Source organism: Sus scrofa, chromosome 14, assembly GCF_054392235.1.
Source record: "Sus scrofa isolate SSC_HxYL_T2T_F1_AM1 chromosome 14, Sscrofa_HxYL_maternal_Yorkshire_Landrace_v2.0, whole genome shotgun sequence".
NCBI classification, from domain to species: Eukaryota; Metazoa; Chordata; class Mammalia; order Artiodactyla; family Suidae; genus Sus; species Sus scrofa.
The window spans coordinates 154,993,032-155,277,934 of record NC_139396.1 but is presented as its reverse complement, the minus strand read 5'-3'; the positions used below and the strand labels follow the sequence as shown (position 1 = coordinate 155,277,934).

The window sequence follows — 284,903 nt, the reverse complement described above, 5'->3', positions numbered from 1 at the left end:
CAGTGCCTAGGACCCAAAGAAATGTTTTAATTTTCATCTCTTCTAAAATCAGAAGCAGGAGTTCCCGTCGTGGCTCAGCAGTTAACGAACCCGACCAGTATCCCTGAGGACATGGGTTCAATCTCTGGCCTCGCTCAGTGGGTTAAGGAACCGTGAGCTGTGGTGTAGGTCACAGACGCGGCTTGGATCCTGCGTTGCTGTGGCTGGGGTGTAGGCCGGCAGTTGTAGCTCCAATTTGACCCCTAGCCTGGGAACCTCATATGCCGCAGGTGCGGCCTAAAAGGACAAAAGACGAAAAAATAAAAATAAAAAAATGAAATAAAATAAAATAAAATCAGAAGTAAAAAAATGAATATGGCAGTAAAGACTGTGTAATCATGAATCCAGCCCAGCTTTCATTTGCCTTCATACCAGTGCAGTCATAAAATATAATTTAAAATACATAAACATACTATATATTTATATACATATTTACATATTTTTAAAATATTTTAAACTATATACACATACATATATAATTACATATGCATACATTGTGTATATGTGTATATATATATTATACATATATATATAAAAATATATATATATATATTTTTTAATGGCAGAAGGGGCACCCAAAGGGAAAAACACCAGGACCCATGAGAGCTCAAACGCAGCCGGGTCACTGGTCCAGGCTCCCAGGTGGTTTTAAACTATATCCGACACTCTTCCCATATGGGCAATTCATAATTTCATTAAAGGGCACACTCCAGCTTGGCGGTCTTCTCTTGTTACCCGAGGTAACCAACAGTCCAAAGATGCCAGCTTCCCAGGGTAGAAAAAGACTGGGCCAAACTGTCAGTCAAGGCTGCTCCCATTAGCCTTCAAATGAGACTTTTCTACGTGATGTCTGGGACACGATCTCAACAGACCACGGTCGCCAGCCTGCCTGGGAGGTAGGCTGAGTCCTCTCTGACGCCAGATAAACATTTTTTTTTCCCCCAGTGACTTAAAACAAACTTAACTGTTGTTTGGCAGAATATCTCACACACCACTTCTCAGCGACTCAGGAGAGCCCTGCCGTGTTTGGTGACACGGTTTGGGTGTTCAAGGCAGAGCCGAAGGGCCGAGATGCCATGGCGTCCCCAAACACGTGGCGACTTGGACGTGGGGAGTCCTCCCCGGCGTCGGGGCCCAGAGCCGGCGAGGTAAATCACGGCGCGTCCCCATTAACGTCTCGCGTTGTCGCAGGGTGGTCATTTTGACAGCAAAATAAGCCACAAAACTGCATATGCTATTGGGTGACATGCAATTTTAACTTCATTCAGGAGCGAGACCTTTGAGACATTGTTACCTGCGGGAGCCAGCAATAAAACAAGGATGCACAGGGATGTGTCAAATAGAGGCCCTTCCTAAATTACGCCGGGAGGCCCAGCTTAATACATTTAATATATTCTGGTCATGAGTGAAGTACTCATAGCAGAACAACTGCTCCTTCAGCGATATCATTCACAGGAATGAACTACAGTCTCCCTGACAGCCTGGAAAAATGCCCCCACTTTTCAAACTGTACAAATGGTGGTTGGACACAGTAACTCAAAACTGGACACTTCATTTCAAGTTTAAAGCTAGTGGCCCAGCCACAAACTATTACTCCATCTTCTTTATTTGTGGTCCATGGTTTTGTACTCTTTAAGAATCAAATAAATACTGGTGTAATGGTTAGCAACTGCCAGTTCAACGAAAAATACTGCTAAATTCACCCATAAGTCTTTTTTCCACACACACAAATTTATGCCCCAAGAACAGAGCCCGTTCCTGCCACCGGCTCTGGATAGTTTTTTAAAGCTGAGGGGGACTGACTTTAGTGATAAGAGTTTAAACCCTTACTCCTTTTTCCTTTCCTCTTGCTCATAGATCTAGCTCTGCAAACAGATGGAGGTAAACGATCAGTATATGTAAGTGCAGGTGGATTAACTCCGGACGTTCCGCTCGGAGGAGCCAGGCACGACTCCTTCCCACCCTCTTCCAGCTGGACTCGGCTTCTGGAATTCCAGGTCACATTGGCACTCTTCCAGGTGGGCTTCCTGGGCATCCACTGCGCCCTGGGTCCTATAGCCAGGGTCAACTTATCATGATAGTATTGCTGTTGATAAAAATATCTCCTGCTTTCAGAGGGTCTTTTTTTTTTTTTCTTTTTTGGGCCACCCCAAAGCATATGGAGTTCTGGGCCAAGGATCAGATCCAATGCACAGTTGTGACCGATGCAGCAGCTGTGGCAGCACCAGATCCTTAAACCCGCTGTGCCGGGTGGGGAGCGAACTCGCATCCTGGTACGGCAGACACCACTGGTCCCTTGCACCACAGTGGGAATTCCCAGAGGGTCGTTAAAGGAAAAAAACCTTTGAAAAACAGCTTTATTGAGATATTATTCACATACACAGTTCACCCGTTTGAAGTGTACGATTCAATGGAGTTTAATACATCTGCAGAAATGGGCAACCGTCACCACGGTCAATTTTAGAACATTTTTATCACCCCCAGAAGAAACCCTAAACTCATTAGCTGTTGATTCCCAGTTCCCCTCAACCTCTCAGGACTAGGCAACCACAAATCTTTTTGTCTCTCTGGATGTGCCCATTCTGGATATTTACATAAATGAAATCAAAAGTACCTGGCCCTCTGTGACTGGCTTCTTTGACTCAGCACAACGTTTCCAGTTTTGTCCACGTGGCAGCATGGATCAGGATTTCATTCCTTTTTACGGCTGAGTAATACTCCATCACATGGAGAGAACACATTCATTCATGAGCTGATGGACCGAATCTTCACAGCAGGCCTACTGTGCTCTGGACCTGCAGGGGGCAGCACAACGTGTGTGTACACACAGCTTCCAGGTCTTGTGATACCCTGAGCACTACCCCAGGTAATTAGTTCCTGGTTCGTTGACAGCCAAGGATGGCCCAACTGTCTTAGCTGGGACCACAGCTCAGAATGCGGCCTCTGTTCAAGTTATCTTCCTTCCGCATGGATGGGGTCATTACCCTGGGAAATGTAAGCCCCTTCCCGTGAGGCGGGGGGCGGGGGGGGGGGAGCTGGGCTGCATGTTATTTATTTAATTATTTTTAGGGCTGCACCCATGGCATATGGAAGTTCCCAGGCTAGGGGTTGAATCGGAGCTACAGTTGCCAGCCTACACCACAGCCACAGCAAGGCCAGGTCCGGGCTGCATCTGAGACCTACACCACAGCTCATGGCAAACCCCAATTCTTACCCCACTGAGCAAGGCCAGGGATCAAACCCACAACTTCCTGGATACTAGTCGGGTTCTTAACCCACTGAGCCACAGTGAGAACTCTTGGGCTGCATGTTCTTTAGAGAGGCAGCCTCAGGTATGCCTGGGGTTCAGCACCCCGGCAAAGACCACAGAGGGGGACAAGCTGCAGAAGGCACAGACCTGGGCTTCAGCAAGGCTCCTCTCATTACCTGCCCTTGGGTGAGAGGCTGGCTGTGACTTACTTGCCATTCCAAGGGCAGAGATCCCATCAGGGCGAGAGCAGGCACGGAAGCCAAAGCAGAGATGTGGGCACTGCAGCCCCTGTTTCTTCTCTGTGTGCACGGAAAGCTCAGGAATTGCATCCCGGGCACAGGCTCTGAATTCCTGCCTGTATCCATTCGCCCCTTCTTTCTATTGATGTAACATGAATTATAGCCAGGGATCAGTATGCCCAGTTCAAAGACTACATTCCCCAGACTCCCTTTCTGCAAAGGTTAGCCAATGAGAGGAAGGCAAAAGTTCTGGGCAAGGGTTATAGGAACGCTCTCCTTTAAAAGAAGAAAATTTTTTGTTGAGAAAGTTTCCAGGCACACACACACAAGGTAGAGACTAGGGTGAGAGACACTCATATATACTGCATCACCCAGATTTCACAGTTGTTAACATGTTGCCATGTTTGCTTCTTTTCGCCCCCAGATGCTAACCAGCCCACATTTTAAGTCAGGAAAGAGGCCTTTAAAAGAGGCGACCCAAATGGGAGACAGGTGTCCTTCGTCCTGCTTCCCTTTATCCTTTTGCTTTTTCCTAAATCACAAGCATGAAGGCTGGAGTCCCAGCAGCCAGCGTGTAACTCTGAAGCCGTCGTGAGGATAAGTATGGCAACGTGGGAAGAGGGAAGAGTAGGTTGCTGGATTAGCCAAAACAAAGTAACTAAATAAGATACCCAAAAAAAGCAAATAAAGAAAAAAAATCCCCAATCATCGGTTTAATTTGAATATCAGACAAACCACGAATGATTGGCCTAGTATGTCTCATGCGATACATTTAAGAAGTATTTGTTGTTCAACTAAAACTCAAATTTCACTGGGCATCCTGCATTTTGTGTGGCAATCCTGTAATGGGCCCGGGTCTCTGGTGCTTGTGGAAACACCCTACAAGCACTGGACTGTCCACCTTCTCTTCCTTCCATTTTATCTAATTAATTCATTAAATGAGCATCTATTTAAGCACCTGTTATTGCTTTAGTCTTGGGCAAAGCCCTGTGAACACATCTGGATGGGCACATGGGATTCACGGTCTAGAGCACAGTCCAGATACTAAGGCCAATGCCCAGGCACCAGTGAGATGAGTAATAAAGGGGACATGGGGTCTTCCCTCCCCCACACTCGTCTGTATTGACTATTCCCAGGTCTCTGAATACCAGGCTGTCTCCCACCTCTGACTTTTGCCCCTCAACCTGGAATGTCCTCGTCAAAACACCTGCTCACTTCACTTCTTCCACTCATTCATCCACTCAGCAAACTTTGGTTAAGCACCTTCTGTGCCAGGTACTAGGGAACAGAGGGCCCACCCTCCCGGGGCTTATGGACTCACTGATGAAGCCTTCCAGATGCCAGCATAGAGAGACAGACGGTGTGATGATGGTGGTGCAGGCACGGGAAGAAAGGGGGAGGGGGAAGTGCAGGCCGACAAACGAGTGGGGTCTTGAGGATTAAATAGGAGCTCACTAAACACGTGAGGTGTGAATGCAGCTGTGACTGTGGACAGGTGGATGAGGTTGATCACACAGGGGATGCTACTTCACTTCGCCACTGGCCCAGCCCCTCCTCTCCTCTCCACGGGGAGCAAGCCAGATCCAGGGAGGCCTTGGGGTCCGCACAGTGTGTACAGAGCCCTTGTTGGGAACCAGATGCCACTCCCCTGCCTCAGGTTGCGTGGTCATAGCTTGAGCCCGTTCCAGAAAGAGAAGCTTGACTCAGGGCACTTGAGCCACGTGGTCCAGCTTCCTCAACCCATAACGTAACACTCAGCAAAACGAGGCTGGCAGGCCCCTGACTTGATGCTTCCTCCAGTCCGCTCCAGGATTTTGGGAGTCCTCCTGAGCAAGGCTGGATGGTTTCTTAGCCACTATCTGGTCCACCTCCCCCCCACCCCGCCCCATTTGACTGATGAATACACTGAGTCCCAGAGGGGGACAAACTTGCCCAAGGTCATGTTCCACAGCCTGTCCAGTCCCCAATTCCCTGGCCGTCCAGTGCCACACTGGCCCTGCCTGTGCAATAATGAAAAAATTCTACCCAGTGAAAGTTACAAATAAACCTTGTGACCAACTGCTTGGGGCCCCCCGGCAGTGGTCCAGTCCCTTACACAGAAACCAGCCTTCCCAGGCAGCTCAGCTGGCACCGGCAAGCACCAGCCACCTCTTGAGACACAGACCGCACTCCAGCAACCAGCCGACCCAGGAGGTGTCTCATGGCAGATGGTCAGGGCATCCTGGGGACCCCGTGACAGGGGCACAGGGAGGACCCAGCTTCCAGCCTCGTCTCCCTTTCCTTCTCCTTGGGACTCTGCCTTCCAGCCCAGCCTGCGGTGCTGCGGCCACAGTGAACAGAGGGAAGAAGCGAGGGTCAGTTACTCCTGCCGAGGAAAGGGCCGAGGCTGCCGAGCCCTGCAGAAGTGGGACTGCACCCCAGCAGGGCCAGAGGGTGCAGTTATGTGTGGTGGGAGCCACAGCAGAGCCTGGAGGAGCCCGGGGAGTGGTCAGGGTGCCCCCAGACGTTGGGGGAAGGTGAGGACAGGGTTGGAGAAGCCTTCCTGGGAGGGCGGCCCTGGAGCTGGGGCTTAGAGGACCTCTAGGACCTGCCGGGACATCCCCCGAGTCACTGACAAGGCCAGAGAGAGGAGGGCCTCCTGACTCCAAACCCAGATCCCCCTGGGGGGGCCCACTTTCCTGCCAAGCCCTCAGTAACTACCAGCTTTTCTGGATGCGCATGTGGCCCGAGTGGCTCCGAGGATGTTCCAGGGTCCTCGGTGAGAGCGTCTGCTTGGGAGTGTGGGGCATTACCCTTCATGGACTCAAAGGTTAGCAGCCGATTCCACCTTGCCGCTGGCGATGAAGAGCAAGAAGACAGATGGGGGCCGGCCCGCGCGCAGTATGCTAATTCCGCTAACCAGTGGACCAGGAAATGGCCGGTCATTTGCGCCGCCATCAAGAGTCAGAGATGCTGCCTCGAAGCTCCCTTGTCTTTAATGCTGTCCCCCTGTTGCGGATCCCCAGCGCCATCACTCCAGCCCATTTCCAGAGACGCGGGCAGCAGGAGGATGGGACAGGTGATAGATGGGCGGGCCTTGGAGGAGGGCCTCCGTTGGCACTGTCGCTGCCCTGGGTCCCGGCAGCGACTGGGTACCCTTGGGCCAGTGGGCCAGTCTCCACACCGCCACCTCTGCTTCTGTGCCCACGGGGCCTCCCTCTCAGGGCTGTGGCCAGGATCATAAGGCTCCTGTAAGGGACGGGAATGCCTGTGTGGTTAACAGGCACTGTGGGCTCTCTGCGGACTCTCAGCCCCCAGGTGGCCCCCTCCTCCTCAGCAGGTGGTGATGAGCGAGGGGCCAGAACACTGCCTCGTAGGCTCAGAGCTCTGTTCTCAGATTCTGGGACATGCCTGCGGCCCAACCCAGGGCTGCCTCCTTAGCTGCCATTCAATCCCTCTTCGGTCCAAGTCCTAGAGCTCCAGCACTTTGGGCTCAAGTCCAGTGCTCCTGCCCCATTCCTTTCAGTGGTCCTTTGCCATGAGGAAGCCACCAAACTGGGAAAGCTCCTATCAACACAACACAGGAGTTCCTGTTGTAGCTCAGCAGGAAGGAACCTGACTAGTATCCTCAAGGACACAGGTTCAATCCCTGGCCTTGCTCAGTGGGCTAAGGATTCATTGTTGCCATGAGCCATGGTGTGGGTCGCAGATGTGGCTGTGGTGTAGGCTGGCAGCTGTAGCTCTGATTCAACCCCCCGCCTGGGAACTTTCATGTGCCTTCGGTGTGGCCTAAAAAGACCGGAAAAAAAAAAGATAATGCAGACCTGGAGAGGCTGGTTCCACATGGAACCTGGGAGCGAAACTCAGGGGAATTGATTCCTGTGTGTGTGTGTGTGTGTGTGTGTGTGACTCACACTGGGCAAAGGTATGTAAGTGATGCATCTGCAGCTCCCATCATATAAAAATGTATGCTTTTGGAGTTCCCGTCATGGCACAGTGGTTAATGAATCCAACTAGGAACCATGAGGTTGCAGGTTCGATTCCTGGCCTTGCTTAGTGGGTTAAGGATCTGGCGTTGCCGTGAGCTGTGGTGTAGGTCACAGAGGCAGCTCGGATCCTGCATTGCTGTGGCTCTGGTGTAGGCTGGTGGCTACAGCTCTGATTAGACCCCTAGCCTGGGAACCTCCATATGCTGCAGGAGCGGCTCAAGAAAAGAAAGAAAGAAACAAACCAACCCCTTAAATTTGTCTTAAAACTTGTCATTTGTTTTATAATTTATTAAAATTAATTTATCTTGTTTTTTAAGTTATGGCTGTAATTTTATCTGTAATCTTTGAGCAAAGAATGAAGCGAGGAGTTCCCGTCGTGGCGCAGTGGTTAACGAATCCGACTAGGAACCATGAGGTTGCGGGTTCGGTCCCTGCCCTTGCTTAGTGGGTTAACGATCCGGCGTTGCTGTGAGCTGTGGTGTAGGTTGCAGACGCGGCTCGGATCCCGCGTTGCTGTGGCTCTGGCGTAGGCCGGTGGCTACAGCTCCGATTCAACCCCTAGCCTGGGAACCTCCATATGCCGCGGGGAGCGGCCCAAGAAATAGCAACAACAACAACAACAACAACAACAACAACAACAACAACAACAAAAGAATGAAGCGAATGTTGATTTGGGGGATATACATTTTTCAATGCAAAATTATGCGATGGCTCACTCTGTAGCCATTCTGTGTGGTTGATTTCACAGCATGGTCTTAGCACGTGTCATTTCTGCGAAATTATCTAAAGGCTTCATGCGTTTTCGCAAAAGCATATCTTAATCCATGGCACTCAAATCATTCCCTTTCTGGGGGCTGTGCCCCACAGCATATGGAGTTTCTGGGCCAGGGATCAGATCCAAGCTGTAGCTGCAGCAACGCCGGATCCTTAACCCACTGTGCTGGGCCAGGGATCGAAACCTTTGTCCCTGTGCTCCGAAGACACCACCTATCCCCTTGTGCCACAGCGGGAACTCCCAAATCATTTCCTTTTGTGTATCTGCTGTGTCATCACATTTGCCCTTTTTCCCACTTTAAACCAAGAATGGCCAGATCCTCATTTGTCAGTGGCTTGGCATCGAATTTGAATGCTTTTCCAGCATCATTTTCACTTCATGAAATCCTCTAACTTGGGCACAATTTGCAGTTTCACTTTGCAATCGAGTCTTGCTTTTGCAATCAGTGTATATGGGCTTTGCATAGGTGGGCAAAGATGGACATTTGAGTTTAGCAGAAGAGGGCATTGGGTGGGCACCACATTTATAGATGGTCAGGTTTTTAGCAAGCCGAGCGTGATGATGGCTGTCACTACCCTGATGAAGCTAGGGGACCGGGGGACTCAGGTACTAAATCCCAGGATAACAGGGACCCATGCGTGGTGCTTCTCATCTGTCTCCAGATCCTCTTCCCGACAAGGAGTAGTGGAGGCTACATGCTCCATCTTCCTGGTCTCCTCTGGTTCCTCCTGGACCATGTGTGGGACTCGCCCTGGTAGGGAACATGAGCCTCTGGGGGGCGGGGAGTCAACACTATCAAAAACAGCTCCAGATTTAACTGTAACCTTCTTAATTTGGGTTCTGGCAGCCTGCCCATCCCTGGACAGGGTGTAGGATTCAATCTGAGATGACATTTCTCTGCCATCTTCCCTGGGGACAACAGGCTGCAAGACCCAAGGAAGTGGTGAGCAATATTTTGGGACATCCATTTCGTTAAACACCAGTGCACTTCCAAGTCATAAATGATAATAGCAATAAGTAAAAAGTATTGAAGACTTACTCTATGCCAGGTATTGTTGTAAACACTTCACAAGTATTATCTTATTTAATTCTCACTACCCTTTTAGCGTTACCCTCATTTTATAGTTGAGGAAATAAAGACATAGGAAACGGATTATTTTCCCCCTGGTCATACGAAGTGTAAATTGTGAGCTGCGATTTGAGCCCAGGCAGTCTGACTCTAGACCTGCCGTAACTAATTGTGTTGGCAGCTAGCTGGGCTTTTGTCTTCTGGAATTGAATAATATTGGGGTGGGATTTCCCCGTCGTGGCTCATTGGAAACGAATCTGACTAGTATCCATGAGGACTCGGGTTCAATCCCTGGCCTCGCTCAGTGGGTTAAGGATCCCGTGAGGCCGTGAGCTGGGGTGTAGGTCACAGATGTGGTTTGGATCCCACGTTGCTGTGGCTGTGGCATAGGCTGCTGGCGGCTACAGCTCTGATTCAACCCCTAGCCTGAGAACCTCCATATGACGTAGGTGCAGCCCTTTAAAAAAAAATAAAAAATAATACTGGGGCAGTGTGTGCAGAACTGACATGTTATAGGATTATCTAGCCCCTGCCCCGTGTTTGATAAGGGAAGAAAACTTGCCAAATGCAGCCTCCAAAGTCAATCGTAAAGCGCAGTATGAATTCAGGGTCTCCGAAACTAACAAGTGGACTCTATGTTTAATCATGAATTTATTTTGGAAATTCTATGCCTAAGTCAAGAAACTCCATCTTTTAGAAACTCAGCCCTGGAAAAGCTGTTGTCCCTCAGGCACGGGAAGTCTTTTTTCAAAGATGCCTCATTTCTTGAAACTAATAAAATAATTGGGCTGAACATGCTCTATGCAGACGGTTCCCCCACCCGTGAGCTCTTTAGAGCCACTGAAAAGTCACTTTTTGAGGGGGGGGCTCATTATCCCTCAAGATCCCGTGCCGCTCATTTGCATATGAAAGAGGAAGTTCATAAAAGCCCTTTCTTATTTTCTAACACGAGTTCAAATCAGGGGCCATTATCACCCTATAGAAAGACCCAAATGGCATATGGATCATTCTGGAGAAGGGGGTGAGCGCCTTTTAAGAGAATTGTTTTAGTTTTTGCAGGAAATTAATCAGAGGGATGGGCTTTGTGGAGCGGGGAGCAAATCTAATCTGTCCTTTGTTCGAATTTGCCTTGCTCCAATTCCTAGCAATTGTAGACAACATGCTCTTTTGTTCGGGAGACACTTGTTACATGCATAATTAGAGACTGCAGTAGCTGTGTTTAAAGAAAAACTGTTTTCCAATGTAATGTGTGATCTTGATAATAGTATTTTCATCAAAGGTAGCAATTACATTCATTAAGCTGGGACCGGCGTGGCGGCAAGGAAATTAAGTGGAAAGTGAATAAAAAGCTCCCCTCCCCCCACGTTATCTCCTTCTCTTTATAAGTTGAAATGCACCATGGTGAGCTGGAACTGGGAAATACATAGCGCATATAAAAAAATAAAGTCCTCCTTAACCTTTCTGAATAATGACCCTGCAGATATCCTAGGGATGGCAACTATAGATGCACTTTTCAAATTCAAGGGCTTTATTCTCCCTTAATTTCCTATGCAAGTTTTAAACGAGCTCAACATATGATCCAGGTCTTTAAAGGCTGCGGGGCTTTTTGGGATTAATTCACTGTTCTTTGCACACATAAATTAATAGTTTTGTGTTCTCAAAAAACCACAACAAGGCATAAATCAACCAGTTTGGGGGAGAAATAAAGCAATTTGCCTATTTTTAATTACCCCTTTGATGATTTATTTAGGCTTCTTTATACTTTAATTTTAAAGATGCTGTAAATGAAGTCCACAGCACAGGAATAGAGGACTCCCTCCCCCCGCCCCCGCCCCCCATCAGGCACTTGAATCTCACTGGGTTGTGTGAGAAATTTATTCTGGTAATGAAAAAAATCACACATTTTTTAATGTGTGTGTGTACATATACGTGTGTGTGCATGTGTGTATGTGTATGTGGGTCTCTCCTCCAGGCAGATATTCTGCGTGCACCTCTCCAATCGGGATTAAAAGCCCTGCTTGAAAAATGTCCTTGCAATGCCTCAAAGGGCTTGATGATTTCAATTTTATTCAACAGAGCACAATGATAGCCAGACATTTCTGGGCAAAAGCAGATGGAAATACGCCACCGCCTATCAGCACCCAAGCTCCGGCCAATGTTTGACCTGAAAAGCTTTCTGAGAAAATGAAACCAGTCCACAAAAATCAATTGGGGACCCCTATTTCTTGTGATTGGACATGCACAGCTCTGCGGCAAGAATCATTATCTCTAAATTGATTGACCCAAATGTCATGCAGATCATCTTGGAGTGGGAAGCCAAAGAGCTTGAATGGCCTCCGCATTTTCTGCTGGCTGCACAGCCAGATGCGGCAGTGGCCTTGATGGCCAACCTCTAGCCGAGTGGGTCAGGGTATTTTACCCTTGGCTAAGGAAGTTGTAATTCATGAAAATGCGGGACTTCAAAAGTTTTTCAACTTTGCTTTCTGACCGGCTTGTTAGCCGTTGATTTGACTTGATGAGACACGGGTATTGAAGAAGGAGCCAGGAGACCCACTTGGGGTCTCAGCTGGTAATAAGAGCTCATGTTTGTCGAATGGCTTACTGTCCGCCAGTTACTTTGCTGGGGCTCACGCGCGTTGCACACCTCGTTCTTCACAGCAGTCCTTCAAGAGGAGTGTTAGTGTTAGCACTGCCCTTCTATGGTCAAGAAAATAAAACCTTAGAGCGGTCAAGTAAGCTACCTCATCTGCACAATGAAGACGCTGGGGAGCAGACAGCCATACTCTGCAGTCCAAGGTCAAAGCCCAACCTCTTGGTCATTGACTGGGTGATCTCGGGAGCAAGGGCTTTCGCCTTTCTGGACTCGATTCCCGGACGTAAAGCAGGGGGAGCTGACCAGGCCCTGGGATCCCCAGCAGCTAGACTTTTATGACCATGCTATTTTTTTTGGAAGGACTTTCAAGCTCTCTTGCGGAAGCAGCTAGTTTGTCTTTGACAAGCCATAGGTTATCTCCCAGAGCAGAGAGAGGACAGAGCTGGATGCCTGAGGATCACAGGCAGCTGAAGTTCCCAGGAGGTGGTCCAGGGACAGGTGATGGGTGTGGAACTTGGTCCACCAACTCACGTGAGCAAGAAGGAAGTGGCGGCTTGAGTCTCGTGTTAGCGATGTTTTCTAGTAGTCATCCCCCATTGCCCTCTCCCCAAGTCCTCTCTCCTGCTAGCTGGCAGCATCCTGGACAGTGGTAGATCTCAGTTCAACATGATCAATCCAGAGTCACTTTTGGTTCATTGAACAGCCAAGATTCATTCTTAAGCCTTAGCCTTGATCTTTTAAAAACCACAGTCCCGGAGTTCCCATCATGGCGCAGTGGTTAACAAATCTGACTAGGAACCATGAGGTTGTGGGTTCGATCCCTGGCCTTGCTCAGTGGGTTAAGGTTCTGGCGTTGCCGTGAGCTGTGGTGTAGGTCGCAGACGCGGCTCGATTTGGCATTGCTGTGGCTCTGGAGTAGGCAGGCAGCTACAGCTCCGATTAGACCCGTAGCCTGGGAACCTCCATATGCCGTGGGAGCAGCCCTAGAAAAGACAATAAATAAATAAATAATTTTAAAAATTAAAAAATAAAAACCGCAGTCCCGTGTCCATTTTGAAGCTTCTGTGTCTCAAATCTCAGCAAGAGCTCTGTCTGTCTGTGGCTCACGCAGCTTGTATGTGGGTGGGGGGGAGAGTGCGGGGTCTCACTGGCACTTCCCTTTTTCCCTCTGGTGCCAGCTTGGTTGTGTGTTGGGATGGCCGAAGGGGAAGAACACAGAGGTCTCTCTGCCTCCTTATTGCTGGGCAGGTGCTGTCCCTTCCTTGGTTTTGCTATTCTCGCTCCTTCTCTAAGTGCCTGTTGTGAGTGGGGTTGACACTCAAGGGGACCTGCTTCCTGGGCCCTGGGGGGCTCTGGCAAGAGGGGCTACATTTTAACTGCTGGCTCTTTGCATCATCCTCCACGCAGACCTCTTTGTCCTCAAGGGAAAAGATGCTGTAGAGAGATGGGATGACACCGCCTCCTCTACCTCCCGTGCCAACTCTCAGGCCTGCGGGGATGAGCACCTTCCATCTTCCTTAGTTTTGGGGAACCAAGAACTCAACATAAAGCTGTTCTGGCCCCCTCTCTGGGGGTTCCCCCCCTCCTGCCATGGTTTCTGGGTCTCTTTTCTCCTACTTTTATAGGAAAAGTCAACAGTCCACGGGCTAAGGTGTCCAACTGGGAACGAAGGGCCAGGCTGCCTTCCTTGTAGGGTCCTCAACCTTGGCTTTGGAGCTAAGCACCCATTCCTCCACTCTGGTGGATGCTGGTAACTCCCCTCAGGCGAGGATGTTTACCAAACTGGTGTCTCTCTGAGGTCTGGGAGGAGGTGGCTGGACCCTTCTCCCGGGGGTTTTCTGAAATCAGGATGTGAGGTGCTTAGGAAAGATGACCTTATAATTTATTGCCCAAATTGGAAGTCTCTTTTGAAAGTGCAAGATGAGGAGCTCCCGTTGTGGCCCAGTGGAAACAAATCCAACTAGTAACCATGAGGATACAGGTCCAATCCCTGGCCTTGCTCAGTGGGTTAAGGATCTGGTGCTGCCGTGAGCTGTGGTGTAGGTGGCAGACTCATCTCGGACTCTGCATTGCTGTGGTTGTGGTGTAGGCCGGCAGCAGTAGTTCCCAGACTAGTGTCAAATTGGAACTACAACATCTTCTAAAGCAGCACAAACCTATAGAACTTTCTGTAATAATTGAAATGCCCTATATCCGCACTGTCCAATATGGTAGCCATTAGCCAAACATGGCTAATGCACACTCAGAACAACCGAGGAATTGAATTTTCAATTTCATTTCACTTTAATTCATTTTAATTTAAATAGCAACAGATGGCTAGTGGCTATCATATTGGACAGCAGAGTTCTAGAGAAACCACTGGAAAGGGGTGATATGATCCAACTTGAAAAGATTATCTCGGTTGCAAAGGAAAATGGCTTGGATACTGGGGAGAGTGGAAGCTAGAAGCCAATTAGGAGGTGACTGTACCATTTCCAGAGAGAGATCTTGCTTTAGATTGGACTAAGGGGCTAGTAGGGATGGACATAGGTACATACATAAAGAATAATTTTGGAGGTAGAACTGGTCAAGGAGACCCACGGGTTCCTGCACTTCTACACACCACTCTGAAGACCACATGTGCAGTTTAAAAGATCTACTCTTTATGCAAGGAATTTTTGAACCATTCATTAGTCATCACAGAGCCCCTTGACAGAGGACATGTCCTCTTTCAGAGGTAGAGACAGCTGGCTACCATATGTACTGAGTTGATGAGTGTCTCCCATACTTCATACCCACCTGCAACCTATGAATGTGACCTTAGTAGGAAACAAAATCTTTGCAGATGTCCTCAAGCTAAGGTGAAGCCAGACTAGATGAGGGTGTGCCCTAAATCCAGTATAACTGGTGTCCTTAGAAGAAGAGGAGGGTCCACATTGAGAAAAGAAGGCCATGGGACGATGGAGGCAGAGGCTGAATTGTGTTTTCACAGCCAAGGAATGCCAAGCACCAGAAGCTTGGAGAGGCTAGGCAGGACCCTTCCCTGGAGCCTCCAGAAGGAATAAGAACCTGCTGACTTGACTTCAGACTTCTAGCTTCCAGAACTGTGAGAGAATGCATTTCTGTTCTTTGAAGCTGCTGAGTTTATGATATTTTAATCTGGCAGCCCTAGAGTGAGTACCAGTAATCCTAAAGCTACCAGTGATCAAAAGGTAATCCTACCTTCTTGCCAGGGATGATTTTGGGATGAGTATGGGACCCAAAATTGGCCAGAGGATAAGAAGAGGAGTCTGTGGAGGACTCTGCTTCCATCATTCCTAAGAAGCCCTTCTTTCCCTGGACATTGTTGGGTTAAATGGTAACACCTGCAGCTGCAGCAGCAACCTGGCCACCCCCCTGAGGACACTGTCCATGGAGCACAGAGGTGGAAAGAACCTGGGCCTGAATGAAGTAGCCCTGAGGACTCTGGGTTTCAAGCCATGTGAGGTCACTGAGACAAGGATCATACGTCCTCCACCCAAGTGGTTTATCAGACATCAACCCCAATGAGAAGAGTGTTGGCAAACACCACTGGCCCTGTTTGGTTGATTTCCAAATGTTTTGGTGCCCCAGCAACTCCCAGCTGGCCCCTACTTGAATGAGAACAGTGAGTAAAAGAAAGGAGAAACATTTACTACGTTGCTACTCTCCTAAGAAAAAGTATTAACTAAATAGTGCTTCCTATATGGCCATCCATCCTTCAATATGTTTCTCAGTATCTGGGCTCAGCTTTTTTGGAGGCTGGGGCAAGGGTGGTACCTTAGTCCATTTAGGCTAACCTGGGTGGCTTATAAGCAGCAAATGTGTATTTCTCAGGGTTTTTTTTGTTTTTGTTTTTGTTTTTGTTTTTTGTCTTTTTAGGGTTGCACCCATGGCATATGGAGGTTCCCAGGTTAGGGCTCTAATTGGAGCTGAGGCTGCCGGCCTACACCACAGCCACAGCAACACCAGATCCTTAACCCACTGAGTAAGTCCAGGGATCAAACTTGCATCCTCATGGCTACTAGTCGGGTTTGTTACCACTGAGCCATGACGGGAACTCCTATTTCTCAGTTCTGAAGGCTATGAAGTTCAAGGTTATGGACTCAGTGTCTGGTAAGGACCTGCTTTCTCACTGACAGCTGTCTTCTCACCGTAACTTCATGGGGCTAGAGGGGCAAAGGACCTCACCACATACTTTTTATCAAGACTTGAACCTCATTCTTCGCCACCTCCTAAACTTTAGCTCACTTTGTGGGTTCAGCTTTCAACATATGACTTTTTCAACATATGTAAAAAAATAACAGGCAAACCTTCAGTTCGGAGCGGATGGGACAGATTCTTTCTCTCTTATCCCAAATCCCACATCCATCAAAATGTTGTTTCTGGCTTCTCCCTTCTGTCCCCGGATATCTGAAAAGTTTCTCGGATCTAGACAAAAAAGTTCCATCTCCTAATTTCAGAAGTCCTGACAACCCCCTTGACTTTGAATTCCCCAAACTTATTTTGATCTATTTCTCCTCCTTTTCCCTTCCTAATAGTCCTCCTTTTGTCTTAAAGGACTCAGCATCGATGAACTCAGGGTCTGCTGCAGGAACACCTTCAGGACCCTGCTGGGTCCCCCCTTTGAATGTTCTTCTTGCTTCCCTCCCACCGCCACAGTCAGCATCACTGGACAGTGCCAGACTTGCTTCCAGAGCTTTCTTCCTTGCTAGTTCTTAAGACTTTGGTTCCCTTTTACCCATCTCTTCCTTTCCTAGTCAAGAATCAAACTGTTGGGGTTAAGGATCCGGCGTTGTTGTGAGCTGTGATGTAGGTTGCTGATGAGGCTCAGATCTGGTGTTGCTGTGGCTGTGGCGTAGGCCAGTGGCTACAGCTCCCATTTGACCCCTAGCCTGGGAACCTCCGTATGCCACGGGTGCAGCCCTTAAAAAAAAAAAAAAAAAAAAAAAGAATAAAACTGTTTGAAGTTCCTGTTGTGCCTCAGTGGAAACAAACCCGACAAATATCCATGAGGATGCGGGTTCGATCCTCAGCCCCGCTCAGTGGGTTAAGGATCTAGCATTGCTGTGAGCTGTGGTGTGGGTCACAGACACAGGTTGGATCCCACATTGCTGTGGCTGTGGTGTAGGCTGGCTGCTGTAGCTCCGATTCAACCCCTAGCCTGGGAACTTCCTTATACCATGCTTGCAGCCCTAAAAAGCCAAATAAATAAACAAATAAATAAATAATTTTTTAAAAGAGTAAAACTTTTGGACACTTTTCCTAGCGTAAATTCACCCCTACCCAAAAGCTATCAGCTGCTTTTAGGATAAAGCTGGATGAGGAAAGCGGGGAGAGCCTCCACCTTCTCCCTGGTCTTGAACCTGACCTCCCAATCAAGGCTGAGCAACAGAAGCTCTGCTCTATCTGTCACGTGCCTTGTGCATGGGAATGGCCTAGTTGGTATCCAGCTTTGCTTTCCTTGTGTCAGGAACCAAATTTTTTTTAAGTTTGATTGAAGTATAGTTGATTTACAATGTTGTAATTATTTCTGCTGTACAACAAAGTGATCCAGTTAAACATATACACACCTCCATTCTTTTTCAGATTCCTTTCCCATATAGATGATCACAGAATATTGGGTAGATTCCCTATGCTCGACGGCAGGCCCCCGTTGGCCACTCACTCCATATACCACAGTGCGCATATGCCAATCCTAACCCCCAATCCATCTCTTCCCCCACCCGTTTCCTTTGGTAACCACAGGAGCCAAATCTCTTTTTTTTTTTTCTTTTGAGGGCCACACTCATGGTATATGGTGGTTCTCAGGCTAGGAGTCGCATCAAAGCTACAGCTGCTGGCCCATGCCAGAGCCACAGCAACATGGGATCTGAGCCACATCTGCAACCTACAACACAGCTCATGGCAATGCCAGATCCTTAACTCACTGAGTGAGGCCAGGGATTGAACCCACAACCTCATGGTTACTAACCGGATTTGTTGCCACAATGCAAACTCCAAGGAGCCAAATCTTAAATCAAAACTAATAACCTATATGAAGATGTGGCAACAAAAGCAGCTTTAAAACACTTATTGGAGTTCCCTGGTGGTGCAGCAGGTTAAGGATCTGGCATTGTCACTGCTGTGGTTCAAGTCACTGCTGTGGTGTGGGTTCGATTCCTGGCCTGGGAAATTCTGCATGCTGCAGGTGCAGTCAAAAAGAAAGAAAGAAAGAAAGAAGGAAGGAAGAAAGGAAAGAAGGAAGGAAGGAAGGAAGGAAGGAAGGAAGGAAGGAAAGAAGGAAGGAAAGAAAGGCCCTAACATTTCATCACAGTTCCAAGAATCTGGCAAGGTGTCTCAGAGCACTTCAGAATGATGTCTTCTGCAAGTATTGTACAGATATTCTCATTATTGGTGCCATGCTTAGACCTGGGAAGAGGGCTGCTGCCTGGGCCCCTGCATTTCGTAAATACACAGGGTACTTGTATTCACTGGGATTCCACACTCCTATTGGCACAGTGTCACCTGAGCCCTAAAGGTCCCCTCTCCTGACTAGCACCTTTCAGCCAGAGGGGACTTCATCTCTCTACCTAAGTGCCGGAAACAAAAGGAGCCTGAATCCTGATGTGGACAATATCAGAGAAAGATACTGCCGTGGAGGCGAGGAGGATTTTCTTGGGAAAAAGACAAATTCACCAACTTGTCTGACAGGTATGCAATTCCTTCCTTTCAGATAATAAGTGTGGAATAGATTCTTGCATAACCAATGATCATTTCCCAAAGCACTGAGCTTCCCTTTTCCGGCTCCTCTTTGTGTCCTAGTGGGAAGTTCCAGAGGTTCCCATGACTGGGTACGACTTGCCAACAGTTTGACCTGGTGGCTGATAACATTTTGTAATACAAATAATTCACTTTTAGGAGTTCCCATTGTGGCGCAGTGGAAACAAATCCAACTAGGAACCACGAGGTTGTGGGTTCGATCCCTAGCCTCACTCAGTGGGTTAAGGATCCGGCGTTGCCATGAGCTGTCATTTAGGTCACAGATGTGGCTCGGATCTGGTATTGTTGTGGCTGTGGCTGTGGCATAGGCCAGTGGCTGCAGTTCCGATACAACCCCTAGCCTGGGAAACTCCATATACTGTGGGTGCTGCCCTAAAAAGACAAAAAAACAAAAATAAATAATTAGCTAAAGATAATTGACTTTGAACTTTGATTATGTAACATGCATGGCATGTGACACCAGTTCATTATGTCAGCTGATGGACACTGAATGCTAGAATTGTGAATGTCTTCTCTTGTTATAAAAAGCACTTAATAACTAATTGAAATTTCAAAAATTAAAATAAAAAATGAGTTTTATTTAAATAACTTTAATTTTAAAATTTTATGTAGTTGGATTTTTTTTTTTTTTTTTTTTTTTGCTTCGTTTGCAGCAAATGGGAGTTTCCAGGCCTGAGAGCAAACTTGAACAACAGCAGTGGCAATGTTGAATCCTCAACCACTAGGCCACCAGGGAACTCCTACAGTTGAAATTTTATTTTGCCTTTGAATATTAACAATTAGGAATACTTTAAAAGAAAATAACGTTTGAAAACAGAGGAAAAAGATTTAAAATTTTGCATTAATATCAATTTACATTTTTAATGAGAATACATTCTATTCTCATAAACTTTGAATAAATTTTTTTTTTAAATCCTGTGGATTATAATGAGTACATATAAGATTATGATGGAAACAGAAAACAGAAAAGTAGAGGCTAGGGAAAAAAAGGTAGAAATAGGAGTTCCCTAGTGGTATAGCAGGTTAAGGATCCAGTGTTGTCAGTCACTGCTGTGATGCAAGTTTGATCCCTGGCCTGGGAACTTCCGCATGCCATGGGCACGGCTAAGAGGAAAAAAAAAGGGTAGAAAGAAACAAGAAATAGACTCTTCAGAGAGGTAGTTCACTTACATTTTTATTTGTTATTTTATTTTACTTTTTTAGGGCTGCACCCTCTGCATATGGAAATTCCCAGGCTAGGGGTCACATTGGAGCTGGAGCTGCAGTTGCTGGCCTACGCCACAGTCACAGGAACACCATATCCCAGTGGCATCTGTGACTTAACACCACAGCTCACGGCAATGCTGGATCCTTAACCCACTGTGCCGCAAGGGAACGCCCCTGCCTACTGCACATTTCAATTCCCAAGACTTTTCACCCACTGGACAAGTGCAGGGTTGTTTCAGTCTCAAACTGCCCTTTATTACAAAATACACTTAAAATGAGCTTAGCAGCAATCAATAAGCATAGCCTTAGCCTTTGTCTACTTGAAAAAAAATCAATTGTGTTGAAAAGACAGAGTATTAATGTGCAAAGGAACTGTACAGACATTACGCAGTGGTAGGTTTCTGCGGTTATGACCGAGTGCAAGATAAAGCAAGAGGCTCACAGAGGTGTGCACACAACCAGGTGTGCTCTCTGCAGACTCCCCGGCCCTCCAAAGGGGCAAAACCTGACAAAGCTGGCATTCTTTCATTGTGTTTATATCTCCAAGAGGAAAAATATCCATTTCTAAGAGAAATGATTAGATTTTTAGAACACATCACCAGGGTGATTTGTTGTGTGTGTGTGTGTGTGTGTTTGTGTCTTTTTAGGGCCACACCCTCGGCATGTGGCGGTTCCCATCCTAGGGGTCAAATCAGAGCTACAGCTGCCGGCCTACACCACAGCCACAGCAATGTCAGATCCGAGCCACATTTGTGACCCACACCACAGCTCATGGCAACACCAGATCCTTAACCCACTGAGCAAGGTGACGCTGGATCCTTAACCCACTGAGCAAGGTGACGCTGGATCCTTAATCCACTGATTGAGGCCAGGGATGGAACCTGTGTCGTCATGGATACCAGTTGGGTTTGTGAACCACTGAGCCACAACGGGAACTCCTGATTTGTCTTATCGGTAGTTTCTTCATTAACTCTCTTGCTAATAAAGGTGAAATCTCATTAATGAAAGCCCTACCACGCCTCCTATTTTGGGGTGGGAGAATTGTAATGAACACCTTGCTCTAAATTGCTTTTGGCTTCCCGGAACTAGGTGTAAAGCTTCTAGAGCTGGTGCGTGGCTCCTCGCTAGCATGCCAGGAGCGGGCAGTTGTCTGCAATGACACCTGCCCACCCCTAATTTCTGCCCCGTGAGAAGGTGGGCGTTTAGGGAGCTCTGGGTTTGCTTAGGTGGTTCTGCTATATTGGGGCACTTGAGAAGTTGAAAAGGAACCTGGACTTTGGGGGTGGGGGTGGGTTGTTTTACATTTTTAAAAATTAAAGTATAATTGATTTGAAATATTGTGCCAATTTTTGCAGTACAGCAGAGTGACTCAATTATACATACATACATACATATATATATATATATATATATACACACACACACACACACACACACACACACGCATTCTTTTTATATTATTTTCCATCGTGGTCTATCCCAAGAGGCTGGTTATAGCTCCCTGGGCTATAGGGCATGACCTCATTGTTAATCCATTCTAAATTTAATCGTTTGCATCTACTAACCCCAAACCCCCAGTCTGTCCTTCTCGCACTCCCACCCCACCCCTCGGCAACCACAGGTCTATTCTCCATGTTTGTGAGTCTGTTTCCCTTTTGTAGATATCTTTCTCTTTTGTGCCATATCTTAGAGTCCACATGTGTGATACATGGTATGGCTTTCTCCTTCTGACTTACTTCACTTGGTATGATAATCTCTAGTTGCCTCCATGTTGCTACGAATGGCATTATTTTGTGCTTTTTATGGCTGAGTAGTTTTCCACTGTATGTATGTACCAAATCTTCCTAATCCATTCATCTGTCAATGGACATTTAGGTTGTTTCCATATCTTGGCTATTGTGACTACTGCTGCTGTGAACATAGGGGTGCATGTATATTTTTAAATTATAGGTTTGTTGGCTATATCCCTAGGAGTTGGATTGCTGGATTATATGGTAGTTCTATTCTTAATTTTCTAACGTACCTCCACACTCTTTTCCATAGCAGCTGCACCAACTTACATCTCCACCAAGAGTGTAGAGGGTTCCCTTTTCTCCAAAAAGGAACACAGACTTTGGGGCTGGAATCATCTGAATGCTTTACTCAACTTTTAGTGTATGATGAAAATTCTCTAGGGGATTCTGAAACAGGTAGATTCCCAGGCCCCAGGCCCAGTGATCTGACTGGTGAATTAGGAAATCTGCCTTTTTACAAGGACCAAGGGTGATCTGGAGGCAGAAGGCCCAGAAGGCTGTTCCACTCTTCCAGTCCTGAGACTTTCACCTATCTTTACACCACTAGCAACTATGTAAGACTCCCAGACCTCACTTCCCATACTAAGCCTCCTGCATTTTATTTTATTTATTTATTGTCTTTTTCAGGGCTGCATGCACGGCATATGGTAGTCTCCAGGCTAGGGGTTGAATTGGAGTTGTAGCCACCAGCCTACACCACAGCCACAGCAACGCCAGATATGAGCTGCATCTGAGACCTACACCACAGCTCACGGCAACACTGGATCCTTAACCCACTGAGAGAGGCCAGGGATTGAACTCGTGTCCTCATGGATGCTAGTCGGGTTTGTTACAGCTGAGCCATGATGGGAACTCCTCTCCTGTATTTTAGACATAAATCTCCAAGAACCTACCGGACATCCTCCTGGGGGCAGATCTGAAAATAACCATCTCTAACGATTAAGAAATTCTGGGCCTGGTATTCCACAGTTTGTACTTTTAAGACTCTCTGTTATTCTAAAGCACAGAGAAGACATTGCTATAGAGGATGGAAGAGGTGCAACAGCAGAATCTTGATAAATGGTAAAATTTCCACTTAAGGGAAAAAACCTGGAAGAGGTGGCCAAAAGTAGGAGTTGCTTTGTCAAAAAGCAAAGGAAGAAGGGAGTTCCCATTGTGGCTCAGTGGTAACAAACCCGACTAGTATCCATGAGGATGTGGGTTCGATCCCTGGCCCTGCTCAGTGGGTTAAGGATCTGGTGTTGCCGTGAGCTGTGGTGTAGGTCACAGACGCTCGGATCCTGCGTTGCTGTGGCTGTGGTGTAGGCTGGCAGCTGCAGCTCCCATTCGACCCCTAGCCTGGAAATTCCATATGCCGTAGGTGAGGCCCTAAAAAAAAGCAAAGGAAGCAGTCTTAGAAGAGGGGTGTCCAATACTCTGTTTGGAATGGGTATAATCAGCTAGCAATTAGGGGCTTTAAGAACATCTTTAAATCCCCTGACAAAAGTGAAGCCAGCTAAAGAAATGAAAGAGCAGGACGTGGGGACGAGGGGTTGCTGTGGGGACAACCCCATTGTCCAGGTTTCTGTGGTGCTGAAGGTTTTTTTTCTTTTGGCCACACTCATGTGATGAGGAGCTGAACCTGAGCCACATTTGGGACCCAAACCACAGCAGTGACAACACTGGATCCTTAACCTGCTGATCCACCTGGGAACTCCACAGGAAGCTTATTTTTTAAGGATGGGGAGACTTGAAAGATTCTGTAGATTTAAGGAGGGAGGCAATCGGGCTAGAACAGGCTACAAATGAAACTAAAAGAGACTAATAACCCGAGTTCCTGAGGGAGGTCTCTTTTCTCTTATTTTGGGGTGATATCTAAACAGACTGACTGATCAACATCAGTAAAATCTGACTTAAGAGGCAATAATTTCACCAAGGCTTGGTGAACTTTAGGCTTTGTGAGCAAGAGGCAGAGTTGAGGATGTTATGTACATATTTATATACTGTTTAAAATGTAAAAAAAGGGAGTTCCTGTCACGGCGCAGCAGAAGTGAATCCGACTAGGAACCGTGAGGTTGCGGGTTCAATCTCTGGCCTCATTCAGTGGGTTAAGGATCTGGCGTGTGCCGTGAGCTGTGGTGTAGGTTGCAAATGTAGCTCTGATCTGGCATTGCTGTGGCCAGCAGCTACAGCTTTGATTAGACTCCTAGCCTGGGAACCTCCATATGCCTCAGGTTCGGCCCTAGAAAGACAAAAGACAAAAAATAATAATAGTAAAATGTAAAAAAAATTTAGTTTGGAGGTCATAACAAAAACAGGCAGGGAATTCCCTGGTGGCCTAGCAGTTAAGGATGTGGTGTTATCACTGCTGTGGCACGGGTTCAGTTCCTTAGCCCTGGGAACAGCCACACACACACACAAAAAAGCCCAAACAGTCAGTGGGGCAGATTTGACCCACAGGCCCTAGTTCTGCTCCATCCAGTTTAAACCTGGGTCCTTGGACTTGAGGGTTTTTTTTCAGGGCAGCACCTACCTGTGGCACATGGAAGCTCCCGGGCTAGGGGTTGAATCAGAGCTGTAGCTGCCACCCTGTGTCACAACCAAAGCAACAAGGAATCCGAGCCACATCTGTGACATACACCACAGCTTGTGGCAACGAAAGGGCCAGGGAGCGAACCCACATCCTCATAGATACTAGTCAGGTTCTTAACCCACTGAGCCACAATGGGAACTCCCGGACTTGAGGTTCTTAAATTTTCTTTTTTTCTGTCCAAGAAAATATGTTTGAATACTTTGGGTCAAATCACATAAAATCAAATTATAGCTGAAGACAAGATGCTCATCCCAAGGCCAGGGCAGATGGAGCCCCAGGAACGTCCCCACTCTGCAGTGCAACAGAAGCACCACTCTGTGTGCGAAGGGATTTCAGGTCGGTCGTGCTATTTACCCAGAGGTCAAACCTTCAAGAGTCTGGGTGTCAGATCCCCTCTTGGTCCTTTCTGTGTCAGAATCTAGTCTCCTGTGTGGCCAAGTGGAGCTGCCTATGTGGCAGTGGCTATTTGAGAAAAGCAGAAAAATCGGCCAAAGGAAAATTGAGGCACAAAAGTGAAAAATTTCAACATTGCTATACGTGGCTTTGATTTTACCTATTTTAAAATTACACAACATTATTTTATTACAATTACACGATATTTTAAAAATTCAAACAGTATTACAGATGACACTATGACCCCCCAGGGATGCCCTCTTGACTCCAAGTCCCAGGGCAGCCCCCCAGCTCAATGACTCTATTTTCTGAGTTCCTTCTAAGAATTGATATACATGCTTGGACTTACAGAAATATATAGATTTGTCTTGTTCTGCCCAAATGTTATGTGATTTGTTGTTTTCTTAAAACAATACAACTAGGTGATGATTTCATCTTAGAACGTGGGTCTTATGCTTTAAAACTGCTGCACAGGGTTATATAGCGTGTCTGCCCGTGAGTTAGTTATTCTCCTACCTGGCCATTCCTCAGTCTTCACTAAGAAGTATGCTGCCCGGAAAGCCTCTGACGTGGCCTCTCGTCTGTCCTCTCAGAGGCACTGACCAAGGTAGCCGAGTTTCCCCTGCTTTGGTTGACAAGCTGCAATTTACAGTGTGATTTTCCAATCAACGCTATGGTGAGTTTTACTGAATTCTACCTTTTGGTTATTTACTTACACCTGTGTGCAGTGCACGTTGCCAGTAAGAGTCTGTTTTTTGGAAATTGGTTGACGTTTCCTTTGCGGCAAAATTCTAAACTAGACAATTTGTTTGCATTTAAAAAGTTCTCTCTCTACCTGTATTTCCCACTTGTTAATTATGCTCTCCAAGTGCCACCCGTTCTTCCCATTTCCTACTTGTTGATTTCTAAGTCAGAGGCTGTCATTACGGCTTTGGTGATGTTTTTGACTGTATTTCTATTACTTGCTTTGTTCTCTCTGGTTCCCAATCACATTGCTAAGGACATGAACTTCATCACTGTTGGACCTTCTTGGTGACAGAGGTCTTCCTATTTTATTAGGATATCTTTTTTGCCCTTTAAAATTATTTTTGCCCATAATCCAGTTTGGAAGTTAATATATATGACGGTCCCTACTTTCCTCTCAGTGGCGTTTGCATGCTTTTTTCCCTTTATTTCCACTTTCCTGTGCTGCTTTTTCTTAGGTGCTTCAAACTTTATGGAGCTGGGATTTGAATTTTCCTCTTGTCCCATCTTAACATCTTTTATTTTTAGTAAGTGAGTTAACCCATTTATACATGTTAGTACTATGTTTGACTATATTCCTACCTTATTTTGTTTTGACTTACCATTTCTTTAAGAAAAAAAAAGTTGTGTAAAATTAGGTGTTTTTTTCCTTTATACTGTGAGCTATCCATACAAGTGACTGCAAATCGAACTTCCTATAGCCACCTGCTCAGGTCTGTATTTTGCTTTGTCTTTCTTCCCAACTCAGGGCAGCTTTCTCATCTCTAGAGACATATATATATATATATTTTTTTTTTTCTTTTTTAATTTCCTCAGTTCCCTTTTCAGTGCTTTCCTGATCCTTCTACTGCATCTTTCTATTGCTCTGTCCACCCACCCCCCATTCTTTCTCCCAAAATACATATGCTCCCACCACACCTATGCATTTGTCTTACAGGCCATGGTCTCAGTTGGCTTCTCTGCTTGAAAAGATCAGAAACAAATCCCTGAAGAATTATTAGCTAATACAGGGCTAGTCAGCAGTGGCATTTTACCAGAAGACCCTTGAAAATTAACAAACCTTAAAGACTGAAAGGGACGAATCTGCGAGGGCCTTCAGCAAGGCTGCCTGAGTTTGAATCATTCCTGGCATATGTACCAACAAGCAACTTATTTACCCCTCTATGCCTCGGTCTCCTTGCCTTTAAAATGGGGTAACAAGAGCACCTACTATAAAGGGCTGCAAGCGAATATGTGTCGAGAGCATAGACCAATGGCTGGCACCAGATAAAAGCTCAAGAGGTCTCAGTGCTCCTGTTATCATTTTGATTATCTAGAGAAATCTATTTCATCTAGAGAAATAGCTTTGCATAGGGTTGGCCTTGGTGGTTTTCTACTCAATCTTTGTGTAAGGATGCATTAAGGAGAACAGGTAAAACACACCTGACACACACACACACACACACACACTTCATTAAGAATCTAGTCTTACTCATCTTTGCACAGCAGCTTGGAGTCCAGAGCATCTTGGGTCCCTGGGCACAGTGATGGCTCAGCACATGTGACTGAAGGACAAATGACAACAGGGACTGATATCTAGCTTGCTAAAATAACACAGGAAACGATGGGGAACAGAGAGGTTGACATCTCTTATGACGTTAGAAGTATGACATTAGGTGATAGGGTATCATGAGTAAAAGATGCAACAGTATAGCCATTCCAAAAACACTAAAGGGAAGCTTCATAAATAAATATCAGCCAGATAAGAGCTAGACTGTGAAGATGTCTTCAAAGAGGTGACCTCTCCACTGAAGAGCTGCTTATTTTACTTAAAAAAAAGAAGGGGAAGGTGCTCTGGTAAAATGGCATGCAGCATCAAGAATTTAAACTTGGTCTGCATTGTAAGTTCCCGTCCCTGAAAACAAACAAACTTGCTTTACCAGAGGCAAGCTATCAGCTTGGTAAACAAAGGCGTTGTGTCTGTATAGCAGAGTACATTATTTTCTTACTTCTGTATGAATACCAAAAAATTCTACTTTATTAGAGTAGCAAGTCTCCCGTTGTTAGTGCTTTATTTTGTCATTCCCAGAGTACATTAATTTTCTAACAGTTACAGCCGATACGTTACCATTGCAAGTTTCTCTTTATGGAAGATGAACAAAAATACATCAGCAAGGCTATAACTCGTGCACTTACTCAAACACATCATTATCATAAACCCAAATGATCACACACAGTGATCTTTACATCTCACGGACCAGCTATATCCTAGGAGAGCTGGTGTATCTGTACATGATTAATACATGCCAGTAATGACGCTGATCAATCTTAACATTTCTGAAACAAGTCTTTATCAGTCAAACTAAAATGAATCAAAAGGAGTACTGAAATATAACAAGGATGAAATCTAAAATTCGCTGAGCAGAGACGGCAGTAAAGGGGAGGAAGAGCACTGAATTGAGAGCCAGTTCATCTGGATCCTTATCTTCGCCCCTGGATGAATGACCTTGGGCAAGTATTCTGGGCTGTGTGAAGCCTTCGCTTTTTTTTTTGGCTTTTTTTTTGGGCCGCACTTGTGGCATATGGAGGTTCCCAGGCTAGGGATCAAAATCAGAGCTACAGCTGCCGGCCTACACCACAGCCACAGCCACACAAGATCCAAGCCACATCTTCGACCTACACCACAGCTCACGGCAATGCCAGATCCTTAACCCACTAGCAAGGCCAGGGATTGAACCTACAACCTCATGGTTCCTAGTTGGATTTGTTTCTGCTGCACCAAGCTAGGAACTCTAAGCTTTCACTTTTATTCATTTATTTTTTAAATTACTTAACGATTTTTATTACATGTATAGGTGTACAACAATCGAGGCCTTCACTTTTAAAATCAGAGAGTCAGCTGGATGGCTCTCTAAAGTCTTTCTTGAGTTGGCGTTCCATAATTCTAAAATCTTTGGCACTTTTTCAGTTTGGTGTTGTAAAATAAAATTTCTTTTTTTGTTGTTTTTTTGTTTTTGTTTTTTTGTCTTTTTATCATTTCTTGGGCTGCTCCCTCGGCATATGGAGGTTCCTAGGCTAGGGGTCTAATCAGAGCTGTAGCCACCGGCCTACGCCAGAGCCACAGCAACGCCAGATCCAAGCCGCGTCTGCAACCTACACCACAGCTCACAGCAACGCTGGATCCTTAACCCATTGAGCAAGGCCAGGGATCGAACCTGCAACCTCATGGTTCCTAGTCAGATTCGTTAACCACTGCGCCACGACGGGAACTCCGTAAAATAAAATTTCTAACAACACCAACTTGGCAGGTGGTACAGTCCAGCGCCGCCCACACGAACACAACTTAGTGCTCTTGTTCAAGGCTCTCTTCCTTCCAAGCCCCGTGACAGCCCTACCCTCAAAATAACACACAGTGGTGACAGGCTGCAGGAGGTAAACAAGCTTGTCCTCAAACTAGACACAAACTCAGGACAAGAGATCCCCAAAGTTACAGGTTATTCAGAAAAGCTACAGTGGAAGAACTACAGGGAAAACCCTCAACATCCACTTGGCTAAATGGGACAGTAACATGATCCACTCACAGAAGAAGGTAGGTGCATATATTAACTATGATATGTAATTTTCAACTTATTTCTGCGCATGCACAAAAATACACACACAGTTAGAACTGTATCAGTATGAAGTACAAGTTGAAGGTCCAGATGTATGAGGGAGCCTTTCTCATACGCCTAGTCTGAACAAGGTCCATCGTGCTGTTCCACGTTTGTGTTTGTAACTCTGTGGATGGAAGCTGGAGTTCTTTTCATTAAATTGGCTTCTACTCTGTCTGAAAAGGACACCTCTTTCACATAATCCCAGAAGTTAAAGACATCCACACCCCTCTTAGGGCACTGCATCCATCCTGTACTTTCCTTAGCGGATTACTGTCCTTTTGTTCTGGAAGACTGAATGGGTGGTTTCTCTCAGCTCCCTATCTGAAAGTCAAGTACATTTTATCTCCTTTGATCCAGGACCTAAATTTGTCCAGTCTTCATCCTAATATTTTAATGTCATTCCTGTCTCAATTGTATTTACACAATTCTGCACTTTTAACTATGATATTCATTACAGAAATTAACCCAATTCAATGAACATGAATGTGCAAAAGCAAAATTACTTTGAAAATGTCAAGTTTTCTTAATAAACATGAAAGGACGAAAGCACTTCCCATTTGACAGTAGTGATTACTTTAAGCAACTGTATGAGTTTTGAAACATTTTCAGCATTTCTAGGTCCACCTCCCTCCTGAGGAGACGCAGGACCTGTGCCCTGGGGCAGGGGCGGGGGTCTCTTCTCCTGATTGAGAAGCCCTAATACTGAAGAAATGGCATTGCCAGGTACGTGATGTGTTGAACTTTGCCCTTCTGTAATTTGATTATAAAACAACATTTATTTTTGCCTCCCCAGATGTCATTTTTAATATCACCAAATATGCCTTTCCAGCTCTGCATCTCCTAACCCTCACACCCTACAAGATTTCAACATTCTTCTTTACTGGGGTAATCAATGAACCAAAATACAATTTCTGAATTAGCATCCAAAATAAAGCCCAATAACTCAGTTTGAGAAAACAGTACTCGATTTACATACAGAAAGAAATTGTACTGTTGATGAAATGAGTACTGCAATATTGAGTATATTCTGATTATTAAACCAAATCACTTAGGGGTTCCCGTCGTGGCGCAGTGGTTAACAAATCTGACTAGGAACCATGAGGTTGCAGGTTCGATCCCTGACCTTGCTCAGTGCGTTAAGGATTGGGCATTACCGTGAGCTGTGGTGGAGGTCACAGACACGGCTTGGATCCCGCGTGGCTGTGGCTCTGGTGTAGACCGGCAGCTACAGCTCCGATTAGACCCCCTAGCCTGGGAACTTCCATGTGCTGCGGGAGCAGCCCCAGAAAAGGCAAAAAGACAAAAAAATAAATAAAATTTAAAAAAATTAAAAAATAAAGCAAATCACTTAAACTTTACTTGCAAATTAATGTGCAGACATGTTTTTTTGTTTTTTTTTGTTTGTTTGTCTTTTTTTTTTTTTGCTATTTCTTGGGCCTCTTCCGCGGCATACGGAGGTTCCCTGGCTAGGGGTCCAATTGGAGCTGTAGCAACCGGCCTACGCCAGAGCCACAGCAACGCGGGATCCGAGCCGCGTCTGCAACCTACACCACAGCTCACGGCAATGCCGGATGTTAACCCACTGAGCAAGGGCAGGGACCGAACCCGCAACCTCATGGTTCCTAGTCGGATTCGTTAACCACTGCACCATGACGGGAACTCCCGAGACATGTTTTTAAAATAATCTGCTGAAACCATCATGAAATGCATCTTTTAAACCGATCAATTATGGTAATTACAGATTATATTGCTTTCCTTTGTTAAAATATAATGTTTTCTTTAAGTATATAAATGAGTCATAGTTTCCTCATTTTCCATGCATCCTCAGATATTTAGAACTAAAACTTTGAGATTTTTCCTAAATAAAGTTTTACCAGTTTCTACCTAGTTTAACAACTTAGAGTTGAATCTATGTAGTCTATGGACTTGCCAACTATCAAAAATGTTTCTCTGATGCACAATGACAGAAATATAAAACATCTCCGTCTGTAAGAACTATTTGTCTATTTTTCCAAATTCTAATAGAGTGAAATTGTGAAATTTCTATATAACCTGAAGCTAGAGTGATAATGCATATAGAATGTTAGAAACAGTTTCAGAAAATAGAGATGCATTTCTTCTCAAATTTTATTCTATTTTATTTTTAAAATTTAATTTTGTTTGTTTTAGACTGCACCTCCAGCATGAGGAAGTTCCTGGGCCAGGGATCAAACCCACGTCACAGCAATGACCTGAGCCACAGCAGTGACAATGCGAGATCCTTAGCCTGCTGAGCTGCCAGAGAATTCCACTTCCCAAATTTTAAAAATAATTTTCTGTACCTAACTTAAGTGGATTGGAAAGAGAAAACAGAAAAGGTCTACCTTGAAATCCAAGACTTAAGGGCCTGAATAAAATCATTTGATGAAAACGAGATGGGGCTTTATGGCCCCCAACAAGGCACAAGAGTGAAAGTTTCACACCAGTGACACCAGGAGGGTTTCTACTCCTGAGGCTGTCAGTATTCCTTACTGACATTCTTTGCGATGGTGTTCAGCTGTATGTTGGACGTTCCTTCATATATTGTACCTTAAACAAAGGAGAGAAAAGGAAAACCATCAGGAGGGGAGCCATTGCTGAGTCTATACGATAAACAAACAGCTCTGCAAACATCACCTCTGCATTGACTATAAAACTGTAACCAGGGACATCTTGCAGTGTCCCCAAATATGGAATATAGCTGACAAAGTAATTTTGCCCAAGAGATACAATTCTCCATTTGGTTTACAGATTTCCAGAACCCATACTAAACAGCTGAATTTTTTTGTTCCTAAACTACTGATGCACAAGCCTGGATGGTTCCTTAGGAATGGGCAGCTTTCATAGCTGCTGTTTTTTCATCTTCCTACCTGCAGTGGAGCAGCAGAATGCTGAGGCTTGGTTAGGCACTTAGCTTTTAAAATTACAACTGTGCTTCAAAGAATGGCATTAAACTAATCAAAAATATTAGCATTCCTAGTAAAAGAAAAATTGAGACAGTAGACTTTGTTATGGTTTTACTGAAAGGCCTTTAAAAACCTTGAGGCATTTAAAAAGGCAGTCTGAGGAGTTCCCGTCGAGGCTCAGCGGAAACGAATCTCACTAGCACCCATGAGGTCGCAGGTTCGATCCCTGGCCTTGCTCATTGGGTTAAGGATCTGGTGTTGCTGTGAGCTGTGGTGTAGGTCGCAGATGCGGCTTGGATCTGGCGTGGCTGTGGCTGGGGGATAGGCCGGCAGCCACAGTTCCTATTCAACCCCTAGCCTGGGAACCTCCATATGCCGTGACCCTAAAGAGACAAAAAAAAAAAAAAAGGCAGTGTTTTAAAAAAATATAAATCTATTTTTTTGAAGGAAGAAGTAGGGGGAGATAAAGCAACCACAAGAAAAGGAGAGCCAATAAACATAATAACTGAACGATTACAACTACCTTTGCCTATAGGTACCTGTAATAAAGCTAAACAAATACACCAGCTAAAACACCTACAGAGTCTAATAAAACAAAATAAATGTAAAATATTTACCAATCTTCGCGTCTCGGAAATACTTTTCCATAGGATAATCTTTGGTGTAGCCTACTGCTCCCATCCACTCAATACACTTATTAGTTGTTTGGATTGCAACCTACCAAAAACAAGCAGCAAATCACATATTAAAACCTCGTATCTTATGCATTACAAGCATTTGTGGAATATTCTTAATAACACATGAATTCACTGTTATTGGCAACTGGAGGGGCTCAAGTTGATTTATAAATTGCCATTGTCCCTTCAGTCTCGTTCTTGACACTATTTTTGTAAAATGTTCTATTAATTCATAAAATTCTTATTTTCCTAAGAAAACTGGGGTATTTGGGTCTTTAGGGGTTTTAAGGTTTGTTTTTCACAACTGTACCAGGCATATTGGAAGTTCCCAGGCTAGGGGTCAAATCAGAGCTGCAGCTGCAAGCCTATGTCACAGTCACAGTAATACTGGATCTGAGCCACATCTGTGACATATGCCACAGCTTGCAGCAACACTGGATCCTTAACCCTCTGAGCGAGGCCAGAGATAGAACCCGCATCCTCACAGAGACTGTGTCAGGTCCTTAGGCTGTCGAGCCACAATGGGAACTCCCAGGATATTTGTTTAGACTCATATTTCGTTGCCAGGTATCATTTATTCAGCAAATATGCCTACTCTGCCAGCTACTGGGTATGCAGTGGTGAGACCGTGGCCAGTCACTGCCCTTTTGGTCCCTCTGGTCACTCAGAGACAGACACTGAACCGCAATCATGACAACTAAAAAATTATATGGGGCAAAAGAAGAGTCTGCTGGATAGGCTGACATGAGTTAGATGGGGGACAGGTAAGGAAGTCACAGCCTAGCTGAGAACTCAAGGAAGACACGTGGAGAGTCTCCAAGGGGAAAATCAAGCTCAAGGGTCTGAGGGCCAATGGGCTGGGACGGGGTCGAGGTGTGCAAAGGGAGTGGGGGCAGGAGGGCTGCATGCGACTAAATGAAAAGGTTAATAAGTAAATAACCTTTTAAAAAAATGACCTTTCCTCTTTCTTTTCTTACCTCTGATGCATAGTATTTGGCCATAGATGCTTCCTTAATGAATGGCCTTCCAGCTTCTAGAAGTCTAGCAGCGTTGTATGTGAGCAGTCTCGCAGCTTCTAGCTGGGTGGCCGTATGAGCCACTTGGTGTTGGAGCCCCTGGAACATTCAGGCCCGTGTTAGAGAGTGACAACGTCCAGAAACACAGCTCATTGTCAAAGGCCTGCCTGGATAAGGAACACTGACACACTGAAAACATCCCCCCCTGACAAAAAACTCACACTCATTTTGAAAAAAATAGCTTAAAATCTGCAATGCTTTTTTTTTTTTTTTTTGGCCGCACTTGTGGCATCTGGAGGTTTCCAGGCAAAGGGTCTATTCAGAGCCACAGCTGCTGGCCTACACCACAGCCATAGCCACGCCAGATCCGAGCCACCTCTGTGACCTACACCACAGCTCACGGCAACGCTGGATCCTTTAACCCACTGAACAAGGCCAGGGATCGAACCCGCAACCTCATGGTTCCTAGTCAGATTTGTTTCGGCTGCGCCAAGACGGGAACTCCAAAATCTGCAGTCTTAAAATAAGCCACTACATGTATTATTCTTTCAAAAATTTTCAAAGTTCATGTCATTGCTTACAACTTCTAAGACTTAAAAAATTAGGTTTAAAAACTTGACTGTTATTTTTAATAATTATTAATTCCTTTCATGATCAAAATTGAGCTTAAACTAAATCCTAGCAAAGCAAAAATTTGAACTTTTTTTTTTTTTGGTCGTGCCTGTGACATTCAAAAGTTCCCAGGCCAGGGATCAAACCCACGCCACGGCAGTGACCCAAGCCACTGCAGTGTCCATGTGCTCCTTAACCCACTGAGCCACATGGGAACTCCAATTTATTTATGTCTAAAATGGAATATCACTGTTCAAGAAATTGTTTGTTATGTGGAATGTAGAGATTCCAATTATTTTTTAAAAGTACATTCAGTTCAATCAAACTAAAAGTAGCCATCTTCGTTCTCTTGCCCCATCACTGTATGAGGCACCAGGAGAGGCAGAAAAGCGAAGGTTTCTTGCCCCACGAGAACTCACCATCACTGAATACAGGTCCCCGAACTACTCCTGTGAACACGGGCAGGACAATATGCTGGATTAAGCTATGTGAATAAAAAATGATCACATGCAAAGCAAAAAACAAATCAGGACTTCCTGTCATGGCTCAGTGGTTAACGAATCCGACTAGGAACCATGAGTTTGCGGGTTCGATCCCTGGCTTCACTCAGTAGGTTAAGGATCTGGTGTTGCCCTGAGCTGTGGTGTAGGTCGCAGATGCAGCTCGGATCCCGAGTTGCTATGGCTGTGGTGTAGGCTGGTGGCTACAGCTCTGATTAAACCCCTAGCCTGGGGACTTCCACATGCCATGGGAGCGGCCCTAGAAAAGGCAAAAAGACAAAAACAAACCAAAAACCCCCTAAAATCACTCTAATGAGATAAAGTAGTTAGAGAAAATTATTTCATCAAAGCTTCACACAGGAGTTCCCCTTGTGGCTCAGCTGGTTAAGACCCCGACTAGTATCCATGAGGGTACCCTCATAGTGTTATTATTATTATTATTTTGCTTTCTTTTTCTTAGGGCCGTATGTGCAGCATGTGGAAGTTCCCAGACTAGGGGTCTAATCAGAGCTGCAGCTGCCAGCCTACACCACAGGCCCAGCAACGCCAGATCCAAGCCGCGTCTGAGACCTACACCATGGCTCACAGCAACACCGGATCCTTGACCCACTGAGCAAGGCCAGGGATCAAACCTGCATCCTCAGTGGGGTTCGTAACCCACTGAGCCACAATGGGAACACCCATTGTGTTATTTTTATTTTACGGGAGAGGCAGCTGAGGCTTGAAGAGGCGAGGTAACTTTAGCTCAAGGACTACAGGTAGTATGACAAGGGACCAGGATCAGAACCAGGGGAGTCTGACTACAGACCCCGTGCCCTGGAACTTGGAAGCAGTGAGGAGTCAGCGCCCAAGTGTTCACTGAGATATCCCCAGTCAGGCCACAGCCAGGCCTCAGGGGCGACAGTTCTGCCCTTGGAGAAGGGCAAGGCCGCCGCAAGTACACACGCTGACACCTATTCCTTCCTCCCCGATGCCTCTCCCGTTAAAATCCCCGAGGTGGGGAGTTCCTGAGGTCTAGTGGTTAGGACTTGGCGCTTTCACTGCTGAAGCCCAGGTCCAATCCCTGGTCTGGGAACTGAGATCCCACATCCAGCCACTGCATGATGTGGCCAAAAATAAAGAAATCAATAAAAATCCCCAAGAGAATTCCAGCAGCAGCTTTATAACAAAGCTCTTTGTTAAGGGGAAGACAGGAAACTACAGCACAGTAGAAGGACGTTCATAGTACATACCTGAAAATCGAATATTCTCTTTCCAAATTGTACCCTTTCTTTAAGGTATGGAATAGTGAGGTCAAAACATCCTTGAGCCAGTCCCAGCATCTGTTAGAAAAAAAAAATCGGAAGTTCTTATTTTGTTATGAGTTTATGCTTTTAATTATGCAAGTTATAACTTCTTTTTACAGGAAAATTGAAAAGCGGGGGAGGGGGGAGAGAAAGAACTAGAGCTACCATGACGGTGAGGTGTAGGTTAACGACCTTCGCTCACTGCATTTATAGAACTTAACTTCTGGAAACTGGGAGAGCGTCTGAGCAACTTCCTGTGAAGGGGAGTATATTCGAGTCCAGCCCAGGGCTAAATCCCAGCCTGGCTGTGCTCAGACACCTTTTCAGGACTCGTCTCCTTTAAGCTTGATTCTCTGCGCACAAAGTAGGCCTCAAAAATTCTGCTCAGCATTGGCCTCAAGGACCATAGAGTAGCCCCCTCTAGTCCTTCTGAAAGTCAAGTGAGGAACTTTCTAGCTTCCTTCCCTTCCTTTTTTTTTTTTTTTTTTTTTTTTAGGGTGCACCTGTTGCATATGGGAGTTCCCAGGCTAGGTGTAGAATCAGAGCTGCACTGTCAGCCTGCGCCACAGCCACAACAACACCAGGTCCGAGACTCATCTGTGACCTACACCACAGCTCAAGGCAACGCTGGATCCTTAACCCACTGAGCGGGCCCAGGGATCGAACCCACATCCTCATGGATATTAGTCGGGTTAGTAACCTGCTGAGCCACAGTGGGAACTCCTTCCTATCTCTTTTGTATATGATCATGGTTAATAAGGGCAAGAGAACATAAAAGAACAGTGTTTCTCAACCCTGGCAGCACATGAGAATCATCTCGGGGAACTTAATCAAAAAATACCAATGGAGTTCCCATCATGGCTCAGTAGTTAATGAACCTGACTAGCATCCATGAGGACAAGGGTTCCACACCTGGCCTCGCTCAGCAGGTTCAGGATCCGATGTTGCTGTGAGTTGTGGTATAGGTTGAAGACACAGCTCGGATCCCATGTTGCTGTGGTTGTGGCGTAGGCCGGCAGCTATAGCTCTGATTCAGCCCCTAGCCTGGGAACCTGCATATGCAGGTGCAGTGCTTAAAAAAAAAATTTTCCAATGGAGGGGGCTAACACCCAAATTCAAATCTTGGGCTTGGGGGCACTTGACTTAAACAGCATTCTAAAAACTCCTTAATGATTTATCGTACAGCTAGAGTTGAGGACAACTGACACAGAGCAGCTGGTAAAAAAAAAACATCAATTTATACATTTGAAGAGCAAATAAGGCTGTGGTGACAACTTTAGCTGGACTGTCTCATTGCTAACCAATCTCCGTATCTACTGAATGATCCAAGCTTAGAAATTGCCTCTAGATTTCAACATTAGGTAGCTATTAAATCACTATCTAATTATGTCAAACCATGTAGGTTTTAGAAAAAGGGAAAAAAAAATCAATAGTTAAAGCTTTGAGGGGGAAATGCCCACAAGCCTATCAATATTTCATTAGTGTTCATTCAAATTTTCCTTTAGCTTTTTATTTTGAACCTTCTGGAGAATAGAAAATTATGCTAGAAATGAAAGGACCAAAACAAAACAGAACACAGAAAAGTAAAAAAGTAAATTAAATTGAAGCAGGAACTCTGCAAACTTTTTTTTTTTTTTTTTTTTTTTTTTTTTGCTTTTTAGGGCCACACCTGCAGTGTATGGAAGTCCTCAGGCTAGGGGTCGAATTGGAGCTGCAGCTGCTGGCCTACACCACAGCCACAGCAACACCAGATCCAAGCTGTGTCTGTGATCTACGCCACAGCTTACGGCAACACTGGACCCCGAACCCACTGCGCGAGGCCAGGGATCAACCCACATCCTCATGGATATGAGTTGGATTCGTTTCCTCTGCACCATGACAAGAACTCCCAAGACTAACTGTGCCTTTGGCTATGAGAGAAGATGAGGTCCCCATATTCCCTGATAACTGAAGTTTATAGTATGTTAACAATTGTGTATATTGACGTGAAAATTGTCATCGGTTGTCAATCAAAATAGACTGTTCCAGCCCTGTAACAAGTTTTCACTCTAAATACTGAAAAAGTAAATTCTTTTCAACTACAGAGGATTGAGGATGGATGCCGTCAGTTCACTTCCATATGTGTTCCTTTCTCTTAAAGGCATCTCAGGTATTAAAAAAAAATATTAACGCCAGACCTTAACTTTTTTCCCTCCTTTTTTCCTGACCTTAAATTTTAATAAGGTTATAAGATAACTTGGAGTGATTCGACTAAAACCAAAACTGTGTATTTTACTGCCAGACATCTGTATTTTATATGTCTGGGAACAAGGAGATCTAGTCCTGTAGTTTTTCATGTCATATCCATTGAAGTTGAATCACAGAAAAACTTTAAAAAGAACACATAGGCCAGTTCTCTTTATTGACCTATTAGCTAGCTTTGTGGAAAACATGGGTGAAATTCTGACCTAAGAATATTTTGTTAGCAAATTAATAGCAGCGGGAAAAAAATTTAGAGTAAAAGTACAATTTAACTGTCCCGAGAGCTAATATATTTAACACCTTCAAAATTTAAACGCTCTAGGTTTTTGAATTTTGGATACTCATCAATTAGAAATACATTTTACAAAAATAATATAATTCATAATAAAACCAAAGACTTTATTCATTTTTTTAAGCTAGAAAATAACTGATATCACCTAACAGAAAAATTTAATATGCTATATAAAAGGCAGATTTGGAAAAAAAAATTGAATAGTTCTCATCTTATGAATCTGCTTAATTATTGCCATTTTATTTCAAGTACCACACCAAAAAAACTGCCTGATTTTCACATACAAAACCCTAAGCAATAAATCTTTCAATATCTTTATTCACTCTTACTACACAGTAGAATATTATTCTTAATTTTAAAAAGAATGAATTGCATGCTTTGAATAGCTCAATTGAAAAAAAAAAACATCATCTTTAATTTGTAATTTATTTCAGAAGTTACTGTTCCAGGTATTAGATAATACTTTCACGTTCTGGAAGCAGAAAAACTGTTAGCACTAAGCCACTGTTTGGTTCTCAGGACTGTGTAATTGACGGGGAGAAATTCTACAGCAACCCTCACGGAAGGGAAGAGCGCCATCTTGTGTCACAAGCTTGCGCACAGTCACACACTCACCGACTGCACTGCCTTGTTTTCTTTCTACATTTTAATCAACAGTGTGTGGAAGAGTCAAGTTAACAGTGCTAAAATCTGACTAACCTGTGCCGCAATTCCTATTCTACCTTTATTAAGACTCTGAATGGCGTACTTATAGCCATGTCCAATCTGTCCCACGATATTGGCTTCTGGAACCTAAAAAAAGAATATATAGTTACTGCTCGATTTAATTAGACATATGTTAACTTTGATTGTATACATATATGGGTCTTTTCTAGGGCCGCACGTGTGGCATATGGAGGTTCCCAGGCTAGGGGTCAAATCGGAGCTGCAGCTGCTGGCCTACACCACAGCCATAGCAATGCAGGTTCTGAGTCGCATCTGTGACCTACACCACAGCTCACGGCAACACCAGATCCTTAACCCAGTAAGCAGAGCCAGGGATCGAACAGAGACCTTATGCTGCATCCTCATGGATTCCAGTTAGGTTCGTAACCCGCTGGACCACAATGGGCGCTGCTGCTTGTATATTTTTATTTATTTATTTATTTATTTTTATAAAATCTGCTTTTCTTTTCTTTTTTTTTTTGTCTTTTTGCTATTTCTTGGGCCGCTCCCGTGGCATATGGAGGTTCCCAGGCTAGGGGTCGAATCGGAGCTGTAGCTGCCAGCCTACGCCAGAGCCACAGCAACGCAGGATCCGAGCCGCGTCTGCAACCTACACCACAGCTCACGGCAACGCCGGATCGTTAACCCACTGAGCAAGGGCAGGGACCGAACCCGCAACCTCATGGTTCCTAGTCGGATTCGTTAACCACTGCACCATGACGGGAACTCCCTCCATATAGTTTTAAATGCACGTATACCCCCACTGAGTGTGACAGTACTCTAACACAGTTCTGGCCACACTCCAAGGAACCTGTCTGCTGTGTCTGTGTTTCCCTCTAAACTGTCTCCCACACGCTCTCAGAAGAACGGGACTCAAGTCCTGGATGTTCACTACCGCTTCCTCCAGAGCCCAGCACAGACATGTGCCGAATTTAGAAAAATGCAATCTCGTATTATTAATCACTGACATAAGTGAATGACAGTTTTTCCCTTAACTCTTATCTGTGTGCTATCATGTAAGATAAAATAGTAGGAACTACAGAAAACATATAAGTACTTGCTAAAGCAGAGCTTTCTTCTGTTGAGACTAGTTTCACCGCAAAAATCAACTGAGGGGTGTATGTGTGTGCATGTCTATACACGCATGTGTACACAAGAAACACGAGGCGAGAAGAAAAACTGTTTCCTCATACTTGAAAAAAAAATCTAGACTAGGAATAATAATAAAAAAAACCACACTTAGCTTCTTATACGGGTGGTTAGGAGAGAGAGTGGGCAGCTTGAAGAAAGAAGAGGGAAATTAGGAGGAAGACGGCTGGGGTGAAGTGGTGAGGCTCCCACGATACCCATAAGGACACCCCGCGAGCACACATACCATCACCAATGAGCGAGGAGTTCACGTTCTGATGAGGGGTGGACAACCCATTGTATCCTGTCCTGCCCACGTGAAGTTCTAACGCCCAAGGACTCTAGTAGTGGCTCAACTCGAAACTGAGGGTGCTGCCTGGTTGTCCTCCGCTCTCATTGAGCAATATCCCCATCTTGTGGCCTTGGCCCCATTCATCCTCCTCCGAAGGCAGGTTTGGTGCACGGGGGTATCAGGGTATAAGGTACAAGGGAGACGCCCTCTTGGGTTGGCTCTCGAGGCCAGCTGCTGGGCAGACAGGTTCTCACCCTCGGCCTAAGCTCTTGTGTAAAGCACATGTGGTGCAGCACCTGACCTAAGAACACTGTTCAACAAGAGTTTTGCAAAGGTCTCTCCTGTATGAGGCAAAAAGCACTTGGCCTAATGTTCTGACACCTTTCCTTTCTCACATGTCTATGGTTCCAGGCAAAGCTTATTCCACAGCAGTCTTTTCCTAGAAATTCTTAGATACCCACCTTGGCATTTTCAAGTGTTACCGGGCAGGTAGAAGATGCTCTGATTCCCAATTTGTTCTCCGGTTTCCCTACACGGAGGCCCTTGGTATCACGATCTACCAAGAAGCAGGTAATTCCTTTATACCCCTGAAATGAAGATTTAAAATACTGTCACCACTTGGGCTGATAAAATCCCTTGTTTCCAAAGAATTCAAAGTAAATAGAAAACTAAAAGCAGACTTTAGCAGAAAATACTGATGGACTCAGAATTGCAAGATGTGTATCATGAAACCAGGATGAAGACAGGGCATTAGTTTCAAAATCAAGAACTTTATCAATTTTACTTTTCCAGAAACCACTGTGGCTATCAAAATTATTAAGTGACACTAAAGTGACACATGGTGAATTCCACATTTGAAGTTTAATTTTATTACGTACAGTTTCAAAATTTAACTCAATTAAATATTACATCAGAGAAAAGACAAGTTATCTTTATCATGTTGTTATGTGCCTACTTTCTTTTTTTAATATAATTTTTATTTCATATTGGCATATAGTTTATTTACAATGTGGGTCAGTTTCAAGTAGAGAGCAAAGCGATTCAGGTATACATACTGCCGGTCTTCTTCAGATCCGTTCCCCACACAGGTTGTTACAGAGTATCGAGCAGAGTTCCCTGTGCTGTACAGAGGGCCTTGTTGGTTACCCATTTTATGCTATGTCTATTTTCCAAATGAATGAAACATTCTTAAAAATAAATGTACTAAATAGGTACTTAAATTCATTCTTACGAGTTCCCATCGTGGCGCAGAGGAAACAAATCCAACTAGAAATCATGAGGTTGCGGGTTTGATCCCTGCCCTTGCTCAGTGGATTAAGGATCCGGCGTTGCCGTGAGCTGTGGTGTAGGTTGCAGACGCGCCTCGGATCCCGCGTTGCTGTGGCTCTGGTGTAGGCGGGTGGCTACAGCTCCGATTGGACCCCTAGCCTGGGAACCTCCATATGCCTCTGGTGCAGCCCTAAAAAAAAAAAAAAAGACAAACAAACAAAAAACAAAAACAAACAAAAAACATTTCATTCTTAAAAAGAAAATCTGAAACTCTATAAAATTCAAGATTAACTTCCTATATAACAGATTAGGAGATTAATGATCCTCTATATAAGGAATATTAATTACTTTTAACTGCCATAGTTATTTTAAGAAATTAGTAAATAGGATGAAAAGATGTGAGTTGTCTAACCTATTAAGTACTGAGAAAAATGAAGAATTCAAGACCACGTCCTAAAGAGGAAATGGAAAGAAGAAAAAGAAATGAAGAGAAAAGGTTTGGGGGGAAAGGGGAGCCACACCGTTTCCAAACTTACAAGGGCAGGGTCTACATTTGCCATCACCAGGAAGAGCCCAGCATCCTCAGCACTGGTGATCCACATCTTTGACCCGTTGATGACATAATAATCTCCATCTTTGTCAGCTCTGGTCTTCAAAGAGAATGAATCGCTACCTGCTGAAGGCTCCGAAAGGCAGAAACTTCCTAACTACAGATGCAAGGAAAAAAATGCCAAATTAATACCTATATGTATACTCTGCGTACAAAATACGGCAAAACAAATATCTGAAAATCAAACTTGGCGCTACTTCTAAAAGCCTGTAGCTACCCAAATATTAATAGACAGCACGATTTTGCAAAATATACCCTACTATTTGTCAAAGGCAGATTAAAGAGTCTAAGCACACATACTCGATGTTAAGTTTAATTAAACTGGTTTTCATAACTGCAGTAGAAAGACATCTCAGTGTAAATGAAACCACCAACAAAGGTATTAGACAATATAACTGGGACAAAAAAGGAATCATTTTATTGTCCAAAGATGATTCTCTACATTTCCAAGTGGCCAATGAGAGGCAGAGTGTATTTTTCTAGTAGCTTTAATTTGTTGAGTAATTAATGGTGCTGTGTTGTGGTCTTGGATTAAAAAAGCCAACATTGTAGCTGCTCTTCTCCTGAAAATATCTAAATGTTAAAAAGATCAGCTCCAGTCCAACAATTCATTTCAACTTACTTGTTCCGTAGCTAGCTTAGTCAAATAGGTAGCCTTCTGTGCTTCTGTTCCAAATCTCCCAATCAGATCGTTAATTACTGTGTTCTGGAGGTCACACACCAGAGCCACAGATGCATCAACCTTGGCTAATTCCTCTATCACCAGGACAGAGGAAAAGAATGAAGCTCCTGTTCCTCCATATTTTGGTTCAGTTTCAATACCCATCAACTAAAGGAAAGACAAGGAAACGTAGGTTAAGAAAGCTGTTTTTATATGGGAAAATTCCTTGCAAGAGCAAGTTCAAAAATAATTTGTAACCACCTAAGTTCTTAATTTTTAAATTCTACATGTGTATCTTATTTTAATTTGTTATAAATAAATTACTCTGTTATAAAGAACAACAACAAAAAAATCTATAACAAAAACTAAATATATTTGACAAGGATAAAATCACATGCCAGAACTATCATTTGTTTCCTTTTGGGATCAAAAAACAAAAATAGGAGGGAGTTCCCATCATGGCTCAGTGGTTAACAAATCCGACTAGGAACCATGAGGTTGTGGGTTCAATCCCTGGCCTTGCTCAGTGGGTTAACGATCCAGCATTGCCATGAGCTGTGGTGTAGGCCACAGACGAGGTTGGGATCTGGCGTGGCTGTGGCTGTGGTGTAGGCTGGCAGCTGCAGCTCCAATTCGACCCTTAGCCTGGGAACCTCCATATGCTGCAGGTGCAGCCCTGAAAAAGACAGAAGACAAAAAAAAAAAAAAAAAAAAAAAAAAAAAGAGAGAGGTAAAATGCTTTGGATATAAGGATAATAGAATGGAATAATGAGAAACTGTATAATAGGGAAACTGCAGGAAGGAGTGGAATATTTAGAGTCTGATTTGGCAAAATCTCTGTGGGTCAGGCCCTACCACCTGGACTCTTTCAGCAGAGATACTAACTGAATGACCATGCCTTCTGGGCCACTTTAGCAAGTTCAGATGCTCCTCAGACCACACTGGCAGTATTTCTTAGAACCATATTAGACAAGGCCCCAGTACCAAATGCTGGTCAATAACTGCCTGACCATTCAGTAACTAGTCCTAAGTCTAGAACATGAAATGTCCTTTCCCCTCACCCCCCTTTTCTGACACATCTGTGGCACATGGAAGTTCCCAGGCCAAAATGTGAATCTGAGCCACAGCTGCAGCAACACTGGATCCTAAGCCACTGTGCCACAGGAGGAACTCCAACAGTCCATTTTTAAATGCCTCCATTTCAGAAAGGGAACGTGTACACATGTAATTCACGACCTAAAGCTGTTAACAGACAAAAGGGTAACGCCGAGAGTTCCTGTTGGGGCTCAGTGGGTTTAGAAGCCAACTAGTATCATGAGGATGTGGGTTCCGTCCCCAGGCCCAGCATGATGGGTTAAGGATCTGGTATGGCTGTGAACTGAGGTGTAGATCGCAGATGTGGCTCGGATACGGTGTTCCTGTGGCTGTGGCGAGGGCAGCAGCCGTAGCTCCAACTCGACCCCTAGCCTGGGAACTGCCATATGCCACGGGTGCAGTCCTAAAAAGACAAAAAGAAAAGAGAAAAGGGTAATGCTGCTTTCTATTCTCTCCAGGCACTGTGCAATCACATCATGCTGCAGCCTGTTTTAAGCTGATGGCTGCAGCCTGTTTTAAGCTGATGGCTGCAGCCTGTTTTAAGCTGATGGATAGGAGGTCAGAAGCACATGGAGGACAGAAACGTAGAGAAAACCAGAACCGATGCTCTGCAAGGAATCATTCAAAGACTGGGGTGCACTTGAAGACTGCGGAGGGCAGGATGACAACTGACCATATCTTCACAGCTGCCAGAGACACTGCTTCTCTAAAAAGGTCACCAATTTCTCCTCCACTGGAAACACCTGTTAGCTACTATGGCAGATGACCTCTGCAGAGCTGGGACACACGAGGCCGAGAATGGCTGGGCAGGACGTGCAATGAGGCAGACTCTCCAGAGGATGTGCCATTCCAGCAGAGGCAGATCGTGGAGCTGGAGGCAACTACGGCTTTGGGTACCCCTGCCTCCAAGAACTACCCCCTGGGGACAAGGATGTCCCAACCCTGGGACCCCAAGATCTCCCAGGGAAGCCTGGAGGTTCTGCAAACAATGAAGATGAAACCTGGCTGAGAAGTGGGCTCACAGATGCTCTAGGATCCACTGAGGCTCCAGGTAAGATTCCATTTTTCCAAAAGTTTCACTGCTAAAAGAAAGTTGGAAAAATGCTACTATATACGGTACAAAAGAAAAGAAAAAAAAGAAAAAAAAAAAAAAAAGCTGGTCTCTTTAAAACAGCAAAGTGGAAAAGCTAATTTTCAAACAGGATAACAGGACAAGTTTCAGCCAGAGGCTCTGAGCAGGAGCTCTTAGTTCTGGGATAGCCTTCGTATTCCAAATAAAAAATAAAGGTCCCCTCACACTCACAGAGAAGGGAGAGATGAAGAGCGCCATGATTTTGAAATGTTCTCCTTGGAGCTCCTATGCCGATAACCTCTCCCTCTATCCACAGCCGGGACACTTCTACTTTTATCTGTGTGGTGCTTCCACGAAAGGACTATGGGACTTGAAAAGTTGGAAACTGGTTGCCCTGGTGAATGTAGGAATCAAATACCAGCTCTTGGTTCTAAGTTTTCCACATACACAGGGGTTCAGGTAGATATGCAGTGTACTAAGGCAGGGCTCTGAACCTTGGCATTCCTAAGCTGGCACCTGTGTGTCTGGGTGGGCTGTCCTGTGCACTGTAGGATGTTTAGCAGCGTCCCCAGCCTCTGTCTCACTAGATGCCAGTAGCACATCCAGTTGTGACACACAACCAGTGTCTCCAAACATTGCCCAGTGTCCTTTGGGGGACAAAATAGCTCCCAACTGACAACCACGGGTCCAAAGAAATCACTTTTTGCTTCTAAACTTTAACTTAAAACATACAGTATTTCTAACCAAAAATGTTCATTCAATTAAAAGTTTTAAACTAAGATCTCAAAGAGAACACAGCTCATTCTGACCAGGAAATGAAGAATGAGTTACGCTATGACTACAATTCCTAAAGTTAAAAGCATGCATACTTTTTAATGCTGGAAGGTATTTTACAAAGTTCAAAATTGGAAGAATCGTTAATTACATACCCCTTGTTGAAATAATCCTTCTATGACTGATTTTTCCATTTTTGAATTTTCATCCATTTTTGAAACCAAAGGAGCAATTTGTTCCTGGGCAAATTTTTTAACTGTAGGGGGAAAAAAAGAAAAAAAACAAGTGATTAGTCTTTAGTATTAACTTTTTCCAAAAAATATTAAAAAAAATTTTTTTTAATTAACATTAAAAATTCCATTCATGGAGTTCCCGTTGTGGCTCAGCAGAAATGAACCTGACTAGGCTCCATGAGGATGGAGATTGGATCCCTGGCCTCGCTCAGTGGGTTAAGGATCCAGCGTTGCCATGAGCTGCGGGTGTAGGGGTGTAGGTCGGAGACGCGGCTCAGATCCCAAGTTGCTATGGCTGTGGTGTAGACCGGCAGCTGTAGCTCTGATTTGACCTCTAGCCTGGGAACTCCCATACCCGCACCTTTTGCTCTAAAGAGCAAAAAAACAAAAAAACAAAAAAGCTGTAGAACACTGGTGACCCTGAGTTTACTCACCTGTGTTCTTTATCATCATCTCCTCATCTGTAAATGTCTGCAGGGGGCTGTAAGACAGGCCATTATTTGTTGTTTTGAGTGGAGCTGGCTGGGAGGATTTCAGGACACGAGGAGGATGTTTCCATGAAGACAGGCAAGTTGGGAAGTTTGTTCTTAGCTGTGGGAACGGTCCCCATTGAATAGGGAACACATTCACAAAAGAACAGCAATGGCACATCAGTTTCTTTGGGAATATTTTTATAACCCAATCCGATAATTTCTTTCACCAAAATAAGAGATTAATGCAGGGCATTTTAACATTCACCAGCTTATTAACCAACAAGGACCTACTGGACAGCGCAGGGAGGTCTACCCAACGTTCTGTAAAAACCTCTGTGGGAAAGAAGGAGGGATGTATGTGCATGTACAACTGATTCACTTTGCTGTACCCCTGTAGCGAATACAACACTGTAAATCAACTATACCCCCCAAAAATAAAAAAAAAATAAAAAAAATTCACCATCTTGTGACCAAAAACACAACTTGGCTTGTGAACATATATCTACCTTATCCTGCAATGAGCTGTTGAAATAAACAAATTTTCCAGGTAATTAATCTTTACCTTCAAGGAAACAGAACTTTCTAGATGGAACTCAATCTTTATTTTTTTTTTAATTTTTAAAAATTTTATGGCCACACCTGCAGCTCCCGGGCTAGGGATTGAATCTGAGCTGCAGCTGCGACCTACACCACAGTGACAGCAACACTGGATCTTTAACCCACTGTGCCGGGCCAGGGATTGAACCCACGCCTCTGCAGCGATTCGAGTTGCTGCAGTCAGATTCTTAACCCACTGTGCTGCAGCGGGAACTCCAGAACTCATTCTTAAAATGTCACATTCCTCTGATTTCTTGGATAGGGTAACCAGACCATCTATAACAGTAGTAACCAGACTATAACGGCACCAGCTGACCACTGTGAAGAGAAATCTCTCTGGGGCAGAGAGGCACAGGAGCGGCTCTGTGAGGGCACAGGGGCAGCCACAGGAGCAGAGTGTCCCTGCCTGCCCTGCATGGCTGCAAGCAGCTGTGCTTTTTTTTTTTTTTTTTGGTATCCATAGCTAGTTTTGTTTTTCCAGCTTCTTATTAGTGAGAGACACTGCAGTGTGCGGGTTAAAAAAAACAGGCTCTGAAGTCTAAAAGAACTAGATTCCACCTGACATTTACTAATCCTGTGATCTTGGACAAGTGGTTTTTAACTTCTCAGTTAAAATCTCTCAGTCTTGGTTTCCTTCCCTGCAAGATGTGGACAATGGCTTCTTGGAGTTTGGAGAGGATTGGCACAGGTCTCCTCTTGGTCCCTGCCACAGGGTTAGAGCTTAGACCTCAATCCACAGTGATGACTCTTCCACCCCATTCCCTAAGAACAGAGTCAGCGATGGCTTCCTAAGAGAAGGAGATGCAGCTGTCACCCAGGTCAAGTGCAAAGCTAGCTTTCCTTGCAGTGACTGTGTCCCCCTGCTGCAGGGTCCCAAATCCTTCAACTTCAAGTCAACAATGAATTTGCTACAATTTCAAATGCTGCTTCACCTGGCCCAACTGTATACCGTAGCATTCTCATACAGGGGAAACCAATGAGGAATTAAGTCTTTTCCTGAACATAAAAAAAAAAAAAAAAAAAAAAAAAAAAAAAAAAAAAAAAGGCTACTGAAAGAAGCCAGCCACCAAACATCCTATGTGTTATGTGTGTTTATACAAAATTTCTAGAGCTGGCAAATCCGTGGAGACAGAAGGGAGAGTAGTGGTTGCCTGAGGCCGAGGGCGAGGGTGCGGAGTGACCGCAGAGGAGCACAGTGCCATCCCTGGGGTGTCAGTGAAGAGAAATGCACCTAAAAGTTAGCAGGGTTTATGCGGTGGATTTTTCTGAGGACTACGAGCCCGGGAGAGAGGACTCTCAGATGGCTCAGAGGGACTGAAGAGGGATGGGAGAAGCCAGGATATACAGGAATTTCTGCCACAAAGACCAGAGAGTCGGGTCATTCCCGTCGTGGCTCAGTGGTTAACGGATCTGACTAGGAACCATGAGGTTGAGGGTTCAATCCCTGGCCTCACTCAGTGAGTTAAGGATCGGTGTTGCCCTGAGCTGTGGTGTAGGTCGCAGAGGAGGCTTGGATCCTGCGTTGCTGTGGTTGTGATGTAGGCTGGCCGCTACAGCTCTGATTCGACCCCTAGCCTGGGAACTTCCCTATACCATGGGAAGCAGCCCTAGAAAAGGCAAAAAGACAAAAAGACAAAAAAAAAAAAAAAAAAAAAAAAAGACCAGATAGTCAGGATTTCAAAAGATTACTGTTTTGTTTTGTTTTTGTTGCTGTTCTTTTTGCTTTTGTTTTTGCCTTTGCTTTTTATGGCCCCACTCACAGCATATGGAGGTTCCCAGGCTAGGGGTCAAATCGGAGCTGCAGCTGCTGGCCTACACCAGCAGCTCATGGCAACACCAGATCCTTAACCCACTGAGGGAGGCCAGCAATTGAACCCGCAACCTCATGGATACCAGGGTTCATAACCCACTGAGCCACAATGGGAACTCCCAAAAGATTACTCTTAATTAGAGAAAAACAGATATCCCAAGCTAAGGAATTTGGCCATTTTCTGTGTATGGGAAGACACAAAATTCTGGGCTCACTGAAATCATTCCTTTGACAGGCACCTCAAGCTGCCCCGGGCCAGTGTCCTTTCTTATCCTGAATCTCCTCAGCTACCCTGTCTGGGCTGCTAGATGGCAGGCATCCTGTTTCTTTCTACCCTGAGTTCCCCCTAGGTTCACCGTTGTGTGATTGTTTATGTGATGGTTTGACACTTGCAACATCCTTTGTTTACTGATATGGCAGGCAATATCTTCCTTCTACTGACAGAGGTGATGAAAGTGTTTCAAAACTGGATCAAAGCGATGGTTACGCACTGCTGTAAATTTACTGAAAACCACTGTCATAGTCTTAAAGAGAACAAATTGTAGTAATACCTCGATAAAGCGGTTTAAAAAAATGTGTTTTCCTTTTATCCAACAAACAATTAACAGAATAGAGTTCCCATTGTGGCTGAGCAGAAACGAATCTGACTTGTATCCATGAGGACACAGATTCAATCCCTGGCCTTGCTCAGTGGGTTAAGGATCTGGCGTTCCCATGAGCTGCAGGTGTAGGTCGCAGATGCCACTTGGATCTGGCATTGCTGTGAGCTGTGGTGTAGGCTGGCAGATGCAGCTGCCGATTTAATTCAATTTCACCCCTAGCCTGGGAACTTGCGGCCCCAAGAGCCAAAAAAAAAAAACGCGAAGGGGAAGACATGAGATCATACCTTCTTCCTGAAGAAACAGACGAAAAGAGTAAAAAGGCAGGGTAAGGAGACATGGCATACGAGGTGCCAAGTGTGCCATTCTGTGGCACTTCAGCTTAAGGATCTGGCAGTTTGCGTGACTGCTGTGACAAGGGTTCCATCCCTAGCCCGAAATTTCCAAAAAAGAAAGAAGAAAGAAAACAGAAATGCAAGTGTTTAGGGGCTGGGGGGGCAGGGGAGTGTTGCTAAGTGACAGGAGAAGGGGCGAGATCACAGCAGCCAAAGAAAGAAGAGAGGGAGGAGGGGCGGAGTTACGTGAAGGGAGAGTGTGGGCGAAATTCTGCCCAATGGCCGTTGGCGGTCTTGGATGAGGCCCTCAATATATATTTGAGCGAATGAATGGGCCAACCAGTCTTTTCCACAAAACGCTCATGAAACCTGCCCATCACGCTGCAATACGTTGCCCACATTTCTTATTTCTAGGGGAGATTTACTTAACTCAGTACAGAATTCTTTGTCTCATTGTGTCATCAACTTTCTACCCAAGTTTATCTTTTTTCTTTTTTTTTTTTAGGGATGCACTCGCAGCATATGGAGGTTCCCAGGCTAGGGGTCTAATTGGAGCTGCAGCTGCTGGCCTAAGCTACAGCCACAGCTCAGCAGGATCTGAGCCTCTTCTGTGACGTGCACCACAGCTCAGGGCAACACCAGATCCTTAACCCACTGAGCGAGGCCAGGGATTGAACCTGCATCCTCATGGATACTAGTCGGCCTCTTTAACCACTGAGCCATGACAGGAACTCCCCAAAGTTTATCTTTAATAGAACATCTAACCCTGAGCAACTTAAGAAGCCGGTGGGTCCCACTATGCCCATTTTTCCACCGCTGACACAACTATGACTGCCTTAGTCTCAACACACGGCAATTACTTTGGCCACAAGATGAGCTAATAGAGGGCAACCGTGCTTAGGGTGAGCTCACCGAAGATACTCATTAAACACAGTGGCTGGATGTGTTAAGTGAATGGAATCCTTTTTTTTAAATTGTGGCAATGCCAAATCCTTTAATCCTCTGCTCCAGGCCAGGGAGGACTGGACCTGCGCTTTCACAGCCGCCGCTGTCAGATTCTTAACCCACTGCACCACAGCGGGACCTCCTGGAATCCATTTTGAACCAAAGCATTGAAAGACAACACCTGTCCTTTTTTGTAAGGAAAAAACCATTTACCTTTAACATGGCAGTTTTTAATAAAGGAAATGTTTCCCTTCCTTGCCTTTATCCACTCAGCCCAAGGTTTTGATGATGATTTTCAGCTGTCCCCTGCCCTCCAGTGTTGACCTCGGCCTCTGCAACTTGGGCGCCCACTCCATCAAAATGATTTTCCACAGTTATAACCCATTGCACCACATCATCACATTTTTTTGTATAGAGCAGCAATTGCTACTTGAATGGAAAAAGGGTTATTTATGCCTTGCCAAATACTTTCAGAAGCCTGAGTCTGATCTGTTTCCTACTCAACTGCTCAGCGTTCTGCTGCACTTAGAAGTACTGATGATCAGGAGTTCCTGTCGTGGCTCAGTGGTTAACGAACCTGACTGGCACCCATGAGGACACAGGTTCGATCCCTGGCCTCGCTCAGTGGGTTAAGGATCCAGCGTTGCTGTGAGCTGTGGTGTAGGTCACAGTCGAGGCTCGGATCCTGCGTTGCTGAGGCCCTGGCGTAGGCTGGCTCGGCTACAGGTCCGATTGGACCCCTAGCCTGGGAACCTCCATATGCTGTGGGTGTGGCCCTAAAAAAGAGAGAAAGACAAAAAAAAAAAAAAAAAAAGAAGAAGTCCTGATGATCAAACCTGGGGTCTGCAGACTCCTGTGGACAGAACAACAAAGTCCACGAACTCGGATAAGGGGAAAATTATATTTTTATTTCACTAACTTCTAACTGAAATATCACATCCCCCTTCTTTATGAATGAAGGTGACAAGCTACAGTAGGACTGGGAGTATCTGAGATAGTCACCAAAAGAAATTAGATATTATTTAAGAAGTACATGTTCTTATGTGGCAATATAAAATATTTTTATAACTTTTTTTTTTTTTTTTGACTTTTTGCCTTTTCTAGGGCTGCTTCCCATGGCATATGGAGGTTCCCAGGCTAGGGGTCCAATTGGAGCTGTAGCCACCGGCCTATGCCAGAGCCACAGCAACGCGGGATCCGAGCTGCGTCTGCGACCTACACCACAGCTCATGGCAACGCCGGATTGTTAACCCACTGAGCAAGGCCAGGGATGGAACATGCAACCTCATGGTTCCTAGTTGGATTTGTTAACCACTGCGCCACGACGGGAACTCCAAAATATTTTTACAATGTTTAATGTAACTGACTTCCTTCGTAGTCCTATTTTACTTTACGCATTTTGAAACATTTTGAGGCGTTTCCTGGTGGTTCACTGGGTTAAGCATCCCTGTGATCCTTGGGTCACTGCTGTGGTGTAGGTTCAACCCCTGGCCTGGGAACTTCTGCATGTCATAGATGTGGACAAAGAAAAAAACATTTTTTTTTTTGAGAAGAAGTCTATGAATTTGATTACTTTGCCGTCTACGTTTAGGCACAGGTCAGGAATGCCTGACTGTCGGGTGTTCTGGTGTATACTTTTTGCTAAACTCGGCCATTATGTTAATCACAATCCTTCTCCACCATGTTCCAGCTAACAAAGAATTGTTCCAAACATCCTTAAAGTGCTTTAAATCGGGACGCTTTCACACATACGAAAGGCAAAGAAAAAGGACATGGGAGAGAAGTTGTGCTAAGCTGTGACGACCCATCTCAGCTTTTCCAAAGGACCCAGTCTGGTGTAGTAAGGGGGCTTCACCTTAAAGCCCTATATTCACTGGTTCTCCCCACCTGTGCCCCCAGGCGCTCTCTCCTCACTGCACGTGTGTATGAATGTGTACTTTTTTTTTTTTCATATTTTGATTCCATTCTGGCACCAGAGTTCACAAGGTTTGTTCCCTGGCTTTTTTTCCTTTCTTTTTTTAGTGGCCGCACCCGAGGCATCTGGAAGTTCCTGGGCCAGAGATTGAATCCAAGACACTGATGCGACCTGAGGTGCAGGGGTGGCCACACCAGATCCTTCAACCCACTGCACGGGACAGGAATCTAACCCACACCTCTGCAGCGATCTGAGCTGCTGCAGTCAGGTTCTTAACCCACTGGGCCACAGTGGGAACTCCACAGTGGGCCTGGTTTAGTGTAACTTCTGACAGTGAGAAACCTGCCTCTGACCCACAATTTAGGTTGAATTTGCTTATTCAAACTTAGCACACATATAAGATTATTTCAGAACTGCTACCCATCACTGTGAGAATCAAATTCATCCACTAGAGCGCAAGGCTCGTGTCCAGTTCTGTCCAGGCAAAACATTGTTTCAGAAAGTTCTTTCTTCCCCACCCACTTCTCAGTGCGGTTGTGTGATTCACTTCAACAATTCCAGGGCCAAATTTCCAACACTGAGGGGCTGCCTCACACCAACAAGCAATTTCCCAGCGCCACCGAGTGTCCTACTATTCAACGCAATTCCAACACCATCTACCTGTGGAAGCAACTTTTTTGCCCCTTCCCTGTTTACCCATTTCTGTCTTCCTCAACCTTGAAAGAACCTAATAATTGAACGAGATTGAGAATTCGGCATCTGTCTGCCTGTGCCAAACTGAAACGCAAAGACAGAGTATTGGGTAAAGGAGAAAAAAATAGCTTTATTGCTTTGCCAGGCAAAGCAGCGTCACAGCGGGCTAACGCCCTAAAGACTGTGTATGTCCCCCTGCCACCGTCCTGAAAAGAATTGAAAGGAATTTGATAGTAAAAAGGAGAAAAACAGATTTTCAGATAGGATTCAGGATTGGGACAAACATGCATTCTTCTTTCTTTGGGGGAATCTTGGTCATCAAAGCTGGAGTCAGGAGATCTCGGCCTGATCTCGGCCAGGAGACGGTCTTCTGGGTGACTGCCTAGAATAACAGTCCTTGCGCAAAGGGCATATTGATCAGAGGTTAGAACATTCCTGCAAAACCTCATGTGCTAATCATCAACCCACAGGCCATTATGCTCAGGGTGCCTAACCTTTAGCTTCTGGGTGCTTGTGTTTAGGGTGCAATTAGGTCAGGGAGAAGGACAAGGAATGACTCTAAGTTGTTCAATTTCCAAGTATTCATTTCAAAAGGAAGCTTAAGGAATATACCTTTGGTCTCGGGGGTATGACACACCTGCATCAAGATCACAAGGCAATTTAATCCAAGTCCTGAAAAACGCTCTCCTGAATGCACGCCATGCCTGGCCTCACCTGTAGATTCTTTTTCTAGAATGACTAGCTCCCTACCTGCCACAGCCCCCTTAGCAATCCTGATTCTGCAGGCAGACCATGTGGACAAGATAACACGCTACGAGGTCGGTCAGAGTCTGCATGCTGTGGAGAACGACGCAGAGGCCAACCTCCTGCCTGGATGATTCACTGAGAGTTTTCCCCTCCTTTTTCTCTTTAAAAGCTGCCACGGGAATTCCCTTTGTGGCTCAGCGGAAACAAATTGGACTAGTATTCATGAGGATGCGGGTTTGATCCCTGGCCTCACTCAGTGGGTTAAGGAGCCAGTGTTGCCGTGACCTGTGGTGCAGGTTGCAGAGGAGACTCAGATCCTGCTGAGCTGTGGCTGTTGTGTAGGCCGGCAGCTGCAGCTCCAATTTGACCCCTAGCCTGGGAACCTCCATATGCCACAGGTGTGGCCCTAAAAAAGCAAAAAAAAAAAAAAAAGAAAGAAAGAAAAAAAGAAAAAGCTGTCACGGCCTAGCAGAATCTTTGGAGTTGGTCTTGGGACATAAATCCACCTTCTCCCCAGATTGCGAGCTCTTCTGATTAAAGCATCTTTCTACTGACACTTGCCTCTCGATTATTGGCTTCTGAGTGTCAAGTAGCTGAAACTGAGTTTGGAACACCTGGAGAAAGTGCCAGATCCGACAGGTAAAGGGACTCAGCCCCACAAGGGTGCTAACACAACAATCACAAGCCCAGGTTGTCACTTGTGCTTCAGATCCACCAGCTATAGATAAGAAGTCCCCAGTACTCCCTCCCTGGGTTCATTTAATTTGCCAGAGTAGCCCTGGAGAATTTAGAACACTTTACTTACGGGATTACTGGTTTATTATAAAAGGATACCACTCAAGAACAGCCAGATTATAAGCAGAGAGGGTAGCAGATCCCCGGAGAAGAGGATCAGGCATGGCTTTCTTGACATGAGAAGTCATTTTTGGCTTAAGCCATTTTGTGATCTAAGCCTGGTCACAATGCTTGCCCTAAAACAGATCTCAGTAGTTAGTGATCTTAAGGAAAGTGAGTGAACACTGGAAACAAAGGAAAAACAGTCAAGAAACCATAGTTCAGTGATAAAATAAATAGGCCCAGTTGCTCCTCAAGGAATATATATAACAATCGGATACAGATCTTGCAAGTTCAGCAGGAACTAAGGCTCCTCCCAGGGAGAGGATGACTTTGATCTTTCTGACCCTTCCATCAACTAAAGCTTGGACTCAATTCTATGCTAATTATCCTCGCTCAAGCCCCCTCATGAATATGCATGTATGTGTCCTTAGCTTAAAACTTCCCCAGTTTTGCCCTTGGAGACCCTGCTTGGGATAAGTTCTCCATGTTCTCCTCACTTGCAACGAATGATCAATCCTTCCTTCTCCAGATCTTTGGCTAAAATGTCCTTTAGCTCTATGTTTACTGAGAGGGGAAACCAGCTTTTCAAGTAACAAGATGAAGAGATGTCCTGGGCAGAGTTTGGGAACAGGCAGTTGCTCTCACAGCACCTCAATGTGCTCACCACCCACGGAACTCTGAACCTCGTCCTTTCGGATTTCCATGCGGAGTTTATTAATTACACAGGCACGACTGATTCAATCATGGGGCAGCAACCACGGAATCAACCTTTAGCCCCTCTTCCCCCCCCCCACCCCCAGAAGTTTGGGAGATAAGACTGAAAGTGCCAACCATCCAATCATGTGGTTCATGCCCTGGGCAACCAGCCCCAATACTTCGGGGCTTTCCAAAAGCCACCTCATTAACATAAATTCAGAGTGGTTGAAAGGGGCTTGTTCTGAGTAACAAGACACCCATTTCACCTTTATGGCTCTAATCTAGAATTGAGGACAAGAAACCAAATATTATAACAAAAGACACTCTCATTCCTTTTACTAGGAAATTCCAAAGTTGTGGGGACTGTGGAGAAAGACCCAAATATAAATTTATTGTTAAAAAGAAAAACCACAGAGCCAAAATGGCACCACTTGTGCTAAAAGGCATGATAACCAAACTGTGAACTGAGTTTGGCACTTGCCATCGGCCTCTATGCGGATTAAATCATGAGTCACTGCAGCTGCTGACCCGAAACAATCCCTGAGAAGCACTCAGGCTGAACACCGGGAGTGAGGCCCTCTGAGCGCTGGAAAACTGGAAGACCTGTCTTCAGACAGTGGGATAGTCTTAGAAGATTTTCTGTGCCCCATTCTTGAACCTCCTCATATCTAGAAAAACGCTAAAATCCTTCATGGTGACGTCTCTCCTTGTGACCCTTCAGGAGATCAGCAACAAACTTTTGTAAAATGCGTGTGTGCTGCAGCCACCTCCCCCTCGCCTTTATCATACCCTGAGGGTCCCCCTTTTCCTCCTTGGGCCGTATTTCAGCCGGGGTCTGGGGTCTGTAGTTAGGGATAAAACAAAGAATGGCACGGTCTTCTGTGAATGCAGTCACCTCCAGGGGTGAGAGCCAGGTGAGTCCAGCAGGCTGTGGAGACTGAGGATCCTGGCCCGGAGAACAGAGGTGCATATCAAAGGAATGATTTCAGGGTGCCCAGGCCTCTTATGTTCCTATTCCCTCTGCCCTTTGTTGCAAAAACTCCCTTACGTCTTAGCTCCTCCCTCGCTGCCTTGGGCGGTTTTCCGGGCTTAAGTCCTAATTTTGCCCCAAATAAAACGGCACGCTCAACATTCAGGTTGTGCTTTTTTTTTTTTCTATGTTGGCAAAACCTAGATTTAATGCCTGACCTAATTGTGGTTTTGATCTTCCCCAGAAATCTTTTTCTTTTTTTTTTTTTTTTTTTTTTTTTGTCTTTTTGCCTTTTCTAGGGCCGCTCCTGTGGCATATGGAGGTTCCCAGGCTAGGGGTTTAATTGGAGCTGTAGTTGCCTGCCTACACCACAGTCACAGCAACGTGGGATCCAAGCCGAGTCTGTGATCTACACCACAGCTCACGGCAATGCTGGATCCTTAACCCACTGAGCAAGGCCAGGGCTCAAACCTGCAACCTCTTGGTTCCTAGCAGGATTTGTTAACCACTGAGCCACAAGGGGACCTCCTCCCCAGAAATCTTAATCGACCCATTTGGAATTTTCGGGTCAGCACCTAAGAGATAGTCTGTCACGTGGGCCCTCTCCACCACCCTCCCTTCCCACCCAGAGGCAGAAGCAGCAGCTCTGCGGGTTAAAGTCCTGGTACATTCCCTTCTCCCAGATGTCCCCACCCCACACAGCTCTTGTTTGCTTTTGCCCAAATTGTCCCCGATTTGGACAATTCCTAGGAATGATCTCATTACTAGAAGGGCTGATACCTGTCTCATAATTGTGAACAATCTTCAAGTTTACTCAGCTGAATTTGATTTTTTAACATTAATGTAAATCACAAAATCAGAACTTGTAACACAAGTTCATTTGCTACAGCTGGCATTTCATCCTCCTCTACATAAGGCTGGTTCAATTTCATTTTTATATATAAAATAACATGCACTCTTTGCAGTGTATGGTTTCATGCGTTTTGACAGATGCAAAGAGTTGTGTATCCAACACAAATCTTCACAGAATAGATCCGTCCCTCCCCAAAATCTCTCGTGCTGCCACTTGGCAATCAAATCCTTCCTCTATTTTATTGGAAGTACAATTAAAACTCTAACCAAGAATGTGCCCAAGGATTACCTTTTGAGCCTGCATTCACAAGACACACGCACAGCCTCCTCCTCAGTCCCCTTTCCATTTTCTGAAATTATTATCTCAGAGCACTCAATGCTTAACCCCTCACTGGGGTTATGACTTCTAGAGAAAATAAATGGCAACAAATGGGAACCACCTCAACTTCTGGCCACCAAACCCATACATTGTCCTGCATCACACCCGTCTATTTCTTCCCTCCTAAGAAAGGCCCATTCTCTGGATCCCATCCCACCTACTTTGGCAGGATTTCAGCCATATTTTTGTCTTCCCAAGGTTTTCCCATTTCTCCCTGCTCTAATTCTGACGGGAACCATCCTTGAGCCACTGGGGATCAGCCTCTCCCTCCTCCCCGCAGAGCCACAGGGTATCTAAGAGTCGCCTAATTTGCTGCCTCTATCTCATCACTCATCTGCCCCCCAACATGACTGTGCCCCCACCAATCACCAGGCTCTCCTCTCTAGGAGATCAATCATTACTATGCTTTTCAGAAGTCAGTTTATTCTCTGCAGCATTCTTGGTTCAGCTGAACACCCTGTTTGGCTTCAAGAAGACTGAACTCGGAGTTCCCGTCGTGGCGCAGTGGTTAACGAATCCGACTAGGAACCATGAGGTTGCGGGTTCGATCCCTGCCCTTGCTCAGTGGGTTAATGATCCGGTGTTGCCGTGAGCTGTGGTGTAGGTCGCAGACGTGGCTTGGATCTGGCGTTGCTGTGGCTCTGGTGTAGGTCAGTGGCCACAGCTCCGATTCAACCCCTAGCCTGGGAACCTCCATATGCCACAGGAGCGGCCCAAGAAATGGCAAAAAAAAAAAAAAAAGATTGAATTCAAAGACCCTGGCCAAAACAAGAATCAGCAGACCCTACCACGGCCCCACCCATCTCATTGTAACACCCCCTCCCCCACCTTGAACAACCTGGCCTACTCCTTCCTGCCCCTATGAGGAAAGGTATGTGGCCCACTCCTCATCCCCCCATAGGGCCCTTATATGCCCCCAACCAACCAGCAGGTGGATACGAGACCTCCCTTCTCCCTGGGTATAAAAACGCAGACAAGACCACATACTCTGTGTTGGCTCTGTCTTAAACTCTTCTTTCTATTCGGCATCAGCTCTCCCTGACTATCAGGAAGTCCTCCTGCTACGCTGGCAGCGTCTCTTATCTCAGTAAGCTCTACTTTTTCACACTGACAAGCATCCAAAAATTCTTCTGACCCTCATGCACAGACCACGACACCCCCTCCTTCCAGATGCTCCATCTCCAACTCCCAGGACACTGCTGTCCTCATTCTCCTCCTCCACCTGACCCTGGAGTGTGAGGGAAGCTTGGCAAAGGCTCTCCCAGAACCAAAGGAGCCAAGCTCCTCTCTCCGACTAGGCCCCAACTTTGGGCTGAATCCAAGACCCTCTCAATCCAGTTTTAACAAGAATCCCGCTGGATCAGATTAATGAAAATCCCCTATACTGGGTGTCTGATCACTTTGGTCTGCCTTCAGCAAGATCCTGTAGGGGGTGGGTTCTTATTCCTGATGTTTCCTCTTTATAATTTTCCAACCACTGCCCCCCACCACCACCACTTCATAGCTATAAATCTCTGCTTGTCTTTGGAGTTGAGCTTGATCCCAGTCCTTATTACAAAACCCAGTGCAGCAGTCCCTTCCGGAATAAAGTTTCCTTACCATTTAACAAAGATCATGAATTAGTTTTGTTTTGTTTTTTTAATAATCTTTTGGGGTGGGGAGAGGGGAATGGACAAATAAAGGCTCATACTTTGTGGGTAGAGTAAAAACTGGTATAATCACTATTATATGAGATAGTGAGGATAACGACATACATGCTCTAAGGCTCAACAAATCCACCTGAGTTCATATGCACAAGCACACACATGCAAAGAACGCTATGACATCTGTAACGATGAAAAATTAAGAATACAATTATCCATCAACTGAGGAATGCGTAAGTTGTGGTATACTGATTGAATAGAATATTTTGTTTTGTTTTTGTTTTTTTTGTTTTTTGTCTTTTGGGGCCACACTGGTGGCATATGGAGGTTCCCAGGCTAGGGGTCCAATCGGAGCTGTAGCCACCAGCCTACGCCAGAGCCACAGCAACAGCAACGCGGGATCTGAGCCGTGTCTGCGACCTACACCACAGCTCACAGCAATGCCAGATCCTTAACCCACTGAGCAAGGCCAGGGATAAAACCTGCGTCCTCATGGATGCTCATATGTTAACCATTGAGCCATGACAGGAACTCCCTTGAATCGAATTATTTTGCAGCAGTTAAAGTAGACTAGGATTTATCCATAATGTATAATAAATATAATAGTAAGCACAGAAAGCTATCTGCAAACGGACTTGTTTAGGCAGAGAGCATTTATGTACTCCTTAAAAACACACCAGATTCTAGTATACATTCTCACTGACACACACTGATGTAGTTTAAAAACATAAACAGGAAGCATACGCTTCGGCTTCAGGAGTGCGGTTTCACTGTGATTTCTTTTGTGTTATGATCCCTACTCATCTCGTGGGAAACTCACAGAAGTTAAGGTGCACTAAGTAATTCAAGATGGAGTCACAGAGGACAATGTGGACACCCAGCTTCTTAGGGTGATAAATTAAGTGGTAAGGAATTTGTTTGGTGCAGTCTGAGGAAAGACATCTGTGAAGAGAAGAACCAACTGATGGAGACAAGATCCCCTGGGCTGTAACCATTACATGGACAGGGAGAAGCCTTAGAAAGAACACTGAGGAGACTCGAAGGCTCTCAGCTGTTCAACCCGACTCTGTGCTGCTGAGCTGGCGCAGGAGGATGCTGTCGGAGGCCCTGCTGGAGCGGAAGACAGCGTTCCCCCACGTTTTTCTGGAGACGCATCCTGGACCAGGACTGCCACTGGCGCCAAGACGCCTCCCTCCTGGGCTTCTCCTGGGAGGACTTGTTACCCCCTTTTCTAGTTTCCCTGCTTCGACTAACCTGTGTTGGGTGCTAACTGTGTATAATAAACCAGGTGATATCAGCTACGTTTTGTCTGGTCTCCAGTGCCGTGATCCATACCTGGCCTCGCCACTGGGGCCCCGGGTGCAGGTGACCTTTGTGGGAGTGCAGGGGTCATGCAGAATGGTTGCATTTCTTTTTAAAAAATAGCAGATGTGGGTTATGTGTAAATGGGTACCAGTTATTTTTTTCCCACACTCTTCTGTTATTAGAAATATTTAATAATAAAAATTTTGACACTAAGACTTTTAAAAATGCATAAATGCCCAAACCACGTGTTCTTTGGGTTTTCAAAGTAGGATTGTTTTTAAAAATGCTAGCTATAGGTCTTAAATAATACGTGCAGCATCACACTACAGACAGTTTTATGATTTCTTCAAAGCCTGACTGCCAAATACAGTTACACATAATTAAACTAAAGAACTGGCTTATCCTGGAAATTTTTCCCAATGACTCTGTTAGTGTCTTTGACATGAGTGCTCCTGAGATTTAAATCAGGGGATGTCACTCTTAGCACCCAGCTCACCTCGGGGAGCTCAGGTAAGAAGAGAAGTATTTCAGGCCCACCAACCCAGACTCTGATTCAGCAGGCTCAGGATGATGCCTGAGCTTCTGCATTTCTAATGTGTCACCCGGGCTGGACCCTGCAGTTCACATGCTTGACTCTGGATGTAACTGAGCAGGGCCCTGGGGTCTCCTGGGAACAAGCCTTGTCTGTGTCCCCCATTTCTTTTTCAGGAAACAGGCTTCATTCAGCCTCCCTGAACTTTCCTGAGGTCCAAAGGGCAGGTTCAAACAGTTGCTCATCAGGGAAGGGAGGGGATGCAGAGATCGGGAAGGGGCTGTCAGAGACAAGAGTGCAGCCTCTGGGCAGGATCCAGGTTCCTCCTAATATATCTTTGAGTTCTCCCACAGAGCCAAAACCCTAACAAATGGAAGATGTCAATGTAGCACTCTTCATTCCAAAAGAAGGAGCATCAGAATCAATGCTGGGACCACCTAAACATCAGCTTTGAAAAACAATGCACGCTTGCTTCTACCCTGGTCCTCATCAGTGACCCTATTTTCTACTCCCAAACTATAAAACCACCTCCCATTTGCTCCCAAAGAGGGAGGACACACACGACAGTCTTTAGGGCATTAGCTGGCTGTGACCCTCCTTTGTCTGGCAAAGCAATAAAGCTATTTTTTCCTCCTTCATCCAAAACTCTTGTCTCCGCATTTCTACTTGGTACCAGTGGACAGAAGCCGAGTTTCGGCAATGTGGGAGAGTAAAAACTTTCAAAAGCCACCAAGATAAAGGATCCCTGCTCCCCTTCCATCATGCCTGCACATGTCTGACTTAAAACTTTTTTTGTTTTGAACTGGTAACTATGCTGAAAAAAGCCGTGGTCCTGTCCCCATCCAGGCCACTTTCAACCTCCCCCATAGAGGAGCTTACATCTTAAAAAGCTTATATGGCTTATATAAGCTATCAGCTAGAGCTCATGTATTTTAGAAAGCCTTTATCGTCTTATATTATTGTGGTATTCTTCACATATGAGTGTAAGCAAATAGAAATATAGTTGCTTATTTTCCTCCTGGGCCTTCTAAAAGGTGGCATCCTCTGTACCCTATACTTTCTGGAGATATTCCACATTAGGACCTAGAGGTATCCTCCCTCATTCCCTCTTTTGGGTTGCAAAATAGTTCACTGTGTACAAGAATGCTTTTTTTTTTTTTTTTTAAATCAGGCCACACTTTAGGAGGTATGAGAAACTAAGCAAGGTCACAGCACCAAAGAGGCAGGGAAAGGAGTGGGGGAAACTTAACATGTAACAGAATTCCTTTCCTCATTCTATGTAATGCTTGTGAAAAAAGAGCTCTTTGCCTTGAATATATCAATCCCTACCTTGACTGTGGACTTGGTTCTAATGGTAGGGGTTGGGATGGAGGCTGGGAATAACTGACGACTGACAGATTTACAGGAGAAAAGACATTTCTTCATGTTGGCAGATGTACTTTCAGGAGGCTTTGTTTAAATTCAGGTAGAAAGGTTTCTTGCTTGCGGCTGCTGAATGTTCAAATGTTTTAGGTTTATGGAAATTTTCCTATCACTTTGGTGGGTTGTAATTTCCTTAGCATTGCAACAATACTGATGTCCAGGTTTCAGTGATTGTACCATTAAGATGTAACTGATACAGAATACTAACTCAGGGAGTCCGTGTAGGAGCATGGGCTTCCCCCCTTCTTTGATGGGGCCACTGATTAACATTTGTGGCTTAAAGGCTCCAGGGAGTAACACCCCCACACGCCTTGTTTACTATAGGGAGTGAACCTACGCCCAGATGGACAGTAATCCCTAATCCCCTGTGCCTCAGTTTACGGGAAGGACAAAGAAACTATGAGACTTACAGGACATTTCCACCCCTAGGACCCTACTGGACAAGGACTGATATGGGGAACTGAATAAGGCCAATGGGAGACCACACCTCTCCGGACCCCACGTTGTTACCCCCCCAACTTTAAGGAATAAAACCCCCTTCCAATAGGTGAATGGTTAAGCATCCATAGCATATCCCTATCACGGTATGGGGACTGACATGGAACCTCAAATTCCAATAAAGATTATCCCAAGACATTGGAGATTTGAAAGATGCAGGGGTGGGGGAGTTCTTGTCATGGCTCAGTGGTTAACAAACCCCACCAGTATCCACAAGGATGCAGGGTTTGATCCCTGGCTTTGCTCAGTGGATTAAGCATCTGGTGTCGCTGTGAGCTGTGGTGTTGGTTGCTGATGAGGCTCAGACCCCCTGCTGCTGTGGCTGTGGCATAGGCCAGCAGCTGTAGCTCCAATTCGACCCCTAGTCTGGGAAACTCCATATGCCACCTGTGCAGCCCTCAAAAAGACAAAAAAAAAAAAAAAAAAAAAAAAAAAGGTGCGCTGGGGTGTGGGGGGGGAGTCTTAGCTGACTAAAAGCAGCAACTACTGCAAAATGAAGCTACTATAAATCCCCTCTTGGGGAGTTTTATGGAAAAGACCATTATACTTAGATAACTTAGACAAACATTGTCATCAACTTTCTTACCTCCTGACTTTTCAAAAATCTATTTGGTCTTTCCTAAAGAACTCTGTTTTTCCCACAGAATCAATTTCTCCCCAAGCCCTTTTCCCTGTTAAGTTAGGTAAATAAGACTTCAGCTACTTCTTTTGTTGGCTCCTCTATGCAGGTGAAGTAATAAATCTTTCCCTCCTGTTAATCTGTCTTCTGTCTGTTTAATTCGAAGGTGCCAGGTACTAAATCACAGAGAGGAAAGGAACTGTGTTTTCCTCCTCTACAATGGAATACTACTCAGCAATGAAAAGGAACAAAGTACTGATTCAGGCAACAACTTGTCTGTCATGAGAATTATGATGAATGTAAAAAGCCAATTCCAGGGAGTTCCTGCTGTGGTTCAGCGGTTAACAAAACCGACTAGCATCCATGAGGATGCAGCTTTAGTCCCTGGCCTCGCTCAGTGGGTTAAGGATCCCACGTTGCTGTGGCTGTGGTGTAGGCCAGTAGCTACAGCTGGGATTTGACCTCTACCCTGGGAACCTCCATGTGCCTTGGGTGTGGCCCTAAAAAGACAAAAAACCCCCACAAACCTAAAAAACCTGGCTTGAAGGCACTTCCCCTACTACTATTTCCTTTTTGGATACCTCCTAAATATGCATATTTTAAACAACCAGTACACAATATCCGGCATGAGAAATACAGTGTTTACGTATTTATTCATTCAGTTCTTCAAAATCATTGATATAATTCTCATAAGCCATACCAATTCCTGTAATTTTTTTGTGTGTGTGTGTGTTTTTGTCTTTTAGGGCTGCACCTGAGGCACTTGGAGGTTCCTAGGCTAGGGTTTGAGTCAGGGACATAGCCAGTGGCCTATGCCTCGCCATAGCAACGCAGGATCCAAACCTCACCTGTGACCTACATGGCAGCTCATGGCAACACCGGATCCTTGATCCTGGCAAGGTCAGGAATGGAACTGAAACCTCATGGTTCCTAGTCGGATTCATTTCTGCTGCGCCACAACGGGAACTCCCAATTCCCGTAATTTTAAAGCCACAACATTTAGTCTGTCTAGTTTTAAAGGAATTTAATTTACTCTGCGTGGCGGATGATACAGATTTTTAAAACTATTTAATTTCAGCAAATAAATGCAGAATCTCACGCAGTTATGAGAAGTAATACAAAGAGATCCCGCACACTTTTTACCCAGTTTGCTCCAATGGTAACATCGTACAAAACTGTAAGACAATATCAGAACCAGCAAATTGTCCTTGAAACAAACCCTCAGCCTTATTCAGATATCTCCAGTTTTATGTGTAAATTTATACATTTAGTTCTATGCCGTTTTAGCACATGTGTGTTTTTGCATTATCCACCACCACAAACTACAGGACCGTTTCATCAGCACAAGGGTCCCTTGCATTACCCTTATGTAACCACGCAGCATCCCTTCTTCCACCTCAGCTAGTCCTAACATCTGTATAATGGTATCATTGCAACATTATTAGATAAATGGAGTTGTATACTTGTAACCTTTTGGTCTGGGTTTTGTTTTTATTTTTTGGAAGCACCCGTGGCATGTAGAAGTTCCCAGGCCAGGGATCGAATCCCTGCTGTAGTTGTGACCTGTGCCACAGCTACAGCAACACTGGATCCTGCTGTGCCGCATGGAAACTTCCAATTTTAACCTTTTGGAATTGGCCTTTTTTTTTTTTTTTTAATTTTTTGCCTTTTAGGGCCGCACTCATGGCATATAGAGTTTCCCAGCGTAGGGGTCTAATCGGAGCTGTAGCTGCTGGCCTATGCCACAGCCACAGCAACACCAGATCCAAGCCACATCTGCGACCTATACCACAGCTCATGGCAACACCGGATCCTTAACCCACTGAGCGAGGCTAGGGATTGAACCCACAACCTCATGGTTCCTAGGCGGATTCATTTCCCACTGTGCCACGACGGGAACTCCTAGACTTTAGACTTTAAGAAGTGTCAGCAAAACTTATCACTAGAGAGTTTTGGAAGTTGGGCAGGAAGACCATCTGGAAACCAGCGGAATATTAAAAGCTAGAGAAACAGGTGGTAGCTAAAGCCACAAATGAGTGTTGCACAGCTGAGGGAATGACAGCACAAGACAGTACAGGTCGGAGCCCTTGGAGGGCGTCCCAGCCCATTCTGGGTGGATGTGGAAGAAAGGCAAAGCACAAGCAGAGGCCAGGAGGCTTTGCGACGAACACACTCTATTCAGAACTGGAGCCGAAGCGGAAGAGGGATATCTTGGTCCCATCTTAAGAGCAAAAGTACAGAGTTTGTGCTTTTAGAGCAAAGAAGGCAATCCCGGGGAAGGGGAGGTGAGTGTCTTTTTTGAGATGTTCAAGGTACCATCCAGTAACCCAGGGCCAGTTTCTGGAGCAACTGGATTGAAAGTCGAGGCCAGGTGTGAACTCAGTGCGCAGAACCATGAAGGAGGTTTGAGGGCTCCCTTCCCTCAGTCTGATAACTATCTGGCCCTTTCAGGTATTGGATTATGCAGCGCCTGGCTTGGAATTCAGGAGTCCTGATTTCTCTTAATGATTCTTTCTGCTCCCAGCCTGGTTTCCCTGAAAAGGAGTGTGAGTCAAGGAGATGCCCGGTACCTGGTGAGGTATTGGACCTGTTTAGCACGCAGCTAAAAAATAAATAAATAAATAAGTTCACTAAGAATCCCCTCTTGTAAGATTTCTTTGGAAATAAGGGAAGGTTAGTCTCTGGTTTCATTTTTATACACTGGTAGTTTGGGGAAGAGAACTTGCTGACCTGGTCAAGGTCACACAGAAGGCCACAGGTCTCCTTTATGCGGGTTCCCTGGCACTGTGCCTTATCTTGGTTTATTTAGCCTTCAACTCAAGCAGTAGTTCGTTCTTCTAGAAGGTGGTGGCTAGAAGGAGTCACCCGAGACTAGTGGAAAGGAAGGTTACATGTTTTGTAATTTTCAGCAACACCTAAGAACAGGTGTTAGATTTGCCTCAGGAATATGAACACGGAGAAGGGAGATATATACATATATACAGACAGTCACAGATGTCATTTATTACAGCAGTGAGCACTAGCCCCAATGGCTCCCTCTCCAGTGAATCCACATTAACTGCTCATACAGGTGTGGCAGCTGCTGGGAAGATATCTCTTGGTAGAGCCCTAATGTGAATTTGTTTGGGGGCCTAAAAGACCACTGGTAAATTGAGGTGGTCAGCTGGTCACCGTGAAGGCGTAATGTGAAAACCACTGGGGAGGACGGACAGAGTTGAACTTTCCCTAGCCCTATAGAAGGGCTCTTTTTGACGAAATGTTGTATTTTGGATTGGGCAACTTTGAAAAAATACAATGGGATATGCAGTACCTAGATCTTAAAATGGAGAGCCCAGGTTTAGTAAGAGTTCAGTGAAGGTTTGCCTAGTAGAAGATTGGGAATCCTGGAGCTATTAGGGAGTAGAGAAATAAACACTGCATAATTTAATGAACTAAAAAACATATAAACCTTGAAGGATAAAACAGCTTTAATAAATATGGGGGAGGAAAACCTTTCCCTTTCTCCCTTCCAGGTTCTTTAGCTGGTCTAATAATTAAATTGACATAAGACAGATTAACAGGAGAAAAAAAAAATCTGTACTTAAAGGAGCCCATAAAAATATGATACTCAAAGGAGTGACTGAAAGGAGGCAGCTTTTATGCCCTTTAGACAAAGAAACAATACATCTGTGAAGAACTGCCAGGACAAAGGGGCTTGGGCTTGGGGTGGCTGACGAGGGAAGAAGTAGCAAGGTCTGTTTCTACAGCCTTCCCGGTCCGCACGTCCCTGTGTCTGGGAATGAAGATGCTTCCCACCCTCGTGGCAGGGAGAGCACCTTGCACAGGGGAGATATACTTCCTATTTTCAGGGGAACAGAGGGGGTCAGTGTCCTTACTGCACTGCTGTTTCTTTCTTTCTTTTTTTTTTCTTTTGTCTTTTTGCCTTTTCTAGGGCTGCTCCCATGGCATATGGAAGTTCCCAGGCTAGGGGTCAATTTGGAGCTGTAGCCACCGGCTTACGCTAAGAACCACAGCAACACAGGATCCGAGTTGCGTCTTTGACCTACACCACAGCTCACGGCAATGCCGCTGAGCAAGGCCAGGGATCAAACCGGCAACCTCATGGTTCCTAGTCAGATTCATTAACCACTGTGCCACAACGGGAACTCCATGCACTGCTCTTTCTTTTTTTTTTTTTTTTTTTTTTTGTTGTTGTTGTTGTTGTTGCTCTTTCTTATGTAGCTTTTGTTCAAGATGATCAGTGTGCCAAAGTGGCTTATATTGAAATGGTTTAAGTGGCATCTGGGCTCTTTCAAGTTCCTTCTGCAAGCTCCTGACCATTTATTTATTTTATAAAACCCTTTGGCAAACCTCAGAATTTCATCAGCTCCTGCTGGAATCTTGAAGATCAACTTCTGTGGTCCACAAACCAGATGTGGCACAGAGCAGGTCAGGAGAGTTTACCGGGTTGTTTCCCACTCTCCTGGAGCACAGATTAGTATTGGATTACACCAGCGGTGCTTAATCAGGGGCAATTTTGCCCCAAGGGAACACTGGACATTCTCTAGAGAGATTTCTGGTTGTCACAACTCAAGGAGACAGGCCAACCTCCCCCAATTGAGAAATATTTGGCTTCAAAGGTTGAAAATGCCAATACTGAGCAACCCTGGTCTAGCACTTAGGAAAGAAGGAATAAAGGCAATGGGAGCCCCAAACAGGGCTAGGAGTCCAGGATCCCGAGAGAAAGGAGAAAGAATCTTATGGCTGCCGGAGAAGATCTTTATGCTTAGTCTTCCTGGCACCAGAGAGAAAGAAGGATGGCAAACGAATATTGATAAGGGAACACTGTCATTTCTGTACTGATGAGTAGTAACTGTACAAATACCTGTACTTTAGTGAAAACAAAAGGAATGTATCTGTGACTGTAGATCCTGTTTGTGCCACACTGCTACAGGAATAAGTACAGACCTAACCCCAGAACATGATATGGTCTTTTTTTTTTTTGCTTTTTTAGGGCCTCACCTGCAGTATATTGACATTCCCAGGCTAGGGATGGAATCAGAGCTGCAGCTGCTGGCCATAGCCACAGCAACCAGGCCACCACGTTTGCCACCTACACCACAGGTCACTGCAACGCTGGATCCTTAACCCACTGAGAGAGGCCATGGATACTAGTCGGGTTTGTTTCCACTGAGCCACAAAAGAAACTCCCCATGATAGGGTCATGCCAGCTGAATTCATTCCATCCCTCTGTAAACTTATCACATCGGCTACCCTGGCATAACTATTCCTTAAACGAGAAGAGTGTATTCCTACTTCTACACCTTACACAACTCTGGAATCTCAAGCCTTCTGCTGCTTTCACCTAAACCTAAGACATCTCTTCTTTGGATGCTCAGTTCAAACCCCACCTCCTTCCTACAAGCACACCTGTCCAAACTATTTATTTAGCATTGGCAATACCTCATGCATGGCAATAAGCTAACACTTAATGACAGCTGACTATGCTGGGCACTACTATTTCAAGTGCCTCGCAAGTATATATGAATCAATCTTCACAACCACCATGACAGAGGTACTGTTATTCTCACCATTTTACAGATTAAGAAACTTAAGACCTAAAGTGGTTAAGTAACCAGCCCAAGATTATACTACTAGAAAGTGACAGAGTCTGGGTTCAAACCCAAGCAATTAGTCTGCAGAACCTAAATCCAAAACCATTATGCTACAGGTAACATCCCATCAATCAATCATATTCGTTAAATTACGTAAAAGAGCTCTAAAAGCTACTTCGGAGGGAAAGCCACAATAAAACCAACAAATCCAAACAAAAGAGCTTTCTGATTATCTTTGAGAAAGGGAAGGTAGTAATGTATGAAGGTGAAGTTTAAAAACAGACCAGAGTTAGAACACCAGCTCTATCTCTTTCTAGCTGAGTGCTCTGAGCAAGTCACTTCATCTTTCTCAGCATGAGCCCCTGCGTCTGAAAGATTAACCTACTTTTTAGGATGGTTGTGAGAACAACAATTATAAAACAGTATTAAACGGTAACCAAAAAACCGTATTTCTTTGTCACAATACATTAACATGGCTAATTTCCTTAATACCGCAAGCCTGTAAAACAAACATTAATTATCTTTAATGAAAAGAGCTTTGCCTCTGGGCATCAGAGTGAAGCAGCAGAGAGCCTTTAACTCATTAAAGAAAAATGCAAATAAATAAAAAAAGCAAACAGGCAGCCGAGGGAAAGTTCCCTGAAGTATAAGGACAAACGGGAATATATTCAAAAGTGTGAGTTCTGGAAAGCATGCCATAAGATTAAGATTGGCCGAATGGTCTGTAATGAAAACCTGACAAGAGAGCTGTGCAAAAATCAACAGCTTGTGTAGGTCCAGTGAGCAGTTCAAGCTCTAGGAAGTGAGAGAGGAACGGATTCCCCTGTGTAAAGAGCCCATCCATGCAATATGCTCATGTCCCAGCCAGAGGTAAGGAGCAGCGTAAACTCTTTTTGGCGGGTAAATCCGACCCACTCCCGAGGTCCGTCTCTAACTTTGGATCAGGGCCGCGGAAAAGAGAAGCGGCAAACACTGCGCGGAATGGGACTGTGCTTATATTGCAACAATCTTTGGGCGGGGAGGGGGTGAGCAAGGAAATGTAATCTTGGGGAAAGGTGGCATTGGAGAGGTGACATCTCCACAAAATGCCTCCAAAGAGTCGAAACTCGGTGACTCCTAGGACTCAAGGCCCTGCAAAGAATACCTTGAAGCTCGAAAGTTCCTACGTGGCTCAGCAGGAACGAACCCGACTAGTATTTACGAGGACGGGGATTCGATCCCTGACCTCGCTCACTTGGGTTAAGGATCCAGCGTTGCCGTGAGCTGCACTATATAGGTCGCAGACTCCGCTCGCATCTAGCATTACTGTGCTTGTGGTGCAGGCCAGCAGCTGTAGCTCCGATTCGACCTCTAGCCTGGTAACCTCCATATGCAGCGGGCTCGGCCCTTAAAAAAAAAAAAAAAAAAAAAAAAAAAAAAAGAATATCTTGCAGCTCTGGCTCTCCCGACCCCACGCAGGGTGATTGCTCCATTCAAGAAGCTTTAGACCAGCGACCAGCCCCCTTTTCCTCAGCTGTCGATTCCTGCTCTCCTTACGGAAAACTGAGGCCAGTTCGGCCAGAGGCCTGAAGAGAGGTCAGGGTCGGTGAGGGGGTCTGAGATCAACCCAACCGAGGGTCGGAAGTACGGGTCCAGGACGAAGACCAGGCGCCTCAGACCCCATAAGACAAGACCCCGCCGCCGAGGCCAAGGTCGTCCGGGAGCCCCAAGAAGCCCGCCGCGAGCGCACTCACCAGCGCGCTGCCGCGCAGCAGCCGACCAGCGGATCCCTCCATCAGCGCACCGGGACTGGTACCTCGGACAATTTCGCAAGGCCTTGAGTAGGCGCTTCTGCTCTGCGCTCCGACGCCTCGGGTGCGGGGGACAGGTGCCAGAGCCCCGCCCACTAGTCCCCGCCCCACGGTCCTCGGTCTCACTCCCTTGTCCCGCCCCCTTGTACCTACGGAACCCCAAAAGAGACACACAGCCTCTTCTCTGCTTTCGCCCAACACCTTGCTCACGCGAGAGTTGGGAAAGGCAGCGGGGCGGGAAGGGGGCCGGAGACACAACAAACATGGCGGCGGAGGCGGTGACGAAGACGGTGGCGGCGACGGCTACAGCAGCGGCGTTGAACAAGGCGGTGGGGGTTACTCGGTGCGGCTGTCAGGTGGTAAGTAGCTGGTTACCGGCTCGGACGGCAGTGACACGGCTGAGCAGAGCGGCTACGAAGGAGCGGCGGGAGGAGAGAGCCGGGTGTCCGCGACGGGCGGGCTGCCTCCGCCCGGGACTCAGCCCAGGCAGAGGGTCGGGCGTGGTCGGTCGGTCGGTCGGCAGGGTCACGACCCAGGGCCCTCCTGGCCCGAACGCGTGGGATGCGGAGTCTGGCCCCCGGAGCCCCGCAGGAGCAATGCCTGCGGTGGCGTTGCCGTCGGGCAATGGCTTGGAGACTCCGGGGTAGGATGCTGCCTCTCGCTCTGACAGGTGGTCGTGAGGGGGCGCCCGGAGGTTTGCGTCTTTACCAGGTTCCGGGGCAAGGGCTGTCCTAGGTGTTCCCGAATCTTGGTGAGGATGCCGCCCCGACGCCAGTTCCGGGCTGTCGCTCGTTGGGACGACCTTTAAAGCCTCAGTCTTTTTATCTAACGGTCCTGCCTAGATCAGTTTCTACTGCTTGTGCACTCTAATTTTGGGGAGATGTAAGGTTTGAGGAGGATTTTGCAGCAAACCATTGTTCAGATTCGTGCAGAATTTAAGGCTTAATCAACTGTGTGAAATGCGAGTAGCCGAGCCCTGCACCTAGTAAGTGTGAATCTAAATTGAAGTTAAACCGGTTCCAGCTGCCACTAACCACGTGGCCCATTTACTGTCCCCTTAGTGTGCTATTCAGACCTGAAGAGGAGCGACAAGTGGGAGAGGAAATAAAGGCACTTTAAATTGTGAGCTCTGAAGAACTTTAGTTTGGAAGAAACACAGCTTCTTTAGAGCCACTTTTTAAACGTCTGGACTATCAGTTTTTAAAATTCCACTTAGTTTTTATTTTTGTCGTGCGTACATCACAGCTACAGGTTAATATAATCTGGGGAGTTCGTTACAGCGAACTAAGATGTATGGTAGTTTTTGCCCCTAGGGGTCCACAGCGTTTCCCAAGAAACCTTAAATGTTTTGGGTTGAGATAGAGAGGACAATAAAGATGGGAATCAGATGTGCTGTTATGGGGTGCGTGTGGTGGTTTTTCATTTGTTTTTTTTTAACCCTTTACCACAAATGTTCCCCTCTGGGGCTAGGCTAGTATATTATTTTTATGCCGTTCTAGCTTTTCAGCAATACTAAGCCTGGCCTTTTAGAAGTATACCATGAACAAATGAAATTAATGATTTGAATTTAGAAAGACATTAAAATTTTTGCCCAAAATGAAATCTTAAGAAATCCACCAGTGAGGGGGAAAAAAATACCAGTCACACTAGTGCATGTTACTCTTTGGTGATTATTTGGAGCTTTTGCTGAAGTGAGCCTGCTGCTTTGTTCTCTGTTAGCATAGTTTTCTGGTAATAGTAAGATTAGCGCAAATTATTGCATTAGCTTATTAAACCTGTAGATGCTAATCTCTTGTCACGAAGGTTTTGATTTGTGGTGTGTTTTTCTTTGCAGACCTCTGTATGGCTTTTCAATTTTAGTTGAAATTCCCTCCATGGCCTTTTGGAGTCCCTGGGTGTGTCTCCAGAGTAAATTTCGATTACTCTACATTTCATCAATGGTGGAGTGGCACGAAAAAGGAGGAACTGATTTGGGGTGAAAGGTTAGATGTGTAACTCCTCTTTTTTGTTTTTTCCAATTTGTATTTATTTATATTTTACTTGCATATTATGTTTTTCTGATGTTTCAGAGCCTCATAACCTCTCTTTTTACCTTCAAAGAATGTTTTTTTGGCAGTTCTGTAGTCAGAGGAGCTTTTTGAAGGTCCATATTATTCTCTACAAACCAAGCCTCATTTGTTAGACTTCTCCATTGATATATACTCTACGGCAGTGTAAATCTTTCAGTGGCCATAATTATTAAGCTATAAAAGTAAGCACATCTGTTGAACTGCAGTCACTTTGTGTGTATAGGCCTGCCTAAACCCCAAATTAAGGTACTATATTTCTATATTGTAAATTAAGTTGCAAAGTCAACTACTTAATGTTCAATAACCCTACCAGAAATGGTAGATGAATAGTAGATCCCATTATTCCCTAATCATGCTGTTCTCGAAATCTCCCATAGTTTATAAGAAAGATAGATTTTGGGAGGAAGGTAGGTTAACAAGCTCCTTCTTGTTCTTACGTTACCTCTGTTTCATAGTTGTGGTTGTCTTCTAATTTGCATCATGATACCTCTGTTTTAAATTGTTAGCTCCTCCTCTAGAGGGTGAGAGGGTGTGTGTGTGTGTGTTGATCTGCAACTTCCCTTTGATTATAATGAGACTAAAGATCAGAGGACTTGAATATCAGAAACTAAGGAAGATCAGAGAATAGTTTAAGTTACGTGTTTAAGGTTAAAGGGTTTTTTTTGTGTTCTTTAGGGATATTAAAGCTTATTTTTCAAATGCTTCTTTCCTTTACTAGCATTGTTTTGTGAGAACTTTATTTGTAAGTTTTGAATGTATAATTTGGGAGAGCTGTTGGCATAAAAATAATTTAGGTGCCTTCTAGGCAGTTTCTATATAGATGTGTGTCTATACCCCATGGAATACCATACTAGATCCAGTTTAACTTTAATCAAAGTAGTCATTAGGGAAGATTCAAATCTTGCTGTATCATAAGAAATGATCATCATAAAGTAGTTTGCTGATTCCTAAATTAGATTTTTCTGTTACTTTCACAAAGGTATTTAAATTTAGGTATCAATCACTTTGTGGAGGTCTTAAACATTCAGTCCTGAGACTGATGCTTACTTTATTCAAGACGGGAAGATGGTTTGGATACAAAACCTCTATTTATTTATATCAAGAAGTCTTCTGTAGTTTCAGAATTACTGTTCTTTTTCTGTTTATTGTAAGTACAGACTTGAGATAGAGAAAGCTGGGTTTTCAACCATAAACTCCATTCAGATTTAGGCATCCTTCATTCATACTTGCTCTGTAAATGCTGTGTGTTTGTGTGTGTGTGTGGGGGGGTGACCGGTCAAATGGGCACAAAAATTCTTAGGGATGGAAGGACAAATTTTAAATCATTGCAGAATGTCTGCAGTTAAAAACCATATCAATATATTTAAAGAATACAATTTTATCTTCCCTTTTTTCATTGGCATCCTTTGTTGTGGTTTTTTTCAGTCCATCATGCATTTTGATTGAAAATCGGCACACAATTTATGGAGAGGAACACAGTGAAATTTATAATGTGACAATGTGATAATAGCCAAGACTGTCAAAATATGCCAGTTGTCCTCTGTGATTAGGCTCATTTTTGTTCTTAAAACTTGAGATGTGTGTGTAAAAATACCATTTTCTTCTTGCTTAATGGCAGTCTCATGCATTTTTTTTTCTGCATTGTCATATGTACTGTAGCAGTGTCAATGCTTTCTAATCAGGGTTTGCTAAGGCTTATCTTGCTTATTGAAGCCTGTCAAAGAATATTCAGACATTTTCCAGTGGAAACCTCAGTTTTCTTATGGACTGATTGGCAAGAAGTGATGCCAAGTTAGAATGAAATACCAGGATTTCTTTCTAAACTACAGCTTTTATAATTAGACCACAATTTATAGGGCCATACAGTTTTTATGATTTAAAAAACAATTTCCCAGATTTTTTTTTTTTTTAATCTCCTAGTCCTTGTACTTTTGTATTACTTTTTTCTTTTTTATGTTGTGGAGGCCCCTACTTGCAGTACTTTTTTTTTTTTGCCATTTTTTGGGCTGCTTCCACGGCATATGGAGGTTCCCAGGCTAGGGATTGAATCGGAGCTGTAGCCGCCGGTCTGTGCCAGAGCCACAGCAACACAGGATCTGAGCCTACACCACAGCTCATGGCAATGCCGGATCCTTAACCCACTGAGCAAGGCCAGGGATCGAACCCACAACCTCACAGTTCTTAGTCGGATTCGTTAACTACTGAGCCACGATGGGAACTCCCTACTTGCAATACTTTGTAAATAGCAGTAGTAATAGCAAGTATTCATGCCTTCTTGATTCTAAAGAGAATGCATATCTTTTCTGCATTTTCTACATTGCAATGTAGACTTTTTGGAAGGTAACCTTTAGCAGCTGAGGAAGTGAAAGCATTCTCAGTTTGAATAATTAATTATTCTGTTGTTTCCTTGCACCCAGTGTTGCTATTGATACTCCCATAACTGACTGTTTTTCTTATGTGGGTGGCTGCCTCTTCTCACTAGAAAGTTTTATATTATTCTCTTTGTCTTTGAGGTTTTTAAATATCACAGTGTGTCTAAGTGTTGTTATATTATTATATATTCTATTTTATACTTTATGATCCCTTTCAGATTGAACTGAAAGGAATTCTGGAGATTTCTTGATCAGTTTTTAAAAAACCATTTCTCTCTGTTTATTTTTCTCTTTCTGAAGCTCAATCTGCATCTTTATCTGCTATACTTCTTACCTTGTATGTATACTTTTTTAAAATTAAAATATAGTTAATTTACAGTGTTGTGCCAGTTTCTTCTGTACAGCATAGTGACTCAGTCATACATATATATGTACATTCTTTTTCTCATACTATCTTCCATTTATGTATGTTTTTATATTGCTTCTCATCCCCGTATGTTTTGAGGGTGGGTTTTTTTTTTTTCCAGTTTTATTGAGATATCTTTCTTTTATTTTTTATTTTTGTCTTTTTAGGGCCTCCACCATGGCATAATGGAAGTTCCCAGGCTAAGGGTCGATTCAGAACTGCAGCTGCTGGCTTTTACCACAGCCACAGCAATGCTGGATCCGAGCTGCACCTGCACACAGCTCATGGCAATTCCAGATCCTTAACCCACTGAGTGTGGCCAGGGATCAAACCCAAGTCCTCCTGAGTCGCAATGGGAACTCCAAGATATCCTCTTATGGATTATTCTCAATCTTATTCTGATAATCTTTTTCATTGATGCTAATTGGCCCACTTTTTGCTTTTCAAACCAAAGAGCAAATTTTATTTTATTTTATTTTTGCTTTTTAGGGCCGCACCTGCGGCATATGGAGGTTCCCAGACTAGGGGTCAAATCAGAGCCACAGCTGCCAGCCCACACCACAGCGACAGCAATGTGGGATCTGAGCCACATCTGTGATCCACACCACAGCTCTCTGCAATGCCGGATCCTTAACCCGCTGGGCAAGGCCAGGGATAGAATTTGCATCCTCACGGATACCAGTCGGGTTCATAACCTGCTGGGGAACTCCCAGGGTAACTCCCAGGGCAAATTTTAAAGGACAAATCAGCAGAATCAAGTATAGTCATAAAACAGATACTAATACAATGATTAGGAAGCATAGAGAAGCATTTCAAATCAACAAAGTAAGATGGGAAAACAACTGAAACAAACTTTTTCAGAAATCAGCAGTAATCCTTAAGATTGAGAAAGCTGGAGTTCCCGTCGTGGTGCAGTGGTTAACGAATCTGACTAGGAACCATGAGGTTGCGGGTTCGGTCCCTGCCCTTGCTCAGTGGGTTAACGATCTGGCGTTGCCGTGAGCTGTGGTGTAGGTTGCAGACGCGGCTCGGATCCCGCGTTGCTGTGGCCCTGGCGTAGGCCGGTGGCTACAGCTCCGATTCAACCCCTAGCCTGGGAACCTCCATATGCCGCAGGAGCAGCCCAAGAAATAGCAAAAAGACAAAAAATAAATAAATAAATAAATAAATAAAGAGATGGCCTAAAAGAGTAAAATAAGAAGAGATGAGTTTGGGAAATTGAAAATTGGGATTTAAGAGTAAATGAGACTAAGGTGGACTGTGGTGTTTGTTTGTTTGTTTTTTGCTTTTTAGGGCTGGACCTGTGGCCTGTGGAGGTTTCCAGGCTAGGGGTCAAATTGGAGCTGTAGCTGCCGGCCTACACCACAGCCACAGCAACCCCAGATCCGAGCCATGTCTGCAACCTACACCACAGTTCTCGGCAATGCTGCATCCTTAGCCCACTGAACAAGGCCAGGGATTGAACCTGTGTCCTCGTGGATGCTAGTCAGATTTGTTAACTGCTGAGCCACAATGGGAACTCCAAAGGCAGACTGCATTTATTTCACTATACCTAAGAAAGAGATACATAAAATGGTAACATAAGCCGTTTGGTAGATGAACTGATAGAAAAAAGGAAAAAACTTGAATCTGGAAAGGTGAGGAATTTCTTGATGCAAGGTATAACCATTTTCAGCTGAGAATATACCGTAAATTAACATGTTGTAAGATACTTTACTACACTTACCTATAAAACTTAAAATAGCACTGCCAGTTGGCATTATTCTCTCATTTTACAAAACAGGAGACGAAAGCTGATAGAAGACCTTATTTAGAATCTTTAAGCTAGTAAATTCGACCTAATACTTAATAGTCTTTTCTTCCACAGGAAGACTTTCAGTAGCTTCAACTTTCTGGAAAACCATGAAAAGAGGCAGTAATGGTAATAAACCCGTAGGCAGCTTGTAAGAAGGGAGAAAAGAAACTATTCACAATGTTCCATTAAGAAAAGTGAGGATTAGGTCACTTGCAGGTTCTTATTTGGCTAAATATATTCAAATAAAGAACAAATTAAATATAAGGACAGGAGTTCCCATTATGGCTCAGAGGTAACGAACTCACCTAGTATCCATGAGACTGCGCATTCTATCCCTGGCCTCGCTCAGTGGGTTAAGTATCCAGCGTTGCCGTGAGCTGTGGTATAGGTCACAGATGTGGCTCAGATCTGGCGTGGCTATGGCTGTGGAATAGGCCCCAGGCTGTAGCTCCAATTCGACCCCTAGCCTGGGAACTTCCTTCTGCCATGAGTGTGGCTCTAAAAAGACGAAAAAAAAAAAAAAATGAGAGAGGAAGTCAGAAAGTACAAAAATCTATCAGTCTAAGACCAGTAAGCAAAGGAAACCAGAACCAGGCCTGTGTTCCTTAGAAGTTCCAAAGGCTATCACTGCATTTTTAAATGATACAATAATCTATAGTAGCAACACAGTCAGGAGCTAGTGTATTTCCAGTAGATGTCTAGTTAAGTAAAAAAAAAAATAGAAGTTTGGGTTATTAAAACATCAGTCAAGCTTTTGTTAATTGGAAAATGTGCTTTAATCTCACTTCTACAATCCCACATTTCTTGCCCCTGAAGAACTTAGGCTGAAAAGGTCCCAGAATAGTCCACATATTCCTGAAGAAGAGCATAATTGATGGACTTAGATTACTGAGATATTAAGGTTTTTATTATTCAGGCTGTGTGGTGTTAGTGTAGGGATAGACAAAAATAGATTAGTGGAACAGAATAGGGAATCCAGAAATAGAATCACATATATAATCACCTGATTCAGAAAAGTGATAGAAGAGTCTAGTGGAGAAAGGCTGGCCTATCAAATGCATGTTGCTAGGACAATTGGTGTCTTCTTGGGAAACAGTATATTTTGCATCCTGCCTCACCATACATAAAGCTCAGTTCCAGATGAAAATGTGAAAGGTAAAAAAATAAATAAATAAAACTTTTAGAAGAAAATACAGGAGAACATCTTCAAGTAAGATACAGGCAGAGTTCCCGTCATGGTGCAGTGGTTAACAAATCCGACTAGGAACCATGAGGTTGCGGGTTTGATCCCTGCCCTTGCTCAGTGGGTTAATGATCCAGCGTTGCCGTGAGCTGTGGTGTAGGTTGCAGACGCAGCTCGGATCCCGCATTGCTGTGGCTCTGGTGTAGGCCAGTGGCTACAGCTCCGATTAGACCCCTAGCCTGGGACCTCCATATGCCGCAGGAGTAGCCCAAAGAAATAGCAAAAAGACAAAAAAAAAAAAAAAAAAAAAAAAAGATACAGGCAAGGACACCAACAACTCTAAATATAAAGGGGGGAAATGGTAAATTTGACTATATTAAGAACTTCTGTTGCATCAAAAGTTACCATTAAGAAAGTGAAAACTGGAGTTCCCGTCGTGGCTCAGTGGTTAACGAATCCAACTAGGAACCATGAGGTTTCGGGTTCAATCCCTGGCCTTGCTTAGTGGGTTAAGGATCTGGCATTGCCATGAACTGTGATGTAGGTTGCAGATGCGGTTCGGATCCCGCGTTGCTGTGGCCATGGTGTAGGCCGGTGGCGGCAGCTCCAATTCGACCCCTAGCCTGGGAACCTCCATATGCCATGGATCGGCCCTAGAAAAGGCAAAAAGAAAGAAAGTGAAAACACGGAGTTCCCACTATGGCACAATGGTATCAGTGTCTCTGGAGAGTTCTGGGATGCAGGTTTGATCCCCTGCCCAGCACAGTGGATCTGGCACCAGGGTGTAGGCTGCAACTATGGCTCGGATCTGATCCCTGGCCCAGGCACTCCATATGCTGCCAGGCAGAAGAAAAGAAAAGAAAGGAGGGAGGAAAGAAGAAAGAGTGAAAAGGCAAATATAGAGTGAGGGAAGATAACTTAAAAATACACACATCTGATAAAGAACTCATATTGAGAAAAGACAGACAAGCTAATAGAAAAATGGACAAAGGACTTGAAAAGATACTTCTCTGGGTATGAAATAGAGGGTATCTAAGTGGCTAACTAACATAAAAGGTACATAGCTTAGTTAATTATCAAGGAATGCAAATTCAGACCAGTGTGATACCACCACACACCCACCAGGACGGCTAAAATGAGAAAGACTCAAGATCCTTGAGTGTCGGTGAGGATTTGTAGCAGCAGAACTCTTACTCCCCACTGGTGGGAATGTAAACTGGTACAATCACTCTGAAAAACTATTTGGCATTATCTGAAGCTGAATATATTCCTGCCCTGTGGCCCAGCAACTTCAGAAGCCTGTGTGGTGGAGCTCCTGGGAGGCTGGTGGCCTTTTGTTTCTTGACATGGGTACTGATCTCATGGATGTGTTCATTTTGTGACCGTTCACTGAGCTCTCCCCTTAGGATTTATGTGCTTTTTTTGTGTGTATGCTATGCTTTGAAAAAAAGTTAAGCATATATCCTGAGAAGTAACTAGCTTTAGATAGCTACTAACTGGCCATTTAAAAACTTTTTTAAAATAGTAAATCACTCGTTAAATTGTTGGAGTTTAGTAAGAGAGATTTTTAGTGTAACACATGTTTAAGAAGACCATCAACACTTGCGTAAATATATATATATATATATTTGGGGGGGAGGAAAAGACCTTTTGTCTCCTAAGGTGCTAGACTTCCTCAGCTTGTCTTTACTAGAAAACTTTTTGGTTATTTCATTTGTGAATTGGGGCTATAAATCCATGTGAGGACCAGTTTAGTTTACAATTACGAAAATCTCACATGAGACTTACTCTATATGAGCATCAGAGTTTGTTTTTTCTTTCTTTTCTTTGTCGTGCTCAGAATGAGATGGGCGGTGAAAGAGGTGGTGATTTGGATTTCTGGAGCAGGGGTCCAGACATTACAGCCCATAGGACAGACCTGGCTCAGTGCCTGTTTTTGTAAAGCTTGTTTGAAACCCATTCATACTTCTTCATTTATGTATGGCCTGTAGCCTCTTTTAGCTAAAGTGGCAGAGTTGAGTGGTTGCAGCAGAGATGTGTGACCTGCAAAGGCGAAAATAGTTGCTGTCTGGCCTTTTAGACAAAGTTTGCCACCCCTGTTCTAGATCACCTACTTCTAGAGTACCCATTCATGTGAACCCTATGTTTTTTGGGATTTTTTTTTTTTTTTTTTTTTTTTGGTCTTTCTGCCATTTCTTGGGCCGCTCCCATGGCATGTGGAGGTTCCCAGGCTAGGGGTCGAATCGGAGCTATAGCCACCAGCCTACGCCAGAGCCCCAGCAATGCGGGATCCGAGCCTACACCACAGCTCACGGCAACGCCGGATCGTTAACCCACTGAGCAAGGGCAGGGATCGAACCCGCAACCTCATGGTTCCTAGTCGGATTCGTTAACCACTGCGCCACGATGGGAACTCCTGAACCCTATGTTTTAAGAGCTTTTGCAGTCTGATACAGTAGTCACTAGCCATATGAGCTGTTTCGATTAAAATTAATAAAGTTTAAAAACTCAAGTCATTTGAGAGCACTGAATCCTAACCTCTAGACCGTCAGGAAGCGTCTCAAGTCCTTTGAATTAGCCACATTTCCGGCACTCAGTAGCTACATGTGGCAAGTAGCAACTTTCTTGGACAGTGCAGGTGTGGGATGTGTCCATCACTCATGATTGAGCCACTGGTTTCTTTACTGTCTCCATTGATAATCCCTGCTCATGTGCCTGTTTTTTTCATCTGGATTGATTTCATTTTTTTCCTTCTCTTCGTAATTTCTTTTCATCCTCTAAAACTAAGTTTAATCCCAGTTTACTTAAATGTTAAGTATATTAACGGATCACCCTTTTGTGTATGTCTTCTTTAGTTTGCCAAGAGGATTGTAAGGTATCTAAAGGCAGGAATGTGTTCTCTGCTGCTTTGTAGTGCCTGGCAGATGGTAATCTTTGTCACTCTTGTTTTAATACGTATGTACTGGATCTCCCTAAATAACAAAAAGTTATTTCATTTTTATTTCCATAGGTATAACGAACTGTAAACTCAAAAAAAAAAAAAAAAGAAATCGGAAACAAAGATGGGTGAAAAAAAACCAGAGCCTTTGGACTTCGTGAAAGATTTCCAGGAATACCTGACCCAGCAGACCCATCATGTGAATATGATTTCTGGATCAGTTAGTGGGGACAAAGAAGCAGAGGCTCTTCAGGGAGGTAGACTCGTCTTCATACTATTAAATAATTCGCTTATTTAAAATGAATATAAAATGAATATACTACTGTTTGTATATAGTCATCTGTAGTATGAAGCCCACTGTTTGCTAGTAGGAATCATTCCATTTTTTCCTAGAAAGATATGGGAATTTTTTTCCCTCTTCTTTAAACATGTCAGGGTTTTTCTGGGAGAGGTGAAGCTCCCTAAGGACTTAATGTGCTCCAGAGATGCAGCGTGGTCTTGTGGGAAGGTTAGTTCTAAATACCCTTCCCGTTCTCCAAGGTCTGTTAGCTGACAGTAGACATAAGGAACCCAGAGGGCATCCAGCTTCATTACACACAGGATTTGGCCATTAGGAAGTCCAAGACAGAAGAGGGGTTGCTGTTTCCTCTCTTAAAGTGAGGAGAGGGCTGACCATGTCTGCCCATCTAGGAGGAGAAACCAGAATAGAGAAGGCAGTTAGCTGCTTGAGCCTGCTGTAGACAGACTCGTTTGCTTACCATGCAAAGACAAATCTTTTCCTAAACCTAGCTCAAGAGGCAGCAAACTACAGCCCAAGGGCCCCATCTGGACTGCTGTTTTTATACAACCTGCAAGCTAAAAGTGGTCTCTACATTTTAAAATAGTTGGGGGGAAGAAACAAAAGAATAATGTCATGACACGTGAAAATTATATGAAATTCAAACTTCAGCATCCATAAATAAAGTCTACTGAAACAGCCATGCTTGCTCGTTTACCTGTTTTCTGTAGCTTTCTTTTTAGTTACAGTGGCAGAGTTGAGGAGCTGTGATAGAGACCATGTGGCCCACAAAACCTAAAGTATATGCCGTCTGATCCTTACCGGAAAAGTTTGCTAACCCTTGACTTAGGTGGTCTAGGGCCTTGAAATCCGGGGACCAGCAACAGCAGAGACCAGGCCCCACCCAGGAGCTTAGAGGTGCAAAACGTCAGGCCCCCCCCCCCCCCCCCCCGCCAAACCTACTGAACCAGAAGCCGTATTTTAACAAGCTCCTCAAGTGATTCGTATACACATTGAAATTTGAGAGTCACTGACTTGGAAAAGCAATGGGAGAGGGGGCAGCCCCAAGCCTTGTTTCCCCTCCGACAAAGCAATGAGCCTGTTGGATGTTGGACTTGCACCAACCAGCAAAATCACTTCTCTTCTGGTGAAGATGGAGGAAGCAGAGCAAAGGGCTTGTCCTCACTTGCACTGTGACCTCCTGAGGGTAGAGTAGAATTGCTTTTCCCATGAAGCTGCCCTCCTCATACTTTAGAGTACAGATTTCTGGACTGAGATCCAGGAGAGCAGGGTTGTAGTCCCCACCATCTGTTGGTTTTCCAGAATATGAGCTTGACCTTTCAGTTACTTTTTTTTTTTTTCGGCCGTAGCAGGTGAAAGTTCCTGGGCCAGGGATCAAACCCAAGCCGCTGCAGTGACAACACTGGAGCCTTGACCCCCTGTGCCACAAGGGAACTCCCCCTTCAGTTTCTTGATCTATACAAAGTAGTTGGATTAGACTAAAAGCAAACAGCCAAACATCTTTAAACTATGAAATTCTTACAGTGCTAACCTTCATGTGCTTAATTAGAATTTTAAGGTCTTTAATGCAGCCCAGAATCTAGAATATATGTGTAAGCTGAGTGGAACTAACACTAATTGCTTTGGGTTAAAGTAAATAGAGTTAAGACTAAGGGAGATTATCATGACTGCCCATTATATTTATAGAAATGTCTAGAATCTTAAACGTGTAATTGCCACCACTGTTTTACTCCCCTCTGTCTCCTTACCTATCAAATAAAGATAATGCCTTGTTTTCTTCCTCAGAAGCACGTTGTGGACTAATATAATTTATGTGTTAGGAATTTGAGATTCCCCCTATAAAAGGTTCTCTAGGAAGTTCCTGTGTGATGCAGCAGGTTAAGGATCCGGCATTGCCTCAGCTCTGGTACAGGTTCGATCCCTGGCCTGGCAACTAACTGCCACATGCCACAGATGCAGCCAAAAAAAAAAAAAAAAAAAAAAAAAAAATTCTCTAAAACAGTGTAATACTGCTTTTGTATAAAATTAATCTTTCTGAATTGACCTGAATTAACAGTTCAGAAAGTGTTATTTTATGAATTTAACTTTTGTGCTAAGCGAACTGTCAATTTATGAAAGATTTTCTACCACTCAAGACTAAATTGCTAAATTAAGTTGATTCTGAGATGCATAATTTCTTTTGCTGTACTTTGTTTATAGCTGGAACAGATGGTGATCAAAATGGACTTGATCACCCATCTGTTGAAGTTTCCCTGGATGAAAACTCAGGAATGTTAGTAGACGGGTTTGAAAGGACTTTTGATGGGAAGCTCAAGTGTCGGTACTGCAACTATGCCAGCAAAGGCACCGCCCGGCTCATTGAACACATTAGAATCCACACAGGTAACGGAGAAGTGGCTGGAGAAGGCATTTCTTTGCGGCAGAAGAGGGACCAGGGAGGGCAGGTTGATCTGTCGTATAAGCAGTTGTGATAGTTTGAAAATGAGGGTCGGTGTAAGGGTTGAGTAAGTGGAGCAGTGACTCTGTTCTTACAAAGCAGCAGTGTAACAGCACAGCAGCAAGTGAGGCCCCTGTAGAGCGTCCCCTTCCTTAGCCATCTTCTTCTGATCCAAATAGTCTCAACATCCATCTGCTTCCCAAGTTGGGCAGCTTAACGGTGAAGACAGATGGAAAGAGAAGACGTTTTTGTCTTCATCCTTACTAAGTACGTTTCCGTTGCGGCCAGGAACGAGGTTTCCGTGCACTGCAGGCTGCAGCGCCGGTCCTCCCATCTCACCTGAGCACCCCCGTCTGTGATACCTCCTAACTGCCCTGCTCTAGCCCAGGACCGGGTCAGCTGTCGCTCCTGTGTGCCCCCTGGCTTCCTGTGCTTCCCGTTGTGTTGTGTGGCCTGAACACCTTGAGGACAGGGACTGTGTCAGGGCCATCTTCCTGTCCCTGGAGCCTAGCAGGGCGCCTGACACATAATGGGTACTCAGTACTTCTTTGTTAAATGGATGCCTCCGAGTCCCACATTCCAGATGTTTAGCTGACATGCTTGGCCCATCTCCAACCAAGAGCACTGAAATTGTCCCTCTGGCAGCAGGAGAGGAGGAGGGCGGCGGTGGAGAACTGCCTGTTGTGAGGGGACAACACTTTGCATGACTTATCCTTGAACTAGGAAGCCACTTCAACTTTGAGCTTCCTAGCTAATATAAGGACTTTCTAAAAAGGGGTTATTTTTGTATTTTTTTCTTAAAGAAGGAGTGTATGAATGAATGAATATGTATGAATAAGTGCTCACCTGTAGATGGGTCCATGGACCTGTAACTCTGGGGTATAATTTTGATAAAATCTTTATTATAGAGGAAATATTATTATCAGTTACACAAATATTTTTCTTCTTTCCCCAAATGCTAGTTGAAGCCATCACAATTTTTATACTGTATGGACTAGTAGAATATATTTATATTTCTCAAAATGTTGCTGATGAGTTCTTAAGCTTTAAGTTTGCAGGTTTCTTAACAAATTTTAATAATCTTTTGTGCAAATAATGTATTTCTGAAAAGCATTTTAATCTCATGAAGGGACGAAACATGAGCCTTCTCATAAATGAGCTACTCTTGCAGTTTCTCCCCCACTTTTCTTTTTAAACAGGTGAGAAACCTCATAGATGTCACTTATGTCCATTTGCGTCTGCTTATGAGCGTCATCTGGAAGCCCACATGCGTTCCCACACAGGAGAGAAACCATACAAGTGTGAATTGTGTTCCTTCCGCTGCAGTGATCGAAGTAACCTATCCCACCATCGAAGGCGCAAGCATAAAATGGTACCCATTAAAGGCACTAGGTCTTCCTTGAGCAGCAAGAAGATGTGGGGGGTCTTGCAGAAGAAAACAAGCAATCTGGGCTATAGCAGACGAGCACTAATCAACTTGAGCCCACCTTCCATGGTGGTTCAGAAGCCAGACTACCTTAATGATTTTACTCATGAAATCCCAAATATCCAGACTGACTCCTATGAAAGTATGGCAAAAACCACACCAACTAGTGGCCTGCCAAGGGACCCGCAAGACCTTATGGTTGACAACCCTTTAAACCAGCTCTCCACTTTAGCAGGACAGTTGTCCAGTTTGCCACCTGAAAATCAAAACCCCACATCCCCTGATGTAGTTCCCTGCCCTGATGAGAAGCCTTTCATGATGCAACAGCCCTCTGCCCAAGCAGTAGTTTCTGCCGTGTCCGCAAGTATTCCTCAGAGCGCCTCTCCCACGAGCCCCGAACCTCGGCCATCACATAGTCAGAGGAACTATAGTCCGGTGGCAGGGCCGAGCAGTGAACCAAGTGCCCACACAAGTACTCCTAGCATAGGAAACAGCCAGCCAAGCACCCCAGCTCCAACCCTGCCCATCCAGGACCCGCAGCTTCTCCACCACTGCCAGCACTGTGACATGTACTTCGCTGACAACATCCTGTACACTATTCACATGGGATGCCATGGGTATGAAAATCCTTTTCAGTGTAACATATGTGGATGCAAATGTAAAAACAAGTATGATTTTGCCTGTCATTTTGCAAGAGGGCAGCACAACCAACACTGATTGAAAACAATCACATTAGGCTTTCCTTGGTTTTGCCTTTCTGTGTTTTGTAGTGTACTGTAGTTTTTTGGTGGGGAGGGGTGGGGGGTGTCATCCCTAATCAGGTGTCTGCTCATTTAAAGTTTATACATTACAGAGTATAAATTTGACAGTGGAAACAAAATTTTTTTTTCCATAAAAACCTGGTCAGGGTCATTTATATATTAGAACAGTTGGACACATAGGTGTCCAATTTTTCCTTTCATTTAGACATTTGAGAGTCGGAGTGCAGTCATAATCTTATAGGTGGTCATTTAAATTTCTTACATTTATGGTCCATAAAAACTTCAAGGCTGATAGATACTCTTGGTATTTCAGTTTTGACATTGCAGCTAGACGTTATTTCTGCCATAATTTCAAAATGGTGGAATAAATGACTTTCTCTTACCAAATCTGTTGGGTTTCAATGTTTAATAGAATAACCGCCTTTAAAATTGCCCTTAATTGAAAAGTAGTTAACATAGCTTAGTTGACTCAGTAGTTTAATTTTAACTGATAAAAGTAACATAATTTCAATGTAGTAAATCTTTTTTTCCATAAGAGGAAATGTAAAATTTCATTCTTTTAAAATTAAAGTTATAAAAATATGAGCTAAAAGTTCTGAAAAGAATTGAAACTTAAGACTTTAAATTGAGAGTGGCATTTAATATTTAAAATACCTGCTTATTCAATTTTTAGTTTAAACACACATCAGTTCTCTACTGGATTCTTTTTATACTTCTCATTTATTTTAAAAACTACAGGTAAATATGTGAGAACACTAGAAGTGTCAGATTATCTATGGAGATGCCTTTTTTTTCTTTTAATTTGAACCTTTAATTTAAATCTTTATTCTGATGTAACATTTGAGGTTGATAACTATACTGAGTTATTCCTTCAGTTCCTTTGATAACCAAAGACGTACAGTGGAAGCTGTCCCTCTTATTACTAGGAAATGCAGTCCTTCCAAAAAAAAAAAAAAAATCAAGTTTCCTTTTCCTGCCTTCCATCCATTTATTGCCCATAATTTTCAAGAAAAGGTAGGTATAGAAACACATGGGAAATGTGATGGTGAAACAATATTTATAAAAATGAGAACATGTCCAAATGAATTCTGGTCTCCTCTTCAGAACTGGCCATTTAAGATGCTTTCTGTGAATTCAGGTCGTAATGCTTATTTGCAGTTTTACCAGTCTTTCATGTACAGCAAGAAAACTATGTGGAAACTGTGAGCTGAATTGTCGCCTTAGTAGAAGAGGTTAAAGGAGTGTGAAAAGAGACATAAAAATGCATTAAACATTTAATTTGTTTACAAAAATAAAACTTGCTATATAAATCTAGAGTAATTTTGAATAGGAGGCTGTTTTTATATTGTGTAACAACTAGCTTACTCTGAGGACAGCTTGGTCAAACAATAAAATATATTGTTACTAACTGTTGGTTTCTGTGTACTTTGCAAAAATTTTTAATTTGGTTCAAATCTTAAAAGTGTTACTAATTGGCTTTTTAAAGAGAGTATTCCAACTCTTAAGCATTAACTAAAAAGGACCTCTACATTTACAGTGAAAAATAAAAGGGAAATACCCATGGTCTATGTCCAAAAACCCCCTCAAGTGCCATGTTAATGGATCTTCTGCCCACCCTTCCAAATTCTAGAAAGCCATTAAAATGAATTCTTGTGGTTTGAGAGCCAGCCTGCCCCAGTCTCCACTGCACTGCTGCAGGGGCAGCGTCGGGGAGTGTCTCCAAACAACCACGCCTTGTCAGCCGGAGGCTGGTGAGTCTCAAGTCTAGTCTGTCCTGCTCTGTTGCTCACGCGCTACTGCTCAGATCAGTTTTAGTGCAGCCGTTTCCAAAGTGTCACTGGGCCCTTGTGTGTATTTATTGTCAGACAGGCTGTTATCATTTGGAAGCTTTTGCAGTTATTTTTTTCTTCTATTTTATTCTTCAAGTAAAAGCAATACCACAAAATAGAAAGTGAAAGTTTTCATTAAACAAAAAGGAAGAACTCTAATGTTAAAACCAGTTTTTTACTGTATATGCTGGGCCAAATAGTGACAAACATTTTTTTCTGACAACTAAAGATAAGTGTTTTGAAAGTGCATTTTAATCTGAATAGGTTTTTTTTCCCCCCCCATACTTACAAACTAGAATGTGTAATTTTAAAATTCCCATGACTTAAAAGAGCACAGTTGGTATTCCAAAGGTATCGATGCTTGAAAGCTACAGTTAATTCTAAATGCACTAAAGTTTTTGAAACAAATCTACCTTAGAACCTTTTTTAGTGTTGTATTTTTAAAAATATTTTATTTAAATTTTCTGAGTTAAATTCTGTATTGGAAAGATGTTAGTATCTTCCATTACGTATTGACTATGTTCCTCCCATTTTCAATCAAATATTTTATATAAATGAGTTGAGAAAAGTTTAACATGCACTATTTATAATACTTTGCTGTTAACAGGCAATGTTCTGAAACTAAATTTATTTTTGTTCAGTGAACATAAGTTTAGATTTTTAAAGTTGGTAGATAATTTATCTCCACTAATATTTTTTTAAGAAACTGTGAAGAGATTAACAGGGAATAATTTTATTTCAGATTTTACTAATAGAGTATGTACCTACAACTTCTTGAAATTCAAGTAAAGGCTAGACTTTTACTTTGAAGAAGTATCACTGGATATTTTCCAGTGCTATTTCATTTTAGAAATGTGTTTGCCATTCATTTGCAGAATTGTATGACAAAGGGAATATTACTAAAAAAAAAAAAAAAAAGTTCCTCATTTAAGCTCTACAAAAATATTTATCAAATGGATGTATTATTTTTAAAAATTCCCTGCTAAGGACTTTTCATTAAATAGTCTTAGAGATTATATGATTTCTAGAATTTGTTTTTAATATGTACTTTGATGTAAAGAACATATTTTGTATGTAAAACAAAGCTTGAATATGGCTGCAAAACACACTATATTGTTTAGGGATTCCAGAAAAGCAGTTTTAATGCTGAAATAACTAGTATGGAGTTCATATTGTGAATGAAGCTTTGCTTTTGTAACATATGAATAAAAAATAACACTTTCTAATGATCTTGATTTTTCTTTTTTGAAAACTAGAATCCAATTTCCAAATCTGTAAAATGTAACTTTTTAGAAAAGGTGTTATGGCTCCATATGGCTTGGATTTGTAGAACACTCTACCCAGGAGGAGATCTGTCACATGAGTTAAAAACAGTTTGGAAGTTCCCCTCATGGCTCAGTGGAAACAAATCTGATCAGCATCCAGGAGGACACAGGCTCCATCCCTGGCCTCGCTCAGTGGGTTAAGGATCCAGAGTTGGCGTGAGCTGTCATGTAGCTCTGCAGCTCAGATTCCGCATTGCTGTGGCTGTGGTGTGTCATGTGGGCCTGCAGCTACAGCTCTGATTCTCCCCCTAGCCTGGGAACCTCTATATTGCTGTCAAGTGCAGCCCTAACAAGACAAAAAAAAAAAAAGTTCCATAGTCAGCATCTTGTCTCCTTCCTAGTTCCTTCTCTTTATTTAAGGTGTGACCCCTGCCCCTCAGTGTTCTGGCACATGAATGAGGAAGGCTGCTTCTGATGCTTCATTATCCAAGTCACATCTGACAAGTGACTAATTTCTGTTACGACAAATGGATCTTTTAGAATGGACTGAATTGGCAATTAACACCATTGGCCTAGAAAACATCCAGTAATAGAGAATTGTTTTCATTAGTTTATAAAATCTTAACCAAAATAGATATTTGATTGGAAATTCAGAAGTTTTAATGCTGCTTTGAAAAATATTTCTGTACAATGTTATCTTTCTTAAAATGAAAAAAAGAAATAACATCTGATAAGTCAACAGTTTGTTGAAAGCACAGGTATTTTTTGTTTCCTTGTCTTAAGTCTTCCAAAAATTCTGCTTTGAGCTTGTTAAGGTCTTCTGCTAGAAGCTTCAAGTTGTAAGGAAGCACTTGTTCATCTAAAATAAAGATATTCTCAAATTACTTGTGTAATTTAAGTCAAGATGGACTAGCGACATCAGGAAATTAATTTGATTACTTCAGACAAACCATTCAGATTCTAAAATAATGAGTTGCTTAATATCTAGACAAAAGGTCACACTAATGTGATACAAAATAGTTAACTTGCTATGACATGAACAAAAAAGACAAGACTGAAAGGGACTTTTTGGGAACAAAATAAGCTGACTTACAACCTTACTAAGAGTAAGACAAAAAAGTAGAACTAGAAGATGACAATCTGGATTTGAAGCTACAATATATTATACCTAAGCTCTGATATAGTATCTCGATATATCTAGTATCTATATAATAAGTTGTCCAATAGAGCTTCCTACAATGATGGAAATGTCTCATATCTGCCCCATTCAATCCAGCAGCCACTAGCTATTGATTGAGAACTGATTTTTTTCTTTTGTTGAACAGCTCTACAGAGATGTAATTCACGTAACATACAATTTACTGATTTAAACTACAATTTGGTTGTTTTAGTGCACTCACAGGCATTTAGAACGTTTTTGTCTCAAAAACCTGTACCCCATTGGCCATACCCTCCTTTACTCCGTCCCCTTCTTCCCTGCCCCAGTCACTAAGCAACCACTCATCTATTTTGTGTATAGATTTCCCCATTCTGGACATTTCACATGACTGGACTCAGCTTTTTGTGACTGGCTTCTTGCACTCTGCATAAGGTTTACAAGGCTCATTGATGCTGTGGTACTCCCTTGCTTTTTATGGCTCCATAATCCATTGTATAGACAGACCACATCTTCTTTATCCATTTGTCAGCTGATGGACACTTGGGTTGCTTCTACCTTTTGGCTAATAGGAATAATGCTGCCATAAGCGCTTGTGTACAGATTTTTATACGAACATCCGTTTTCATTTCTAGGTCCCCTGGTAACTACATTTAATCATTTGAGGAACTGCCAGGCTGTTTTCCAGAGCAGCTGCTCCATTTTATATTCCCACCAGTGAGGTATGTGTGTTCTGATTTCCCCGCATCCTCACTAACACCTGGACTTTTGGGTTCTAGCTGTCCTGGTGGGTGTGCAGTGGTATCTCATTGTGGTTTGGTTTGGTTTGGTTTTTGGCTTCGCCCACGGTATGTGGAAGTTGCCCGGCCAGGATCAAACCCGCACCACAGCAGCAACCGAAGCCACAGCAGTGACAACAATGGATCCTCAGTCCGCTGAGCCACTAGGGATAGCTTGCCCATTTTTAAAATTGGGTTCTTTGTCTTTATTATTGAATTGTGAGAATCCTTTATGTTGGATACAAGTTCCTTATGAGATGTAGTTTGTAAATATTTTCTCCCATTATGTGGGTTGTCCTTCCACTTCCTTGATGAAAGAACTGAATTTATAATTTAATTATAAATTAACTAGTACCATCTCCACACACACACACAAATTTATGGGTAGGGAAAGAGGTAAGGGGTGATTTGGGTTTAATCTTATTCCCCCTTCTTTCATTGCTTTTAAATTCCTACAACAATTTTTGTTTTCATTCTGACTGTGATGCCATTTTCGTTCCAAACTTTGGATTGCAAATCATAAGGGAGTTGCATGTTGCAACCAGTGTTTTTCTAAGGTGGAATCAAATAGAACATAGAGTTTATTGAAACGGGTTTTGTGAAATTTGAGTGTGTGTACTGGGACATGCACTAGATTACAATATAAAATCAACTTATGGATCATAGTTTTTAAAAAGTTGGAGGAGTTCCTGTCATAGCTCAGAAGAAACAAACCTGACTAGTATCCATGAGGATGCAGCAGGTTCAAATCCTAGCCTCCTCAGTGGGCTAGGGATCCGGCGTTGCTGTGAGTTGTGGTGTAGGCCAGTGGCTACAGCTCTGATTCGACCCCTAGCCTGGGAACCTCCATATGCCACGGGTGCAGCCCTAAAAAGACAAAAAAAAAAAAAAAAAAAAGTTGCAAAAACTATTGTTGGTATACTGTTTCTCTTTGCAATGTTCTAAGTTTCTATAAAGGCATTAATAAATAAATTCGGTGATGTGGGGGCGGGGAGCATAACAGAAGTACAAACAAGATTCAGACTTAACTCCAACCCAGGCTGCCCACATATTTAGTGGCTGGAGTTCAGCCTCAGACAAGTTACTTAACCTCTGAAACCTTCTATTTCTTCATTTACAAAATGATGCCCGATTCTAAAGACTAGAAACAATATTTATAAGGCACTTAGCATATAAAGTGAGTTCAAGAAATGGTAAGCTGCTCTTATTTTTTAAATCAAATTATAAATATAGCAAAGAGTTCAATATTTAACGCCCAAAGGAATTATTTTATAAAACTATAATTCGCCACATAGTTCATCCACATTCAGACTGACAAGGCACTGAGCTTGTTCAAAGCCCATTGATTTTGTGTCTGGCTCCTGAACACCTCTCCTCATTCCTTACTTCACCCCACACTCAGTGGCTTCGTCTCTGCTCTAGAACAGACCAGCTTTACCTATGGGCCTTCACACATGATGTGTCCATTGCCTGGAATGAGCCAGACATCAGCATGACTGCTGTTTGCTTTCATTCAATCTCTGCTTACATGTCATTTCCTCTGAGAAGATGTCCTGATTTACTCTTTTAAAAATAAGTCCTCCCATCACATTATACCACCTTACCCTACTTTATTTTTCTTCAGAGCACTTGCACATATTCATGTTTGTTGTCTGTCTCCTCACTGTGATGTTCTGCTTCCTCTTGACTCCCAGTATCTAGAATAAAGCCTAGGAGTTCCCATTGTGGCTCAGTGGAAACGCATCTACTCTCCATGAGGATGCAGGTTCAATCCCTGGCCTTGCTCAGTGGGCTAAGGATCCGGCATTGTGGTGTAGGTTGAAGAATCAGCCTGGAGGCCAGCAGTTACAGCTCTAAATCGACCCCTAGCCTGGGAACCTCCATGTGCCGTGGGTACAGCCCTAAAAAGACCAAAAAAAAAAAAAAAAAAAAAAAAAAAAACCTAGTACAGAGTAGCCACTCAATAAAAACCTATTGGATGGATGAATACCTGGTTCCAGAGGTAGGCGTTTTAGTTTTTTATAACCAAGTTGCATATTTAAACTGAAAACATGAAATCAACTTTATAAATGGGAAGCAAATAAGCTATCTGTATCCCGGGAACAAGAGGAGGAGCAGAGAGTAGCCTCAACTAAACAAAATCTGGGAGTTCCTATTGTGGCTCAGCAGGTGAAGGACCCAACATAGTGTCCATGAGGATATGGGTTCGATCCCTGGCCTCACTCAGTGGGTTAAGATCCAGCCTGCCGCAAGCTGCAGTGTAGCTCACAGGTGAAGCTTGGATCTGGCGTTCCTGGGGCTGTGGCGTAGGCCTGCATCCACAGCTCCGATTTGACCCCAACCCAGGAACTTCCATATGCCCTAGGTGCAGCCTTAAAAAGAAAAGGAAAAAAAAAAAAAAAAGCAGAACCTGATTCCCCAACCTACCTTTTGCTTCCTTCATTGTCTGAGAGACAATTCTTCGGAGTGTCTGATCAGCCTGATGAAGAACGCTGGTTGAACAGATGATTCTGTCTGTTTCCTAGGTGACAGACAGTGTGGTTGGAACAGTTACCCAGTTTTGCAAAAGAAATGGCTAAAGTATAGGTGAGGCATACATGAAGAGCCTGCAAGAAAAGTAAAAGTGGCTTTTCTGTCCCAGGTATTCTTCTAAACAAAACAGAACCAGCTGTAAACTGGGTTCCACGTAGGCAGTGGCATGTTGGTAAATGTCTAAAAATGGGCTCCCCAGAGAAAAACACACAAACCTGTGTATACTGCTGATCAGTGTCTAGGGTGTAAATCTGCCCATTCTTGCCACTTCAAGCCACCAACATAATGTCAACAGGCTCCAATATTTCTGAAAATGTAACAGTTGGCTTTGCCTGGGCCGTGCGAGTTGTATCAGAGGCTGGGTGCTGGTGAGATGCTGAGGCGGGGACAGAGCACCTCTTACCGGTTATTCACACTCTACACTCGGCTCGAACAGATCTTCCTACAGAAAGTTCCTTCTCATTTATACTAAATCTGCACTGAAAGACTTACCTTTTGTTCCACATCATCCTCCACGCATTTTATCGGATTTTCCAAAGCAGTGAGCAATAAATCAGTCAGCTTCAGGCTATAAGAAAAGACAGGATAAAATAAACCCTGGAGTTCCCATCGTGGCGCAGTGGTTAACGAATCCGACTAGGAACCATGAGGTGCAGGTTCGATCCCTGGCCTTGCTCAGTGGTTTAACAATCCAGCGTTGCCGTGAGCTGTGCTGTAGGTTGCAGATGCGGCTCGGATCCTGCGTTGCTGAGGCTCTGGCGTAGGCCGGGGGCTACAGCTCCGATTGGACCCCTAGCCTGGGAACCTCCATATGCTGAGGGAGCGGCCCAAGAAATGGCAATAATAAAATAAATAAATGAATCCTTATATCAAACATCTATATTTATTTGTTTGTTTTTTATATATTTATTTTGCTTTTTAGGACTGCAACCAAGGCATACGGAAGTTCCCAGGCTAGAGGCTGAATCAGCCTACATCACAGCCACAGGAACACAGAATCCAAGTCGTGTCTGCGACCCACACCACAGCTCACGGCAACGCTGGATCCGTAACCCAACGAGCAAGGCCAGAAATTGAACTCACATCTTTATGGATACCAGTTGGGTTCATAACCTGCTGAGTCAGAAGGGGAACTCCTCAAACATCTGTTTTTAAAGAATTTGTGTTTGTGAATACTAAGCGGCATACTAGAGGAATAAAAGTGGTACATCCACAATTTGAAACAAAAGGGAAAGACGGTGATTTGGGAGCTAGCTTCTACTTGTAAAATTCAAATACAGAAGCTCAAACAAATTCTAAGCCCCCATAAATCCCCTCATGTAAAGAATATTAATTCCCTAAGGCTCCTACCAATAAGTTTTGAAAGGCATTCCTCTCTTTTTTCCCTCATTAAAGCCTGAACTTTAGACTCCTAGAACTTCACATTCCCTAAAAGCTGCTCGGTCTTTATTTTCTGGCTTCTGCTCATTTACTGGATGCGTATTTGCAAAGTTCCTCACTGGCTAAGGGGCCACTGAAGGTGGAGGTGCAATTCGATCATTCATCTAACAAACATTGAGCATCTTCACATACGAAAAATACTGTACAACTATGCATGCGGAACTACGTGCTAAGCTGGGGGTGTTTTAAGGTCCCTACCTTCTCAGCCTGATAATGTAATAGAGGCAAATGATCAATTAGTTCAATCAGTAGAACAATCATTTCAGACAGCGACAGCGAACGGGTGAAGACAATAAACAAAGTGATCATGACGAGAGTGGCTGCGTGGCTGGCGTGTTTCACACTCCTCACATGAGGCAGGACGGTCAGGGAATCTGGTCGAGCTTAAGTACACGGGAGGCGGAGAGGGGGCAGTGAGGCCCATGGCTCCGGGACAAGAACAAGCTTCTCGTGGTCAGGGAACAGGGAAAACTGGCTTGGTTGAAAAGGAGCAAGGGGAGAGAGCCTGGACATGAAACTGGGAAGTTAGTGGGGTCAGAGCTCCTAACTTACGGTAGAATTTGGATTTTACTCAGAGAACAAGGAACAGCAAGGAAAAAATGTAAGCCTGGAGCTCAGTGAATTAAATCTTCACCTCAAGATGCTCAGGTTCTGAGAGTGAGCGAGAATGCGATGGCACCAAATCTTGGCTCTGCCTTTTACTACCTGAATACACAACTTACCCAGGCCTCGATCGTCCTATCATAAAAGGGGGATAGTTGTATCTACCCTTAAAGGGTTGTTGTGAGGACCGAACGAGTTATGCATATGAAGTGTTGAGAACACACCCAGGACACAGTGTCTGTTCAGCAGCTGTTGCTGCTAATAGTAATAGTAGTAGTGGTAGTAGTAATAGTAGCAGCAGCAATAGCAATAGTAGCAGTAGTAGTGACGATGGTAAAAAGAAGTAGTCATAGTAGCAACAATAGTAGCAAGAGTAATGGTAGGAGTAGGAGTAGTAATAGCAATAATAATTAAGAGTGGTAATAGTAGTAACCGTGGAAGCAATGGCAGCAGTAGTAATAGCATTCGTAGCCACAGCACTGAAAGTAGTAAGAGTAGTAACTGCAGTCTGGTAACAGTCGTAGCAGTCGTAGTAATAGTAGTAAGAGCATTCACAGAGGCCTGGGAAAGGTATATTTGTCGCATCATCTCTCAATTTCCAATTCAGGGCCACCAGACTTCAGACAGCCCCTTGACAGTTGTGCTGTGGTTACTCTGAGCCAAGTTCTTAAGACCAAAGACAAAACTGCAGATTATGCTCAGGGTGCCAGCCAAGCCAAGCTCACACCCCTCCTTGCTTTTAGCAAGAACTGGCCCTGAAAACAGCCATGATAACCTCAGGCTGGTCTCATGGGGCGTCGCAAGGCCTCAACCAGCCATTCAATCCGAAGGCAAACATTGTAAGCATTCCAGAAAGAGTAGCATCAATTGGCTATGCGCCCGCCTGCTCAAAGTTTTAAAATATCATGAGAAGGGGAGTTCCCGTCGTGGCGCAGTGGTTAACGAATCCGACTAGGAACCATGAGGTTGCGGGTTCGGTCCCTGCCCTTGCTCAGTGGGTTAACGATCCGGCGTTGCCGTGAGCTGTGGTGTAGGTTGCAGACACGGCTCGGATCCCGCGTTGCTGTGGCCCTGGTGTAGGCCGGTGGCTACAGCTCCGATTTAACCCCTAGCCTGGGAACCTCCATATGCCGCGGGAACGGCCCAAGAAATAGCAACAACAGCAACAACAAAAAAAGATAAAAAGACAAAAAAAAAAAAAAAAAAAAAAAAAAAAATAAAATATCATGAGAAGTCAAATTTAGAAATCTCAGCAGTAGCTTATTTCATAAACCCTATAGTTATGTAAATCCATTTTTTTCAGTATGTTAAAGTATGTATTACAAACTGCATGAAAACTGTATCCTGGGAACTAAACATTTTGAGGCATGAGTTTAAAAAATTAGCCAGTTCCCTTCTTGGCTCAGTGGCTAACGAACCTGACTAGGATCCACGGGACGCAGGTTCGATCCCTGGCCTTGCTCAGTGTGTTAATGATCTGGCCTTGCCATGAGCCGTGGTGTAGGGCACAGACGCAGCTTGGATCCCGAGCTGCGTGTAGACTGTGGTGTAGGCTGGCAGCTGTAGCTCCAATGTGACCCCTAGCCTAGGAACTTCCATATGCGGTGGGTGTGGCCCTAAAAACCAAAAAAAAAAAAAAAAAAAAAAAAACCCAAAAAACAAAAAACTTCTATCTATTTATTTATCTGTTTTGGCATTTGGAAGTTCCTAAGCCAGGTTTCAAACATGAGCCATTACAGTGACAACACTGGATCCTTAATCTGCTGAGCCACCAGGAAACTCAAAAATTAGCCTTTTAAAAATCACTTATCTCCTCTGACAAGTCAGGCAGGAAGAAAGGGCTGAGGGCAAGGTACCTCTAGAATTGTGCCATCACACACAATATCCGCAGGCTGCGTGTGGCTAGTTAAGTCTAAAGTAATTAAATTAAGATTTCAAATCCAGGTCACAAATTGCATTGGCTGTATTTCAAGTGGTCTATGGTCTGTTGCCTGAGGCAAGCAGCTACCATCCTGGGCAGTGCAAATACAGAACGTTTCCATCGTAAGTGAAATTTCTATTTGAAATGGGCTGAACTAGAACTCTCCAGAACTCTAAAGACCTATTTCTGGAATGAAATGCAATAGACACCACAGCCACAAGGCTCACATCTACGCAAGCAGCATCACTACAGTGAGGTTTCAGGCAGAATAAGGATTCAGTGCCAGTTCCACTCCTTTTCTCTAAGAAAACTACTGGGCAACCTATTTATTTATTGTTATTTTTAATAAGATAGGCATTCTTCATGCAGCTGCCTGATGTGGGATCTCAGTTCCCAGGTCAGGGACTGAACCTGGGCTGCAGCATCGAAAGTGTGGAGTCCTACCCTCTAGGCCACCAGGGCAACCCTATCTAGCTGCACTGCCTCAGCAAGGGTATCAGTGACATGCCCTACTCTGAACTCCCTGCTCTGACCCCTGGAAAACAGCGTCATTTTTTCCCTTTCTTTTTAGGGCTGCACCTGCAGCAAATGGAAGATCTCAGGCTAGGAGTCCAATTGGAGCTGCAGCTCCTGGCCTACGCCACAGCCACACGAGATGCAAGCCACCTCTGTGACCTACACCGCAGCTTATGGCAACATCAGATCTTTAATTCACTGAGTAAGGCCAGGGATTGAACCCGTATCCTCATGGATACTAATCAGGTTCTTAACCTGCTGAGCCACAATGGGAACTCCAAAACAGTATCATTTTAACAAGAGTACACATTTGCGAACGAACTTGGCCTCACATCTCAGCTGTCACTTAGCATCTCAGTGACCCTGCGCAAACTGAACTTCCTTGCTCAGTCTCCCCTTCTACACAAAGGGGAAGTAACAACCTCTCCAAGGCCTGCGTGAAGATTAAGCGAGTGGATGGATATGGGGAAAGCCCGCAGCACAGGGCCTGGCTCTGCGGGGCACCCGGTGAGGGACACCGTTGACAGGCTACCTGGCCTCTGGAGCACATGCCAGGCTCTGAATTGTGAGGCTGTTGTGTTCCCAAGCATTTTTCTCAGGGTTGGGCTTTTCTATCTTGCCTCCCATCAGGCGGATGGTCTCGGCAGGCAGTGGCTGTGGTCTCCGGCCATTCCTCTGTAAGCAGGTCTCGAGAGAACAATCGAAAAAGAGCTGGCAAAAGCCTAACGAATCTGAAAGCAATTCGAAACCACAAAATTACAAGGGTACTATTTTCCCTCAATGTGAAATAAACATACTAAACAAATTATTCCACCTGCAGCAGGAATGACCATTTGCAACAGTGAACATGGAGCCCTGAAAATTAACCAAATCCACATAAACCTCATGATCCAATTAAATTCTCACTTTATACAGCAGTATTTTTTTTTTTCTTTTTTTGGCCGTGCCCGCAGCATGTGGAAGTTCCCGAGCCAGGAACTGAACCTGTGCCACAGCAGCATCCTGAGTCACTGCAGTGACAACTCCAGACCCTTAGCCACTAGGCCACCAGTAGTAATTCTGATATGCAAATGTCTCTGTGTGCAAGAAAAAAAAAAACGCTTTAATTACATTTCCGAGCCAGCTGATAGACTTCATATCTCATACTTTGATAATAAAAGTTGTCATCTAAAATCAAAAGCAAAGGTCTAGAAACAGCAGTCTTCGTTAAGAGGTACTGAGACTGGGCCTCGAGTGCTGCACTAGCTATCAGATCTTGATCCTTCAAGCAGGTTATAAAATCTTCCCACATGGCTTGAGTCCTACTGGGTGGGGCAGACATCTGACACCCAGTAATGACAGCCAGCAAGAAGCATTCGAGGTACTTCAACAGTTCCTGGCGAAGCAACTTCCACTGGGATGGCTGCAAGAGACCGGAGAATTGCAATTTACATTTGGCTTTAGCCAGCAGGGCAGTCATGCCTCACCACCACCCTGTCCCAAATGATAAGTTTCTGGACCACTTGGAGTTCTCTAGACATGACCCGTTTTGTCATCCTCCACGTATTCATATACGCTGTTCCCTCCACCTGGAAAGCTACTCAGTGAGCTCCTGTCCTCTGTAAGCTCTTCTCAGACTCAACCACACAGAGGGCAGCTCAGACCCTCCCTTCCCTATCATGACACCCTGTTCTGTGTATATTGGGTCTCTATCCTAACAAGGTTTCCATTGTTTAGGCATCTCTACCTCCCTGCTAGATCAACGGTCCATTGTATACCCAGCCTCCAGCAGAGGGTCTGGCACCTAATAGATGCTCCAGCAATGTATATGAAATGACTTAATTAGTGAATACATGAAAGAATGAAAGGCTGGCTTATCATCCAGAAGAAAGGCAGAACCAAAATCAACATCCTGCCAAAATAAAATCAAGATACAGCAAAGGCTTATTTCAGTATGGATCAACTGAAAGCTTCTTGGGTCAAGATGAAAAGACCTCAGGCTGACAGCAGGATTGGAAGGGGATAGGGAAAGACGGAGGAAACACGGTGAGGGGGAGAGAATAAACAGCTTAAAAATACAAGAAATCTTTAGCTGCTCACGGGCTCTGGAGAACAGTAACATAGTTATGAGGTCAAGGCTGGACAGAAAACACAGGGACAGGAGATCAAGGCCACTTTCCTGCCTGCCCATGGCTTCCCACATTGCTGAGATTATAGCACATATGACAAACACATCAGCAAAACCCACAAAAAAGGGAACACAGGTCACTCCCTAAAAGGTGAGATATCTTACTCATGGTGACTAGATGAGCCCCATGGCCTTTGTCTGTAGGGGAGACTGAGAAAAGGACAAGAAAAGTGAGGGGAAACCCCAGCAAACACAACAATCTCAGTCAACAACTTTGAGCTTCCACCGGAGTGGTGAAAATACCATACCTAAGTAAATCCAGTGCTACCAGGGGCCTGATACTGTATTTACCTCACAATTAACCAAGGATGGGGAAGTATATAACTTCTCTGGAGAAGCCTGAAATTTTTCCATGCACCAAATGGACTGTATTTTTGCATTTACACTTATAGAGTGGAATCACATATTTGCAATTTAAGTGAATTCATTTACATTCAACACTAAACGACAAACATAACTATTTAAAATGTTCAGAATATATCGATCAAAGAGGATTTTCTCTAGAGTGAGCCTGAGAATGGCGACAGGAATCTATTCTTCCCCATAAGACTCCATTTTCTCATGCTTCTCCAAGGAGAGGGACCTCACTGTGCCGAGGGTGATCTGAGGGCTTAAGGAGGAGCATGACCTTGGAACACCAGGTTGACCCCTACATACAAGCCTAATACTTCATCTGGTGGTCAACAAAGAAACAGCCATTTCTTCCCATGCAGGCAGAGGCAGGTTAACAGTGAAAAGCACGAAAATAAAGCGAAAAGCACGAAGATAAAGGCCAAGCCCCTCATTTGCATCTACTGTCCTAGGAGGGACGTCCGTAAGTATCCTATTACTTATAATTTTGCCTTCTTTTTCTTTTAAAGTGTTCCCCAAACTGCATAGCATAAAACCCCACAAAACCTGGATTCGCCAGGCTGGGTGTTAAACTGGCTCTATTGGAATTTTGAGAGATTCTCTCCCTCTTCAAAACAACCTTCCCCAAAAGCTTTCAAGAGGATATTTGTCTTTTGGGGGTTTCCACATTGCATGCTGACTTCAGAACCTAACTGGATGCAGGTGGCTGTTTGTATCTGTTTATATTTCTGGTCAACTTATTCTGTGTTAAACCGGCTCCACTTTCCCTCGGATTCCGGTCTCTCCTGAATCAGGGATGCACCGCGCCTAACAGGTGTTCTTCAGTCCACGGATCCGGGAGCTGGTACACAGCCTCCGCGACGCAGCCTAGGCCCCGCCCCCTCCGTACTGACCAATGGGCGTGCAGTCACCTCCTCCAGGAACACGTTCGGCATGACGTCATCATAGGCGACGACGCCCACCGCCCAGCCCTGCTCCAGCTGCAGCCGGTGGCGGAGGGCACGCGCGAAGGTTGACTTTCCGGCTGCGGGCAGGCCACAGAGGACGCATAGGCCTAAGTTCTGCGACCCCTCGCTGCGCGCTCCTCTGGCGTCCTCGCCGGTCTTCATGCTGCTGAGAAAGACGGAGGCGGCTGGAAGCATTGTCTGCGGAACGGTCCGCCAGCCGCGCACGCGCAGTCTCCCACCGCTCTGGTGCGCCGCCTGGTGGCGCCGTGGAGGAAAGGGCGAGTCTTCTAATCCAAAAACCGTGAGAGGTCGCGGTTTCCCAAGTCGTCTCCTATGGTCACCTGCACCGCTGATGCGGAGCTTTCTTGAGGCGAGTTTGAGTTTCCTAAAACCTGGACTTTCCCAAAGAGCCAGAGAGTTGGATTTAGTCTTCAGTTAGAATCATCCTTCCTGCCGGAAACTTGCAAACGGCGAGGATCTGCGCCTCTGCGCTGTTTCTCTTTTTAACGCTGAATTCCCCTGATCAGGAAAATCGCCTGAGAGACTTTAAGCTTCTTCCTGCAGCGGTCTTTGGGAGATAAGTTACTGGAAATCAGGGAATAGGAGCCGAAGCTGACCCTTGACTCCGCTGCCCCTCCCACATGAGATCGGTGGAAGGGCGAAGTCAGTATTAGTTATTGCGCCCTAGCGCCGCCCGTCGGCACCAAGTGTGAGGAAGTAATGACCGAAAAGGGCCATCCCTGGGTATCAGTTCCAGTGCATTAATGGAGAGCATATTAGGTGTTTTAGGGTTGAAACAAAAAGACATGCGAAGCTATGGAAAAGCATAAAACCAATTCTTTCTGCGGGGATGTATAGAAAAGTTGAATTCAGATTCTAGCCTTACTTTAGAGGATTACTTCATAGTCATAAGGAGGTAAGTTCAAAATGTGAACAAGTGAGGTGAGAATCAGTATATACTGAAGGAAATATAAAGACCCCAAATGCTGGAGTTACCGTCGTGGCTCAGCGGTTAACCGAATCTGACTAGCATCCATGAGGACACAGGTTCCATCCCTGGCCTCCCAAAGTGGGTGAAGGATTCTGTGTTGCTGTGAGCGGTAGTGTAGGTCGCAAATGTGGCTCAGATTCTGCGTTGCTGTGGCTGTAGTGTAGGCCAGCAGCTACAGTTCGGATTCGACCCCTAGCCTGGGAACCTCCATATGCTGCAGGTGCAGCCTTAAAAAGAAAAAAAAAAAAAATCCGAATGCTAAATCTGATATATTTATGATTACAGAGCATGTACATATAAAAATCTCATTTTCGTTCTCTTAGATTGAAGGTGAGCATTGAGTTCAATCCACATTTCATGGCATTTCTTTTTTTTTTTTTTCTTTTTGGCTGCCCCTCAGCAAATGGAGTTCCCAGGTTAGGGATCAGATCCCAGCCACAGTTGCAAACTACACCCAAGCTGCAGCAGTGACAATGCCAGATCCTTTAACCCATTGTGTGGGGCCATGGACAGAATCTGAGCCCTGGCACTGCTGAGATGCTGCCAATTCCATTGCTCAGGAACTCCCGTGGCATTTTATTGTCATAAACCCAGTGCAAGAGCCCTCTCCTTAATTTTTCTTTTTCATCACTCGTTCATATTCACACTCATTTCCTCCTTTCCTCGGCAACCTTTTTTCTTCTCATTTAAACGTGGTTATTTTTGTTAATTTATTTTTTAGGCTATTTTTAAAGGATTTTAGGGTCACAGCAAAATTAAGTACAGAGTTCGCATATATCTCTGCCCCCCCCACCCATACAGTCACTTCCACTGTCATTATCCAGTGTGGCACCTTTGCTTATCAATGAATCTACGCATCGTTGCTACTCAGTCCATAGTTCACGTTGGGCTTACTCTTGGTGTGTACCTTCCATGAGTTTTGGCAAAGGTATGATGTCATATGTCCACCATTATAGTGCCACTGCCTTAATCCTCTTCATCTCTCCTACCCTTGGCAAGTGCTTAACTTTGTGCTGCCCCCATAGTTTTGCCTTTTCCAGCCTTGTGGTTGGAGTCATAGTCTTTTCAGATTTGCTTCTTCCACTTAAGTCTTTTCATGTCTTGACAGCTTGTATGCTTTTAACACTGAATGACATTCCATTGTCTGATGAATTAAGTTTATCCCTTCACCTACGAAGGACATCTTGATTGCTTCTAAGTGTTGGCAGTTATGAATAAAGCTACTTTACACACCTGTTCAGATTTTTGCATGGATGTAAGTTTTCCGCGTATTTGGGTAAATACCAAGGAGCGTGATTACTAGATCGTATGGTAAGAGTATGTTGAGTTTTGTAAGAAACTGCAAGACTGTCTTCCAAAGTGGCTGTACCGTCAAAGAATGAGAGTCTCTGTTGCTTCATATCCTGTCAGCGCTTGGTGTTATCAGTGTTTTTAAGATTTTAAATATTCTAATAGGTGGATAGTAGTGTAACTGAGGACCCTATGGGGCCTTCCCAGAACAGGCCCTCCTCCCCCATGTCCTTTGCCGGCTGTTTGCAGAAAAACTTTAGTGTCCTAGGCCTTCCCTGAGTTCCAAAGAATAAATTTAATTAGAAAAGTGAGAAAATGCAGAAAGGAAAAGAGTTAAGCAAGGCAAAGTAATGGCTTTGTCATTTAACAAATCAAGGATCTTTAGTTCCTTCTCAAGGACTATATATAATATTCTGAGCCATATCCTTTGAGCTGTTTTGCAGATACTGGAACCACAACCAGGTGGAAGAAGTTAACTGTATGCTGCCCACAATCCCAGAGCCCCCAGAAGGGTTGGAACCGGAAGGTTGATGATTCTGACTCCCAATGACCTCACCACCAGCCAACCAGAAGACTGTCCACGTGCTGGTATACACCCCACAACCCCCTCCCTCACCTGTCTTTTAAAACCTTTTCCTGGGAGTTCCTGTTGTGGCTCAGTGGTTAATGAATCTGACTAGAATCCATGAGGACATAGGTTCAATCCCCTTGCTCAGTTGGTTAAGGATCCAGCGTTGCCATGAACTGTGGTGTAGGTTGCAGACACGGCTCGTATCCTGCACTGCTGTAGCTGTGAAAAGTAAAACCTTTTCCTGAAGGCCACCAGGGAGTTGGGGCCTTTTGAGCAGCACTTGCAGGGACCCTTTGCTTGGCGCCCTGCAGTAAATGCTGCATTTTCCGTCACAACCTAGTGTCATAGACTTGGCTTTACTGTGTACAGGTAAGAGGACTCAGGTTTGGTTTGGCAACAGAAGTATCTCCTATTATTTCCATTTTCAATACCCTAACAATACATGAGCTTGAGCATGTTTTCGTGTGTTTACTTGCCATCTACATACTGTTGGCCCTGCATACCTGTGCGTTCCATACCTGCAGATCCAGCCAACTGCAAATCAGAAACATTAGGAAAAAAATTCCAGAAAGTTTCAAAAGCAAAATTTGAATTTTTCCCACGCTGGCAATTATTTATACTCCATTCACATTGTATTTACAACTGTTTACATAGTATTTCATTGAATTAAATACTTCAAGTTCACTAAAGTGTACAGGTTTTTATAAGTTGTATGTCAGTACTACACATTTTATGTAAGGGACTTGTAAATCTGCAGATTTTGGTATGCATGGGGGGTCCTGGATCAGTCCCCAGCAGATGTCCAGGGATGACTATCTTCTTTGGTGGGGTTTCTCTTCAGATCTTTTGCCCATGTTTAAACTGGGTTGTTCATTTTCCTACTGTTGAATTGTAAGGGTTGTTTTGTATATTTTGGATAATAGTCCTCTATGAGATACGTCTTTTGCAAATATTTTCTCCCAGTCTGTGGCTTACCTTCTTGCTCTCCTGACAGTTTCTTTGGCAGAGTGAATTTTTTCATTTTAATTAATTCCAGCTTACTAATTCCTCCTTTCATGGATCTTGTCTTTGAAGTTGTATCTAACATATCATCACCAGGAGTTCCATTGTGGCTCAGCGGCAGCGAACCCGACTAATATCCAAGAGAATGAGGGTTCAGTCCCTGGCCTCTCAGTAGGTTAAGGATCCCCAGCGCCGTGAACTGCAGTGTAGGTCAGACATGGCCTGTACTTGGTGTGCTGTGGCTGTGGTGTAGGCTGGTAGCTGCAGCTGCGATTCCACCCTTAGCCTGGGAACTTCCATATGCCACAGGAGCAGCCCTAAAGAGAAAAAAAAAAAAAAAAATCACAAGCCCAAAGTCATCTAGATTTTTTTTTCTGGGTTATCTTTTATAAGTTTTATAGTTTTGCATTTAGCAGTAAGGTCTATGAATAGATCTGAATTAATTTTTGTGCAAGATATAAATCCTGTGTTTACATCATTTTTTTTAACACACGTGGTTATCCAGTTTACCTCCATTTTGTCGAAAAAAAATTTTTCCCATTACATTGCCTTTTCTTCTTTGTCAAAGATCAGTTGACTGTATTTGTATGAGTCTGCTTCTGGGCTCTGTATTCTGTCCAATTATCTATTTGTCTATTCTTTTGCCAATACCACACTGTCTTGATTACTGTAGCACTATGTGTTTGCTTGATACTTGTGTACCAAATACTGTGTTAAATGATTCGGATTCGGACGTAAATAAAAGATATTTTCTGTTAAGAAAAAAGAGCTCATAATTTATTTGAGGGGAAAAAGAGAGAAAAATAAAATGTCCACAGTGCAGAGACAAATATAACTACAAATTTAAAAAATTTACATTAGCTGTTCACATTATGTTGTACATAAAAACACAACTATCATAGGTAAAACTGGTCAAAAGCCAGCTTCCCCTTAACCTGCAATCTACTAGTACAACATATCCCTGGAGGGACTTTAAACATCCCTCAAAATTCTATTCCACATAAAAATAGGTAATTTTTATTTTAAAAAGCAATATTCAAAATGAGTTGTGAATATATTATGTAAAATTTTTGCTCAGTTACTTCTTCAGAATGTACCAGTATCATAAAAACATAAAAAAAAAAATCCAATACTTAGCCTTGATGCCACTTTGTTCCATTATTAACTTACCAAAAGAGTTGGTTCACCTAGACCTTAAAACTCTAGATAACAATCTAAGTCCCCAAAAATGCAGGATAAAACAATCCCATGAAATAGGTCCACTGTGAAAGTTCTTTTATGACAAGTATTCTGAAGCTGGAGAGGATTTGTGTACAGATAGCATGTTATTCATGTTGGTTACCTTTTCAATCCACCCTTTTACTGGATTCATTCACATTAGTGTACATTACTACAGATCCAAGCAGAATAAGGTTAATTTTTAAAAACTTGTTGGATAAAACCCATACAAAGAAAAGCTCCTTGCAGTTTTCACTAGTTCAATGGTGTAAAGTAATTAATGACTTGTTGTAAAGACGCACAGTGGGCAGTAAGGCATGGTTATGTGGTTAGTACCTACCTTACCCCGACACTTATGTTTATATTTTTAAAGAAATAAAAATTTTATTTATTCTCTTAACTATGACTCTAGGATAGCAACAGTGGGCAGAGATTGGGAAACAAGAAAGGCATGTAACAATAGTGGCGAGTTTCTTTTTTAAAGCTGTAAATACTATCTCCTAATAAAACCCTACTATTCTCCCAACTTAAAAATAACTGCTGTTACTAATGCAAGAATGTCCAGTTCTTCATGTCTTGCTGCTGCTCATGTCTTACAACAGATTCTTAAATAGGAAAGGATGCAGATTAAAATTAGCAAAGCAAAGGCACATGGGGCAGAATCCAAGAGGTCAGATGCAAGCCTCAAGCTGTCTTCTCCCGGTGGACTTGGAAGCACAGCAATTAATCTCCCAGCAATGAGAGTATTGCCAACCAAGGAAGCTCATCGGAGTCTTGGTGTCCAAGGTTTTTCCTGGGGATCGATCATGCAGGCATGGGGCACCCCTGTGCTGACATCACTTAGTCTTTGGCCTCTTGAGAGCCCTACGTGTGGCCCTCACCACACATCACACTTAGTATAACTCAGCAGGTGGGGGCCAAGGCCCTTAGCTGTAAAGCCAATCTCACCACGTAGGATATTCCAGCAGCTTGGAGGACATGACTTGGTCAGGAGCCAGGGCACACGGGCAAGTTTTGAACATCCCACACTTACCAATTAACCTTGACACCAAAATAGCTTTAGGATAAGAAGATGTCGCATAGGTGAAAATGTGGACACAAATTCAGCTACGGATCAAGAGCTTTCCCATCACTTCTACATTTCTTCAGAAAGGTGAAGCTGGGCTGTACTGAAAACTGGATACAGTCCAACAGTGTTGCTAACCGGAACAGGGGTGGGAGTGGGAGCAGCTGTCAAGGAAGTTGGGGGAAAAGGGTAGGGTGGTAACTCTTTTGCACTTCTTCCTTGTTGTAGGACCAGAACTGAGGCAGGGTGAGAAGAAGGAATTCCAGGCAACCATCGGGCCTGCAAAGACCAGAAAGAAAGGAAAGGGAGGGGAGGAGGTACAACTCAACCGGTACCAGCTGGGAGGAAACTTCCTCTAACCACAGGCTGGAAAGTACAGTCCTGGTAAAAGGCAGAGCAAATACAGCAAGCACTCACTCTACTTAAAATTAAGATGGTCAACACCTAAACTGTCACATTACTAAGTGAATGGGCCCAAGAGAATACCGCAAGTCACTTCTAAAATAGACCTTTCAAATATGCATCGGTTCATATTTTAGATTTTCATATTCTGAAAACAGACTTGGTCTCGCTCAGTGGATTAGGGATCTGGTGTTGCCATGGTGTAGGTCGCAGATGAAGTTGCTATGGCTGTGGTGTAGGCCGGCAGCTGCAGCTCCAATTTGACCCCTAACCTGGGAACTTCTATATGCCACAGGTTCAACCCTAAAAAGCAAATAAAGTGAAAAAAAACCAACAACTGCACAGTTCATCCTAGTAATATTGGTGGGGGGTTTCCAACATTTATGATTTATTTCAAGGGGAAAAACAGGGCAAAAAAAATCTGTTGCAATTCGTGACAAGAGTAGTTTATCATATTATCTTTGAAGTCAGCTCTTAACAACCACCCCTCTGGTTTTGAAGAAAAAAGCATAATTTTGAATTTATCAGTTTGCCTTTTTCTGCATCTGTTATATTGTGATAGAGCTGCCAGCCAACTCACACCAATCTATCAATTCCATACAACAAACCTGAACTCAACACCTTTAAAAGGCATAAAATAATGACTGATTTTAGCAAGCCTACAGATCGTAGGGAACACAAAAAAGTAAACTGATAAATCTGAAACTGTAGGAGAATCATAATACCCGTCAAAGATTCTTGCTTGGCCAAACTTTATTCAGACTCCTGAACCTTCTCTTAGGCTCACCTGTGCAATTCCTTATAAAATCTAGTTTTAGGAAGAACACTACTAAGTCAGTTTAGCAAAATCCCCCATCCTCCAAACCTAATCACCCTTGATGGCTAATAAAGTTATTCACCCTCCATCATCCCTAGGTGGTGTCTGATAACACTGGGCTGTCATCAGCAAGAATCCTGTTTGGTAGGTTTAATCAATCCTCTTGATCCAGTGTTTCTCAGTGGTTTTCTATCCACTGACCCTCAACCCTGCTCCTTCACTTTAAATTCCCACTTGTCCATGCTATACTCAGAACTGAGCCAGATTCTATACTGAGGTCATTCCTCCTATTGTATAGTTTGGATTAAAATGTTTTCACTGGAGTTCCTGTTGTGGCTTAGTAGGTTAAGAACCTGACTAGTATCCATGAGGATGTGGGTTCCATCCCGCTGGCCTTGCTCAGTGGGTTAAAGGATCCAGCACAGCCACAAGCTGCGGTATAGGTTGCAGACATGGCTCAGATCTGGTGTTGCTGTGGCTGTAGTGTAGGCTGCCAGCTATAGCTCTGATTTCACCCCTACCCTGGGAAATTCCCTATGCCACAGCTTCAGCCATAAAAAGAAAAAAAAAAAAGTTTCCGCTGTTCAGTTCTGGTTTTTGTTTGACATACCTAAAAGGTCTAAATGTAGTACAGAGGAATGAGTTTCATTCTGTAGCACAGTGGAGGTCTGCTTGGTTCTCTGAATGATGAACAGGATTCTCCCTGTTCCAAAAGAACAAGCATTCCAGGTAGTTAATTAAAGCATATGCAAAGCTGGGGAGCTGGGAGGGCAGAGAAGAGAGTAAGAGTAAGAGTTCAAAAGGCTAAACTCAGTTAAGAGCAAGAAGCACCAGAAGGAACAGTGGGTAGTGCAGAAGATGTAATGGAAGTGACTGAGAAGGGAGGCTAATTACAGTAAAGAAACGCCTGGAATTGTTCAGATGAAAGCCAGGGCTTTGCAAACAGAAGCAGAGATGAAGAAACACAGAACAGGTTTTCTTGAAGAAAACCAAGGTTTGGGGAGTTCCCATGTGGTTCAGCGGTTAAGAAGGCTATGTAGTCTCTGAGAGGATGTGGGTTCCATCCCTGGCCTTCCCACAGCCGGTGGGTCTCAGATGCCACCAAAGATGTTAACAGGAATGAAAGTTAAATTATGACCCTGGGAAGCAGAGAACTACTGATGTAGACAACCAAAATGAGTCTGCACCGTCAAAAAATCTTTGCAAATTAGGACCTTTACAATCAAGGCCTTTGGAACACTGACATTCCACTTTTCTAATTCCCTTTTTTCTTTCCAAAGATGGAAAATTCATCAGCATAGGCATCTGCAGGAAAAGGATGAGTGGTGATGGGGAGGAACCATCTGCCTTCTTATCCGACAGAGCATCTAGAAAGTTCCATCTGACCCACTTTTCCCCCCAAAGCTTAAAGGTCCCTCAAGTCCAGTCGGATTCTCCTTCACCGCAGACCCGAGGCCGCTCTTCCCCGAGCTTGTGGTGCAGACGGGCGGGGCGACCCCCTTCCAGCTCGGTCTTCCTCCACCTTCCATCGCCCGGGCCGCGCCGTCCTGAGACGGGGCACGAGCACGGCCCGGGCCAGCTGAGCAGGTGAGCTCGCTGCGCCCCAAAGCTTCCCCACACACTGCCCGCCACCGCCCCACGGCCGCTCCGGGACACCTTGCACACCTCCTCCTGCTGAAGTCCCCGGGCTGGCACCCGCGTGACACCCGGCAAAGAACCCGAGCGCGGAGCGGGTGACCAGAAAAGGCGACTCCACCTCCCGGCCGCCCGCCCCCACGCCCCTCACTCCACCGCCTGCCTCGGGAGGCACCCTGTCCACTCCTGAGACAACGAGGTGTGGAGCAGGTCCCTCGGGTCGCGAGGGCGACGACTCCACACCTATCCCACGACGGACTCCCCTCGTGGGACCAACTCTGTCGGTCAGCCCAGCAACCGACACCCACAACACCTATTTCTCAGGGGTCAACGGCGAAAAACCTCCCCGCTCCCGCGCGCCACATCGCGCCTGCGCACAGTACCGGCGGAGGTGCCGTCAATGCGCATGCTCCCGCCTTGAGCCGGTCCTCGCGCAGCCTTTGAAGCCGGCGGCCGAAGCCGGCGGTACGCGCATGCGTGTCTCCAGGAGCTGGTCTCCCGACCCGGCGGGAAGCCGCGGCTCGCAGGTTTGGAGCCAGACCAGTCGGAAGTGGCTCCTTCACCGGCCCTCTGTCAAGCGGAAACTCGGGCACTGGAAGGGAGGTTCCGGGGCTGCTCGGGGCTGGAGGCGGCCGAATGGAGACCGGGGCCGTGGACGCGCCGCTGACCCGCCGCCCGACGTTGGCGGCTTCCTGGGATGCCGCCTGCGGAGCCCTGGCCCAGAGCCTCCGTCTCGCCCGGGCGGGTCTCGGCGCCCGGGACGCCGACTGGGAGCAGCTGCTGGCGCCGCCTGCCACGGGGTGCGCCGCGCGGGCGGGGGCGGGGGCTGTGCTGCGTGACAGCCACGCTCCTGGCTGGGGAGCCGGGAGGGCAGAGGGTCTGGGCCGGGGTCTGGGAGCCGAGCTGGTGACGGGTCTGGGCGGCGCGAGGGCGAGGGGGCAGGGCCGGCGCGGCGGGAGGACGGGGCGGGTGACCAGGCCAGTGGGCGTTTGGCACACATCCCCTGGTGGCGGCCAGGTCCTCTCCTGAGGCCCCTTGTCAGAATCGGAACCGCCTCTCTCTCCCGAAACGCACCGACACCTCCTGGCGACCACGATAGCAAGAAAACAAAACAAAAACCAACTGAGGAACACCTCCGCCAGCTTCGTTTTGAAAATGGCATCCTTCTGTCCATTGTCCCATTCTGTGCCTCCCCCTCCCTCTTCCAAATTGTTGCTTCACTCACGGTGGTGGATGCCCCGTAAATACATTTCCGCCGCTGGACAGGCGGTTACAGAGAGTCGCTTAGAAGGGAGAGATCAAGAGGCAGGGAGAGTGGAGCGCCCTGGCGGCTAAGGCATCATTTCCTTACGCATTCTGCACTGAGCGCTTGTCCCGTGGGCTGCAAATGCACCTGTAAAGGGAACTGGAGACAGTAAGCCCTGTGGCCCACTCCGTGGGTTGAGAGCATTGTTCAGGGAACTTGACGGTAAAAGTCTGCTGTCCTCATTTTGTTTTCAGCCAGGATCTGGTGATTTTGAAAAGGAGCTTGCACCGCCAGGGTGAAAACCCCTGCTTCCTTCACGTGAGATGTGACCCTCGTGGAGGTGAAGAAATGGTTTCTGTTGGCGTCTTAAGTTCAGCACGAAATATGGAAGTGTACTTGGGAGAGGAGTACTGTGGCACCAGCAGGGGCAAGAGTGTTTGTAACGTTCTGGATAACAGGTGTGTGACGTGTGCACGTCCCTGTGTTCTTCGGAAGTGGTGTTTTGACTTTCTGGAGCTTTTGTGATGTGTATTGATTTTGTGACATTGGTGCCAGACACTAGGGAAGAGAAGAGAAAAACACACCGGCAGGCATGGGCGGGATCTTAAAGACAATGTAAATCAGCCTAGTCGTTTTTGTCAAGGTGGAAGTTGAGAGCTAAGGGAAAGAAAGAAATTGGTGGAAGGTCCTGGTTAGTTAGTGGAAGCGTTTTACCCGAATGAAGTTCTGCTAAGTCTTTCTTGCCCCTTTTCCTTAACTCACAAGGTTCTGTTTTCCCCAAATGAATTTCTCTGTTCGTCTGAAACCAGGACCATGTTCCTGTGGGAAGCCCATAACAAATAGTGCCTGAGCCCAAGACGGCCCAGCACAGACACATGTAACCCATTGTACATGTTTTTCTCTGATTTCTTATGAAGAGTTTGTTGTAATCGTCCCTTAATCCAATGCAGAATAGGAATTGTGTTGTTACTGTACATGTTGGGTATAATGGTTGTTACTGACCTTTAAAATGTGCTCTGTGCTACATGATATACATGGGATACCTAATTTAATTTTCTCATGTAGTTAGTAAGGGGCGGGTAGTTTCTTCATATCCAGTGCAATTGAGTGGGAAGCCCCAATTGTTTATGCCTCACCAGGAAGACTGAGTCTCAGGATTTAAATATAGTCCTGGAAACCTTTCTTTTTGAAAGTAACTTTTTTTTTTTTTTTCTTTCTTTCGCTTTTTAGGGCCACACCTGCAGCATATGGAAGTTCCCTGGCTAGGGGTCGAATCGGCACTACACCTGCTGGCCTACAGCACAGAGCCGCAGCAACGTGTGACCTGAGCCTCGACTGGGACCTGCATCACAGCCACAGCAATGCTGGATCCTTCACCCACTGAGCAAGGCCAGGGATCGAACCCTGTCCTCGTGGATTCTAGTTGGGCTCATTACAGCTGACCCAAAACGGGGACTTCCTGAAGGTAACTATTAAGTGAGATTTTTTTCATGTATATATATATGTATACACCCACAGAGGGAAAGAGAGTGTGTTCCCGTTGTGTCTCAGCAGGTTAAGAACCTGACTGGTATCCATAAGGATTCGGCTGCCATCCCTGGCCTCACTCAGTGGCTTAAGGATTCAGCATTGCTGCAATGTGCAGCAAAGGTCATAGGTGCAGCTCACGTCCCTCTTGGCTGCAGCTGTGCAGTTGTCTGGCAGCTGCAGCTCCGCATCAATGCCTAGCCTGGCAACTTCCATATGCCGCAGGTGTGGCCCTAAAAGGAAAGAGAAAAAAGGGAGATAACATATGAAATTTTAAAACAATTTTTTTTTTATTTTTAGTGAACAGGAAAAGATTACTTTGTACAAAACATACCTAAAATTGGAGTCTTCCACACGTGCTTGTAAAATAAAGGTAAGTCATTCCTAAATTTTAACGACTTTGAAAGCCGTAGTTGTTTTTCTGCCCTGTAGCTTAATTTTTTGTTGTTTGGTAGTGTAGTTAATCCAGCTCGGTCCCTGGTTTTAGTTCAGAAATAGTTAACATACGGAGTTCCCATTGTGGCGCAGAGGAAACGGCTCCAACTAGGAAGCATGAGGTTGCAGGTTCGATCCCTGCCCTTGCTCAGTGGATTAAGGATCCAGCGCTGCCGTGAGCTGTGGTGTAGGTCACACACGAGGCTTGGCTCTGATGTGGCTGTGGCTGTGGCATAGGCCAGCAGCTGTAGCTCCGATTAGACCCCTTGCCTGGGAACCTCCATATGCCGCCAGGGTGTGGCCCTAAAAAAGCAAAAAAATTAAAAATTAGAAGTAGTAAACCATGTAAAAATAAATCTTTTTCTAAAAAATTATCACCATTTTTCTTTTAACATGTGAACAGATATTACCTGTAGCAATGTCATGATATGTGCTATTGATACTAGAGTGGTAGTATACTTTTTAGCCCTGAAAATTGCATGAAAAACCTTTTTTTTGGAGTTCCCATTGTGGTGCACTGGAAACAAATCTGACTAGTATCTATGAGGATGCGGCCCGGCCTTGCTCAGTGGGTCCGGGATCCAGCATGGCCGTAAACTGTGGTGCCAGTTGCAGACTTGGCTCGGATCTTGTGTTTCTGTGGCTGTGGTATAGGCTGGCGGCTGTAGATCTGATTTGACCCCTGGCCTGGGAACTTCCATATGCTGCAAGGGCAGCCCTTGAAAAAAAAAAAAAAAAAAAATTATACATTGCGATATAGTTGGTTTACAGCATTACATCGGCTTAATACTTTTTATATAAAACTTCGGTGCTAAAAATCCACGAGCAGTTTTGTCCCATAATATTGAGAAAGATGTAATACACTTATTTCAGCAAAGGGGTCCACGAGGTTCGAAGTATCAAATGATGTCAGCAGATCGAGGGCAAGGGTTCTGAGCTGGAAATCCTAAGCCCTGGCTGTGAGGTGAGCTCTCCTGCCGACTGGCAGCGTCACCTTGGGCAAGTCTCTCCAGCTGTCTGGACCTAGTTCATTAGGAACTGAAGAAAATAAATGCCCGGCTCGATTGTCTTTCTCGCTCATGTTCTGTTCTGATTGTGACTTAGCGAGGAGCACAGAATGATTATCCGTAGATGTGGTTTTAGGCAGGATGTCGTGAGAGCTTCCAAAGTCGTTTAAACGAGGCGATTCTTCCTCCAGCCTGTGTTTGAGTGCCTGTGGATGCCAGACCCTGTACTGGGCATTTATGGAACACACTGGAAGAAGCCCTCCCGTTGCTGATGTTACAGCGGGCCAGACAGATAAGGGGGGGATTCAGTTTGCGCAAGTGGTGCTTCGATCATTGCTGAGACCGGCTGGGGGGGTGGGGGGTACCGGTAGGGGTAATATGGCGGTTGGAATGTGTGTGTGTGCATTTCATGAGGTGTTCACTTCCTCGTTGGGGACAGTCACCTTCTTAGTGCCACACTGTGTTTCTGAGTGGCGGATCTGAGTTCACCTGTCTCTGTGTGATATATGGGTTTGTTGCGTCTCTGAAGGTGACGGGTGTCTGCAACTGTGCTGTGGGGGTACCAGGCAGCGCAGAGAGTGTTTATGTAGGTAACTCCTCAGGTTTGAAGGAAGGCTTCTTCTGAGCTAATAGTACACGAAAGGGAAAAGTAATAGTTACTGGAGTTCCTGTTGTGGCTCAGCGGTAATGAACCCAGCTAGCATCCGTGAGGATGCAGGTTTGATCCCTGGCCTTGCTCAGTGGGTTAAGGATCCAGTGTTGCCCTGAGCTGTGGTGTAGGTGGAAGACGCAGCTCAGATCCTGTGTGGCTGTGGCTGTGGTTGTGGCTGTGGCTGTGGCTGGCAGCTGCACCTCCAATTCAAGCCCTGGCCTGGGAACTTCCATATGCCACAGGTGTGGCCCTAAAAAGGCAATAAATAAGTGAATAAATAAATGAATAGTAATCATTACTTATGCATGTCTTTGAGCCCTTGCTCAGTGATACATACTGCAGATGTTAACACGTGTATAGTCCTTGTAACAATCACGTGAAATCATTGTACTCCTGACTGGAGTTTGGCATTTGCCAGGGCCACCCAGGCGGAGCCATCCTGAACCCAGGTCTGTCTGATTCTCAGTCCTGTTGTCCTTCCACTTGGCGGCTTTGTTTTCCTTCACCACCCAGGAAATGGCTTTGGTTTAAAAGCGTGGACGACAACTAGAATGGAAAAAGTTAAAATCATGAAAATAAACAACTAAATAACTAAAAGCATGGACTGGATGAGGCAGCATAAAGCTTTGGAAAAACTGGAGAACTGCGCTCAAAGTTTGACCTTTCTTTGCTCTTTTGTCGAGTTAGAAAATCACCGTGAACCCGTCTTTTCCGCCTGGAGACCAGTGCCCTCTCTTAGGCCAGCTTTGCATCCCCTTAGCATCCGCTGAGAATTTATCCTGAATTCTAAGATACTGACTTACGCTTGGTGTGTCAGCAAACACTCTGCGCCTGGTCCTGGACAGTCTTCTTTTGTATGAAATAACATTGTAGCAAGTTGATGTTAAGATCCTGGATTGGCCTGGTTTATCCTTAACTCCTGAAACTTCTCAAGTGAAAGAGTATTTACACCGTCTCTTTTAGTTGCGATATCAGTTTTCAAGTTCAGGTGGTTCTTTGAGCCTACTTCTGCCGGAATATTCTAGAGGAGATCGCAAAATGAACTTGAGGTTAATTTTGGATTCTTGAATGCTTCGCTGTTCCTTCAGTACTAACAAGAAGTGACTTTAAAACATGATGGGGTATTTTTATTAGTGTTAATTTTGCTGAACTTTTGTGTTACGATAGCTGCTCTCGTTTGGTGAAAAGCAGTGTGTGTTCATCAGTAGAGTCGTGGTCCACGTGAGGCCCGTTTCCCCGGCGTCTCCGGCAAGCTGTCCTCCTCTGGGGCCAAGGATAGACCTGGAGCGGGTCCAAACCATCATGGAGTCCATGGGCTCCAAGCTGTCACCGGGAGCTCAGCAGCTGATGAGTCTGGTTCGGTTTCAGCAGCAGCAGGTGAGCAGAAATGGATTTCTTTCCAGACACTCTTTACTTTGTGTGTGTGTGTGTGTGTGTGTGTGGTCTTTTTTGGTGTGCACCCATGGCCTATGGAGGTTCCCAGGCTAGGGATCAAATTGGAGCTGTGGCTGCCGGCCTCCGCCACAGCAGCGCCAGACCCTTAACCCACTGAGGAAGGCCGGGGATCAAACCTGTGTCCTCGTGGGTACTAGTCGGGTTCGTTACCCCTGAGCCAGGATGGGAACTCCCTATTTAAATTTTTCTAAATAATGGCTTTTTCTAAGGACGTGTGCTGACTTAAATTTTTTTTTGAAACTTCTAACACTGAATTTAATACTGTCTTTACTAACTTTTCTAAAAATAACATTCTGTAGACTTACCCTCTTGCAACAAGATGTTTCCGTTACAGACGCCACAGTTTTCCATGAACTCACTCAGCTATTCATTTCGCAAGCATTTAACCCTTTTCAGAGAATAAGGTGCTCTTTGGTTGCTGAGAAGGTTCAGAGGTCCTTTAGCCGACGGCCTGTCCTCGAGGATCTGTACTCACACTCGTAGCAGGTGTGCGAGGGCATCTAATGGAGACTGATGAGGAAGCCTAGGAAAGATTTATTATTGGAAGTAGCTCTTTTTTTTTTTTTTTTTTGGTCTTTTTCATATGGAAGTTCTCAGGCTAGGGGTCAAATGGGAGCTGCAGCAACGCCACAGGCACAGCAACGCCAGATCCGAGCCACATCTGTGACCTGCCCCAGAGCTCAGGGCAACACTGGGTCCTTAAGCCTCTGAGCGTGGCCAGGGATTGAGCCCGCAACCTCGTGAGTATTAGTTGGGTTCCTTACAACTGAGCCACACTGGGAACTCTGGAAGTAGCAGTTTATCTAATCCTTCAGAGAGGAAAGGTGGAATTAAGCAAGTAAATTTGGAGGGGGCGTTTGAGGGCTGGGAGATAGTATGGATTAAATCTTCAGTGCTAGGAGAAGGAGAAGGTAGCTAGAAAACGAGTAGAAGTTGACTTCTCCAGAGCGATGTGTACATGTGCCCTTTGGTTTATCCACCAAGTGCTCCTTGGAGGTCTTTAGGGGGATGACAGGGCCACCAGATTTTGAGGGATTAGGTAAGAGATGGGTTGTAGGAACATGGACGTAGCCAGGGTAAAGGGGGCTTCTTTCCAGCATCCTAGAGATGAGGAACCTGCCTGTGTCAGAATCCCTTGGAAGGTGTATAAAGTGCACAACAGTGGCCTTCACCAATGACCTGAAGCCCTGAGGGTCAGGCCCAGGACTCGGCTGCTTTCAACAGGCAACACCAGGTCACCGGGTGAGGGTTATGCCTAGTTTAGTTGGAGAACAAATCTTGGAGGCAGCAGTGTGGGGCGGGCAGGAGGGGGAGGAATCCAGTGGAGACAGAGATGAAGAATTTTAAAGCAGAAGAGATTTTTTTTTTTTTTTTTGGAAGAAATTTTTTGAGTGTGCAAGGTTTTGAAAACATTAGAGAGCCGTAATGAAGTAAAACATTTTGCGGACCGATTTTTACGTTTTAAAAGCTTGCCTTTGGCAGGGGGGATTGACATGGATGATGGTTTGGGGTTTTTTTTCCCCACGTACCTATGGTTGTTTTTGTTCAATTCCCAAATAATGCTTCTTCTTTGCCAGGAATTTCAGCCAAGTCAGAGTGCATCAGGGAAGTGATGAGGGCTGTCCTAACTCTTATCCTGTCCCAAGCCTTCATTTTCTAGTATCCGTCTAGCATGTTCTATTGTACGGACACGTGAATCTAACCAATAGCACACGTGTCGTGACCTTCCCCTGCAACCTGTCATCCTGACGAATGGGCGCGTGCACGCGCAGAGGCACACACACGCTGAATCCCTGTATACAGGGACATTTGGGGAACACCTCGAGGCAGAAGGAAGGTGCTCCTGGGAAATCTTTTTTTAAACATTCTAAAAAAAGTCTTCTCTCTGGGGGGGAGGCCGCGGGTATGGACCCATCCTGACAGCATATGCCTGGTCCTCTAGGATTGCTGGTTGTTGACAACCGGGAGCCAGGACTGTCCCCTTGCCCAGGGTCCCGTAAGCTCTGTAGCTGTCCATTGAGCGTGAAGTAGGGATGCTTCTCGGTGAGAGCTGCCCCCTCTGGGGAGGGGGTGGAACCACACCCTGGGTGGAACCTTGGCCTATTACCTTGGGCAGGGCCTGTCCTGAAGGGGAAAGGAAGGAGCAGGGAGCAGCTTCCCAGCCTCGCCCTGCTTCACCTGCGCTTGTGGGTCCTTGAGTTCTGGAAAGTTTGATTCAAGTGATTTCTTATTTCCTTGTATTTGAAGTTCCAGTGTGCTGACTTTGATTTGGTTCTGCTTCAGTGATTTAGAATAATTGAATAGGAATTCTCTCTCAAAGAGCCAAGCATACAGTTGTTACCTGAGTGAAAGCCGTGCCCCATTTTCTCAAGAAACTATATTCAGTTATTCAAGATTTTCATTGTTGACCTTTTCTCATCTTCAGAATAAAAAGAACTTTTGTTCTTGCTTTCTCAAGGCGATACTTGATGGGGTTTTTTGTTTGTTTGTTTTTTTGTTTTGTTTGTTTGGTTTTTTAGGGCCACAGCAACACAGGATCTGAGCCACGTCCTTCTGCGACCCACACCACAGCTCATGGCAATGCCAGATCCTTAACCCACTGAGCAAGGCCAGGGATCGAACCTGCGTCCTCATAGATGCTAGTCAGATTCGTTTCCGCTGAGCCATGATGGGAACTCCTTGTTTGATTTTTTTGATGATTAAAACAGTTGGAGTTCCCGTCGTGGCGCAGTGGTTAACGAATCTGACTGGGAACCATGTGATTGCGGGTTCGATCCCTGGCCTTGCTCAGTGGGTAAAGATCTGGCGTTGCCGTGAGCTGTGGTGTAGGTTGCAGTCGTGGCTCGGATCTGGCGTTGCTGTGGCTCTGGTGTAGGACGGCAGCTACAGCTCCAATTGGATCCCTAGCCTGGGAACTTCCATATGCCGTGGGAGCGGCTCAAGAAAAGGCAAAAAAGATGAAAAAAAAGAAAAAAAGAAAAGTTAAAGAAATCCTGCAAGATGTTCAGACGTAAATACTTCATTTTATGGAACTATGAGAGCATATATGCAAAATTATATTTGTTTTGTTCACTGTATTATGTCCAGTGGCCGAAATAGTTTCTAACACGGAGTAGCCTTATGGTAAATATTTGATGGATGCTGAGTTTTGTGCTGGCTTAATCCAGCAGTCATTTTTTATTATAACATTCAGAAAATATATGGACTGAGCGTCTTCAGCTGATCTTGTGTAGTACTTTTCTCCGTCTCTCAGTAGATACGGAGCAGCAGTAAGTAGAGTATCCTTGGATAAGAATCTCTAGCCAGGAGTTCCTGTTGTGGCCCAGCAGATTAAGAACCTGACACAGTCTGAGAATGCAGGTTCAATCCCTGGCCTTGCTCAGTGGGTTAAGGATCTGGCGTTGCCGTGGCTGTGGCATAGGTTTCATCTGCAGCTCCCGTTTGACCTCTAGTCCAGGAACTTCCATATGTGGCAGGTATGCCCAGAAAAAAGGAAAAAAAAAATCTCCAGTAGAATTCTGTATTTAGAATTTAGGATGGAGCCACATAACTTACCGGTTAGCTAGGCTACAGATAGTTTTGCTTTTCTTTTATGAAAACATTAAAGGGCATAGCCAGAACATGGCCTGTGTAGGAGGCAGGGTAACCTCTTCTGAAAGGTGAGCCCGAGTCTCCTCAGGAACAGTGGAGCACAGCCGGGCCAGTGGAGGCCCCCAAACCCAGTCCTTACCCGACAAGTTATTAAAGCCGCAAATGCATGTATGAGTGTAACTGTCTGGTCCCTCTTCCGGTGTAAACAACCGGTGTGTCCTTAGGTTGGCTTATGATACGTGACAGTGGGTGGACGGCTGTTACTTCTGTGACAGTCGCCAACGATTATGGTCAAATCGAGAGGACTGCCATTTGATTACTAAACCTTAAGGAGGCCTTTTAGTAGAAACATTAAAATTTTCCGGAGTACGCCAGGATTTGCTTGACTGTTTTCCTGAGCAGAACTACCGTGAAGTGGTTCGAGTCCTGGCTCGGGACTTAGGTGACCTGGGTTCGTGCCCTGGTTCTCCCACGGACTCGTTGTCTCACCTCGGCCAAGCTGACTTTGGGCTTTGTCCCCTCGGCTCGGTACTGGGGTCGTACCTCTCGCCGACCTCGGGCAAGGACGTTAAGGATGGAGTGAAAGGAGACAGGTGGCCTGACTCCAGGGGCCTCCGCGGGGGGCTGTCGCTCTCACCCGTGTGACCCGCCTTGCCCTCTTGCCTTGCTCAGATGTGCATTCCCATCGGCGAGCCGCCCCAGTCGCCTCGGGGAAGCGCTGGCTCCACGCCCGGGGTGGGAGCACGAGCATCCTCCAGTTCGGGAGCCTCGGCCAAGTCGACCTCCACACCTTTTCCCTTCCGAACCGGCCTGACGTCTGGAAACCGGACCGAAGACGTGCAGGCTCACCCGGCCCAGAGGACGCAGCCAGCGGCCGGGGGCCCTGTTACCCGCCTCCAGGAGTGTCCCATGGGGCCACAGAACCAGTCTCTTCTTGAGAATGAGCTTAAGGCTGCAGTCTCTTCTTTCTCCCCGAAGAGAGCGGGTGACAGCGCCCCCGTAGCTAACTCGGAGCTGCCACCTTTCCTCCAGAACCTGTGTCGTCAAGTGAGCCATCTCCGCCTGGGACCTCTCAGCAAGTGGCAGGAGAGCATCACCCGGCCCGGCGAAGGCCCTGCTGGGCTTCCGTGAGTGTTTGAGACCAGTGTGGTTTCGACCGGGGAGGGGGGAGAGGAGGGGGGGGAGGCCGTTGTTTCCACGGCTCCTGCCTGACGGTGTGTCCCGAGGGAACTGGGGGGGCTTGTACATCTTCGCTTAACACGGTTGAGGAAGGAGAGACTCTGCCGAGTAGAGCGGCTGCTCTGAAAGAAGGGCACGGCACCGGGGGTGGCGAGCACCGCGCAGGCGTTTGATGGAAGGGGTCCGAGCATCAGAAGAGGGGGGCGTAGGGGGTTCTCTGCGTGAATGGGCAGGAGCTGCAGTGACCGCGAGATGGGCATTTTTTGTCCAGTTGTATGAAGTGCGTCCTTCATACAACTGGACCAGCGTTGCCACAAGCTGCGACGTAGGTCGAGGACACGGCTGGGATCTGGCATTGCTGTGACTGTGGCATGGGCCAGCAGCTGCAGCTCTGACCTGACCCCTAGCCCGGGAACTTGCATATGCCACAGGTGTGGCCCTAAGAACAAAGAACCTGGAGCTCCCTTGTCAGGAAACAGAAGATGCTTGTGAAGACAAATTCCAGCAATTTAAGTTGGCTGTTTTATTATACTATAGTTTGGTTGTTTTTGTTATAATATTAGGAGAAATTGTGATCTTGTTATTTTTTTAATTTCCTTTTAGAATGGACGAACAATCCATTTGTTCCTCCTTGGAAAAGATGCTTTCTAAAAACATGGAACTGATGGAGAAGAAACTCACGGACTACATCGATCAGCGAATTTATAAGCTCCAGGAGCACCTAGATAATAAGATTGCTTTGTTGGTGGACTTGCTGCAAAATCCCAACTCCCCACCCTCTGGGATGCCTCTAAGACATTATGACTCTGGAGAAAGACTTTCAAATGGAGAAAGATAAGCACTCAACACATACAGAGTACTACAGATATTTATTAAGTATTTATTACAAAGCCAAAACATCAAAGCAGCTATTTAACGTCATTTGAGGGTCACTGTTGACTTATATAAAGTGACCTCAGTGTTCACTTTAACTGTACCATTATTATAAATCCAGTACTGTGTACTAAGCGTTAACGTGATAAGATCCTGAGGTATTTTTGTTTGCCATTTCTTTCACGTTTATAAGAAATTCGCATATACTTTTGAATTGCTTACGTGTTCCATTTGTTTGTTTGTTTGTTTGTTTTTGGCTACACCTGTGGCACATAGAAGTTCCCAGGCCCTGCACTGAATCCCAGCCACAGCTGCGACTTGGTCCACAGCTGCTGCAACATCAGGTTCTTTAACCCACTGTGCCAGGCCTGGGATGGAGACCACACCTCTGTAGCTGCCTGAGCTGCCGCAGTCAGATCTTAACTCACTGCACCATAGTGGGAACTCCAAGAGTTCATACTTGCTAAGGATCTCTAATGCAGTTCATTAGTTTGTAATGTATATGTTTGATTAGAGTACTCTTTTTTTTTTTTTTGTCTTTTGCCATTTCTTTGGTGCTCCCGCAGCATATGGGGGTTCCCAGGCTAGAGGGTGAATCAGAGCTGTAGCCACCAGCCTACGCCGGAGCCATAGCAACTTGGGATCCGAGCTGCGTCTGCAACCTACACCACAGCTCCTGGCCACGCCAGATCCTTAACCCACTGAGCAAGGCCAGGGATCGAACCTGCAACCTCATGGTTCCTAGTTGGATTCGTTAACCACTGAGCCACGACAGGAACTCCTCGAGTACTCTTAATTTTTACAAAGACCTTATGTTTTAGGGGTATTAAAAATGCATAGTGGACTTGATTAATATTTTTTGTTTTTCTAATTTATTATTCTTAGAAAGCTGGATACTTAAGACTTGTAGCCTTGGAATCCCCTGGTGGCTCAGTGGGTTAAGGATCCAGCATCGTCACTGCTGTGGCTCAGATTGCTGCTGTGGCATGGGTTCAATCCCTTGCCTGGGAACTTCTGCCTGTGGGGGTTGGGGGAATGCAGCCAACAACAAAACAAACGCTTTGCAACCTTTAATTCCAGATCACCATATTACCCTTTTCATTGTTTATTTCAAAAAAGAACAGTTAGATGTGATGTTTGGCATGTGTAAAATTGGTTTACATTGGGGTCATTAATCTTATGTTCTGTCACATTGTAGCTGTGGGTAGAAAAGTGAAAATTAGAACTGACCTATTTGTTAGGACCGTTACATTAGAGTTAATGACTGATGTACAAGGAGAGATGTGATCTTGTTTTATTTTAGTCCAGAAGGTAGACTTTTTCCATACAGCTCCTTTTTCAATACAGCTTCCTCTTTGCAGAGCGCTTTTCTGTTTAAAGTGTGAAATGCTGAAGTTCTGCATTGAAGGTGAAAGCACATGAATCAAGGAGATGGCAGTGCTCTCTGGCAGACTTCATTTGCAGAAATTATACCTGTTATATATGTGTCATAAGGTGATATATTTTCATCTAAAGAATAAATGCATCCACTGTGGAAACTACTTGTCTTAAATAAAAATACTTTCTTCTCATCTAATACTTGTTTAAGATGAAAAAGGATGGTAGTTCCCCTCATTGCTCAGAAGTTAACAAACCCGACTAGGATCCACGAGAATGTAGGTTCGATCCCTGGCCTTGCTCAGTGGGTTAAGGATCCATTGTTGCTGTGAGCTATGGTGTAGGTTACAGACACCCTGGGAACCTCCATATGCCGCAGCTGCAGCCCTTAAAATGAAAAGATGGAAAAGGATGGCTTCGACGCATTTAATGTTTTGATGAACTTAGTTCTTTACATGTTTGTTCATTTATGAATCACTCTGACTTTAGAGACATGAGGACCTATATATTACTTTACACAGTCTTTCCCTAAATTATTAATAACATGTAGTAATTAGGTTGCATTTCCTTCAGCACTCAGGAGAAATGTGTTTCACCTAATGTTTTCCTTTTTTTTTGTCTTTTCTAGGGCTGCACCCATGGCATATGGAGGTTCCCAGGCTAGGGGTTGAATCAGAGCTGTAGCCGCTGGCCTACGCCACAGCCACAGCAATAGTAACGTGGGATCCGAGCTGCATCTGCAACCCACACCACTGCTTACGGCAACGCAGGATCCTTAACCCACTGAGCGAGGCCAGGGATAGAACCCACAACCTCATGGTTCCTAGTCGGGTTTGTTAACCACTGAGCCACAGTAGGAACTCCTCATCTCATGTTTTCATCGGTAGTTTATACAGCTTCTGGTCATTGTGATCTGTCTGTTCTTTGATTCACAAATGCTTTAATATATTTGTAACAAGTACACATACCATGTTTTATAAAGTAATGAAATGCAATATGCATAATTAGAGTTCTAGAAATAATTCAGGTGAGTTTTAATTCCTGATCTTTCATTTCTTAATTTTTCCATGTTAATAGAGACCTAAATTATATTTTGTACATACTGAAATTCATAGATATTTTCTTATATTTATAAATTGCTATGCATATATATAATTGCTTTATTATTTGCTCAAACAGGACCATGGTATGTATGAAATCTCTATTAAATCTCTTTTTTTGGTCATTTTTCTCCACTTGTATGTGGCACACCCAGTCAAGTCTGGGAAATGAGGGCTGGCAAGTGCACCTCCAGAGATGTCAGCGTGATCACTGTCGTTTGAGGCGTCTGCAAGGGATGTGTGATGGTGTGATGAGAATGAAATCAAGGTACAGGTCACGTATTTTAGTTTCCCCATTGCCTCCCCTTTGAGTGTTCATTCATCTCCCCTTGCCATGGGTGGCATGCTGAGGTTTGCGTCTCTTTCGGTGAATGGTTAGGGTTCCAGTGACAATTTAATGTTCAGAGGCTTTGCAGTACTATTTTGGTTTTGTGTTTGTTTTTTCCGGGGGTTGGCTGGATCTGTGGCATGGAGAAATGCCTGGGCCAGGGATCAAACCCACACCACAGCAGTAAGCAGAGCCACGGCAGTGATGCCAGATCCTTAACCTTTTGAGCCACCAGGGAAATCCTTCAGTGCTAATTTTTTTTTTTTTTTTCTTTTTAGGGCTGCACCCATAGCATATGGAAGTTCCCAGAATAGGGGTTGAATTGGAGCTGCAGCTGCTGGCCTACACCACAGCCACAACAGTGCAGGATCTGAGCCACATCTGTGACCTATGCCATAGCTGGCAGCAACACTGGATCCTTAACCCACTGAGTGATACCAGGAATCGAACCTGCATCCTCACTGATACTGGTGGTGTTTAACCCACTGAGCCACAACGGGAACTCCTGCAGTGCTATGTGATCTACTTAGGGTTTTTTTGATGCCAGTGGTGTCCTAAGCCCCCAACAGTACTACCTAAAGGAGCCCGAGAGCCCCAGGCTGGAGCCACTTGGTGCCTCTGGGTGGGAGAAGGGAATCCCCCTGCTCCTGGAGACAAAGTTGCTTGTGACATTGGGATCCCCTTTGGGCTGCCAATAGGCCACCCCCCTGCCTCTCGGTGGAGGAGTTGTCTCAGGACCAGTGAGGGAGCAGTGCACTTCCCCTGGCTGCTTACTGTCAGGGACCCCCACGGTAAGGGGCTCTGTACTGTCGGTGTCTGCCTTGCCAGTGGGTGTCGGTGCCTTGTCGGTGGTGCTGGGCCAGGCTGGGCTTGGCAGCAGGACTGCACTACATCCAGGGGAGATGAACCCACCAGAGCCACCCTCTTCTCGCTACCTTCAGAGTTGGCCAGCAGCGGGCATGGGCTACTTTCTTCTGTCCTAATGCTGTACTGCTCATCCGGGCCCCGAGACCTACTAACCAATATGCTTTCCTCTTTCCAGCTTTCAGAATTCGCCTTTGTTTGACCTTTGTTTTTGTTTTGTTTTTTTGTTTTTTCCCAGGTATTACAGTTATTCTTTGCAGGGAGGAGCAGGGAGGGAAAAAAAAGCCATCTTGTCCGCACCTGGAGTCTCCTCATTTACTGTTACTGTATTGGCTGGGTATGAGTACCTCAAGCCCTACACACCCGACTGAGAACTTCCGTTTCTGTAACCCTTTTTACTGGAAAATAGGAAAATCTTCCCAGGTGAGCATATGCTTGAATCCTAGCAAATGCCTCCATGTTATTTCATGGTGTAGCTAGCATAAAGTCTAACCAGTCTTTTGGAATTGAACTCATAAGTGTATTTTTAACCCTTTCACATTTCTTTTTCAACTTTTTTTTTGGCGGGGGAGTACTCCCATGGGATGTGGAAGTTCCCAGGCCAGGGATAAAACCCCGTACCCCAGCTGTGACAGTGCTAGGTCCTTTAACTACTAGGCCACCAGGAAACTCCTTAAATTGAAATTTTAAACCTGCTTTTGATTACCAAATTCAGAAGATTAATGTGAGAGAAATAAGACCTTAGTATTAAGTGGTTCAAAATAGTATTTCTGTTTCATGGGTGCTAAAATATACCTGCACATGGAACAGAATTCAGAACTCCGTGAAAGAGCTGGTGTCCAGAGGGTTGATGTCACACAGCACAGGTAGAGCAGTTGGAGCTGGACAGTGGCTGTGCTTCTAATGTGAGCTCTCCAGCTTTGGATCTTAATTCCTCCTAACAGGGATGGTTCGATCCCTCTTTCTCAGGTTACAGGTTTGATACAATATCCTGCTCCCTAAAGTAAAAAGTTTTTTTCCAGCTAGCCTTCATCTGGATGTGGATGGTTTAGCTAGAGTAAGTATGCTTAGCGGTCGAATTGTTTCTGCTTCCTTCCTGTCTCCCCATCCCCCGTTGTGCTGTGTTAGACTAAGCAAATCCCTTATTCCAGACAGATTGGATTTCCTGGGAGGATGTAGGAGGAAACCATGGCAGAAAGGCCTCTGGTCTCCCAGGGAGGAAGAATGAAGGGCAAAGGCTTCTAGAATCCTTTTAAAACATGAGATGGCATGACAGTTGTCAGTGAGAGAATTAAGGTTTTTTTCCTTAAAACTTTGTCACTTACAAAATGGGTTTGTGTTCTGAGTGTTACAGAGCATGATATTTTGAAAAAAGTCTTTCCCTGGGAGTTCCCATTGTGGCTCAGTGGTAATGAACCCAACTGGTATCCATGAGATTGCAGGTTCAATCCCTGGCCTTGCTCAGTGGGTTAAGGATCCAGCATTGCTGTGAGCTGTGGTGTAGGTCGCAGATGCAGCTCAGATGTGGCATTGCTGTGGCTGTGGCGCAGGTCGGCAGCTGCAGCTCCGATTCAACCCCTAGACTGGGAACCTCCATATGCTGCAGGTGTGGCCCTAAAAAGACAAAGAAGAAGAAAAAAGTCTTTCTCTTAGTCACTCCCATAAACTGATAATTTTAAATTTGCTGAACCGCAAGGAGTCTGTCATGCCCATCAGTAAATACATGTCATGAGGCCCAGGTGTTTAGGGATAAAACCATTTGCTCAAGTGCAGGACTGTGTGTGGCCGTCAGCTGCACATTACTGCTTGTGAAAAGGAAAAGATTCTTAACTTTTCTACTGATTTCCTTTTCTTTGGACTTTGTGTTTCAGTCCCTTTTCATCCCCGAACCAGCCCTTTACCCAGCCTGGACCAGCTTGTTGTCTAGGCTTCCCTGGGAAGATCTGTGCTTTGGCTTGATTCTCCCTCTACTGCAGGAAGAGACTGAGCTTGCCCAGGGGCCGGCTTGGGGGGAAGCCGCCCTCACCGCTTGCCTGCGCTTCTCTGCCCAGGTGTGTGTGAGATGTTTGACCTCGAGATTATGATTGCCATTGGTGGCAGCTTGCTGATGACCGCATTTGTGCTGATGGCTGTTGTCGTCTGTCTTTACTACAAAATGGCCAGCACATCAAAGTGAGTGATGTGGCTGCGAGCGGCCAACACCCCCTCCAGTGGGATCCCCCCGAGGCTCTGCTTGAGCAGGGTCACTCCTTGCCCTGCGGCCACGCCCTGGGGAGTCAGGAACAGCGGGAGGCTGGAGAAGACAAAGGCAGGGAGTGTAGAATCTTGGCTTCCACCCCTTCTGGTTTGGGGCTGTGAGCTCATAAGGAGGAAGTTCTCGGCCTGGTGGCTCTGCAGCTTTGCTGTCACTTGACCTCTGGGGTCTCCCCTCAGCTGGCTGGTGCCACAGCTCTGCAGACTGAAGACTGTGAGTGAGCCTCTGCCTCTGTTCTCCCAGTCAGTCTCCTCCCGCCTGAGTTGGGGAGCTCTCGGGGGGTCCCCTCATTCATGGCCGTGGGGACGGGGAGGAGGGCCCGGAGAGCTCTGGGGAAGCTGAGCTGTGTGGGATCCTGGGGGAGCTGACAAGGGGTGTAGATCAGACAAGAGAGCCTTAAATTTGGGGGGAAGGAACGTCAAGTATGGGAGACATTGGCCGTCAGAGGCAGTGGTGTTCCCGTTGTAGGGAAGTTCAGCCTGCAAGCTGGAAGGTAAATCCCAGAACGCGGGGACAGCGACTTTGGCCCATCCTGGGTCGGCTCTGCACCTGGCAGATTGCAGCAACCATGGGGGACCCCTACTTCTCTCCCCCTAATTTGCTGTGACTGGATCTTACATTTGTGGCAATCCTAGGAGAGGAAGGGGCTGGGCAGGAAGGTGGGACAGGGCAGAGCACTTGAATCTTGGGCTGGTGTCCTGTGTTTGACTGGCTCTGGCCCTAAACTTCCCAGAGACCCCTGACAATGGTAACAGACGACTGAGATAGAAATTCTAATCCCATGTTTTGTGTATGTTTTTCAAGTGTGGCAAAGGCGCCCATGGCTAGGGCCAAAACCAGTGGTAATCGAGACAAGGTCACCGAGGCTACCTCGTCCACCCCTGAGTCTTATCCCAGCCTCCAGTGCTGCGAAGAATGTGGCTTGTCTGCCGACTTTGATCCTCCACTGTGCTTCTGTGACATGAACAAGGGAACCCTGAATACAAAGTGATTAGTAGAAGGTAGTTGTAAACACTGACTGCTACGTACAACCAGCTGCAGAAATAAGGACTCTGTCATGAATATTTCCTCCTCATCTGTTATGAATACGCTGTGTTTGTGTTTACATATATTAAGCAAATATCTTTGTTTTCTTCCCTCTCTTTTCCCCGTATCATATCATGTAACATAAGAGATACTAACTTTATATCAGCATTTAGTATTTAATTTTACATCTTAGTGATTGAGTTATGGGAAATCAGGAAAATAGTAAACATCACTCAAGAACTTACCTCCTTGGCTGAAGAAGGAACTACTGGAGTTCCCGTCGTGGCTCAGTGGTTAACAGATCTGACTAGGAACCATGAGGTTGCAGGTTTGATCCCTGTCCTTGCTCAGTGGGTTAAGCATTTGGCGTTGCCGTGAGCTGTGGTGTGGGTCACAGACATGGCTCGAATCCCAAGTTGCTGTGGCTCTGGTGTAGGCTGGCAGCTACAGCTCCAATTAGACCCCTAGCCTGGGAACCTCCATATGCTGCAGGTGTTGCCCTAAAAAGCACACGCACACACACACACATTCAGGTTTCATTAGCAGCACCAGCAGAGGGCATGGAGACACAGCAGAAGGAAGAGTTGAGAGACAATACGGTCCTACTGTATAGCACAGGGATATAGCTAATATGAGATAGATCGTGATGGAAAATATATTAAAAATATTATTTTGATAGGGTTGTTCTGAAGATTCAATAGAATGTCCTAGAGGAAAGATCTTAATTTAGAGACAAATAAGGTAAAAATAGAAGCTTCTGAGAGGATTAGCTTCTCACAATACAGTGCTTACCAGTAAGATGAAGTTGCAATAATTTTCAGAGCAGTCCTTTTCTCAGACTTCTAAAAAATACTTTCTTGAAAATAAGAATTCTCCTAATGGTCTGCATGACATTAAAGTCTTGGTCACTTCAGTGTTTTGAATCTCATCACAGAGTGGTATATATACATCATCACAAAATCCTAGTGAATGTGAACAGTCAGTAGAGCTGCACTTTGATATAAAAGATTCGGGAAGGTCCAAAGCTTAAGAAGACGTTTTATTCAAGCCTTGTAACAGTTTTTCTCTTCCATGTTAAGTTGAGCAAGTCAGTTGGCTATTCTTATCACAAGATTGTGTGCTTATAACAAAATCTCAAAATAGCAGTGACTGGAACAAGTACGAATTTGATTTTTCTCATCTTCAAGATGCCCAGCAGCAGGCAGTCAGGCCGGCTGTCTTTCCTGTGTCGGGGCCGTGATGCTCTGGTGTGGCTTCTTTTCCCAAAGTCGTATCCTGGTCCAAGAAGACTGCTGGGTCCCTAACCTTCATGTCCAAATTCTGGACAACAGGAAGGAGGCTGGAAGGAGCTGTGCAGCCCACCTCTGTTTGAAGTCCTGGGCTAGACAGGACTGAATCTCATGGTCTTCAGGAAAAGCTCAGAAATAGCGTTAGTTCCAGGCGTGAATTGCATGGTAAACATCGGTGTTGTAACAGATGTCGCCTGTCAGGAGCCCTCTCCACCTCAAACATGACGTGATTATTTCTGACTCTTCTAAAAATGCGTATAAAACACGTTTTGATTCTGTTAATTCACATCTCTGCAGTAGTGCATTAACATTTAATGTGGCTCTTGTCCTGAGTGTCATGTTTTTAACCCATTAGTGAGCTCTTACATCTCAGACATGAGTGAAAGCATGTGCCACTTACTTAGAACAGTGCCTGAGTTGTGTTCATAAATGTTAGCCTGGCTCTAAGCACCGCAGAGGGCAGCAAGATTCAACCCTGACTGCTCTAGGTCCTTCCACTGAGCCTCTAGAACCCCCTTCTATGCACCGCCTCATCTGTAGCCACAATCTGTACTTCTTGTGATAATAGAACCCTTGTTTTGAGCAGTTCATGCTTAAAGAGTTAACTAGTGACAGGAGGTTACCTACTAGAAGAGATTAAAAAAAGGATAAATAGGAAGTGAAGGAAGAAGCTACTCCCTCTGGGATGAACAATGATGGAATTAAACATCTTCCAAAGGTCCCTCCCCACTGAGTTTCAGTCTTCTCAACACAGGGCTTGGCGGATGGCATAGTCAGGATTGTAATGACAGCAGAATTTGCCAGAAGGGCTCTCTTTTTGGTGTGGCTGAGAAACACCAGTGGGTGAGTGCTGTCGGCCCCAGTACAAGTTTTTAAGATGTAAATTCAGGACTGCATCCTCCCTGGAGGTGCTCAGTAACCCTCCGCCTCGAGTTCCAGGGCATTGCTCTGCCTCTCTTCTGGCATCTATTCCGTCTCATTTGTCCCCATGTGCTCCAACTTTCTCTTGCCACCAGGAAGCTCCATATCACACAGAGCACATCCGATTCCCTCTGCACCCCACCCAGGGGCAGTACAATGTCCAGCTTTGGGAGGCCATGACACGCATGTTCCGTGTGTGGGAATATGTCTCATGTCCAGGCCTCACAGGTGCACCATGGAAGCAGGATGGGGCAAGGGGTCTTTGGGACAACTTTCTGGTAGACGGTGGGGACAGAGCTTGTAACCTGGGCTTTCGAGCCAAGGCAATCTTGTTCAAATCCAACTCTGCCTTTCACTCTGTGAGCCTCGGTTTCCTAGCTGCAAAATGCAGGCTAGCGCAGGTGACCATTGAATGAGATGAGGTTTGTCATGTTTGCCAGACTTGGATCTGAGTCCAAAGGTAAGAAATTGAACCAGGTTTTACAAACAAAACAGGGCCATTCAAGAGGCACCTGCGAGGGGTTCTCTGGTGGCCTAGTGGTTAAAGAGCCAGTGTTGTGGCTGCTGTGGCTCAGGTTACTGCTGTGGTGTGGGTTTGATCCTGGCCCAGGAACTTCTGCATGCTGCTGGCATGGCCAAAAAAAAAAAAAAAAAAAAAAAAAAGAGGCACCTATGAGAGATTTTAAAAAATGTTCTGCTGCCCTCAGTGTGGAAAATTTACTCTCATATATACTTAGTGGAAGATTAAAACTACCAGGTTTATTAAAGGTGATATAACAGTATTTATAAAAATATTTTTTCAGGGGCGTTCCCGTCGTGGCGCAGTGGTTAACAAATCTGACTAGGAACCATGAGGTTGCGGGTTTGGTCCCTGCCCTTGCTCAGTGGGTTAACGATCCGGCGTTGCCGTGAGCTGTGGTGTAGGTTGCAGACGCGGCTCGGATCCTGCGTTGCTGTAGCTCTGGCGTAGGCCAGTGGCTACAGCTCCAATTCGACCCCTAGCCTGGGAACCTCCATATGCCGTGGGAGCGGCCCAAAGAAATAGCAAAAAGACAAAAAAAAAAAAAAATTTTTTTTTTCAAAAACACAAGTTCCTGTCATGGCTCACTGGTTAAAGAATCCAACTAGGAACCATGAGGTTGTGGGTTCGATCCCTGGCCTCAGTGGGTTAAGGATCCAGCGTTGCCGTGAGCTTTGGTATAGGTCGCAAACGCGGCTGAGATCTGGAGTTGCTGCATCTCTGGTGTAAGCCGGTGGCTACAGCTCCAATTAGACCCCTAGCCTGGGAACCTCCATATGCCACAGGAGCGGCCCTAGAAAAGGCAAAAAGACAAAAAAATTAAAAAAATAAAAAGCACAAGGAACTTTACCAGACATTTTACTTCTAAAATGTTAATCTTTGAAGAATACCAATCCTTCGCAGACTCTTCCGAAAAACAGAAGAGGAAAGGATGTGTCCAGACTCATTTTACAAGGCCAGCTAGCGTTACTCTGATGCCAGAGCTAGACAACACACAGAGTTACAGGCCAGTGTCTGTGATGAACGTAGATGTAAACATCCTTAATAAACATACTAGCAATGTGAATTCAACATTACATAACAAGGATCATACACTGTGTTCAAGTGGGATTTAGCCTTGGCATTCAAGGATGGTTCAACATAAATCAATGTGAGACAACGCATTAACAGCATGGAGAATAAAAATCATATGATTATATTTTCGTTTTTTGTTTTGGCTGAGCCCTTGGCATGCGGAAGTTCCTAGGCCAGGGATCAAATCTTCAACCTCATGGGCACTAGTCAGATTTGTTTCTGCTGCGCCACAATGGAAACTCCCAGAAAAACATTTGACAAAATATGACATCCTTGCCTGATGAAAGCTCTTGACAAATTGGGTATAGAAGGAACATACGCAGCATGATGAAGAGCATATCTGACGAGCCCACAGCTAACATCGCACTTGATGGAGAAAAGCTGAAGGCTTTTCCTCTAAGATCAGGGATAACACAAAAATGCCCGTTCTTGCCACTTTTCTTCAACATAGTAATGGAAGTCGTAGCTAGAACACTTAGGCAAGAAGAGGAAATAAATGCATCCAAACCAGAAAGGAAGAATAAACTTGTCTTTGTTGGCAAATGACATTTATAAAAATCTCTGAAGACTCCACCACAACACTGCTAGAACTAATCAATTCAGTAAAGTTGCAGGATACAAAATCAGCTGCATTTCTATACACAAACTACCAAAGAAGTTAAGAAAATTCATTTACAATAGCATCAAAAAGAATAAAATACTTGGGAATAAATTCAACCAAGGAGTTGAAAGATCTGTGCACCAAAAGTTGTAAAACGCTGTTGGAAGACACTAAAGACACAGATAAATTGAAAGATATTCCTATGTTGATGGACTGGACAAATAATGTTAAAATGTCTACACTACCACCAAAAAATATGCAGATTCAATTCAATCCCTATTAAAATTATAATGGCATTTTCCACAAAAATAAGAAAAACTTGTAAAATGCACATGGACTCCCCAAAAGACACCAAATAGACAATCTTGATAAAGAACAAAGCTGGAGACATCATGCTTCCCAAACTCAAACTGTGTTACAAAGCTTTTCTCATCAAAGCAGTTAAGTATTAGCATAAAAACCGATGAAACTAATAGGCCACGCCCAGGCTGCTTTTTCAAGCCTTTCCTCTCACCACTACCCGGCCTGCCTCCTAATCTAAACCCTTTTACATCTCCCTACAAAGAAGCTTCAGCGCCATTCCTTCACGGTTTGCTTGCTCAGCTGCTTGCAGGAAAGGGGAGAGACCAAGGGTGGCTCGTGCTGAGCTGAGCTTAACAGGAAGCAGTGTGACGAGGGGAGGGAGAGGTGGGAGCCCGTGGAGGAGGCCTCATGTCTGTGGGAACCATCAGCCTGAGGAGACCCAGGAGAAAGGACCAGCTGGGATAGCAAGTCAAGTAGTGGCCGAAGAGCCTGGAAAGCTAGGCTGCGGCTGAGGAAGAGCCTCCAGGGGTTGTCTGTCTTTATGGTGAGTCACATGGCAGCAAGCAGTGTGCAAAGGCACTCTGCCCTGCACCAAAGACTGAAAATCCAGTGATGGAAGGGAGACGCAAACCTCAGCATGCCACCCATGGCAAGGGGAGATGAATGAACACTCAAAGGGGAGGCAATGGGGAAACTAAAATACGTGACCTGTACCTTGATTTCATTCTCATCACACCATCACACATCCCTTGCAGACGCCTCAAACGACAGTGATCACGCTGACATCTCTGGAGGTGCACTTGCCAGCCCCCATTTCCCAGACTTGACTGGGTGTGCCACATACAAGTGGAGAAAAATGACCAAAAAAAGAGATTTAATAGAGATTTCATACATACCATGGCCCTGTTTGAGCAAATAATAAAGCAATTATATATATGCATAGCAATTTATAAATATAAGAAAATATCTATGAATTTCAGTATGTATAAAATATAATTTAGGTCTCTATTAACATGGAAAAATTAAGAAATGAAAGATCAGGAATTAAAGCTCATCTGAATTATTTCCAGTACTATAATCATGAATATTGTAGTAAAAAACTCCCTCAGCTTTTATCTGGAAATACCTCAATTTCTCTCTCACTTCTGAAGGACAGTTTTGCTGCAAATAGGATTCTCAGGTTTGTTGTTTTTGTTTTTAGCATTTTGAATACATCTGGTGCATTTTGAATATACCTGGTGTCTTCGGGCCTCCGAAGTGTCTGATCAGAAATCTGCTAATAAATAATGTTATTGATTATTCCTTACATGTGATGACTTTTTGTGCTTGCAAGATTCTTTGGTTTTTGAAAGTGTGACTTTAAGATGTCTTGGTGTGGGGCTCTTCCATTTCCTCTCGTTTGGAGTTTGTTAGCTTCTTGGATGTCTAAATTCATGTCTCTCATCAAATGTGGGAAGTTTTGAGCCATACTTTCCTCAGTTATTCTCTCTGGCCCTTCACCTCTCTCTCTGCGGGGAGCCGAGAAAATGCAGGGACTCAAAAAAAGGACATTGCCTGATGGCAGCAAAACCTGAAGGCAGGTTCTTAACCAAGAAAGGGAGCTCACCTGAACGGTACAAGCCAAAGGTGGGCTCTTGGTCAGGAAAAAAGCTCACATGAACAGTGCATGCTGAAGGTGGGCCTCCGGTCAGGAGGAAAGCCTGCCTGCACGGTACAGGCCGAGGGCAGGCCTCAGGTTACACAGCTCTCACTTTGATGTTGATGGGGAAGAACTGGGGCTTTCCTGGGAAAGCAACTTCCATGTTTGCGCCAGAGAACATGGATTGTTTCTCGGGTGACCTAGTCTTTCCTATTGTTTTGTTTGTTATTCAGTTTTCCTCAGTCTTTCCTGATCATTTACTTATTATTATTTTCCTGCGGTGATTTGTGACTTAACAAAATTACAATAATATCATAAAAATTTCATCCTGAAAGACTTCCCCCTATTTAAATCCAACTTAGTTAAAACATAGTGTTTATCTATTAACTAGTTACATAGTAAACTTTAGAGTTAGGATTTTAATGAGGTCCATAGAAGTTAGCCATATCTTATGCACAAAACCTAGCTGTGAGTTTTGTCTTTGATTTTAAAAGCCTTTTAGTGATAGCTAGTTTAATTAAGTTGGTTTATATTTACTTACACTGTCTCCCTGCCGTAACGCTTTGAAGATAAGCACCGGTCTACAAACAAGGTTTGTAAATGCCAAATTCTTGTGTCTATGGCCTCTTCAAAGTACTAAGTTTAGTTAAGATAGAGATCTTAAAACAGGATGCATGGCTGCTATACCATGTAATAGTTAACCAATGTACTTTTAACACTGTGATGTAATCTGTAGTGAAAAACTGTCTATAGAATCAACCACTGCTGCCAATAAAGTGTGAGCAGTCTAGCGCCCTGCAAGAAGGGACAAAGAGGCTGTCTCGTATGTACATTTGCCGACGCGCGTCCCTCTTCGATCAGGAAGTGCACGCTCCCTGGCCACCGGAGCTGGCCTCCAGCATCTCTCCTCCCTCTGGGATTCCCATGATGCATTTATTGGTCTGTTTCATGGTATCTCACAGGCCCGTTAGGCTCTGGGCTCTCTTCACTTTTCTTCAAGCTTTTTTTTCCTTCTGTTCTTCAGATTCAAAAATTTCCACTGTGCTATCTTCAAATTCACCAATTCTTCCTCCTGCCTATTCAGATCTGTTTGAATCCCTCTAGTGAATTTTCCACTTGTTATTGTACTTTTCAGTTCCAGAGTTTCTTTTTGGTTTGTTTTTAGATTTTCTATCTCTTTGCTATTTTCATTTTGTTTGTACATCATTTTCTTGACTTTCTTCATGTCTTCCTTTAGGTCTTTGAACATTTTTTAAGAAAACTGTTTAAAAATATGTCTTGGAGTTCCCCACTGATCTAGTGGTTAAAGACTTGGTGGTCACTGCTGTGGCTCAGGTTTGATCCCTGTCCAGCGTATCTACCATCAGGTCTTTTTCTCACACACACACACACACACACACACACACACACACACACACAGATATGTAGGCAGATATAATGTAATTTAGATCTTTAGAGCTCTGAAAGAATAATAAGTTGTAAGTGAAAAAATTAATGTTCATCTGAGTTATTTCTACTACTATAATCATAATATTGTAAAATTTACTCTTAATTCTATAAAACATGCTAATTGTGATATTTCTATAACTATAGCAATAATCACCAGAGTTATAAAGTATACTTAATTTTTTTTATAAAGAAGGCTCTATTTGTGTTTGTTTTCAACAGAAATCTGGACAATTATTCATTTGTGCTGTATTTTGATAATGGTATATCATCAATCTACAGAATATATGCGGCATTCTTTAAACAAAGGAGGAATTTTTCCTTCTTTCTTTTTTTTTTTTTTTTTGGCCACACCTGTGGCATGTGGACATTCCCAAGCCAGGGATCAAATCCACCCCCACAGCAGTGACCAGAGTCACAGCAATGCCAGATAATGCCAAATCCTTAACCTGCTAGGCCACCAGGGGGCTCCAGAATGTTTCTTTTAAAGCAGAAGTTTTATTGTTGCTTATAATGGATTTTAACTGTACCACCATACTGACACAATAATAACGGCAAGCAGGTAAGGAAAAGTATCTGAATTCTAATACAAAGGTATCAGTTTAATTAATGTAGACTCAGAAACTTAGACTTCAGGGAATTTTGCAATAAGATCAAATCCAAGTCTTAGCTCACATTACTCTAAACTAAAGGCTGTCTCTCTAGAGAGATTTTTGGCATCTACAAACTGGAAAACTCAGTTCAAGAACATTTTGTACCATTTCTTTCCAATACTGAATCTTTAAACGTCTTTGATATGACCTTATTTCTGTTCAGATGTAATCAAGATGAGACTTTTAAGATGAATCCAGTACCTGAAAGGAGGCGCTTTTTTTTTTTTTGTCTTATTTTTTGCCATTTCTTGGGCCGCTCCTACACCACGGCTCACGGCAACGCCAGATCCTTAACCCACTGAGCGAGGCCAGGGATTGAACCCGCAACTTCATGGTCCCTAGTTGGATTCATTAACCACTAAGCTACAATGGGAACTCCAGGAGGTACTTTGTAAATAAACAGACTACAGCTACTAGAAGATGTAAAATTTAACTCACAGCCTCAGCTTGGAGTACAATAGATTTCTCCTCCAAAACATACTACCTTATAGCTATGTATGTTGTTACTATCCCATAAATTAGAAAAGATTAGACAAATATGCAAATTCTCAAGTGGCTGTAGTGAGAGTATTTTCCATATTCTGTGTTACCTTTGTAGTATGATACAAATAAAGAGTATATTAATTAGCCCTCATTTTAAAGAACTGACCAAAATACTGCATGAGTGAAATACCGCTTTTCATAAAAATAAAACATTCTAAACAAAGGTTAGTTGAAAATAAAAAATTTCCATTTACTTAGATAAGCAGTTTCCAGAGTGGATCCATTTATTTTTTTAGATGCAAATATATCACCTTTCAACACATATGCAATAGCTGTAATTTCTAAAAATTAAGCTGACAGAATTGCAATCTCCTTGATTCATATGCCTTAATCGTTCAATGAAGAACCTCAGCATTTAACACTTTAAACAGAAAAGGGCTTTGGAAAGCGGAAACTGTATCAGCTCAGAAAAGGACAGTGCCTATGCCTTCTGGGTAGACTGACATACAACAAGGTGACTTTTCTCATTTTACATCAAACAATCTAAGATAACGATCCTAACGAGGAACAGGCGAGTTATGAGGTTTGCTTCCCTATCTACTGCTACACCGCACTGAAACAAAGAACATGAACCACCCCAGTGTGAACCAATTTACACGTGCCAAACACTGTGTCGTCTTCATTATTTAAGATAAACAATATAAAACAAAAATTAGTGATTTGAATGAAAGGTTCCAAGACTTTAGTATCCAATTTTTCAAAAACAGTCAACAAGAAAAAGGAAAATTATCAAATACTCAGAGCATTATTTTTCACACTCCTAAGACTACAAAATAACATCTTTGTATAAATAAAAAATATACTTCTACAAAACACATATACAATACAAACTAAGGAACTCCATTAGAAATCCTTAAAATCGTAAACACTTAACCTGGCAGTGTACATAAACTTCTGTTAAGAGTGATAAATACTGCAAACAAAAATAACTTAGCCTCAATCATGTTAACTCTTAGTGTACAGTACTGGATATACAAGTACAGTAAAAAAAAAAACACTGAAGTCAATTTATATAAGTGGAGATATTTCAAAGGACATTAAATACCTGCTTTTCATAAACTTTTTGGGGGGGGTTGGCTTTGTAATAAATACTTAATAAATATCTGTAGTACTCTGTATGTGCTGAGTGCTTATCTTTCTCCATTTGAAAGTCTTTCTCCAGAGTCATAATGTCTTAGAGGCATCCCAGAGGGTGGGGAGTTGGGATTTTGCAGCAAGTCCACCAACAAAGCAATCTTATTATCTAGGTGCTCCTGGAGTTTATAAATTCGCTGATCGATGTAGTCCGTGAGTTTCTTCTCCATCAGTTCCATGTTTTTAGAAAGCATCTTTTCCAAGGAGGAACAAATGGATTGTGCGTCCTCTCTAAAAGGAAATTAAAAAAATAACAAGATCACAATTTCTCCTAATATTATAACAAAAACAACCAAACTATAGTATAATAAAACAGCCAACTTAAATTGCTGGAATTTGTCTTCACAAGCATCTTCTGTTTCCTGACAAGGGAGCTCCAGGTTCTTTGTTCTTAGGGCCACACCTGTGGCATATGCAAGTTCCCGGGCTAGGGGTCAGGTCAGAGCTGCAGCTGCTGGCCCATGCCACAGTCACAGCAATGCCAGATCCCAGCCGTGTCCTCGACCTACGTCGCAGCTTGTGGCAACGCTGGTCCAGTTGTATGAAGGACGCACTTCATACAACTGGACAAAAAATGCCCATCTCGCGGTCACTGCAGCTCCTGCCCATTCACGCAGAGAACCCCCTACGCCCCCCTCTTCTGACGCTCGGACCCCTTCCATCAAACGCCTGCGCGGTGCTCGCCACCCCCGGTGCCGTGCCCTTCTTTCAGAGCAGCCGCTCTACTCGGCAGAGTCTCTCCTTCCTCAACCGCGTTAAGGCGAAGATGTACAAGCCCCCCCAGTTCCCTCGGGACACACCGTCAGGCAGGAGCCGTGGAAACAACGGCCTCCCCCCCCTCCTCTCCCCCCTCCCCGGTCGAAACCACACTGGTCTCAAACACTCACGGAAGCCCAGCAGGGCCTTCGCCGGGCCGGGTGATGCTCTCCTGCCACTTGCTGTGAGGTCCCAGGCGGAGATGGCTCACTTGACGACACAGGTTCTGGAGGAAAGGCGGCAGCTCCAAGTTAGCTACGGGGGCGCTGTCACCCGCTCTCTTCGGGGAGAAAGAAGAGACTGCAGCCTTAAGCTCATTCTCAAGAAGAGACTGGTTCTGTGGCCCCATGGGACACTCCTGGAGGCGGGTAACAGGGCCCCCGGCCGCTGGCTGCGTCCTCTGGGCCGGGTGAGCCTGCACGTCTTCGGTCCGGTTTCCAGACGTCAGGCCGGTTCGGAAGGGAAAAGGTGTGGAGGTCGACTTGGCCGAGGCTCCCGAACTGGAGGATGCTCGTGCTCCCACCCCGGGCGTGGAGCCAGCGCTTCCCCGAGGCGACTGGGGCGGCTCGCCGATGGGAATGCACATCTGAGCAAGGCAAGAGGGCAAGGCGGGTCACACGGGTGAGAGCGACAGCCCCCCGCGGAGGCCCCTGGAGTCAGGCCACCCGTCTCCTTTCACTCCATCCTTAACGTCCTTGCCCGAGGTCGGCGAGAGGTACGACCCCAGTACCGAGCCGAGGGGACAAAGCCCAAAGTCAGCTTGGCCGAGGTAAGACAACGAGTCCGTGGGAGAACCAGGGCACGAACCCAGGTCACCTAAGTCCCGAGCCAGGACTCGAACCACTTCACGGTAGTTCTGCTCAGGAAAAGAGTCAAGCAAATCCTGGCGTACTCCGGAAAATTTTAATGTTTCTACTAAAAGGCCTCCTTAAGGTTTAGTAATCAAATGGCAGTCCTCTCGATTTGACCATAATCGTTGGCGACTGTCACAGAAGTAACAGCCGTCCACCCACTGTCACGTATCATAAGCCAACCTAAGGACACACCGGTTGTTTACACCGGAAGAGGGACCAGACAGTTACACTCATACATGCATTTGCGGCTTTAATAACTTGTCGGGTAAGGACTGGGTTTGGGGGCCTCCACTGGCCCGGCTGTGCTCCACTGTTTCTGAGGAGACTCGGGCTCACCTTTCAGAAGAGGTTACCCTGCCTCCTACACAGGCCATGTTCTGGCTATGCCCTTTAATGTTTTCATAAAAGAAAAGCAAAACTATCTGTAGCCTAGCTAACCGGTAAGTTATGTGGCTCCATCCTAAATTCTAAATACAGAATTCTACTGGAGATTTTTTTTTTCCTTTTTTCTGGGCATACCTGCCACATATGGAAGTTCCTGGACTAGAGGTCAAACGGGAGCTGCAGATGAAACCTATGCCACAGCCACGGCAACGCCAGATCCTTAACCCACTGAGCAAGGCCAGGGATTGAACCTGCATTCTCAGACTGTGTCAGGTTCTTAACCTGCTGAGCCACAACAGGAACTCCTGGCTAGAGATTCTTATCCAAGGATACTCTACTTACTGCTGCTCCGTATCTACTGAGAGACGGAGAAAAGTACTACACAAGATCAGCTGAAGACGCTCAGTCCATATATTTTCTGAATGTTATAAAAAATGACTGCTGGATTAAGCCAGCACAAAACTCAGCATCCATCAAATTTTTACCATAAGGCTACTCCGTGTTAGAAACTATTTCGGCCACTGGACATAATACAGTGAACAAAACAAATATAATTTTGCATATATGCTCTCATAGTTCCATAAAATGAAGTATTTACGTCTGAACATCTTGCAGGATTTCTTTAACTTTTCTTTTTTTCTTTTTTTTCATCTTTTTTGCCTTTTCTTGAGCCGCTCCCACGGCATATGGAAGTTCCCAGGCTAGGGATCCAATTGGAGCTGTAGCTGCCGTCCTACACCAGAGCCACAGCAACGCCAGATCCGAGCCACGACTGCAACCTACACCACAGCTCACGGCAACGCCAGATCTTTACCCACTGAGCAAGGCCAGGGATCGAACCCGCAATCACATGGTTCCCAGTCAGATTCGTTAACCACTGCGCCACGACGGGAACTCCAACTGTTTTAATCATCAAAAAAATCAAACAAGGAGTTCCCATCATGGCTCAGCGGAAACGAATCTGACTAGCATCTATGAGGACGCAGGTTCGATCCCTGGCCTTGCTCAGTGGGTTAAGGATCTGGCATTGCCATGAGCTGTGGTGTGGGTCGCAAAAGGACGTGGCTCAGATCCTGTGTTGCTGTGGCCCTAAAAAACCAAACAAACAAAACAAAAAAACAAACAAACAAAAAACCCCATCAAGTATCGCCTTGAGAAAGCAAGAACAAAAGTTCTTTTTATTCTGAAGATGAGAAAAGGTCAACAATGAAAATCTTGAATAACTGAATATAGTTTCTTGAGAAAATGGGGCACGGCTTTCACTCATGTAACAACTGTATGCTTGGCTCTTTGAGAAAAAATTCCTATTCAATTATTCTAAATTGCTGAAGCAAAACCAAATCAAAGTCAGCACACTGGAACTCCAAATACAAGGAAATAAGAAATCACTTGAATCAAACTTTCCAGAACTCAAGGACCCACCAGTGCAGGTGAAGCAGGGCGAGGCTGGGAAGCTGCTCCCAGCTCCTTCCTTTCCCCTTCAGGACAGGCCCTGCCCAAGTTTACACAGGAAGGTTCCACCCAGGGTGTGGTTCCACCCCCTCCCCAGAGGGGGCAGCTCTCACCGCGAAGCATCCCTACTTCACGCTCAATGGACAGCTACAGAGCTTATGGGACCCTGGGCAAGGGGACAGTCCTGGCTCCCGGTTGCCAACAACCAACAATCCTAGAGGACCAGGCATATGCTGTCAGGATGGGTCCATACCCGCGGCCTCCCCACCAGAGAGAAGACTTTTTTTAGAATGTTTAAAAAAAGATTTCCCAGGAGCACCTTCCTTCTGCCTCGAGGTGTTCCCCAAATGTCCCTGTATACAGGGATTCAGCGTGTGTGTGTGCCTCTGCCGTCAGGATGACAGGCTGCAGGGGAAGGTCACGACACGTGTGCTATTGGCTGGATTCACGTGTCCGTACAATAGAACATGCTAGACGGATACTAGAAAATGAAGGCTTGGGACAGGATAAGAGTTAGGACAGCCCTCATCACTTCCCTAATGCACTCTGAGTTGGCTGAAATTCCTGGCAAAGAAGAAGCATTATTTGGGAATTGAACAAAAACAACCATAGGTTCGTGGGGAAAAAAAACCCCAAACCATCATCCATGTCAATCCCCCCTGCCAAAGGCAAGCTTTTAAAACGTAAAAATCGGTCCGCAAAATGTTTTACTTCATTACGGCTCTCTAATGTTTTCAAAACCTTGCACACTCAAAAAATTTCTTCCAAAAAAAAAAAAAAAAATCTCTTCTGCTTTAAAATTCTTCATCTCTGTCTCCACTGGATTCCTCCCCCTCCTGCCCGCCCCACACTGCTGCCTCCAAGATTTGTTCTCCAACTAAACTAGGCATAACACTCACCTGGTGACCTGGTGTGGCCTGTTTAAAGCAGCCGAGTCCTGGGCCTGACCCTCAGGGCTTCAGGTCATTGGTGAAGGCCACTGTTGTGCACTTTATACACCTTCCAAGGGATTCTGACACAGGCAGGTTCCTCATCTCTAGGATGCTGGAAAGAAGCCCCCTTTACCCTGGCTACGTCCATGTTCCTACAACCCATCTCTTACCTAATCCCTCAAAATCTGGTGGCCCTGTCATCCCCCTAAAGACCTCCAAGGAGCACTTGGTGGATAAACCAAAGGGCACATGTACACATCGCTCTGGAGAAGTCAACTTCTACTCGTTTTCTAGCTACCTTCTCCTTCTCCTAGCACTGAAGATTTAATCCATACTATCTCCCAGCCCTCAAACGCCCCCTCCAAATTTACTTGCCTAATTCCACCTTTCCTCTCTGAAGGATTAGATAAACTGCTACTTCCAGAGTTCCCAGTGTGGCTCAGTTGTAAGGAACCCAACTAATACTCACGAGGTTGCGGGCTCAATCCCTGGCCACGCTCAGAGGCTTAAGGACCCAGTGTTGCCCTGAGCTCTGGGGCAGGTCACAGATGTGGCTCGGATCTGGCGTTGCTGTGCCTGTGGCGTTGCTGCAGCTCCCATTTGACCCCTAGCCTGAGAACTTCCATATGAAAAAGACCAAAAAAAAAAAAAAAAAAAAAAAGAGCTACTTCCAATAATAAATCTTTCCTAGGCTTCCTCATCAGCCTCCATTAGATGCCCTCGCACACCTGCTACGAGTGTGAGTACAGATCCTCGAGGACAGGCCGTCGGCTAAAGGACCTCTGAACCTTCTCAGCAACCAAAGAGCACCTTATTCTCTGAAAAGGGTTAAATGCTTGCGAAATGAATAGCTGAGTGAGTTCATGGAAAACTGTGGCGTCTGTAACGGAAACATCTTGTTGCAAGAGGGTAAGTCTACAGAATGTTATTTTTAGAAAAGTTAGTAAAGACAGTATTAAATTCAGTGTTAGAAGTTTCAAAAAAAAATTTAAGTCAGCACACGTCCTTAGAAAAAGCCATTATTTAGAAAAATTTAAATAGGGAGTTCCCATCCTGGCTCAGGGGTAACGAACCCGACTAGTACCCACGAGGACACAGGTTTGATCCCCGGCCTTCCTCAGTGGGTTAAGGGTCTGGCGCTGCTGTGGCGGAGGCCGGCAGCCACAGCTCCAATTTGATCCCTAGCCTGGGAACCTCCATAGGCCATGGGTGCACACCAAAAAAGACCACACACACACACACACACACACACACAAAGTAAAGAGTGTCTGGAAAGAAATCCATTTCTGCTCACCTGCTGCTGCTGAAACCGAACCAGACTCATCAGCTGCTGAGCTCCCGGTGACAGCTTGGAGCCCATGGACTCCAGGATGGTTTGGACCCGCTCCAGGTCTATCCTTGGCCCCAGAGGAGGACAGCTTGCCGGAGACGCCGGGGAAACGGGCCTCACGTGGACCACGACTCTACTGATGAACACACACTGCTTTTCACCAAACGAGAGCAGCTATCGTAACACAAAAGTTCAGCAAAATTAACACTAATAAAAATACCCCATCATGTTTTAAAGTCACTTCTTGTTAGTACTGAAGGAACAGCGAAGCATTCAAGAATCCAAAATTAACCTCAAGTTCATTTTGCGATCTCCTCTAGAATATTCCGGCAGAAGTAGGCTCAAAGAACCACCTGAACTTGAAAACTGATATCGCAACTAAAAGAGACGGTGTAAATACTCTTTCACTTGAGAAGTTTCAGGAGTTAAGGATAAACCAGGCCAATCCAGGATCTTAACATCAACTTGCTACAATGTTATTTCATACAAAAGAAGACTGTCCAGGACCAGGCGCAGAGTGTTTGCTGACACACCAAGCGTAAGTCAGTATCTTAGAATTCAGGATAAATTCTCAGCGGATGCTAAGGGGATGCAAAGCTGGCCTAAGAGAGGGCACTGGTCTCCAGGCGGAAAAGACGGGTTCACGGTGATTTTCTAACTCGACAAAAGAGCAAAGAAAGGTCAAACTTTGAGCGCAGTTCTCCAGTTTTTCCAAAGCTTTATGCTGCCTCATCCAGTCCATGCTTTTAGTTATTTAGTTGTTTATTTTCATGATTTTAACTTTTTCCATTCTAGTTGTCGTCCACGCTTTTAAACCAAAGCCATTTCCTGGGTGGTGAAGGAAAACAAAGCCGCCAAGTGGAAGGACAACAGGACTGAGAATCAGACAGACCTGGGTTCAGGATGGCTCCGCCTGGGTGGCCCTGGCAAATGCCAAACTCCAGTCAGGAGTACAATGATTTCACGTGATTGTTACAAGGACTATACACGTGTTAACATCTGCAGTATGTATCACTGAGCAAGGGCTCAAAGACATGCATAAGTAATGATTACTATTCATTTATTTATTCACTTATTTATTGCCTTTTTAGGGCCACACCTGTGGCATATGGAAGTTCCCAGGCCAGGGCTTGAATTGGAGGTGCAGCTGCCAGCCACAGCCACAGCCACAGCCACACAGGATCTGAGCTGCGTCTTCCACCTACACCACAGCTCAGGGCAACACTGGATCCTTAACCCACTGAGCAAGGCCAGGGATCAAACCTGCATCCTCACGGATGCTAGCTGGGTTCATTACCGCTGAGCCACAACAGGAACTCCAGTAACTATTACTTTTCCCTTTCGTGTACTATTAGCTCAGAAGAAGCCTTCCTTCAAACCCGAGGAGTTACCTACATAAACACTCTCTGCGCTGCCTGGTACCCCCACAGCACAGTTGCAGACACCCGTCACCTTCAGAGACGCAACAAACCCATATATCACACAGAGACAGGTGAACTCAGATCCGCCACTCAGAAACACAGTGTGGCACTAAGGAGGTGACTGTCCCCAACGAGGAAGTGAACACCTCATGAAATTCGCACACACACATTCCAACCGCCATATTACCCCTACCGGTACCCCCCACCCCCCCAGCCGGTCTCAGCAATGATCGAAGCACCACTTGTGCAAACTGAATCCCCCCCTTATCCGTCTGGCCCGCTGTAACATCAGCAACGGGAGGGCTTCTTCCAGTGTGTTCCATAAATGCCCAGTACAGGGTCTGGCATCCACAGGCACTCAAACACAGGCTGGAGGAAGAATCGCCTCGTTTAAACGACTTTGGAAGCTCTCACGACATCCTGCCTAAAACCACATCTACGGATAATCATTCTGTGCTCCTCGATAAGTCACAATCAGAACAGAACATGAGCGAGAAAGACAATCCAGCCGGGCATTTATTTTCTTCAGTTCCTAATGAACTAGGTCCAGACAGCTGGAGAGACTTGCCCAAGGTGACGCTGCCAGTCGGCAGGAGAGCTCATCTCACAGCCAGGGCTTAGGATTTCCAGCTCAGAACCCTTGCCCTCGATCTGCTGACATCATTTGATACTTCGAACCTCGTGGACCCCTTTGCTGAAATAAGTGTATTACATCTTTCTCAATATTATGGGACAAAACTGCTCGTGGATTTTTAGCACCGAAGTTTTATATAAAAAGTATTAAGCCGATGTAATGCTGTAAACCAACTATATCGCAATGTATAATTTTTTTTTTTTTTTTTTTTCAAGGGCTGCCCTTGCAGCATATGGAAGTTCCCAGGCCAGGGGTCAAATCAGATCTACAGCCGCCAGCCTATACCACAGCCACAGAAACACAAGATCCGAGCCAAGTCTGCAACTGGCACCACAGTTTACGGCCATGCTGGATCCCGGACCCACTGAGCAAGGCCGGGCCGCATCCTCATAGATACTAGTCAGATTTGTTTCCAGTGCACCACAATGGGAACTCCAAAAAAAAGGTTTTTCATGCAATTTTCAGGGCTAAAAAGTATACTACCACTCTAGTATCAATAGCACATATCATGACATTGCTATAGGTAATATCTGTTCACATGTTAAAAGAAAAATGGTGATAATTTTTTAGAAAAAGATTTATTTTTACATGGTTTACTACTTCTAATTTTTAATTTTTTTGCTTTTTTAGGGCCACACCCTGGCGGCATATGGAGGTTCCCAGGCAAGGGGTCTAATCGGAGCTACAGCTGCTGGCCTATGCCACAGCCACAGCCACATCAGAGCCATGCCTCGTGTGTGACCTACACCACAGCTCACGGCAATGCTGGATCCTTAATCCACTGAGCAAGGGCAGGGATCGAACCTGCAACCTCATGCTTCCTAGTTGGAGCCGTTTCCTCTGCGCCACAATGGGAACTCCGTATGTTAACTATTTCTGAACTAAAAACCAGGGACCGAGCTGGATTAACTACACTACCAAACAACAAAAAATAAAGCTACAGGGCAGAAAAACAACTACGGCTTTCAAAGTCGTTAAAATTTAGGAATGACTTACCTTTATTTTACAAGCACGTGTGGAAGACTCCAATTGTAGGTATGTTTTGTACAAAGTAATCTTTTCCTGTTCACTAAAAATAAAAAAAAATTGTTTTAAAATTTCATATATTATCTCCCTTTTTTCTCTTTCCTTTTAGGGCCACACCTGCGGCATATGGAAGTTGCCAGGCTAGGCATCGATGCGGAGCTGCAGCTGCCAGACAACTGCACAGCTGCAGCCAAGAGGGACGTGAGCTGCACCTATGACCTTTGCTGCACATTGCAGCAATGCTGAATCCTTAAGCCACTGAGTGAAGCCAGGGATGGGAGCTGAATCCTTACGGATACCAGTCAGGTTCTTAACCTGCTGAGACACAATGGGAACACTCTCTCTTTCCCTCTGTGGGTGTATACATATATATATACATGAAAAAAATCTCACTTAATAGTTACCTTCAGGAAGTCCCCGTTTTGGGTCAGCTGTAATGAGCCCAACTGGAATCCATGAGGACAGGGTTCGATCCCTGGCCTTGCTCAGTGGGTGAAGGATCCGGCATTGCTGTGGCTGTGATGCAGATCACAGTCGAGGCTCAGGTCACACGTTGCCGTGGCTCTGTGCTGTAGGCCAGCTGGTGTAGTGCCGATTCGACCCCTAGCCAGGGAACTTCCATATGCTGCAGGTGTGGCCCTAAAAAGCGAAGGAAAGAAAAAAAAAAAAGTTACTTTCAAAAAGAAAGGTTTCCAGGACTATATTTAAATCCTGAGACTCAGTCTTCCTGGTGAGGCATAAACAATTGGGGCTTCCCACTCAATTGCACTGGATATGAAGAAACTACCCACCCCTTACTAACTACATGAGAAAATTAAATTAGGTATCCCATGTATATCATGTAGCACAAAGCACATTTTAAAGCTCAGTAACAACCATTATACCCAACATGTACAGTAACAACACAATTCCTATTCTGCATCGGATGAAGGGACGATTACAATAAACTCTTCATAAGAAATCAGAAAAAACATGTACAATGGGTTACATGTGTCTGTGCTGGACCGTCTTGGGCTCAGGCACTATTTGTAATGGGCTTCCCACAGGAACATGGTCCTGGTTTCAGACGAACAGAGAAATTCATTTGGGGAAAACAGAACCTTGTGAGTTAAGGAAAAGGGGCAAGAGAGACTTAGCAGAACTTCATTCGGGTAAAACGCTTCCACTAACTAACCAGGACCTTCCACCAATTTCTTTCTCTCCCTTAGCTCTCAACTTCCACCTTGACAAAAACGACTAGGCTGATTTAGATTGTCTTTAAGATCCCCCCCATGCCTGCCGGTGTGTTTTTCTCTTCTCTTCCCTAGTGTCTGGCACCAATGTCACAAAATCAATACACATCACAAAAGCTCCAGAAAGCCAAAACACCACTTCCGAAGAACACGGGGACGTGCACACGTCACACACCTGTTATCCAGAACGTTACAAACACTCTTGCCCCTGCTGGTGCCACAGTACTCCTCTCCTAAGTACACCTCCATATTTCGTGCTGAACTTAAGACGCCAACAGAAACCATTTCTTCACCTCCACGAGGGTCACATCTCACGTGAAGGAAGCAGGGGTTTTCACCCTGGCGGTGCAAGCTCCTTTTCAAAATCACCAGATCCTGGCTGAAAACAAAACGAGGACAGCAGAGTCTTACCGTCAAGTTCCCTGAACAATGCTCTCAACCCACGGAGTGGGCCACAGGGCTTACTGTCTCCAGTTCCCTTTACAGGTGCATTTGCAGCCCAAGGGACAAGCGCTCAGTGCAGAATGCGTAAGGAAATGATGCCTTAGCCGCCAGGGCGCTCCACTCTCCCTGCCTCTTGATCTCTCCCTTCTAAGCGACTCTCTGTAACCGCCTGTCCAGCGGCGGAAATGTATTTACGGGGCATCCACCGTGAGTGAATCAACAATTTGGAAGAGGGAGGGGGGGGAGGCACAGAATGGGACAATGGACAGAAGGGTGCCATTTTCAAAATGAAGCTGGCGGAGGTGTTCCTCAGTTGGTTTTTGTTTTGTTTTCTTGCTATCGTGGTCGCCAGGAGGTGTCGGTGCGTTTCGGGAGAGAGAGGCGGTTCCGATTCTGACAAGGGGCCTCAGGAGAGGACCTGGCCGCCACCAGGGGATGTGTGCCAAACGCCCACTGGCCTGGTCACCCGCCCCGTCCTCCCGCCGCGCCGGCCCTGCCCCCTCGCCCTCGCGCCGCCCAGACCCGTCACCAGCTCGGCTCCCAGACCCCGGCGCAGACCCTCCGCCCTCCCGGCTCCCCAGCCAGGAGCGTGGCTGTCACGCAGCGCAGCCCCCGCCCCCGCCCGCGCGGCGCACCCCGTGGCAGGCGGCGCCAGCAGCTGCTCCCAGTCGGCGTCCCGGGCGCCGAGACCCGCCCGGGCGAGACGGAGGCTCTGGGCCAGGGCTCCGCAGGCGGCATCCCAGGAAGACGCCAACGTCGGGCGGCGGGTCAGCGGCGCGTCCACGGCCCCGGTCTCCATTCGGCCGCCTCCAGCCCCGAGCAGCCCCGGAACCTCCCTTCCAGTGCCCGAGTTTCCGCTTGACAGAGGGCCGGTGGAGGAGCCACTTCCGACTGGTCTGGCTCCAAACCTGCGAGCCGCGGCTTCCGGCCGGGTCGGGAGACCAGCTCCTGGAGACACGCATGCGCGTACCGCCGGCTTCGGCCGCCGGGTTCAAAAGCTGCGCGAGGACGGGCTCAAGGCGGGAGCATGCGCATTGACGGCACCTCCGCCGGTACTGCGCGCAGGCGCGATGTGGCGCGCGGGAGCGGGGAGGTTTTTCGCCGTTGACCCCTGAGAAATAGGTGGTGCGGGTGTCGGTTGCTGGGGTGACCGACAGAGTTGGTCCAACGAGGGGAGTCCGTCGTGAGATAGGTGTGGAGTCGTCGCCCTCGCGACCCGAGGGACCTGCTCCATCCTCGCGCTCTCAAGGGTGGACCCCGGGCTTTCCGCGGCCGGCGGTGGCGGGCAGTGTGTGGGGAAAAGCTTTGGGGCCCAGCGAGGTCACGTGCTCAGCCGGCCCCGGCCCACCTCGGGCCCGGTGTCAGGACCGCGCGGCCGGGGCGGTGGGAGGTGGAGGAAGACCCGGCTGGAAGGGGCTCGCCCCGCAGGTCTGCACTGCAGGCTCCAGGAAGAGCGGCCTCGGGTCTGCGCTGAAGGAGAATCCGAGCTGGACCCGAGGGACCTTTACAGCTTTGGGCGGCAAAGTGGGAGCAGGTGGAACCTTGCTCGGAAATAGAAGGCAGATGGTCCTTCTCGACCTCTGTCAACCCCACCTAGTGAATAAAAAGTGGAAATTTGATTAAAATAAAATTTTATGGTTAGCATTGTGGAAATTTGTACTGTCACTCAGGTATTTTTGTTGCTATTCTCTATAGAAAGTAGAAATCTTACTCTGCCTCAGGTTAATTTTTTTCTTCGTACTCCTTCTGGACAAAATAATTTTTCTATTCTTTTTCTTTTCACTTGAGTTATATTAGGATATTAATGAAAATACAATGCTCTTTTGCTTTTTTTTTTTTTTTTTTACTTGTGCTAGAAAAAGTAGGAATGTATTTTTCTGTAAGTAATTAGCCAGGGTGTTTGTTAGATGGACTTAGCAAAATTGAAAGCTAAATCCTGCCACAGATCTGATAGGTGTAGAATTCATAAACTTAAAAGTCTCTAAGTGTAAGTGTGCTTGTTTTAATGATTGCAAAGATTAGTACACTAGACAGATTCTAAATTATCTGCAGCAGTGTATTTGTCATGTATGTCCTGCCTCTTGCAGTCCTAAGTTCACTTTGATCCGTGTTAAACTCTTTGGGCAGTCCAGGAAAACTGGGTTGTCTTGGGAGATACCAGCCTGCAGTGTAATGAGCAAGATCAGTATTATCAGCTGGATGTTGAGGTCCTTAAATAAAGCTGAAAGACTCTGTGTCAGAAAATTAAAGACTTCTGTGGTCCCCTCTTTGTTTTATTCCCAAATAGCCAATATATCATTGTCTTTTTTTTAATTAAAAAATTTTTTTAATTTTTTAATTTTTTAGGGCTGCACCTGTGGCATACGGAGGTTCCCAGGCTAGGATCCCAATAGGAGCTGTAGCTGCCAGCCTATGCCACAGCCACAGCAACACGGGATCCCTAACCCTCTAAGTGAGGCCGGGGATCAAACTCAAAACCTCTTGGTTCATACTTGGATTCTTTTCTGCTGTGCCATGATGGGAACCCCAACACATACATCACTGTGTCTTGATTCCTACCTCATTACTCTGTTTTTTTAAAGATAGACTTTACTCTTTTTCATTATCTCTACCTTTTGTCTTCACACCCAAATAATTCTAGTATTTACTGGTCTTTAGCCTTCGTTTTCTTTTCCTCCATTTCATCCTCCGAATTGCCCTCTGATCCTTCTAGCATTTGCTGCTCCTGACTGAATCACCTTTACTCATTAGCATGGCACACAAAGTCTTTTGTACTCTTACTCCTGCCTGCCTCCTAGGCTCCTCTACCTTTGCATGTGCTTTCCCCTCTGTCTACAATGCTTTTTATTTTGGATAGCAGAGAAAATTCTGTTTATCATTCAAAAGCAATTTCACTGTGCTGCAGTTATAATCACTAATTCCTCTGAGCTACACTTTTTTAGGTAATATAATTCTCCTGTGTGTGGTTTTGTTTTTTTGTTTGTTTGGTTTTGTTTTGTTTTGTTTTTGGCTTTTTAGGGCCGCACTTGGGGCCTATGGAGGTTCTCAGGCTAGGGTTCGAATCGGAGCTGTAGCCACTGGCCTACACCACAGCCACAACAATGGCAGATCTGAGCTGCGTCTGCTACTATACCACAGCTCACAGCAGTGCCACATACTTAACCCACTGAGTGAGGGCAGGGATCAATCCTGCATCCTCAAGGATCCTAGTCAGATTCGTTTCTGCTGAGCCACGATGGGAACTCCTTTCCTGTGGTTTGGGACTTTATAAAATAATTCTCACATCTGTGTTTTCAGTACAATTACTGAAATTATGAATTATTTTACACTTGGTAGAGGTTTTGTGAATAAGGGTTTTTTTTTTGTATGGAATTGATAGGGGTAGGAATAGAAGTTTTTTTGAGAATTTTAATGTAGCATATTACTCTTGTCATGAATTGTAAGTGTTCTCTTTTTTTTTTTTTACTTGAAATAAAAAAGAATGTTTTTGTAACCTTTCCACCAGTATCACAGTGTGATTTATTGACTTGCTTATTTTAAAGAGCAGTTTATTTATAGTGGGAATTACATAACCACCTAATCATAATTTATATATAGCACAGTAGTTCTCACACACTTTGATCATAGGACCCTTTACCCTTTTAAGATGTTGCCTACTCCAAAGAGCTTTTGTTTCTGTGGGTTTATGTTTACTGATTTTAAAAAAATCAACACGTCCGTTTTCAACTCTGACATCAACAGCTTGGAATTCCTCACAGTTCTCCTTACTACAAGAAAAAAGCTGAACAGACTGGAAACCAGTGACTTAAAAGGTCCATCAGATAATTAAGGTCATAAGATGAACAGCCACACTGAAGACTCAAGAAAGAGTTGAATACAGAAAATCAGAGTTGAGATCTGCTTACAGAAACAGAATCCTCTAGAGGCTGTATTTGGTAGGAACACCTAAATGGTTGTTGGTGGATCGCTGGAGGTTGAACGTAGACTGGCTTGAGAGTTACCCTTGGGGGCCCACTTCGAGGAGGCCTCAAACTTTCATGGGTTTTACTTCCAGAAACCTCCCCTCTCCCCCTCCCTATCCTCACAGTGCAGACTGGAGGCAAATCCCCTCATGTTTTGTCAGGGGGAGGAAACAGCAATCATTTTGTGTTCTCCTTAACAAAGGTGTGCCCTTGGAAACTACCAGAGCCTCATATAACCTGGAGATGGGCACTTAGACAACTCCAGCCCCCTCTAGGCTTCCTAGTTCATGTACAGGGTGGGGGGGAGGACTAAGAAGCACGTTGAAGTTGAAGGTGGTAGCCTAGGGACTCAGGCCTCGATTTAGTTAAATAAGATTATGAGAATGCATCCCCTCCACAGTGCCTTAGCACCTTTGGAACAAGGCTTCAATATAAAACACAAGTGGGTTACAACTGAGATCGCTGCAAGACACTGTTTTAAAAGGAGTTTCTAAGGAAACTGAAGGACAATAGAGGAGATTCAAGAACAGTAGAGGAAATTGCAGCCTCTGACATCTGACACCTGTAGTTACAGCAGACATTAAACAGAGCCTGACTCACACAGATTAACAAACTCCACTCTGAAGCACGATTACTTTAGCTGCTGTACATTTCTCCAGATACGTTATGTCTGGCTTGCAGCAAAAAATTTCAAGACGTGCTGAAAGGCAAGGAAAATACAGTCTGAAAGAAGGCAAGTATTAAGACCAATCTGACATAGATTTTGGAATTATCAGTTAAGGAATTTACAATAACTTGTTAGTATGGTAAGGGTTTGAATGGAAAAAGCGGATGTGTGAATGGATGGTGTAAGCAGAAAGATGGAAGCTCTAAGGAAGATTTAAAAGGAAGTGATAGATAGGTATATTTGAAAAAAACAAACTAATAGGAGTGAAGAATGCCCTTGATAGGCAGGTCAGAAGACTGCTTATCTTGAAGGAAAGAATCGGTGAGTTCAAAGATAAGGCAATAGAAACTTCCCAAATTGAAAAGCAAAGTGAATGAAGAATGAAAATACAGAATATCCAAGAACTGTGGGACAATTACAAATGCTGTGACACACATGTAAATACCAGGAGAAGACAGAAAGGAGCAGAAGACATGGGAAGTAATAATGGCTCAGAATTTTCCAGAAATAATGACAGAGACAAAACCAAAGGTGTAGGGGGCTCAGAGAACCCCAAGCAAAGAAATGCCAAAATATCTACACATAGGCGTATTGTATTCAAGCTGTGGAGACCAAAGTCCTAGAGAAAAATCACTGAAAGAAACCAGAGGGAAAACAATACATTTTACTTATTGAGGAAAAAGGATAAGAATTACATCAATTTCTGATTAGAAACTATATGAGCAAGAAGAGAGTGGAACGAAATATTTAAAATGTGGACATAAAATACCTTACCAACCTAGAATTTGTGTGTAGGAAAATTATTTTCCAAAAGTGAAGGAGAGAGAATGTTTTCTCAAAACAAAAGCTGAGAGAACCCCTTGGTGCCCAGAAGACATGGCTTGCAGAAATGTTAAATTCTTAGAAGGGAAGGGAAAGGATATAGGTCAGGAACTCAGATCTACATGCAGAAAGGAAGAGCATCAGAAAATACAGGCAAAATAAAATCCTTGACATGTATGCCCATCACACCTGAGCTAATAGGTGGGGGCAGCAACTGACAAAACCTTTTGCAAAGAGAATGTAGTAAATACATAATGATAATTGTCAACCTCATAGGGTCTCTGAGAGGATTAAATATCTGTAAGCGAGCCAGTGCCAGGCACACAGCCATCAGAAGAATGCCAGTCATTTTGTGGATGTTACTACCACCTGTAGGCAGGAGCATATGAATGCTTTGCACAGAGAGTTCCTAACATGACCAGATGGCTGCACACCCTTGCGACGAGACAGGTCTTGATTTGCTGGAAGTGGAAAAGATGGGTTCTGATGTTTTTATTTTCTGTCTTTTACCATCTTTGTCTTTCTTCTCTTTCTTTCTTTCTTTACTTCTTTTCTTTCTTTCTTTCTTCTTCCCTCTCTCTAATTTTACAGCTACACCTGTGGCATATGGAAGTTCCTGGACTAGGTAGGGAACACGGGATCCTTAACCCACTGAGTGAGGCCAGGGATCGAACCTGAGTCCTCATAGACACTCTGTCGGGTTCTTAATCTGCTGAACCTCAAAGGGAACTCCTGTTTTCTGCTCTTTCTAGTTTCCACTGGTGTTTCTTGTTGAAATCGAGTTGCAGAATCAGAGCTTTGTGGGTTTCCTTTAACTTGGCCCCTCTCAAGCTTGCCTTGCAGCTTGATTTTCTTGGTAGAGACCGTAGTTGGTACTATGGAGAGTTGGCAGCCCTTGCAGTGACTTTGAATATGCCTTCCACATGCAATCCCCATTCAATCACGTAGCTGATTATGAGTAGTAGTTAGATAATCACAAAGGAATCGACCAGCACTGGTTTCTCCCAGTTGGAGACCTGGAGAGAAAAGTAGTTAAAACTTCTTTGTGTACAGTCTTTGAAAGAACAAAGAGTATATTAAAAACTAAAGGAAGTTGGCTCTAATAGAAGAATTCCTAATTGCATTTGCAAAAAAAAAAATTAGTTTGTAATGCAGCTTGATTTGATTTGCAATCATATTCATGTATAACAGAGCAATCATTTCCTTTTGACTGAAAACTGGTGCCCTAAAGACGAAGTCCTTTATTTTTACATAAAAACAACTAATTATAAGAACATCACGTTCTTTTTTTATAGAAAAATGGGAAAGTAAAAATAATGAAAAAAATCCATAATCCAAGCCACTCATAGACAATCATTGTTAACAGCTTCATGTATTTACCATTCTTTATCTTTTTTTTTTCTCCTCCAGAGTTATTAAATGCTTATTAAATCTTGTTCTAGGGACTGGAAAAAACAAAATGAACATGAAAATTCCAGTCTCTACCTTTTTGGGATTTATATTCTAAGTGAGGAAGACACAATAAACAAACCCAAATCAATTCAGATTATAATACCTGCTTAGGAAATTATGAACAAGGCGATGAGACAGAGAATGACTGCCTTGTAGGTGGCAGGTGGAGGTTCAGTAATAACATACCTGGGGAATGCATCTTGGGAAGATGAAATTTTAGCAAAGCTGTCAAGAGGAAGGCATTAACCTGTATTGTGGGCTCGGGGCGAGTGGCCTTGGGGGTGGAGGTGGAGTTTCCATAACGTGGCTAGGGAATGCATCTTGAGACAGTGAAATTTTAGCAAAGACAGAGAGAGGAAGGCATTAACCTGTATTGTGGGCTCGGGGCGAGTTGCATTTTAGGCCAAAAAAAGGGAGGGAGGCACGTGCTGAGGCACTGCAGCGTGGAGTAAGTGAACACGTCTACACACTCTGGCTTTAGTCTCAGTAAAAGGAAGCAAGATAAGAGGTGATTATGGAAGAAAGGTAGGTAAATGGTCAGCTTATGAAGGTCTTGGTCAGATAAAGAGTTTGGGTTTTAAGTTCATTGGGTACCTTTTGAGCAGAATGACATGACTCGTTGTTAGAGAATCTCCCAGCAGCTCTTCGGAGTTCAGAAGCAGGTACAGACTGGATCTTCTGCGCAGAAGCCCTTCTTTGTTGGCCCAACACCCCAGCAACACTTCTATGCCCCAAAGTTCTGACCGACCCCTTACCTGGCTCTGGGACAGTGCGGTTGGCGGGGGAGGGATGTGCTCCTAGTCGGAAACAGGAGGATCCGTTCCTAGTTGTGTCCCACAGCCAGATGTCTGGCCACATGCCAGCCTTGGCAAAGCTAGTGCCTGTGATGCAGGGAATGTCTTGCTCATGAAGAGCTTGCAGCCTGGGAAACAGACCTCTGTGGCTGTTTTGGTTCTTTCCTGCTTGCAGACTTCTTGGGCTGGCTGTGTGTGAGTCGAGGACCTGATGCCCTGTGAGAGGGAGTAAGCAGGAGGCCGGACGATGGAATGCAGACCTTTCTAATCACTAGGCTACTACTACAAATTTTTACTTTTATTTACTTTTATTTTATTTTATTTTTTTGCCTTTTGGGGCCACACCCTCGGCATATGGAAGTTCCCAGGCTAGGGGTCGAATCAGAGCTGTAGCTGCTGGCCTATACCACGGCCACAGCAACGCAGGATCCTTAATTCACTGAGCAAGGCCAGCATCCTCCTGGATCCTAGTTGGGTTTGTTAACCTCTGAGCCACAAAGGGAACTCCAAATTTTTATTTTTAGAAGTCAGCTTTATTAAGGTATAGTTAACATGCCAAAATTTTTAGTGTATAATTCTTTGTCTTTTAACAAACGCCCACAGTGAAGGTAGTCAAGTCTGCAACGTGGATGTGCCACGATTCATGTGTGGTCGTTATTAGACCTGCCATTGTACTGGGCTTTAAATCTGTTTGTATAGAAGCACATATTCTACTATATTATGTATTTGATTTTTAAAATATTTTGTGATTATTTCAATTTTCTTGATATCCTCTGTAATCCTACATATTTTATGTTAAATATTTAAATGTATTATTTGGAAAGGGTTTATAGGTCTCTCCAGGCTATGTTTCTCCATGACACAAAAAGATTAAGAGCTTCTATTACTGTCCATCTTCCTTCCCAGTAGCTATCTCAATGTGTGGTAGAAAAAAATTTCTTTGACCCTCTTTCTTGTGACGTATCTTTTATTTTTTTATTTTAAAAAGGTTTTTTTTTTTTTTTTTTTTTTGTCTTTTTTGGGCCACACCCGCAGCATATGGAGGTTCCCAGGCTAGGGGTCCAATTGGAACTGTAGCCGCAGCCTACACCACAGCCACAGCCACGCCAGATCCGAGCCTCATCTGTGACCTACACCACAGCTCACAGCAACGCTGGCTCCTTAACTCACTGATCAAGGCCAGGGATAGAACCTGTGTCCTCATGGATGCTAGTCGGGTTCATTAACCACTGAGCACGATGGGAACTCCTTAAAGTTTTTATATTATTCATTTTGGGACTTGAGACAGCTAGTTTAAGATTTCAATATACGTATGAGTTGAATAGAAATTACAAGAAGCAATGTAATAGTTTGATGAGAGGATATACACAGTGCTACATCAGGGGCTGGGAATCTTTTTCTGTAAAGGGCGAAATAATACATCTTTGAAGCTTCATAGGCCATTTTCTGTTGAAACGACTCAATTCTGCAGCAACAATAGACAACATCTAAACAAATGAGTATCACTGCATTCCAAAATCCTCATGGACACTGACATTTGAATTTCATGTAATTTTCATGTCATAAAATATTACTTTGATTTTAGCTCAACTATTCTTAGTTCATGGACCATACTAAAGCAAGTGTACTCACAATCTGAATTTGTACTAAAAAGAATTTTGGAAATAGGGCCTTTAAAGAGGTAATTGAAGAATTCCTCTCGTGGCTCAGTGGTAACGAATCCGACTAATATCCATGAGGATGTGGGTTCAATCCTGGCCTCGCTCACTTGGTTAAGGATCTGATGTTGTTGTGAACTGTGGTGCAGGTCGCAGACATGGCTTGGATCCTGTGGCATAGCCTGGCAGCTGCAGCTCTTATTCAACCCCTAGTCTGGGAACTTCCATATGCTGCAGGTGCAGCCCCCCAAAAGGAGCAAAAAAAAAGAAAAAAAGTAATTGGGTTAAAATGAGGGCTATGGGAGTTCCCGTCGTGGCGCAGTGGTTAACGAATCCGACTAGGAACCATGAGGTTGCGTGTTCGATCCCTGCCCCTGCTCAGTGGATTAATGATCCAGCGTTGCCGTGAGCTGTGGTGTAGGTTGCAGACGTGGCTCAGATCCCGCGTTGCTGTGGCTCTGGCGTAGGCCAGTGGCTACAGCTCCGATTCGACCACTAGCCTGGGAAAATCCATATGCCGCGGGAGCGGCCCAAAGAAATAGCAAAAAGACAAAAAATAATATAAAATAAAATAAAATAAAATGAGGGCTATGGGATGGGCTGTAATCCAGTAAGACTGGTGTCCCTATAAGGATCATGTGAAGACACAGAAAGCAGGCTGCCTTCTGATTTGTTGTATGTGTGGCACTGTTATCCCCACCTTTAAATAGTGTTGACACATAGTAGAAGTTCAATAAATGTTTATCATTAAGCTAAATTAAAATGAATAGAAAAAAAATCGACTAGAAAAATCAGCACATGAATTAAATCAGCTCATGGAAAAATATTGCACCCAAAACTCCCTGGCCTTGGATCTTCCATTGCTCGCTAATGAATGTCACTATCTTGTTTATGGATGAGACGATGGGACGTGAGCCAAGTCCTTAGCCGTGCAAGAGTCGGAAGGTGAAGATGAGAGTCTCAGGAACAGAGAAGAAGGAGCGTGGACGAGGCACAGAGATGGAATGTGGGTCAACTCAGGGGGTTTCACAGGATTACTGCCAGGAGCCTGGGATCTGGGCTGCTTTCTGCCACCTCAGATGCAATGTGTAGGTATGAGGGTGTGTGCAACCCTGTAACCCAGGTGTTAGTCACAGGATGGGCACTTGGCAAAATAACTGGACCAGGGAAAGATCTCGTGACTGTGAATTACAAAGAATTTCCCACAGAGAGAAAACAAGATCCTGGAACACAGTTGCTGCTGACTTTTTGTCACCTGGAACACCTGGCCTGGTTCCCATCACTCCCAGTACTCGACCAGTCATGCCATGTGAATTGCCAGTGAGATAGCTTTTGGGATGAAAACATCAACAATAACCAGCTCCTTTCCATAAATAAAATGCAAGTAGATTTATGTGCTTATCTGTCAGCTCAGAGCCGAAATCAAAGCCTCTGGATAATAGAGTTGGGGGACTGGGAATAGGAAACAACATATTTCAAAGGGTTTTAAAAGGTCAGGGGATGGGTGTTGACCTGGGAGCAGGGGGGTTAAGGGAAAGATCACAGAGTCAGGCCCTAGCTCCTGCCCTGCCAGAGACTTGCTAGGTGATCCGAGATAGTCACTTCTATTCTCTTAAGTTCAGTGTCCTTAGCTGCCCAACAGAGGTTTTAGCTATTGCCTTCTGATCATCTCTAGTGAAATTCAGAAATCTATTACTAAAACATGTTGGAGGAGTTCCCATCATGGCTCATTGGGACCTGACATTGTCTCCCTGAGGAGGCAGGTTCAAGCCCTGGCCTCATTCAGTGGGTTAAGGATCCAGCATGCTGCAAGCTGCAGCATAGGTCGCAGATGTGGCTTGGATCTGGTGTTGCTGTGGCTGTAGTGTAGGCTGGCAGCTGCAGCTCTGATTCGACCTCTAGCTGGAAGAACTTTCATATGCCGCAGGGCTACCGTAATAAGAGAGAGGAAAAAAAAAAAAAAAAAACAAAAAACAAAAACGAAACAATACAACAACAACAAAAACATGTTCCTAGGAGTTGTGTGTGTGTATGTTTTTTCTCTGGCTAGTCCTCATTCTGCCTGCATGTAGTCATCAGTTACCATTTAAGTGTTTCATTGCTGGCTACAGCAGGGGCTTCTGCTCCTGATAAGCTATGATTCTCTGTAATCTCCATGCTTCTTAACTTTGTGAGGGGCGGTGTGGCTACTTTCGCTGTAACTTCAGTTCTCTTGTTGACTTAAGAGTTGTTGATTTTCAACTTGTTCTGAGTTTTTTTTTTCTTATTTTGAGGATGACAGTTCCCAAGTTCTTTACAGGTTGGAGGGGAAACAGTTCTTTACAGGTCGGAGTAGAAACAGGAAGGTCTGTGTTCATTTTTATTCATTTTGTTTCTTTCTGTTCCTAGGACTGGATAATCTCAGCTGACCTATCTTCAAGTCTGATTCTTTGTTCTGCTTACTCAAATATGTTGTTAAGCCCCTCCAGTGAATTTTATTCAGTTATTGTACTTCCCAACTCCAGAATTTCTATTTGGTTCTTTTTTTTTTAATTAAAAAAATGTTTTGTTTTTTTTTTTATTTTAGGGCCACACCTGCAGCAAATGGAAGTTCCCAGGCTAGGGGTTGAATCTGAGCTACAGCTGCCAACCTACACCACAGCCACAGCAATGCAGGATCCAAGCCACATCTACAACCTATATCATAGCTTGTGGCAGCATCAGACCCTTAACCCACGGAGCAAGGCCAGGGATCCAGCCAACATCCTCACAGACACTATGTCGGGTTCTTAACGTGTTGAGCCACGATGGGAACTCCTGGACATATTTCAGAGAGCTAATTTCAAGTCTTTGTCTAGTAGGGCCCATGTCTGGGCTTCTTCAGGGAAAGTTTTTATTGCTTGCTTTCCTCCTCCCCCTTTTTATGGCCCATACTTTCTCATTTCTTTGCATGTCCTATTCTTTTGTTAAAAATTGCACATTTAAAATAATACAAGGAAGTTTGCATTGTGGCTCGGCAGTAATGAACCTGACTAGTATCCATGAAGATGTGGGTTCGATCCCTGGCCTTGCTCAGTGAGTTAAGGATCTGGGGTTGCTGTGAGCTGTGGTGTAGGTCACAGATGAGGCTCCGATCTGGTGTTGCTGTGGCTGTGATGTAGGCAGGCAGCTGTAGCTCTGATTTGACCCCTAACCTGGGAACTTCCATATGTCACAGTGTAGCCTTAAAAACAAAAAAATAAAAAAATAAAAAATAAATAAAATAAAATAATAGAACATGGCAATTCCAGAAATCAGTTTCTCCCCATTCTCCAAGGCGTGTTGTTGTTGCTACTTATTATAGTTGTTTAGTGACTTTTCTCAACCAATTATGTAATTTGTTGTATGTGGACACTGAAGTCTCTATTGATTATCTTAATAGTCAGCTAAATGGTGGTATTCCTGTTGTGGCTCAGCGGTAATGAGACCGACTAGTATCCATGAGAATTCTGGTTCGATCCCTGGCCTCATTCAGTGGGTTAAGGTTGCTGTGAGCTGTGGTATAGAAGAAAAAAAAAAAACTACCTTATTTTGTAGTTAAAATAATTCTTTCATTTAATGGAAACCGCTTTGCTGGTGCAAGTACCTTGAAATCATAGAAACCTGATTTAGAACAGATATTGCATATCTGTATATTACTTTTGGAAATATTTTCATCTTAACCATAAATTATGATAATATTCTAAAGTCAGTGAACTTATATCCAAATCCTATTAAATGGCTACAAGTACATACTCTTTCATTGTGTTGCTAAAATATAAAGTCTAACCAGCCTTCTATATTGGACTTTTAGATATATGAGTATTTTTATTTTTGTTTTATTTATTTATTTTTGCATATGAGGGCTGCACCTGCGGCCTATGGAGGTTCCCAGGCCCGGGGTCTAATCAGAGCTACAGCTGCCGGCCTACACCCCAGTCACAGCAACACCAGATCCGAGCCGCGTCTGTGACCTACATCACAACTCTCGGCAACGCCAGATCCTTAACCCATCGATGGAAGCCAGGGATCAACCCGCGTCCTCATGGATACTAGTTGGGTTCATTATCCCTGAGCCACAACAGGGAACTCCCAGATACATGAGTATTTTTAGATATTAGCCTCCCCACATCACGTCCTTTTATTTTATTGAAATCCCAAATTTACTTTTGATTAACAGTCAAACCTTAAAATGTTCTCTGAGAGGAACAGAACCTGAAAAGGTGAGATTGAAATTAAATGACCTAAAAGACTATTGGGACATCCGCATATCCATTGGTGCTAAAACGCATCTAACCATGGAATGGAATTCAGAACTCCAGGAAAGAGCTGGTGTCCAGAGAGGTGATGTCACACAGCCTCTGGCCTGAGAGGAATAGAAGATGGAGCTGGACAGGGTTGTCCATTCCGGTGGCTCTGTGCTTCTAAACAGCGAGCTCAACTTTTGTCTCAGTTACTCCTAAGAGGGACAATTAGAACTTTCTTTCTCAAATTAAAAGTTTGAGAAATTCCTGATAAGATGTACTGTTCCCTGAAGTTTATTTTAATTGTATTTTTTTTTATTTGTCGGCATTCATCCAGCCTTGACGACATCAATGCTGGTAAGTATGCTTTGGCAGTTGGGTTGTTGATTCTTCTCTCCTGGCTCACTTTCCCCCAGTTTTAGGGCTTTAAAAAAAATTGCTTATTCCACACAAATTTGACTTCCTGGAAAGATTTAGGATTTAGGAGGAAAAATGGCAGTTGTCAGAGGGAGAATTGGAGACTTTTTCCCCCCTGAAACACATATCACTTACAAAATAGATTGGTTGATTCTTAGTATTATCGGATATAGCAGTTTAACCTCATTCCCTTAAGAATTACCAGAGGAGATTTTTAAGGCTGATGTACAGCGAGAGGTTAATTCTGACTCTGAAAACGAACGTAGTTCAGGAGGCCCAGGTGTTTGGGGATGAACCCATTTGCTCAAGTGCGAGTCTGTTTTTTATTAACTGCTGCCCCTTACTGCATATGGAAGAGAAACAACTTCTTCCCATGTTCCTTCCTTCCTTCTCTCTGGATTTTGCATTTCGGTCCCATCTCATTCAGAAATAAACACATTTTCCCCTCTCCGGGCCAGCTTAAGGCCCTGGGATCTCCTGGGAAGGCTTATTTGTGTTTTACCATGCCTAAGGACCTGCGGTTTGGGTTCATTCTTGCTCCACTGAAGGAAGCATCCTGAGGTTGCCAAGTGGCTGTATGGGGAGGGAGCCAGGTTCACTGATTGCCTGCACTTCTCTGCCCAGATAAAGATGAGTCTTCCAGAGTCAGCACCATAATCATGTACTGCATCGGTGGCGGGATCCTGCTGGCCATGCTCGTGCTGATGGCTGTTGTCATCTGTCTTTACTACAAAGTGGCCAACGCACTGAAGTGAGTGATGTGGCTGCGAGCGGCCAACACCCCCTCCAGTGGGATCCCCCCGAGGCTCTGCTTGAGCAGGGTCACTCCTTGCCCTGCGGCCACGCCCTGGGGAGTCAGGAACAGCGGGAGGCTGGAGAAGACAAAGGCCAGAGGGAGTGTAGAATCTTGGCTTCTGCCCCTTCTGGTTTGGGGCTGTGAGCTCATAAGGAGGAAGTTCTCGGCCTGGTGGCTCTGCAGCTTTGCTGTCACTTGACCTCTGGGGTCTCCCCTCAGCTGGCTGGTGCCACAGCTCTGCAGACTGAAGACTGTGAGTGAGCCTCTGCCTCTGTTCTCCCAGTCAGTCTCCTCCCGCCTGAGTTGGGGAGCTCTCGGGGGGGTCCCCTCATTCATGGCCGTGGGGACGGGGAGGAGGGCCCGGAGAGCTCTGGGGAAGCTGAGCTGTGTGGGATCCTGGGGGAGCTGACAAGGGGTGTAGATCAGACAAGAGAGCCTTAAATTTGGGGGGAAGGAACGTCAGATATGGGAGAGATTGGCCGTCAGAGGCAGTGGTGTTCCCGTTGTAGGGAAGTTCAGCCTGGCAGCTGGAAGGTAAATCCCAGAACGCGGGGACAGCGACTTTGGCCCATCCTGGGTCGGCTCTGCACCTGGCAGATTGCAGCGATCATGGGGGACCCCTACTTCTCTCCCCCTAATTTGCTGTGACCGGATCTTACAGTTGTGGCAATCCTAGGAGAGGAAGGGGCTGGGCAGGAAGGTGGGACAGGGCAGAGCACTTGAATCTTGGGCTGGTGTCCTGTGTTTGACTGGCTCGGGCCCTAAACTTCCCAGAGACCCCTGACAATGGTAACAGACGACTGAGATAGAAATTCTAATCCCATGCTTTGTGCATGTCTTTTCTTAAGAGTTCCAAAGGTACCTGTTTGTTTGACCTTAAAAAATAATCCAGCCATGGTCGCCCAGGACAAGGTTGCTGCGGCCATCACCGCTGGGTCTTATCCCAACCTGCAGTGCTGCGACGAGTGTAACTTGTATGCTGGCTTTGATCCCCTGCCACCGTGCTTCTGTGATGTAAACGAGGGACTCTAACTTGGGTAGGCGCAAATACCTTCAATGAGCAGTACTTCTTTCTTAGTAGAGTGTGTTATTATTCAAGTCAATTTTTATACTGTTTACATTATATCATGTACTATATAACATATTTATGTTCTTTTGAATAAAGGCAATATAGACAATAATCCTTTACGCCTCCGGAATTATTATTGTTGTTAGGCATAAAAGTACTTAAATTTGGAGTTCCCACTGTGGCTCAGCGGGTTAAGAACATGACATGTGAGGGTGTGGGTTGGATCCCTGGCCTCGATCAGTGGGTTAAAGATCTGGTGTTGCTGCCAGCTGCAGTGTAGGTTGCAGAGTCCCCTTGGATCTGGTGTGGCTGTGGCTGTGGCGTAGGCCAGTTGCAGCTCTGATTCAGTCCTCAGCCTGGGAACTTCCATCTGCCGCAGGTGTGACAATAAAAAGAAAAAAAAAAGTACTTAAATTGTGTATTACCCACTTTAAAGGGACTTGAGGCAATGAGCATGTAATGTGATGTTGCAGTATAAGGGGAATTAGAGAAGAACACACATATCTCCAACCCCAGGAAAAATATATTGATCTTAGAGTATTTCCAGTTTCAGACCCTGGTAAACTTTCCAGGCTTGGCCCTTCTCCTTCTAAGGGCTTCATTCACTCTCATCCAGCTACTCCGCCTGGGACAATGTCGCGTTGTCCTGGAGGGGAACTGCATTCACGCCAGAGGGAGGGAGAACAGCCAGGTGGGAGCTCTGGGGGTTGAGGCTGCCTGATGTAGGAATGGGGTTGAGCTCCCTGGTGTCAAAGGGACATTTAAAAACCCTGCGATTCCTCCTCCTGCCATCCTCCACATCTTCAGAAGCAGATTTTCATTTTTTTTTGGATCAGTTTAACACCGATCTTTGCTGACTCAGCTATCAGTGTCTAACTGCAAACAGGAACCTCCTGCTGAACGGTGAAGCCAGATCCTCCAGTCTCAGGAACTAGGCAGTAAGGCACACTCCTTGCCACTCCTGCATATCTGCTCCCTCTCTTCCTGCTTCTTCCTCTGAGCCTCTGGAACCCCCCTTTTTTTCTTTTTTTTTTTCTTTTGGTCTTTTTAGGGCCACACCCGAGGCACATGGACGTTCCCAGGCTAGGGGTTGAATTGGAGCTACAACTGCAGGCCTACACCACAGCCACAGCCACGGCCACGTGGTATCTGAACTGTGTCTGTAACCTACACCACAGCTCACGGCAATGCCAGATCCTTAACCCACCAAGTGAGGCCAGGGGTCAAACCCGCATCCTAATGGATACTAGTCAGATTTGTTTCTGCCGAACCACAACGGGAACTCCTGGAACCGCTTTCTAATCACAGACTCTCCATTTGTAACCACAATTTGTACTTTCTCTCCTGAACAAAATCCTTGCTTAGTGGGCGTCGTGTGTTTCCCTTGAGGTAAAGAATTCACTGGTAACAGGTGGTTACCTACCACAGGAGATGAAAGGGTGACAGGCGGTAATGACAGAAGCAGCTGCTAGTTCCAGGACGACGGGGAGAGAACATGGTGGAACCAAGCATTTGGAAGAGGCCACCTCTTGGCTGCTTTCAGTCCTCTCAGCAGAGGGCTTGGCTGATGAGGGAATATTCAACTTCAGTGCCGGCAGAATTTGCCAGAAGGGGTGTGGAAGCTGGAGTTGCTCTCACACAGCAGCCCTCCCTCCAGGGAGCTTAACCTGGAGGGAGAGAGTCCCCAGTCTCAGTAAGAGTTTCAAGAGGCAAATTCCAAGCTGCACCCTCCCTGGAGCCAGAGCCACCTACCCCAGGCCTTCCCGCTGGAAGCAACTCGTCCTTCTTGAGTTCCTGGAGCACGTTCTCCCTGGCCGGGCATTTACCGCTTGTGACCCCGTCTGAGTTCATGTGCACTTGGATTTTCTCTTGTCACCAGCAAGCCCCCAAGGATGTCCCATTTCCCTCTGAACCCCTGGGGAACAGCCCCGTGCCCATCATCCAGGAGGCCCTGGGCTAGTGTGTTCTAAACGTTGGGGACACGGCAGCCCAGGCATCACGGAGTCCTCGAGGGAGGCAGGATGGAGTAAGGGGTCTTGGAGACACCCCTCTGGTAGGCAGCAGGGACGAGCGTAACACAGGTGCTTTAGAACTGGTTAGACTTGGTTCAGCTCCAGCTCTGCCTTTCACAAGCTAGCGCCCCTGGGGATGTTTCTTAACGTCTCTGAGCCTCACTTCCTTGATGCAGAGTGGGGGAAGGGCTGCCAAGCAGGTAGCCACGTTCTTGATGCCCAAAGCCCTTCTCCTTTACTCCTACATATGAGTACAAGGTGTGCTAGGGGATACGCCATGGATATAATAGCATCCCTACCCTCAGCGAAGAAGCCTTTAGGGGCCTGCGTTCCTGCCCCAGATCAGATTTCCATCTTCTCCTTGCTATTTCCATGTAGATCTTCCAAATTCTCCCGCCAGTGGCTATGCGGGTGAGTCTCCTCTGCATTTGTTCGTACAACTTTGTGTGTGTGTGTGTGTGTGTGTGTGTGTTCAGGGCTGCACCTGCAGCATATGGAAGGTCCCAGGCTAGGGATCAAATCAGAACTTCAGCTGCTGGCCCACCCCACAGGCACAGCAATGCCAGATCTGAATGGTATCTGTGACCTACACCACAGTTCATGGCAACACCGGATCTTTAACCCACTGAGTGGAACCAGGGGTCATTACTGCTGAGCCACAACAGGAATTCCTTGTTTGTATAACTTAAATGGAACTACTGCCAGGATCCTTCCTAACTCGGAGTTCTCTTGTGGCTCAGTGGGTTAAGGACCCAGTGTTGTCACTGCAACAGTTTGAGTTGCTGGTATGATGTGGGTTCAACCCCTGGCCTGGGAATTTCCGTGTGCTGTGGGTGTGGCCAAAAAAAAAATCTTTTCTAACCCAATGTGAAAACACTTAAGAACTTAATTAGAATGGGTAAATCAAATTGCGTTTTATTTTTATTTATTTTTTGTCTTTTGTCTTTATAGGGCCGAACCCGTGGCATATGGAGGTTCCCAGGCTCGGGGTCTAATTGGAGCTGCAGCCGCTGGCCTATGCCAGAGCCACAGCAACTCAGGATCTGAGCCGAGTCTTCCACCCACACCACAGCTCACAGCAATGCTGGATCCTTAACCCAATGAGCGAGGCCAGGGATTGAACCTGCAACCTCATGGTTCCTTGTCAGATTTGTTAACCACTGAGCCACAGTGGGAACTCCCAAGTTACGTTTTTAAAAACTGTCTAGTCATTGGCCCATCAACTGCCCATCTCTTGGGAGGTCTGCTAACATTTGTTGTGGCCACACAGGAGGGCTATTCAGAGGTGCGTCAGGTGCAAGAGTATAATGCTAAGGAAGCTGTCAAATACTATGACTCACTAGAGTGTGTAAAATCCCATCATTAGGAATTTAAAAAATCCTTTGTAGTGGAGCTATTGAGCTATCAGTCTATGATAATATATAATATCCATAAGTTTATTTTTTTCCTTAGTCTCAGCAGACTCAAGGGGTGCTTTGGACCTGCTGGGAGAAGCTGGAAGTGCAGGACTCCACCTTGGCCTCCACCTGACTTGGGGGTGCAAGTCCCAAGTGGTGAAAGTCCCAGCCCTTCTCTCCACCTTCTCTGATACCACCCTGGGGAGTGGAGAAAAAGGGTAGGGGAGGGGCACGGAGGGCAAGCTGAAGTCAAGGCTCCCCACGTTACCTTTCTGGTGAGGCTGGGGGCAGGGCCACAGTTTTACCCATGGTGTTTGGAGCAGAACAATTATTGCCTAAAAGTTGTCTATTTTGCCTGGCTGCCCCTTTGCTAGTTCTCTGGCTAGAGAGAGCAGGCTTCCCTTGGATATTTTTTTTTTTTTTTTTTTGCTTCCACTCATTTGGGTTTGCGGGGTGCATGCTTCTCCACGTTAAGTGCATTTTGATCTGTGGGGCATGAGCTGCTGAACAGTGGCCATGGCTTTGAAATGTCACCATTCCTAAGACTCACCCTGAGTGCTTTTGGAAAGGGCAGCTTCCTGGTTCCCATCCATTGAACTGTACCGGAGAACCTGAACTGGAAGTTCACTGGACCTTTATTTATTCTTAAAAATTCCATCATTTCATTGTGAACACTTTTCACACTAGGGATTTGCTAAAAGCATAGACTTTTTTTTTTTTTTTTTTTTTTTTTTTTTGTCTTTTAGGGCTGCACCCTCGGCATATGGAGGTTCCCAAGCTAGGGGTCCAATTGGAGTTGCAGCTGCTGGTCTACCACCACAGCCACAGCAACACAGGATCTGAGCCACGTCTTTGACCTATACCACAGCTCATGGCAGCACCAGATCCTTAACCCACTGAGCAAGGCCAGGGATTGAACCTGCGTCCTCATGGTTGCTAGTCGGGTTCATTAACTGCTGAGCCACGACAGGAACTCCTGATGCTAATTTTGGAAACTGCCAGCCCCCTACTTTCTCGACACAGTTTGGATAGGTCCAGTTAATGGGAAGATGAACTTGTGAAATTAGAAACTCTAGCAGCTCTTGATTACTTGGGGAAAAACTCCTTTTTTTTCATTTGAAAGACGCATGCAAAACAGATGCCAGATACGCAAATCACTATTTCATGTGACTGAGGACGAAGCTGCTTGTGACAGATAATTAACTTCTGATAGAAAGATGACATCTTCATCAAATTGACCAGGATTTACATTTCAAAAATTTCTACGATGTATAAGCAGGGAACTTAACGTTACCAAGACAGCTGTCAGTGAAAGGCATGTTTTGAACACAACTGACATTTCTCCCTTTAGAAACAATGTCCCTTCTCAGGTCCCCCGGTAGATTTTCATCTCTCAGGACTTCAGGGTTCGCTCCCCGGCCCCCCGCCCCGAACCCTGCCCTCCTCCCCGGGAACTTGACAACACTGCATTCTCATCTCATACATGCTATTTATTGCCAAAGATGGGGACAATATCCTGGACCTGAGGGCTCATATTTTAAATATTGTTACTGAATAGTTCTGAAAAACAACCAAAAAAAATCTGCCTCCTTAGAGACAACTTGGAGGGTACGGAGCCCAGCTCAGGTCTCTTCCTGTTAAGATATAAAGACAGATTGGATAGAGCAGATTCTGCCCTTCTTTCCTGGGAGGATGTGGCAATATGCTCACCTCTCTTTGTGTGCTTTTCAAGTTGCCTGTAATACTCTGAGGATCTGGGAAACAAACTAAGCACGGGGTCATTCACAAAGCAGTCCCGAGGGGCCGCTTGTGATGGTTGTTCAGACTCTGATTTGCAAGCTTAATCAACAAAGCCAAGGCCCAATCTGTTCTCTTTGGAACAGACAAACGAAGCTTGTTTAAGGAACGGATGATGAGTAAATGACATGGTTGATTCAACTGACCCATTATTCGATGAAAAAAAAAAAAAGAGCAGTGACTTTCTGACAGTTTATTTTTCATAAGACTCTTGGTAAGACCTGAAATTAAATTCCCACACCACCAGAAGGACAGAAACAAAATGATCCACCTAATAGCAGCTGAACATTAACGAGTGAGTCAGTTAAAAAAAAAAAAAAAGTTGGCAATGTGGTATCAAGAGATAATCAATTGTCATAACATTTTGTACAATTTACAACAATGATCAATTCTTAATAGTGAAGAGTTAGGAAATGCGACACTCGTAGCTGTGAAGACAGCGATTGCTTCAGACACTGAGTCAGCAGAGAAGGTTTATTTACAAACAAACCTCAGAGAGAACCTCTTGAGCTATTCCTTTTACTTGTCTCTCCGTGGGCCACCTCAGATGAGTCAGACTTACTACTCTGTTGAGCAGAAAGAGAATTCGCTTCTATTTCTAAGAGATCTATGTGAAACTTGGGAGGACTCAGGCAAGGGTCTTTCTCTGATCAGTTCCTTTGTGGATCTCCAGTGGTCCCACCATTTGGAAATGCCCCATCTGCTCTTCTGTGGCCTCCGTGGGGCCTGCCTCCCTCTTACTCCTCCCTGCACAGCCCTGGGGGCAGCGGGAGGAGCGGTCCTCCGCCTTGCACACGGCGACCTTACACTGCAGGTAGATCACATCGTAGCTGGTGAGAAAGCCGAAGACATTGACCTTGAACAGGGCTGTGTTCTTCTGGTGGGAGTGGAGGTTGACATAAGCATTGTCTTTGATGCACCTGATGAAAAGAAAAACCCCAGGCCAAGAGGATTAACTTAAAGTGTGGTGTGGATTTATTCTGCCTCAAATAATCAGGCTTGAACACAGACCTCGGAATTTCAAATGGAGTTCTTCCCACTACCCACTCTTTCTTTTATTTAAAAAAAAAAACTTTTTAGGAGTTCTTGCTGTGGCACGGTGGGTTAAGAATCTGACTGAAGCAGCTCAGGTAGCTGGGGAGGTGCAGGTTCAAGTCTAGGCTGGGAACTTTCATATACTGCAGGTGTGGCAATAAAATAGTAAAATAAAGCTAAATTATAAATTTTTTTTTTTATAAAACTACCATGAAGGGGGGAAAAAACCTCCATTTCTGGCCAGAAACAATAGGGAACTGAAAAATAAACATAATAAAAACAAAAAAGTAATTAAATTCTAGTTAGAACTGTTGTCTGTTCTATTTTTTCAAGAGGGAGATTAAAGGTGGTAGCTCTATTATTTGAAGGTGACCTTAAATTATTAAAAAATGTACTTTGTAAAACACTAGTGCACCTAATGAAAAACTTGAGGAAAGAAGTGAATGATCTATCAAGAGAGGAGATAAAATGGGATAATACAAAATGCTCAATTAAAACCAGCATATAAAATGTTGTATTAAAACCAGAGAAGGCAGCAAAAGGAGAGTGGGAGGAGAACCAAAGAACACATGCAATAAATAGAAAACAGTTACCAAGAAGGCAGATTTTAATCCAACTCTATCAATAATCACTTTACACATGAAAGGTCTAAATACACTAATTTAAAGACAGAGACTGCCAGAGCACATGTAACAAAATCAAGACCCAATGATATGATAGCTATAAGAAACCCACTTTAAATATAAAGACAAAGATTAATTAAAATAAAGGGATAGAGGCATTCCCCGTCGTGGCCCAGTGGAAATGAATCCTACTAGGAACCATGAAGTTGTGAGTTCAATCCCTGGCCTCGCTCAGGGGGTTAAGGATCTGGTGTTGCCGTGGCTGTGGCTTAGGCTAGTGGCTACTATGGCACTGATTAGACCCCAAGCCTGGGAACCTCCATATGGCGTGGGTGCGGCCCCAAAAAGACAAAAAAAAAGTAAAGGGATAGAGAAAGATTAACCATGCCAATACCAATCAAAAGAAAGCTGGATTAGCTACACTAATTTCAGACAAAACAGACTTCAGAGCCAGGGTAATCGTTAGAGAGGGGCATTACATAATGATGAAGAGGGATCGATCCTCCAGGAAGACATAACAATCCTTAATGTATACGCAGCTAAGAACAGAGAATCAAAATGTATGAAGCAAAAACTGATAGGGCTGCAAAGAGAAATCGACAAATCCATTATTATAGTTGGAGACTTTAACACCATTCTGTCACTAATTGACAGACCCAGTAGGCAGAAAATCAGGAAGGATGTAGATGACTCAGACAGCACCAACAGTTAGCTAGATCTAATTGGCATTTATGGAACATTTCAACAACAGTATAATACACATTCTTCTCAAGTCCATGTGGAACATTCCCCAAACAGACTACATTCTGGACCATAAAAAACACTCTAACAAATGTAAAAGAATAGAAATCACAGAAAACACATCAGATCACCACAGAATTAATCTAGAAATCAATAACAGAAAGGTTTCTGGAAAACTCCTAAATATCTGAAAATTAAGCAACACTCTTCTAAGTAACTCACAGATCAAAGAAAAAGTCTCAAGAGAAATTAAAAAAAGTATTTTGAAAATGAATACACAATTGACCAGAATTTGTGGAATGCAGCTAAAGCAGTGTGCAGAGTGAAAGTTATAGCATTAAGTTCATGTACTTGAGAAGAAGAAAGATCTAAAATTAATAATCTAAACTTCCACTTTAGGAAACTAGAGAAAAAAGAGAAAGTTAAACCTAAAATAAGCACAAGAAAGGTATGTCAGTTGTTAAATTCTGGCTTCTGTCCTTGATGTATTTTGAAAGAAGAGAATTAAAAAGGGAAGAACTTTCTCACTCTGATCCAGTGCAGTTTAGTGGCACATCTGCACACCTTCTACACCATGGCTCACACTGCCTGTAGAAAGTGCTGCCTTTTGTCCCTCTATGGCTTTTGGAACCAGGCACCACGATGCTTCTCATGGGCTTAAGGATGCTGTGGCTCTCGCCACCACTCTGAAGCTGCCATCAGTAAATGACGAGTTTTTGTTGACTTCACACTGGTTGTCAACTGCCCATCCATAAGTATTCTGCCCCTGTTAGGGGACAAGGGGGCTATAAAGGCAAGCAACTTGCCAGAGTTCTAATTTGGCAAATCTGTTGTTTAACCAAAGGCACCAGAATAAATCTCATCACTATTAAGAGCTTAGCCTGGGATACCCCACCAGCCCATCATAGTCATGAAACTTAAAGAGAAGGGAGAGAGGAGTACGCAAGGGTGGAATAAGAAGACAGAGTCAGGGACAGCAAGGGCTCTTCCCACGACTCTCTGGGGACTCAAGGGAAGTTGTCCAGACTTCCTACAATTATTTGTCCCCAGCTGGGATCAGAGGGCTCTGCCTGGGGTGCGTGATGAGGACTCTGCACAATGTTAGGACTTAGGACCACCAGGTGGGGAGCCAAGGTCCCCCAAAGGAAGGCCACATAAATCAACAGCCCACCAAAGAGGGCCTTCTGTTTTCCTTACCCTTGCCGGATCAAATCATGCTTGACAGTCGTGAAGTCACGGGGATCCGGAGAAGCCACACAGGTATCCACGAAGAGCCTCAGCCTGGGATCAGGGCTATGGAGTGTGGCCTGGAGGACGACCTCTTTCCTCCGGCTGGCGTGGTGCGGCCCCATGCTCCCCACGTGCTGGGCCACGGGCAACTCGAGGAACGATATGGACACGTCGTAGCCGGCACCCTCCCTCAGGACATTGGCCCCAGGGATGACGTCAACCACGGCCGGGCCGTCTTCCCTGCAGGTGAACTTCAGCTGAGGCACCTTGTGCCGCATGATGACTCGGCCAGGGTGGCCCCGTCTTCGTCCTCTGATGGAGTTGGAGTAGCTGAGGGAGCCGAGGCTTTCCTGGGAGGAGGGGGAAGCGTTGGCGCTCCTGGGTCCCTGAGCAGAGATCTCTGCTTCATGCACCTCCCCCCAGGCTTGCTGACAAGCTGGAGGGCAGGAGGCCTTGGGCCTGACCTTTCTGGTACCCAGAGGCATGATGGGGTGACCTTATGTCCTGTTTCTTGGAGTGTGGGGTGCACACAGGGAGCCTCCACTCCCTTCCTCCCTCTTGTGAAGGCCAAGCTGTGAGATATGGGATGCGGTGGGAAGCCCACGCTGGCTGCCAAATTCTGCCACACATTCCATTCCCTCCCCAACCATTCCCCACCCCGGGCTCTGATCTTTTCCCCAGACCAGTCCTGGCTCCCTGTGAGCTGTGGGCCTGACCCTGGGGACCTTCCTCTCAAACTTACTCCTTCAAATCCAACAGGACTTGAAGGGGCCAAGGGGATGCTGAAGGCTGATGAGCAGGGGGCCACTGTCCCCGGCAGGCGGCGTCCTTCCCATAGCCCAGCATGACGCCAGGGACCCGTCCTGCCCAGGGGTGTTTGGGTTAGGAAGCCTTGGCGTGCAATTCAGATCCGGTGACATTCTGCCTTGAAACCCTCCAAGGACGGCCCTGTCACCTTAGAGCTGTGTTTCACACTGCTCTGCCCTCTTTTCCATTTTCTGCCCCTAAGAACCACCATCTCTCTTCCCCCTGGAGGAGGCTGTTGTGCTCGTTGAGAGCACAGAGTATAGAGGGAAAGCTAAACTCCAGGCCCGCATGGCCCTGCCCACCTGCAACCAGGCTCTGGGCTCCCTGAGTTCCTTCTCACACTTCTCCAAGCTGGCTGCTGCCTGGGGCCCTGGCCTTGGCCGACCCCCTACTTGAGGCCTCCTCCTGTTCTTCTGTGCCTGGCTCCATCTTCTTATTCAGGCCCTGCCTCCCGGGCCACCCTATCCAAGTGACCTGTCACTGCAGAGCATTTTCTATCCCCTTCCTTGTTTGATTATCTTCTGAACCCCTTTCACTGTAAAGGACTCTCTTTGCATATTTACTCTGGGCCTGCCTTCCTTCTCTTGAATGTAAGAGCCATGATGCCGGGGCCCTGTCAGTCTCAGGGGCCACTGTGTCCTCAGGACCTAGAAGGCTGCTCATTCACTGATTGGGAAATCAGACAAAGGACCCTTTGGTAGTGGCATTTTCCCCACAGGTGGCCTGGGACTGGTCGCTGGTCGTTACTGCAGGTGGTTCCTGACTTGCTCTGTCCTCTGGCCCCAGCACTGTGGTCAGCCACGGGGCCTGCAGGGGCAGCTGGGCCAGCCAGGGCTGGAGGGGACAGCTGCAGGGTTCAACCTGATGACTGAGAAGCATCTGGCGGGGGAGGGGTGGGGTGGGGACGCTTCCCTCCTCCTGGACACAGAGGGGCTTCCAGCAGGATTCCTGGGGCAGAAACCTCTGAGGTAAAAACTAGAATTTTGAGAGCAAAAGAATAACCCGACAGACAACATATGAAGTATGGAGCTGAAGCGGATAGCTAGCATCACGCAGACCGTCTGAACAAATTTGACTTTCGATAGTTTGAGTGTTTTGTGGGGGTTTTTGGCAAGTGTCTCAACAGTGATATGAAAGAACAGATGAATTACATGGGGTTGCTTTGGAACATGTTCCACTGTTAAATACACCGACTAAAATAATTTGGCGGTTACACATTCTTCCTGTATCTTTGGTATACTTCTTTCCTTAACTTCAATGCTACCTTTTTGTGAAATAAGCAGTGGTTAAGGAAGATGAAATAAACATATTTATTCCATTACACATAAATGTCCTAGTATTTGCTTTCCACATTGGAAAGCAACACTGGAACTGCAACCTGGTTAGAAAGACAGCAGTCGGGCAGACAGGTCATCTCTCTTCCCCACGACCACAGCAAGACTCGCACACAGTAGGTGTGCGCTAGCGCTGAATAAAGAAGCATGGTGTAAAAATGCTTTAGCTTTGCAGCTAAGAGAATAGTATCCATCCATCCATCCATCCATCCACCCCACCCATCCATCAGTCCATCAGCTCCCTGCACTTGTTACTGTCTATGTATGCAGGCAATTACATGTATGTGATTTGCATAACAATGTATGCAAATTCAGTATGTATCCCAGATCTCAAAAGGAAGGAAAGTTTTAGACAAATTACTGGGCTGCTCCAGGCTTCAGTGAACTCAGAAACAAAGTCATGGCTTGTGGTTTTCCTGTCCCTACCCAGATGTTGAATTTTCCAACTCTCTTTTTTTGACCTAGAAGGGTCAGTTTCATACCTGTTGGACGGTGCCACAGCGGCCATAGGGAATGCTGAAGACCAGGTAGCGCCCTGTGACTTGGGGGCGACACAGCTCGTCGTTCATGTGGATGTCCCAGGAGGAATAGCCCAGCCTCCGGAGGTAGCCTCGGTCAATGACGACTTGGAAGAGGTGAGGCAAACAGGTGAGCTGGGCTGCAGAAGGACGAGAACGGGGAGAAACTCACAGAGAGAACCCGGTACACTGGACATGCGGGCACTCAGGAGTGTGAGTGCAAGTTCACTTTCTAAAAGCCCCTTGGCCAGCGCCCTGGGTTGGGGCTGGTTGGGCTCGCGTCACTCCCTACCCTCGACTTGACTTTCACTGACTTTACGTTCCCCCACTTTTCCAATGTCCCATCATATCCATGGGGAATCCCACCCACAGCACGTGTCCCTCAGGCCGTGAGTCAGAGCCTCCTCTAAGAATTTCAAGGACAGCTCGTTTCACATGCTGAGAACACCTGAGCCTGGATGTGCATCTCGCTGGGCTTTTGCATGAGGGGCAGGTTGGAGAAAGAGGGCGGAAGCCAAGGTGGGGGTGTGCAAAGGGGCTTCTTCTCCAACCTCCTAAAGCCCCGTGGGGGGCTGGAGGTACAGGAGACCTCGGGGCGGGGCGGGGAGCAGAACCTGGTCCCCCCACAGACTGGTCTTTCTTCCCCAGAAAACTGCTCTCTTGGCTCCTCTTTCCGCAGCCTCACACCCTAGGAGGGGAGAAGACTTTACCATTGTCTTTGGGTACAACAGACTCAGCTGGACCTGGTGGGGGGGAGGACAAAGAAAAGCAAATGTCAGCTGTGCAGAAGCACGGGACAGGGACAATGGGGCTAGCAGTAGATGTGATTGGTAGGGAAATGGGCTCGTTTGGTGCAGCTATTAAAGCCAGAGTCCAATGGCATGAAAATTCTCCCGGGTGATGCAAAGGGAGGGAGGGCCCAGGGCCTCCTGATGGAGCTGGAGGGAGGGATTCCGACCCGTGGAAAGCAGTGTTGAGGATATGGTGTCATCAACACCAAGCTTTGTGGGAGCCAGAGAATAGTAAATATAGGGCTTTGCAGGTTACAAACACCGTCCTGTGGAGGAATTCTGGCCGGTGGCCCTTCCCACGCACACGGCACGCTTGGCAGCTCAGGCTGGGGAATACGCAGTTCGTGGCTATCAAAGGCCTCCCAGCCAGCACCGAAGCCAGGGGAGCTGGTAACCCAGAGCCAGAGCCCAGGCCAGGAAGCATGGCCTGCCCAATCCCTCAGTCCTGCAGACATTCTTGGCCCCGGACCGCTGATTCTTTGGTTGCTACACCCGAGGAACGGGAAACCCCTTGGTGTACCACCCAAGAATGGAAAATGAGTTACCATTTACAGAGGGGCCTCTGCCAGCAGGAGAAATGGCTGGACCTGTGAACAGACAGTTGAAGTGAGATCTGGAAGACAGGGACCTCACGACCCCAGGCGGACTCACCACCCCAGCGGACTCAGTGTACACAGCTCTGTGGAAGAACGCTTGTCTCAAGGGAACTCTGACGGCTTTGCTATCGGGGCTCCTTTTCAATGCAGAGCAAGAGAAACCCACAGAAAGGTAAAACGAACAGCAATGATTCCTCTGAGTTACCTGTAAAGAACTAAGAATGGAACTGACAAGGTGAGCTAAGACTTGCTCACCAAATCTTAGAATTCAGGCACTCCATGAGACTTATGTGGGCACATGTAGGGCAAATATAAGGAAGTATGCCTCTCCTCAGAAGGAGGTCTGACTGTGTGAGTCAGCATGCCAAAAAAGATACCTGGTGATGAAAATATTTTGGGTAGGGAGTTCCCGTTGTGGCACAGCAGAAACAAATCCAACTAGGAACCATGAGGTTGCAGGTTTGATCTCTGGCCTCACTCAGTGGGTGAATGATCTGGCATTGCTGTGAGCTGCGGTGTAGGTCACAGATGTGGCTCGGATCCCGAGTTGCTGTGGCTGTGGTGTAGGCCGGCAGCTGTAGCCTGGATTAGACCCCTAGCATGGGAACGTCCATGTGCCACAGGTGAGGCCCTAAAAAGAAAAAAACAACAATGAAAATATATTCCAGGGAGATCCTGGATGAAAAGGGCACAGGAACACAGTGTAGAGCAGGGGTCTGGCTTCTGAGGGCCAGGTCAAGGTTTTTTTTGGGGGGGGTCTACCTAGGACTGTGCCCTTGATGCTCTTGTCAGAGGTTGTGAATGGGAGGGGGACAAACTGTAGTCTAATAGCGGTAAGTTCTATGTCCTTAATCATCTTATCATAGTATCACTCCTTTCTTTGGCCTCACAACCTTTTGGTATATTTTGGGATAAATACTGCGCTGAACTGGAATGAGAAAAAACTAGTTAGGAAAATACCCCTCCTGTATAAAACACTCACCACAACCGTTATATACCAAATATGCCCTGTTATCTTAGAATCCGGGGCCGCGGCCGGCCTGAGCATCCTCGGGGTAGTGAATTTTGACCTTAGGAACAGAACTTTGCACTTTCCTCCTAGGAGAGGAAAGAATGGGTGGAGCCTTGGGGACACCCTGGGAGGGCCTGCGGTGGGGGCCGGGGAGCCCAGGTACCTGCGCAGACCACGCCCGCGTCCTCCTCGTGGGAGCAGTCGTGCTGCGCCCAGCCCGAGTGGGCGCAGTGTCCCAGCGCATCCTCGGTGCCCGCGCAGCGCACGTTGTCCAGCAGGATGGGCCCCGAGCCCGGGCCAAATCGGCCGCGGCCCAGGGCGCTCAGCGCACGCCCGCAGCCCAGGACTCGGCACACGACGCGCGCGTTCTTGATGTTCCAGTGGTCGTCGCACACGGTGCCCCACACGTCCTGGCGCCGGACCTCGACCCGGCCCTCGCAGCGGCTGCGCCCGCCCACCAGGCGCAGGGGCGGGTCTGCGGGAGGCAGGGGGGGCGATCAGGCGGGAGGAGGCCCCGTCCGGCGCCCGCCGCCACCCCCACCCCACCAGCATCGGGGAGTTTGTGTGTCACTTGTCATTTACAATAGAAAAGATAAGAGTGGAAAGAGTTCTACGTCTGCTTTTGCATTAACTGAGACTCTCCAGGAACAGCCACGATGAGCAGCCTGTTTCCAGATACCTAGGAACTTAATCTTTAAACAAAACTACGAAAAATCCAAAGAAAACAAACGAAAGACACCACCCTCTCCAAATCTTTGGAAGACAGTTGTTCTAAAATGAGGTACTGCCCGGAGGTAGCAAAACAAATCTATCTAGGAGTTCCCTAGTGACTCAGTGGGTTAAGGACCCTGAGCTGTCACTTCTTTGGCTCTGGTTTCACCTGTAGCTCAGATTCCATTCCTGGCTGGGAGACTGCCACATGCCAACCACCCCCCCAAAACCCTAAATAAGTAAATAAATAAAGCAAAAACAAAAACAAAAAACCCCAACAAAACCCAACAACAAGAAGGCCAAATCTGTCCAGTGAAATTTCTTTCACTCTACATGACTAAAAGTCAACGTTTGAACTGTGAGGGCTCTATTATGGGTACAAATACCAAGTTATAAAATAAATAGATCCTGGGATGTACTGTTCAGCAGGGTAACTATAGTTAATAACACTGTCCTGCATATTTGAAAGGTGAGAGAGGATCTTACAAGTTCTCTCAAAAAAATTTTTAGCTACGTCTGGTGATGCATATTAACTTGAATAACTGTGCTCATCCGCAATATATACAAATATGACATTATGTTGTACATCTGAAACTAATGTTATACATTAAATAGACCCTAATAATAATAAAAAACCCTGATATCATGTAACCTAGCTATTCCATTCCTGGGTATTTACTCAAGATAAAGAACACATGTATCCAGAGAAAGATTTACACATAGAATTCTCAACAACAGGCAGAAACTGGAAACAATCCAATGTCCATCCATAGGAGAATGGAGAAATAAACTGGGGTATAGTCACACAATGGAAAAGCAAAAAAAAAAAAAAAGGAAAACAAGTTACCACTACACGCAATCAATCATCTGGTCAAATCTCAAGAATGCTTTTGTTAAGCAAAACAAGTCAGATGCAAAGAAGCAAAGAGGATTTTCTTTCATTTAAATGAGATTCTAGAAAAACAAGTCTGATAGATAGTGACAGAAAGAAGATCAGTGCTTGCTGGGGGAAGTGGAAGGGCTTTACTGCAAGGCAAGGGGGCATAAGGGAACTTTGGGGATGAACATGCACTTGCTCTGATAGTGGTGGTGGTTCCATGGCTATGGTATGCACTAGGCAAACCTCAGAGATGTGTGCAACTTATTGCATATAATTATACTTCAAAAAAGGTGAAGTAAAGTAAAACTAATTAAAAAAATAAAGTTTATGCTATGTCGGTGGGGCCCCATCCATCAATGTGTGGGAGATGATTTGTCTTCATGTACATTGGTTGCTAGTGATGATTTTTCCATTTCCTGCTCTGTTTGGCACATAGAAGATGCTTCATGAAAGTTAATAAACACTCCTGGCATCAGTTTCTGTGACTGAAAAATCCTGGTCCAGGATGGTTGCTCTCCTTGTCAATAGTTGCTGTGATACTGGAAGTAAGATAACCATTCTTGTTTGAACTATGAAAAAAGGCAAACATTTTCTGAGGTTTCAGGAGGTGAATCTGGGGCTTCCGACCCGCAAAAGTGTCTGCACATATACACCTAAAAGCTATAGATGTTTTCAGTAAAGGGTAGGAAATTTGAATGAAAAAGAAATAGGATCCTAATAGTATTAGCGATGGAATAATAATTTTAGTGCTTAGACAAATAAAAATTACCAGGTGAAGGGGCCATTTCTTCACCAACTGAACCCACAACTGTAAAAAAGAAAAAGAAAAAAATTAAGCTTAAAAATGCATGTCTTGGGAGTCACATATTTACACTTAAATTTGAAAAAGAGCTGAACATTTTCTCTAAGTTTAGACATTACTTTTAAAAAAGTTTCTACTTCAGTTGGGGACAGCAATACCCATCCATTAAGTTTTATTTCCTTGTCCATTAAGTTGCATCAAAATGTAACAAGTAGTGTTGTGTGCTGTTTATTCTCCAAAAATCAAATCATTTATTAAATGGCCAGAAAAGAAGCCTTATAAATACACTGAATTTTGGAAAGGAGGAATTCAAATGGATCAGATTTTTACAGGGGCTGACAGTGAAATGAAGAAAACCAAGTCAGATTTGAGAAATATCTTACAGAAGAGAGAGATCACATTTGGGTGCTGTAATTCCATATGAAAATCTACAGAAGGAAGCAAGATGGGAAACCTAACACTGGGCTTTATGACAGAAGAAGGTTGTGCAAATGACTGTAAAACTAAGGGTTAATCTAGCGAAAGGCATATGACTGTTACCAGGGGATGGTGTCACTTTTGTTGAAATCAGATCTGTGGCTGCAAAAAAAAAATTTTTTTTTCCCATGCAAAGAGAGCATTAACATTTGATTTCATTGAAATCTTACTCTGTAGACGAGAATCTGCCTTTTGACAAGTTCCCCAGGCCATTCCCTTGCATGCTAACACCTGAGAACCACTGCACTAGGTCACTGCCACGGTCTCCCGCAGCACTGACATTCAATGCTGTATTTTTTATTTATTTTTATTTTTTTAAAAATTTTTTGTCTTTTTGCTATTTCTTGGGCCATTCCCACGGCATATGGAGGTTCCCAGGCTAGGGGTCAAATCGGAGCTGTAGCCACCAGCCTACACCAGAGCCACAGCAACGCAGGATCCAAGCCGCGTCTGCAATCTACACCTCAGCTCACGGCAACGCCAGATCGTTAACCCACTGAGCAAGGGCAGGGATCGAACCCGCAACCTCATGGTTCCTAGGCGGATTCGTTAACCACTGCGCCACGACGGGAACTCCCATTCAATGCTATTTTATCCTATTTCTCCTGTCCCTGCAATTCCTTCACCACGTTCAGAATCAGAACCAGTGATGGAGGACAGGCTTGGGACCTCCCAGCCGCTCTCCTTTCTCCTGACCTCTGCTGGGGAAACAGGAAGTGCTGCTCTGGGCTGGGCTTTTTCACAAAGTCGCTCACCAGAGCTACTGCAAAGAGCAGAGAGGTACCTGGAGAAGGAGGCGCTTCGCGGGAAGTAGGAGTTGTATCTATGAATAAAGAAGAATCAAACTCAGACATGAGTGGAAAGAAAATGGAATGTTTTTTCCAACAATCGTGTGCTTGCTGAAGAATAATTGGGTAGAACCAACACCATCACAACCTGGTTCTCTAGTGTGCGCCTTTGGGGTCGCTGGACGGTCAAAGCATCACGCGAACCATAACACACACCGCCATGCAGGTGGCAGTGTGGACCTCTAGCTCTTGCCTCCCGTGGGCACACCTAAGACCAGGGCAATAGGCAGAGCGTGTTCCCTAGAGGAGGACCTACCAGGCAAGGGCCCTGTGAGCACACAGCAAGAAGGCGGCCTTCCCCAACCCAAGGGAAGAGCCCTCACCACGTATCTATTCTGCTGGGCCCTTGATCTTGGGCTTCTAGTGTCTGGATGAATGAGGAAAACATGAAGCTTAACTTCTGTGAAAAGGACACTGGGATTTCTGTTTGCATTGGGGCTTATTCTGTGGATAAAATCTTCGGTGTATGTGTTCATTTGCTAAATAGGATGAGGGGAGTTAATCGCATTTAACTTAAGAAATGTGACAGAGAGAAAACATTACCAGAGGGGGTGTCCACTTCTGCCGAGATTGAAGATACATCTGTATGAACAAAGAGAACAGGACATTTAAAAATAGGACACTCGAAAACATTAAAAATAAAGTTAGCATTGTGGTCAAAGCAGTCATTAAGTGGGCTCATTTTCTAAATAGGACATGACCAGGAAGAAGCTAATCTCATTCATTTAAACACCAAAATGGGAGAACCTTTACCAGATGGCGAGGTCATTTCTGCCGAGGCTGAAGAGAAATCTGTATAAAGAAAGAAGAAACCTAAATACCAGGGCAGAGGGCTCCTGGGTTTCTCTTTTTACGGAGGCTGTGTTAGGGACAAAATGTCCATGGACCAGCCTAGTCCGATAAATGGAACTCTAAGGAGAGGCATGTACAGGACAGGAGACAGGGTTTTACCTGGTGTAGAGGTCATGGTGGTTGAGACTGGAGCTGCAAATGAAGAAAAATAACAAGGCAAGCAATAAGTCAGCCGTATGTATCAAGCATATACGCTTCCGTAAAATACAGATGTAAAATCGGCCAACACAGATCAGTGTGGCTGATTTTAATTTGCATGATTCAGGCTCATTAAGAAGAAACAGTTGTTGTTCAAGGTAGCAATACAGAGATATCACAAAGGATGTTGAGTTTAGTGGGTATTTCTGCTTCCTATGGTGACACGTAGACAGCCTGGCAACGTTTACTGATTTTCCAAACCGTTCGTTCTCTGGCCTCGGACTAGCTGTTGGCAGTTCCATCAGTGCCACCGTGGCTCTTCTATGAGGTGCCCCCCTCTCAGTCCCTGCACCCCCAATCTGTTGTCTCTTAACATGCAGTCAGTAGGGAGACCAGATAGCCAATCCTTATGCGTGTGTAGAAAGTAGGAACGGCAGGCTCTGTGGAACACTCCCACGTGGATTCAGGTGCTTTACTTGAACTTGAATGTTGGGGCCTCAACTTGGCTCTGTGCTTGTCTACTCCTCTAATCTATCTTCCAAGGGGCTAATTCAGCCAAGTAATTTCCAACCCTGGAAAACAGTATTACTGTACTATCTAGGTAGAATTTCAACACCTACTATCCCTTAAAATTAGTAAGAGGACAAGTCATCAGAAAACTTTTTACCAGTTGTAAGGAGCAGATCTGTAGCTGAAATTGAGGAAGGAACTGTCCAAGCAAGCACAATTGAAAGAAAACGATAATTAAATACCATCCTTGTCAATCAAGTTCATTGGTAAAGATTAAAAAAAAAACTCAACGCTGTTTACAAATCACGCCCCAGTGTGCATAATATTTGACGATACTCTGTTCCTATTTGATTTTCCTATTCTCTGTTTCATTAAGCTAAGGGAAATAAATAGTGGGGGAGGGTACTTGGGTCTGGAACCCAAGAGACTTGAGTTCTAGTCTCTGCTCTTTGTGTAACAAAGCATGTGACTTTGGGCTGCTTGCATCTGAAGGGCTAGTGCACGGACCAGCAGCTTCTGCACCATCTTGTTACATATGCAGACCCTCCGGACCCTCTAAGACGACTGAACTGGAACCTGCATTTTAGCAAGATCTCCAGGGGATGTACAGGTACATTAAAGTTTGAGAGGGACCAAGCATCCAAACGGAAAGGCCACGAGACCCAGGAATAATCTGCGAGGAGGAAACTACACGCAGGGTGCCCATATAAAGGGGAGTTTTCTCTGCTCAACCCAGACAATGGTGCTCTGCCAAAATTCATGCTTGTATTTCCCATCCCGTCCTCTGTTTGTTTGTTTGGTTTTTTTCCGACTTTTTCAGGCCACACCCATGGCATATGGAGGTTCCCAGTCTAGAGGTCCAGCCGGGCTGTACCACGGGCCTACGCCAGAGCCACAGCAACGCCAGATCCTGGCCGCGTCTATGACCTACACCACAGCTCACAGCAACTCCGGATCCTTAACCCACTGAAGGAGGCCAGGGTTTGAACCAGAAACCTCATGAATGCTAGTCAGATTCATTTCCACTAAGCCACGATGGGAACTCCTTGTTTTTCCATCAAAGCTTGACATCTAGACTTTTACATGAAATCTCCTACTTTTAAGATATAGTATTAGGAGTTCCCGTCGTGGCACGTGGTTAACGAATCCGACTAGGAACCATGAGGTTTCGGGTCGATCCCTGGCCTTGCTCAGTGGATTAAGTATTCGGCGTTGTGGTGAGCTGTGGTGTAGGTTGCAGACGCGGCTCAGACCTGGCATTGCTGTGGCTCTGGCGTAGGCTGGTGGCTACAGCTCCGATTCGACCCCTAGCCTGGAAACCTCCATATGCCGCAAGAGGGGCCCTAGAAAACGCAAAAAGACAAAAAAAAAAAAAGATGTAGTATTAAAAAAAATTAAACATCACATAGGCAAAACTCTGTTATCTTAGTCAAAACCCATCCATGGGCTGCTTGTTTGTGACCTCAAGTCTGAACAACTTCTAGGGTTTCTTCCAACTCTTGAAAAAATGTTACACTGTGATGATGCCATATTGAAATGGTCCTTGCCTAAGAGACCAGGTAGCTGATTCTCACAGATCCAACAAAGAGAGAAAGTCGTTTCAGTGTCTGATTTTCCATAGAGGTCCCTTTCTACCAAGCTTGGCAGGAGGCTCTGAGATTTAAAAAATAGGAACCATGAGCTACTTTTATAACTGCTTACAGTTCAGAGAAATCGTGAGTTGAGTCGACTTGGGTCGAGATGGTATTTCACCAATTTACTTGGCCATATATTCAGCAACTCAAGCCCTAGGATGACCACCCCTCAAAGTATCCACAGAGGGAAGTTTACAAAAAGACTCATGAGCTGCTCACCTAGAGAGGCAGGAGGGTCTCCGCAGGCAGCACCCCCCCCCCCCTTGGGAGTGTGACTACCAAGCTCCCATCACTGAGTGTGTGCACAAGTGTGTGCCACTCAACCTGTAGGACAAGCTTCCTCCTCCTGTCCTGCAGATGGTGAAACAGAGGCTCTGAGAGGTAAGGGGATGTGCCCGCTGTCACCCAAATGGCTACGCCTGGAGCCAGACATAATCCCAGGTTCTCTGGCTCTAAATTTTGTGATGCAGCATTTCTATTCAAACTAGAAAAGTTTCAGTGGTCAAAGAAGTTGGAGAAACACTGGATTGAGCCAAGTTTTAAAAAGATCCCTTACTGCAGGGCTTGTCAGAGACTTCATGGTGTTAACAGACTGAATTCTCAAGAGAGGGATATCTTATTTCCCTAGCTTATTTAGCCAAGAAAATTCTTTTCAAAAAATTTGCATATCACTGGCTTGGGGTACAGTAATGTGAAACACACATGGGAGAGGTGAGACTTATTTTCTGAAAATGCAGATTAGAGAAATAGTTTTGCCTGAGATGCCCAAAGTCCTGTGACTGCTAAAATTTTTTTTTTGGTCTTTTGTCTTTTTAGGGCCCCACCCGCGGCATATGGAGGTTCCCAGGCTAGGGGTCGAATTGGAGCTGTTGCTGCTGGCTTACGCCACAGCCACAGCAACGTTAGATCTGAGCTGTGTCTGCAACCTACACCACAGCTCACGGCAATGCCAGATCCTTAACCCACTGAGCCAGACCAGGGATCAAACCCAAAACCTCATGGTTCCTAGTCGGATTCATTTCCGCTGAGCCATGACTTGGGAACTCCTGTCAAAAAAAATTAACTCAGGAAACTTAAAAGAAATTGTGGCACAATACATGGATTTAATGTCAGCTAATGCAGGCTATTAGCAGGGTGGCCACTGAGCATTTGGTTTTATTTGGAAGAATATCTAGACAGTATTTTTGAGAATAACATAGCTGTGCTATTGCTTATCTGTTGGAGGACAGATGTGCTTACATTCTGTGCCTGCGTTAATGAGTTTAAGGATTTGGGGGAAGGGAAATTGTTAAACATATTGCTTCTATTCTTTGAAATGTCACTGTGACCTCCTCTACTGACAAGACTGGTTTATGCCAGATCATTTTCTGGCACATAGAGGGTGGCTTTGACAGGTCGATAACTTTCTGTAAGATGGGAGACCTCTGAAATGTTCATGTTTTTCCTCCATAGTCGCATCTCCAATATTACAATTTTTCTAAATTGCCAGTACTGGCGACCCAGGAAATGTTTTCATTAGACTCAAAAACAATGCACAGAGCTTAAATTTTCTGTCTTTTGACTTTAAAAGGAAGGTTGATCCATAATATTTATCCTCATGTAAATTCTGGCATAAAAGTCTCATCTCTCCAAGTATGTTGAATGACAAAATTATTTTACACAATGTTTATGCACATCTTATTAAGTTCCGATTTTGAGAATGTGAAAATACAAGGTACAGTAGACTTCAACAGTCTTAGTTGAGTGCCCAGAATAATATAGAAAGGGAAGGTAGTTGATGAATGAGTTTATAGGGTTCTAATCCTAAGATAGTAAAAATGTAGAAAGACGATGCTGGTTTCTTGGCTATCATTTTCTTAAGCAATCCAAATCTATGCTTAGAAGAGAAGTTTAGCATTAAGCACCTTTACCTTCACTGATAAGCTTCAGCTTGCTCTTGCTAAGAGAAGAGTGTTTGCATTGCAGAAGGCATAATTAGTTTGAGGAATTCAGCCTTTTTGTAAACTTCTGATATCAGAATAGATTTTGATCTGTAAATGAGTTGTGTGAGATGACACTGCCTCTATTTCTATAACCATTTCACCTGGACTATCTAATCAGTCCTATGAATGTATCCCTAAATGTGGTTATTGAAAACCGAATAGCTGCCTCATGATAATTAGGTACATATTATTTATGGAGGAAAAAATATTAAATTTCGAATTGAGTGTGTAGGCTCCCTATCATCTTAGTGTTTCTTTTCCCACACTAGTCATTGACTTTAACCTACATTGTAAATGTTTGTAAAGGGTAGACTGTCCTATATCAAACTTATATTAAATAATTCCATCCATTTATGGAGGAGGTGGATGTAGAAGAGGTAGAAGCTGGGCACTGGTCCATGTGCCTATGAGTCAGTAACGACGGAAACAATGTCCCATGTTTAGTTGGTTATTTTGAAATATAAAAATTATCATTGCGGTAAAACAATTCTATTAACTGGAATATCACAAGATATACCCACCATATTTTTCAGGACATTTTTTTCTTTGGGGCAAATTGGTTAAAATTACACTGTATGGTAATTGCATTTAGGTTCTAAAGAAAAGAATCTGCAGAGAAATCGATGCACTATATAATTTGTCCAGATTAATTTTCATTTGGGGAAAGAAGTTCTGAAATATCCTCAAAACAGTTTACTTATCAGTTGAAAGTCCTCCAAAAATAGAACTATTGAACAACCAGTATGTGGGGTGGAAAAGAAAAGCTCCCTCAGTTTTTTGGAGGGAATAACTTTAAAAATACTTAATTGGCTAAGTTTACTTGGTGCAGTTAAGATTTAAACTTGTTGATTTTAACATTGCTGTTACATCTGAAATAAACTTATGTGATGTTCTGGTAAAAAAAAAAAAATTAACTCTGGAGTTCTCGTCGTGGTTCAGTGGTTAACGAATCCGACTAAGAACCATGAGGTTGCGGGTTCAATCCCTGCCCTTGCTCAGTGGGTTAACGATCCGGCGTTGCCGTGAGCTGTGGTGTAGGTTGCAGACGTGGCTCGGATCCTGCGTTGCTGTGGCTCTGGTGTAGGCCAGAGGCTACAGCTCCAATTCGACCCCTAGCCTGGGAACCTCCATATGCCACAGGTGCAGCCCAAGAAATGGTGAAAAAAAAAAAAAAAAAAAAAAAAGTTAACTCTTTGAATCCTCAAAGGTGTGAACATTGATGGGAATATGAATGAAGCTGCTGATTTCAGAGACCTGCTGCTGCATCGAGCACTGAGGGATCCCCCTGGACACAGCGTCCCAGGTACAGAAAGTACGTAACCAATACACGTTCAATTTATTATTTCATTCACTGGATGTATATAGCAGTTTCTTATGTTAGTTTGATATGAGCTTGATATTTATTTTCATATGAGGTGTAAACTTGAACCCCAACCATATGCAAGGCAGTCTATACATATATGATTTATATAAAATGAGAAAGAAAAAAAAATTACCAGGCGAGGTGGTCATTTCTGTGGCTGATGCTGAAATTATAAAACAAAACAGAGACCAAAATGAGATAGAATCCAAACAAAAATCCCATCTGCTTATAGGACATTTAGAAAATTGTTTTATTTTTTACAAATTATACCTCAGATAGACATATTAGGTACAAGATGACTTCTTCTTTTTTTTTCCTTTTCTAGGGCGGCTCCTGCAGCATATGGAGGTTCCCAGGCTAGGGGTCGAATCAGAGCTGTAGCTGACAGCCTACACCACAGCCACAGCAATGCCAGGTCTGAGCGGCATCTGTAACCTACACCACAGCTCATGGCAACGCCAGATCCTTAATCCACTGAGTGAGGCCAGGGATCGAACCTGCAACCTCATGTTCCTAGTCAGATTTGTTAACCACTGAGCCACAATGGGAACTCCAAGATGACTTCTGAAATGTGAAATTAAGGATAAGAAAGGTAGCTTGGATGAGACAGAAGTAGAGACAGGGATGCACGAAGACAGGAAGTGAGAAACATTCCTTGGTCGAGGAAACAGAACGATCTCCTGGGGTGGATCAGCAAGGCTGTTTCACTGAGGCTGTAAAGAGGAAATATTTTCTAGAGTTTCGAAGTACTAAGAACCTTCCTAACTCTGACTTCAGATTTCTTTTTTCTTCCTTCCTTTCTTTTTTTTCTTTTCTTTTTTTTTTTTTTTTTTTTGCTTTTTAGGGCCATACTCATGGCATAGGGAAGTTCCCAGGCTAGGCGTCGAATCAGAGCTACAGTTGCCAGCCTACACCACAGCCACAGCAATGCCAGATCCGAGCCACGTCTGTGACCTACACTGCAGCTCATGACAAAACCAGATCCTTAACCCACTGAGCAAGGCCAGGGATCGAACCCTCGTCCTCACAGATACTAGTCAGATTTGTTTCTGCTGAGCCGCAATGGTAACTCCTGACTTCAGATTTCTAACACCGACTTACCGTTTTCTTTTGGCCGTGCCCACTGCATGTGGAAGTTCCTGGGTCAGAGAGCAAACCCACACCACAGCTGTAACCAGAGCCACTGCAGTGACCCTGCTGGATCCTTAACCTGCTGAGCCACCAGGGAATTCCTGATTTCTCATTTTCATCCTACAAACTAGTTTACAACATAGTACGAAGTTGCCTACATGTTAGGTGAAAGGAAAAGTGGTTCCATAACATAATAAAGCACATTATGACCCTGATTCAGTGTGCATTTACTCTTGTTAATGATCTATGACGGCTGAAATGCGAATCAGGGAGTCTGCTAGAAAGATCCACTAACCAGGAAGCCGAGAAAGACACAATAAAAGGATTACCAACTGTAGGGGCTCTTTCTGCTAATTCTGGGACTGCTTCGGTGGCTAAAAGAGAAAGCCCGAGGCATCCAGATTAGTGCAGGTGAACATTTACAAAACACCCACCAGCAGAGTGAGCACCCGGACCCCCTCTGCTGCCCGTGTGGTGGTTCAGCATCCTATCACAGGCAGAGCAGCACGTCTAAAGCCCAAACTGGGGAGCACCTCTGAACTACCTTTCCCCCGGGTGAGGACCTGGCCTTTTTTTTTTTCAATGGTCGTACTCATGACATATGGAAGTTCCCTGGTAGGGGTCAAATTGGAGCTGCAGCTGCTGGCCTACCACAATACCAGATCCAAGACGCATCTGTGAACTATACCGTAGCTTGTGGCAACACCGGATCCTTAACCCTCTGAGCAAGGCCAGGGGCCAAACCCGCATTCTCACGGAGACAATGTCAGGTCCTTAACCTGCTGAGCCACAACGGGAACTCTGGAGGCCCTGGCCTTTTGATACTAATTGGAAGTATCTTTCTGAGCCTTTTCAGGGAGGAGTGATCTATAGCCACTCAGGAGAGCTGAAGCCACAAAATAGGGCAGACGAGTGTTTGATGCCATTTTAATTCTGAGTTTTTAACTTGAGATGTCATGGCTGTCTTGAAACACTCAATCTTCGATTAAAAACGAACTGCTGAACAACAGAATGGGAGGGAAATATCCTGTCTCATCATCTTCACGCCATTGGAACCTCCTCTCCACTCTGCCCTCTGAGGGGGATCCGGCTGTGGAGAGACCCAGGGATGGGGTGGGGGGGTCAGAGGTGTTTGTGGATGCACATCGAGTGCCAAAGGGTATCAAAATATGGCTTTTAAATTCCGATTTTTTAGAATGTTTGCATAAAATAAAAAGGAATTTATTTATTTATAAAAATAAACTTGCCCCTATTGGCAAGACTGCCCCACCTTTGGCAATCAATAAATGAGGAGGGTACTTGCATAGCGCTCTCTCCGAGAAATACCTTCCTGAGAAATCTATGAAATTGACACACCTAGAAAAATCATTCCAGGGAGTTCCTGTCGTGGCGCAGTGGTTAACGAATCCGACTAAGAACTTTGAGGTTGTGGGTTCTATCCCTGGCCTTGCTCAGTGAGTTAAGGATCTGGCGTTGCCATGAGCTGTGGTGTAGGTCACAGACGAGGCTCAGATCTGGCGTTGGTGTGGCTGTGGTGTAGGCTGGCAGCTACAGTTCCGATTCCGACCCCTAGCCTGGGAACTTCCACAGGCTGAGGGTGTGGCCCTAAAGAAAAAAATAGAAAGAAAAAGAAAAATCATTTCTGGAAGTTAAAAACCATCTTGAAGCAAGAGCAAAATGTCTTGGCTCACACGTATGTTTTTGCTCCTAGGAGCTCGTAGGGGCAGGGGAACAGGCTGTGATCCTGGGCACACTTGAAAGCAATGCGACCAACACCCTGGGCTGTCAGTCTCAGGGGTTCCTGGGACCTGGGACTTTTAGTGCTAAAACTGGGAAAACTCCAGGCAAACTGGGCCAAGCCATTTGCCTGAAGGGGACCCCCTAAGCCATTCAGGGCTGGTCTGCTCAGCAGATGGGATCCTGCTGCATGGGGAGGAAGCCTGGTCTCAGGAAGGTTCAGGAACCTGTGCAGATGGCCCTGGTGTCCTCGTGGTGTCCACAGTTGCGGACAGACAGGCCCAGATGGTGGCACTGCCCCAGGCTGGTCTCACTGCCTGAGCACCACCCATCGTCCAGGCAGATGGGGCCGGAACCAGCCCCAAACGGCCTGCTCCTTGGGGCTGCCAGGGCCATCCCGCAGCCCAACTGCCAGCACACTGCCTGGGCGGCGGACAGGCCCCAGAGGTTGTCACGCACAGTCCCCTACCTGCCACTGTGCTGGAGCTCCACGCGGCCCTCACACGGGCTCCTCCCGCCTGCCAGCCTCCCCATGGGCAGATCTGCAGGAGCCTAGAGCAGGGCCGGCTTGAGAAAGTCCCCTCCACTCTCAAATGAGACGGCCTTTCCAGCTAGAGAATTCCATCCTGGTCTGTGGTTTGCACAAATCAGCGGGGAAAGGACACGTGCAGAGAACAGGGTACGTCTGCTTTTGATAACGTTGTTCCCTCACGGGCAGTTTCTTCATGGGGACACAGGCCACAGGCTGGCTTTGTAAAAAACACATACAGCTAGAAATAACCTTCCGCCCTCGTCCTCTTTTGGATGTCACTGAAAGACATTTGCCCGGGCCTTGTTAACACTGCACAGCGCCGGTGTAATGCAATCAACCCGGCACCCAAGTCTCCAGCCGCAGCCCCCTTCCTTAGAAGAACAGAGGTAGCTGAGAAGGGGGACCGCAGATGCTACCAGGTTACCCATCTAATTACCTCTTTGGCGCCAGCAGAAGATAGATGCCTGCTTGAAAGTCGGAAAATGCAGCCTTTACTATAAATCATTATTGTTAACTGAAACACTACTCCTAATTAAGGGTTGAAGTAATTTGACTGCCGCTTCGCTTTTGCACCCCTGCTTATGCATGCGCACCCCCTCCCAACCTGGATGTAAGTTTGCCTTTATAAACGCGGTCCGTTTCTTTACTTGGGGTTTCACACTCAAGCCGCTTTTAGGCAGTGTGTGCCCCCGGCCAGTAATAAAGACGCCTAATTTGTTTTTTCCTGTGTTGGCGTGGTCTCTGCTCTTCGACGGCACAACATCTCCTTTCCTTCTTTCCTCCTTTCTTTCTTTTTCTTTCACTGCGCCCGTGGCATATGGAAGTTCCTTGGCTAGGCGTCAAATCAGAGCCATAGCTGCAGGCCTACACCACAGCCACAGCAACGCCGGATCCAAGCCACGTCTTCAGCCTACACTGACGCTCATGGCAACGCTGGATCCTTTAACCCACTGGAGTGAGGCCAGGGCTTGAACCCGCATGTCCATGGATGCCAGTCAGGTTTGTAACCCGCTGAGCCACAGTGGGAACTTGTTGGGTGTCATTTCTCATGTTTTCTCTCAAAATGAAACAGAGTTTGGCTGAGGGCTTGGGACTCAGACCTTCCATTTCTTCCCAGGTCTTTCAAAGTATCCTCTGAAATTCTCAGGACAAAATTATCTTCACTTCGCTTGGATTTAAAAGTTATAAAATATATATTGGAGGATGATGGAGGAGTTTAGGGGTCAGGAGAGCAGGCAGAAGACGAGATGGCACAGCTGCTACAAGAAGGTAAGAGACTGGCCAAGCAAAACGGACCCCTGAATCAAAAGCAGGTAACGTTGTGACCCTCAGATTCTGCGCCCCAGAGAGTGGGGCTGGCCCATGGGTCTGCTGTGAGAAGGGCCCTCTAGAACACTCTGTGGGTCAGGGACTGAATCAGGCCTTTCGATGATGCCATTGGGGGCGGGTGGGAGATCTGGCTTTCCCTGAAAAGGTCCCTACACTAGGAGAACCCTTGCATCTCACGGCTGCTTCCCTCTCACTTTCCAAACACAGATTTCCTCCCCGAACCTGGACCCCCACTGGCCCCTCCTCCGGCAGCAGCCATCGGTACAGCCTGAGGCAGAGGAGGAAGGCATTTCCTCCTGAGTCGTGCTAGAGGGTTTCGGAGCTCAAACTCTCCAAAGGGAAGTCAACTGAAAAGAGGCGAAAAGATTACCTGCTGATGTAGGCACCTCTGTTGGCTTCGGAAAAGATGCTAAGGACAGAAAGAAAGGGAAAGGAAAAAATTACATGACGCCGAATTAAGTGTCAACTCTATTTAACTCCCAGTCAACAGCTGGGGGGTTCTCTGCCTTGTGGCTTGTCTGCAGTCCCTACACGATTCCCTTCCCAAGTCCTTCCTCTGTGGGGAGTATTCCTTCCATCCCCCAAATGGCGCGTGTACAGGGAAACAAGCCAAGCCATAGGAGCTCAAGAAAATCTAAAGCGTGGTGTTTGATCGATTTAAAAAAATAGGCATATTTAATAGTCAGCAAGCATCCTTTGGGGATCCCTGCTGCTCAGTATGACTTGCCCTGGGGCTTCATTTGAAGGTTTAGGGTCATGTCTCTTTTTTCTAGCTCTTGTCAGCATATGTTATTCGTACAGACTATGGAAAAGAGGTGACCTGCTTTGAAATGTGACAACCATTGTGCCAATCACAGAGTCTGGGAAAGACTGAAAGTTGTGATTTGGGCTCCATCATTCTTTACAGTTCTGTCAAGCAGAAAGGAATCTACAGAGAAAAAATCCCTGCAGAGCCCTGGAAAAGGTGGGGTGAGAAGTAACAGCTGAATCTGAATGGTGTGTCCACCCCCTCCGGGGGGGGGTGTGAGGATGGTGGAGGGGTGAAACGTTGGTTGTTGGTCATCGCCGCTCTCACCTTCTCCCGCAGACACATGGCTGGTGTGCCCCACGCAGCACGCCCAGCCCCATCTACTCAGAGAAATCCGCTGAACCCCAGCAGCCCTTTATGGGCAAATATGCTACGACCCTCCTCCCCACCCTGGTCCAGGGAGGAACCGAGGCTTGATGTGGATCAGAGATTTGCTCGAGGCACCACAGCTTCGGATGGTGAAGCCAGGACAGCAGATCCAGGGCACCTGGCCCTCAGTCACGACCCTACTGCTCAGGGGGACCTTGCCAAGGCAAGTGACAACTAAATAATTCAGAACAATGGGAATTCTCTGAAGCCGGGTGACTCACAGCCGCTGAGGGTGTTGAGGAAGGCAGGGAGGCTACGAGAAACATAAAGCCAAAGGTGAGGGCAGCTCATGTCCCTTGGTTCTTCTTACCCCCAAGGGGTGGACTTGCTTCTTTGAAACAGGAAGGCGCAAGTCCCGTTAGGGGGAGACACTGTATCCATTCTGGGCATCCCAGAAGGGCTCTGAGTTACCATGGTTACACGCTCCACATGTCCTGGATCGCTGAGTTCACTTCTGCCCTGTTGCTGGAGACTGCAATGTCATTTTTGTGGGTTTTTGGCAAACTGAAGCCACAGCGATGGTTGCCTTGGGTGGAGCGCCTATTTTAACAGTTGTTTGATTTTGTAATATTTCGTGGGTATATGAGTCTTGCCTCTCAGAGTAAATGCCAGTTTGCAAAGGGCAGAACCACGTATGTCTCAAGGACACACACTGACAAGGCCAGTACCAGGAGGGAGCGGATGGGCCCTGGAGTGAGCCAGGGAGCTGGGCCAGGACCTTTCCAGCACCTCTGCTCCACACCCACAGCTCCGCCCAGGGCCTGGCTCCAAACCTGCCTGCGCTGCAGGCTCCAGCCCTGTCCTCCGATGGCTTCAGCTCCTGCTTTGCTCAGAACATTGATCCTGCCCCTTTCCTCTCCTCCTCCTCCTAGAACCTTCCAGAACCTCCGCCCCATGCTTGACCTCTCACCCTATCTCAGGTCACTGTGGCCAGTCCAACCGATAAACCAGTTTGCCAGTTCCCAGCTAAACCCAGAAGAATATGGAGACAAAGGGAAGGTTTGGACTCCAATGACTGAATATATCTGCAGAGACTCAACTGGGATAAAATCGAGGATTAAGAACCCTGGTCTTGGACCCGGGCTTCCCGCTCGGGACTTTCAGAGCAACTCTGGTCACCTGTAAAACGGGGGTGGGGTGGTGTTTGAACCAAAGAGATGCTTCCAAAGCCATCTCAGGTGGGACGCAAGATAATCCGGTAGCACATGGTCTACGTTAAGAACATCGACATTTTACTGCATTGAAATATAACAGCTTACATTTAGTTTCATTCCACTTGTGGTTATTTTCAGATATACATGGGCACGAACTGATTAGATAGTGCACTGTTTATTTTTTAAAATTTTTAAATTTTTTTGTCTTTTTGCCTTTTCTAGGGCCGCTCCCTGTGGCATATGGAGGTTCCTGGGCTAGGGGTTGAATTGGAGCTGTAGCCACCGGCCTACGCCAGAGCCTCAGCAACTCGGGATCTGAGCTGCGCCTGTGACCTACACCCAAGCTCACGTCAACGCCGGATCCTTAACCCACTGAGCAAGGCCAGGGATCGAACCCACAACCTCATGGTTCTTAGTCGAACTTGTTAACCACTGCGCCACGACGGCAACTCCCTGCACTGTTTATTTTAATTTGTAAACATTTTCACATTGTTTTATGGCCACTGTATTTATATTGATGTATCATCCACTCATCAAGGGATCCTGACTCTCCATTCATGGTGGTGTTATTAAGTTTCCTTAAAAAATGAATTCAGGGAGTTCCCATCGTGGCTCAGCGGAAATGAATCCGACTAGGAACCCTGAGGTTGCGGGTTCGATCCCTGCCCTTGCTCAGTGGGTTAAGGATCCGGCGTTGCCATGAGCTGTGGTGTAGGTCGCAGACGTGGCTCAGATCCTGCGTTGCTGTGGCTCTGGCGTAGGCTGGCGGCTACAGCTCTGATTAGACCCCTAGCCTGGGAACCTCCATATGCCGTGGGAGCGGCCCAAGAAATGGCAAAAAGACAAAAAAAAAAAAAAAAAAAAAAAAAAAAAAGAATTCATTTAAGTGAAAAAAGAAGTGTCGATGTAAAGGAAAGGGTTAAGAACTTTCTCGTGTGGGTGGCAGGTGTGTGTTGTGGGGACCATGCAGGGCTGAAGGTCTGAAGCTCAGGGACCACCCAGGACCTCCCCGCAGCTCTCGGTCCCGCTGGGAGCAAGGCTCGGGAGCGGGGAACGTCACTTCGCCCGCCCCGCCTCAGAATCAGGCCCACCTGAGCAGACGACGCTGGCATCCTCGTGGTGGCCGCAGTTGTGAGAGAACCAGCCGCCGTGCAGGCACTGCCACAGCCTGGCTTCGGTCCCCACGCAATCCACATCATCCAAGGCGATGGGGCCCAGGCCTCGGCCGAATCTCGCCCTCTCGGGGGCCGAGACAGCCCCGCCGCAGGCCAGCTGCCTACACACCACCTCGGCATCCCGCAGGTCCCAGCCATCGTCACACACCGTCCCCCAGCTGCCGTTGAAGTGCAGCTCCACGCGGCCCTCGCACGGGTGGCTGCCGTTGGCCAGCCTGAGCGCCACGTCTGGGACACAGAGACGCTGGGTCACTGCTCTGCCTGCCACCCTCTGCCTCCACCTTCGAGGAGAAGCCAGGCATCTCCTCTGAGCTGACCGGCCCTCTCAGGCCCCCCTCTCATTCTGGGGAGGGGGCTAAGGTGGGTTAAAGCACCTACAAAGGTATCTGGGTTCCATCTCTCAGGTCAGTGTAATCCGGGGGGGAGGTTAGAGCTCTCCCTCTGCTTCACAGAGGTCAAAGGAGCCCTTGGGGGCCTGTGTGACACACAAGCATGGGGACACTGGCTGCTGCTGCCCTGGGGCAGGAACAGCATCCTGTAGGCAGGTGAGAAACGACCCACTCCCGCTCAATGAACAGACTCAAGGACACGGTCAGCCGAGGACACTTCCCAGTTCAGCGTGATGGACTTGAGTGTCAGAAGATGCATGTGGGCTCGGGGTTTCAGAGCAGTGCTGGGTGTGCCACTTTCTCTAGTCTGATCTTGGGGGTAAACTAAGGAGCCTCGGACCCCTTTCCAGGCCCCAGTGCCCAGTCTGGAGTCAGCAGTCCACCCGCTCACTGTCATCACCAAGCAAAGCCAGGGGCTAAGATGACCTAAGAACCTACCAGTGCTGTTCTCGCCCTGCGCGAGAGACTCGTAGGATGCATAAAAGCCGACGTTGGTGACGATGGCGTCGCTGTGGAAGACGACTGTCAGGCGGTTGGCCGAGGAGGTAAACATCGGAGTTGTACCGGAGCAGAACTTCCCCAGTGAAAAAGATTCATTCTGTGGGCCATCGAAGATTTCAATGAAGTCGTAGGGGCAGCCGTAGAAGTTTTCCATCCTGTGAAGCAATGAGCTTGTCTAGATCCATCCCCTGGCTTTCCCCCCAGGAAGCGCCGCCCAGCCCGGGTCAGGAGGGGCTCTGGAAATGCCACCTGAAGCCTCTCCCTCTGCAGCCAGGTCGGAGGAAACCATGGCCCTGCTGGCGTAGGCAGTGCACAGCTTCCTGATCCTAAAAGTCTTTAAATTTTTTTTTTTTTTTTTGGTTTGTTTTTAGGGCCACACCTGAGGCATATGGAAGTTCCCAGGCTAGGGGTCACATCGGAGCTGCAGCTGCCAGCCTATGCCACAGGCACAGCAATGCCACCTCCAAGCCACATCTGCAACCTACCCCACAGCTCTTGGCGATGCTGGATCCTTAACCGAGTGATGCCAGGGATTAAATCCACATCCTCACAGACACTATTTCGGGTTCTTAACTCAATGAGCCACATTAGGAACTCATTTTTTTCTTTCATCTTTTAATTTTTTAAAGCTTTCATTCCATCGTATTTTCCAAGTGTGCCTTATAGGCACAAGACTATAATGTAGGCAGTTTGGATGAGCACATGGTGAAAAGCTACTTTTCTCTCACCTCTGATTAGTTCCCCTCTTACTTCACTGCCCTCCCAGAGCAGCTACAAAGAACAGTTTCTATCTGTTTCCTTCCAGAGACAGTCTATGCACAAATGTCAGCCCCTGTACTGTTGGCTATAGTTTTCTTGCAGATCATTCTGTGGCAATACTAGTGTGACAGCAATATACGGATGTACCAAAAATCTAACCGATTCCCTACTGCTGGGCAACTAAATTTTTTCCAAACTGTAAGTGCTACTATAAGAAGGCCACCAGGGGACTTTGTCTATATACCAATTTCCTGGAGCTAGAACTGCTGGGTTAAAAGATCTGCGTACTGAATTTTGTGTGCGTGTGTCTTTTCAGGACTGCACCTGCGGCATACAGAAGTTTCCAGGCTAGGGGTCGAATCAGAGCCACACCTGCCGGCCTATGCCATAGTCACGACAACGGCAGATCTGAGCCACATCTGCGACCTACGCCAAGCGGCTTGCGGCAACACTGGATCCTTGACCCACTAAGCAAGGCCAGGAAGAGAACCAGAATCCTCACAGGCACCATGTCGGGTCCTTAACCTGCTGAGCTACAACAGAAACTCCTGCTGTGCTTAAATTTTGATCAGTGTTACTGAACGGGCCTCCAAGGCGTTCCCCTCTTTTGAGAATTAAGTACGGAAGTTCGCTCTAGTTTGTGTGTTGTGTTGTTTTGTTTTGCAGGGCAGCGGGCAGGATAACTGCGTAGTTAAGGGAGCTATTTACTCACTTCACCACCTCAAAGGTGAGTCTGACACGAGCCCTGCTCTCCACTTGGATGTCCCAGACACACACCACGTCGGTGGGGTACTTTTTAGGATACCATGGGCTGGAGAAAGAGCCCGAATTATTCGTGAGCAAACCACCACAGTGGAAATTTTCATCTGCAAGACACATGACAAAACTCCATCAGAAGGGGGCGCCGACCTCTGCTGGTGTGTTCAGAGGGGTCAAGAGCGGATGGGGTGAGGGCGGAAAAAGAACGCGGCCTAGGGCTGCTTCCCTATCATGACAAAAGTAGCTCTGGAGGCTCTTGGAGTTCCCCATGTTATTCTTTGCCAGTGTGTCCTGCTGAGCTGATAGGGTTTTTGTGAGGACAAATGTTGGTGACATAAGGCTGAAAGGGCTTTATGAGCCCACATGCACAGACAGGCCTGAGACTGTGCTTTTTTTTGGGTGTCTTTTGTCATTTTAGGGCTGCATATGGAGGTTCCCAGGCTAGGGGTCCAATCGGAGCTGTAGCCACAACATGGGATCTGAGCTTCATCTGCGACCTACACCATGGCTCATGGCAACACCGGATCCTTAACTCAGTAAGCGAGGCCAGGGATCAAACCCTAGTCCTCATGGATGCTAGTCGGGTTCGTTAACCATTGAGCCATGATGGAACTCCAATACTGGATTGGAAGAGGAATTTTTAAAGGGTTCTCTATGCTGGAGCTTCTTATGTGTAAAAGGAAGAAAGAGCTTTCCTCTGGTTGCTGGAAGTGCTAAAACTGAAAAAAAAAAAGCAAGTATAAAACATACGAAGTGCTTAAATAAAGCTAAAGTACCTGCAGGGGGGCTGTCACCAGTTGAGTCTGTGAAAAAACACAAAACCATAACGTGAGCAAGGACTTTTGTCCGGAATTGACCTTTAAAATAGTCAAAAATATTGGCCAGCAAAGCAGTAATTTCTCTGTCCCCCGTGGTCAGAGATAACTCTGATGCTACAAGAGTCTGGACGTTCAGACACCAAGTGTGGACAGGTGCAGTTTGATAGCGCTTGTGGAGGGTTGACCCTGGGGCTCCTATTTTCCTTGCTCCCTGCAGGCAGTGAGCCCTGCTCACAGCACGTCCTGATTCAGGCAATCACAGGGCCCAGATACTGCGTTTCTGGTGAATCTGAATTTTCCTTTCCTCTTAACTCTCCCTCTACCCTCTGCTGCCCCGCAGCCCCACCATTTTGCAAACGCTAATGGACTGCTTTGCCCTTACAAATTAACAGGAGATAATTTAATTAGATGGTGCCTCCATTATAGGAGTAAAGAGTAGCTCGGATCCACTTTCACCAGAGACCTGGCAATGGGCTGAAACATACTGAAGAGCCATACCTGTCGGTCTTCCTTTGGGACTGCCGTCAATACCTACTCCAAGACAGAACAGAGAATACGAGATGATTTAGAGAGCTGCACAACGCACCGAAGGAGGTCAGGCATTTTTTTAAAAAAAGAATCAAACACATTCTAGTCTGGGCAGTTGAGTGGCGTGTTAAAGCCCATCAGTGCTGGCAGGAGACGGGCAGCCTGGGTCGGTGCCCGCTGGGTAGGAGCACACGCTGCCTCCCAGTCTCGAGATGGCTCGTCTCACTGCCGGAAGTGCTAACGGGGAGCTCTACCCGATAGTCTGTGACGGTCTGTGTGGGAAAGAATCTGGAAGAGAATGGCTGTGTGTACAGGTAAACGGCATCCCTCTGTCGCGCTGCAGAAATAATCACAACATTGCAAATCAACTCTAATTCAATCCAACTTTAAAAAACGGGGGGAAGAAAAGGAAAACAAACAGACCACATGGCATCTATTTGCTCTGGGACAGTTATGGGGCTGAAGGAACTTTAGAACAGAGCTGAGCGCTGTGCCTCACAGAGCACCTCGGGGCCCCGGCCTGTGTGTGATCTTGGCTCTGCCTCTGCTGCCTCGTCAATAAAATGAGGATGCTAATCTCTGCTTCGTCAGAGACTGTGATGATTAAACGCGACCAAGGATGTGCTGGTTCCAGCACAGGGCCTGGTGCGTGTTAAGCACGCTTGGGACACCAGCTGCCATTCCTATTGAGGGGAGACGGGACTGTCACCAACTCCATGGCCTGTCCATCCAGAATGGGGCTGCCTGGTGATACAAATCCTCTATTTAATCACAGCTTCTAAGGTGGGACCTTGAACATGTTATAGATGCAACAATTCAAGAAAAACTACCTCCTAGCCAAACAGACTTAAAAAGATGGCTTGAAGCCCACGCCCGCCCCCCGCCTTTTTTATTTTTTTTTTCTTTTTTAGGGCTGCACCTGTGGCATGTGGAAGTTTCCAGGCTAGGGGTCGAATCGGAGCTGCAGCTGCCAGCCTACACCACAGCCACAGTGATGCCAGATCCAAGCCTTGTCTGCAACCTACACTACAGCTCATGGCAATGCTGGATCCTTAACCCACGGAGGGAGCCCAGGGATCGAACCCGCATCCTCATGGACACTAGTCGGGTTCTTACCCTGATGAACCACAAGGGGAACTCCTCCCACGGGCTCCTTTCTGAGTCACTGCCTGCTGGCACCGGCATCTCCCTCCCCAGAGGCTGCTGGGGTGAGACTCTCTCTCGGACACCTGCTGTGTCCCACAGGGCTCACCCGAACAGATGACGCTGGCATCCTCGTGGTGCCCGCAGTTGTGGGAGAACCAGCCATTGTGCGGGCACTGCCACAGCTTGGTTTCATTCCCCGTGCACTTCACGTCGTCCAGTGTGATGTGGCCGGTGCCTCTGTCGAAGTAGCTCTGGGCTGGAGCCGACAAGGCCTCGCCACAGCCGAGCTGCCGGCACACCACCCCGGCGTCCACCAGGTCCCAGCTGTCATCGCACACAGTGCCCCACGTGCCGCTGTAGAAGACCTCCACCCGGCCCTCACACCGGTGACTGCCGTTCCCCAGCCTCAGGGACGCGCCTGGGGACGGGACAACAGAGGCGCCTGAGCTGGGGTGCTGCCCCCAAGCCCTAGGACCTCCCGTCAGACATGGACGGTGCAACATTCTAACATCTTCCCGTAGCAGCTGCTGGTCTAGGGAGGGTGGCCCCACGTCCTGATTTGCCTGGGATGGTCCTGGTTTATGACTGACGTAGAGCAACTATTTTAGAATCCCCTTTTTAAACTCTCAAAAGTACCCTGACCGAAGGATAAGTGACAGGGTCACCCTAAGTGTTACCCACAGACAGCTCTAGGATGTTCCCATGACTTGCTGCCGAACCTAATCGTTCTGGCATTTTTTTTTTTTTTTCCTTTTTTAGGGCCACACCCACAGCATATGGAGGTTCCCAGGCTAGGGGTCGAAGTGGAGCTGTAGCCATTGGTCTACACCACAGCTCACAGCAATGCCAAATCCAAGCCCCATCGGCAACCTACACCACAGCTCACAGCAACGTCGGATCCTTAACCCACCGAGGGAGCCCCCAGAGATAGAATCTGCATGCTCATGGATACTAGTCAGGCTCCTAGTGGTAACCGGCTGAGCCACAACGGGAACTCCAACTGGATGGTTTCTGTACTGATGTCAGATGGAAGCAGGTGGGCTGGTGGTTGTCATTTGACAGGATTGGTTCTGGAAGGATGTGCCCTACTGCATCTCCCCTCCCTCGGAGAAGGAGGAGGCTGTCGTTTTGGGTCCTCCCTCTCCGCACACAAGATACGCGCCTCAGCCGCCCACCTCTTCAAGAGGGTGTCTTGGTGGAGGAAGAGGACAGGGAAGGTGGGCTCAGTGTCAGAGGGGAGTCACTCAGGATGCTGGTAATGCAGGTGGACCCTGCAGGTCAGCTTCAGAAAGCATCTCTCTCTTAAAGGGAAAGGACGCGGATTAGATCTGGCTTCCCTCCAGGGACACGCTGGGATACCTACCGCTCCCCGCTGCGCCCTGCTGAACGGCGCTGTACAGAGCGTAGAACCCCGTGTTGGTGACCATGGGGTCGCTTCGGAACACTGTGGTCAGGATGTTTGAAGAGGAGTGGAAGGTGAGCTCTGCCCCAGCACAAAACCTGCCCATGGAGAGCGCGGCAGCCGGCCGTCCATCGAACACCTCAATGAAGTCGTAAGGGCACCCAGAGATGTCCTCCAACCTGAGGCGGGAAAGGCAGAGGTAAGCGCTCAGGGACCTCTGCAGAAACGCCTTACCTAAAAGCAAACTGTGTATCACATTCAGCCAGAAACTGCAGTCACCCGTCCCTCCTTCCAGCCGCATCTACTTGTGGACCGGACCCCCCAGGATACGCCTGGATCTGCCCTCCTGTCCTTCCCTACTGGGACTGGTCCAGGTCAGTGAGTCTCTCATCATGTGTGTTCAGGTTTATTTTAGCACCCCCCCCCCCGGTATCTCAGCTTTCAGCCTTTCCCACCAGCTTCATCTCCACCTTGAGTGACCCCAGGGTGTCCCGGACCCTGTTCAAACTCTGCCACCTCCTGGGGTGGTGACAAGCATCCATTAGGGGCTCCTTGAGGAAAACAAGACGCAGAGTGAGAGTGACGGCTGTAGAAGCTCCGAGGGCTCATCCCTCCAATGCCCCAAACCGTGCAATTCAAACCGAGTGTTTCTCTGGCATATTTCATCTAACCTGGATGATCCGAGGCGCTGCCTGCCCCTGGCATCTGATCTAAAGCTGTCTCTCCCCTCTTCATCTCTGCCTTGTTACCAAGTGTGTGTGTGTGTGTGTGTGTGTGTGTGTGTGTATTTGTTCGTAGCTCTTATTAGCTGATCACTAACTAAAGTTGTCCCAAGTTAACTGGTTTGAGTGCTGTCTCTCCATCTGGAATGCAAACTCCATAAGAAGAGTCCTTGTCTGTTTTCTCGGCACTAAATACATTTCTGGATCAATGGGCCCAATAAATATATGTTAAACATATGTCAGCAGTTATCCAACATGATAAAAGTGCATTTGCATTTAAACAATAGTTGGTAGCCTCTGACCCACTCCTTGTAAGTCAGTACTCACCGCATAATTCACACGCACACTGGGTACAATGACATTTGTGCACAAACCACTGAACTGGAAAACCTTTTAGTTGCAAAACACATCTGTTCCAATGAAATCAGAGCCAAGTGCCTCAAAATAACTCATTTTTAAATTAAGAGAAAGTGATAGCATTTGCGTGTAAGGTGGCAACAGTGTGGCAGTAACAAGTGACTCTGCGGTCTGAGAATCCATTTCATTTGAAAACAGAATGCTCTCTCCTTAGCAAGAATGAAATGGCATATTTGAAATATGAACATCATTTTTACTATTTGACTGTGAAGCAAATCTCCATAGAGGCTGAAATGAAATAGGAAAAAAACCAGAACAACCAAGCAAGCTTCAGTGGCAGTTTCTCGGTCTGAGCACCACTGACGTTTGGGGATGGGTCATTCTTCGCTATGGGGGGCTGTCTTGCAAACTTGTAGGACACTAAGCGGCACCCCCGGCCTTGACTCATTATATGACCATGGCGAACCCCCAAATGAGATGGTACAAAAGTCTCTAGACATAACCGAACGTCCCGGTGGGAGGTACTCTCATTCTCACAGAGAATGGTTCAGCAGAAACTCACAGAGCAAATAATCACTAACTTTAAGACCGAAGAAACAAAAACCAAATATCAACCAATCTAGACTTAAAAACATCAAAGCCCAGAAATCAGCAAGTTAAGTCAGCAATGCTGCCTCTAGGCAACACATTAAACACCTCCTTGCTTTGGGTGCTCTGACATTAGAGTGGGAAGTTTATGTCGGAAATATGAGCCTGAGATCACAAGGAGTGTGGGTCATTACAGCTGTTTGTGAAAACCATTTTCCAGGTGTGATAAAATGATACTCTGTGCCCCCCCCACATTAAACTAGGAAGTTCATAGATTTGAAATGCATGGCACCAAGTCTTTTCACATTGCTCTCAACAAATAAATGTGTGTGGAATGAATGAATGAATGAATGATACATACATAATGCTTCCTGATTTCAGTCTGTTGTCCCCATTCAAAAGCGAATTTCATCAGATCAAATGAACACTCCCCTGCCTCCTCATTACATTTGAAGGCTGCATTTAAACAGTCACATCCTGTTTTATTTTGGGGGGGGCACACAAGCAGCATGTGGAAGTACCCGGGCCAGGGATCAAACCTGCGCCACAGCAGTGATCTGAGCCACAGCAGTGGCAACACCGGATCCTTAACCACCAGGCCACCACCAGGGACGTCTACCTCTCACATCCTCGACTGCTGTGGCCAGTGAACACACATGGAAAGTGGCAGAGGTCGGGGACAGACTGTGTGATAATGTCAGGAAGAGTGACCCAGATGTAACCCAGGGTAGAAAGATGAAACCAGGATTAAACGTTATCAGAAAATAATATTTTCAAAAAAAGTTACTCCTGTGTATATGTGTGTATATGAACATACATGTATAAATATATGCCTGTAAATATGCATTAAAATAGGATGAATTCCTTTAAAAGTGAGTGATGGTTGGAGAAAGAAGTAGGAAGTACAATGCACACGATATAAGGGGTGAACAAACTGAGGCTCTTTTATCGGTAGAAAAAAAGTCTTGGTAGGAACAGGACAGAAGTTCTTGAAAGGAGGAAAAAACAGATTTTGTGTGTGTGTGCCTTTTGTCTTTTTAGGGCCACACGCACAGTGCATGGAGGTTCCCAGGCTAGGGGTCGGATCGGAGCTGCAGCTGCCCGCCTAAGCCATAGCAACTCGGGATCCGAGCCACATCTGTGACCTACACCACAGCTCACGGCGATGCCACTGAGCAAGGTCAGGGCTCGAACCCCTGTCCTCATGGATACCAGTCAGGTTTGTTAACCTCTGAGTCACGACGGGAACCCTGGAAACAGGTTTGTTCTGTGTAGCATCCGAGGGAAGAGAAGATCAGGAAGTGATAATGAAGAGGAAGAGATTTAAGCTCAGCTGGAGGAAGAATCTGTGTCCCAAAGGGAGCTGGCTGAGAGTGGGGGGGGTGGTCTTCACGGGGGCTCCCAGCTAAGGCTCCCACGGCGGTGAGTGGCAGCGATGCTCCTGGAGTTTCTCCAGCGACACAGGAAGTGGAGCTCCATGACCATGACTCCCCAAGCTCAGGCGACAGACCAGTGTTCACACACAATGTGAAAGGATCTGTCACATGGTCTTGTGCTGAGTGCTTGTGTCCCCTTACAGCTCACCTCAACACAATGGGCTTAGGAGGCGGGGACTTAGGGACGTGACGGGGTTATGAGAGCACAGCCCTCAGGATGGGGTTAGAGCCCGTAGGAGGAGGCCTGGGAAAGCTGCTCCCCTCCACCTCTTGAGGTTACAGCAAAAGTCGGCCACCGGTGAACCAGGACGCAGGCCCTCGCCTGCTGCACCTGCTGGCATATGGATCTTGGGCTTCTGCCGTTTATTAAGCTACCCAGTCCACTACACTTTTGTTACAGCAGCTGAAATGACGCAGACGCTTGGACAGGCTATGCCATGGGGACAGCATGGACTCGAGTGCAAATGGCCTTTGAGGCAGAGAAGGACAAAGCTGCTTACTTCAGGCTGGGGATCGTCAGCTCTACGCGGAGCTCCTCTGCCATGCGAATCACCCAGACACACTCCACGTCAGTGGGGTAGTTCTTCGGATACCAGGGACTGGAGAAGGAGCCCGACACACTCGAAATGACGCCCCCACAAGAGTTACTTCCTCCTGTGAAAGCAGATAAAAGACACTTGGCTGGCTTCTTTGGTCATGCACCTTGTATTTTCCTGGGCACAGAATTCAGAATTTCAAGTTCAATGGTGAATCACAAAATGGGAAGGAACCTTGCTGGTGTAGACGCAGGTGTGGCTTGGCTGGAGTGGGAACGGTGCCCTCGAGAGGGAGTGAGGGAGGAGGAAAGATGTGTGAGTGGTGGGGAGGACCTTAAAACGGCAGGTGAGATACGATAAACGATATCACTTACATCTGGAATCTAATATAAGGCACAAATGAACCTTTCCACAGAAAAGAAAATCATGGATTGCAGAATAGACTTGCGGTTGCCAAGGGGGAGGGGGAGGGAGTGGGATGGACTGGGAATTTGGGGTTCATAGATGCAAACTCTTGCCTTTGGAATGGATAAGCAATGGGATCCTGCTGTGTAGCACTGGGAACTATGTCTAGTCACTTATGATGGAGCCTGATAATGTGAGAATATAGAATGTGTACATGTATGTGTAACTGGGTCACCATGCTGTACAGTAGAAAAAAAAAAACTGTATTGGGGAAATAACTATTAAAAATAATAATAATTTAAAAAAAAGAAAAAAAACTGCAGGTGAGACTGGAAATGGCTTGGACATGTGGGTGGCAGGTGTGGGGTGTCCAGCAAGACTTCACTAATGCCCTCCCCAGCTGCTTGTCACACAAACCAGCTCAAGTGAGGTGCAGATAATCCATCCACTTGTGAGGGCTCCATCCCACCAGTTCCTTCCCCTCGTGCAGCCAGGACAGCAGACGTCTATCTAGTCTGCTCTTATGAGTTATCCCTGCGACCCCATCCTTTACAGGTTATACTTTCAGTGGAAGAGAGTTACCTTGTGCGACAGGTGCTTGAGGAAAAGCAGCTGCAAAAATCAAAACCAAAGAAAATCAGGAAGGAGCTGAGCGTGACAAATTCGTCTCATACTTAATACATCATCTTATGCTTCGTACCTAAAATCGTCTTACACTTGGCACAAAGGGATGAAGCTGCTACTATCCTGAGATGCAGGTGTGACACACTCACCCCTCTCTTCTCCCTGATCTGAGATGCGCCTCCCCCCCCCTTTCAGGGATTCACCATGAAATCACAGCAAACACAGCCACATGATCTCTTTTCTCTTCTGTGCTGGGTGCCACCAACCTAAAGCTGTCCTGAGAGATCAGTCACCAAGTGTCATCCACAGTGAGCATAAAGGACATGCCACTGTGCCTGCGGAAATGCATGAGGTGCCAGAATGCAGAGGGACAAAGGCCAGGAAGCCCAGGGCTGCAGTGGGGAAAGGCGGGTGGGACAAGTTTTCCGGTGGAGTAGGGCGGGCCTCCCGGGGGCTCCAACGCCCCTTAATATCCTTCCTTCCTCCTTCCACTTGTCCTTTGGCTTTGATTTCTGGGTAGCACCTATTTTTGCATTCAAGATGTGTCCTTAATCCTCACTGTGTGGCAAGCCAAGGAGAGAACAGGTTATTACTATTATTTTTTTCTCTTCTTGTCTTTTAGGGCCACACTGGCGGCATATGGAGGTTCCCAGGCTAGGGGTCTAATCAGAGCTACAGCTGCTGGCCTACACCACAGCCACAGCAACGCAGGATCCTTAACCCACTGAATGAGGCCAGGGATTGAACCCGCATCCTCATGGATGCTGGTCAGGTTTGTTAACCACTGAGCCACGACGGGAACTCTGAGAGCAGGGTTTAAAAGTCTGTTCACTGAAAGCTGGGACTTGGAGTTTTACGCTGAGTTGAGTGGGGAGGGAGGGGGTTTGAAGCAAAGGGGTCAGATCATTTGAGAATCTCTTTGTCCCCCATCTTTCTCCTCAGGCAACTCTGCTGCATGGCGAGGAGCAGAGAAGGGGAGGGACAGCACCCAGTGCCTGGCCCTTCTGGTCCTCTGCCAGGCAGTGCTGGACATCAGCAGAATGAACTGGTTCTAACCTCGAGTGTCACATAAGCAATTTCCTCTTGTTCACATGTCTGATGTACAGTATTTCCCTGTACAGACAACTAAATGGCCAGAGCTCTGTGTGTGTGTGTCTAGATAAAGATACATGTCTTGTCAAGAAGTGGTGGGAGTTCCCGTTGTGGCTCAGCGGGTTATGAGCCCAACTAGGATCCATGAGGGTTCCATGAGTCATTCACTTTCCCAGTCAGCCACACATCCCTGCCTTGGGAAAAGGATATTATAGCAGAGAGAAAAAAGAGAAAAGCCTTCTGGGGTTCGAAACTCTGAGCTGCAAGAGGACCTGGACCCCGAGCTATCTGACAACCTGAAACCACATACTCACTGCTTCTCCTGCACCCTGGCTCCTGGTTATGAGACTCTTCTCTGGGGAAGAGGAAACACCAGAGGGAACCAAAGGGGGTTCCCTGCTTGTCAGTCTCTGAGAAAGGGTTCTGTGGGCCCTGCCTGCTCCAGGGCTGCTGTATAATCTGTGGGTCCCAGTGCAAAATGAAAACGTGGGCCCTCAGCCAGGGGTGGGGACATCAACCAATCCCCCTAACCATAGGTCCACCTCTGAAACCCAGAGAAGGGCAGCCTATGAGGGCGTGCGATGTCCTTGGAACCTGGCCTGGGGTAAAAGGCCCCCACCAAGTGTCCCTCCAAATGCACCACGGTGGTGCCAGCCCAGGTTAGGGACAGCTGCTAGTCACCTTGCTCGGCCTCCAAACACTGCAAGGTGCAATCCTGACCCTGACCTTTCCCATGCTCAGGCCCCGCCCTGAGGGCAGAGGGTGGCAGCTGTCACTGCATCAAGTTGGGAAGGAGGCAGGGTGGGGCCCAGGGCACCAGGGAGCAGAGAGGCAGGTGATGAGACCCTGTCCTGGAGAGGCAGGTGGGTGCAGGAGACAGGACCACCCGTGCTCTGGCAGAGCTGGAATCTGGGGAGACGGGGGTGTCACTGTCGCACACTGACTTTGAGGAGGTTACCTGGAGGTGTACCCCCCCCCGACTCCTGCTGTGCTGGCTAAGCCAGGTGGTCCTCAGAGGAGCCCCAAATGGTTTCACTCCTCGCCCCCACTCTGCTTTTGACCAACCACTGGGAGAGTTCTGCGCTCAATGCATTTTTGTTTGCGTGCATGTTTTTTTCTGTAATCCACATACCAGCGAGGTAAACGTTTCCATCGTCTCTCACCATACCAACCCTCTTCTCAGCCGCAGTGTTTGGAACCATCTGGCTTTGTCCCCTCTTGTCCTTTCCTGCTCTGCTTCCAGAACGGAGGAGAGTTTTGGGTCACAGTATTTGGTGAAAGTGACGCTTAGCTCATTGTCCAAGCCACTGGCTGCAAGCCGGACTCACATGTGGAGCTTTAATTATTACTGACGACTGGATGTGACCCCAGATGTTCTGGTGTGACTGGTCTTGGGTGCGGTTTGGGCATTGGGAATTTTAAAAGCTCTCTGGGTGATTCTAGTATCTAGGTCATTGTCCACCTGTGTCTGGGTACAGAGAGAGGCTACATTTCTTATTTACTTTGCAGAGATATTGGACATTCAGGGTCAGACCTACCTGGGGGTGCAGGAGTCACATCTGGAGCCCAGGGCCCAGCATCTGCAAGCATTAAAAAGGCAGTATATTTAGCAAACCTAAGTTAAATGTAGGAAGATGAGTGGTAGCTTTCTAGTGTGGGCAGGTCTCAAGCAGGCATCACACAAGCAAGAACAGGGCGTGTTTTGACCCTGGAGACACAGATCCAGACCCAAGAGAGGTTGCAGACAACAGGACCCGACAACTGTGTGGTCCTGGAGTGTGTGTCCAGAAGGGAGCCTGGCTCTCAGTATTCTCTGCCAGCCCAGCTGAAGGGACAGTCATCTGAACGACCACTGTCCTTAGCCTCCCTGGCTCTGTTCTGTGCACACCCTTCACCCATCACCGAGATGCTGAAAGATCTGCCCTGGGAGGAGAGGTACCTGAGCAGATGACGCCAGCATCCTCATGGTGACCACAATTGTGGTCTGACCAGCCAGAGCTTGGGCACTGGCCAAGGTGGCTCTCACTTCCAGAACACTGGATGTTGTCCAGGAGGATGTCGCCAGAACCCAGGCCGAAGTGGGCCTTCCCGAGGGCGGACACGGCCCGCCCGCACCCCAGGGGCCAGCACACGACCTCGGCTTCGTTCAGGTCCCACAGGTCGTCGCACACGGTGCCCCAGGCCCCCTGGTGCAGGACCTCCACACGTCCCGAGAACCTTCCTGAGCCGCCCACCAGCCTCAGCTCTGGTCCATCTTCTAAACAAAGGATTTTATTTTTGAGGTGTTTTTTTTTTTTTTTGTCTTTTTAGAGTCACACCCACGGCATATGGAGGTTCTCAGGTTAGGGGTAGAATTGGAGCTGTAGCTGCTGGCCTATGCCACAGCCACAGCAATATCAGGTTTGAGCCGCATCTGTGATCTACACCACAGCTCATGGCAATGCCGGATCCTTAACTCACCGAGTAAGGTCAGGGATTGAACCTGTGTCCTCATGGATACTAGTCAGATTCGTTTCCACTGAACCATGACAGGGAACTCCGACTTTGGGGTTTTAAGTAGGAAGGACTTCTAGCTCCCATGTTCGTGGCTAAGGCACATCAATGCAGGAACAAAGCCTCAGGGCTGTCTTCATTTTGTAATAGGTTGGGCTTAAGAGTGAGACAGGGGCAGGTTTGGATCCCAGCTCTACTGCTCCCTAGTTGTTTAACCTTTGCCGAGTTACTTCATCTCTCTGGTCTCAGTTTCCCCATCTGTAAAATGGGATTCCAGAAGCATGTATCTCAGGGGGCTGTGGTGACAAGTCCACAAAAGCATGACTCTAAAGCATAGTGCTCAGCCCCAGCACATCTTGGGTCCTGCAGATCTTGGGGTGTGGTTCTCTGTGTTGCAAAGCTGGATTCCTGGGGAAACGGGTTCCCAGGTGCTTTTATGTACATGTCTTCCATAAGTGCTTGGAGAAGCGCAGATTCAGTCCCCTGAAGGCACTTGGCCACAGGGGTGCACTGGGCCATGAGGGTGTCTATGACTTCATAAAACCCAGAGGGAATGGCTGTCTCTGGGCTGATGCCCCAGCTGGAGAGACTCCAGGGTCAGGTTTCCCTCACTGTGTCCACAGGCTCTGCGCCACTGCCCTGCTGTCTGTGTCTCCAACATGCCCAACTTCTTCCTCCCTGAGAGCCTGTGCATTGCTACCCTCTCTGCCTGGAATGCCCCTTCAAGGTCACTTATCACCTGTCACCTCTCAGCGGGGCTGTCCATCCCCATTCAATCCAAAGAAGCACCTCCTCCACCCCAGACACTCCCTTCGACCTCAGCTGGCTCTGCAGTCCCAGCCCTACCACTGTCCCCAAATCATCATGTTTATTTACTTGTTTCTTGCATCTTGATCCCCCCCACATCCCCCCTACAGTAAACACCATGCGGGAAGGGCACGGTCCTGTGTCCCCGCACTTGCTGGGCCTGGCACATATTAGGAGCTCAGTAAACATCACAGGATGAGGGAGTTCCCGTCATGCCTCAGTGGTAATGAATCTGACTAGTATCCATGAGGACGCAGGTTCGATCCCTGGCCTCACTCAGTGGGTTAAGAATCTGGTGTTGCCATGAGCTGTGGTGTAGGTCACAGATGCAGCTTGGATCCTGCATTGCTGTGGCTGTGGTGTAGGCTGGTAGCTGTAGCTCTGATTCAATCCCTAGCCTGGGAAGCTCCATATACTGCAAGTGCGGCCATATATATATAACACACACACACACACACACACACACAGGATGAGTAAGTGATGATCTTGGGCCAATGAATGGTTTGGATTTCAATTGTTGGACCTTACTTAACCTCCCCAGGGCAAGATCTCAAACATAATTTTGAAGGTCAGATAGATAAGAAATTCTCTTACTCAGAAACAGACACCCTCTGAGCCTCAACATCCAACTGGGGAGTTGCTAGCTGAATTCCTGCTGATCTGAGTTACTGGGGCCCCACAATCAGCAGGTAAGTATGCCTTCTGGGTGCAAATTGAACCAGGCTCTGGAGTGAGGCGCTCTAGGGCCATGGCTTAAGGAGTCACCAAGCCTCTTATTTGGGTGAGTCTCAGGTTCAATGCTGGCAAGATGGGAAGTGAGCCCGGTGGTGGAGGGAAGAGAACTCCTGAAAGTTTGACGTTTAGATTTCAGCACCCTGGACAGTTCCCAGCGGTGGGCAGTGAGGATGGAGCCGTGGAGAGGAGAGGCCTGTCCCTTTACACATAGGCTGCCCATCACTGCTCTGTTTCAATTGCCCACGTGGCTCTCTTAGTGGGAAAATCCAGCAGTGATGCAGCAGAGCTTCTGGAGCTAAGTGTACAGCGCTCTTACAACTGAATTCCAGCCCTCTGCTAACAGCAGGGGGCGGGGGGGGGGTCCCCTTAGATTAAAAAACTCTTCTGTCTTTCCAAGGTCAAAAACCTACTTGAAGCTTCCTACCTGAGCCGCCTGCGCCCTGAGGAACCGCGGTGAACAGCGCATAGAAGCCAGCGCTGGTGATCACAGCGTCACTTCGGAATACCACCGTCAAGATGTTGGAGGAGGAGAAAAACATCACAGCTACTGAAGCACAGAACTTCCCCATGGACAGCGCGGCAATCCTGGGGCCATCGAAGATTTCAACTGAGTCGTAGGGGCATCCGAGGTTATCCTCCAGCCTGGGGAAGCCGTGTGGAGGGTTAGAGCTTCCTAGATCTCAGAGCTTACAAATCAGGCCCGTTGCAGGATGACATGCTTGGATTAGACTTTAAATTGCAGGAGTTCCCATTGTGGCTCAGTGGTAACGAACCTGACTAGGATCCATGAGGATGCTGGTTTGATCCCTGGCCTTGCTCAGAGGGTCAGGGATCCTGCATTGCCGTGAGCTGCGGTGTAGGTCACAGACGCAGCTCGGATCTGGGTTGTGGTGTAGCCTGGTGGCTACAGCTCCGTCCGATTCAGCCCCTAGCCTGGGAACTTCCATATGCAGCATGTGTGGCCCTAAAAAGCAAACAAACAGAAAAACTGCATATTAATATATAAAATGCCAATTAACTTTTTCAGATGCTTAATTATCAGAGCTCTTATTGTCTTTGAGGAATGTGTGAGGTTTATGGGTACAACTTAATAATGGACATTTAAAAATCATAGTAATTGTGGCCAATCACAACTTACATGGAAGATTAGGAAATGCAAATACACACTGCAAGTACATTTTTTTTTTCTTTTTAGGGCCGCACCTGCGGCCCATGGAAGTTTCCAGGCTAGGGGTCGAATCAGAGCTGTAGCTGCTGGCCTAGACCACAGCCACAGGAACTCGGGATCCTACATCACAGCTCATGGCAATGCTGGATCCCCGACCCACTGAGCAAGGCCAGGGATCAAAGCCAAGTCCTCCTGGCTACTAGTCAGACTCCTTTCCACTCTGCCACAATGGGAACTCCTGCAAATAAATTCTTAACAGTAAAATCACCGTGATGATCAGCATATAACCAACATCACAACCAGATTTCCTACCTCTGTGTTTCATGGTATTTTGCATACCCAAATTCTTGGGGAGAAAAAAAAAAACCTTGCCTTTAAAAGAAAAGTCGTGTTGTCAGATAGAAGAGTATCTGCACTTGGGTGACCAGGCAGAGGGATGTGCACGGGGGCTGACTTTGAAGGAATGGATAACTGATGACGTAACAGGCTCCAAAGGTGGGGGTTCAAGGTTCTCACTCCACCGTGGGCTGTGTCCTTAGGGTTTTAGTCAAATAAGGACAACATGTGTCTAGGGCATTCTTTTCCTGGGGCATGTCTGAAGCCATGGACCCAGCAACAATTGAGAGCATGCCGAAGGTGGATTTTCATAGCCTCTCACAGTACTGCCGCACTTGTAGCATGATGCATGTCACGTGCAGGGAGGAGGGCTTTGCACAGACGCTGCCTACAGAATCGTGCGCTGCTGAAGGGCTGGGCCTTCGATATCCTGCTGACCCAGAAGATTCCCCTGGGGCTGGTTAGTTACCTCCCTGAGCCTCTGCTTCCTTGTCTCTAATTGGGATGGCAAGGACATGTATCACATGTGACACCGGAGTGTGACAAAGCATCCAGAATACATGGTACAGAGCCTGGGCACACTCAACGGTGAAGAATCCCAGCTATAATGTTATGTTCTGAAGATTCTACTCTCTTTATGTCAGAGGTGAGGCAGTGACCCTCCCGTCTCCGTTCACTCTCTGGCTACGTTTCAAGGATGCGGAGCCCTAGGTTGGCGTAGTTGGCTGTTGCGTGTGTACGTATGGAAAGCCTCTTAATGCTTGCTTAAAATTTAGATTAAGGAAAAGAAAGCCTAAGAGGATAAATATTGCTACCCACCATGAGAGCAGAGCTGATAAGGAGAATTTTTGTCATATTTTTGGAAAAACATCAAGAGAAAAATCATCATAGTAACGTTAAGTCAAAGATGTTAATACCCGCTTACTGGAAAGAATTGTGTGTTCTGCTGGTGTCACCCCCAAATGCTTCCCCCTAAAAGAAATCTCATTATTATGATTTCCCAAGCCAAGTATTCATTTAGGTGGACTCTTCTCTTTAAAAAGCTGTTTTCTTACTTTAGGGTTGGAATCATGAGTTCTATGCGGAATTTCTTATCCACATGGATCTCCCAAACACACTGTATGTCTGTCGGGTAGTTTTCTGGGTACAGTGGACTGGAAAATGCCCCCGAGAGACCAGAAATGACCCCTCCACAAGAGCGACTTCCTCCTGAAACAACAGGAAAAAGGATGTCAGGGGTGTTCCCGTCACATCACGTGTGTTCCCCCGTAATGACTGGTGCCCACCCGGAGGCCTGGTGGGGTCAGGCTGCAGTCTGCCTGGGTGGGCACACAGACCTTCAGCCTCAGCGTCTCCTCGGAAGGAGATTCCAGTCAATCCAGTTCTAGATGGGTCAGAAAGTCCTGATGGGGGAGCACCTGGCCTTCCCCCCCCGCCCCCCGCCCCGATGAAGCAAATATTCTATCTGTCCTGAGCACTCTCTCCTCCGACTCTGTAAAGTGGAAGGATTCTTGTTTTCTGGGAAAGAGGCAGGGCAGACTGACACGAGAGTTGGGGAAAGAGAGTCAAAGAGGCAGAGGCTGTACATGCGGGGGAAGGCGTGGGTTTGAGGAGGTTCCGGGAAAAGAGGCTCTGGAACCGCTTGCAGGGCTGAGAAACTGCAGACAGAGGGAATGCGGGCGGTCGGGACAGTTTGGGGGAGCTTATGGCTGGGCCCTCCTCTTAACCACCTTTTCATCACTTTTTCTGGGTAGATGGCATTTCCTGCAACTCAATATCTACTGAGACTAGAACTTACAGGTTTTGGATTTATAAGAATGAAACAAGTGAAATCCAATTCTTCCATACTGTTTGTCATTAATATAAATAGATATAAATTTACATACACATCATAGATGTTTAAAGCAGCACGCCACACGAAAAAGTAGAAAACTTAAAATTATCAAATTATTTCAGGGGAAATTTTAAAACACAGTATATATACATATTATGTATATGTATGTGTATATATATATACTTTTTTTTTTTCTTTTTACAGCCACACCTGGGGCATATGAAAGTTCCCAGGCTAGTGGTTAAATCGGAGCTATAGCCGCTGGCCTACACCACAGTCACAGCAGCGTGGGATCCAAGCTGTGCCTGCGACCTACACCACAGTTCACAGCAATGCTGGATCCTTAACCCATTGAGCGGGGCCAGGGATTGAACGTGAGTCCTCATAGATACCCGTTAGGTTTGTTACCACTGAGCCATAAGAAGACATGGTATATTTTATTGACCTTGTGCTCAAATTATGAAGATGCTTAATTTTCTTCTCTGTTCTCCCCTGACCGCCTTGCAACACTCCCAGAATCCCACAGGTTCCTGGTCTTTCGCGGGATGGGAGGTGGGAAGCGGTGCAGGGTCATCCCAGAGGGCTGTGTTTATAGGTTGTGGCAACTGGGCCTCGTCAGACTGACACCAGAGCCCCTGGGGGCTGGGTTCCCTGAGGCCTTCACACGTGGCAGAGGGTAACTAGTGCGGGTGCCCACTGCAGGACTGCGCCCAGAAGAGGCAGGCTGAGAATGGCCAGGTGGACTGAGCCACATTTTCTTCAAGTCCCCGTCACCCTCCTGCCCCCTCTGACCCAGACAGATCCACGCACCCCCTTCCCAGCCTGCTCCTTTGGTTGAAAGAAAGGTTGGCATTTACAGGCCTTGGAAGTATTAATGCCACATGCCCCAGCAATGCTGCAGTGGGGACAGAGGGACTCCTCCCGATGACGCCCAGCTGCCATGTCTTCTCGTGGGATGGGGCACACCACCTGGCATCTATTAGGATGGTTCTCATGGCATGGAGTTACCATTTCAATTTAAAACAGTGGCTACCTGCTACATGATCCTGAGAAGCAGTGGAAAGACCTAGAAGGGAAAAAAAGAAAGATAATGATGACATGGGGAGGGGGTGGAAATAGTCTCATCTACAAGTTAGCAAAACCTAAAGGATTTCTTGAGAAGTATTGATGCACTTAGTGAAACGAAGAAAAGACTGAAGGTGCCGAGTGAATATTCTCTACGGTCCTTCGGCAGGTTAAAGAGAGGCGGCCACAGATTCGTGGGCGTGTCTCTTGTCATAGGTGGGGTCTAGTTCCCCTCCCTTGAACCTGGGAGGACTCTGTGACAGCCTGGAGCACAAAGCACAAGCGAACCAGGCTTCCTAGAGACGGGAAGTGGAAGCTGCCAGTTGTTTAAGGCACGGTGTCACTTTTGCCTCATTCTGCTGCTCAAACCAAAAAAATCATGTCTTATTTTTCTGGTCTTTGGTTTTAATTACAGATGAATATCACTGAATCACTAAGTCATAAAATCTTTGAAAACAGGCAAGATTCCAAAGAGTATGTACTCCGGGGTCAGACTGATCAGTGTCAAAATCCGGTTCCACCATTAACTTGCTGAGTGATCCTAGGCAAGTTACTTACCCTTTCTGTGTCTCTTAATTACTCTTTTGTAAAATATACAATGCCTTTTTTTGCAAGGTTGTCCTGAAGATCAGTAATAATCTGAGCTAAATAGCCCCCCATCTTTGTGTTAGTTTTGCCTGGTCTTTACATAGCAGAGACCATGACCAGGTGGGTAAATGAGACTGAAGGTCAATGACAGCCTGAGTCCAAATCCCCCGGCTCACCTTGGGCACATTACTTTCCATTTCTCAGTTTACCGCTCTGGAAAATGGAAGTAATTAAAGTACTTGACCTCAAGAGGTTACCGTGGGGATTAAATGAGTTCTAGATGCAAAGGGCTCAGTTCTAGATGCTTTCAGTGCCTGAGAGCATTTGCAAGTATATGATGTTGCTGTTATTATAAAGTTGCCTGGACTAGAAGAAAATATAGACATACCTGGAGGTGTGGGAGGAGGCAGGTCGTCTGCATCTGAATGAATAAAGAAAGGCAACAGGTCACTCTCTTTAGTGACTCTAGAGTGGGAGGATGTGGGGTAACAAGGGTACAGGTAGGGGGTGAAGGGGAGAGAACCATGGGCTTTTGGGGCACAGGATCAGACCCCTGCTTCCTGGGCAATCCAGGCCTCCTCTGGGTCCTTGGCCCTGCAGGGTGGGGTACGGCAGCTGGTACACTGCCCCATGGTCACCAGGGCTGGACCACCCATGGCCCCTCTTACACAAGATCACCTGGACTACAGATTCCAGAGCCTCATCCCAAACCTAGTAAAGATGCAGATTCTAGAGCCTCATCCCAAACCTAGTTCATTGAGATCTCTTGGGGGAGGGCCCTGGATTCTGCACTCTGATGCCCCAGGGTCAGGAGGGGATGCTGGTGCACACAAACACTAGAGACCTTCTGTGTGCCACCTTGAGCTGCTGGGGCAGGGGTGTGCCTGAGTCTGGGGCCTGGCTCAGCATAGCCGCTGGAGGGTTGATGGCAGATTTAGTGAACAGATGGATGGATGAAAGTGTCCTCAGCCACAAAATCTGAAATTACTGCCTGGCGGGGGAGGGGGATACCTGAGCAGATGACGCCCGCGTCCTCGTGGTGGCCGCAGTTGTGCTCTGACCAGCCCGTGTGGGCGCACTGGCCCAGGTGCCGCTCCACCCCTGCGCACTGCAGGTTGTCCAGGAGGATGTCGCCAAAGCCCGGGCCGAAGTAGGCCTTCCCGAGGGCGGACACGGCCCGCCCGCACCCCAGCTGCCGGCACACGACCTCGGCTTCGTTCAGGTCCCACAGGTCGTCGCACACGGTGCCCCAGGCCCCCTGGTGCAGGACCTCCACGCGTCCTGAGCAGCGTCCTGAGCCGCCCACCAGCCGCAGCTCCAGCTGGTCCCCTATGGACAGAGATGGGGTGTGTGAGTCCCCAGCAGATCTGCCCGAGGTGCTCCAGCACCAGGCCTCAGAGGCCAGCAGGATGGAGGAACGTGCTATGTTTTGAGTCTTCAGGCTTGTCCCTCGAGTTCTAGTGTGTTTCTGGGTTGCATGCAGTTGTGGGGTCTTCAGCCAGTATAATTTTATTTCACTAGTACTGACTGATTGCCTTTCATGTTAGGCACTGATGATTCAGCTATAAACCAAAGAGATAAGCCTCCCGCCTCAGGGAGCCCAGAGTCTATTTATTGGCGAAATACAGATACTAATGTAATATACGCTTCTACTAACACACCACCAGTATAATGCAGCGAAGAGAAAAAACAGGACCCTCTGAAGAGAATAATGGAGGCGGGGGAGCTGGAAGACTCCTCTTAAAGCAGTGAGAAGGAGCCAGTCAGCAGAGGTGCTGGGGGAAGACCTCTGAGGCAGAGGGGAAAGCTTCTGCAAAAAGACCCTGAAATGTCATTTCAAAATGGCTTAAAGACTTAAAACATAAGACAAGACAGCATAAAACTCCAAGAAGAGAACATAGGCCAAACATTTTCGGACATCAACCGTACAAATGTTTTCTTAGGTCAGTCTCCCAAGGCAACAGGAATAAAAGCAAAAATAAACCAATGGGACCTAATCAAACCTACAAGCTTTTGCACAGCAAAGGAAACCATAAAAAAAACCAAAAAGACAACCTATAGAATGGGAGAAAATAGTTTCAAATGATACAACTGACAAGGGCTTAATCTCTAAAATATACAAACAACTTATACATCTCAACAGCAAAAAAACCAACAACCCAATTGAAAAATGGGCAAAGACCTGAATAGACATTTCTCCAAAGGAGATATACAGATGGCTAATGGGCACATGAAAAAATGCTCAACATCACTGATTTTTAGAGAAATGCAAATCAAAACTACTGTGAGGGGAGTTTCCATTGTGGCTAAGTGGTTAACGAACCCGACTAGGATCCATGAGGACATGGGTTTGATCCCTGGCCTCACTCAGGGGGTTAAGGATCCGGTGTTGCCATGAGCTATGGTGTAGGTTGCAGACACGGCTCAGATCCCGAGTTGCTGTAGCTGTGGTGTAGGCCTTCGGCTACAACTCCGATTGGATCCCTAGCCTGGGAACCTCCATATGCCACTGGAGTGGCCCTAAAAAGACAAAAAAAAAAAAAAAAAAAAACCCAAAACTACTACGAGGTACCACCTCACACCTGTCAGAATGGCCATCATTAACAAGTCAACAAATAACAAATGTTGCAGAGGGTGTGGAGAAAAGGGAACCCTCCTACACTGTTGGTGGGAATGTAAATTGGTACAAACACTATGGAAAACAGTATGGAGGTACCTCAGAAAACTAAATACGGAACTACCATATGACCCAGCAATCCCACTCTTGGGCATATATCCAGATAAAATTTTCATTGAAGAAGATACATGCACCCGTATGTTCACTGCAGCACTATTCACAATCGCCAAGACAGATGTCCATTGACAGATGAATGGATTAAGAAGATGTGGTATATATACACAATGGAATACTACTCAGCCATAAAAAAGCATGACATAATGTCCTTGGCAGCAACATAGATGGAACTAGAGACTCTCATACTAAGTGAAGTAAGTCAGAAAGAGAATATAAGTAATATATCTTGAATCTAATATAAGGCACAAATGAACCTTTCCACAGAAAAGAAACTCATGGACTTGGAGAACAGACTTGTGATTGCCAAGGGGGAGGAGGAGGGAGTGGGATGGACTGGGAATCTGGGGTTAACAGATGCAAACTTTTGCATTTGGAATAGATAAGCGATGAGATCCTGCTGTAGAGCACAGGGAATATCCAGTCACTTGTGATGGAACATGACAGGGACTATTGCGAGAAAAAGAATATATATGTGTTTGTGTGTGTGTGTGTGTGTGTGTGTATACACACACATACATAGATATATATATGTGTGACTGGGTCACTCTGCTGTATAGTAGAAATTGACAGAATACTAAATCAACTATAATGGAAAAAATAAAAATCATAAAATAAAAAACAGAAATTCCCCTTCACTCCTGCAGGTATGTATCTCTAACACACACACACACACACACACACACACACACACACATATCGTCACCATCACATGTAAAAATATCAGATGTTGTCATTCTGAGTAATACTTCCCAATGGCATCTCAATGACATGAAAAATCTTGGCAGTTTAGACAGAGAATGAACTTACAGCCCAACCAAAAAAGTCGAGAACAGCTGATATTTAAGTTCCATCCAAAAAAGTGTGACCTACCTGGACTGTTAATAAGTGATTCTTCAGCATCTGTATATAGAGAGAATAAAGACATTGGTCTTTTTCTGAAATCCTGACTTTCACTACTAAGGCAAAGATTTTTACTGCACGCATGTGTTTATAAATCTGATATGGGAAAAAACAAGCCCCTGTGAATACCATAGTACTGGGAGAACTGGACGCAGCTATGGACATAAAAGGGAGCTTTCCTCTGGTTACTGATTTGTGACTGCATCATGAGAACATGCCCAGGCCGAAGGGCACCTTTGGGCTGGTAGGACCTAGATTTCCGATTTCGCAGCACTGGGGGTATCTCAGATGTGGACGGTCATATTCCAGAACATCGAAACTGGGGAAGAGCAAGCACCCTATGAGGCTGTCACTGGGCTGGATGTGCCACATTTAAGACACCACAAAGCAAGCAGATCCATGAGCCAGTGCGCCTGCCAACAAATGTTTTAAAATATGTGCTTCCGGAGTTCCCATCGTGGCGCAGTGGTTAACGAATCCGACTAGGAACCATGAGGTTGCGGGTTCGGTCCCTGCCCTTGCTCAGTGGGTTAACGATCCGGTGTTGCCGTGAGCTGTGGTGTAGGTTGCAGACGCGGCTCGGATCCCGCTTTGCTGTGGCTCTGGCGTAGGCCGGTGGCTACAGCTCCGATTCAACCCCTAGCCTGGGAACCTCCATATGCCGCGGGAGCGGCCCAAGAAATAGCAACAACAACAACAACAACAACAAAAGACAAAAGACAAAAAATAAAATAAAATAAAATAAAATAAAATATGTGCTTCCCATCAAAAGCCCCAGGCAGCCAGTACGGATGGTACAATCGAGCTGCAAGTCTATGGAACAAGGGCCACTGGGAGTTGCGGTCACCCATTCTCTCAAATCTCACCAGGTATCACAGCTGTTAGTTTACTAGAGTCATCTCGTTATTGGAAAGCCTTGCTAAGAGACCTCCCAGAGGTGAATAACTTACTCTTAACTTGCTAACTGTTTACACATGAATAAATCCAAAACATTAAAAAAAAAAAAATCTATCACAGGGCAACTATACGTAGCCAGTTTGGTTTACTGCTTTCTTTGGTGTTAGGACCGGGCAAGGGAAATGGCAGTAAAAATCTCCAACTATGCAGTCCCTTGTCAGGCACTGGGCAGGTGCTTCACAAAAGCCAGCCTGGCTCCTTTGAGCCGTCCTGTCCTGCTGGGAGGCACTTCCTCTCCTCATGTTACAGATGAAGGCACTGAGGCTCCATGAGGTTAAGTGCTGCCCAGGGCTGCCCAAGTCTTATCTCCAGCTCTGAGATTCAGACTCAAGAATGTCCAGCTCTGACATCTTCCTTCGCTTCACTACATCGGCTGCCCCTTTCCATGAAAGATCTTGAGAAAACACCTTTAAAATTCCCATAAATATACATGTTTTTGCCCATGTCTGTATTCAGTAAAGCACACCTATCTTTACTCCCAAACTGGAAAATCCGAAGGTTTTATTCTGGGCATCAGTTAAAATCTTATGTATTTAACCCCCTTAGATAAGGCAAAGACCAAATGCTACTTATCTGAGGATCCTGGCTACCTTTGACCCTGGCTGACCCTGAGCTCCAGCAGGGTGGTCCTGGGGCACTTTGGGATGGGCGATGACTCTTGGAAGGGGGAGAGGATACCTGAGCAGATGACGCCCGCGTCCTCGTGGTGGCCGCAGTTGTGCTCTGACCAGCCCGTGTGGGCGCACTGGCCCAGGTGCCGCTCCACCCCTGCGCACTGCAGGTTGTCCAGGAGGATGTCGCCAAAGCCCGGGCCGAAGTAGGCCTTCCCGAGGGCGGACACGGCCCGCCCGCACCCCAGCTGCCGGCACACGACCTCGGCTTCGTTCAGGTCCCACAGGTCGTCGCACACGGTGCCCCAGGCCCCCTGGTGCAGGACCTCCACGCGTCCTGAGCAGCGTCCTGAGCCGCCCACCAGCCGCAGCTCCAGCTGGTGCCCTACGGACAGAGACCTGGTGACTGTGGCCTCTGGGCCCACAGCTCACTCCCCTGGAGCTGGCTGAGCTCCTCACCCCTGTTAAGGATGGGGAACTTGGTAAAAGGTCAGTCAACTAGTCAACCTCCTAGTTGGAAGCTAAGTCATGAATCTGGTCCAAATGACATTTAGCCAAAAATGGCCATTAAATGAATGACTATTGGGCCACAAGCGTATGCCAATCTGTGTTGGCTAAGTGCAGACAAACACAGATAACTTGCACAGCAATCTGTGATTTTCTGACGTGCTTTCGTGTGTGTTGTGTGTGTGTGTGTCCAGCTTCGCCTTTATGATAACTCAGGAAAAGAAGCAGAAGAGCAGCATTGTTGTAATTTTATCTATGTGGAAACTGACCATTGGAGAAGCAAAGTGATTCACCCCAAACCCCACCTCGGGTAAGGAGCAGCTCCCAAGTCAGTTCTCCTGACTCCAAAGTCCACCAATTTTTCTTTTTCTCTCTGCTATTCTACCTCACTCCCTCGAAAATGGCTCTGGGACTCTGCTCACTTTGAAAAGGTCTGTTGGTGATGCAGATGAGAGGTTAACTATGATCAGCACAGGCCACATAAAGAAAAGGCAGGACCCCACCAGAAGGCGCTTGTACATTCTCCAGGCTTTGATGACGCTGCAAGGCATTGAGAAAATGGACTCTGCTCACCCTGGCTTGCTAGAGTCCAAAGTTCCCAAGAGTCCTAAAAGGCCCTGGGAAGTCTGCATGGGGTCCACTGGACCACTGCAAGTAAATGAACCCCTTGCGGTTGGTCCAGCTTCTGCCCATGAAGCACGTACAGATACAGGTACAAATGCAGGGTCAGGAATGACCGCATCCCGCGGCTTACCTGGTCTTGCTGTCACCATCTGGGGTGTTGCCGTGGGGATTGCTGTGGACACAAGGAGACACCCTTACATAAAAAGGGAGGATGTGGACGAGTTGAGATGGGGGCATCTGAGATCAGTCCCCACTAAGTGCCCAAATTCTGCCTGATTCATTCTTCCTCTGACAAGTGACTTCTGAAATGAAGCTGTCTTTACATGTGGGTCTTGATGTTTCTCAGGTATAGAGAACACAACGGAGATAACATTCCATTCCTTTGCCCAGTTGCTGGACATGTGGCATCTAAACCGGGCCACTGTGTGCTAAGCTGCCTTCACAACGAGCATCCTTCAGGGAAAACAGCCACTTCCTCTGCATGCCTCTGCCTTTTTGTTGTCTTTGGTAAATGTGCAGTGTCTGATTAGGTTTCACCGACTTTGATAAAAACCAGGAATTAGGACACCAAATTGACAAGGATCAAGTTGGAGTGACCCGACTGTCGCTCTCCTGCTTCCACTGCCAACGGGCATCACGCACTTGTGCGGGACACGCGTGGACAGAATCTCTCAGCTCTGGTGGCTCCCTCCATACGGGAAATGGGAAAACAAGAGAGAGGGCTCACACTGCGAGAGCACCAGCACCAGCACCAGGAGTGGGGAGAGAGAAAGAAATGAATGAGGAACAAGTCAACGGTGACCACGACTCACTGATTAGATGTGGGGTCCGGGAAACTGCCTCTGCAAACACAAGGGAGGCATCATCAGTACCTGTCTCATGCCAATCACGGCCACTTCCCCGATCCACCTGTGACCCTTTCCTCTGGGTTTTACAGCGTTTCCCCGAGGCTTTTGCTCAGGGAGCCCCTGGCACTTGCTAAGATTACAGGAGATGGAGGCCGACAGCATCCTGGACAAGGGGGATGCTAGAACTCTCCACCAGCTCAGCCTCTTTTCTCTTAGTGGCAAACAGTGCAGCACCCACCACTGGGTGACACTGGGACAACTTCTGAGCCTCTCTAGCCCCAGTTTCCTCCTCTGTGGAGCGGGAGGACACGTGGGTCTGCATACGCATTAAAGGAGACAGCGCATGTCAAGCGCCCAAATGTTGCCCGGCGTAAAACAGGCATTCAGTAAAGTCGGCTGTCACCTTGATCACTGACGCTGTGGCTACCTGACCGTGAGGGCACCGCGCTTCAGCAGAAGCCCCAGGCTTAGCTCTGTCTGCCTTTGCTCCGCTCACCGTATTCATCCGATCTCTGAGCTCACACTCTCCCTCCCTCCCCTGCTGCGTCCTCTCCATACCTGTCTGCTCACCACCTGGCCAGCTTTAAAGACAAGTCTGAGGTTGTTTCCTATGTTTTCCTTAATACTTATAAACGTACCCTGGTTTCTCTTTCCTAACGTCTTTTGCTGAGATGAATGCATGCATGAATCCAGTATATCCTGCTATATTCTACGTGTTTGCCTTAATCCACAATCTTCTATTTGTCCTCTAATTGTGTTACATGTTTGTCTTGAACTCCCTCCAGGTTGTACATGAGACTCTCTCAGGCTGGGGCATGTCGTCTACTGTAGATCCTAAAACATCCACCTAATACTGGGTTCAGAGCAACTTCAGAAACGACTTCCTAAAGGGCTGCCTTCAATGAGACGGTTCATAAAAAAATAAACAGCCTGTGACGAGGCTGCTAATTATTGAGCATTTACAAAGAGCCATCATCATGCTGAGTAGTTTTTTTTTTTTTTTTTCCCAGCTGCATCTGTGGCATGCAGAACTCGCAGGGCCAGGGAGCAAACCCTTGCTACAGCAGTGACAATACTGGATCCTTAACCTACTGAGCCACCAGGGAACTCCAACGCTGAGTGCTTTATTGTGTCATTTCAGGTAACCCTCACAATAAACTTAGCAAGCGAGGCTCTCTTCTTCTGCCCATTACACAGGGATGGAACTGGGGCAGGGAGAGGTCACATCTCTTGCCCAAGGTCCCCGAGCCCCCAGCATGACAGTCCAGCCCTGAACTCTTGCGCATAACTGTTCTTACCTCTGGTTTCAGAAAGATAATAAGCAATGAAGTTTTCCCCTGTGTTGTTGGAGCTTCGGAAATACACGACAGTCATGCAGTTGGAGGTGGACACGAAGGTGAGATGGGTGCCGGAGCAGGCCCTCCCCAAGGACCTCGCCGAGGATGGAGGGCCGTCCAGGATTTCAAAGTACTCACTGGTGCAGTCAAGGCTGGGGAAACAAACGCCCAGGGTGCCTCAGTCTTCTCATCGGCGGATCTCAGAGGCAGACTCTACTTTGCAGCTATAAAGAGGCTGGGAACAGATCAAAAGCCTCTCATCATTCAAACACAGCCTAGATGCCTTTTATCCCACACTCTCTCTGAGAGCCACTGCCTGAGAGGATGGGTTCTTTGGTTTATTTGTTTGTTTTTAGGGCCATACCCGAGGCACATGGAAGTCTCCAGGCTAGGGGTCAAATCGGAGTTGCAGCTGCCGGCCTACACCACAGCCACAGCAACTTGGGATCTGAGTCTTGTCTGCAACCTACACCACAGCTCATGGCAGTGCCAGATCCTTAACCCACGGAGTGAGGCCAGGAATCAAACCCACATCCTCATGGATGCTAGTCGGGTTCGTTACCACTGAGCCATGATGGGAACTCCCAAGGGAATGGGGTTTTAACCAAAACAGGGAGAGGAGTCTGACACACTAGGTGTATCTCTGCTGAGGCTGTGAGCAGCCTGAGACTGCAGGGGACCTCAAAGCTAGGGGCCAAGGGCAAGGCCAGGTAAGAAGCCAGTCACTAGGACAGGGGTCCGGGGTCCAAACACCTGCATACAAGCTTCTGGCAGCCGACCTGCCCAGAGGGAGGTGCTCTACCAAACCCGATCAGCTTGCTCTGTAGGAGCCCTCTGTTCTGCTATTCTTTACTGAAGTTTTGTCCAGAATGCTGGAAGCAGAAAACTATTTCCCTGCCTCAGCCTGAAGAGATGTCTGTTCCAAGTCCTATTTTGATTAAGCAAAGTTCAAGAGTAATAAATAATTTAAATTGTTCCCGAAGGTTAATTTCCATAAGACATTCATCTATAAATGACAGCAACCTTGAGAATGTACAATATTAAAACCTAAGTTTTCCTGATTTACTAGGTCTAAGGGTCTCCTGGAATTTGCATCTTTAACCAGCAAGCTGGATACATACACACATATTCGCAATCTCTGCCCCCCCATCCCTGTGCAAAGCATAGAAGATGAATTTCATTTTAATTACAAATTCATGGAAGCACACAAAAACCAATCATATTTTTACACTAATGACAAACATGTGGAAACCAAAATTAAAAAGAATATCAGGAGTTCCTGTCGTGGCGCAGTGGTTAACGAATCCGACTAGGAACCATGAGGTTGCAGGTTCGGTCCCTGCCCTTGCTCAGTGGGTTAACGATCCGGCGTTGCCGTGAGCTGTGGTGTAGGTTGCAGACGCGGCTCGGATCCCGCGTTGCTGTGGCTCTGGCGTAGGCCGGTGGCTACAGCTCCGATTAGACCCCTAGCCTGGGAACCTCCATATGCCGCGGGAGCGGCCCAAGAAATAGCAACAATAACAGCAACAACAAAAAAGACAAAAGCCAAAAAAAAAAAAAGAATATCATTTACAATCACTCCAAAAAAAGGGAAAAAACCCACCTACACAGATATCTAACACAACATGCACATGATTTGTATGCTAAAAGTGACAAACAGCTCATACAAAAAAATAACAGCAAATGCTAGGTAGGATGTGGAGAAACTGGGTCTCATGTTGCTGGTGGGAAGGGACCTGGGAAAAGAGCTTGGCAAGTTCTTAAAAAGCCACATATGCACTTGCCATCCAACCAGCCCTCGGCCCCTGATCATTCACCCCAAAGAAACAAAATCTTCTGTTTATGCAAAAACCTCTACGTGACTGTTCACAGAAGATCTACATATAAGAGCAAAACTGCGAACAACCCAAGTCCTTCAGTGGAGGAACCAGTTAGATTCTGGTATCCATCCAGTGGGATACTTCTCAGCAGGGAAAAGGCACAAACTCTTGATACACGCAGCAGCCCGGATGGATCTCCGGGGCATTAAGCTGAGTGAGAAAAATGAACGTCCAAAGGGTACATACGGTAGGATCCCACAGACCTAACAGTCTCAAAAGGACAAACCATAAAGATGGAGAACAGGGAGTTCCCTTCGTGGCTCAGAAGTTCATGATCCCGACTAGGAGCCACGAGGATGTGGGTTCGATCCCTGGCCTTGCTCAGTGGGTTAAGGATCTGGCATCGCTGTGAGCTGTGGTGTAGGTCAGAGATGTGGCTCGGATACCTTGTTGCTGTGGCTGTGCTATAGGCCGGCAGCTGTAGCTCCAATTTGACCCCTAGCCTGAGAACCTCCATATGCTGTGGGTGTGGCCCTAAAAAACAAACGAACAAAACAAAAAAAAAAAGATGGAGAGCAGCTGACTGGCTGGTGGGGACAGGCACGGGGATGGTTACAAACGTGAAGGCCAAAGTAGCCGTTCCTTTGTAGTAGTGAAACACACCACCTGCTTCTAGATTGTGGTAGTGTTTTCATGAATTTATACATGGGACAATGCACAGAGCCACACACATACATACACAAAAGTACATGAAAACAACTGCATGAGGTCAGTATTCCAGCCAACAGTATTGTAATAATGTGAATACTGAGTTTGGTGCTTCTGATATTGTTCTACAATTTATATACGATGCCACCAATGGGGGAGTGGGGTAAGGGGTACATGGACTCTTCTGTGTATTTTTATAATTTCTTGTCTATAATTACTTCAAACTAGAAACTTAAAAAAAAGACATAAAGGATTCTTATAGTTAAGAGAATCAAGCAAGGAAGTAAATGCTTGGAATTTTAAACTACACGGGGAACTTAAGGGATGGACTTTTGCCTTTTTCTTTTTAGGGCTGCACCTGCGGCATGTGGAAGTTTCCGGGCTAGGCGTTAAATTGGAGCTGCAGCTGCCAGCCTACACCACAACCACGGCAATGGGGGGTCCAAGCTGCATCTGTGACCCAGGCCGCAGCTTATGACAAAGGCGGATCCTTAACCCACTGAGTGAGGCCGAGGATTGAACCTGTATCCTCAGGGACACTACGTTGGGCTCTTAAGCTGCTGAGCCATGACGGGAACTGCAAGCGACGTAATTCCGACTTACTTCAGATATGGGAATGCCAGGCGTATGCGATCAGATGCGTTTGCCTTAATTTCCCACACACATGTTATGCTGCTGTGCATTTCATTCTCAGGGGGATTCCTAATGGCTCCAGATGGGTCAGTAGTAACGCCGCCACACTGAGATTTTTCTACAAACACAAAGGTACTTTAGAAGTTTTCAGAGGTTGTATTGTTCACTTCACTAATTTTATAGTTCACCTCTTTTTTCCTAAAAAGGTTTCACTGGTCATTACTTTGCTGGGTGCGTCTTACAACGTAGCCAAAGTATCACTAGTCTAAAAACTCTTGTAAATTTAGGAAATTAGGGCATGAAGGTATGTGAGTTCTGCAGCACCGCTCACTTCTTTGGAGAATCGTGCCATTGACAGGTGCTTGTGGGGCAGGGCAGATTTTCAGCATCGGCCTGCATCTCTCCCCGGGGTACTCTCCAGTGCTGGGTCCTGCGGCTTTGATTTTGTCAGGTCATCAGCAGTAATGAGGAAACTGCTTCACCCTCACAATTAAGGCTGAGCTTACATGGAGCCTCTAGGTCTTCGAAGATGGCCGTGTCCCACTCACCGTCACTTGAAATTTATTAAAATTACTCTACTGAAAATCCTCTACTAAATGGAAAGAAGTTGCCCTGGAGTCATCCACCCTCCCCAACACTGATTTGTTCTGTGTCCACCTGTCCGTCCATCTGTCCATTTGCTTCTCCATCTGCTCGTCTGTTTGTCTATCCATCTGTCCAATGCTCAGTCCCACAGCAGAGGTGGCAGCTGTGGCAATGGCTTTCGCCATCAGCTCTCCTGGCTGTGTAAGAATCGGACCTACGCTCACTTGGCTCTGGTCATTTGGCTTTGGCTCTTCCCTCGAAGGGCCAGCCAGGCTCTCTGGGCATTATATTACTTTAGCCTTCATCTCAAGTGGTGTTAAGAAAAGCTGAGTGGAGATTCTGAAGGCCCACGATATGGGCAAAGCTGGTGGGAAAAAAGTGGAAGATGAAAAAGAAAGGATGGAGAGGGACACAGATGGCCGGAGAGGGAGAAAGAAATGGTGCCTGTGGATGGCGTGTGGCTGTGCTAACGGTCACATGTTAGTGACCTTACTGTCACCGCCCTTCGCGTGTAGTGTCCACATTGGGAACCCGAGAGAGCTGGCGTCACTCGATTGGCTGGACTTATTTCTTTGACTAACAGAAATGGAATTGGTACCGCGAGTTCCCTGGACATGTCACTCGGAACACAGGTCCAGAGCGGTAGCATTTTGCTTGATTTCCCTGGAGAATCACTTCAGGGCTTAGGCCAGATGACGATCAGGACAGTCAAGGACATTCAAGTCTCACCTGCAGCCACCGTCCCTGCCATGGCAGCCAAGGGGTGACCTGTCAAACACACAAAGGACACAGGATTGTCATTCAGCACCGAGGTCCACACACCCGCACGAGGAGCCTCCCAGGAGCTGATAACAGACATGCTGCCAGGGCCCCTCCCAGGACCACTGACCAGTCTCCGGGGATGAGGGATGCTTGTGTGGGGAGGGAAGGAGCAGTGATCCAGGTCCTCCCAGATGCTGATGCATTGTCTTACACACACACACACACACACACACACACACACACACACACACACACACACATTTAATCTGGGAGTTTAAGAAAACTAAAGAAGTGAAATTCTGGCTCCAACAGCCAATTCCAGTGACCCAAGGGTTGGAGGTTGTGCGGCTTGGATGTAAGAACAGGAAGAGGCACTGACTGACTCTTCCTCTGACCTGCTGCTGCTCAGAGATGGTGAGTCAGGGTTTGAGGATGCTGTGGCTCCTTCTTCTGCCACCAACACCTCTCCTGCCAGTGACACTCGGCCCAGAACTTCCTATCGGAGGTTTTCTACATACATAAAAGGGGGCGATTCACGGTGCAGTCTAGGAGGTGGAGCCCTCTGAAGCTGTGCAGTGGAAGACCCTGCAATCTTGGTCTAAGGGAACATTCTAGTGAGACATACTACAAAGCAAAAGAACCGAGCAAAGAATGGACTGACCGGACAGTGCGTACGGAGGGGTGGCGGCTTCAGGCTCTGTGGTTGGAGCTGGGCCTGTTGAACCATCAGCACCTAATGGCCAGAAGAAATCCACATGCTAAGGTCTACAGGGACAAAGTTCCCTCTGAAAACAATTATGGGGAAATGCCCAAAGGAAACAAAGACATGACCTCTTGCTAAGGAAACAGCCCCTCACCTGCACAGATGACGCTGGCGTCCTCCAGGTGCCCGCAGTTGTGCCCGGCCCTGCCCCTAGGCACGCACTGCCCCAGGTGGCTCTCGCTGCCCACACACTGCACGTCGTCCAGCACAATCTTCCCAGAGCCTGCCCCAAAGTGCGCTCCCGTGGGGGCCGCCACGGCCTGGCCACACTGCAGCTGGCGGCACACGACGGTGGCCTCGGCCAGGTCCCAGAGGTCATCACACACGGTCCCCCACGTGCCCTGGACGAGAACCTCCACGCGGCCTGAGCACCTCCCCGTGCCATCCACCAGCCTCACGGCCATCCAGGCACCTGGGGTGACATTAAGGAAAAGAGACCCTGGGGACCCGGCTCTATGGCGTCAGGGAGATTTCTTATATTGGGGTATGTTGGTGGGTGATAACAGCTCAATTTTTCAGAAATGCTGTCTCTCGGTCACAGAATCCTCATCACCTACAGTAAGAGAATAGTCCCCACAGCTTTCTTTTTTATTCGACTTTTCTCTTTGCTCTCATTGGGAGGACGTGTCTTCTATGATGTAGCCCCAAAGAGCTGGGAGTGGACATCCCCAGGTCATTTTTACAGGACTTGTCTCTTGCTCACTGGTGACGGTGCTTATCTAGGAGATGCCTCATGGAAACGTCAGATCAGCAGTTAGAGGCCAAGGGGCAGCCCCCACTGAGGCCGAAAAGGCACTGCAAAAGGGCAGCCGCCCAACTAACTATGAAAAAAGGATGTCCTGGAATTCCCGTTGTGGCTCAGCGGTTAACAAACCCGACTAGGATCTATGAGGATGGGGGTTTGATCCCTGGCCTTGCTAAGTGGGTCAAGGATCCGGCGTTGCTATGGCCATGGTGTAGGCCAGAGCTGCAGCTCCGATTTGACCCCTAGTCTGGGAACCTCCATGGGTGCGGCCCTAAAATAGCAAAAAAAGAAAAAGCATGTCCCTTTCTCCAAATGGCTTCCCCGCCTCGCTCAGATGTGTGACTAGGGGTCCCCCTGCTGAGGCACAACTGAACTCCCAGCAGGAAGAGAGCCTTTCTCTGATCTAAAGCTTGGCCCAGACCGATCTTCTCTTAGAATTGTTTCCTCAACTGTACAATGGAAATAACATCCTCCCAAATACCCGGCAATGCTGTAAAGACGGTACTAGACCATGTTTGGGGAAATATGCAAAAAATGATTACACGGAGAGCTTATCTGCGAATGAGAAGGCCCAGGTACAGTTGAGGAGATCAATTCTGCCCAAATGAGGCAGTGAGGGGGAAAATGGAAGATCTAAATTGATAACTGACATTTTATCTCTTTTAGTGTAACAAGTTTTCTGTTGTAGACAGCTTGATAACATACGTAACATTTCCATATAATTTTCTCAAAGAGTCCAGGCGATCCGTCTTTGTTCCCACCTTCCTTTTCTGGGACCTTGAGGTAGCTGTGACCCATGTCACCATGAGAAACAACCACATGATCGTTGCGGATTCACCATCTGGGGGAATCCAGCTTTTGCCACTTACAGTTGTGTGACTCTGGTCTTTTGACCAGTGCCACCTGCCCACCTGCTGATTCATTTGTGAAATGCTGGAAACAGTACCTTCCTTTATGGTTATCGTGAGGGCACTTGATTGTGTCACATACCAGATGCTCAGAAAACACGAAGCACAACACTGACCAAGTCACAGGAGGCATTACCTGCTGGCATGAGCGTGGAGTGAAGGCTGGAAGGGCTCGTTGTGGGTATGGTGGCTGACAGTCCCTCACCTGCAAACAGGTACAAATGGACACATCACTTGTGATCAGGAGCTTCCTGACACCATGTAGGAAAAGGCAGTGTCTGCAACGAGAACATTCTGAGAAGTCGGACTGAATGATGACAGTGGGATCTTCCACTGGTTTCTCCAACCAAGTTTTGGGCAGGGAAGCCCTCCTCAGCCCCATCTTTAAGCTTAGGCATCGAGTCTCTGAGACGAGGCTTTCGACTATTCCCTGTGGTCAGTATACTGGCGCTTTCCGAATGCCTCTGAGTCCATCCTGGGATCTCCCTGCCACCATCACCTCTTCCCCTTTTAGGAAACCACCAGTTGTGTGCAATTCTGGAGACAAGGCATTCATATCAATGCAGGGATTTTCAGGCTCTCCCTAGGTGTTGAGCAAATTTATCCAGACTGTGTGTTACCTGACCAAGGTGAGACATTCACAAGGTGTCTAAGCAGCTCTTGTTCCTCAGTTTGTCTCAGAAAACATCAGTCCCAATAAACCATCTTACTGCTGTCTCATTACGGGGTCAGTTGGACCAAATCAGTGTTTAAAGCGTCCAAGTGTGCGATTAACCCAGCACACTGGATTTCTAGTGTACAGAACTGACTTGTGGTTTCATTTTTAGTTGGTGCTGATGGAGTTGGCCTTAACCTTCAACAATGACCTGCAGGTGCTGTGGCTGCTGCCGGAGAGGATGGTGATTTGGACACGTCAGATGCTGGAGGCATGATGCCCACCTGGATGCCTTGGTGCCAGGAGCTCTGATGCCTTCTCCATCCTTGGGGGCTCTGCCAACATCAATGCCAGGGAGTCCACCTGGCTGCTAGCATCTGACAGGCATATAAATGCACCTGGACAATGAATACTTCTTACAGTGCTTTAACCTCCTTGGATCCTTTTCAAATGGATTCATGATAGATTTCCACTCCTGAATCAGTGGAATACAATTTGGATTTTCCAGAAATAATCGCTGGCAGGGAAAGGAACACTCAGGAACTTCAGGTGATGGCTGAGCGTCCCATTTTGAAAAATGTCCTATTCTTCTTTATCCTTATCCGCAGTCCTTGGGACAGTAAAAAGGCACTGAGTAACTCTGTTATCCCTTAAGCATCTTCTCAATAGTACAAACTGCGAAAGAGGGTAAACGGAACTGGAAGTCAATGGAGCAAGCACAGAGGACCTACCTGTGGGTGTGTACACTGAGGAACCAGCTTCAGACCCTGGGGCTGGAGTAGGGGCTGGTGGATCATCAGCATCTGAGGGTTGAAAGGCATCAGCATGGCTTATTATAACAAGGCTTACCATACAGGATCGATTCTTCAATAAACTGCCTAACGCCTATTGTCAACAGAAGCTGAAATGTCTGAAGGGGCATAAAAGCAGAGACATCCTGGGAGATGAAAGCCCCTCACCTGCACAGATGACGCTGGCGTCCTCCAGGTGCCCGCAGTTGTGCCCGGCCCCGCCCCTGGGCATGCACTGCCCCAGGTGGCTCTCGCTGCCCACACATTGCACGTCGTCCAGCACGATCTTCCCAGAGCCTGCCCCAAAGTGCGCTCCTGTGGGGGCCGCCACGGCCTGGCCACACTGCAGCTGGCGGCACACAACAGTGGCCTCGGCCAGGTCCCAGAGGTCGTCACACACGGTCCCCCATGTGCCCTGGACGAGAACCTCCACGCGGCCTGAGCACCTCCCCGTGCCATCCACCAGCCTCACGGCCATCCAGGCCCCTGAAAAGGAAGAAGGAGGACACTTGGGGACTGACCTTCCCGCCTCTGGAAGGCTCCCTTGGCCCTTTTAAATCTCCAGGTGGTCACAGCCCTGTGTTACAATCATGCAAGATCACACTGTCCACAGGCACCCAACACAGAAAGAAGAGCCAGAATCATCTTCAGTTTCAAGGCCCTTCAGTGAGACTTCAGCCCCCTTCTAATGGTGAAAATCTCTTTATAGAATTTCCAGAATCCCTAGGTTCTCCTAGAAACAACCTACGTTATTCCCCTGCCATGCACAGGGATAGAAATATGAGAGGTCAGTACATATAATGGGATATGGAACAAGATTATCTGTAGGCAGATCATAGCCAAACAGACCCCCTGTCATCCAGAGGATGCCAGTCTTAGAGCAACTTGGTCCCTCTGTCCCATAAGTCGTAATGGCTTCTCTATGTAAAGGAGTCTGAAGACAGGAGCTAACAGCGGTTGTTTGGGAGTTTAGGGCCAGAGCCTCAGAGAGTCACTAACTTCACCACTTCTCTCTTTTTACAGCTCCCTGTGGTGGGGGATGGGTTCCCATTTTATGGATGAAGAAACTGAGACTCAGAGGGGTGAAGAGCATTGCTCTGCATCCCGAGGCGTGTACGTGGGCTGCCTCCCACTGTGCCTGGGGTTGCCCTCCGACGTGGAGAGCACACTACCCATCAGCCCTTAATTTCTCAGCCATACCTGCGGGTGGAGGTGTCGAGGCCTCAGAGGCTGTGGTCAGTGAAGGCTCTGAGAAACTGTCAGCTAGAAGGGACAACAAAGCTAGGTCACCGCCAGCCAGTACAGTGGAAAGAATCAAAGTACACTGCTGGAAGGACTCATTTTAAGACCCTTCTGAAAGCATTCTGTTTTCTTTTGATTTATCTAAGTAGGGCACTATCACCATCAAACAAGATTGTTTAATTTATTTATTATATATTCATGGTAAACTTGTGTGTGTGTGTTTTTAGGGCCATACCCTCGGCATATGGAAGTTCCCAGGCCAAGGGTCCAATCGGAGCTGTAGATGCTGGCCTACACCACAGCCACAACAATGTGGGATCCAAGCCGTGTCTGTGACCTAGACCACAGCTCACGGCAACGCCGGATCCTTAACCCACTGAGCGAGGCCAGGGATCGAACTCGCGTCCTCATGGATACTAGCTGGGCTCGTTAACCGCTGAGCCACGATGGGAACTCCTGTTCATGGTAAACTTATCCTTAAATCCTTGGCTCAGTAGAAATAAATTGTTCTTAAAAATAGAAGATAAATTTAAGAACATCAAAAAAACCCACTTAGAACAATTCTTGACATAAAAAAATAAATAAGATACAAGGGTATACTGTACAGCACAGGGAAAGATAGCCATTATTTTGTAATAAATTTGAATACAGTAAATTTATTTTTAAAAAACCACTATTTTATACCCCTGAAACTAATACAATTTTTTCTTTAGCCCTCTAAGTTATCTTTCTTTAAGTTTTATTGACGTACAGTTGATTTCCAAGGTTGGGATAATTTCTTGTAAGAGTCATTTTGGACTTCTAACCTCCATGATTAATTGTAAGATGGGACACCTGTCTTTTATTTTTTGAGTCCTTATGTTTTTTTTAAATTTATTTTTTTCATTTTTTATTTTACTTTTTAATTTTTAAAAATTTTTTGGTCTTTTTTTGTTTTTTTTTAGGGGCACACCAGCGGCATATGGAGGTTCCCAGGCTAGGGGTCAAATCGGAGCTGTTGCTGCCAACCTATACCACAGCCGCAGCAACGTGGGATCCGAGCCGTGTCTGCAACCTACACCACAGTTCATGGCAACGCCGGATCCTTAACCCACTGAGCGAGGCCAGGGATCAAACCAGTAACCTCATGGTTCCTAGTTGGATTCATATCCGCTGCGCCACGACGGGAACTCCTTTTTTTTTCATTTTTTAAAAGTTCTATTGAAGTATAATTGATTTACAATGTTGTGATCATTAATACATTTGTCCTAGTTTTAAAATTTTTTATTATAGTTGATAATATAATATTGTTAATCAACTCTAATTAAAATAAAGAACCAGAAAAAACCTTAAGAACATCATATTTAAAAGAATGTAAAGGAAATGAAGGCAGCCTTTATGAATTAATAATGCTGTGTGCCGTCATTTATTTTAAAATAGTCAGTGCAAAGAAAGTGAGACAGAATGTCTGCATTTCAAAGGCTTTTAACTCAGTCAGAAGCTAGAATAAATGCCCGAGTAATTATCATCTGAAGTGGATTATGAGGGACGTCAACAGAAAAGCTTCAAATACAGAGACTATGTCTCCTTGTGGCGACCAGAGGAAGCTACCAGCAGAAGGGGAGCCGGGAAGACACCATAGGACTTCAGCAGGTGGAAGGGGCAGGGAGAGCTGGCTGCAGGCAGCACAGGTCCTGAAGAATAGCAACCCAGATTTACATATTCAGGGAGATGAGGTCCTACGTTGTTTTAATTTGATTAGAATACTGTGGTAGCATATGCATTAATCCCACACACCTGGGGTCCCCATTTCGCTTAATCGTATGACACAGAGAACTTCCAAAGAGAGGGTACATGAAGAAAAGGGGTCAAGTGCATTTCATAAGCATGACTTTTGGTGGGGATTTTATAGGGTTATACATTAAAGGCTTCTAGATATCTTGTAGTAAAGAAACCTGTTTAACTTGTTTAATGCAATGTTCCCTAAATTCATGAGACCATAGAATCTGTGTGTGTGTCTGTGTGTGGAGTGGGGGGAGGGAGATTCATCTTAACATCTTGTGGCACTAGTGGTTCTGAGAGTTCATATAAAAAATAAACATCTTTATTTGAGTACCTCAAAGATCCTGGTAGGGGTAGAGACTCCTAGCAACGTTTTTTTTTTTTTTTTTTTTTTTTTAAACACTAAATTTCCATGTTTGTTCTTATTTCTAGAAATATGAAGTTACTTGTAAACTTGAATAAGTACACAGAATATAAGTTTTGATGTTAACTTTAAAAAGCTGCATATTTTTGTACCTATTGGTGTCTGCTCTTCCCCAGAGGTGATGGGGGCAACCGTTACTTCAGCAGCTACAGAGAAAAGAAAACATCGATTGGTGATGAGTATACAGAACGCATGAACAGTTAACGCAAAGAAGCAAACTAAAGCTGAATGGGGGAGAGCTAGCCAGCCCTCGAAACCGGAGTCTGGTATCTTGTGAAACACAAGAAGGCACGTCTAAAGGGCTGAGTGAATGTCCAGCCTGAAGACCTGATCGCCAAGTCTGGGATGTCTTAGTCCACCACATACTACATACAAAAGAGCATCGGTTTCCTGATCTATAAAACTGGGAGTCAAATCTCTAAGACAAGAATGAGGTTCATAAACTAAGAAGTAAACGAAAGGTGATCTTAATATCCTCAATTCAATTATTTCATTATTGGGGGGAAAATGAACACACTAGCCACAAAATAAATACTGAAATAGAAAATTTAAAAAATACCTTTCACAACGGCATCAAAAACTACAGAATTCTTATGATAAGTCCAATAAACAAGAGCAAAATTTGCAGGTGGAAAAATACACAATACTGATGAGACAAAGACCTAAGCAAATGAGGAGATACTCTCTGCAGATGGATCAGAAAACTCAATCCTGTTACAATGCCAATTTCCCCCAAATTTATACACAGACTTAATGCAATCCACATGGATAATCCCAGCAGACATTTTTTTTGTACAAATGGAGAAGTTGGTTCTAAAATTTTATATTTCAGAAAGACAAAGAAGGAGTTCCCTTTGTGGTACAGTGGAAACAAACCTGACTAGGAACCATGAGGTTGAGGGTTCCATCCCTGGCCTCGCTCAGTAGGTTAAGGATCTGGCGTTGCAGACGCAGCTTGGATCCTGAGTTGCTGTGGCTGTGGTGTAGGCCGGCAGCTGTAGCTCCGATTTGACCCCTAACCTGGGAACTTCCATATGCCATAGGTGTGGCCCTAAAAAGACCAAAAAAAAAAAAAAAAGAAAAAGAAAAAAAGAAAGAAAGAAAGAAAAGTAAGAAAAAGAACTAGCTTAGCCAAAAAAAAAAAAAAAATATATATATATATATATATATATATATATATATATATTTTGTCCTTTTAGGGCCGCATACATGGCATATGGAGGTTCCCAGGCTAGGGGTCTAATCAGAGCTGTAGCCACCAGCCTACCCCACAGCCACAGCAATGCCAGATCAGAGCTGCATCTGCAACCTACACCGCAGCTCACGGCAACACCAGATCCTTAACCCACTGAGCACGGCCAGGGATCAAACCCGCAACCTCATGGTTCCTAGTAGGATTTGTTTCCACTGCGACACGAAGGAAACTCCAGCCAAAATAATTTTTTAAAAGAGGGAAAAAGAACAAACTCAGAGCACTGGTGTTACCTGATTTCAAGATTACCCTAAAGCTGCAGTAATCAAGACAGTGTGATGTGGGCAGGAGCACCGTCATATAAATCAGTGGAACAAAAGGGAATTTAGAAATAGACTCATATATTAATGGTTTTTTTATTTTTGACAAAAGTGCCAAGGTATTTCAGTGGAGTTAGAAGCGTCTTTTCAACAAAACAGCACTGGGATGATTAGACATTTCTATGTAAAAAAAAATCCTTTGATCCATATTTTGAACCATGTTTAAAAAACAACAAAAATGAATTAACAGAGTTAAGAGAAAAACCTATAACTATAAAACTTCTATAAGAAAACAGGAGAAAATACATGAGATATTTGGTTACATGAAGATTCCTTAGATAAAACACAAAAGTATAGCTCATTAAAGAAAAAACCTGGTAAACTAGACTTTATTAAAATTAAAATTTAAATTTTCTGCTCTTCTAAAAACACTTAAGAAAATGAAGATAGGTCACAGGCTGGGAAAAATATCTGCAAAGCACGTAACTAAGAAGATACTTGTTTCCAGACTATATAAAGACCTGTCTTAGAACACAGTAAGACAACCCAGCTTAAAATGAAAAGAATAAAAGACTTGAACAGACACTTCACCAAAGAAGAGATGCAAATAAGATATGAAAATGTCAGTATCATCAGTCATTAGGGAAAGGCAAATTAAAACCGCAAAGAGATACCACTACCTCATTAGAGACGAGACTACAATGACCAGACAAAACCCAGATAATCCAAAGTGTTGACAAAGATGCTGAGCAACTGTAACTCTCAAGCATTGCTGATGGGAATGCAAAATGCAACAGTGGCTTTGGAAAACTGTTTGCAACTTGTCTGTGAATGTTTTTAACAACTTAATAAGAGTCAAAAATTGGAAATAAATTCAATATCCATCAAGTGATAAATGGATAAACAAATTCTGGTACATCCAGGTACTGGAATACTACTCAGCAATTAAAAAGAATGGATGCCTGATACATGGAATTAAATGGATGAATCTCAAAAATATTATGCTAAGTAAGGAAGCTCAGCACAAAATACTGTATATTATTTTAATATGTTATATAATATTCTGGCATGACAAACCTATAGAAACAGCAATCGTATTGCTTGTTGCCAGGGTCTGAAGGTCAGGAGAGGGGACTGACTATGAAGGGGCAAGAGGGAACTTTTAAGGTAATGGAAACGTAATATATCTTAAGAGTGGTAATGGTTACACGACTAATCATTTAGCGAAATTCTCTGAGCTACACGATGATTTTCACTATAGGTTAATTATATCCTGATAGACCTAACTTTTTAAAAAGAGATAACTCTGACTGAATACAAACAATGGACTGGAGCGTTGGGTGCCTGTTGGCAGGGGAGTCAGGAGAAGTCCAAGTTCATCCAAGTGGGAAGAGGTGATGAAAATTTGGATGAGGACAGTGGCTGACAGATGAAGAGCAGGCCATGAATGCCACTTCAGACTCCTAGCTATACACAAAAAAATTATTCATCCAAAGACACTTGTTTATTTGCAAAATACTAGATATCCAAATGTTTGCATAAATCTTAAAAATTTACTTAAATATTCTTGCTTGGATGTTTACCTTTGAATACATATAACCATAAAAACACATAAATTAAAAACAACCAAGGAAGTGACTCACAAATAAAAAGTTCAACTTACCAGATAGACTAGTTTTTGTTGATAATGGTGATGACAGGTGTGTTGGTAACAGTGATGCTGATAATGATGGTACTGACCATGACAATGGTGACGATGGTGCTGAGGATACCAGTGGTGGTGATGGTGATGTCAGCAAAGGTGATGAGGACAATGGTGGTGATGGTGCTAAGGATACCAGTGGTGATGATGGTGATGAGGATACTAGTGGTGGTGATGGTGCTAAGGATACCAGTGGCAATGATGGTGATGAGGATACCAGTGGTGATGATGGTGATGAGGACAACAGCAATGATGGTGATGAGGATACCAGTGGTGGTGATGGTGATGAGGACAACGGCAATGATGGTGATGAGGATAACATTGCTGGTGATGGTGATGAGGATACCAGTGGTGGTGAAGGTGATGAGGACAATGGTGATGATGGTGCTGAGGATACCAGTGGTGGTGATGGTGATGTCGACAAAGGTGATGATGGTGCTGAGGATACCAGCGGTGGTGATGGTGATGATGGTACTGAGGACACTAGCAGTGGTGATGGTGATGATGACAATGGCAATGATGGTGCTGAGGATACCAGTGGTGGTGATGGTGATGTCGACAAAGGTGATGGTGCTGAGGATACCAGTGGTGGTGATGGTGATGATGGTGCTGAGGACACCAGCAGTAGTGATGGTGATGATGACAATGGCAATGATGGTGCTGAGGATACCAGTGGTGGTGATGGTGATGTCAACAAAGGTGATGATGGTGCTGAGGATACCAGTGGTGGTGATGGTGATGATGACAATGGTGGTGATGGTGCTGAGGATACCAGAGGTGATGATGGTGATGACGACAATGGTGATGATGGTGCTGAGGATACCAGCGGTGGTGATGGTGACGATGGTGCTGAGGATACCAGTGGTGGTGATGGTGATGACGACAAAGGTGATGATGGTGCTGAGGATACCAGCGGTGGTGATGGTGATGATGGTGCTGAGGATACCAGTGGTGATGATGGTGACGATGGTGCTGAGGATACCAGTGGTGATGATGGTGATGAGGACAATGGTGATGATGGTGCTGAGGATACCAGCAGTGGTGATGGTGACGATGGTGCTGAGGATACCAGTGGTGACGATGGTGATGAGGACAATGGTGATGACGGTGCTGAGGACAATGGTGGTGATGAGGATACCAGTGGTGGTGAAGGTGATGAGGACAATGGTGATGATGGTATTGAGGATAACAGTGGTGATGATGGTGGTGAGGATACCAGTGGTGATGATGGTGCTGAGGATACCAGTGGTGATGATGGTGCTGAGGATACCAGCGGTGGTGATGGTGCTGAGGATACCAGCGGTGGTGATGGTGACGATGGTGCTGAGGATACCAGCGGTGGTGATGGTGACGATGGTGCTGAGGATACCAGCGGTGGTGATGGTGACGATGGTGCTGAGGATATCAGTGGTGACGATGGTGATGAGGACAATGGTGATGATGGTGCTGAGGATACCAGTGGTGATGATGGTGCTGAGGATACCAGTGGTGATGATGGTGCTGAGGATACCAGCGGTGGTGATGGTGACGATGGTGCTGAGGATACCAGCGGTGGTGATGGTGACGATGGTGCTGAGGATACCAGTGGTGATGATGGTGATGAGGACAATGGTGATGATGGTGCTGAGGATACCAGCGGTGGTGATGGTGCTGAGGATACCAGCGGTGGTGATGGTGACGATGGTGCTGAGGATACCAGTGGTGACGATGGTGATGAGGACAATGGTGATGATGGTGCTGAGGATACCAGCAGTGATGATGGTGCTGAGGATACCAGCGGTGGTGATGGTGACGATGGTGCTGAGGATACCAGTGGTGACGATGGTGATGAGGACAATGGTGATGACGGTGCTGAGGACAATGGTGGTGATGAGGATACCAGTGGTGGTGAAGGTGATGAGGACAATGGTGATGATGGTATTGAGGATAACAGTGGTGATGATGGTGACAACAATGATGACAATGATGGTGATAATGGTGATAAGAGTAATGATGATGATGACAATGATGGTGGTGGTGACAATGGTGACAAAGATGATGGTGACGAGGATGATGATGAAGATGATAATTCTGCTTCTATTTATTAGGATAAGAAAGATTCCTTCTGTATTTTGTTTTCAGACAGTGGCTTTCAAAGTGTTGTTCCCAGACCAGCAGCATAACCATCCCGGACTTGGAAACGCAAATTCTCACATACCACCCTACTGATTCAGAAACTTTGTGGGTATAGCCCAGCAGTCTGTGTTTTAATAAACCCTCTGAGTAGTTCTGATGCACATTAAAGTTTTTTTTTAAATGCTGCTTTAGGAATTCCTGTCGTGGCTCAGTGGTTAACCAATCCAACTAGGAACTATGAGGTTGCATGTTCGATCCCTGGCCTTGCTCAGTGGGTTAAGGATCCGGTGTTGCCATGAGCTGTGGTGTAGGTCACAGACATGGCTCGGATCCTGCATTGCTGTGGCTCTGGCGTAGTCTGGTGGCTACAGCTCTGATTAGACCCCTAGCCTGGGAACCTCCATATGCTGTGGGAGTGGCCTTAGAAATGGCAAAAAGACAAAAAACAAAAAAACCCCCGCTGCTTTAGAATAAAAAGAAATGACTGAAATGGTCCCATGGTTTTTCCTAGTGGCAGAAGTACTCTAAAACTGCCTCAGTCTAAAGTTTCAACTGGTGCCATTCTTTGGCTATAAGGAAGGATCAAGCCTCACAAACTCCAGGGGGAAAGTGGTAATTTTCTCTCAAATAAGTGATTTGTGAAGACTAGCAAGCACAGTCATAGAAACTATATCCTAAAGTCAATGACTTAACTACACTCCTTCAACGGCCCTGGACACCTGTGGCCGTCTGCTCATTGAGTTCTGACTGGGGAAGATTTTTGCACCATGTGATAGGGTAGGTGGCTAACTTGCTGATGTGGCACCTCAGGGCAGAGCTCTCCACCAAGCCACCCCTAAATGGTGCCTGGAACCTGCCCTCTGGCAGCTGCTCAGAAGAGAGGCCATTCAGGCCAGGATTAGCATGTTTGGGGGGAGGAGAGGAGGTCAGCACTGCACGTGTCTGTGTTCTAACTTCCATCTGTTACGTGGCTTGGACTATGGACTAGGAAACCTTTGAGGCTTTAGGGGATATGGACCAAGCAAACCAGCCTCTGCAAACTGCCTAAAGCTTGACTGAACACAGGCATTTGCATTCCATTGCTATCACACGGAATGGACATTAGCCTGATGGAACCAGGAGGTGGTCGAATGGGACACAGAAAGAGCCCAAATCAGTATTACCTGGAAGGGAGGGCCTGGGGTTAGAGAACCCATTAGTTGAAGAGAGGAAACCACCAGACACCCCCTGCCTCTGGGAGGAGGCCCTGGCCTCGCTGCTTATTCTCTGGAGTGACCCCTTCTGCCCACCAGCCGTTTAAAACTCGCAGCCCCCTCACCCGAGCAGATGGCTCCGGCATCCTCCTCGTGTCCACAGTTGTGAGTGAACCAGGCGTCGTGGGCACACAGGGCCAGGTGGCTCTCCTCGCCGCTGCAGTGCACACTGTCCAGGAGGATCTTTCCAAGGCCTGGGCCGAAGTGGGCGCCCGGGGGCGCGGACACTGCCGGGCCGCACCCAAGCTGCCTGCACACGACCTGCGCCTCCTCCAGGCCCCAGCCGTCATCACACACCGACCCCCAGGTGCCCTGGTAGGAAACCTCCACCCGCCCAGAGCATCTTCCTGGGCCATCCACCAGCCTCAGCCCGGGCTTGGCTTCTGAGGAAAGAAAGTCCAGGTGAGGTTTTGAAACTTACCTATTGGACTCGCCCATCTGCCTGGCTTACAAATTAAGGGACTCTTTTTACTCCACACGTGCAAGAAGGTTCTAGGAACATGCTCCCTTATGATCACACTCCTGTGTGATGTGTCCTGCACGAGTCACTCAACAAAGCAGGTTAGACGGCAGAGTATGCATTCGGTGCTTTGGGACGTGACATCAGCAGGTTAGACGGGAACAATTAAGAACGTGTATTTCCATCAGTGGGGAAATGAAACAAATGGTTTTTCAAAAAAAAATGTAATGCTGCAGCAGTTACAAGTAGGGAAATGCATATGCATATATACATTTATATATTTTAAATGCACACATATGTATATGTGTGTATATCAACATGGATCCACCTCAAAATGTGCATGGAGTAAAGAATAAAAGGTATTAAATGATATGTTGGGATTTATAGAATCTGTGCGAAAGAAAAACCAAATATTGTAATGAGATCCCCTAACTTATTTGTAAAAATATTAAAAATGGACTATAAAGCTATACACAAAATTCAAGAGACCCTCTGTCTCTGAGGAGGGAAAGAGCAGAGCCTGGGACTGGGGGATTTGGGGAACTTTAAATTTATCCGTGACATTTTATTTCTTGATAGGACTGGACCACCAATGTAATAAAATGTAACCATCAGTCATGTCCAGGTAAAGGGGATGTGATTATTTGCTTTCTTACTTCCTGAATGTTCTTAAACTGTTTCTCTGGAACAGCAGAAAAGTGAGCCTGATCAGGTGATCAGGTTTCAAAGCCTCTGGGAGGCCCAGCTGTTCTGCCCCAGGCCTGGGGGCAGGGACCCCATTCCCTCTCACCATGGTCTTTCCCCAGCACCCCAGAGGCCCCAACTGCGCAGCTCCCCAGGGTCCTTCTGCGCTGTGAGAATCTCCCCAGGGGTTCACGAGAGCCATGACACTTCCTGCCAGGAAGGTTTCTGACCTGATGGGCTGGGCCCTGGGATCCTGGCTCTGTGACTTGAAGATGGTGAGTTGGCCACAGGTAGAGCTAGAACAATAGAGAGACGGTGATTAGGGTGGAAACTTCTTCCGAGACAGACACAAGGGCACTTCAGAAGAGGACTTGAGAGGCAGCTGGCGAAGAGCCACCAGCTATGCCACACCTTCCCAGAACGTCAGGACTGGCTACAAACTCATGACGAACCACCTGGTTGCTAGTGCAGTGTCAAGTTCAGGATGCTGATAGAAAACTTCTAAGTGTGAAGTTCCCGTTGAGGCGCCGTGGAAATGAATCTGACTAGCATCCATGAAGACACAGGTTCGATGCCTGGCCTCGCTCAGTGAGTTAAGGATCCGGTGTTGCTGTGGCTGTGGCGTAGGCTGGCAGCTAGAGCTCTGATTCAACCCCTAGCCCGGGAACTTCCGTATGCCATGGGTGTGGCCCTAAAAAAACAAACAAAAACCAAACAAAACTCCTAAGTGTGATCGTGCTGCCCTCAAATGCCTTGCCCCCTTTGACCCCTCCATCAGCTCCAGGTTTTGCAGGGACAAAAGTTTTAAAAACCATAGTATCCACACACAGCCTGGTTCTCTTGGATGAGCCTGCAGAGGATAACCCAGTGACAGGACCTCCCATGTGCCGTCTGGAGGCTAAGGCTGTCTATTTACAGGACTCATGATGAAGTCATTGCCATACCTGATAGGGTAGTTGGTGACTTTTCCTTCTCTGCTGATTCTGAAAAATAAAATTGGTTAAAATTGGCTTCATTAGTTTGCTCCCACATGAAACCCTAATGCTTCTTTCTGTGGAGGGATATTAGTACCAAGAGGGGCTACTGGCGTTTCCCAGAGCGACACCTTGAGTGTCTCCTGAGCAGGAGGATTTGCCTTCACTCTGCTCGGTCTGGGGAGCCTGCCCTGAACCAAGACCCAAGTTTCCCCAACAGGGATCAGACAGCCTGTCCACAGTCATTTACTGTTTCAATAAACGTTCCCTGGGGGCCTATAATGTGCCGAGCATGGTGATAAGTGCTAGAGATACAGTGATGAGAAAGGCAGATAAAACCCTTGTCCTCTGGAGCTTAAAACCTGGTTCTGAAGGTGACATTGGGCATCACATCGTCCCCAGATCCCTTGGTAGTGAGTTTCCCCATCCTTCCTATGGGCTTAAAATGGGGAAAGTGGCTCATACAATGCATCACATCCACTTCTCCTTGTTTTAACTCATGGCTCATGGGCCCACCTGATGATGTGATCGGATGGTTAACCTCTTCTGGGATGGTGGGAGGTTAGAGAGCTGTTGGGAAGGCAACAATACAAGGGAAATGACTCCGTATTTAACACTGAATGGAAAGAGAAGGATTTTTTTCCACCTGTTCAGGAGAAGAATTCAATTTGCTGAATACAAGCTCACTCGACTTAGAGCATTTTACTTTTAACATTGAAAACAGCCTTGAAGACCTCATGCCACAGACAAAAGACACAAAAGGCCACAGACACTGTATGATGCGGCTTATAGGAAATACCCAGAACAGGTATATCCACAGACACAGAATGCAAGGTGGAGACTGCCAGGGACTGGGGGAGGAATGCGGCTATTAGCAAAGAGCAGGAGCACTGCACCCTCTCCAACCAGCTCAGCAGCCGTGGAGCAGAATCCCACCTCCCTTGAACAGCGCTGTTCCAGGACGTGGCTCAAGGCACGGCCACCCACCCTCGTGGCGCATGATTGTGAGCCAGGCTCTCTGCTGAGTGCTTTACACCAGCTCGCTGATTTAACTGGCATGACAGCCCCTTGAAATATATAGTTATCATCCCCAGTTTTCAGATGAGGAAACGGAAGCACAGAGAGGTAAAGAAACCCGGTGAAGGTCACACAGCTTGGACGCAGAAGAGAAGGGCCCCAAACCGCACAGGCCAGCAGCTGGCTCTGTGCACTGTCCCATTCCGTGCACGGGACATGCCATTCAGGCTACAGAGGCGTCCTTTGTCACTTAGACAGAGAACTAAGAATTTAACGCCTTCACTCGCTCCTTTGGGATGCTTTGGAAGTGGACGCAAATCTGCTGGTGGGTCAGCGGAGTTGTGTTCATTATTTCATCCAAGCTTTAGTTATTCTCTGATCTAAAGAACACTGAATGCTCACCAGACAGCAGACACTGTTCTCGAGACCGTGTGTGGGTGTGTGTGTGTAGCTGGGGACAATGTCAGAGACGAGGAAGATAAGGATTCTGCTCTGAGAAGCTAACGATGTCATGGGAGAAACAAGCCAACACACACACACACACACACACACACACACAAAACCATCCAGGAAGGAGTAAGAACTAAAGTGAGAGCTGATAGGAGTTGCCGTTGTGGCTCTGTGGTTAGCGAATCCGAATAGGAACCATGAGGTTGAGGGTTTGATCCCTGGCCTTGCTCAGTGGGTGAAGGATCCGGCGTTGCCGTGAGCTGTGGTGTAGGTCGCAGACGCAGCTTGGATCCTGCGTTGCTGTGGCTGTGGCATAGGCCGGCGACTACAGCTCTGATTACACCCCTAGCCTGGGAACCTCCATATGCCATGAGTGCAGCCATAGAGAAGACAATAAATAAATACATAAATAAAGTGAGAGCTGGTGAAGAGCTGTGGGCGTAGAAGTGGGAACTTCTGTCCCAGCCTGGGGAGGGGAGGCTGGGACGAGGCGTTCTGGGGCCCGAGGCTGGTGCTTTAAGGGGTGCCCTGTAGACAACAGACATGTGGGGTTTGGGAGGACTGAGTGCAGAGGGAGAAAATATGTGCAGCCTCGTTCAGAGATCAGCCCATCTTTTCACCCTTAGCTTCCCTTGCTGTAGATGGATCCTCAGAGTTTTTGAGTGGGTCACGTGCCTGGTCAGTGATTTCAGCAGTTAACAGGATTTTATTGCCATTTAGACAGAGAAAATAGTTTAGAGACTAAGCCCTAGGGCTCTGCAGCCACACTGGCTGTGTTGACATGCCATTGACCTTGGGGACAAGAGTTAACCTCTTTGAGTAGGAGTTTCCTCCCTCAGAAAACGGGGATTATAGGAGTTTCCCCATCCAGCCGGGGGGTTAGATAAGAAAACCCACACGGGGCAGTCAGCACAGGGACCACCGTGCAGGAAGGCAATGCAGCCCCACAGAAGTAGAGCAGGAGTCACGGGGGCAGTTTAAACTTTCCCGGTAGCCACATTTTCAAAAGTGAAAAGACACCGATGAAATTAATTTCAGTAGGATATCTCATTTCATCCAGTATGTTCAAAATATTTTCATTTCGGCGTGTCATCAATATAAAAAAGGTTCATGAAGCAGTTTTAAATTCTTTCCACAGCACCAAGGCTTTGAAAGATCCAGGGCGCACCTGAGCCGCACAGCAGGTCTCGGCTCTGCCGAGCCACACGGGCCCCGGGCCTCACTGCAGATCGGCACTGGCTTTGTCAGAATATGAAAAAATACAGTGTGGCTGAAATGTCAGCCGTCACAGATGATGGAGGAGTGAAGGTGGCACTGGCCAGCCTGATAAGATAAGATGACCTGGAACGCGGACTACTGCTCACAGTGGCTAGGACGAGGTGTCCCCAATCAGGAAAGCAAGGACCTCTTTCCAGGCTGGGCACTTCCCAGACACTCTTATTTCTTAGAGTCAAAGGATGTGAGGTGAGTCTTCGGGACGCCCCCTCCTCTCTTTCTCAAGCACACACGCAGCAGCACACAAAGACACAGCCACAATCCTGCCTCTCTTCCTCCTGCTCGTTGCATTTGCGAAAACGTGGGAAATGAGAAATCTTGGGGTGTGATGTTCTTTGACAGTAAAATGATAGCGAATCAAACAGAACGTGAAGCTGGACAGCATGAAATCCAGACCCGCTCAGGAGTCTCTTGCTCCCTCCTTCCTGTCCACTGTCAGATGGAACATTAGCGGCGTCCAGAGAGGGCAGAAGAACCACTGGCGATTGTCACGGCGCAGTGTAGGCGCGACGACAGATCGAGTAATTGCGGAGGGAGGTGGAGGGGTGGAGGGGGCAGTCCCACCTGATGGTGGTGAATGAGCTGCAGTCACAGGTGTCAGCGGAGCTGAGGTGGCAGCAGGCAGAACTGTAACAAAGAAACACCTGTTGACCGTAGGTCACGGCTCACGGGGACTGGGGCCAGGTGTGGCCGGCTAGGGGCTCCCTGAGATTTCACAAGATGTAATTTTGCCTCGACTCGGAAGTGACTGGTACATAAGTGACCAAAATGCTAGAGGACCTCTTAGTCACTGATCCTCAGTCCTGTTGGACTCGATCACCCCCATCTTCTTTCCTGGACTCGATGTCCGCATGCAGGTGCGTGCTGGTTTTTTGACAAGAACTATGGGTTTGGGGTCTTCATAGTCTTCCTGAGACGTGGCTTGGTGTCTGGAGCGTCAGGACCCCTGGGACTTTCAGTCACTCATGTGGTTTATTTCACTCCTTAGCCTGCCTCTCACTGCAGGTGCTGCTCCAGCTTGAAGCATCTCCCTGGCTCCACTCTATCCCGAGCTCTGCCTCCACGCTGTATCCCAACACGGAAACAACTCACACCATCCACTGGAACACGGAAGAGGACACGTCCAGTGGGTGGACAACCACTGTCTACCTCTTCCTACTGATGTGGGTACATGTCTGCCCTCTTCTGTCACACCTTACTGGTCTCTGCGTGCTGTTCGGGTCACCATATTTCACTGTATGCCCTGAGTGATGGGTCCATTTATGAGCAACTGAGCAGTAGCATGTACAGAATCGTATTTAATAAGTAAGTGTGACAGGCAGAATACTGTCCCCTCAAAGACGTTCACGCCCTAATCCCAGCACCTGTGAAGACGCTACATTACGTGGCAAAGGGGGATTAAGTCTACTGATGGGGAGTTCCCTTTGTGGCTCAGTGGTTAATGAATCCAACTAGGAACCACAAGGTTGCGGGTTCGATCCCTGGCCTTGCTCAGTGGCTTAAGGATTCAGTGTTGCCGTGAGCTGTGGTGTGGGTTGCAGATGCGGCTCAGATCTGGGGTTGCTGTGGCTGCGGCATAGGTCAGTGGCTACAGCTCTGAATAGACCCCTAGCCCGGGAGCCTCCATATGCCATGGGTGTGGCCTGAGAAAAGGCTGCTCATCAGCTCCCTAAAGACAGAGACGTGATCCTGGGTTATCCGTGGGCCCAATGCAATCACAAGTGGTTTTGTTTATTTGTTTGTTTTAATTTCGATATATTTTTCAAAGTTTTACGGAAGTACAGTGGATTGGCGAGGTTGTGATCACCCCTGCTGTACCAGGAAGTGGTTCAGTTATGCATGTACACACATCCATTCTCTTTCAGATTCTTTCCCACACAGACTATCACAGCATAATGGGCAGAATTCCCAGTGCCCTACAGCAGGTCCCGGGTAGCCAATCATTCCATATACCTCCGTGTGCATATGCCAACCCACACCCCCAAGTCCCCCCACCTGTCCCCCAATCACAGGTGGAATCATAATCATAAAAGGTGGAAACAGAAGGAGGGAGAAGAGAGTCAGAAAGGAACCTGAAGACACCACACTGCTGGCTGTGAAGACAGAGGGAGGAGCCAGAGAACGCAGGCGCCCCCCAGAAGCTGCTGAAGGCAGGAAGTGGATTCTCGTCTAGAGCCTCCCGAAGGAACGCAGCCTGGCTGACCCCTGGGTTTTAGCTCAGTGAGACCTATTTCCTCACTTCTGCAACTGGGGATAATAAATCTGTGTCGGGTAAGCCACTCAGTTTATGGCAATCTGTTCGAACAGCAATAGGAAACCCATACAATAAGCAAATATTACATGTGGTCAAATGACACCTCCTCCAAAGAAAATCTGAAACATCACTGAGAAACCTGAGAAGGAGTTCCCACGGTGGTGAAGCGGAAGTGAATCCGGCTAGCATCCACGAGGATGCGGGTGCGATCCCCGGCCTCAGCGGGTCAAAGGGTCCGGTGTTGCTGTGGCTGTGGTGTCGGCTGGCAGCTGCAGCTCCGATTCGACCCCTAGTCTGGGAACTTCCATATGCTGCAGGTGCCGCCCTAAAAAAGAAAAGATAAATAAATAAAAGCCGGAGAGATTTTGAATACTCTCAGAGCAACCACCAAGATGAAGCTTAAAAACAATTATAAGACCTTATGTTCAAAATAGTTCCCAATATTTTTTCAAAACAATGGCATTGCTGGCTTGCTTTTTTTTTTAGAAGTTAGTGAATTAATTGGGGCAACACCCCAGAAGTCACTCCACACAAACACCACTGTAAGAGGCAGGCTATCGCAAAATAATGCAACAGCAATCCCCTCCTTTATGCATTTCTCTCCTGTACCTGGACCAGTAATCAGAAATGATCCAGACACGACAGCTCAAACATATTCTCTCTCTCTTTTTCTTTTCTTTTCTTTATTTTTTTTTTTTTTTTGGTCTTTTTGCTATTTCTTGGGCTGCTTCCCTGGCATATGGAGGTTCCCAGGCTAGGGGTCCAATCAGAACCACAGCAACACGGGATCCGAGCCGAGTCTGCAACCTACACCACAGCTCATGGCAGCGCCGGCCGGATTGTTAACCCATTGAGCAAGGCCAGGGATCGAACCCGCAACCTCATGGTTCTTAGTCGGATTCGTTAACCACTGTGCCACGACGGGAACTCCTCAAACATATTCTCTTTCCTGACAATGTGGTTGCTGAATTTCCATCACCTAATGGGTACAAATAAATTGAAAGATTTCGTATTCAATTAAATGGAATCATTTTTACCTCCCCTATGTACTGATTTTTAGTAAGTCTATAATATGACGGGTCAAAAATAGGAACTGTGAGGTACAGTGAACTGCTGGTAAAACACTGTCTCTTGGACATAACAGGCTCACAGAAGTATTTGCTGATTTGACTGATTTGAAGAAGCTTTTTCTCCTTATTCGGCCACACGCCCGGCATATGGAATTTCCCGACTGAAAATCCCAGCCGCACGGGTGACCTACACCACAGCTGTGGCAATGGTGGATCCTGAACCCACTGTGCTGGGCCGGGGATTGAACCCGCACTGCCCCAGAGACAATGCCAGATCCTTAACCCACTGCACCACAGCGGGAACTCCTGAAGAAACTCTTGAGGTAAGAGCTTTAACCTGTGATACTGGTGTTACAGAATGCTCACCCACTGACAGTGGGCCGGTCAGCCCTGGGACTGGGTGAGAGAATTACATAACTAATAACTCTGCAGGTAAAGGTCTGAGACCAGTGCCTCGAGTACCGCTGACACACAATAAAATCTGCTCTTGTGATTCCACAGACATCTCATTTAACCCAAACAAAGCACTCTGAAGTAGGTGGTGTTTTTTGTTTTATTTTGCTTTTTATGTCCACACCTGCAGCAGAAGGAAGTTCCCAGGCTAGGGGTCAAATCAGAGCTGCAGCTGCCGGCCTACACCACAGCCAAGGCAACGCCAGATCTGAGTTGTGTCTGCGACCTACACCACAGCTCACGGTAATGCCAGATCCTTAACCCACCGAGCGAGGCCCGGGATCGAACCTGTGTCCTTATGGATACTAGTCAGCCACGAGGGGAACTCCCTGAAGTAGGTATTTTTTTTTTTTTTTTTTTTTTTTTTTTTGGTCTTTTGTCTTTTTTTTTTGTTGTTGTTGTTGTTGTTATTGTTGCTATTTCTTGGGCCGCTCCCACGGCATATGGAGGTTCCCAGGCTAGGGGTCCAATCGGAGCTGTAGCCACCGGCCTACGCCAGAGCCACAGCAACTCGGGATCCGAGCCGCGTCTGCAACCTACACCACAGCTCACGGCAACGCCGGATTGTTAACCCACTGAGCAAGAGCAGGGACCGAACCCGCAACCTCATGGTTCCTAGTCGGATTCGTTAACCACTGCGCCACGACGGGAACTCCTGAAGTAGGTATTTTTATCTCCTTTTTGAAAAAGGGAGCACGTGGCTTGCCTGAGGTCAAACTAAACAAATGGCAGCGTGGAACTCGGACCTGCGGCTGCTAAACCTGCATCCTTCCCTCATCACAAAGCGCACCGGGGGTGATGCACGCCTATCTTAAACACGTTCCCACTGGGTTTGCTAGTTGCAGGACTCACTAATTTCCTGGTACACCAATAACCTGATGACTCGTGTACAACATATGTAATATATTCTTCCCTCCAAATCGGGCTTAGCAATTCCAACTGCAAAATGTTTAGTTTTAAACCAAAAGGAAAGTGTGCATCAACTAAGGCCTAATACTGCAAATTCACCATGACAATACTTCCTACCTTGGGGCAAGGGCGGTGACTCCTCAGCATTCTTTTCAGAGAGAGAGTCGGAGACTTCAGCGGCTGTCAGGATATAAAACATTCATTCTGAGCCCACAGAGTGCCAAAGAATACAGGCTGAACACTTGCATAAGCTGGACGGATAATTTACCAAGATTTTCCCTTAATAGGGTGATAGCAATGAAGCTTTTAATAGCAACTCTGCTAGAAAAATGAAAATACCAAGACTAGAGAATAACTTAAAACCCTCATGATTGAAACGAAAATAAAGCTAATTCTTGTGCAGGGAAGAAAGTGGCTCAACGGCATTTTCAACTTAACAGTGGGATCATCTTTATGGCTCAGGAATGTGGAAATGGCAATAAGTGATTGTCAAAATATGACAATCTGCTCCCTCCTACTATTTATTCCACCCCCTTTACGATGTACCTAGTAACTGCCCAGGTAGCTCATGGAATGGAAAATGTTAGGTGGATGAAACAAAAGCATGGATTTCCCCCACGCAGGCTTAAAATACCCAACCCCTGTTAACAGTGGGGAAAGAAAAGATTTTAGAAAAGGGCCCTTGTTACTAGAGATGCTTCAATTCAAGATTTTTTTTTTTTTTTTTTTTGGTCTTTTTGCCTTTTCTAGGGCCGTTCCCGCGGCATATGGAGGTTCCCAGGCTAGGGGTCCAATCGGAGCTGCAACCACCGGCCTACGCCAGAGCCTCAGCAACTCGGGATCCGAGCCGCGTCTGCAACCTACACCACAGCTCACGGCAATGCCAGATCCTTAACCCACTGAGCAAGGCCAGGGATCGAACTTGCAACCTCATGGTTCCTGGTCAGATTCGTTAACCACTGCGCCATGGCAGGAACTCCCTGAAGATGAATTTTAAAATGAAAGAATATGAGTCTCAGAAATAAAAATGTCGACTCTCCCTGCCTTAGTGCAGATGACTTCAGTGAACCATCCAACATCTACACGTGTATTAGTGAACCGTGTCTATTAACACTCATCCCACCCAGGAGTGGCTGTGCGATTCCACTCTGCGGACTCTAGAGTAACGGCTCCAGAGAGGAGGCCAGCCCTCGGCACACATGGAGCAGGTGGAGCCCAGTGGGTCTACAGAATACACTGCTTTTATCGAATTCTAACCCAACAACCCAACTCACAAAACAAGAGGCAAATCAAAAGGCAACAAAGAGAAATGAAAATAAAATGCTAACAAATCAAAACACCCACAATGCAGACTCTAGTTGAGCAGTCTGAATGGACTTTAAAAACTTATTAACTGTCATGCAGATACAGTCTTTCTAGATGAATACAACTGGGATTTTAGCAATAATCCAGATCACTGCTCTAAGACTCAAGACATCACTTATTTCCCAAGGGGCACACACATCTGTCTTTAGCGTTGGTCGTATGATAAGTATTAGCCACACATTTGGTGGAAATTCATTTGTATGTCTAAACCAGCAGTTCTTAATCAGTGACAATTTCCCCTCCCCCGACCCCAGGGACCTCTGACAATGTCTGAAGGCACTTTTGGTTGTTACAGCAGGTGGTGGCAGGGGAGGGGGGTGCTTGGTGTTTAGCGACAGGATGTTGACAAGGATTTTATACAGAGAAAAACAGTCAGGACATTGGTATTTCCATTACAAGGACAAAGGACTAGATTTCAAAGTGACCAGTGACACTGTTTAGGAATATTGATAAACCGCCTACAGTTTGCAGGGCAGCCCCCACCACCAGGAACTGTGTGGCCCCAAACATCAATAGTGCTGAGGTTGAGAAACTCACGGTCATTACTAACGGGGCAAAGATTTGTGATGCGCGATATGTGGCCCAGACTGACAGTGAACAGGACAAAACTCAGCGCCACTCTCATGTCTAAACTCCCGGTTTCTTCATCTTCATTAAACTGCAAACGTCTTAGTGGGAGCAACCTTCTTAGTTCCCCACAGTGTCCCATAGAAAAGAACACGCCCAGGGAATACCTAACGCCGCTGCTGACTGGTGGTGTCTGTTCACCTGTCACGGTGAAATCTAGATCTTGTAATGGAAACACCAATGTCTTGATTATTTTTCTCTGTATAAAATCCATGTCGACATTCTGTCGCTAGAAAACTCCAGCACTCTAGTTGCAGCTCTCAGATTACAAATGCCTCTTGACTTCGGGCTCATGCAACTGGTCAGAGACGGTCAACGATTCCATGCACACAGGGGCAAGCGCTGTTAGTGCGATTCGTGGCGATGCCATCTGGATGACGTGATGTGCAGCCTCGGAGGCAGAGGGGACCCTTACCTGAGCAGATGACACTGGCGTCTTCTCCAGGACCGCAGTTATGGAGGGACCAGTCGGCGTGAGGACACTGGCCCAGAAAACGCTCTCCGCCCGTGCAGTCCACATCATCCAGCAGAAACTCGCCTTCCCCGTCCCCAAAGTGGGCCTCCCCGGGGGCCTCGAGGGCGCGCCCGCAGCTCAGCTGCCGGCACACCACCTGGGCGTCCTTCATGTCCCAGTGGTCATCACAGACCCTGCCCCACTGGCCGTGGTAGAAGACTTCCACACGCCCAGAACATCTGCCTGACCCGCTCACCAGCTGCAACTGCGGCCAGTCTTGCAGACAAACAAAAATACTGTGTGTTAGCGGGAGGAACACATTCTGCATGAGCCCATCTGTCTAGCTACTCGTCGGGTATTTACTGAACACAGGCTGCGTCCCGGCAGAGAGCTCTGCGGAGACCGGTTCACAGGACTGATCCGGTCTTGCCTGGAACAGAATTTAGAGTCTAGATTGAGGACAGGCGGAGGCGGTCACATTAGGCCAACATGAAGTGTCAACTTACAACTCTGCCAAGTGCTAAGAAGCCAACAGGGAGAGGGGCATGATGGTTTGGGTGAGGGTCCCAGGATATCTCCTTGAAGAAGTGATGGTGGACCTGAGCCTGGAGCGTGGAGTTAAGTAGACAAAGAGGGACGGGGTGGAAGCAGAGCCTTCCTCGGTGCCTTGAAAAAGGCAGACGTTTAGGAGGGAGGCGAATGCACAGAACTCCCCAGGTGAAACTGTCACTGTTGGGCAGTATTTGTAATGGCATCCGTTTAGCTTTGCAGCAGCCAACGGTGGCGGTCATTTGGCTCCCTCTTTCAGAAAGGTCTAAATCGCTGTTTGGCCCTCAGCTACTGGCTCTGACTGCCAGATAACGTCTTCAGATGGGTTTTCTGAAGCTGGTTTACTACGAATGACCACAAGTTCATGAAGTTCAAGGCTGCCATTATAGACAAGCAAGATTCCTCTACTGACTCTACAGGAGGCTGACAACTATCACTATTTACCAAACCACGTCAGATGAGGAGTTAGGAAAGCTTGACTCACCACCAGGAAACGGTGTCAGGATCTCAGGGTCTAAGGGCAGAGAGAAAGAAAGGAGGTGTCACTGCTGGGCAAAACAGTCCTCCCAAGTTCCTGGCTGGGGGGACAGGTACTGCATGTAGATGACAGTCCCCTGGGGTGGACACTAAGCGAGAGGCATGGCTCGGGCAATCTGCTCAGTGGGTTCTTTCTGATTAGTGGCAAGTGAGAACTTGATAGTACCCTTGGGCAGCTTGGAGCCGCTCATATGCTGTTCTCTGAAACTAGATCATTTGTGCAAACATGCCTTCTGCCAAAAAGCCAACACGGCCAAGCGCTTACAGAAGAGTTTTCTTCGGGGAAGTTCCCGTTGTGGCTCAGCAGGTTAAGACTCCGACTAGTATCCATGAGGATTCGGGTTCGATCTCTGGCCTCTCTCAGTGGGTGAAGGATTCGGTGTGGCCATGAACTGCAGCTTAAGTCATAGATGCAGCTCAGACCTGGTGTTGCTGTGGCAGTGGTGTAGGCTGGCACCTGCAGATCCGATTCGACCCCTAGACTGGGAACTTCTACATGCCTCGGGTGCAGCCCTAAAAAGCAAAAAAAAAACAAAAAAAAAAAGCAAAAAAAAAAAAAAAAAAAAAAACTCAAAAAGGGAAAGAAAAAAGCAGTAGCTTCCTGGCCTTTAACCATGCATAAAACATTTGTTCCCCAAGCTGTTTTGCCCTTACTGCCTAGATGTATTTTAGAAAACTATGGAGGGGGAGTTCCCGTTTGCAGCAGCAAACGAATCCAACTAGGAACCATGAGGTTTCGGGTTTGATCCCTGGCCTTGCTCAGTGGGTTAGAGACCTGGCATTGCTGTGAGCTGTTGTATAGGTCGCAGATGCGGCTTGGATCCTGCATTGCTATGGCTGTGGTGTAGGCCGGCAGCTGTAGCTCCGATTAGACCCCTAGCCTGGAAACCTCCATATGCCGTGGGTGTGGCCCTAAAAAAAAGACCAAAAAAAAAAAAAAAAAAGAAAGAAAGAAAGAAAGAAAGAAAGAAAGCGATGGAGAGAGGATATAAATATAATTTAATAAATTATCATTCCAAAATGCAATCAAGCTAAAGTCGGACTAAAGATTCTTACTGTAAGCTCCTGAAACTTCAAATTCATGATCTATGAGAAAGAAAAGAAAGGCGAATGTAACCTGAGTCCATTAGAAATAATAAAACCTCTGGAATGCCCTGCACTTGCTGGGCGGGTCAGCTGCTGTCCCCCTGCCAAGTCCCAGCGAAACAGCTCCACTTGGAATCGGTCTTTTATACAGTTACTCCATAAAGGAACCTCGGAAGGAAAGACCTTTGACTATTTTCAAAATTTGTCGAAACACAAACATCTGAACCCAAACTTCACACTCAGGAATAACTCAACACAATCAACTAGGCTTGGTTTTTCTGTTTCTCAACCTGAGGTTGGGACTGGAGACACCTATAGGCTAAACAGGTGCATTTCCACAAGGAACCCGTGTTACTGGCTACGGAGTGTTCAAAACACTATATTCAAACTACGATAAATACGGCTTTATTATTACATGGAAGCAAAACTTCATGTGACTTTTTAAGATACGAGGATCTCAAAGAGGGAGTTCCCATTGTGGCTCAGAGGAAACGAATCTGACTAGCATCCATGAGGTTGCGGGTTCGATCCCTGGTCTTGCTCAGTGGGTTAAGGATCTGGCATTGAGGTGAGCTGTAGCGTAGGTCGCTGAGGCAGCTCAGATCCCATGTTGCTGTGGCTGTGGTGTAGGCTGGCAGCTACAGCTCCGATTTGACCCCTGGCCTGAGAATCTACATATATATGCTGCTGGTGCATCCCTAAAAAGAAAAAGAAAAAAAAAAAAAGTATTTCAAAGAGAGTCTCTGCTCGGGCAGGCAAGCCTGGGCTGGGCTCTTGGGGGCATCTGTTTGAGAAACACGGGAACTGGTTACCCCATTAACAATGGTTCTCTTCCTCATACAATCAACCCAACGAACATACACGGACCTTCTCACGACATCGCCCTAAGGAAGAGCGCTTCCGGAAATGGAAGGAGGGTGGTGTGAGTTTCAGCGACTTGGGAAGGTGGGTCTGGGGGCCCTGGTTTAAGTAATTCAGGGCAGCGGCATCTGGGGAGCTTGCCAGGCTTTGGGGCAGGTGAGTGTGGGGGGCGGGGTGGGCACCTGAAGGAGGCGAGAAGGGTGAGGTGACTAGCAGAGCCTCAAAGACAACCCTGAACATTTGGAAATTCTGTTTAGCTTCAGGGCAGTTTTTCCAGAATGTAGGCATATTTGGTGGAGGGGATTGAGGGGATTGAGCCCGGGATGTGAGATGCAGAGGCCTGAACATTGGTCATAACTTTGTGACTTTGGTCGAGGTACATGACCTTGACCTAACCTTGTCCCTGAACCTCAGTTGCCTTATTTCTAAAACAGGGATCAGAAAACAAGCCCACCTGAGGTGGAAAGGATGGCGTGGGATAATGAAAGTTGTCTAGAAAATTGGGCAGTGCTACGTGTGTGACCCAACGGCATTGATGGTCCGAGGCAGCCTCTCAGGCAAAACTGTTCAAGAGATTCGATATACCTGGACTTGGACTATATGACATGCTAAGATTGCAATAAAGATTCAGCAAATCTTTTACAATATCATATTTGAAAGAAATTAGATTATTCTTCTCCACTCCCTCCCCCTCAAAGACAGTTAACCTAACTTTAATCAGTAGACAGGACAATCAGGGGAAATTATTGGAAAAATAACTGGACTGAGGCTGACATGTGAAGAAAAGAGCTGTAGATAATTTTGCTTTCATTAGCAAAGCAATTACTAGTTATCAACCATCAATGATTAATAAGACCCTATTAAAATGAACAAATTCAAGTGCACATGCTTGATCCTAAAGCAGGGTTTCTTAACTTCAGCATGATCGACCTTGGGGCCTGGAAAGTTCTTCGTGGTGGGGCTGTCCTGGGCACCATATGATGTTCAGTAGCATCCTTGGCTTCTACTCATAAGATACTGGCACAGCCCCTAGTTGTGGCAATTGAAAATGTCTGCGTACATTGCTGAATGTCCCCTCTGCGGACATTGCTGAATGTCCCCTGGGAGACAAAATCGCCCCTGGTTGAGAACGACTGTTCACAACTGTACTTAAAAATGCTTTTAAATTCTTCTGGAGTAAGAGACTTTCATGATTTGATAACTGGACTATTTCCAGCCTGCTCAAGGTCCTTGGCCCAAAGACACACTGCTTAAGACACTAGCAGAGCCCTCTTTCCGCCAGCCCAGGGGGCCGAGAGCACCCAGACAAGCCCACGATGACTTCTGCTCTTCCTAAGGACTCACAGGAAAGGCTCTGGAAAGCGTCTGCCAAGGTGTGACCACTAGGTGGGTCCCGAGGGTGCAGGAGGTCAGAGGGATGGGGGCTGCCTTTTACCCTGCAGGCTGGTGAGAGACTTTGAGAATGACAGTTTAATGGATCCGAACTCTCCGCCATCCCCCTAACCTGTTCTCAGGACAGAGCTGCCTGCAGTGGGGAAGGTCCTAGCGGGGCAGGGCCTGGTCTCCGCCATCATCAGGAGAGGTGAGCCTGCTGCTTTGTGACAGAAGCTGGCACATGGACTAGGGTGGAAGTCAATCCCACGGGACAGGGACGCTGGGTCCACCTCTGGTCACCAAGCCGTCTGCAGTAATGTCTGTCGAATGCATGAGTGCTTGGCTCTTGGGTGCCTGATGATGGCTCAGATCCAGCTTCTTGGACCCAGAGGTTTGTAGGGAATGAGCTGGGGAGGGGGGAGCAGTCTCCTCTAATTCCACCAGAGCCGAAGTTTCCTCTTGCTCCCAACCCCAGACTCTGTCCATCATCTGCAGTCACTTTATCAAAGACTCAGCTGCTTGGTCTCCAGGAGGTAGATTTCCTCCCAAAGCAGAAAGACCAGGATCAGCATCCCTGGTAGGCTGCTTCTCAGGCTACAGGATGACAGGTCAGTGGATCTTTAGAGGTAGTTTTTCTTACAGCGGTGCAGAGAGGGGAGGAGGAAAGCGATCTAACAGTTGTTATTATTACTCCCACTGTGCTAAAGGCTAAGTAATGTGCAAAAAAGCCACGTGGGGATGGGGCAGAATAAGGCTATCAAACAGAGAGACCAGCTGCGTCTGCAGTCCACAGGGCCCCTCACTCAGAAAGGCCCTGTGCTGGTTTAACGCCCTGCTGTTTGGAAATTCTTGAAATAACTTCTGCGAAAAGAGACCGACATTTTTATTTTGCGCTGGGATCTCCATCATGCAGCCCATCCTGCAACCGGACTAAGTCTTTTCCCTTCGAACCCAGAATTCCTTCCTAGAAGGATTACCTTTGGCTCCTCAGGTAGGCCTAAGAAGATTAGTGTTAGATTCAGGGTGCCCGCGTGAGTCCGGGGGAAACTGAGGAAAGGACTAGAAAAAAATGAAAAATCAACTCTCAGAAAAAGAGCGAAACATTTACCTGAGCAGATGACACCAGCGTCCTCCCTGTGCTCACAGTTGTGCGTGAACCAGCCGGCGTGGGAGCACTGCGCCAGGGAGGCCTCCGCCCCCGAACACTGCACCTCGTCCAGAAGGATGGGGCCGGAGCCCTGGCCAAAGCGGGCCTCTCCAGGGGCGGAGACGGCCGCCCCGCAGCCCAGCTGCCGGCACACCACCTGGGCTTCGCTCTCGTCCCACTGGTCGTCACACACGGTGCACCACGCGCCTTCAAAATACACCTCGATGCGGCCAGAGCACCTTCCGAAACCTTCCACGAGTTGCACGGCGAGCCAGTCTTTGGGAGAAAGGCGAAGCGTTGGTAAAGGGAGTCCGCATCTTCCTCGCCACCGTTAGCATCAGACAGTAACTACTGTTTGTTAAGTGCCATCTGAGGTCCTGGCACTGGGCTAAGCCCTTTGCCACGGACATCCTTTTAAGGCTGGCAGCCACCTTACAGAGTATTACCGTCCCCACTTTACCAGGGAGGACACAGGGACGGACAAAGGCAGCAGCTTCTTGGAGGTCCCACAGGCACGCGGGGCAGAACGGGAAGCCTTGCTCATTCGATTGCTCCTGGCGGGTCCTGGGTGAGACCCGTGTAGGGCCCTGCTCTTTGGGTGGGGTTGTCCACCACACCGGTTTAGGCCGTCGTTGTGAAGGGACATCCCGCTTTGCTTTGTCATTTTCAAAAGGACTTCCTGCTGGCTCCTCCTACCCACTCTGCAAGAAATTCCTCTTTTAAGACGATAGAAACTCTCAGGCTCAGGACACCTCAATGGTTCAGTTTAAGAGCTCCCGATTATCTGACGCTCCGCACTGCGTCACCGTCAACCTTAATCCAGGAGAGCCTGGGGCAAAGCACGGGTACCATAGACGCATGCGCTGTGCGTGACCCTGCGCCCCGCCCCAGGCTGTGCGTCATCACGTGAGGCTGCGGCCCTTGGTGGTTTTACTGTCAGCTCGGGCTCGCACTCGCTCGTCACCTCTCTGAGTACTTTGCAGCGACCGACCGCCTAGCTGGCTTCCTGGCACTCCCGGGGGTGGGTTGGGTGAGGCCTCTGGGCACCCAGCTGCCTCGGCTTGCTTCTCACCTGGGGCACTCACTGGCCATGAGATCTGCATGGGCCCCTAACCTCTCAGTCTCCTCCTCTGAAAAGTGGGGATCTTGATAACGGCACCTGCCTCTAAGGAGATGAATGAACCCAATACACATAAAGGGCCAGGCACAGACGAGCACTGAGGAGCAGCAATTTCTTTTCTTTTCTTTTTTTTTGTCTTTTCTAGGGCTGCGCCCGCCGCATATGGAAATTCCCAGGCTAGGGGTCTAATCGGAGCTGCAGCCGCCCACCTATATATACCACAGCCACAGCAATGCCAGATCTGAGCTGCGTCTGTGACCTACACCACAGCTCACAGCAACGCGGGATTCTTAACCCGCTGAGCGATGCCAGGGATGGAACCCGCAACCTCATGGTTCCTAGTCCTTAACCACTGAACCACAAAGGGAACTCCAGCAATTTCTATTACCTCCTCTTTACCCTCGATTTATTAAGAGACGTACGGTTTCCCATGGCCGCTGCTGACCAAGAGCCCTCGAAGGCAGTTTCCACGTGTGCCTTCTCTGAGCTGCAGGGGCCACAGAGCCGTCCTTCTCAAAGTGTGGCTATCACCATCCCCCCATCATTCACGTCTCTGGGGAGGCAGATCCCTGGAGCACAACCCTAACTCTGGGACTAGGGTCTGAGGTTTTGCAAGACCCATCTCCTGGGACGATTATTGTACAGCCCAATATTTAAGAGTAGTTAGAATAGAGATCCGTTCGTCAATCCTATAATGTATAAGAATCATGAAATTAGGGGCACCCCTGTCTTGTTAAGCAGAAATAAAAATCAAGTGTCTTTGTTTCCAGGGATGAGCGGCCTGCCCTGCTGGGTAGAGGCCGGCTATCCACAGGGGCTTTCCCAGCTTCTCCACGCCCTGCAGGTGCCACCTGCCCTCTGCCGGCCCAGGGCATCATCTGGCTGACTCACCGTCTCTCTGCGGGGCAGGTATGCCGGACATGGAGCTTCTTTTAGAGAGTCTTTCTGTCGGCCTTTCTCTGGGTCTGCTGACATCCCCCTTGGAGCAAACTGAGACGCATAAGCCATGTTAAAACCTGAGGTGGCCAGAACAGGGAGGGAGAAAATAACCTCCCAGCAGCAATGCCAGCCTGGCATCAGAAAGCAGCTTCCTGGGCTCTACTCCAAACTCACAGACTCAGCAGAGCGGGACCTGGGAATCTGAATGTCTAACAGTCCAAGTGATTCTGTTGTACGGCCGGCTTGAGAATCCATGTCCTGAAATCACTTTTCCTTAAGCTCTTGCCTGGGGGTGCACCAAGTAATAGAATTTTTCCTTTTAATCAAATAAGTGTTTTCACCAGCCGTTTCAACTTCTGGTCCACCATTACATTTTATTCCATGTCTTTAGCTATCTGTAGTTAATCTTGAGGCATTTTCTTTAATTAAACTGCAGTTTACATGAATTCAAAATTGCTTTTTAGTTTTAATTGGAGAAGTTTTTTTTTTTTTTTTTTTTTTTTTGGTCTTTTTAGGGCCACACTTGTGGCATATAGAAGTTCCTAGGCTAGGAGTTGAATTGGAGCTATAGCTGCCGGCCTACACCACAGCCACAGCAACAAGGTGCATCTGCGACCTACACCACAGCTCATGGCAATGCAGGATCCTTAACCCACTGAGCAAGGCCAAGGATCAAACCTGCATCCTCAAGGATGCTAGTCAAGTTCATTACCACTGAGCCACAATGGGAACTCCTGGAGAAGAAGTTTTCATTTAGCAGGAGAAGGAGACAGAGAAAGAGTGGGAAGAACATTTTGGAGGCAGCGGTAATAGGACTGGTTAACTAATGAGGTGGGGGAAGGGGTGCATGGGGTGGCCGGTGACATAGCCGGAGAGGCAGGCTGAGCCGGGGCAGGGTTCATGGCCAGCAGGAAGTGGGGTCAGGGTGCCATGACTTGGAAGGCCGGGGAGGCTGTCTGAGCAGACGGCATCACTGGCTACTGGCGTCAGAAAGCAGATTAGCTCCTAGAGGGGAAGGTGCAGCCAGACGGCCAGAGACTTTGGGGAGATGAAAGCGTAAAAGTGGCCAGTGAAGGCCCAGCCGAGCAGCAGCCCAGGGAAGAGGGAGGCCGAGTCACAGGGCCTGGGCTGTGTGGCCTGCTGTGAAGGGGCGGACCAGACCGAGGCCTCTGGATTGGCAAGAAAAGCCCAGTGGACATTGTCCTTAGAGAGAAAAGCCTCAGAAAGGAGCCGGTGGTGAAGCCAGAGTGCGCGGGGCTGAGAAGTGGGGGTGAGAGGAGGAGGAGGTCATGACCAGCCTGGCCAAAGATGCCCATGAAGAAAAGGGGTTTCCCTGAGCTGCTGGGGCAGCCAGGTTTAAACCCACCCACTGTCTGTCAATATGAGAAATGAAAGTTTTCTTGATCTAGAGTAAGGTGCATGCAGCACGGCCCTGAAGCATGGGGCTCGAAGCTGCTCTTCATCCTGGAACCTGCCCAGCCTGTTGCTGCAAGAATGCCAGGTGGCACCTGTCGGAGGTGGCCGCTGGTCTGAGAAGCTTTGGTCTGTTTGGCTTGCAGTGTCTGGGGGAGTATTTGCGAGATAAAGAGCTAGGAGGAGGGGGAGATTTAAGACCAGAGCAAGGACGTATCGGGTGGCCTAGGGAGAGAGGGTGAGGACAGCCAGGGCTTCCTTGGGCTGGGACCAAGGAGGAAGGGTGGATGAAGCAAGTTAGTATTGAGTGTGCATATGTGTATGTGAAAGTGAGAATATGTGTGTGGGCATGCATGTGTGCGTGTGCGCACGCTGTGCATGTGTGGGGAGCAGGGGTTGGCTCTCGGAGCTGTCAGCCTGGCTGGCCTTGTAAGGCAGTGTGGTATTGGCTGGAAGTTTGACTGGGGGTGCGTGAGACAGCAGGGCTGCTGTGGCAGCGGTTTGATCTGATACCACGCTCTCCATCCTGACCATGCTGCCAGGGATGGAAGCCCAGGGGCTGAAGAGCAGCAGGGGTGGGGCTGAGGGTACAGGCGGGTCTGTGGGAAGGAGGGGAGAACAGGAGCCTGTGGTCAAAGTGTTGGGCTCAGTGGTGGAGCAGGTGCAGGACCACAGCTAAGGGCATTGTAACTTGATATATAATGTGGTTTTTAGGGACTGTTTTAACTATTTAACTTGGATTGTGTTGATCAGATAAATTCCATACCAGGGAACAAATGCATTTTCAGAAATAGCCCTTCTTTCTCCGATGGTCAACACTTTGCCCTTTGTCTTCGCATTTTCCATGTGAATTGTGCTGATCTCATCTGAGCTTCAGTGGCCTGCGGTTCCCCAAAGCCCTTCTGATACCAAGGAGGCCTGCACTGAATGCCAGTTGTTTCCAGAAGGTCTCACTGGCCCCATTGTCTGTCAAACTCTTGTGCAATCAACACAAAGAGCCTATAAAAGCCTAGAAGGCCATATCACTAATCCATGCCCTCCTGGAGGCTCCACAGTGTCCCCTATAAACAGCAGGGTGATGTACGCTTCTGGGGGAGAGAATAAGTGAGGACAGAAGCATTGGAGAGAGGGCGCAGACAAAGCAGGAGCCAGAGGGTCCACACGAAAGTGGCCCTGGTGTGAGCGACACTTGCACATCGTTTCTATAAGATCCACTGAACCTCTGCAATAGCCTTCGATTTGAAGCAGTGCAGGGGAAACAACCCTATAATCCGTTTTTTTTTTTTTTTTTTTGAGAAAATCTAAGTGGATATCAGTAGAACTTATAGATATGGCTTGCGAGTTTTTTCACTCCTTTATGCAGACTGTTTATGGAGTGTCCTCTAGGCTTCCAGAAATTGGGCTAATGGGCCCGAAGTGTAGCAGTGTGTGCCCTCAGTGTGGCGGTAGGTTTTCAAATTTCAAGGAAAGCAGAATAAGGTAGAGGAAGAAGAGAGATGAATATTGTTATAACTGAATTATCAAAATACCCAGTAGTAATTAGTAATAAATAGGTCCCATTTTGGCTGATTTTTCCACTGACACTTGGTTTTTCAGCGTGATAGGAGGAGATGGTGGGGCGAGGATTGAGGCTGATCTTGGTCCCAGGGGCCAGTTCTCTGCTGTTCTCAACGCATCATTACGCAGTTAGGGTATAGTCTTAAGAGAATCACGGGTTTTAGGACAGCATTTTTTCCACTTCCCAGAAATCATTCCATTTGCTTATCCTAGACGCGGGGTTGTCTCTGCACGTCCCTTCTGCCCCCTTCACATCTGTCCTAAATCCTTTGGGCACCTGCTTCCAAACAGATTAAATCATAGTCACTTTTACTTCCCAAGAGTGACAGTGTACTTCAGATAAGGCCCTGCGGGCAGAGCTCACTGAGATTCATTCCAGATTGTTCCACTTTCAGCCTTGTCAAGAACGATATTGTCAGAGCCCATCCTTCCTTACCTTTAGCATCATCTTTGCCGCAGGTGGAGCAAATAAAAATTTGAAGTTTGAGTTTTTCCAGAAACTTCCCAAACTATTATGCTTCAGAAAGCCTCACCATTTCCCCAGATACTTTTGGTCTAGTTTGCAAATCTCCAGACGACCTACCTGCATAGCTTCATGTGCTAGAAGAAAAGAACTCCTTTCCTGCTGGATATGTTAAAATATTAAATCTGTTACTAGAAACCTATCACTGAAATATTGAAAGGAGAAAATTCTTGGTTTCTTGGGGATTGGGAACATGGCAAAATGTTATAATCTGAATCTGATAATCTGTATTTTCGTCTCTTCTCAGTTTAAGATACACAGTTTAGAATTTATAGCATCTACAATAACAGTTAATATTGAGTAATCATTTTCTATGCATGAGGCACTCTTCCAAGTAACTTACCAACATTATTTCATTAAATCTCCCCAACAATACAATGAATTATCTCCTTCTTATGCGAGAAGAAATAGCAGCATGGAGCGATGAAACACTTGCTCAAGTTCAGATGGCCAGGAAAAGCATAATTCAGTTAGGGCTTGAATTATGCAAAAAAACCTTTCTGGCTTTAAAGCCATATTCCCAAACTCATCCCTCATCAGACATATAAATAAGAAATAGGGCTCAGAATCCCAAAAGTTTCTGGACATCACTTAAACCATTTTTAACACCCTAGTATGTTTTAATAAGTATATTTGAGTAGCTGACATAATCATGTCTACACAATTACTTTCAGAATGAAAAAATCAGTTCGAATGTTAATTTTACAATCAAACATTATTTTGTAGTTGATGAGTTATGTTTTTCTTTATAGTGAATAAAAATTACATTCAGGTTTTTTGTTGGTGGAGAGTATTTCCAAACTTCCACTTGTTAGTATAAATGGGAAAAAGTCAGTGTAAGTAATAAAGGACTTTAATATTTTCACGCAGACACAAATAAAAATAATTGAAGTTATGTAGCTATTTTAAATCACTTTGGTTCTAAATTAAAATTTCCTTAAGAGGACTAGATGTGGGGTACAGATTAAGACTAAGAATGTAAAATCCATTTGAAAAGTACAGATTTTCAGATTAGAAGCCTTCATGAGCCACATGCAGATAATTTTATGTCACGTCAAATATTTCAGGCTAAGATATTATTTTACATTACATTTTCAAATCCATTCAGCAGCAGAAAAGAAATCAGGACAATAATTCAGTTCTTGTTACCAATTACCAACAGTTCTTGTTAGTTCAGTTCTAAATACCAATATATAAGCCAAAAAACTTTTTCTTTTTTTCTTTTTTGCCTTTTTTAGGGCTGCACTCACGGCATATGGAAGTTCCCATGCTAGGGTCCAATTGGAGCTGTAGCTGCTGGTCTTCGCCACAGCCACAGTCGAAACAACATCGGATCCGAGCTGCGTCTGCGACCTACACCACAGCTCACGGCAATGCTGGATCCTTCACCCACTGAGCAAGGCCAGGGATCAAACCTGCAACCTCATGGTTCCTAGTTGGATACTTTTCCACTGTGCCATGATGGGAACTCCCCAAAGAACATTTTCAAAACCCTTATTTAATTAACTTACAGGCAAGTATCCCTCCTTTATCCACTTCTCACCCAAACCCTAAAAACAGAGCCATGTTCTTAAGGAACAAAAATTGGCTAGTGCCTTGTCCACAGAAAATAAATCTTACAGAAAATATTTGATCCAACTTTCCTTACTCAGTCAGTGATTATTACAGCAACATCTGGATGGCAGTTGGATTGCATGAAACACAGTAAAAACTCTATTTCCCCAGATTTGATTCTAAGCTTTCTCACAGTGCGCTGGTGGACTGTGTGCAAACAGCCCTCCTTTTCTTTTCAAGCTGGAAACAAGGCAGAAGCAAAATGGCCTGGGGGCATCAGTGTAGTACCTGCTTCTTGCAGAAAAGCAGCTGGGAAGAGGAGCAGCCAAAGGAGGAAGGCTTGGCAGCCCATGTTGGGAAGGCTTCCAGCTACTAGGCAACATGGAGCTTCTGCTTTATATGCTCTCTGGACTCCCTAGGGCGTGGTGCAACCTGATGCTCTTTTCAGGCTTGGATTGGCAGGCTTTTCGAGCCCTTTGCTAGGGCATTTGGTGTATCTCTGCTATGGGGAAAGGGTGATTCTACCTATTGGAGGCTTTTCGTGGAACCATTGAAAAGTGAAATCAGAGAAGACAAGTTGTGTGCTGATGCCTGGCTAGGCACGCAGGCTCCTCTGCCCCCTGATTAGGCGAGAGAGGCACAGGAGCCCTAGATTTCACTGGAGGCATCGTTTACTCAGCATGTGGCAGTTCCTAGTGGAAGAAGCTGCTGAAATCCACTCATCTTGCAATACCCTTATCTGCCTCTCTTCCTTCCTTGAAGTTTCCCCTTATTTCCCAACTACATCCTCTAATTTCTACAATGTCCCTTGGTACCTCTTATAACACTCAATATCTTCTGCTTTAATTATAGTTACTAGTGTGTTGGTCTTATTGTCCCCATTAGCAGGACTTCTCTTTATATTGTTTGTAGTCCTACTGAAGATATTGCTTACTTAGATATACTTAGCATGATATGATGTCTTTGCACTGAAATATTTGTTGAACTCCGAAGTACTCATTGATATTCCATGTCCTTCAAGTTATTGCTGCCTTAGTGGGTATTTTTCTCTCTACTTAGTCATTGGCTTATAGTAACAAATTATCCCCAAATCTCAAAGAATTCTCTGTTCTGAACCTTGGGGTACAACAACCTTCCCACAGAGAACATGCATTCTGGAGCATGTGTCTTACTTTAGGAAGTGGGAGGAAGTGTCTTTCCAGCTGAATACTCTAATATTACTTATCAAGACCACTCTGCAAGTTGGGTGAATCCAATGTGTTTGTCACCATGTCCTGCAGGAAGGGTTTTGGGCTTTTCTTGTGTACAGGACACCAAAGGTTGGCCAGGTGCACACCTGCTTGTGATGGCAAAAATAAGATCATGGGTAGGAGAGGGGAGGGTTGTGACCTGAGCTCTAAGGGCCTGGGTCTTGCTTTCTTCATTTTGATTTCAGGTAACACACTTAGCTACACTGGCCTCAGCTTCCTCGTCTAAAAAATTGAGATAGTACCATCTGCCCTGCTTACTTTAGAAGGTTTGTGGGGAGGAGTTCCCGTTGTGGCTCAGTGGTTAACAAATCCAACTAGGAACCATGAGGTTGCAGGTTCCATCCCTGGCCTTGCTCAGTGGGTTAAGGATCTGGCATTGCCCTGAGCTGTGGTGTAGGTCGTAGACACGGCTTGGATCTGGCGTTGCTGTGGCTCTGGCATGGGCTGGCAGCTACAGCTCCAATTAGACCCCTAGCCTGGGAACCTCCATATGCTGCAGGTGCAGCCTTAGGAAAGACAAAAAGACAAAAAAACAAAAAAAATAAAAAGAGAAGGTTTTGGGGGATTCAATAAAGCTAGGCATATAGAAGAAATTTGCAGATTTTACAACCAAGGAGGTTCCTCTTTTTCAATAGATGTCTTTGTAGCAGAGACTTTGAGTTTTCCTGACAGTCTCAATGCCATTAAACAGTAGAATAAATCACTCACATTTAACCAGGTCAGGAAAAAAAATAGGCATAGAGGGAGAGAGTGTTACGTAAACACAAGTACCTGGAGCTGGTAGACTATTTCATGTATTGAAAGTGAATCTCTATGGAGTTCCCGTTGTGGCTCAGTGGTTAACAAACCCGACTAGTAACCATGAGGTTTCGGGTTCAATCCCTGGCCTTGCTCAGTTGGTTAAGGATCTGGTGTTGCCATGAGCTATGGTGTAGGTCACAGACACGGCTCAGATCCAGCGTTGCTGTGGCCGTGGTGTAGACTGGTGGCTACAGCTCCGATTACACCCCTAGCCTGAGAACCTCCATATGCCACAGGTGCAGCCCTAAAAAGACAAAAGAAAAGTGAATCTCTGTTTGTTTTCTTATAACTCAACCTCTCTCTGGAACCCCTGTTCTACCCAGGGTAGACCATAGAATTTAGTTAAAAGAAGTCTAAATAAGCTCTTCCAATTCAGGTTTATTTTCAGTAGATCCAGACTTGTGCCTCCCTCCTTCTAGGCCCCTCGAGTCCTAGATCAGTCCGCGGCCTTCGGTGGGGAATCTCTGGTTCTTGGATGTTGGCTTTCACCTGCATTGCCATCTGCTGAGGTAGATGCCTCGTCTATCCAGACCTCGGATGTGGTGTCCCTCCACAGTGGTACTCAGTAAGAAGTCCATGTCCCTATCTGGTCCCAGGCTGTGGTGTCCTCACTGCTGTCCTTAGCATCCCTAGTCAGGACTATCTCGCTCCTCCAGCTCCATCGCTCACGCACACATTCTCTCTCCCTCCTCTAACTCCTTCTCAGACATATAAGCCACGCCAGGGCCACCCAAACTCCCTCTGTCTTTGACAAACCACCCAGCTTTCTCCTTTCACCCTCACACTGTGGGGCAGTGGGGTCCCCCATTGCCTGAAGGACCCAAAGGTTCACGTGGCAAGAGGGACAAAAGTCTCTTTCACTGTCCAATCCCATAACCTCCCAAATTATCTGGGGATTCTGTTATCCCAGACCCACCAGCATCAACCTCCCTTCTCACTTCTGTTCCCCCCCCCCCACACACACACTCTTCAGAAGACTTTTAGCCAGACGGATCTTCTTTCAAATATTTCCTACCTTCTGAACAAAAGTCAGCAACACGTTTTTACTTTCTAGTGCCATGGCTCCTGGATGGAGGGCCAAATGAAGTGTGAGAAGGACCCCAGACTGGCACCTCACAGTACTGCCTCACTGTGCAATGAATCTTCCGCTTGGAAACCACTTTGCTGGTGGAATGGAGCAAGGCTTCCATGCCAGCGCTGAGGATCTGATTCTAGGCTCTCCTAGCTGGGTCATTTCAGCTTTGCACCTCTCTTCTCTCATATCGGGATCATGACATGTCTCCCACGGGGTAACTGTAAATTGTCAAGCATGTGTAGAAGGAGCACCGCCAGAATGCCTGGCACACAAATGAGAGCTGTTCCTCATCATCATTATAAACAACAATTGCTTATACCTGCCTACGGGGTCATAGACATCTACCTAACAAGGTATTTGTGGAAGAGATTCGAGACATTTCTCATTACAGGAAGTATTGAGAAGGTGAATTGTGCAAATAATAAACTGACGCAAATCGTTGACCTTCCCAACCGTGAATGTTAGAATTTTGGAAAAATTGGACCAACACAAAAAGTTTACTAGGACAAACTTCAGCTGTAAGATGAGTAAGTTCTGGAGACCCGATGTGCAGGATGGTGACAATATTGTATTGTATATCTGCAAGTTGCTGAGAGTAGATCTCCAATGTCCCCACCACAGACACAGACACACACACAGACACACACACACACACTGTAACTCTGTGAGGTGATGGATGTGTTGATTAACCTTATTGTGGTCATTACATCATCCTCAACACGTATATCACATCATCACGTTGTACACGGAAACTTGCACGTGGTTATATGTCAGTTATACCTCAAGAAATCCAGAGAACAGAATCTTTAAATTTTATTTTTATATCACATCATCACGTTGTACACGGAAACTCGCATGTGGTTATATGTCAGTTATACCTCAAGAAACCCAGAGAACAGAATTTTTAAATTTTATTTTATTTTTCTTTTGATGGCCACACCTACAGTGTGGGAGTTCCCAGGCTAGGGGTCGAACTGGAGCTACAGCTGCCACCCTGTGCCATAGCCACAGCAATGCCAGATCTGAGCCACATTTGCAAACTATGCCATGGCTTGTGGCAATGCCAGATCCTTAACCCACTGAGCAAGGCCAGGGATGGAGCCAGCATCCTCATGGATACTAGTTGGGTCCTTAACCTGCTGAGCGACAAAGGGAACTCCAATTTTTAAAAGTTGACCAGACACGTTCTTGACGTCACTGCTCTCAGTGTTCCCGCTCCAGCTTCCTCATCCTTCATGCTTCTCAGCTAGTTCGCCTCCTTGGTCCAACATGTCCTCTTCCTTGGCATCACATTGGACGTACCTGACACCTCAATCACCTGCCAACAGAGGCTGTGCTAGTGGAGACAGCAGTGACTGCTCCCTCCTAGGTTGACCATGATCCTGGGCCGTGGCTGTAGCTGCCATTGAGGGTGCCACAACTGACTGAGGAGATGGTAGCTACCACAGGGGAAGCTCAGTAGGTGACTACAAGAACCTCAAGCCTTTCCTATGACTAACAGGGCGGGAGATATACAGCAGGAACGGGCGGTGAACCTGCAGTCACCATAAGGCTCAGTAGATGGCTTTTTGTGTTGAACACGCCTATTAAATACTGATGATTGATTTCCCAATTATAGAATTAATAGACTCTTGAATGAAAAAGAGGCAGCGAATCCCACAATTCAGGTAAGAGTGCATCCTGCCAATTTGAGAGTCTCAGCGTTGGCCATTCAGATCTGTTCCCAAGATTCTCTTCCAAAGCACACAGTTGAAATATCATGAAAATATACTCTCCTTGGGGTTAGATCCCACATAAGATAGCCTGGAACTCCCTCCCTCCTACCCCACAGGAGTTCTAGTCTCTTTTAGGAGAAGGCTTGCCAACTAGGGGTTTAAGATAAGATGGTTTCAGGTTTGTGTCCCATAACTCGCATGACCTTCTTATGCATGCTCAGTTGGGTTCATCTTCTCTAAAGACTGCAACTCCCCCCCCCCCCCCCGAGTCCCCAGTGGGGCACGGTGCCCGGGCCAGCTCAGCAGGATGGGGCTGAAGAATGGGTGCTGTGGAACTTAAGGAAAAATAGTTAACATAAAACAAGACACGGAGACATTTATCTTAAGTAAAGGTGGGAGCCGGGGGACTCAAGGTCTCAGGGACCAAGAGCGCGGGACTCAAGGTCTCAGGGACCAAGAGCGCGGGCGACTTGAGGTCTCAGGGACCAAGAGCGCCCTGCCTCAAGAAACCACACTGCTTTTATTGTGAGATTAAGTGAGGAGTGGTTATGGGTGGATGATACAGGGTTTGTTTACTATTATATAAGTTCTTTTACTATTTAGAAAGCCACTTAGGTGGTAAAGGGTTAAGCTCTTAGTCTGACCTCTAGGCACATAACAGTTCTTAAGCTTAAGTCACTTATGCCTTTAGGTCTTTGCTCTTAAGCTTAAGTCATTTACCAGCACTGTGACTGTTTTTCAAAGAAGGAAGATGGGATAAAGTAAGACAAGAAGATGGGATAAAGTAAGAAGGACAAGATGGAGTTTTCAAGGAAACATTTCTTGCGACAGCACGGGGTTTGCAGGAGAAGTTCAGAGAAAGACCATCTGCTTGCTCATGACATGGAGGGAGCCCAAGCCCTTAAAAACGACACTTTTTAAAATATATTTTATTGGAGTGTAATTGACCACAATAAAAAAAAAAAAAACACAACTCTTAAGCTCCACCTCAATTTCTGAAAAAGGCCAGGGTGTCACCCTAGAAAGCAAGCTGGGGGGCTTCCAGACAGCGGACCCAGCACATTCCAGGCGGGAAGAGATAGTTGGGGGAGGGAGGGTGGGAGATTCCTCTGCCCCGTGATGGTGATACCCAATGATGTTTCCTAAAAAACTGAAGGTGGTTCAGAATTGAGACCTCCCAGCAGGGCTGGTCTTCAACCATTGTAGATTGCTATGTGTAGCTGTACCGTGGTAAAAAGATTACGGCTCTTTCTTACTGGTGGGTAGTGGCTTCCTGAGGGCCCCTGAGAACCACTGGGAACTCCAGCCCTTTTCCTGAGCTCAGAGCTTCCCAACGTAAAGCTTAAACACAGCCTTGAGTCTGCTCGGCACCCTGTGATGTGCCTGGTATGGGGGATGCCGCATTTTTAATATCATCCAGCCTATCACAGCCGATTACTAGAGTTGTGAATCTGATTTGTTTCAGAAGCAGACCCTTCTAGAACTCTTGCTAACATTGTTTTAAATATATATGCATATTTAAAATATTTAAATGAGTTAAGGAAGGTATCATTCATAGGCTGGTGGCTACTCATAATAAATTCTCATAATAAATACAGTGCGTATTAGTTATTATTGCTAATCTTGGTGGCAGTTCCTTTATTTCCGGCCGGACCTGTCCTTTAAGGGCGGTGATAGTGGGCGCTGCTCAAACCTTGCCTCCCTGTGGTTTTCTGTGTGAATTCCCCCCAGCTTCATATTCAATTTCAATCTCCTTATCAGATGATTTGTAACCTTGAGTCACCACATCATTTCCTGGGGGGACTCTAACCTCAGATTACGTTGAGATTGGTAGTTTGGTTTTGTTTTGCTTTTCCTAGTTTTAAATAGCGAGACCTTGGGGAAACTATGGAAACGTCCCCTCAGTAGCTGGCTTCTTTGTAAAACTCCGTAAATGAACTTCCTGAGGGAGAATGAGCAGGAAGGATGCTCAGAGCCCCCTGCCCCAGCAGCACAGGATCAGGTGGGGAGGGGCGGCCCTGGCCCCAGCTCGGGCTCACACCTTACCTGGGAAGAGGCAGCTTCCATAGGTGCTTCCCTGGAATCTTCTTTTACAGGTTCACAAATGGGAGTGAGACTCCTTTTTAAAGGAATGTCCTAGTGGGGGGGGGGGTGATCATTGTACAACTATAAATGCAATAAAATTCATTGAGTAATTAAAAAAAAAAAGGCATGTCCTGGTACTGTTTTGGTAGTTTTAGATCAAAGGTATGTTTCTTTTCTTTTTTTTTTTTTTTTCACACTTAATCATCTTACTAGTTGCCTAGGCATGGGCTAACCTAAAGCCATGGTCTATATTTACAGGGGTAATTATTGTCCACTGAGTCTTCTCCAAATTATGTCCTACCTCCTCCCAAGCAAACATCATTTGTACACAGGAAATTGAAGGAAAAACCACAAGCCTAAAGGGTTCTTGGGGAAAGGCAATAAAGACGGATGGAAAGTTAGTGCTGTGGTATGTTTAATAAAGGTATAGAGAAAGTCATCCACAGGAAATTCTTTGTAGGAACCCCCCATATTCAGCCTGGGAGAACAGTGATCCCACCTTAACAGGACTTGGAATGTGAAAGAGGAAAGAAAGGAAGAAAAGACAGTCAATGCAACACAGAATCAGAGAGACTTCAACCTACACTACAGCTTACATAACAACCTTTAACACAGATCTGTGTTGGCTTCTAATTCATAAGTGTTAAAATGAACGTTCAGAATGGTTTACACCTTTGAGATGTCAAACATCCCACCTAAAGTTCAGGTGTTCGGCAATTCACCCACATCAATGTGTCTAGGTGCTGACAATTCAGTTTTACATTGGAAAGAAAAAAGATCCTACCTGCTTGGGACTTACATTCTAACAGGAGGAGAGAGAAAAACAAGTTTTTGCTGTTGCTGTTGTTTAGGTTTCTTAAAAAACCAAAACAGGGAGTTTCCATTGTGGCTCAGTGGTTAACAAATCCGACTAGGAACCATGGGATTGTGGGTTTGATCCCTGGCCTTGCTCGGTGGGTTAAGGATCCGGCGTTGCTGTGAATTGTGGTGTAGGTCGCAGACGCGGCTCGGATCCCGAGTTGCTGTGGCTCTGGCGTAGGCTGGCAGCTACAGGTCAGATTAGACGCCTAGCCTGGGAACCTCCATATGCTGCAGATGAGGCCCTAGAAAAGACAAACAAACAAACAAGCCAAAACAAAAGCAAAAATCTACAGAGTAGTAAGTGCTATGAAGGAAATATATTGAAATCAACATGTAAAAAGGATAATGGGTCATGATCAAATGATTTCCGGATTATTCCAGAAATTCAAGTTTGGTTTAATTCAAGTTTGGCTTAACATATGAAAATCAATCAATGTAATTCATTTAATAACTGAACGTAGGAAAAAATAAATCATCTCAATAGATACAGAAATTTTTTTTCTTCAAGGTTATATGCCTACTTATTATAAACACAACTTCAACTTAAAGGCAAAACACTAAATGCTTTTTCCCTACGATTGGGAATAAGACAATTTTATCTGCTGTCACCACTTCTATTCAGCATTTTATTGGAGGTCTTAGGCAGTGGGCAATAAGTTTAGAAAAAGAAAGAAAAGGCATGTATAATGGAAGGAAAAATTAAAACTATTTTTAGACGACATGATCATATAAGTAGAGAATCTTATGGAATCCACAATGAAAAGCTCACAAAATTAATGAGTGATTTTAGAAAGTGGCAAGAAATGGGGAAAATTTTAAAAACCCATCACCTATCTATTTACTGGCAATAAATCACTGGAAAATGAAGAAAATTACCATTTACCATAGGATAAAAAGCCTATAAAATTCATAAGGGTAAATTTAACAAAATAGTTATAAGAACTATACATTGAAAACTATAAAACTTTACTGAAAGGAAATTAAAGAATATCTAAAAAATGGAGAAATATGGCATATTCATTTATTGGACAATTCAATATTACTGAGCTATTAATTCTTTCTAAAAGTGACCTTTAGATCCAATGAAATCCCATTCAAAAATCCCTGCAGGCTTTTTGTAAAAATTGACAATTTTCTTCTAAAGTGTATAGAGGAGTTCCTGTTGCGGTGCAGTGAAAATGAATCCTACTAGGAACCATGAAGCGGCAGGTTCGATTTCTGGACTTGCGCAGTGGGTTAAGGATCTGGCATTGCCGTGAGTGTGGTGTAGCTCACAGACGCAGCTTGGATCCTGCGTTGCTGTGGCTGTGGCCTAGGCTGGCATCTGTAGCTCCAATTGGACCCTAGCCTGGGAACCTCCATATGCTGTGGGTGAGGCCCTAAAAAGCAAAATAAATAAAAAAAATAATAAAGTGTATAGAGAAAAGCAAAAGACCTAGAATAACCCAGAAAACCATCTCTGAAAAAGTACAAAGTCGGAGGGCTTATACTATCTGATTTCCAGACTTAATATAAAGCTCCATAGTCATGACAGTGTGATATAGACATAAACTAGACATGTCAATCAATAGACTAGAATAGTGTCCCCACATAGACCCATGCATATAAGGCGATCTGATTTTTTTTTTTTTTTTTTTTTTTTGTCTTTTTTGCTATTTCTTTGGGCCGCTCCCACGGCATGTGGAGGTTCCCAGGCTAGGGGTCTAATCGGAGCTGTAGCCGCTGGCCTACACCACAGCCACAGCAACGCAGGATCCGAGCCGCGTCTGCAACCTACACCACAGCTCACGGCAACGCCGGATCATTAACCCACTGAGCAAGGGCAGACACCGAACCCGCAACCTCATGGTTCCTAGTCAGATTCGTTAACCACTGCGCCACGACGGGAACTCCCCGATCTGATTTTTGACAAAGTTGTACTAAGGTAATTCATTGGGAAAGGGACAGTCTATTCAAAACCGATGCCAAAACACAACTGAACATCAAAATGCAAAAAACCAAACAAAAACCAGAACAAAAAAACCCTTGACCCTTACTTCCACCTTATCCAAAATTAACTTGAAGTGGATCATTGACCTGAATAGGAATAAAATGGGGGCAGAGGCCAGGCAGAATCTTTTGAACTACTTAAAGGATTATGTTTATGTCTTTTCACTGAGTGTCAAAATCTGAGTTCACATAGAGTTCAGGATACATGTGTGAATTCTTTTTTAAAAAAATTATTTAGTTGTTCTTTTTATAGCCATACCTGTGGCATATGGAGGTTCCTGGGCTAGAGGTCGAATCAGAGCTGAAGCTGCCTGCCTACGCCACAGCCACAGCAACAAGTATCTGAACTGCATCTGAGACCCACACTGCAGCTTGTGGCAATGCTGTGTCCTTAACCCACTGAGCGAGGCCAGGGATCAAACCCATGTTCTCACACATACTAGTTGCATTTCATTGCTGCTGCATCATAATGGGAACTCCCCTTGCATACTTTTTAAAAAGGATTTCTCTCCAGATGTCACATTGTTTTTATGCTTCTTTGAAAGATGTCATGTGAGTGGCGTCTACATGAAAAGACCCATTTAAAATACCATCATCCTGAGCCATGAGAACAAAGAACAGGAGTCCTGCCCAAAAGACGTGTTAGCATGTTTGCATTGAGAGACTCTAAAGGCTTATTCTACCTTCGTGGTCTGATATCTCAGACCGGCTGGACCCTGGCTCTCACCTTAAGCCAAGAGCAGTTCTCAAATATCTCCTGTTGTAGCGAAGAAGCTCTATACGTCTCAAGTCTGAAGGCCAGTAGTGTAGACTTGCACCATTTTTCACATTCAAAATGACTCCTTTTTTAAAGGTGTTGTTGACACATCAATACTCAGATAAATGAAATTTTGGAGTAACACAGGACTGGAGAATTCTGAAACAGAGACAGTGCAGAGAAGCAGGAATTATCCTTCAAATCTCTTTCTTCATCTGGTTCTAACTTGTTCCCCATGCCCCTGGACCTACCCGAATTCTGTCTCTGGGTTCTGGCATAAAGTTCTATCTTGAACACAAAGGAGTGAGATGTGCTCCCTCTCAAGTCAGGCTGGGAACTGGAAGATCAGTTGCGAAGACCCCCCCCGGGGGGGTAGAGTACTGGCCTCACAGACTCTTCTGGAGGGACAGGAGAGAGAGGAGCTGGAGTTCCCTCTGTGGCACAGTGGGTTCAGAACATGACTGCAGTGACTTGGATCGCTGTGGAAGTGGAGGTGTTGGGTCTGAGGGCAGGGGGATGCTCAAGGGAGGTCACCAAGGAGATGCAAGGCTTTGGGATTCCAGGATGAAGGGAGCCTGTGGGGTGATGGGAAATTGTACTTCCTCCTGTTGGCAACTCTCCTTCGTGTTTTGCTCCCCTGCGGAAGAGAGAGGCACGTGCAAGGGATCAACCCTCCCCTGCAGACACCTCAGCAGCCAAGCAGAGACCTCTTGCCAACACTGGTCACCCCCTCGGCAAACACCTCAAGCTGCTTCCCTTCCCCCATCTCCTCTCCTGCTCCAGGCTCATGGCGGTTTGTGGAGTTTACTCTAGGCCAAAAACCCACAGAAAACAGCGGGAGTGGATATACTTGTATGTCCTGTCCCTAAGTTCTCATGCACCTTATCTTTGAACACTTGTGGTTTTGCTCATGGGAAGTTTCTCTGCCCAGTGTTGCTGGAGGACCCTTCCTTGCAATGGTTATAATGCATCATATTGTACACTGACCTTCTATACACCTGCCTCACTGCATTTTGGGAGCTCTTCTGCACAGAAGGGACCCTCTCTTGTTCATCTGTGTCTCCTCAACATCTAGCAGAGTTGAGCCCAAGGCACTTCAGAGTGGATGCATGCATGCATTTATGAATGTATGTACAAATGTGTGAGTACCAGAGAGCTACCCAGAGAAAAACCTTCTCCCTTACAGAATATAACATGTAAGTAGACTAAAATATCCTTCCCTAATGCCCATATAACAAGCATCTATATGGGCAGGTTTTGCCGGTAATGTCAGTACTTGCAAAATATGCAACCCCCACCTCCCCAACATTTTTAATGTTTTAACCTGGCCCTTAGGGTGCTTCTGTGGATAAGAGAAAAAAAGTGAGACGTTTGTCCTTCAACCAGTCAAATGCCAGTCTTGTCCCATCCCTGTATCCCGACCCTAAATGTGCCAGGTCTTTGCCTCTGTATTGGGTGGCTCCTCATTGTCCTGGTGACTCAGATCTTCTGGTAGATCACATGACCTTGAGTGACTCCTTTTCATCCCCCTTCCCTTTAACTCTTGGCATGTTGAATGAGCCCCCTGATGGGCTCTGCATCTGGAAGCTGGCTGGGACATTCCTCCCAGACGTGGCCAACTCCCTTTCTCTCACCTTCTCTTTCTCCTTCTCAGATGGGGGTTTAAAGCAACCCATGTAGGGGACAGAGCTGAATCGGATGTCAGGGGGTATGGGATACAAGACAGGACTGGAGCCTGGACCCTGCCTAATCATCCCTTCCCCATCCCAACCCACCCTCCATCCCGTTCTTCCCCATCAACCTTGACTTGGTGTGATCCCAGGGAGGAGGTCTTTTCTCCTATTTTATCTCTGCGCAGATTTCACACGGAGTGGCAGGCAGGGAGAAGCCTTCCAAACACAGGAAGGCTCCCCATCCCCTAGTCTCCTGCCTTGTCTGGTTGCCATGGGACCTGCAGGATCACGGTCTGGTTTGCCTGGCGCCATCTTCCTGCCAGGCTAATACAGAAAGTTGTTATTTAAAGATAAGGGAAACCGCCGTTAACACCCTTCCTCCATAATCTGATGGAGTCTCAGAGCTGCTGAGCCATTTCTGCATTAGCCTATGGAAAATTAA

General features: G+C 46.1%; 7 protein-coding genes, 2 long non-coding RNA genes and 1 other non-coding gene across 29 annotated transcripts; 4 read left to right on the top strand and 6 right to left on the bottom strand.

Moving 5' to 3' along the window:
* Nucleotides 1–31,145: 31,145 nt before the first annotated feature.
* On the bottom strand, nucleotides 31,146–71,760 carry ACADSB (acyl-CoA dehydrogenase short/branched chain). Of its 2 annotated transcripts, none has more exons than XM_084995802.1 (11): nucleotides 71,614–71,760; nucleotides 46,832–47,010; nucleotides 46,342–46,587; nucleotides 43,207–43,413; nucleotides 42,511–42,681; nucleotides 41,167–41,292; nucleotides 39,280–39,372; nucleotides 35,994–36,083; nucleotides 33,611–33,748; nucleotides 32,574–32,673; nucleotides 31,146–31,600 (listed from the first exon to the last, which is right to left on the bottom strand). In XM_084995802.1, exons 3-11 carry the CDS (start codon nucleotides 46,396–46,398, stop codon nucleotides 31,530–31,532), a joined length of 1,053 nt encoding a protein of 350 aa, XP_084851928.1. In that variant the 5' UTR covers nucleotides 46,399–46,587; nucleotides 46,832–47,010; nucleotides 71,614–71,760; the 3' UTR covers nucleotides 31,146–31,529. The 2 variants fall into 2 exon arrangements, with proteins under 2 accessions (XP_084851928.1, XP_001926332.3); XM_001926297.5 differs by having other exon boundaries at nucleotides 46,342–46,442; nucleotides 46,854–47,010.
* Nucleotides 37,763–37,831, bottom strand: MIR4331-2 (microRNA mir-4331-2). Its single transcript, NR_162186.1, has one exon. It is a non-coding gene; the product is annotated as a microRNA mir-4331-2 (primary transcript).
* Nucleotides 71,761–71,924: 164 nt separating the features above from the next.
* Nucleotides 71,925–88,763, top strand: IKZF5 (IKAROS family zinc finger 5). Of its 2 annotated transcripts, XM_005671516.4 has the most exons (5): nucleotides 71,925–72,029; nucleotides 73,505–73,652; nucleotides 82,506–82,690; nucleotides 84,931–85,113; nucleotides 86,368–88,763. In XM_005671516.4, exons 3-5 carry the CDS (start codon nucleotides 82,558–82,560, stop codon nucleotides 87,309–87,311), a joined length of 1,260 nt encoding a protein of 419 aa, XP_005671573.2. In that variant the 5' UTR covers nucleotides 71,925–72,029; nucleotides 73,505–73,652; nucleotides 82,506–82,557; the 3' UTR covers nucleotides 87,312–88,763. The 2 variants fall into 2 exon arrangements, with proteins under 2 accessions (XP_005671573.2, XP_001927962.2); XM_001927927.6 differs by lacking the exon at nucleotides 73,505–73,652.
* A 2,323-nt stretch (nucleotides 88,764–91,086) lies between these two features.
* On the bottom strand, nucleotides 91,087–103,098 carry PSTK (phosphoseryl-tRNA kinase). 3 transcript variants are annotated; one of them, XM_084995805.1, is made up of 6 exons: nucleotides 102,808–103,098; nucleotides 100,507–100,798; nucleotides 99,929–100,127; nucleotides 95,409–95,484; nucleotides 94,812–94,990; nucleotides 91,087–91,308 (listed from the first exon to the last, which is right to left on the bottom strand). In XM_084995805.1, the coding sequence occupies exons 1-5, from the start codon at nucleotides 103,054–103,056 to the stop codon at nucleotides 94,859–94,861; spliced, it is 948 nt and encodes a 315-aa protein (XP_084851931.1). In that variant the 5' UTR covers nucleotides 103,057–103,098; the 3' UTR covers nucleotides 91,087–91,308; nucleotides 94,812–94,858. The 3 variants fall into 3 exon arrangements, with proteins under 3 accessions (XP_084851931.1, XP_084851929.1, XP_084851930.1); XM_084995803.1 differs by having other exon boundaries at nucleotides 94,812–94,905; XM_084995804.1 differs by having other exon boundaries at nucleotides 94,812–94,905; nucleotides 102,826–103,098.
* On the top strand, nucleotides 102,856–107,481 carry LOC106506141 (uncharacterized). Its single transcript, XR_001301248.3, has 2 exons — nucleotides 102,856–103,777; nucleotides 105,586–107,481. It is a non-coding gene; the product is annotated as an uncharacterized LOC106506141 (long non-coding RNA).
* LOC146397116 (uncharacterized) lies at nucleotides 107,464–112,234 on the bottom strand. The gene is made up of 2 exons (XR_014827104.1): nucleotides 110,829–112,234; nucleotides 107,464–109,278 (listed from the first exon to the last, which is right to left on the bottom strand). It is a non-coding gene; the product is annotated as an uncharacterized LOC146397116 (long non-coding RNA).
* Nucleotides 112,235–112,453: 219 nt separating this feature from the next.
* LOC100154423 (ATPase PAAT) lies at nucleotides 112,454–131,695 on the top strand. Of its 13 annotated transcripts, none has more exons than XR_014827100.1 (10): nucleotides 112,454–112,653; nucleotides 113,354–113,557; nucleotides 114,927–114,999; nucleotides 117,888–118,097; nucleotides 122,799–122,893; nucleotides 123,549–123,801; nucleotides 126,451–126,563; nucleotides 127,726–127,910; nucleotides 129,359–129,659; nucleotides 130,546–131,695. XR_014827100.1 is itself a non-coding variant. In XM_084995797.1 (6 exons), the coding sequence occupies exons 1-6, from the start codon at nucleotides 112,490–112,492 to the stop codon at nucleotides 123,781–123,783; spliced, it is 981 nt and encodes a 326-aa protein (XP_084851923.1). In that variant the 5' UTR covers nucleotides 112,454–112,489; the 3' UTR covers nucleotides 123,784–125,356. The 13 variants fall into 13 exon arrangements, 3 of the variants coding, with proteins under 3 accessions (XP_084851923.1, XP_020929244.2, XP_084851924.1); XR_014827099.1 differs by having other exon boundaries at nucleotides 123,549–125,312; nucleotides 129,359–129,538; XR_014827098.1 differs by having other exon boundaries at nucleotides 123,549–125,312.
* An 8,267-nt stretch (nucleotides 131,696–139,962) lies between these two features.
* Nucleotides 139,963–152,190, bottom strand: LOC100620521 (ATPase PAAT). 3 transcript variants are annotated; one of them, XM_084995799.1, is made up of 6 exons: nucleotides 151,991–152,190; nucleotides 151,087–151,290; nucleotides 149,650–149,722; nucleotides 145,775–146,772; nucleotides 141,778–143,135; nucleotides 139,963–141,121 (listed from the first exon to the last, which is right to left on the bottom strand). In XM_084995799.1, the coding sequence occupies exons 5-6, from the start codon at nucleotides 142,230–142,232 to the stop codon at nucleotides 140,887–140,889; spliced, it is 690 nt and encodes a 229-aa protein (XP_084851925.1). In that variant the 5' UTR covers nucleotides 142,233–143,135; nucleotides 145,775–146,772; nucleotides 149,650–149,722; nucleotides 151,087–151,290; nucleotides 151,991–152,190; the 3' UTR covers nucleotides 139,963–140,886. The 3 variants fall into 3 exon arrangements, with proteins under 3 accessions (XP_084851925.1, XP_003483618.3, XP_084851926.1); XM_003483570.5 differs by having other exon boundaries at nucleotides 141,778–142,232; nucleotides 146,563–146,772; XM_084995800.1 differs by lacking the exons at nucleotides 145,775–146,772; nucleotides 149,650–149,722 and having other exon boundaries at nucleotides 141,778–143,523; nucleotides 150,018–151,290.
* Nucleotides 152,191–165,058: 12,868 nt separating this feature from the next.
* FAM24B (family with sequence similarity 24 member B) lies at nucleotides 165,059–167,345 on the top strand. The gene is made up of 3 exons (XM_021073275.2): nucleotides 165,059–165,308; nucleotides 165,993–166,119; nucleotides 167,013–167,345. Exons 1-3 carry the CDS (start codon nucleotides 165,227–165,229, stop codon nucleotides 167,194–167,196), a joined length of 393 nt encoding a protein of 130 aa, XP_020928934.2. The 5' UTR covers nucleotides 165,059–165,226; the 3' UTR covers nucleotides 167,197–167,345.
* A 5,272-nt stretch (nucleotides 167,346–172,617) lies between these two features.
* Nucleotides 172,618–265,992, bottom strand: LOC100519221 (scavenger receptor cysteine-rich domain-containing protein DMBT1). Of its 2 annotated transcripts, XM_084995788.1 has the most exons (50): nucleotides 265,111–265,832; nucleotides 260,629–260,658; nucleotides 259,557–259,871; nucleotides 257,267–257,329; nucleotides 249,692–249,730; nucleotides 248,978–249,043; nucleotides 247,669–247,986; nucleotides 238,795–238,857; nucleotides 237,763–238,080; nucleotides 237,535–237,606; nucleotides 236,285–236,353; nucleotides 234,590–234,907; nucleotides 234,394–234,465; nucleotides 233,700–233,738; nucleotides 232,356–232,503; nucleotides 229,186–229,376; nucleotides 227,852–227,881; nucleotides 227,170–227,211; nucleotides 225,976–226,293; nucleotides 224,311–224,340; nucleotides 221,658–221,975; nucleotides 221,035–221,067; nucleotides 220,027–220,059; nucleotides 218,215–218,368; nucleotides 216,080–216,297; nucleotides 213,159–213,200; nucleotides 210,487–210,516; nucleotides 209,464–209,617; nucleotides 205,822–206,039; nucleotides 204,565–204,876; nucleotides 203,283–203,315; nucleotides 202,743–202,769; nucleotides 201,920–202,073; nucleotides 200,386–200,603; nucleotides 199,475–199,786; nucleotides 196,423–196,461; nucleotides 191,457–191,486; nucleotides 186,502–186,543; nucleotides 185,796–185,828; nucleotides 185,592–185,636; nucleotides 185,388–185,426; nucleotides 184,781–184,819; nucleotides 184,060–184,098; nucleotides 183,487–183,525; nucleotides 181,290–181,601; nucleotides 180,064–180,105; nucleotides 179,438–179,470; nucleotides 178,692–178,867; nucleotides 176,036–176,418; nucleotides 172,618–173,359 (listed from the first exon to the last, which is right to left on the bottom strand). In XM_084995788.1, exons 3-50 carry the CDS (start codon nucleotides 259,765–259,767, stop codon nucleotides 173,068–173,070), a joined length of 6,246 nt encoding a protein of 2,081 aa, XP_084851914.1. In that variant the 5' UTR covers nucleotides 259,768–259,871; nucleotides 260,629–260,658; nucleotides 265,111–265,832; the 3' UTR covers nucleotides 172,618–173,067. The 2 variants fall into 2 exon arrangements, with proteins under 2 accessions (XP_084851914.1, XP_084851916.1); XM_084995790.1 differs by lacking the exons at nucleotides 184,060–184,098; nucleotides 186,502–186,543; nucleotides 225,976–226,293; ... (2 more) ...; nucleotides 237,763–238,080; nucleotides 238,795–238,857 and having other exon boundaries at nucleotides 185,598–185,636; nucleotides 265,111–265,992.
* Nucleotides 265,993–284,903: the final 18,911 nt, after the last annotated feature.

Coding starts and splice junctions, on each gene's coding strand:
- ACADSB (XM_001926297.5), bottom strand. CDS start 71,655: ATGGAGGGATCCGCTGGTCGGCTGCTGCGCGGCAGCGCGCTG. Junction 32,674..33,610: donor CCAAATACTATGCATCAGAG/GTAAGAAAAGAA, acceptor TGTTTTTGGTAG/GTTGCAATCCAAACAACTAA. Junction 31,601..32,573: donor TTTCCGAGACGCGAAGATTG/GTAAATATTTTA, acceptor CCTTTGTTTAAG/GTACAATATATGAAGGAACG.
- IKZF5 (XM_001927927.6), top strand. CDS start 82,558: ATGGGTGAAAAAAAACCAGAGCCTTTGGACTTCGTGAAAGATTTCCAG. Junction 82,691..84,930: donor AGCAGAGGCTCTTCAGGGAG/GTAGACTCGTCT, acceptor CTTTGTTTATAG/CTGGAACAGATGGTGATCAA. Junction 85,114..86,367: donor ACACATTAGAATCCACACAG/GTAACGGAGAAG, acceptor CTTTTTAAACAG/GTGAGAAACCTCATAGATGT.
- PSTK (XM_084995803.1), bottom strand. CDS start 103,056: ATGCTTCCAGCCGCCTCCGTCTTTCTCAGCAGCATGAAGACCGGCGAG. Junction 100,799..102,807: donor AGGTGACTGCACGCCCATTG/GTCAGTACGGAG, acceptor GGTCTCTTGCAG/CCATCCCAGTGGAAGTTGCT. Junction 100,128..100,506: donor CTATCAGCTGGCTCGGAAAT/GTAATTAAAGCG, acceptor AATTGCTTTCAG/ATTCGTTAGGCTTTTGCCAG.
- LOC100154423 (XM_021073585.2), top strand. CDS start 112,490: ATGGAGACCGGGGCCGTGGACGCGCCGCTGACCCGCCGCCCGACGTTG. Junction 112,654..113,353: donor CTGGCGCCGCCTGCCACGGG/GTGCGCCGCGCG, acceptor TTTTGTTTTCAG/CCAGGATCTGGTGATTTTGA. Junction 118,098..122,438: donor TTCGGTTTCAGCAGCAGCAG/GTGAGCAGAAAT, acceptor TGCCTTGCTCAG/ATGTGCATTCCCATCGGCGA.
- LOC100620521 (XM_003483570.5), bottom strand. CDS start 152,154: ATGGAGACCGGGGCCGTGGACGCGCCGCTGACCCGCCGCCCGACGTTG. Junction 146,773..149,649: donor CACGTGCTTGTAAAATAAAG/GTAAGTCATTCC, acceptor GTGTTACGATAG/CTGCTCTCGTTTGGTGAAAA. Junction 141,122..141,777: donor GAAGGCCCTGCTGGGCTTCC/GTGAGTGTTTGA, acceptor ATTTCCTTTTAG/AGAGGACGCACAATCCATTT.
- FAM24B (XM_021073275.2), top strand. CDS start 165,227: ATGTACTGTTCCCTGAAGTTTATTTTAATTGTATTTTTTTTTATTTGT. Junction 165,309..165,992: donor CCTTGACGACATCAATGCTG/GTAAGTATGCTT, acceptor TTCTCTGCCCAG/ATAAAGATGAGTCTTCCAGA. Junction 166,120..167,012: donor AAAGTGGCCAACGCACTGAA/GTGAGTGATGTG, acceptor TCTTTTCTTAAG/AGTTCCAAAGGTACCTGTTT.
- LOC100519221 (XM_084995788.1), bottom strand. CDS start 259,767: ATGAAGGACGCCCAGGTGGTGTGCCGGCAGCTGAGCTGCGGGCGCGCC. Junction 206,040..209,463: donor CTGACGATCCCCAGCCTGAA/GTAAGCAGCTTT, acceptor TTCCCGCCTCAG/GTTGGAGGACATCTCTGGGT. Junction 184,099..184,780: donor CGAAGCGCCTCCTTCTCCAG/GTACCTCTCTGC, acceptor TTTTTTTTGCAG/CCACAGATCTGATTTCAACA.